General features: G+C 32.5%; 5 protein-coding genes and 3 long non-coding RNA genes across 9 annotated transcripts; 4 read left to right on the plus strand and 4 right to left on the minus strand.

The window, feature by feature from the left end:
• Positions 1 to 2,230: 2,230 nt before the first annotated feature.
• LOC143044483 (uncharacterized) lies at positions 2,231 to 39,464 on the plus strand. Of its 2 annotated transcripts, none has more exons than XR_012968687.1 (4): positions 2,231 to 2,432; positions 29,880 to 32,705; positions 35,806 to 36,252; positions 37,371 to 39,464. It is a non-coding gene; the product is annotated as an uncharacterized LOC143044483 (long non-coding RNA). The 2 variants fall into 2 exon arrangements; XR_012968688.1 differs by lacking the exon at positions 2,231 to 2,432 and adding an exon at positions 14,674 to 15,056.
• On the minus strand, positions 6,065 to 14,459 carry LOC143044480 (uncharacterized). Its single transcript, XM_076216524.1, has 5 exons — positions 13,758 to 14,459; positions 12,026 to 12,149; positions 8,432 to 10,458; positions 7,563 to 7,708; positions 6,065 to 6,303 (listed from the first exon to the last, which is right to left on the minus strand). The coding sequence occupies exons 1-5, from the start codon at positions 14,442 to 14,444 to the stop codon at positions 6,066 to 6,068; spliced, it is 3,222 nt and encodes a 1,073-aa protein (XP_076072639.1). The 5' UTR covers positions 14,445 to 14,459; the 3' UTR covers position 6,065.
• Positions 39,465 to 51,464: 12,000 nt separating the features above from the next.
• On the plus strand, positions 51,465 to 166,767 carry LOC143044490 (zinc finger ZZ-type and EF-hand domain-containing protein 1-like). The gene is made up of 74 exons (XM_076216536.1): positions 51,465 to 51,585; positions 55,409 to 55,439; positions 84,160 to 84,241; positions 86,941 to 87,022; positions 87,608 to 87,679; positions 87,946 to 88,090; positions 88,365 to 88,429; positions 89,906 to 90,029; positions 90,367 to 90,475; positions 92,089 to 92,154; positions 92,741 to 92,887; positions 93,200 to 93,252; positions 93,620 to 93,698; positions 94,159 to 94,290; positions 95,027 to 95,143; positions 95,708 to 95,814; positions 96,311 to 96,391; positions 96,915 to 97,022; positions 100,776 to 100,864; positions 101,745 to 101,800; positions 102,655 to 102,747; positions 103,060 to 103,122; positions 103,893 to 103,935; positions 104,249 to 104,365; positions 105,155 to 105,253; positions 105,921 to 106,018; positions 106,181 to 106,274; positions 107,526 to 107,631; positions 107,921 to 107,991; positions 109,754 to 109,861; positions 110,641 to 110,872; positions 111,640 to 111,710; positions 112,537 to 112,593; positions 113,183 to 113,311; positions 115,079 to 115,183; positions 115,464 to 115,531; positions 115,967 to 116,129; positions 116,395 to 116,506; positions 117,177 to 117,310; positions 117,785 to 117,870; positions 118,762 to 118,886; positions 119,628 to 119,707; positions 120,337 to 120,397; positions 120,761 to 120,834; positions 121,398 to 121,460; positions 122,147 to 122,223; positions 122,583 to 122,700; positions 122,998 to 123,179; positions 123,755 to 123,821; positions 124,246 to 124,309; positions 124,994 to 125,157; positions 125,756 to 125,952; positions 128,209 to 128,322; positions 129,013 to 129,056; positions 129,748 to 129,963; positions 130,511 to 130,635; positions 130,925 to 130,995; positions 131,310 to 131,391; positions 131,773 to 131,873; positions 132,374 to 132,545; positions 136,411 to 136,539; positions 137,955 to 138,257; positions 139,924 to 140,208; positions 142,946 to 143,046; positions 143,791 to 143,847; positions 144,337 to 144,447; positions 148,983 to 149,334; positions 151,391 to 151,602; positions 156,537 to 156,652; positions 157,312 to 157,471; positions 158,412 to 158,528; positions 160,733 to 160,892; positions 161,262 to 161,333; positions 164,859 to 166,767. Exons 1-74 carry the CDS (start codon positions 51,532 to 51,534, stop codon positions 164,967 to 164,969), a joined length of 8,331 nt encoding a protein of 2,776 aa, XP_076072651.1. The 5' UTR covers positions 51,465 to 51,531; the 3' UTR covers positions 164,970 to 166,767.
• Positions 62,318 to 64,117, plus strand: LOC143046650 (uncharacterized). Its single transcript, XR_012969204.1, has 3 exons — positions 62,318 to 62,401; positions 63,229 to 63,319; positions 63,996 to 64,117. It is a non-coding gene; the product is annotated as an uncharacterized LOC143046650 (long non-coding RNA).
• Positions 166,768 to 171,392: 4,625 nt separating the features above from the next.
• LOC143044484 (uncharacterized) lies at positions 171,393 to 205,511 on the plus strand. The gene is made up of 25 exons (XM_076216527.1): positions 171,393 to 171,469; positions 175,638 to 176,216; positions 177,244 to 180,188; positions 180,468 to 180,503; positions 180,959 to 181,084; positions 181,755 to 181,848; positions 184,976 to 185,088; positions 185,668 to 186,015; positions 186,394 to 186,625; positions 187,019 to 187,116; positions 188,214 to 188,367; positions 188,674 to 189,039; positions 190,117 to 190,238; positions 191,096 to 191,323; positions 191,690 to 191,860; positions 192,121 to 192,281; positions 192,682 to 193,012; positions 193,634 to 194,018; positions 195,550 to 195,689; positions 196,458 to 196,599; positions 196,984 to 197,222; positions 197,959 to 198,136; positions 199,242 to 199,672; positions 200,357 to 200,615; positions 203,837 to 205,511. Exons 1-25 carry the CDS (start codon positions 171,436 to 171,438, stop codon positions 204,349 to 204,351), a joined length of 8,427 nt encoding a protein of 2,808 aa, XP_076072642.1. The 5' UTR covers positions 171,393 to 171,435; the 3' UTR covers positions 204,352 to 205,511.
• A 487-nt stretch (positions 205,512 to 205,998) lies between these two features.
• Positions 205,999 to 229,191, minus strand: LOC143046493 (polycystin-1-like protein 2). Its single transcript, XM_076219649.1, has 22 exons — positions 227,846 to 229,191; positions 225,807 to 225,982; positions 224,885 to 225,055; positions 224,278 to 224,546; positions 223,554 to 223,709; positions 223,172 to 223,384; positions 222,809 to 222,937; positions 222,454 to 222,556; positions 221,879 to 222,081; positions 220,335 to 220,580; positions 219,283 to 219,772; positions 218,044 to 218,198; positions 217,221 to 217,454; positions 215,007 to 215,180; positions 213,935 to 214,095; positions 212,763 to 213,597; positions 211,335 to 211,467; positions 210,428 to 210,657; positions 209,714 to 209,888; positions 208,040 to 208,723; positions 207,082 to 207,642; positions 205,999 to 206,539 (listed from the first exon to the last, which is right to left on the minus strand). Exons 1-22 carry the CDS (start codon positions 229,063 to 229,065, stop codon positions 206,271 to 206,273), a joined length of 6,987 nt encoding a protein of 2,328 aa, XP_076075764.1. The 5' UTR covers positions 229,066 to 229,191; the 3' UTR covers positions 205,999 to 206,270.
• A 6,561-nt stretch (positions 229,192 to 235,752) lies between these two features.
• LOC143046494 (uncharacterized) lies at positions 235,753 to 240,211 on the minus strand. Its single transcript, XM_076219650.1, has 8 exons — positions 240,105 to 240,211; positions 239,370 to 239,492; positions 238,251 to 238,367; positions 237,827 to 237,946; positions 237,485 to 237,601; positions 236,817 to 236,933; positions 236,146 to 236,262; positions 235,753 to 235,898 (listed from the first exon to the last, which is right to left on the minus strand). The coding sequence occupies exons 2-8, from the start codon at positions 239,476 to 239,478 to the stop codon at positions 235,753 to 235,755; spliced, it is 843 nt and encodes a 280-aa protein (XP_076075765.1). The 5' UTR covers positions 239,479 to 239,492; positions 240,105 to 240,211.
• A 1,092-nt stretch (positions 240,212 to 241,303) lies between these two features.
• On the minus strand, positions 241,304 to 243,785 carry LOC143046651 (uncharacterized). Its single transcript, XR_012969205.1, has 3 exons — positions 243,718 to 243,785; positions 242,641 to 242,786; positions 241,304 to 241,369 (listed from the first exon to the last, which is right to left on the minus strand). It is a non-coding gene; the product is annotated as an uncharacterized LOC143046651 (long non-coding RNA).
• Positions 243,786 to 288,358: the final 44,573 nt, after the last annotated feature.

The following is a 288,358-nucleotide window of genomic DNA, read 5'->3' on the forward strand; positions in this document are numbered from 1 at the left end:
GATACACAGTTATTTACATATGTTTCAAAATATTCCAACAACAACTGTTACCATCCGATCGAATTCCTTTATTTTGAACATTGTTTTGACTATTAACAATGATTAAGACTTACGACCTTCTACACAGTTAATAAACACATATGAATGATCATAGGATGAGAATGGATGTAATCGCCATACCATATTATGCTTTATATATTTAGCTAGTTAGTACATGAACCCGTTCCGAGCCAGGAGCTTGCAATTCAATGGCATTGTGTCACAGTTGGGTTTTTTTCGTTTAATGGTTTTATACTTAAATCTGGCCGTTGGTATTTTCGCTTGATTTTTTTTACATTTGTCAGTTCGTGGCCTGTTACCGGTATTGCTTGATATGGTATACGGGTTATATGAAGCTAATATGGTGACATGTAGTTGAGAATTTTTCCGTAATTTGGTCTGTTGTGGCAGGTATATCATTGCCAATCATAACACATCCTTTTTTTAATACTGAGTATTGATATGTGTAAGCGAAAGCATTACGTCAGATGTAAAAGTATTCAGCTATTTAAAATTCAAACAAATTTTGATTATGCAAATTATTTTTCTTTTATTGTGTAAAGGATTTCTATTTAAGAAGATCACTATGTAAATCATGCATTTCTTCACATAGGCATGAAATTGAATCGGGCTGTCTTTCATTTAGTCCTGGTATCTATGATGAGTTTATTTTCTAATATACAATTGAACAAAAAAAATATGAACAAGAGAATACAAAGAACTTGTTGGCTAGAATATGATTAATGACTAAAATCTAATTTTTTGGTCGAATGTATCTTGTTGGTACTTTGTTGTTCGTTGTTGTATACCTTCTCAATCTTTTATAGTTTTCAATAGATAGGAAAACATTTTTTCTGTATCGGTTTTAAAGATAAAAGACCAACATTGTTTTAACCACATGTTCTAGTTTTAACCATGTTGGTCATGAAACAGATTATCTGATAACATGGGTAAGCCTCGGAAATTACCTGCACTATTTATAAATGATGTAATTTATGGTAATCCCCATTTTGTTGTTATAGATAAAGGCCGGCTGCTTACTTTTATGTCATATGGTTTCTGGTGGACCGAGTGTTGTCTTATTGTCAATCATTTCTATATCTTTTTTTTTATACTGAATATGTTGACAAAACCATGATTTCAGATCGGAAACTATACAATTATTTCACATCCATACATAATTTTGGTATGCAAATAAACTCATCATAGATACCAGGACAAAATTTAGTATAAACGCCAGACGCGCGTTTCGTCTACAAAAGACTCATCAGTGACGCTCGAATCCAAAAAAGTTAAAAAGGCCAAATAAAGTACGAAGTTGAAGAGCATTGAGGACCAAAATTCCTAAAAGTTTTGCCAAATACATCTAAGGTAATCTATGCCTGAGGTAGAAAAGCCTTAGTTTTTCAAAAATTCAAAAATTTGTAAACAGTAAATTTATGAATATAACCATATCAAAGACAATTCATGTCAGCACAAAAAGTGTTGACTTCTGGGCTTGTGATACCCTCGGGGAAATAAATCTCCACCAGCAGTGGCATCGACCCAGTGGTTGTAAATAAACTCATCATAGATACCAGGACTAAATTTAGTATATACGCCAGACGGGCGTTTCGTCTACAAAAGACTCATCAGTGACGCTCGAATCCAAAAAAGTTAAAAAGGCCAAATCAAGTACGAAGTAGAAGAGCATTGAGGACCAAAATTCCTGAAAGTTTTGCCAAATACATCTAAGATCATCTATGCCTGAGGTAAAAAAGTCTTAGTTTTTCAAAAAATTCAAAAATTTGTAAACAGTTAATTTATAAATATAACCATATCAATGACAATTCATGTCAGCACAAAAAGCACAAATAATCTTTCTTTGGTTAAGAACTTTTATTTATGAAGATCATCGTGATAATTGCTTAAATTCATATATAAATTTCAACAACCGATCGAAGCATTGTTGTTCCTGTCAGATTTTTATCTGTTTTCAAGAGAAAAGAAAAAACATATTTTTAAAACCAAGTTTTATCCACTGTTTCTGAATTTAAAAAATGTTTGTTCTAAGACAGGAATATGACAGTTGTTTATCATTAATTTGATGTGCATCAATTATGATCGATCGATCGTTAAATTAGCTCATGATTTTGTTATTTGTAAAATAACTTTCCCATGTTTCCGTTTTGAATATTCCCTGGAGTTTTGTATTTTTGTTATTTTTTACCGATATGTTTTAATTTTAGCCGTGTCGGCCACCAAAAAGATTACCTTAATAAGTTTGGGAAATTACCTGCACTATTTTTATATTGAGAATTTTTGGAAATCCCAACTACTTTTACTATATAAAGAGGGCGACCGACTATAATCAATATTTGCTTTTGGAGAAGCAACGAACACACCATTGCAAGGTAAATAACTTGATACTTACTTATAAATGAATCAGCTGTTTAACTAACTCGATCATAATTAATACATTAACTAACCATGACCGATTCTTAAAGCGCAAATCGACATTTGTATGCATATATTTGTCTATTAAATATTGTAGTATTGATATTCAATGATGAAGACATAATCTTTCAATCAGTTTAATTGAGGTCTGGAGCTGGCATGTCAGTTAACTGCTAGTAGTCTGTTGTTATTTATGTATTATTGTCATTTTATTTATTTTCTTTTGTTACATCTTTTGACATCGGACTCGGACTTCTCTTGAACTAAATTTTAATGTGCGTATTGTTATGCGTTTAATTTTCTACATTAACTAGAGGTATAGGGGAGGGTTGGGATCTCATAAACATGTTTAACACCGCCACAATTTTGCGCCTGTCCCAAGTCAGGAGCCTCTGGTCTTTGTTAGTCTTGTATGATTTTTAATTTTAGTTTCTTGTGTATAATTCGGAGTTTAGTATGACGTCGATTATCACTGTACTAGTATACATATTTTTTAAGGGCCAGCTGAAGGACACCTACGGGTTCGGGAATTCTCGCTACATTGAAGACCTATTGGTGGCCCTCGGCTGATGTCTGCTCTATGGTCGGGTTGTTGTCGCTTTGACACATTCCCCATTTTCTTTCTCAATTTTATTTTATATCTATACTTACATCAAGAACCAACAGGTTTTTTTCTATGTGTTTTGTATATGTAAATATAGAAAATATTTTTTTTTCTGAATTAAATGATTGGTTCAATATTATATACCCACGAAGAGGCAGTTGCTCACCAGTTTGAATGGTTATGCTGCCAATTGTGTCATTGATTTGGAAATCGTTCAGTATTATTAATCAGGCTATTTTTAAATTGCAATACAAGGAAGCTTTTGAAGTATTTGATACTTAATGAATATCAAAAAAAAAAAAACCACAACAATGAGTATTTAATTGTCTTCAAATTATAGTGCGAGAAACGTTAAAAAAATAAATAGTGACAATTGTGTGTTGCACTTAAATGCAATCGTCATTATTTTATCTTAAAATGTTTTATTAAGAAATTTACTGTGAGCAACTTCATCGCAAGTTTTCGAAATTGTAACTAGATGCGTACAAAAAAAGTTAATTTCAACGTATTATCAGAAAAGAGGGACGAAAGATAACAGAGGCTCAATCAAACTCATAGATTGAAAATAAACTGACAACGCCATGGCTAAAAAAATAAAAATAAAAACAGGCATATAATAGTACACCAGACACATCATAGAATACTACAGACTAAGCAACACGAACACCATCAAAAACTGGGGGTGATCTCAGGTGCTCTGGAAGGGTAAGTAGACTACAGAACTGGATCGATCCCATGCGCATAATGATACAATCTCCCATGCAGAGTTATCGATCTTTGCTCTCTTTAAATTGATACAGAGCAAGGACCGATAACGCATGGGAGATTGATAATGATATTGTCACGTCATTTGCTAAATAATCTTATAGATTTTAACAGCTTCTGAATGAATAATTCTAACATGACGTCCTTCAAACGCTTTGAGTACACACCCGTGGTAAAATATGAATATATTGCCAGTGCTGTTCCGATTGTACTCCCACGTCATATGCTTTTTTATGAATGAGATACCCGACGTCATAGAACAATGACGTTAGAATGTAAGCATTTTACGGGAAAATACACGCTTGTGAATCCGAAAATCATCACAAGGAAACATACACAAATGATGCTAAAATGTGGCAAAAGCCCTTTATTGTACATCATATAAGACATATAAATAAATTATCATTCAAATTCATCCAAAAACTGTCTAAATACATTATTTTAAATAGTTTAAACATGTCACTAATGCAGTTTGCTCCGTTCTTTTACGCTAGTTTATTAGTGTGTTTATTTATGGGAACGGCAAATATTTGCCTACACCTAGAGCGCTTCTATCCAAAAGAATTGCCGTATGTGTCCTATCAGAATCGAAATAATTCATGGGGGCTTGAATATATCTAGATTTTACCACGAGTTGTCCCTTTATGCCGATATTTTACCCCTCGCTATCGCTCAGGGGTAAAATATTTGTCATAAAGGGCCAACCCGTGGTAAAATCACGATATATTCAAGCCCCCATGAATTATATTGAGAATTTTTGGAAATCCCAACTAGTTTTATCAGATAAAGAGGGCGACCGACTATAATCATATTTTGCTTTTGGAGAAGCAACGAACAAACCATTGCAAGGTAACAACTTAAGGTTCATCATAACCATTTTTTTTAATTATAAAAAAAAATATATTAAAAATATATTGCACTTAAAAACATATACATATTGCACATCAAATTAATCCTCATGTATCACTCTTTGAAATTACACATGATATTCCAATCAAAATACTGTCTAAATGTTGAAAATTTACCATCAAAGTCTGTCTCTCTAAAAAAAATGGTCTGGTTTCAAAGAGTAATAAAAATCTACAAAAAAACAAAAAACTTTATCTTATGTATGCTATGTATGTGATGCTATCTCTTAAATTAAGATTTATGTAACAGACAATGATAATTTTCATTTTCAAATGTAATGTCTATTTTTTTTCAAAGACACAAAAAGGCCATATTGGAACTACTTTAATGAAAGTTATGGAGCACAACATTGGACACTTTTAAATTAATTTTTTTTTAAATTGAATTACCTCCCTTAGTAACTCTTAATTATCCATAGCCAATATTGAGCTATTTTATCACATGTGTTTTTCTCAAATGGATATTAATATGCTTGTTGATTGAATTAGTCAAACTTGTAATAGTTTTCAATAATATAATAAGTTCTTACCACATATATACAGGAAATTGGTCAATTTCAAATATCTATAAACTTGGTCCGGGACAACAAATAATATCTTTAAGAATTGTTTCTGAAATAAATATTTAATATATATCTAAAAACAAATATACAAGAAATGTTCATCTTTGAAATCAATCATGAATTTATAGAAATATACAGTTATCTATTAATCCCTGGTATCATACAGTAGTCTCAAAAAGATTTTTTTCCCCTAATTATACATACATGTATGAAGTAAATATTTTTTTCATAGGCTATATGTGGTATTGGATATTAAATTGTGCAATGAAGATTATTATACAGTAATTCATCAACTAACCGATGCTTTTATTTGTATTGAAAAAATGCAGTGAAACTTTTACATGACCAGTTGTAGTTATAAAATAATGATTTCTCCAAATTTATCCAATTTTTCTTAATTTAATTTATCAATCTCTTGTCTTAGTGATTTAAATCATTGAAATCTACAAATAAGAGGATTTTAAATACAACATTAATGCATGATAACTAATATATTACTTCCCATGTTCAATATTGAATTGTAAGAAAAATAATAAAATTAACTAAATACTGGTGTTTTGATGTCAAATTTATCCAAAATCTTAAACTATGACACATTTTATTTCAATAATACATAAAACAGGAAAATTTTGACATAACAACATGGTTGGATTATTTATCAAAATTATTAAAAATTCTATATGCCACACCAGCATTACACATAATTTTTTTATGGTTTTTCAGTACAACAAAAATAAACACACAATTACCTTAAAGATCAATAAATTTAAGGGAACAACTTCGATAATCTTCAAGAAGATGATCAATTATATGTGGTTCATCATCTCCATCATATAAAACCTCATATTCTGCACCATCAGCTCCATCGGTTTCTGTCAAAACTCCTGTGACTGTTCCTGAATACCACTTGCTGTTATTATCTTCCTCTATCCATTCATGAGATATTCTTCTACCAAGAAATTTCAATTGGCTGCATTTTCTTCTTGTCCTAAAAATACAGTCCATCAAATAAATCTTTAAAACATATTAATTTTTGGTAACTCTAAATATATTGATTTACACAGTATCACATTTTGTCTTCACCAAATACATTTATATACCAACTCTGGTCTAGACCAACCTTGACATGTGATACAGATATTGTCATGTTTGGAATTTTGTATTATTCAATTTTTATGCTTCCATTTGTTTTATATAATACTTTTAAATGAAATTACACTCAAAATAAACAGTTTTTCTATGAGGTCATCTATGTCATAAAAATACCACTATTTAAAACAGCCTATGTGATACAGGTACCTGTCTTTCTATAATAGCAAAGAATTAATAAACCAATGAAAATAAGTAAGTTATACAATAAATATTTATAAATATGATACAGGTTTAACCCTGCCACATTATTTATGTATGTGCCTGTCCTAATTAAGGAACCTGTAATTCAGTGGTTGTCGTTTGTTTATATGTTACATATTTGCTTTTCTTTCATTTTTCTATATAAATAAGGCTGTTAGTTTTCTCGTTTGAATTGTTTTACGTTGTCCTATTGGGGCCTTTTATAGATGACTATGTGGTATAGGCTTTGCTCATTGTTGAAGGTTGTACAGTGACCTATGGTGGTTAATGTCTGTGTCATTTTAGTCTCTTGTTGACAGTTGTCTCATTGGCAAACATACCACATCTTCTTTTTTATACTATATTTAAATGTGAAAGTTAATCTTTTCAATTTCATGGGATACATAGACAATGTATATATGAGCCTATATGGTGCCTGTGTTTTACATGTATTATTCATTTCTATTGTTAAAATTCATATTTATACATGTACATGACCTAATTCTTTTATTTAAAAACACACAAATTGTATAAATGACAATAGGTAATGATAGGACATGTCTTAAATATGTGATGCATTTAAATACATATGTTCTATCCACGTTATCAGCCACAAGTTCAGTACTTGTCATTTGTTGGTGGGTGTCATAGGTGTTTCTTGTTATTGTTCTTTATATCAAATAAAACATTGGTTTCCTGTCTGAATTGTTTTCCACTTATCACTTTGGGGACATTTATAGCTTCCTGTTTGGTGTGAGCTAAAGCTATGTGTTGAAGGCTGTATATTCATCTATAATTCAGAACTTTAAATACTTTGTCACTTGGATGGAGAGTTGTCTCTTTGTCACTCATAACACATCTTCTTATTTATATATATAAGTAAATGGGGCCTTGGGGATACTTAATATGGCATACCTTCTTATTGTTTTCTTGTGATCATTTAAATTACATTTTATAGATGGTCCTTGTGCTTCCTCGTCGTCTGTTGTACAATCTTTTCTTTTCCCTCCTTTCTTCTTTAATGATGGTGTTTTCTTTTTAGTATTATTTTCATCAGCATACTGAAAAATAATTTGAGTAGCATTAAGATATTTTTTATTCTAATTTAGTTAAATCATCACCATTAGATTTGAATTTCTTTTTGCGAGAATTGTGACGTTCATAAAAAAATATGGTTATAAATTTTTTTCTTGATGTACATGGTAAATTTATTAGTGGCGGATAAGAAAACTGAAAAATAATAATGAAATTACACATGTAAAATACAAAATATTATCCATGCCATAGTTATATTAAAGTTATTGTGATTTTCACCCATCTTTTTTTTACACCAAATGAAAAATGAATGAGGACAATATTTCACATATATTACTAAAATTAAAAAAAATATGTATTAAACTGTTGCTTGTATTATGTATTTTACCTGAATAAATCAATAAATAAATAAATTATTTATTAATGAAACTTAAACTATTTTAGTTTTATTTAATTTAACCGTTTTCATTCAAGTATGTCAACATCAACAAACACAATATGCCCAGATTAAAAGGATATAGTTTTACCTTTAAGAAGGTATAGACTATTAATAGTGTGTGTTTATATTTCTTTCTTAAACAATCTGATAATAGAAACTGCTAATGTGTTAAGGAGTCAACAATGTGACTGAAGGAAGAATAGGCAAAAGCCATCCAAGGATCTTAAACTCACAGAGAAAAGGCCTCATACAAGTATGAGTTATTCTGCTGCATTGTAATAAATATAAGCATGTTTTAATTAACCCATACCCAATTTCCTGGCTCTCTTATTCCTGGATATTTTTTATGTCGAGGTGATGCTATTTCTGGCAATAATGCTAAATCATAGAAGGCTGTTAGTTTGGCTACCATCTTTTTCCATAATGTAGTGTTTCTCTCTATTCTTTGAATGAATATGTCATATGGATTAAGTGTTCTAACGACAAAATCAATCCATGGAGAGTCACAAATGTGTAGCAATCCCTGACATTGGTAAAAGTAGTTATGGTTGTTTTTAAGTCGCAGAGTAGTGTTCGTCCCAGATGATACTTTTTCCAAACAAAAATTTTTCAATGATGTTGCTGCCTGAGTAAGTGTAAGATTTTTGTCATGAACAAGATTTTTAATTTCAATAAGTCCGATTTCATTATTTTGTTTATCAATGACTTTTCCATCAGGGCTAGCGGCCAAATATTTAAATTTTTTGTCAATAATAAGTCCACAAGGTTCAACTGTTATCTCAATATTGTCTTTTGCCTTGATATTAATATACTCTTGTATTGTAATTCGTTCCTCGCGCAGGCCAATTCTGGTAGCTTTATTTCCTTTAAAATTGCTGTATAGTAGCTGTAGAACAAGAGGTGTTACTTTAATACTGGGCTTTCTTTTAAAAACATTGCCAAAATTTGAAGCTGTTACCCTTTTCTTGCGTTCTTTTTTCCATTTTTCACTGCAAACCTGACTTTTAGTGTCCTTCTCAATTTGAATTATTTTAGAGGTTGTTATTTCAATATTGTTCTGTAGAAATTTGTATTTCAATTTTGTAAGTTCATTTTCAGAAACATCACTTTCAGGTTGAATTGACTCAATACCATAGTGTTCTTTTGCTTTACTGCTGTTACTTTCTTTTACAGATGACATTTTTCTTTTCCATCTTCTTTCTTTAATTTCTTTTTTATCTTTGCTCTTGTTATTGTTATCTATACACTGCTCTCTTTGTTTGTACAGCTTATCAAAATATAAACCAGATGTTGTTTCTGTGGTTTGAGCCCATACATTCGGTGACCAATTAGGACCTATATTGAAACGTAATGCTCCAGCATAACACCGGGTATGCCAAGCACCCCTATTACAATGGTTCAACATTTTACCTCCATCAAATTTTGACCTTATGTGCATCCAGCACTCAGCTAAGTTGGTAGTAAAATTGCCAATTAGACTGCTTGATTTTTTAGCAACATTGTTCAATAATAATGAAAGGTCCTGTCTCATCCCTAATTGCAGATCTGATGGTTCCAAGTTGTAATGACCTCTTGAATCTTCTTGGGCTTGTAGCGATGTTCCAGCATCCCAAAACTCAGACTGTTCTTGAAATATATCTTCACATTCAACTTCACTATCATCGTCTTGATTTTGGTCCTGGTGTGACATGTTTGATTTTGCTTTACAAAAATCTGGGTTGCATAATTTGTGGTCTCCATATATGTGGGAGGTTGTATTTCTAATGTCATGATCTAATTTCTTGGTGGCTAATACTCTGTTGGTTTCATCCGACCTCTTTCTGATGGCACATCTGACAGCACTCACTATTCTCACCCTAGTCCTTTTACATAACTTTCCTTTTCCTTTGTAAGATGGGTTTTCTGTGACTAATTTTTCCAGGTTTGACCGTAAGCACTTGGTAATGTGGTTGGCACATTCAAGTTTCTTAACGTGTTTTCCCCAAACTGGAACACGATCCATGATTTGGGCATGCATGGATGAATCCCCATCAGCTATAAAATTCATATATCTTATGCCATGATCATTTGCCTTTAAAAAACCTTCTACAATAACATCTGATTCCATGGATTGGCTTGATTGATTCCAATTTTTAAAACATTCATGCTGTTTTGGTGTTGTTCCTAGGGATTCATTTCTGTTGCAAATATAACAGTACTTGTTGCGTATTCCTACATGTAATATTTTTTTTGTTTCTGCCCCAATTATAACGGCTACACCTCCTAATGCGTTATATGTATGTTTATGGGATCTTTTGCTCCAACCCCCATCACATATTACAGTGACTGATGGAATTCCTGAAAATTAATGTTTAAAAATTGAGTATATCCATCTTAAGTCAAATTATCTCCCCTTCATGATGTTTAAATGTTAAGAATGTAACTTCATGCTTATTTATCATGGATGGATAGAAGTATATATGTAGTTTCCTTAACAATATTAATATTCCTTAAATTACATTTTAAGATTAAACAGTAAAACTGTTTAACTTATTAAATATGCAGTCAAATGCTACATTGTACATGATACAATCAGCAAACAGTTATCTCCCCTTAATTTTGTCATGGTGTTTGAATAGTTTAGTAAGCTTATACAACTTCATCAGTATTCCGTAAATTAAAAAATCAGAAATAGCATTTATTGAAATCTGATAATGGAATAAGGAATATTGCACATTTACATTGTAATGGACAGTCAGATTGAAAAAATGTAATTTTTAAGCGACATGTATACATAGTCAGGGGTGCTACTTAAACAAGTGATTTCATTATCACCTATTTCAGTGATTTGATAAATTCAGTTATCACCTATTTAAATGATTTTGATGTTTCCTTTGATCTTCAAATGCTAATTTCACTGATTTTCCATATTTTCACAAAATTTTCTATAATTTTCCTACATAGATCAATTATCCCTTTTTCTATGGATATTAACTTCACCAGTGCTTGAGCAGTAAGTTAGTGCGATAAAGCTTTTAAAAGTACCCTTGGGAATTGTTCTGTAATCAAATATTCATTAACTGCTCTGACTATCAGACAAAGGTCAACAATATTAGGTAACCTGATTGTTTTTCTTTAGAGTTAGAATGATATACTTCAAGATTATGTCCTGATCTAGGAATTATTACAGAAAATGCATATTTTGAATAAATTGTAAAAACTGACAGGCTTATCAAGCAAAAGACAATTTCTAGATGTACATAGTTGTTTTTTAATGGAATTCTTGTCTCTTTACCAATAAAAAAATCAAGCTTGTAAGAAAAATATCAAGAAAAAGTTATAAACACTTATTTAAGTGATCTTCTCAAATTACTTGTTACAGTGATATTAAAAATTCTGTGTCTATTAATAGAATTTAAAAAAATATTTCACAGCCAAAATCACTTAAAAAGGTGATTCTGAAATCACTTGTTTAAGTAGCACCCCTGACTGACATATACATGTTTTTATATTGGTCTATTACGGTGTCATGAGAGAACATTATGAGTTCATTACTTTTTTACTGTAAATAATAAATCTGTTGTAAAGATGCATTTGTATAAAAACAAACCACACATAAGATGTGACATGTTTTTATCTTTTAAAGAAAAAGAAATCAAACAATAATGATCATATGAGCAATAGTGTTTGTGTATAAACTTTTATAGAGAAAACATCACATCGTTGGAAGTTTTATAGACTAAGTTACATATTTTGTACTGATTCATCTTTTTAATTGTAATTGTATCAGTGTAGAGCTGATATGCATGATATGTATTCACATCTACATTGCATTTTTATTCTTTTTCAATTCATAAAAAACTGGTAGTGGTACACGAGCACATAACCAAAATATATGTTCTTGTATACATGTATATGTGCTAACCTTCATGATATCTGTTTTTATCTATAGCGATTTTTTTCTCTTCTTCAATGGCCACTGACATTTCTCTTTCTACAACTTCCTTCCACCAGGAATTGATTTCATTTTCAATAACCTGGTATGTGTTCTGTTGAAGAATAAACAAACAAACTAAAAACAGTCTTCTGATAAATAATTCATGTAATATACATGATATATGATTTCCATAATTTATATATTAATCCATGTACAAAGTAACTGTACATTATTTTGATCCTTCGGTTAACACCTCAATATTTACATTAAATGACCAACAACATTATATATATATGCTTATCATTTTTGTTTGATTTTGTTTTGTTGATTAATAATTTTCTTAAGGCTTGCAATTGATGTCTCCATACTGGACTTGTGTTGATACAGCATAGCTGTAGTTTATATGCATGTGATGATCATGAAGAAAACAGTGGTGGATCCAGGGGGAGGGTTCCAAGGGTTGGAACCCCCCCCCTATTTTTAACGCCGATCAATGCATTTGAATGGGGACATATGGTTGGAACCCCCCCTTTATCCTGGGTTGGGATCCCCCTTTTTAAAATGGCTGGATCCACCTCTGAAAAAGGTGAACAAATTAACAACTTTTTGAATAAAAATATGGCCTAAATGAAAGGGCCATCCTCAACATTTCTGTTAGATCATTGCTGGACATCAATTTGGATAAATGTAAAATTGGCATTTAAATGAAATTACCAGAAATTAACAGATGGAGCCCAATACCAAACATTGATTCAACCCCTTATACAAGTAAATAGGGATCAAAATTTTAAATCCCTGTAGCAACATGAATTTTTCGATCGTTTAAAATTTGGCTCAAAAATTAAAATGTTACCATGCAACATTAATTAACAGTTGTTCCTTGTAACAAGGAACCTCAACGTAGACTGATTTGAAAATGAGGCAAAAAAAAGGGAAAAAACATTGATAATGTGGGTACATTGAATTCATAAATTAGGGCATCAATGTTTACAAATTTGAAAACAGAGCAAAAAAATGGCCGTAATCCATAGTGTTTTTGAAATGTACTTATGATTATTTGTCAAAAAGGTCATTATAAAACGTATGTTTTTATAGTGGATTTGGAAAAAAGTCATTGCAACTTAAATTAATCCGTTTCCACTTTTGCAGGTACATGTAACATGTAGAGCATTGTAGCGGCATTAGCCTGCTTTATTTTTTTTTTAATCTACAAGGCTGTATTTTACGTGCAAGAGATATAGGTCTCTATTAACCCATGTCAGCCAATTATTGTTCTCTACGTTACCAAAAGACTATCATGGTTTCTCAAGACCATACTGGCAGTTTGGTTAATGAGAGCGCAAAAAGTAAAATTCAGAGGGAGGATTGAAACAGAAACCTTTCAGTTAGCAGTATAACAATCATGACATTAGATCTTGGCTGTAAAGTTGAATTCCCCCACACTCGCATAGGAAATTTTTACTGACATTGATACTTCATCACCATGGCCCCTTGTTCAACATGTTCAAAGGTTGGGGCCGTTTTGACATTGTTTGGTCTTAATCATTCATTCATTGTTGAATTGTCTACCGCGATTTTCATGATGAAGAACAGGATTAAGAGGCCTGTTGGTTGATTATTTGTAATTTTCCATCTTTAATGTGAGATTATGTCGTCTGTGTTTTCAATTATGGTAAGAATCGGTAAATAAATCTTTATATATGACTTTAGTTTTTTTTACCTGCGACATAGTAGGTGAATCCATAGATGCTAACTGTTCATTGAGGTGGGCAAGACCATTTCCACTAACAATGGAACCCCAAACAGCTCTTACATTTATATCATAATGTCTACTCCCGTCTGTTTTCAGTTTTGGACTTGTCTCCATGTGAACTTTCAGTTGACATCCTTGACATTTAGCTAATAGTATCACCGCTAAACCATAATGAGCAACCTGTGATTCAAGTACAATAGGCTCTCTTCCGGCAGCTACCAATTGTCTCGCTTTCTCACATGAAACGGCATGCATTGTCAGGTCAGTTATATGTTTTTGAAGACAGTTCAAATTTATTATTCTGTAACCATTTGCAGCAACGTTTTGTACCTCAAAAGTTTTCAATTCTCCATTAATTGTTCTAAACACTTGATACTGTTTCTTGGTGCTTCTCCGTAGTAGATTTATTCTTACCCTGTTATATGCACTTCTCTTAGGTTGTTTACGTATACAAAGTTTTGTCATATTACTCCCTCCTTTCAAATTACATTGGTATAAAGTCTTAACTTTGCCTGAATTCATCCTTATACATCTACGTCCTGATCTGTACCTTCCTGATGGTAATCCAAACCGTCGCGAATCTTTAATTTTTCTAGCCATTGGAAATAATTCTTTGTTATTGTGTATCTGTTGTCTAACCTTGGTTTTTGACATTCAACTGCTTTCCATAATATTTCTTACTAACTAAACTTACCTTTCAACAGTATTTTTATATATAAATACAAAATATATTCTTATAATAGCATTTAGGTACGATACACACAAAAAAAAATAAAAAATAATGCAATTTTACTAAAAATATTTGTGTTGATGTTGACATACTTGATCGTAAAGATCAAACCACTATAAGGACTTGTACACGAGATCAAAACATATCTCAAGTAATCGGGGATGGGCCTGTATGGTTGGGGACACATCTTACCACTATTAATTATAAATTTGATGATAATTTCTGTTATTTGTTGTTAAAGACTTGCTTTCTGTTTGCGTAGACCAAAAGATCAGCCAAACAACGTTTCCGGTTTAAACCGGATATGCCTACATAAAAAATAGTTCTCTGAAATAATGATCAAAATTACTTTATTCACGATCAGACTGGTATAAATCGATAACATTCAACTGAAAATATTGTGTACAAATTTTATAAATGTTTCGATATTGAAACATTGTCAGTTAAAAATCTGCGGATAGATATTGAGAACGAAAGCGAAAGAAGACATGGAAAAGAACGTAAACAAACATGTAACATGTGAAACTAAATAGATGGTAAATGTTAAATAACAGCTTTGATTACCAACTTGATAAGACATAATCACTCCCAATGTCATTTATTTTAAGATGATATAATTTATGATTGGTAATATCGCATAGAAAATAAATTTCATTAATCCAGCACAAGAAACTCGTTGAAAAAAATGGCTGCAACACGTTTTCACTCATATTTCAATTTCTTTGGACAAGCTATGAATATTTCGAAGTGGAATCCTATTTTAATTTCTAGCATCCACTAGATATGATCACAATTTATCGATTTAACATAGATATTACTAGAAATAGTGTTCCAATCTCTTCATTCATTTTTTTTCCTGAGACGTGTTGGCAGAAAAAACGAAGGTATTTGAATTTATGCAGATATTTAATCAAAACAAGTTATTCTGTATTCTTCATATAATTTTTATTATTCTTATTCTCAATTTAACTGTATTGTCCAAGATTTTGACAATAAGTTACATATAATAGTTTATTTAAGGTTCAATCAATCCTCAATTTGGACGCCATTATTGAATTTCAGTTTGTTATGATGAACCTTAATAGTTTAATTATAAATGAATCAGCTGTTTAACTAACTCGATCACAATAAATACATTATCTAACCATGACGTATTCTTAAGGCGCAATTCGACATTTGTATACATATATTTGTGCTTTCAAGATATGGTAGTATTGATTTCTATACTTACATTAAGAAAGTGACAAACAGTAAAGAAGCGTTTGTGACAAATTTTTCTATGCATTTTGTATATGTAAACATAGCAAATATAATTCTTTTCTTAAATAAACAAGGATTTTGCATACAAGACATACAAATCGATTTTTTAAATAATTTTTTTTAATACACCGTGTATCATCAGTACACCGGATATAGGTACTAACCAAGCGGGCATGATCGATTTTGACCTTACAAGGTAACGAAGATCTTTGTTTTGCTTCATCAATATTCAATGTACATTTCTCAACATTTGAAATTCCTGCTCCCAAATAATTTTTGCATCGATGTTTTCCTATTCATAAAACAAATTTGATATTCAAATAAGAACAATTAACTTGTTCATGCGCAAATAGTTGTGAAAGTCAACACCCACTTTTAATTTCGATACAGTTGTTGAGACATTTACATGTTTTATCTGAAAGAAACCTAATACAGGGCAACAGTAATAGTTACCAATCATAAACCTACCTGTGATTACTCATTCCTTGAAACTGTTTGGGTAATAAACGAGTATGAAAATAAAAGTTTTTGTATACGGTGTACAACATCTTAACTATGCACCGTACATAAGGATTTATGTGGTCAGCTAAACACCGTACACAACGCTTCTTTAGGGAGAAAATATCGAATAATAACATACGTATGAAAGATTTCAATGCCAATTATTGAAACAGCTATACTTATTACACAAACACATTGACCTTCTAGTATCAGAAAAAGAGTTGCAATGAATATAGAATTATATTGGATGAGACGAGAGCCAACTTTTTTACAAGTATTTGCACATGCTTTTAGTAATCCCTCTTGTTTTGGGAAAATAATGAGACATCTCTAATCATCAACCTACGACCAAATCATTTCTTAAAACAGCAATTATGTTTAGATTGAAGTACACATTGATATTATGTGAACAAAACTGAAGATTTTTCGTTACCGTGTAAGATCAAAATCGCTCACGTCCGCTTGGTTAGTACCTATATCCGCTGTACGATGATTCACGGTATAATAATTACACTTTTATTGAATAATAAACAGCTGCGCCATGAGCGCATGATACGCCCGACGTCTTATGTGGAAGTCTTATGCAATAATCATAAATAGTTTCTGAGAAAGTTTTAAGCAATAACCATATATTGTTTTAGAGACACGGCGGGACATGTGAAACCCCCCACCCTGTTTTTTTTTTAAACTAAATACCACCAAAATAAAATTTTGAATCAAAACCAAAAAGTATACAGATCTTTAGATTAATATAACAAAGAAGTGTGTAAAGTTTTAAACAATAATCATAAATTATTTTTTAGATACGGCGCGACATGTAAAAAACCCTCCCCTGTTTTACAAAATACTCAATAACTCAAAAATAAAATTTTGAATAATCACCAAAAAGTATACAGATCTTTAGATTAATAGAACAAAGAAGTGTGTAAAGTTTTAAGCAATAATCATAAATCGTTTTTGAGATACGGCACAACATGTAAAAACAACCTCCCCCTTTTTTACAAAATACTCAATAACTCAAAAATGAAATTTTGAATCATCACCAAAAAGTATACAGATCTTTAGATTAATATAACAAAGACATGTGTAAAGTTTTAAGCAATAATCGTAAATAGTTTTTGAGATATGGCGCGACATGTAAAAAAAACCTCCCCCTTTTTTACAAAATACTCAATAACTCAAAAATGAAATTTTGAATCAACTCCAAAAAGTATACAGATATTGAGATTAATATAACTAAGAAGTGTTTAAAGTTTTAAGTCATAATCAAGAATCGTTTTAGAGATACAGTGCGACATGTGAAAAAAACACACCCCTGTTTTAGTTATAAAGTGCCGTAACTCAAAAAGTTTAAATCTTATTTTCACCAAACAGTATACAGATCATTTGACCATCATAAGAAACAACTATATTAAGTTTCATGAAATTTGGATAAGTCGTTCTCAAGTTACGGTGCGACATGTTTACGCCGGACAGACGGACAGACGGACGGACACCGGACATTTGTATACCATTATACGTCCCGTCAAAATTTTGACGGGCGTATAAAAACGTGTAATATCTCTAATTAATATTCTTTAATATAGTTAAAAGTAGTATGACTATAAAAAGAAGCATAACACCATAAAAAATCTTTTTCTCGGGATATATCTGTTTGTTTTGGGGATATAATGTTTTTTTCGTATTTCTCGGGAAATCGTGGTACCGGGCCGCTTGAACATTTGACACATACAACAATCACTTTTCCATTGTGGCGTCAGACTACATAGAGAGGAGACTAAATGTGTACAAACCTTACGTCAAATTAAGATGTAGAAAATGTAATCACATTCAATCCTTTGAATTCATGAAAAATACAAACGCATAGAACAATGTATTTTCACATTAAATAGGCATTATTCCAAATTTACGTCCAATAATATTACGTCTCAATAGAAGATTTCCCGCGGAAATGTCCATGTGTTAAACGAGATAGACCAAAACGAATTTTAGGTGTGTGTTGTCATTAAAATCCTTGTCAATTGCAATGAACACAGTTACATAATATATGTATGTATATATATATATATATATATATAGAGAGAGAGAGAGAGAGAGAGAGAGAGAGAGGAAGAACACCACTAATTCATGGTCCCATTGCTTTCTATGTTAAATTCCTCCATTTCAAGTAGGCACACCTCTTTCATTTTAAGTTCAAATAAAGTGGCAATCATTGCATGTCAAAGCAACACTTTATGGTGTCTTGTACTGAAAAAATCAACATACCTTTAATTGCATATAAGAAAGAACTGGTTCCCGGAACATCGGATGTACCAAAACAGGTACTTCATATCTGACAAACAGACTAAAAGTACCCTCTTTTTAAAATTTGGTGCAGTTTTTTAATATTCAAAATTTTAAGTCCAAAAGTGTTCTACAATGATCACAAGTCCTTCAGCTTTCATTTGATACCAAAAATACCTAAATATTCTACATATTGTGAAAGTAACACCCATGCGTAGGAACTATTTTGTGTTAAATATGTACTACTTTCTGGTATGTGCTTTCTGGCCGGGCCCGAATTAGTGGTGTTACATCTATAACAGAACCAAACTTGTTATTTTGACTTGAGCATTACTTTATTTCATTCTATGATCTATTCCAAGCAATAAAAAACATATAAAGCTTTAGTCCAAATACTATTTTACTAATTTTAAGCTCAAATTGGACTGGTAGTAATATATGGGTTGTTCAAAGAAAACTGAATATGGATATTGTATATAGGCCAAAATCCTTTTTTATTCTCAATATTATTGTTTTATTTATTAATTTCTATTAGGAAAGCTTTGTGCTAACGAATAGTCATATTTTTATCAGAGGTTCTTCATTAAATAAAAATTTATTAGTCCAAACTTAAGACATAATTGAGAATATTGTCCCCCCTTTTTTTCAAATAAAAAAAATGGCCTTTTTTTTGTATAAACCTTACTTCCGTGGTAAAACATAGATTATTAAGAGCAATTTATATATCTCTCAGCTAGATAACTTGCTAAACTGGTTAAAAATTGCATGTACAGTGAGATTTTGGAATTCTTATATGAGTATATGCCATTTGCCTAGATTGTAAAAGGCTACCATAAGAAAAACAATAAAACTTGAAAAATCCTAGGATTATTTGACCAAGAGCTATTTTGTACCATACACAAGTTATAATATACATGTTTTATTGGTTTCAATCACATATAATGCAAAAATAAGAACTTGGAGTCAAGTCTTAACTGGATGTATGTTGTATGACCATAAAAGGCTAAACTACCTTGGCAATTTAAGAGCTGAAATTTCCCTTAAACAAAATTGTTCACCAAAAAAAGATGACAGAACATGATTACTAACATCAAATTTGACTTATTTTCATTGGAATAGGTACAACTTCTAAAAATTGGATTTCTGATGATTCTCTGTCATAGGAAGTACACCACTAATTCATGGTCCCATTGCTTTCTATGTTAAATTCCTCCATTTCAAGCAGGCACACCTCTTTCATTTTAAGTTCAAATAAAGTGGCAATCATTGCATATCAAAGCAACACTTTATGGTGTCTTGTACTGAAAAAATCAACATACCTTTAATTGCATATAAGAAAGAACTGGTTCCCGGAACTTCGGATGTACAAAAATAGGTACTTCAAATCTGACAAACAGACTAAAAGTACCCTATTTTTATACGACCGCAAAAATTGAAAATTTTTTGGTCATATATTGGTATCACGTTGGCGTCGTCGTCTGCGTCGTCGTCGTCCGAATACTTTTAGTTTTCGCACTCTAACTTTAGTAAAAGTGAATGGAAATCTATGAAATTTTAACACAAGGTTTATGATCACAAAAGGAAGGTTGGGATTGATTTTAGGAGTTTTGGCCCCAACATCTTAGGAATTAGGGGCCAAAAAGGGCCCAAATAAGCATTTTCTTGGTTTTCGCACTATAACTTTAGTTTAAGTAAATAGAAATCTATGAAATTTTGACACAAGGTTTATAACCACAAAAGGAAGGTTGGAAATGATTTTGGGAGTTGAGGTCGGAACAGTTTAGGAATTAGGGGCCAAAAAAGGGCCAAATTAAATAAGCATTTTTCTTGGTTTTCGCACCATAACTTTAGTATAAGTAAATAGAAATCCATGAAATTTAAACACAAGGTTTATGACCATAAAAGGAAGGTTGGGATTTTGGGAGTTTTGGTCCCAACAGTTTAGGAATAAGGGGCCCAAAGGGTCCAAAATTAAACTTTGTTTGATTTGATCAAAAATTGAATAATTGGGGTTCTTTAATATGCCGAATTTAAAAATGTACTTAATTTTTTGATTTTTGATTTTTGACCAAGTTTTCTAGTTGGTCCAAATCGGGGTCCAAAATAAAACTTTGTTTGATTTCATCAAAAATTGAATAAATGGGGTTCTTTCATATGCCAAATCTAACTGAGTATGTAGATTCTTAATTTTTGGTCCCGTTTTCAAATTGGTCTACATTAAAGTCCAAAAAATATCTAATTGCACAATATTGCGCAATAACAAGAAATTTTCAATTGGAGTTATCTTTCTTTGTCCAGAATAGAAGTTGAATCAACTTAAATCATTGTTTTATACAATATACAATGTATATTCACTTTTACTACCAACCGATAAATTAAAACAATCTTTACCATTCAGTGATAACAAGCACTTTTTTGACATTTTAATATTTTATGATGTATTTAAATGAGTTGTTATTGTTGCAAACTCCATTAGAAATTTGAATTGAGATCAGTTTTGGAATAAGGGAAAGGGGGATGTGAAAAAAAATTGAGGGGGTCAATTTTTCTCATTTCAGTTTTCATAAATAAAAAGAAAATTTCTTCAAACATTTGTTTAAGAGGATTAATATTCAACAGCATAGTGAATTGCTCAAAGGCAAAACAAAAATTTTAAGTTCATTAGACCAAATTCATTCAGTGTCAGAAACCTATGCTGTGTCAACTATTTAATCACAATCCAAATTTAAAACTGAATGCAGCTTGAATGTTGTGTCCATACTTGCCCCAAACGTTCAGGGTTCAACCTCTGCGGTCGTATAAAGCTGTGCCCTGCGGAGTATCTTTTTAAAATTTGGTGCAGTTTTTTTAATATTCAAAATTTTAAGTCCAAAAGTGTTCTACAATGATCACCAGTCCTTCAGCTTTCATTTGATGCCAAAAATACCTAAATATTCTACATATTGTGAAAGTTACACTCATGCGTAGGAACTATTTTGTGTTAAATATGTACTACTTTCTGGTATGTGCTTTCTGGCCGGGCCTGAATTAGTGGTGTTACACCTATATATATATAAATATAATTATTTTCTGTGACCGTATCTTACATTCATTTGTAGGATCCTTTACTATAGATAATTTAGCTGATCTGTAACAATAACATCTTCATGCCTTCTATATCATGTACTGCAGTACGCCGCTAGATTAAAACTGACGTGGAAAGGTAACACACGGCCAGCGAAAGCTCTTTTTTTGAGAGCCCAGGTGGTCGTGTGGTCTAGCGGGACGGCTGCAGTGCAGGCGATTTGGTGTCACGATATCACAGTAGCATGGGTTCGAATCCCGGCGAGGGAAGAACCAAAAAATTTGCAAAAGCAAATTTACAGATCTAACATTGTTTGGTTGATGTTTAGACGAGTTGTATATACATTATGTACACAGCCATGTATCACCATCATTGATGGCGATCCGATGGATACATCTGTTGTAGGGTTGTCCCTGACTCAGACGTACTTATAAATATAATTATTTTCTGTGACTGTATCTTACATTCATTTGTAGGATCCTTTACTATAGATAATTTAGCTGATCTGTAACAATAACATCTTTATGCCTTCTATATCATGTACTGCAGTACGCCGCTAGATTAAAACTGACGTGGAAAGGTAACACACGGCCAGCGAAAGCTCTTTTTTTGAGAGCCCAGGTGGTCGTGTGGTCTAGCGGGACGGCTGCAGTGCAGGCGATTTGGTGTCACGATATCACAGTAGCATGGGTTCGAATCCCGGCGAGGGAAGAACCAAAAAATTTGCGAAAGCAAATTTACAGATCTAACATTGTTGGGTTGATGTTTAGACGAGTTGTATATACATTATGTACACAGCCATGTATCACCATCATTGATGGCGATCCGATGGATACATCTGTTGTAGGGTTGTCACTGACTCAGACGTACTTATAAATATAATTATTTTCTGTGACTGTATCTTACATTCATTTGTAGGATCCTTTACTATAGATAATTTAGCTGATCTGTAACAATAACATCTTCATGCCTTCTATATCATGTACTGCAGTACGCCGCTAGATTAAAACTGACGTGGAAAGGTAACACACGGCCAGCGAAAGCTCTTTTTTTGAGAGCCCAGGTGGTCGTGTGGTCTAGCGGGACGGCTGCAGTGCAGGCGATTTGGTGTCACGATATCACAGTAGCATGGGTTCGAATCCCGGCGAGGGAAGAACCAAAAAATTTGCGAAAGCAAATTTACAGATCTAACATTGTTGGGTTGATGTTTAGACGAGTTGTATATACATTATGTACACAGCCATGTATCACCATCATTGATGGCGATCCGATGGATACATCTGTTGTAGGGTTGTCCCTGACTCAGACGTACTTATAAATATAATTATTTTCTTTGACTGTATCTTACATTCATTTGTAGGATCCTTTACTATAGATAATTTAGCTGATCTGTAACAATAATATCTTCATGCCTTCTATATCATGTACTGCAGTACGCCGCTAGATTAAAACTGACGTGGAAAGGTAACACACGGCCAGCGAAAGCTCTTTTTTGAGAGCCCAGGTGGTCGTGTGGTCTAGCGGGACGGCTGCAGTGCAGGCGATTTGGTGTCACGATATCACAGTAGCATGGGTTCGAATCCCGGCGAGGGAAGAACCAAAAAATTTGCGAAAGCAAATTTACAGATCTAACATTGTTGGGTTGATGTTTAGACGAGTTGTATATACATTATGTACACAGCCATGTATCACCATCATTGATGGCGATCCGATGGATACATCTGTTGTAGGGTTGTCACTGACTCAGACGTACTTATAAATATAATTATTTTCTGTGACTGTATCTTACATTCATTTGTAGGATCCTTTACTATAGATAATTTAGCTGATCTGTAACAATAATATCTTCATGCCTTCTATATCATGTACTGCAGTACGCCGCTAGATTAAAACTGACGTGGAAAGGTAACACACGGCCAGCGAAAGCTCTTTTTTTGAGAGCCCAGGTGGTTGTGTGGTCTAGCGGGACGGCTGCAGTGCAGGCGATTTGGTGTCACGATATCACAGTAGCATGGGTTCGAATCCCGGCGAGGGAAGAACCAAAATATTTGCGAAAGCAAATTTACAGATCTAACATTGTTGGGTTGATGTTTAGACGAGTTGTATATATATATATATATATGTATACTATATTTTATTGGTTTTCAGAAAAGTGACTTTATCAGAAAAAAAAATATTTGTCGCAGACAACAGTAAATAGCATACATTATCTTGACATGACATATGAAAACCCCTTAAGCATAATGGTGTATGGAATAGTCCATGGAATTGTCCACACCGATACAGGTGAAATACGTAGAATAATAATTGTAGACACAGGAATAAGATAAGATTTTAGATCCTCATGAGCCCGTAGTAAAGTAAAAAAACTGTAAAAAGCATTATTTAATCAAATTTGCTCAAATTTGCTCGATTAACCTTGAAGTGACAGACTAATAAAAATTTGCGTGTATAGAGTGAACCCCCTAAATAAAATAATACTGTGTTCTTGACGACTTCCTACAGCGATGATCGATAGAAATGATATTTTCCTATATAGTATGTTAATGATTGGTTCAGTATTATATACCCGCAAAGAGGCAGTTGCGTACCAGTTTAAATGGTTGTGCTGCCAATTTTATTTTTGATTTGGAAATCGTTAAGGATTATTAATCAGGCTATTTTTGGAATTTTGGATCCTCAATGCTCTCCAACTTTGTACTTGTTTGGCTTTATAAATATTTTGATATGAGCGTCACTGATGAGTCTTATGTAGACGAAACGCGCCTCTGGCGTACTAAATTATAATACTGGTACCTTTGGTAACTATTTACACCACTGGGTCGATGCCACTGCTGGTGGACAATTCGTCCCCGAGGGTATCATCAGCTCAATAGTCAACACTTCGGTGTTGACATAGTATCAATAATGTGGTCATTTTTATAAATTTCCTGTTTACAAAACTTTGATTTTTTCGAAAAACTAAGGATTTTCTAATTCCAGGCATAGATTACCTTAGCCGTATTTGGCACAACTTTTGGGAATTTTGGATCCTCAATGCTTTTCAACTTTGTTCTTGTTTGGCTTTATAAATATTTTGATATGAGCGTCACTGATGAGTCTTATGTAGACGAAACGCGCGTCTGGCGTACTAAATTATAATCCTGGTACCTTTGATAACTATTTACACCACTTGGTCGATGCCATTGCTGGTGGACGTTTCGTTCCGGAGGGTATCACCAGCCCAGTATTCAACACTTCGGTGTTGACGTGAATATCAATAATGTGGTCATTTTTATAAATTTCTTGTTTACAAAACTTTGATTTTTTCTAAAAACTAAGGATTTTCTTATCCCAGGCATAGATTACCTTAGCTTAGGAACTTTGGATCCTCAATGCTCTTGAACTTGGTTCTTGTTTGGCTTTATAAATATTTTGATATGAGCGTCACTGATGAGTCTTATGTAGACGAAACGCGCGTCTGGCGTACAAAATTATAATCCTGGTACCTTTGATAACTATATATATACCATGCATACCTATTTTCATTGTTTGTGAAACATACTGGTTTCATAAGATCAACTCTTAACACAATCTTTTGATATTGTAATCTTTATGTGGCATCGATCCAGATGTTGTAAATAAGATTATCTTAGCTACCAGAATACAAATTTGTATGCCAAACGCACGAACGTGATAGTCATTGCGAAATCTTTAGCTATAAAATTCGTCCAAGTTTCTTTCACCTTGAAATGTTATCTCATAAGCCTAATTATCTAGTTACCGCATGTAAAATATTGTTTCTATATTGAGAAACGTAAGTTATAAGACTTATAACGTATGACTTCTAGTGAACGTACGCAACAACACTTTCAAGGTTTCGTGTTGAAAGCCTAACTTATAGGCCGACCTATAATTGTTTACTTGTTATACAAGAGGGACGAAATATATCAGAGGGCAATCAAACTCATAGATCGAAAATAAACTAACAACTCTAAAAAAGAAAAAGAAAAACAGACAAATAATACTGCACAAGACACAACATAGGAAACTAAAGACTTTGCAACACGAACCTTACCAAGTTCTGAGGGTGCTCTCAGGTGCTCTGGAAAGGTAAGCATTGTGTCTTAGATGGAGAGCTGTCTGATTGGCATTCATAGCAAAACTTTTTATTCATAATGTTGAAATATTCAACCTGGCTTGAAATAATATTCAAAGTTAAAAGTATTATGCTTTGAGAGAAATTATGCGATATCAACAACAAAAATTATACTGCGTCATATGTTGAAGAATTGTCATAACTCAACATCTTGAAGGTGGTTAAATGAATGTATTTGAGTTTCCTCTGTTAACTCTAGATCTAATCTATGACTTGTTTAATGCTCATTTAGATTAACGAAAGTTCCAAAATACATATTGCTTGTTTGGCCATATTTTGAAAAAGAAGCTTCTTTTCTGCTTAGCACCAATAGCTTGAAACTATTAGATCCTTTAATGTGCTAATCTAATTGGTATTTAGAACTTGAGTTATGGGCTATCTTTTTCAGTTAAAAAGGCCGAAAATAAAACTTTATTTGATTTTTTCAAAAGTGAATTATCAGTGTTCTTTCATATGCTGAAACTAATTTTATACTTACATTTGTTAATGTTTTGGCCTGTCTTTGAATAAACCACTTCCGAGTTCATCCGTCACCAGAAAAAAACTTGTCAATTAGGCGCGCCTTTGTAACGTCATTTACCAGATAGAGGGGATCGCCTGCATCCATGCACTATTACCGTTCATCAAGTGTCTTAGTGATCGTCATTGTGCAGGATAAACTAGAAATATTTTTTGTTTTGTAAGTACGTAATCACAACTCCCTAATGATAGCAGTGCTGATTGTCAGTTATGAGAATTTAGTTTGCCGAATAAATCGTGCAATGTAGTATTATAATTTTCCAACCACTCGCTGAACATTGAAACGGAAGTGACGATGCACCTAAACGCACGAATGATGTTCATTAAAACTAGAGTTTTTGACGGAAATTCATCGAACTCGAAAGTTGTCTATTGGTCTACATAAAGGTCCAAAGGGTATGAAATTATGAAAAAAATAATTGTAGGGGTTATTTCATATGCTGAATCTGATCGTGTATTTAGACTTTGAATTTGTGCATAGTATTCATATTGGCCAAAATTGGGGTCCCAAATTAAACTATGTTTGATTTCAGGAAGAAAATAAATAATAACAGTGTATTTAGATTGTTGATTTTAGGCTAGGTTTTCAAATTTGTCCAGATTAAGGTCCAAATGATCTAAAATTTAAGTTAGTTTTATTTCATAGAAAATATATTATTAATGTTATTGGGATTCTTTAGAATATAGGGATTTTATACTGGTCCAGATTAAGGTGCAAGTGTCCAAAATTGACCTGTTAAGGTCATCAAAAATTGAATTATTCGGTTTCTATGATATATCTATTAAACGAGAAGACCTCATTTTGTGTGTCGCTTCTCTTCCTTCCACAATAAATTAATCATTATGCCTCTGGGTTCTTTAGGTAACATGCATAGTCGCATTTGTCATCCATTCTTATGATTATTCGGATTGAGTTATTTTGGGAGAAAAACGACAAAATAGGTGCCCGGACATGTTTCCGTTATCAGACTGACTTTTAGTCATAGATAAGACTTCCGGTTTTAAACATGCACAAGAACAACCAATCGTATAATGAATTACAAAAATGAAAAATAAATAAGCCAATCAGACCGTTCTCTATATCATGGTTTTTAGATCGCAAGAACCACAACTATTAACCTCCTTAGAGACAATTATGTTTTCGCGTTTATCCACCTGTAAACTAAGATTATACTACTATAATATACAAAGACTCTCTGTACTGTAGTATTCTGTCTACTTTTTTTTCTGAAATATTTACTATCTAAGGGGTCCTACCAGTTGCATAAATATTGAAATAGGTAAAACATGTAGAAACAAGAATGTGTCCATGGTATACGGATGCCACACCGGTATTATCAATTACTATGTTTAGTGGACCGTGAAATGGGGTAAAATCTCTAATTTGGCATTACAATTAGAAAGATCATATTATAGGGAACATATTTACTAAGTTTCGAGTTGGTTGGACTTCACTTCATCAAAAACTACCTTGACAAAAACTTTAACCTGAAGCGGGACAGACGGACGGACGAACGAACGGTGGAATAGACTAGAAAACATAATTCCCAAAATGGGGCATACAAATTTATTGCTGAAAGTGACAGTAGTGATTTAGCCAAAATGAAAGTAGGGTAGAGATTTGAGGGAGGCAGGAGTTATTCGGGACGTCGGAATCGGGTGTTTTTAAGCTCGGGATCACGGGATTGATCTTTACGGGATGCGGGAATATTTTATTTTTTTATTTCGGGATGTCGGGATATGAATTTCGTTTAAATACGCAACTCGAGATTTCATGTTTTTAAGCCCGGGATTTCTGGATCAGGGCAATTCAGACCACCCATCATGAGCCTTAGTCATTTACACGAGATTCAAATCCTACCATTGGCATGTTAATAGGGCTCTCAAAAGGAAAAGCACTGATGGATTGTCCTAGAAGCACATTTTATTAGAATAATAATGGTCTATCAGCAGTTTCATTTATTTCATGTTTGAAGCGGTGCAAATTTTTAATTTAATTTGACTTTTACCAAAAAATACATTGTAGCAAAGTTAAAGAATAATTGTGGTATAAGACCAGAAACACGAAAAATAATTGAATTTAACAGAAAGGAAACACAGAACGGGCTTTGGAAAAAAGGGAGAGGCCTTTTGATACCTTATATATATGAAATTCCCCAGTCATAATATCTTTTACAAAAATTCGTCCTACAACAGTTTACAAGCTGTATATGCCAGCGATTTCGCGGGTGTGTTCTAGTAATTTTTTTATAGTTTACCATAACCGATTTGTGTCCCATTCTAAATTTTGTGCAAAAAACTTATGACATACCGAATAAGAATATTTACCGAATTTGTAATAAGATGAGCAACACGACGGGTGCCACATATGGAGCAGGATCTGCGTACCCTTCCGGAGCACCTGATATCATCCCCAGTTTTTGGTGGGGTGTGTTTTACTTAGTCTCTAGTTTTCTATGCTGTGTCTGTGTGTTGTGTAAAAGTAAAATCACAAAAAATACTGAACTCAGAGGAAAATCGAATCGGAAAGTCCATAATCACATGGCAAAAACAAATGACAAAACACATAAAAAACAAATTGACAAGAATTGTCATATTCCTGACTTGGTACAGACATTTTCAAATGTAGAAAATGGTGGATTTAACCTGGTTTTAAAGCGCTAAACCTCTAAAATTCCGTTTTATTTACAATGATGCGTGAACTTAAAAGACATAATAAATAAAATAGTCTTTTTCTTTTTTAGCCATTGCGTTGTCGGTTTATTTTCGATCTATTAGTTTGACTGCCCCTCTGGTATCTTTCGCCCCTCTTTTATGCTATGTCAAATATTTAGGGACAACACAAATTCAGGGATGTATAATTGATTGATATTAAAGTAGAATCATAGTTAAAAATAGATTAGAATTATATTCTTATTTGAGAAGTTATGTATAAATATTATAGTTTGATGTTATTGTTCATTGTATGATATTTTGAAGAATGATTTTTTCAAGGAAATTATATAAAATAATGAATGACATTTTTTTTCTTCTTCTTCATTTTGTTTTTGTTTGTTTAATTTTTAAAGGAAGTTGATGATAGATTTGTTGATTATCTGCTTTTTGGTCAGATTGTTGTCTCTCATATTCCCCATTTCCATTCTCATTTTTGTTTTGTTTGTTATTCTTTATAAATCAATTGGCAGAATGATATATATATTAATAATATTTATGAAGCAAATCACTATAATTTTTTTTTTTTTTTAAACCCTTATTTTTCATTAATAAATAAAATAATTGAATTCTTAATGTTCTTTCACCACATTTATTCTGTGTCAAAAACTCATGTTGTGTCAAATATTTAGTCCCATTCAATCTAAATCCAGAGAGGTGCCAAGCTTGAATGTAGTGGCCATAGTTGTCGCTACTATTCATGGTTCGCTCTCAGCGGTTGTATACAACAGCGCTTAGCGGAACATCTTATTCTTGTCGTTAGTGGTTTGTATTTTTTTATTTAGTTGTATGTTTTACTCTGCTGTTTTTGAGCTTTTTACTTTATTTTACAGCGAAAGTATATAAATATAATTTTACGCATTTCTTCAATTTGTTTTCTAGGTACGGTTAATATTTCTTCCTTGGTCCTTGACTTCAAAATCAGAAAGATGTCAGATAACCCCGAAAGAATATTTATCAAAGGATTGTCAAAGGATAGAATGATAAACGCTGATATAAATGCATGCCTCACAGACGAAAATAATAATACAGAGGAAACAGATTCGAACATTAAATGTACTTATTGTGCCACGGAACATCGTATCGTATCATTCAATGAATTAAAACCAGGGGACCATATCTGCTTAGCTGGAGAAAAGCTAAAATTTAACCTTTCAAATAAGCAGCATGCCTTGTACAAGCACCATGCACTGATTAAGTCGGTGTGTCCATTAGACAAGGACGGATCGTCTGCAATGATTACGATGATTCATTTTATATGGACCCCATTTTCAAAAACAATCAAAATCCGTGAGACACGAGAAATTAAAAACTTATACAATGACGAAATTTACAAATATATCTACCGGTATCCTACTCATTCTCCAGAAATGATTTTAAATAAAGCTGAGCAATTATTAGCAGAAAGTGAACAGATAAACTATTCTCCACTTTCATATAATTGTGAACATATGGTACGCTGGTGCGTTGTTGGAACAACACAGTGTTTACAGGTGGATGACATGGTAAGAAAGATAATACAATGGGCACACGAAGTTGGTGGTTTTATCGGAAAATTAGCACGTGCAATAGCAAAGTGTCATCAGTTACTTCGTGAAATACTGAGAGCAACAAACGTTGTTTTAGATGATGTAGCTCACCTAGCTGGAAAAACTAAAAACGCAGAGATGTTTGCAAAGGCAGCAGCAATTACATTAGGGTGTATGACTCTTATGTACCTATTATGTTGCATCTACAGAACGTACAAATATTATAAAGAATTTCAGAAAAAACATATTTGCAAGAAATGTTTTTTGAAGAAAAAATGGGAAATCTGGTTAACATTTGGCGCTTATGTTATTTCAAATTTAGGTGGATTTGGGCTTCTACATTTGGCAACTAAAACATGGCTTGCGATGTTATTCTTTTCTGGATCAGTAATTATGTCAGCTGTTTCAATGTATCTAGCACAAAATGCGTATACATGGTTTAAAAGTCCATTTAGTGGACTCGAAGTTCAAATAAAAAAGCTTACAGAGTTGAAAAGGGGTGATGTTATAACGTTTTATTATTGGGGTCTGAAACACGACGGCATTGTATCTAACGTTGAAATTGACAGAGGAGACAACAAAGGTAAACTTAGAATTGTGCATTATTCATGGCCGTCATTGATATATTGGAGAACAATTGTTGAAGAAGAGATTGAAATTGATTTAACAAAGGATAAAGTATTGCGTCATGACTATTCCGGATACACAGTATACGACCCTGACGAAGTGATCAGACGTGCTAGAATGCGGATTGGTGAGACAAAATTTGCAGTCTTTTCAAATCGTTCCTCACATTTTTGTTTCTGGGCCAAAGTAAACAAGACTCCAACCGATTTAAACATTAAACATAACTTCTCAAGTCAACTAACGTATGACAGACCATTTTCCCGAAATCAAGGAGACTTAAAACTACCTCAAGTTTATATTGATCATCGACGAGGTAAATTGATTTCAACTAACATATACGAAAAGCGCCACGTCAGAATACGAACGGAAATCAAGCTAGGAGACGTGATTGAATTTAAATTTCATTACGGTTTGTTACACAAGGCTATATGTACGTCGATAAGAAGTTCCAAACTTCCTTCCATAGTACAGCTATCGATCGTGCATTTTGGATCTTCATATACAGTTGTGGAAGAAACTAGATCATTCGATTTAAATCGCGACACAATTTACGTATATTTATATCATCCTTTACATAGATTCGAAACAAAGGATATTATCAGAAGAGCCAGAGCAAAGGTCAATGAACAGAACTATTGCATCATTGGATGGAGCGCGTCACATTTTGCAGATAAAATTATTAGTCGGGGGGGAGATTTCGTTATAACATCAGTAGACGATGTTCAGCAAGGAGACGTGATCATATATTCATATTGGGGCTTATGGCACGAGGCAGTTGTGATAAAAAAGGGCATAGGACATTTTGAGATTGTTCATTACGGGCTTCAAAGTTTACTCGCAACAAGAGAAATAATCAAAGAAGTATTAAAGATAGATGTGACAAAACAAGTAATTCAAAAGAAAGGATTCAATGGTTATTACACCTATCCACGCGAAGTTACAGTTGACCGAGCAATGTCAAGAATAGGAGAGCAACGGTTCAGTTGTTTTGGAAATAGATCTTTTGAATTTGTTCACTGGTGCAAAGTGGTGCAAATGCCGTCAGTTTACTCCTTACAATCTACAGGAAATGGAAATGAAGACAATATAACGATTATGAAGGTCGTTATCATTCCCCAAACAGGTGAAGTTCACAGAGAATTGTTTCACGGAAACTGGATAAAAACCTGGGATGACCTCATCATTGGGTCGATTATTCGATTGCATGAGACATATGGAATCTTAGTGTCTTTTGATAAAATGTGTAACACCATTGACCTCTGCTACAGAAGATTGAATGGAATAAAGCTTCAACGCTTTCACGTTGATTGGAAGAAAAACAATGAAACTATTTGGATGTATTGGTGCAATCCGCTGAAATGCCATTCACCTCAGGACATTTTAGATCGAGTTTTGAATAGGAATATTAGAGGTTTGACTAAGAGGATAATAGATTTGAATACTAGGAGGATTGGAGCTTTCAGAGCAAAGTTCTTCTTTCAAAGTACATGGGAATTTTGCAAGAATTATGTAATAAAAGAAATCAACATTCCTGAAGATAGCAAAGGATTAGGTATATAAAAAAATATTGTTTTACTTTCTCGGTAAAAAACGTGCATTATAAAGTATAAAATAACACAAATACCAAACTCCTGAGGTAAATTCAAAACAGGAAGTACCAATCGAATGGAAAAATCAAAAGCTCAAAAATTCTTACTTGGTACATGCGTTTGCCTATATTGTAAATGTTAAATCATTTAAAACCGATCGTTAACATTTTTACAATTAAAACGACAATATGAATATGTTAATAAGTTTTTTTTTATTTGCAAAATTTATCGGCAATTTGTATATTTTCCAATTAATATTTTTGTTGCCTTATAATTGTTACATAGCATTCAAGATGGGATGTTCTGAAAAATTTGTCAACAATGATGCAGCACCGTTTTTATTTTCATACGCGTAAATGTATCAATGAAAATACACGCGATGTCATTCATACAACCGAACTATCTATCGCAAAGATTGGTGGTTTTCTTTCGTACTTATTTTTTAATGTCTACTTCGTGTAATTTCAGTATCTTTACACTATTCTTCTTCTTCTTCTTCTTCTTCTTCTTCTTCTTCTTCTTCTTCTTCTTCTTCTTCTTCTTTTTTTCTAGTCTTCTTCTTCTTCTTCTTCTTCTTCTTCTTCTTCTTCTTCTTCTTCTTCTTCTTCTTCTTCTTGAAAAGAGAAAAGAGAAGACAAACAAACAAGCAACATTACATAAAACATACCATAGAAAATTAAAGACTGAACAACACGAACCCCAACAAAAACTGTGGGTTACTAAGAATACCTTAAATACAGTTGTTCAACTGCTCAGCAGGTTCCATCATCAGGTGGAGCCCCTATCTTTGACAATCTATACGAGATGCGTCAGGTACTAGCTAGCTCTTCTACTTCACTTCTCTCTTATTCGATACCAAACAAGAAGTTTATCTGCCTGTATCCTACCAAGCTTCTTCTTACTGATCCAGATAGTCATATGGACCACAAGGATCTCCAAAAACAAAGTTTCTACAGCCTATCTCCACTTTAAAATAGTATGTCCTCCAATTCTTCTCTTGGATATCTGTTACCTAGACCTGGTACTTCAGAAGTTTTCTCTCATGGAAATCTTCCACTCTTGTTTCCCTGTTAGCTCTACAAGAATGAACTGTTTGCTTACTCAGGACCACAGCACAATGTCTGGTAGGAGGGTTGTTGTTTAAACCTCTCTTTGGAAGGATGTCTTTCCCCAAACGTCGGTTTGCATCTCCCAGTCATTTGCCGTTGCTAGGATAATACTGGCTTAGCTGAATGTGTTTCTTGCTGAATCTTCAATTCCTTGGATGAAGTTAATGAATTTTTGGTCCTTCTCTATCTTAGTCTTGTTCCTCCTTTTTGTGTCCAAGACTGCTGCTATCTCTCGAAGGACGTGGTTTTGGTCCATGTATATCAACAGAGCTGTCCTGCAAGACGATAAAACATGTTCAAGATTTGGTGGCCACCCTGAGATCTAGGGTCTTCAATTAGTTTTCACATTGTGATATTTGTGGGTGTTGATTGTACGTCGTATACTGATCTTAGTGGGAAGCTTATTTTCTGACCGTCCATTCTCCACATCTCATGCCCACTGATATTTCTTGGTCTTGTCATCTCCCATTTCATATACTGCCTCTGTTATTTCATACTGTCGGCGTTAATTTGTCGATTTTCCTATACCCCACGACGACCTTGTTGCTGAACAAGTCTTCTTTTTCTTTCATCTGCTACTTGCCATAATGGTTGCTAAGTGTAATGAGTTTTAATTCCCTGAGGATATCACCAGCCCAGAAGTCAGCACTTTTGTGCTGGCATGAATTATCATAGTGATATGGTCATAATTATAAATAAACTGTTTACAAAACTTTGAATTTTTGAAAGCCTAAGGCTTTTCTACTTATGGAATGTATTACCTTAGCTGTATTTTTTTTTTTAGGAATTTTGGTCCTCAATGCTCTTCAACTTCGTACTTTATATGGCTTTTTGGGATTCGAGCGTCACTGATGAGTCTTCTGTAGACGAAACGCGCGTCTGGCGTAAATACAAAATGTAATCCTGGTATCTATGATGAGTTTATTTATTGTCAAAACCAAGTCGACCTGGTGTTACCACTCACACTATGTCTCTATGTATTAATCGGCTCTCTGCACCTTCAACAGCGCTTTGACCACCCATTTCCTACCTGTCCTAACAGCAACCTTTCTTCTTTCGTCTTGGCATCTTAACTGTTTCTTAACATCGTAAATTGTCTGGTCTTGGTGGCTTAAAATCCTCTATAATAGAAGACAGTGGCAGTAGAAGTTTTTTAAACCAATGCTGCTAAAACTCTTTGGAACCCCAAGCCAATGGCGTAAGTATCTGTTGAACATCCTTTCTAAACTTTAGTTAGAGGTTCTTCGTGCATCAACAGAGGCCATGCGATTATTGGTACGTTACATGACTTGTCAATAATGTCTATCCACTTTTCTGTCTGTAATACCATCTCATCAAAACATTCTCTGTCGTTCAAGAAGTATTTAAATAACTTTTGGCAGGTTTCATCATGAATGAAGTAATTATATGTATACATGTAGTTAGTAAAGTCACGGAACCAATATATAATAAAAAAAATAGACACTGTAAATTTGATTAAAATTTTGACTTATCGGAACTAAGCACAATGAAATTGAAACAATATAATAATTCCATGCCACCTTGAAGAAATGAAGAAATTGCTGTTCATTAGTCCAGGCCTTGAAGGCATAAAACTTTGCTCAGTGCTCGGAGCACAAAAATCATGCTCGAAACATGAAATCCAGCAATTTGATTGGTTGATTTTCGAGTACGAGTACGCAAGGCCAGATCTCCATATATTTCTTTAATCAACACAATCAAGTTGCTCTAATTCGTATACGATCTATCGATTATTCAAACATGTTGATATTTTTTTTAATTAACGTGTGATTTGTTTTATATCAATTCTTCATTTGTAGAAATTCAGTTATGGCGTCAAAATGTTTTGTATTGTCCTCATTTAAGGTCAATTACTCTTTTTTTCTTTTATCTTACTAAATTCATACTTTTAATTATCATTTATTTTTTATAATCAACGTGTGGTTCGTTTCAGTTTACGCCTTAGAATCCACAGGAAATGGAAATGACGATAATAAAACTATAATGAAGGCCGTTATCATTCCTCAAAAAGGTGAAGTTTCAATGCGCTTGTTTGATAAAATGTTGATAAAGACATGGAAAGACCTCAGAATAGGGTCGATTCTTCACTTGCAAAATATATATGGAATTGTAGTGTCTTTAGATGAGAAGTGTAACTCTTTTGACCTCTGCTACAGTTTAAGTGAAGGAAGAGTACAGCTTCGATGCTTTTACATTGATTTGAAGAAAAACAAAGAAAGCATTTGGATGTATTTTAGCAATCTTCTCAAATGCCATTCCCCTCAGAAAGTTATCGACCGAGCTTTTAATAGGAGGATGTACAAGATTCCAGATGATGCAACTGCCTGGGAATTTTGTAAATGTTGTGTGATCAACCCTCATGAAGATGACATGAGATAAGGTATATCTAAAATATGATTATAACTCCGTGGAATAGGACATGCATTGTAACTCATTGGCGAACCAATCGTTAACATAATATGTTTCTATAAAAAAAAACACATTTAGTTAATGACATTATGTCAAGTATTCGAACATACACGTAATGGACAAACAACAAATAATGTGTATACCGTGCCGTAGTGGAGGGTGCATTTATTTTCACCCTTGTCAGTCTGTACATCTGTCCGTACGTACGTGTTTCCGATTGTACATCCTACTTTCCCGAATTTGGTTTACGTTATGTATCTTAATTTTGCCTCAACCAAATATTATGAAACTTATACTCAATTCCCATTTCCACAAAATTGTTTGAATTTGGATTGCACCACTTTTATCTTTTTACAGTTATGCCCCTTTACAACTGAAAAAAAAACAAGAATGCCGTGTTAGAACTCTTACTTTAGATTGCCTCAACCAAATGTTACAAATCTTGTACAATGCTTTTAACTACAAAACACTGATCAAGTTTAATTTTGTGGCATCACTTTTACTATTTTAAAGTTATACCCTTTTACTATTTTAAAGTTATACCCTTTTACAAAGGAAAATTTGCTGAATTATTCGTGACCATTTTCTAACTTAAATTTCTCTTAACAAAATGTTATGAAACCTTTTTATACACAAGGCTTAGTACCACAAAGCACAGATCGACAAGCACAGTTAACCTTTTGGGTTTGTCCCTATATTAGTTATATGCAAGCGGGGCATCATCTGTGTGCAATGGACACATTCCCGATTTATTCTTATCAACACGCTTTATAATCAGCCATTTATATATTTTTAACATTGATATTACTTCTTTATAATTGTTAAATAGCAATCATCTAATTCGTATAATTTCATTATCTATACATTATTATATATGTAGATTTTCCCCTTGAGTCAAAGTCTATACTTATAAATGTCAATTTTATATTTGTGTTACATCATAGTTTTGTTTACCTTTAAAAAAAACTTTATTTAAACATGTAGTTTTATAGAATCAACGGAAGTACTATATCAAAAATATTTACGATACTAACTTGATTTAAGTTCTGTTCTATATAAAATTATATTACAGTCTTTTTTTTTATATAGAATAGAGTGACCAACATTTCACATTTGAACAAAGAAGAGGATCTTCCAAATTTCCCCAATTAATGGGCAGAATGGTGATGTGTCTGATTCGAATGACCAAAATATTTGTTATCATGCTACATAAAAGCAAGATATTTAGTTTGAACTAAACTAACTAATGAAATTTTCACTGAACTAACTATGACATTTTTACCACGTCTTAGATTGTGGTTAACATTTACGTCGTCTGGTCTTTTAAGTACCGAATATGATCTATTACCAAATATGACTGTTTAACTGAGTGTGAATTCGCATTGCTTTAAGAAGTGTCACAGTATTTGTTTATCCAAAATTCGTGTATTTAGAAGTGATGTTGAATTTGTAATTCTGATCGGACATTGTTAACTGTCGTATCGTTTGTAGTTCTAATTCTGTTATTTTCTATATGTATGTAAATGTAAAGATAATTATTCACACAATTCATTTATAAAATTTTAGATTATAGCTATATATGTACAGGATTTATTTGTTTTACAATTTGATTAAGAAGTAATACCGACATAGATAAATAATCCAAATAATCATCTTTTTACTAACATTTACTATATTTATATAATTGTAATTGTTATAGAATACATCAAATAACATAATAACCAACATAATCTTGATGATTTTCAATTTTTAGAAATTTGTCTGTGACGTCAATTTGAAGCAGTCATGTGACGCACAGTTCGTGGTTTTATTGTGATGTTTTTGTGTGCTGCCCTATGATGTTTTACTTGTCGGTTTGATTCTATGATTAGCAATGTCGGAAACTACTTTTGTATTTTTTATTTGGGTATTTCTCTGTCCTGAATGTTCTTGCATTTTTGTCCTGTAACAAGTCACATACGGCTGATGTTAGTGGATAGTTCGTTTCCATGTATGTTACATTGTAGTTTGTTTTGCTGCACTTCTATGTTCTGTTATTTCGTTGTTATAGTCGATGTGTTTCCCTCGGTTTTAGTTTGTAACCCGGATTTGTTTTCACTCAATCGATTTATGACTTTTGAATAGTGGTATACTACTGTTGCCTTTATTAAATGCAAACATGATGTACTTTTACCAAATTACCATTTCTGAAAATAAAAGATATTTAGCTAGTCATAATCATATATCTTTATATATTATTTTAAAAATGCTGTTTTTAGCTTTAATCAATAGTAGTTAATTTCATATGTGGTCAAACATTCATCTCTGAAAATTGCTATACCTTTTTTAATGTATAGTTGGATATGTGAGTAAATTTCGGAATTGAATAGATCAAGATAGCTTACATCACGTAACAGAGGATCATGCACTTTATATCACAATACTAAAGTTTTTATAAAGTAAGTTGAACTTAGTCACCCCTATGCATGTGTACAAAAATCGTTTCCGATCTGTAAATTTCAAATGCCTTTGAATAGGTTTATGAAATGTCATTAGATTATTCAACACTTCTGAAAGTTTAACAGTTAAATGGTAGATAACCGGACATTAAAATTCATTGTGAAAAACTTATTTCAGCCAAGCAATTGCTCTGCCAATATGTACAAAAGTTGTTTTAGTGCTCTAAATTTTTAACCTTTTGTTTGGGGTATTTGTAAGAGGTTCATAATACATACTACCTTCTGCGGTTACATAATATATGTTTACATCAAATAAACTGTTTATTTCTTAGAAGATATTTAAAAAATGCAGCGCAACTTTCTTGTTAAAAGAGAGGCGAAAGATACCAGGGAGACATTCAAACTCATAAGTCGAAAATAAACTAACAACCCCATGGCCAAATAAATAGAACAACAGATAAACAATAGTGCACAAAACACAACATAGAGAACTAAAGACGGAGCAACATGAATCCCACAAAAAACTAAGGGAGAATCTCAGGTGCTAAATTGAGTGGGTGACGCTGCGATGGCTTCAATCAATATATATATTGTGTCCTTCTGCTTATATTATATACACCGAACCCATGCACCTGGTGTTTTTTTTTTATTAAGTACGTCTACTGTTTCTATTATACTGATTTTGATTGAGTTCATGATTATCTTTTCTAATGTTTACAGATAGTTTAATAAATATTGTGATAATTGTTATTGTTATTATTATCGATGAAGGTATCCATATGATCCAATTAGAAAAGAAAAAAACATTCAGGAGGTAAATCGTATTAATCTATTCCAATTCACACTGTCATCTGGTGATCAGGGTTGATTTATTATGAGTTTTTGTACAATGTCACAATGTGGGAATCAATCAGTACGGTTTTTCAATTTTTGGGGTAATTCAGGAAACTCACAAGCTGGATATAACAAGTTGTTGAACGGAAGATTTGGTATACAGACATGTCACTGTATAAAGTGTCCGCTTCTAGATTTGGAAACGAAAACATTCACTGATTCAGCATGCGTATGTAAACATAAACAAATAATTAAACAACATACGTACAAAAAAGTAAAATCACAAAAATACTGAACTTCAAGAACAAGAGGCTCTCAAGAGCCTGAATCGCTCACCTTAATTTTTTTGGTTAAATCTCTCATCAATGATTATTTTGGCTTTTCAATTTATTTAAATGTTCTTTGAATCGTCCTATTTTCTTCAAAAGCAAAAAAAAAATCATTTTCTCCTATGTTCTATTTTAGCCATAGGAGCTATGTTTCTGACATACAAGGAAATGAAATATAAAATTTATACTAGATACTCTGAAACTCATTTAGCCTAAGTTTGGCTGAAATTGATACAGCAGTTTCAAAGGAGAAGATTTTTTAAAGTAAGTCAACATGATGAACAAATTGTGAAAAAAGTCTTTAAAGGGCAATAACTCCTTAAGGGGTCAATTGACAATTTTGGTCAAATTGACTTATTTGTAGATCTTACTTTGCTTAACATTTTTGCTTTTAACAGTTTATCTGTATCTATAATAATATTCAAGATAATAACAAAAAACTGCAAAATTTCTTTAAAATCATCAATTCAGGGGCATTATACCTGAAAAACCAGTTACCCAATTCGGCTGGAAATTTCAGGACAGGTAGACCTTGACCTAATAAATACTTTAACTTCTTGTCTTATTTGCTCTAAATGCTGCAGTTTTTGAGATATAAGCCAAAAACTGCATTTTACCCTGTGTTCTATTTTTAGCCATGACGGCCATGTTTTTTGACGAAATAAAAAATAAAGCACAAACTTTATTTTATACACCCTACTGATCATTCAGTTGAAGTTTGGTTGAATTTGGTTTAGTAGTTTTAGAGGAGAAGATTTTTTAAAGTTAGCAAATATGATGAACAAATTGTGAAAAATTGTCATTAAAGGACAATAACCCCTTAAGGGGTCAATTGACAATTTTGGTCATATTAACTTATTTGTAGATCTTACTTTGCTGATCATTTTTGCTGTTTACAGTTTATCTTTATCTATAATAATATTCAAGATAATTACCAAAAACTGCAAAATTTCCTTAAAATTACCAATTAAGTGGCAGCAACCCAACAATGGTTTGTTTGATTCATCTGAAAATTTCAGGGCTGATAGATCTTGACCTAATGAACATTTTTACCCATGTCAGATTTGCTCTAAATGCTTTCCTTTTTGAGATATAAGCCAAAAACTGCATTTGATCCCTATGTTCTATTTTAAGTAACGGCGGCCATGTTTTTTACGGATCAAAAATCGAAGCACACACTTTGTTCAGGATAATCTAAGGAACAATCATGCTAAGTTTCATTCAAATCCATTCAGTAGTTTCAGAGGAGAAGATGTTTGAAAAATTGTTGACGACGACGACGACGTCGACGACGACGACGACGGACGCCAAGTGATGAGAAAAGCTCACATGGCCTTTTAGGCCAGGTGAGCTAAAAATCCAAAACGGAAAGTCCCTATTCAAACGGCAAAATCAGAAGCTTAAACACATCAAAGAATGGACAACAACTATCATTATCCTGACTTGGTATAGGCATTTTCTTAAGTAGAAAATTGGGGATTAAACATGGTTTTATAGCTAGCTAAAACTATCACTTGTATGACAGTCGCATACGATTTAAAAACTATCAATGTATTAGTTTAAGTTGCAGTATAAAAACAATATTAGGTCAATGTCATAAAAATATATACTTTTTTGTACTCGGCGAAAAACTGGGGAAGAGCGAGGTTCTACCGAGGTTTCTCAGCCTCATACGAAAACCTTATATATTTTTCTTTCATTGACCTAATATTGTATATGTATTATCTTCATCACTAAAAAAACAAACAAATATGTAAACAAACACCGGCACAATAACACAATGACGGGATTTATAAGGACAGACCTACGTCATATGTAAAAAAGAAACACAAAAAGGCATATATATAGACAAAGCTTATTAGCAAAACTGAAAGACAAAAATCACAAAAATACTAAACTTAGAGAAAAATTCAAAACGGAAAGTCCCTATTCAAACGGCAAAATCCAAAACGGAAATTCCCTTTGCGCCACAACTTTTTTCTCCAATGATACGTTTGCGCCATCTTAAACACATCAAAGAATGGACAACAACTGTCATATTCCTGACTTGGTATAGGCATTTTCTTAAGTAGAACATTGGGGATTAAACATGGTTTTATAGCTAGCTAAATCTGTCACTTGTATGACAGTCGCATACAATTCCATTAAATTGACAATGATTTGTGAACAAAACAAACAGACACAATAGGTTAAAATGTCAAAAATAGGCGTACAACTGTCAACATTGTTTATTATCTTCATCACAAAAAAACAAACAAATATGTAAACAAACACCGGCACAATAACACAATGACGAGATTTATAAGGACAGACCGACCCACGTCATATGTAAAAAAGACACACAAAAAGGCATATATATAGACAAAGCATATTAGCAAAACTGAAAGACAAAAATCACAAAAATACTGAACTTCGAGAAAAAATCCAAAACGGAAAGTCCCTATTCAAACGGCAAAATCCAAAACTTAAACACATCAAAGAATGGACAACAACTGTCATATTCCTGACTTGGTACAGGCAGTTTCTTAAGTAGAAAATTTGGGATTAAACATTGTTTAATAGCTAGCTAAATCTATCACTTGTATGACAGTCGCATACAATTACCTCGGTGTTGACATGAATATCAATTATGTGGTCATTTTTATAAATTTCCTGTTTACAAAACTTTGAAATTTTCGAAAAAGTAAGGATTTTCTTATCCCAGGCATAGATTACCTTAGCCATATTTGGCACAACTTTTTGGAATTTTGGATCCTCAATGCTCTTCAACTTGTTTGGCTTTATAAATATTTTGATATGAGCGTCACTGATGAGTCTTGTGTAGACGAAACGCGCGTCTGGCGTACTAAATTACAATCCTGGTACCTTTGACAACTCTTTACATTATATTGACAATTATTTGTGGCACAATAACACAAGGACGGGATTTATAAGGACAGACCTACGTCATATGTAAAAAGAAAAGAAGCACAAAGAGGCATATAGACAAAGCATATAAGCAAAACTAAAAGACAAGAATACAAAAATTATCATAGAACAATAACACAATGATTGCATGTATAAGTACAGAGCCAAGTCATATGTAAAAAAGAAGAAAAGAAAATCCACACACGCAAAAAGGCAGACAGACAAATAATTTATGTAAAATTGAAAGGCAAGAAAACAAGACAGGAATTATAAGTACAGACCAACGTCAAATGCATACCACCAAAACAGACTAAACAGTAAAAGTAATATTCATAAAGACAAATAAAAGAATACTGTAACACGTTATCAAGATGATAAACAACGTCAGTATCCAGAATCTATACTTTACGACCATCGTATATTATTTGTGAAGTTGAAATGGAATATTAATCGATTAGCTCTTTATAACTTCCGATGAAGTTTTTTTTTATAGAAAAGAACGATACGTTCTTTGGCATATACCCCTGGTTAATTAACTTTCTGCTGATTGATAATTTGAAATCAAATCAAATATTTTATTGTCGTATAAACTTTACAGTTTGTGACCAACATATATTAACACAATAAACACAATAAACATATATACATACATATTAAACATACACAATAACAACAGCATCAAAATTTATAACAACAAACAAGCTGTTAAGAGTTCCCTGCCCTCAGTTCTAATGACTTTTTCAAGAAGGATCCTAACTTATTTGTTTGTAAAGGCGATGATGGATTTAGTAAATAATGATTTTTTTCTTCTTCATTTAAATTATTAAAGTTATAATTTTTAGTACATATGTGATGAAAAAAGTCATTGGAAAAAACGTTTCAGTCTTAGTCTTAGATGCATAATTTTTTTTATTAGTTGTTAGTGGCTTTGATCTAGCTGTCAGTTAACTGCGAGTATTTTCAGATCTGTACATAGTGTCTTTTTGTTGTTGGGATGTACAAGGGGAGAGATCCGTTTGCGCCAAAAATGCGTTCTTTTGCGCCACAACTTTTTTCTCCAATGATACGTTTGCGCCATATGTTTTTAAATTACATGGTATTATTTGCGCCAAAAATATTTATAAAACATACGATTGCGCCAATTAGAAGAAACATTATTTCCCTAATCCTTTATTCGGACTTGGAACCGGCAGTTTACAAGGCAAATGTTTCCTATTCTAAAACATATCTTCTTCTTACTGGTGCTGCATTGTTACTACCCAATTTATTGTATGTAGTAGCTTGTAACTTCGCGTTATTGTCCGAAAACACAAACATTGAAGGATGAAATGCATAAAACAGTTCATAATAATTACTACTAGTAATAAAGCCTATACGCATGGTGGGAACAAAGCACTGTGTCATCAACATATCTGGCTAATTCAAAATCAACAAAAACTTCTATTTCCTTCTCTATTGACATATCTTTATTAAATATTCAGCAAAGCAATAAGTTTTATTCTCCCTTTCTTCATTGACTGTCCAGTGCATTTTAAGTCATTTCCCTCCAGATGCTCATCTTCATGGTGGAATATCTCCGAACATATTATACTTTTAAGCCAAAAATAAGAATAAATATATATATATTAATCATTAATATCTATGATAGATATGTGCACAGGTAAATTGGCGGAAATGAGTTCCGAATATTCGCGCAATTGATACATTGGGAAAACAAAATTTGGCGCAAATGATACCCCTGAAAAACAGTAATAGGCACAAAAAGACTGCTACCTTTACAAATACCCGCCCACGTCCACTTGTATTTTTGTCCATCTGATGAGTTAAGCCTTTTTCGACTGATTTTTATACTAGTAGTTCGTTCTGATGTTATACTGTGATATCACTGTCCCAGGTTAGGGGAGGGTTGGGATCCCTCTAACATGTTTAATCTCGACACATTCTGTATGTATGTGCCTGTCTCAAGTCAGGAGCCTGTATTTCAGTGGTTGTCGTTTATGTACAGCTGACTATGTGGTATGGGCTTTGTACATTGTTGAAGGCCGCACGGTGATATATAGTTGTTAATTTCTGTGTCATTTTGGTCACTTGTGGAGAGTTGTCTCATTGGCAATCATACCCTATCTTCTTTTTTTTTATATCATCAATATATCTGAATGTGAAATAAAGACCTATAGATTCTTTGATCTTCTTGTTTTTGACAAGTGTCTCCGATTCATATGAAAATAAGACGAGTTTGGCAAGGAGTGGCGCACAGTTCGTTCCCATAGGAATGTCGACAATATGTTCGAAAAGGTCTTCTTCCAAATTCAACAAATATGTTGTCAAATAGAAACTCCAGCGTACTGATAACTTGTTACTTTTTGTACCATATTTTACCTTTTTGTTCACTATTAACAAAATCTGCCGTATGGTATCCAAACGTTTTCCTTGGAATGGTGGTTCACCGAGTTAATCGATCAAAGGACATCAAGCGACACCACCACATAATTATTTACCTCTGGTCCGGGACCTGTGATCTCACCACAAAGGAAGGAAAATACATAAACTAAAAATTTTATAATAACAGAGTACTCAAAATTATAGAAGATCAATACAAAAGAGCTATAAGTATTATGGACAGTTATTAATATTAACATGCTGAAATAAAATGTATTGATTGCCCACTCATTTCTATATCAAACTGGAACAAGAGTAAAGGACATAAAAGACCAGAAACATTCAAAATTGACGATTTCCTAGCGACAAAACAAATACAGGAACTAAATGGTAAAATAAATGAACTCAACAGAAGACTCAACAAAACGTCAGTAAAAATAAGCAAATGCTTGTTTCAGAGGGCGCAAGAGAAGGAAAGGACAAACACGTAAATCGGTCAACCTGTCAATCAACAACAAGGACGGCATACATCCTGGACTTCTATTGAGCCTAGGCTAGCGATTACTAAAAACTTATTGCTGGACACATACACCGAATGCTTCAATATCGATCAAGAATCTGAATTTATATAAATCCGAGTTGAAAAAAAGGAAGTGAACTCCTTATTCTAATCAACATCATCAAACTACCAAGAAAACAAAGGTGCCAAAAGTGAACAGACAAGACGAGTAGTAAAATTCTTGGTGAGTTCATCTTATCAGGTTTTGCTATTTACCTCTTGTATAGGATCACCACACAACACTCAACCAATGTTTTCTCTTTCAGAACTGGACTCTTTCAAGAAGTGATTGAATAGAACACAAAGACTCAGATTGAAACACCCTTAAAATTGTAAGTACCGTTAGTATAAAATACATTATCATCAACCGAAATGTTTTATTATAATGTATTTATGCTTACACTTACTCTTTGGATAAGACAAGCTTTTATTGTACACCAAGTTATACTTACCCCACAACATAAATACACACCAACACATCAGGACTGCATTTACAAAAACAATGCTCTAGAAGGGGTGAATATATATACTTATCTGAACACCATCTTAGCCCAGTAACATCATCTGTACAAACTTACTAGCACGACTTCACACGAAAATCTATGACAAACGGGACGATTTCAACTTCCCAATTATCAATTTCCCATTTCTCAGCAGTAACATACCATCTGCCCCTTCGTATGGTGTTTACATATCACAATTGATACGTTATTCACGTGCTTGTTCACACTATACGGACTTCATATACAGGAGTGTGCTACTTACGCAGAAACTTCTCCAACAAAGTTATAAGGAGGACAGATTAAAATTGACACTCCGTAAATTTTATGGACACCATCACGAATTGGTGGATCCATACGATGTGTGTTTAACCAAACTAGCTAAGGACATTTTTTACCACATGGTAGATTGTGGTTTGTCATTATGTCGTCTAATCTTTTAATTACCAAACGTGACTTATTCCCGATTGTGACTGTTTTGCTGAGTGTGAATTCGCATTACTATAAGACGTGTTACGGTACTTGTCTATCTTATACTCATGTATTTAGTTTAAATGTTTAATGTTATATTTGTAATTCTCATCGGATTTTGTCAAATGTGTTGACGTCTTTTCTATTATATTTATGTGTTATGGAAACAAAAATTAATCACCGCCGTCATTTATTAGATTTAATTTTGGTCAACATAATCTGTACGATAATTTAAGTTTGAAGTTGGATTCATAACAAACTGCACATTTATATATTATAGTTAATTGCTATTAATAAGTATTGCAATATCAGTATTTAGTTCTATTTTAATCTTTAATCAATCCTAATTATATCTTACTTTTGAGATATAGTTTTTCATATGTGACGTAATTTTTCTGCTGTTTCAGAAATTTCATATGTTCAAATTTTTAATGCCTTTTCACCATCTTATGTGACGTAATTTTTAATGCCTTTTCACCGTCGTATGTGACGTCATTTTCATAATTTACTTCGTTGAGGCCTGGACTGAGTCGGGTGTGTCTATTCTGTGTTGGTCATTCATTATGTATTCGTGTTTGTTTTATGTAATGAGTTAATACTTCAGTTTCATTATGTATATCTGTTATATTCATTTGATAAAATTTACTGTTTGCAATAGCATTAATTGTTCTAAACAATTAGGATGTTCTTATCCCAAGCATACAAACGTAGCCGTATTTGACACAACCTTTTTCAACTTTTGATCTTCAGTGCTGTACAACTTTGTACCTGTTTTTCGCTTTCGATCTTTTATATCTGGGCGTCACTGGTGAGTCTTGTGTGGACGAGGCGTGTTTTTGGCGTATTAAATTTTAAACCTGATGCTTTTTGTTATTCATTAATGATCATGTGTTTCTTTGTCTAATACGTTTTCCTAATTATTTGTATTGTAGTCCTGTAATATTATGTTGTCATTTCTATGTTATATTTAACATTGCCATTTAAGTGCGAGGTTTGGCATGCCACAAAACCAGGTTCAACCCACCATTTTTTCTTTTAAAAATGTCCTGTACCAAGTCAGGAATATGGCCATTGTTATATTATAGTTCGTTTCTGTGTGTGTTACAATTTAACGTTGCGTCGTTTGTTTTCTCTTATTTTTGAGTGTAAATTGACATTGCGTTAAGACGTGTCACGGTACTTGTCTATCCTAATTTCATGTATTTGGTTTTGATGTTATATTTGTTATTCTCGTGGGATTTTGTCTGATGCTTGGTCCGTTTCTGTGTGTGTTAGTTACATTGTAGTGTTGAGTCGTTGTTCTCCTCTTATATTTATGTGTTTCCGTCAGTTTAAGTTTGTGAACCCGATTTTGTTTTTTGTCCATGGATTTATGAGTTTGAACAGCGGTATACTACTGTTGCCTATATTTACTACGGGATAAAAAGCTGTAAAAAACATATTCAATTGACTCAACAAAAATTTAAAACTGTCCGAGAGAGGAGTACACAAAGATTCATCTTACTCTTACTGAGTGGCATTGAGACAAACCCAGGACCAAAACGACCAATATTTCCTTGCACGATATGCAAAAAAGCATGTAAAATAGAATCCATAGCTTGTGACGACTGCGACAAGTGGACACATAGAAACTGCATTGGTATGTCAACATCAGAATGCAGCAACCTACTAGTAGGCAAAAGTGAAGACACATGGACTTGCCCATCTTGCTGCAAACCAAACAATTCTTCAACAAAAATATATTTCATACCAAATGGAAATGACAGCAAGCACTCAATACAAAATAAATATACCGATCCATTAATGGTAGACAGTATATCAGAAGCATCAATACCATCAACATCAGGTTCCAGCATTAATTCACCATCATTCAACACAACATCTTTCAGCACTGATATACCGATCATGACATCATCACCAAAACCAACTAAAACCAAACCAGCTCCTAAAAAGCAGTTCAGAATATTAAATATCAATTTTCAAAGTCTCAGAAAAATTGTCAAACTGCTCGAAGCAATCATTGAGTCAACTGAGCCAGACGTAATAATAGACACGGAAACCTGGCTTGATCCAAACATCAAATTAAGTGAGATTATACCAGACTACTTCCATTATGACACGGAATGCCGAGATCGCAGAAAGGACCCCCATGGAGTGGTATTGATAGCAGCTAAACAAACATTACAGCTGGGTAACATCATAAAAAGCACAGAAATAGAACTACTGACTAGCACTATTAACTTAGAAGGAAAAAAGAAAATACTTATAGGTGCATTTAATCGACCACCTGATAAAACAGATGACACCTACCTGAATAAAATGAAAGACGAAATAAATAACATCAGAGCAAAACATCAAAAAGACATATTCGTTATTGGTGGCGATTTCACCTTACCAGATATTAACTGGGCAGAACAAACTATAGACCATCGACAGTATCCTACCAGAACCAACCAGGCATTCTTAGAACTTGTAGCTGACAAAGGGCTAGAACAAATTGTGGACTTTCCAACACGAAAGAGAATACCTTAGATTTATTGCTTACCTCACATCCTTCATTTAAATTAAGATGCAAACCTTTACCACCAATAAGAAACAGCGACCATGACATCGTCCTCCTAGATATGGCTTGTAAACCACTTAAACCTAAACCAGTCAGAAAAAATATCTGTCTATGGAAAAAAGCTGAAATAAATAATATAAAGGAAGACCTACAAAACTTTATAACAACCTTCAAAAACATCAAAGATAGAAGCGTTGAGTCTATATTGCAGGCATTTAAAACAGCTGTACAAACCACCGTAGAGAAAAGAGTACCAACAAAAATGACCCTAGGAAGAAACACTCATCCATTGATCTATACAACCATTAGACGAAAAATTAACCAAAAGCAGAAAGCACACAAGAAGGCTAGAAAAGCTAAAAAGAAAAGAGACAAGGATATGTATAAAAGACTACCACCAGAAGTACAGTTGGAGGTCCGGCAAGCCAACAAGAAATATATGGAAGAGGTCATTTCAGACTATAGAGATAATGCAAAGAAATTCTGGTCTTATATCAAGAGCAAAGGTCAAGAATGGACAGGAGTGGCACCGTTAAAAAACAAAGTGGGATTTCTGCAAAGTGACAACAAGAGCAAAGCTGACATTTTAAACGACCAATTCCAGTCAGTATTTACCAAAGAAAACCTAACTAACTTCCCAGACAAAGGAAAAAGTCCATACTCCACCATAAAGGACATAAAAATTAGTACCAACGGAGTCCACAAATTGTCAAAAAAAACTGAAACCGCAAAAAGCTACTGGTCCCGACTCAATACCAGCCTTTATATTGAAAGCAGCAGCAGAACAACTTGCTCCTATACTCACAGACCTATATCAAACATCATTGAACACTGGTGAAGTCCCGCAAGATTGGAGAGATGCCAATGTAGTTTCACTTTTTAAATCAAAGAGCTGAAAGCTCTGAGGAAAAATGACGCCACTGTCTCTAATATTGGGATATTTCTAATGCAAGTCTTGATTTTCACATACCGTTGTTAGTTTAACAATGCAACATGTCTCGTTAGCATATAATTGATATTCGTATATGTGTGTGTGTGAAGTGAAGATGACAACTGGCTGTTTTTTTTAAAGACAAATGCATAGGTCAAGACTACCTGAATTGTACAAATAAATACCGTAGAAAAGCTTGTATATTTCTCACTGGTACATAGTCTAGAACGCTTCATGATTGTTAAAATAAGTTTAATTCACTTAAAAAACAATTTTAAAACTTGCGATGTTTAAACGGGAAGTTTAAAAGGCACGTGTAAAAGAAAAAAATAACCGGTCAGAGTCGAAATCCGTACATGACAGATATCACTATAATACGACTTTGAAAGTAAAACAGTTCTATCATCTTGTAAAACAGTCTTTATTATATCTATCACATTAATGTTTGAAGGGTCTTAAGCTTTTACAAACCATATAAGTCGGTAGTATACTTTAGTATAATACTGTACTGTCAGTCACTAAATTTAAATTCAGTCATAAAAAATCACCTTATAGTCTTTCAAATCGTGAATCCTAGGAGTTTCGCGGACTCTTATAGGAGGCACAATTATTTGAGTGTCCCATCGGCGAATGTGAACACCGTCTGGTTAATTTTTTGGCAGAAAAACATTTTTGTTTATCATGAAGTTTATATTTACGTATAATATATTTATTAATCTCATATATTCCTGAATTTCATGGACGAATATTGTAAAACAAAAGAGATATTAACACTTATGTTGATCAATTCAATATATTTAAAGCATATATCGGCAAATGTGAATACCATCCGGTCAACTTTTTTAGCAGAAAAAAACTTTTTTTTTTACTATAAATTTATATTTTTGTATAATTTATTTATAAATCTCACAGATTCCTGAATTTTTTGGACAAATATTGTAAAACAAAAGAGATATTAACACTTGTTGCCGACCAGTTGAATATATGTATAGCGTTAAACGGCGAGTGTGAATACCGTCCGGTCAAATTTATTTGCTCAAAAATATTTTTTTTCACTTATTTGGTTTGATTTTCATAAAATATATTTTGATATCTTTAAGGTCTACCAATATTAAACAAATCTACTGAATAACAAAAAAGTTATGACTATTTATATCTCGTCCGGTCAACCGTCCTGTCACTATCCGGGCAATCGTCCTGTCATTAGTGCTTCCCTTTCTTTTCTGTTGCCCGAAAACAACTTCCGTTTTCTCGGAAATAATTGTTTTCGTTGCTTTCCCCGGTTCACTGAAATCCCTTCAATCGAAAAAGAAAAAGAAAATAATGAATCTTTTAAACTATGGGCAATTCCTCAAGTATCAGTGAATCTGAGGACGCACCAGAAACAACAAAAGTAAACGCTTGTTATTGGTTTGAATCATATCACATTCAGTTATTTTTGTATGATATTGAGAACGGTTATCATGGTTATGTCTTATGAATTTTATGAGTCATGCACATCGTTCTTAGTAAATTTAACTTAAACAAGTACCCCCTTTTCCATGTTTGCACATGACTATTTGTCTTGAAAATAAATAATAGTAAATAAGCTATATACCTTGTATGTGTTTGATAGATAAATATCTGATGCTTTAATTCAGGAAGTTCTTTATGGGTGATAGTCCAAATAATTATGACATCTTGGAAGGCTATTTTAAATTTTTGTTTTGATGCAGCCGTCAAAGAAAAAAAAATATAATAGCCTTCCAAGATGTCATAATTATTTGGACTATATCATGCATGGGCGGTACAAATTCTAGTCAAACCTTCCAGCACATATAAATCGGCATCTGGTCAAATCGGCACCAGGAATAGTCATATGGTCACCTGATTAAATCAACATCTAGTCAATGAAGTCTTTCCCCAACCATGTTGAATATGATGAAGATAAATTTGTTTTCAGTATTTTAAACAGAAAGATTAAAATAAAGTAGGGCATGTACAGAAATATTGACCAATTAACATTTTTTTAGTGGTTTCTGTATGTATTTTTTCGTTCAACTTTATGTGTAAAGTAAAGTAAAGTAAAGTAATCTTTATTTAAAGTCAGGTTGCATATATACATAATAACAAAGAACATGAGCTCTTAAGAGCTCTTTAACCGACTGATATTAATAAACAAAACATACATGTAATAACATCAGATACACATACAACACAAACATACAGACATCACATATATATATTAATACATAGATAGCACATGCAGAATAAAAGCTAAGCAAGATATATTAAAACAAATGTCTAATATCAGCACATATATAGTAGCACACAGGGTTTCCCCTGGATCAATTATTTTTTTCGCCACCTCTTTCGCCAAAACAATATATTTTTCGCCACTTTATTATTTTTTTCCCCAAATAGCATAAATATATTTTTCGTTTAAAATTTATCTTTTTTTTTCTACCCACCCCCACTAAATAAGGGTGCCACTATACTTTTTATAATAAAGAAGATATAAGTCCTGGAATATAACAAAATTAATGGACATGTTTTTGATCATATAATACCAGTATAGTTCGTAGGGAAAGTTTCTTTAAAAGAAAAATACTGATGTGCCCTTTTGTACTAAGAAACTAAGAAGTGGTTTTTACAACAAAACAAAAGCTTTCATCACATGAAATTGATCCCTCATTTCATGTGTAGTCATTATATTGTAGGGTTACTCTCCTTCGAGGGGTTGTTCCCAACCTTTTGGATATATTTCTTCATAACGAAAGTTTTCTTTTCTTGATCATCGTAAATGAATAAGTTGAGACGTACAACTATGCTTGAAACACGTGTGTCACTCAAACGACTTTAAAGTAGTCTCCCTAATCAATAACCTATATTTTAAGTCAAAGGATAATTAAAGTTTTAAATCAGAGATTTTTCTTGCTTTTGAACATTTTTCGTCACAACAGCTTTCTTTTCTAAATTATCTTTAAAAGGAGAGGAGACGTCAAAAGTTTGCTTCAAACACGTGCGTCGCAAAGTGGTAAATAAATTCTGTATGTGACATTTAGCGGAAGCTATTTAACCATATCATTTTGTCAAACAATTCAATCAACACCTTTATTAATTAGTCCTTTGTTGTCGATAGTTATAAAATGCAATCAGCTGATTATTGATTTTCTGTTCAAATCTTAATGAGGTCAAGGTGAATTCCGAGTATTTTCTGATCGGGTAAAGTCCGAGAAACTTGAAAAAAGTAAATAAACAAGATGGAGGAAAATAAATCGTTATATATATTTCTTTCGCAAATGACGAATTTTTATCGCCACAATTATTATTTTTTCGCAAATTGCTAAAATGGCGACCGCCAGCGGAAACTCTGGTAGCACATAGTATTTATATAAGAGTAGCACATGCAAACTTAAACACTTTAAGCACAAACAAAAGACTGCATGCAGCTATAGCAAAGGTAATGCATCGGCAAAAGAAATAAATGGCTAAATAAAAAATAAAAATAACTGCAAAAAGATAAAACATAAAAAAAAACCAAACAAACAGCAGGCTTCGAGATCAAGGTATTTGATTTACAAATGATATATATATTTGTTATGCATATTTTTACCAACTAGAGCATTATTTTGCAAGATTGTTGGTTTAATATATACTACCTGAAATAACACCTTTATAATTGCCGATTAGTTTGCATGCAAGTTAGATTAGTGATAGTTTTCCCTTTTATTCAATAACTACCTGTAGTTAAAACAACACACTTATTTATTATTTAATTGATATAAGTTATTGAATAATCAATTGTAAAGAAAACTAATCAAACCATCAGTCATTGAATGTTGAGCAATTTTCAGAGGAATGACTGACATGACATGTATTCTAACGTTTTTTTAAATAATTAAAAATAGTGAGATAATTAATAGATTTGACCAGACACAGATTTAACCAGATGCTGATTTGACCTTTTCCATGGTTGCTGAATTGACTTGTACCCAGGGGGTACAATGTGATTGATTTCCAGACAATTCTCAGTTTGGACTCAATACCAGCGAACCAACAGATATTACCCCAAAACTGTATCTTGAGAAATAATTTCAAATACTGCTTTTAAAAGCAAGGAAATCTTATTATTTTTTCTAAACAAAAGTACAATTTAACTGCACAAATTTGATTTTTACATTGTTCACATTTGGACAATTTCTGAAAACAATGTGTGTTAAAGACGCTTGTGGTACTTTATGTGCCTAAAAAAGTATCTAAAACAAATTAAAATATTGAAAACAATAAGACAGATTTTGCTTTAAATACTCTTTCCTAGATAAATATTCATTACAATTAGGTATGCTTTAAATCAAAATTTGTATATGTTCTTAAGTGTGTCATCGTGTAATTATTGAAAATTTTGCACTTTTGAGTTTAAAAGCAAGTGAGTTTAAAAGTTTCCCAAATGGACATGTAAAAGATAATGTAGAGGCCTGATTAATCTGTTGTTCTTGATATTGTAGTCAACACCTTGCAGACATAAGACATTAATCCACACTGTTTAAAATATATGTTTTATTACCCTTTATATTTAATTCATTCCTTTTGGTAAAATTCAGGATTATATTTAGAAAATTCTTGATTATTTAACGGAAAATGTCATCAAGATAGCGATGAGTGTTGTTCATGTTGTTAAATTTATCAAATAAATGCAATTTAGACTATTCTTTTCTGAGTTTGGTCATAACACAAGAAAAACAGGTCTGCTATTAAATGGGTGGAATTAGTGCCTATAAGAATAACCTGAATTGTTGATTGTTTCATGCACTTTTAACCCATTTCAAATTGTTATTTAATTACTTTTTATATGAAGAAAACTATAAGTGCATTCTCACTACAATTTATTAATATTTGTAATGCTGGGTCCTTTGCCATCTAACTATATAAATGAATTAAGCCATGGCCAACAGGACAATACCCCTTAATTTGGGTTGGTTTTCAGCAAACATTTCATATCCACTTTCACATTGTTCCAGATTCATACTATTCCTTTTTAATAGGTTTTGTTCATTGTTGAAGGATGCAGGGTGACCTATAATTGCTTACAAGTTACATCCACTTCCTTTGGTCTCTGGTGGATAGCTACATTGTATCTCCCTGGCAATCATACCATGTCTCACAATAAAAAAATAAAATAAAATAACACTGACCATGTGAATATTTAAAATTTTTCCTTTTTTTTGTATTTCCAGATGGATGAGAATTCTGATTCTGAAGATACAGGTTGGTACATCCATTACATCTAAGACATGTTAAAAAAAATCAGAATAATTTGAAGGGCTATATGTTTGTAAAGGAATACTTTAGGAGTCAACATGCCAGATATTGGATGGAGCTTTTTATATTTATTTTTCACAGATTTTTTTGACAGATAGGTCAGGTCTTTCAGTTTTGAGATAAAATAGTTGAGTTCCTCCCTTTTCACCATTATTTTGTAATAATTTAATTTTGGATGTATTGCGTCTTCTGATTGGCTGACGTTATTTTGTTATCAGCCCATAGACATAATTTAGTCATGTGACCGTGACATCATCAACGTTTTTTCATGGTTTTCTACGGTTTGAATGGAATTTAGAATTAAATTATAAGAAATGACTGTAATATTTTTTCTGTCTATTTGAAATAACATAAAAAATGTGGTGCACATTGTTAAATAAGGCCACGGTTTTTTTATTTGTTGGTTTACGGATCCGCCGACCCGATTTTGCCGATTTTCAAAATAAAAATAAAATTGACTTTTCATGCTTTTTTATTCCCGCCGACCCTTATCAATGCAGTATCCCTGAAAAATAATTAAAATTTCTTTTTTTATAAAATAAAATGCATTAATCATTAACAAAGTTGATAACACTTTCTGTTGTGAAAAATAAAACTTCCAATTTACGTTTCTGAAAATAGACAAATCAATTATAACTGACCTTGAAATAGACTGGGATCCCGCTATATATAATCACCTTGTTCTATAAATAGACAGGTGGAGACCAGCGCCATTTTAGTACTTTTTAGTACTATTTAATGCGCAACCAGTCGCGCAGGAGATTCCGGATGTTTCATGGGAATTTCCTCACTCGCATACAGCTGTTAGAATGGAAGAACGTCTGCTACAATGAAGATCGACAATGTAACCCATAAGCTCATTTAAATGGTATCGTCAACAAATAATTGAATATATATATAACATGTAAAAATATTTATTATAAATATCATTACTATAAAAAACAGTTCTACCCCAAAAAATGAGGATTTAGATATATTTTATTTTTATTTTTGGGCAATCGCTATTTTTACGGTCATGACGGTACTGTCAGATCACAGCCAAAGGAGTTTATAAAAAACTTTAAACATCTATCAGTCAAAGTGAAATCATCAGTTCAACCTCAGTAAAGGAACAGGCATACAAATCTTTAGTTGGCCATCACTAGGATATTCCTGTCAGTCTGGGACCAGTACTTTACTAAGGAGGGCCCTCATGGGGTTTTTGATTATGTGATTACTTGGCCGTTTTTTTAATGATTATTTGATTATTAAGCCAAATATTTCATGATTATTTGATTACCTAGGACTGTATTTTTAGTTTATGATTATTTGATTACTAAAGATAAGCAAATATTTAATGATTATCATCAATTTATGTGATTATATTGGCAAAAAAATGGTGATTATGTGATTACTAGGACCCCCCCCCCCCATGAGGGGCCTCACTAAGGATTTAAACAAAATAGAAAAGTACAAAGAAGGGCTGTAAGATTTGTCACAAACCTATACACAGATAGACCTCAAGTGTTATAGTGACATGATAGATCACTTAAAACCGAGAGACGGTGGCCGCTATCCCATAAAAAAACACACACATTGTATGCATGTCTGGTTGTGTTTTATAAAATCATATTTTCACTGTATATATATGCGTATACATGTATGTCTATAAAAAGCAATGCACAGAACAAGCACTGCAGTCTGTCCAGTTATTTTAGGGTTTGTCTGACCGAAAAAGAAATTTGAAATTTTTCTTCTATATACCTGATATATATATATTCAACTTAAAATTATGAAAATGTTCTTTGCTGGACAGAGTTAAGGATACTCTGTACAAGTGACATAAACTTCAATGTGTTGAAGGCAGTCATTTAATCATAGAGTAAAAGTAGAAGAAAGTATGAATTTATAATTTAACACCACGCACATTAATATTGAGCGTCCATTTGTAACTATACATGTAAGAAAACATATCTATAATCTAGTCATGTAGCTGAAATTATTTCTAAAATCAATCAATTTATTAAATGCAACTTCTTCAATGTCTTTTGTAAAATTTTACAAGCTCTACTAATAAATTTTTCATTTTTTATTCAACCCCCCCCCTCTATTATTTCTTAACACAGAGCTGAGAAACAACAAAAATTTCAACAAATATGTTGAGGTACATGTTAACATGCTAATCTCTCTTTTTTTTTTAAATGTAGGTCTTATTGTCTGTTAAATTTGGTCTGATGAAACTACATTTCATATAATTATTTCAATTAAATTATAGGCCATATTAATTTAAAGAATATAAATGAAGATGTGGTATGATTGCCAACTCTCCACAAAAGACCAAATGACACAGAAATTATCAACTAACAAAGAAACAAAACAAAAGTGCCAAGATATATATAACAAAAAATAAACAGTCACAAAAAACATTTTCAAATCAATTTATAAAAGATGACATACATGTAGACTCCTTTGTAGAAAGCAGTATAATAGCATATACATGTATTATATTATACATATATATGTAAGTTGTTTTCATCTCTAACAAACTAACAAGTGATCATTGGACATTTTTTTCTCATCTTAAACATATAAAATACTGTCTTCTTTAAGATTTCATCATTTTCCCAGCTAGCTACTTTTTCAATTTCATAACTTTTTCTTCATACGGTAAACAAAATTTTGACCTGTGTTTCCCAGTATTTTGATTTAAAGAAATGATGAAATTTTCTCCATACAAATAAAGCAAAAATTTATTTGTACACCTGTTATTTGTACAATAAAAGGCTAATTACAGGATAAAATGTCATATTTTGATTGGCTAATGCGAGGGTGTTCATTTACTCTAATGCAGCAGATTTTTAATTATTCTTAACCATCAATCATGAATGAATATTTAATAGACTGCAGTCTTAATTGCTAAATATATCAATTTTTAAACAATGGAAAATAAATACTTGTTATTAATATAATTGCATTAGATATATGTTTCATTATAATACAATAAATAAATTTGGTGTATTTACTGTCTTCTGATTGGTTAAAAGAATTAATGTTATTTTCACGATATTATTGAAAGTATTGTAAATAACTATAGTGATAAAGGTATTGTTTTGGTATGTGGAGATTTAAATAGCCGCATAGGTGAATTAAGTGATTTTTTACTTAATGACGATCTAGATAAATATGTCGAAAGTGTTGAGCACGTTGTAAACCCCATTATTTCTGACAGAAGTTCAATGGACAAAACAGTTAATGCATTTGGCCGTAAACTATTACAAATGTGTTTTAACACGGGTTTAGTTGTAGCCAATGGCAGGCTTTGTAATGACAAAAATGGTAATTTTACGTTCTGTACAGCCAAAGGAAGAAGTGTAAATGACTACCTACTAGTGCCCCCGAGCGAATGTAGATTAATCAATGATTTTAAAGTGCTACCTATGAACGAATTTTCTGATCACATGCCTGTTTACTTCGAACTAGACTTATCTGTTATTCGTCAACAAAACCTCCCCCGAGTCCATAAATTCATTAAATGGGACAACAATAAGTGCGATGAGTATATTGAAATTTTACAGTCTCATCGTGACAGCCTCTTGAGTTTGGTGAATGATCTATCTTCCGAAATTGATATTAATAACGCAGTGAAGGAGATAACCCGAACTATCTATGAAAGTGCATATAAAGTTTTTGGACACTCTGTTTTATCTCGAGACGATATATATGTTAAACGACCAAATAACGAATGGTTTAACGAGAAATGCGCAAATTCACGAAAAGAATTTCACACTGCTAGAAATTTTTATATGCGTCATCCGACAGATACAAATAGACATTCATATATAACGACTAGAAACAAATTTAATAAAGTCAAACGTAATGCACAGTTTAACTTCAAGAAAAGGAAAGGAATCGAACTTTGTAATATTGCAAAAAGGGAACCTAGAAAGTTTTGGTCCGCTGTAAAACCGAAAAACAGATCAAAATGTTTAGTTGAAAATAATGAGATGTTGAGCTATTTCGAAAATATTTTGGGATCGAACCCACCAGAACTTTGTGATGAAGTTTTACATTTATTAAACAATACCGACTTTGGTGAAATAAGTATTGATATTCTCGATTCAGAAATTACAGAAGATGAAATTATAAAAGCTATACAGAAACTTAAAACTGGCAAAAGTTCGGGAAACGATGATATAATTGGTGAAATGTTAGCTGCGAATCCTCTTTTCTTTGCGCCTATTTTTAAAATTCTTTTCAACTCTATGTTTGACAATGGAATATATCCAGATAATTGGACCGATTGTATAGTTATCCCTGTACCCAAAAGCGGTGATTTGTCAGACCCTAACAATTTCAGGCCGATTGTATTGGTGAGCATTCTTTCTAAGATATTTACTAGCATATTAACGGAACGTTTGCTGTCGTGGTCGGAAGACGAAGAGAAATTAATAGACAATCAGTTTGGTTTTCGTCCTGGTCGTTCAACTGTTGACGCCATTTTCACACTGCATGGAATTATATCACATGTTTTAGTACAAAAGCTTCAGCTTTTTTGTGCCTTCGTGGACTTTCGCAAGGCTTTTGATAAACTACACAGAAGAATTTTGATATACAAACTGCTAAAGAATGGCATTAGTAACAAATTTGTTTCTATTATTAAAACTTTATATTCATCAGTGCGTCTTCGTGTACGATCTGGAGGAGTGCTGTCAGATGCGTTTGACAATTTTCTTGGTGTAAAACAAGGGGAACCTTTATCGCCTTTGCTGTTTTTGTTTTTTATTAACGACATTATTCAAGATATTTCCGTTGAAACAGATAAAGACATCGTGTCTCTAAATGGATTTTTAATATATTTGATCTTATTTGCTGATGATACCGTACTTTTTGGAAAATCAACGAATGTGTTGCAACATTTACTGAATAAATTACTACTATATTGTAATAAATGGAACATAGAAGTAAACACGGAGAAGACAAAAGTTGTTGTTTTCCGAAATGGATGGAGGCCTGTGGTAAACCGTTTTTATTACAACGACAGAGAATTAGAAATTGTGAACTCCTATGTATACCTCGGTGTATTGCTCCACTATAATGGAAAATTTTTACAAACTCAAAAGCGTTTATCTCAACAAGGATCAAGAGCTTTATCTTCACTAATAAATTCATTGAAACAAATATATGTGACTACTGAACAACAAATTTTCCTATTCGATAGTATGGTTGGATCCGTTTTAAGTTATGGGTCTGAAATATGGGGTTTTCATCGTGCTGGTGATATAGAGCTTATATATAATAGATTTTGTAGATTTATTTTGAAACTTGGTAAAAAAGTCCCTACAAATTTTTTATATGGTGAACTTGGGCACCTGCCATTGCATATTTTGAGAAAATATAAAATCCTGAAATATTGGATTCATATTGTAACTAATAAACCTCATATTGTATATGAAGTTTATAAACTTTTGTACAAAGATGCAAATAATGGTAAAATTAATTGGGCGTCTAACGTAAAAAAATTGTTATGTAACCTTGGATTTTATGATGTATGGATTTCACAAGATACTAGTAAATTATCATTTGATTGTATAAAAACACGTATTAAAGATCAATTTTTACAAAGCTGGAATACAGCTTTAGAAGAATGTAATAAACTTTGTATTTATAAACGATATAAACTAGAATTTGGTTTTGAAAAATACTTAGATTTTCATTGTAATGTATCTATATTAACAAAACTACGTAGCGGCACACTTAAATTAAATGTTGAAGTTGGTCGTTATTTAAATACTCAAAGAGAAAACAGAATTTGTATGTGTTGTAATATGAATGTTTTAGAGGACGAGTATCATTTTGTTTTATCATGTCCAGCGTATAGATCTGTGCGTATAGAATTTTTACCTTTATTCTACTGTTCTTGGCCAAATCGGCACAAGTTAGATAATTTATTACAAGCTCATTCTAAATCTCTGACAGTAAAACTATGTAACTATTTAAATGCAGCTTGGAAAATTAGATCGCATATATTGTCATAATATTATTGTATACTCTGTAACTACTGTTCTCTGCTGTCTTTTGTTTGTCATATATTGTATATATTTTCGTTTGCCATAGCATGTATATGCTTCTTGCAAATAAAGTATTCATTCAATGTTATCAATTTTTATGGCGACACGCCCACTCTAATGTTGTGTATTGATACGCAAACATCTGTGTACGTTGTTATTCGTATTAATATACATCTTTGAGCCTTATTTTTGATAGAAATTTATTTATAATGAATTTTTATGGCGACACGCCCACTCTAATGTTGTGTATTCATACGCAAACATCTGTGTACGTTGTTATTCGTATTAATATACATCTTTGAGCCTTATTTTTGATAGAAATTTATTTATAATGAATGGTTATGAGTATCATATGTTTTTTGGCACAGTGGAAAAAAAAAAAAATTACCAAACAAAGTCACATAAAGTATTATCAAAAAAAAGGGAACACAAACTTACAGAAATGCATTTCATTTAAAAACCTCTCTGTAGAGAAATATGATAAATCTCAAAGACTTAGTGGTGTCTTCTTAATCTATCATGTCTATCTTGGACTGGTTTATTTGTTTTCCTTGTCTGAACCCTCAACTCTCATTAGAAATAGGATAACTAAAACTCTATTTATCTAGTAGGTCATTAAAGCAAAGAAAAAGGATTACGTTCATAGTATAAGGGAGATAATTCCTATTGATGTAATAAAAAAATGTACTGAATTTTATTAGGACAATATCAGCCAATCAAATTGTGAAAAATTACTCCAGCAATCAGCCAATTTTTATTATTTTTTTAAATTTATAGATGAGAAAAGACTTATGCACAAACATGAACAACAAGACAAGAATGAAGTATATATGCAGAATTTGAAATTAAACGAAAAGCAAGGTAAGTTCAATTTGTGACACAGTTTGAACATCAACAATAAAAAAAAGGGACATAATTATATGTATCATATTAATCAAGTTTTTTTTTTATTGATATTAAATAAAAAATTATGGTTTTTTGAAAATCATATTCCTGAATTTAAAGGTGGAGATTATTTAGCATTATCGTTAAGTATGCTATCAACAATGCTATAAAGAGATGTGGTATGATTTCCAGTGTTACAACTACCTATCAAAGTTCAAATTTAGCTGATTTAAGCAATTGCATGCAACCGTACAGCATTCAACTATGAGAAAAATCCATACCTTATTGTCAGCCCTAAAAGACTCCAACCTGATAAATATAATACATTTCAATTAAAAAAACTAAAGGAATTGTTTCTTTCAGAAAATTGATCTTTGTTCAATGGAATAATAAAGACAGTTTGTGTATATGGTCGTTGTTTAAAAATAAAAGCTTTATTGGCAAGGGTTACAAATTTTGAAAAAAGGGAATTTTAAGCTATTAAAGGTAAAGGATAAATGCAGAATATACTTTTATTGTAAAAATTTATTTGTATGAGCTTGAGGTGCATATTTTAAATTTATAAGTAATACAGAGGAAATAAGCAACATATAAACACCATTTAAAAAATTTAGTGGGGTCTTTTTAATCTATCATGTCTATCTCACACTAAATTATTTTTATTCCTTGTCTGCACCTTCAACTGTCATTAGAAATAGGTTACCAAAAACTTTTTTAAAGCCAACATTTATATGTGTACCTGTTAATACCAAAAATTAGTTGATTGCAGGATAAAATCTTGTATAAAATATTTTTATTTATAGATGTGAAGAGACTTATGCACCAACCTGAACAAGACAAAAATGAATTATACTAGTATATATGTGCAGAATTTGAAATTAAACAAAAAGCACGGTAAGTTCAATTTGTGACACAGTTTGAACATCAATAATAAAAAAGGGACAGGATGGCAGGTCCCTCCTTAGTTACCCCTGGTCAACTGTGGATTTGACGGCAACTTTTAGCCAATGAAAAAATTTGTTACATCCAAATTGCATTAGAAAATTGGTTCTTTGTCAAATCTAATAAGTAAAGACATTAAAATTGAAAATGGAAATGGAGAACATATTAAAGAGACAACAATCCTACCAATGAGCAAACAACTGCTTACAGCCACTAATGGGTCTTCAATATAGTGAGAATCTCCTGCACCTGGAGGCGCTCATACTAGTTCAGTGATAATTAATGTCATACTAAACTCCAAAATATATACACAAGAAACTAAAATTTAAAATCTGATAAGACTACCAGAGGATACTTAGATGCACGTACTTGGGACATATGCAACAATGAGACAACAATACAATATGCACAATAAAACTCATCATAACAAAAAAAGTACATGTATGTGGTCATTGCTTAAGATTAAAAGCTACATTGGCTGTGTATGGATACTTATACATTCCAATTACACACCTATGACTACTTTGTAAAATGCATAACTGTTTTAATTTCATGCAATACAGGCTTTTTAGAGTTTAAAGGAAAACTGTGTTAAATGAAGCATACTTTTAATCTTTCCTTTATATAGTTCATTTCTAATACCAAGAGGATGAATGTAGGTCTAGGTACACCTATCAAGCAGAGAGAATGTGATAGAGATTTTTGTTTAGTGTGTGGGAATTTTGCAAAGGAAGCCCGTAGAGTAGAAACCATCCGGGAGTTAAAAGGGAAAGATTACAGTTTAAAGGAGTTATTGAAGAAATATGGTGGAATTAATGTTGAAAGTGGAACAGTATGCAGAAACTGCAGTAAAAAAGTTGACTCTCTTCACAAAAAGAATACTGATTTTTACAATGAATGCCAAAAAAATGCTGGGATGTCAAAACGAATGGCTTCCTCACCACATATAAATCCACCAAAGAGAATAAATATGTCAACACCGAAAACATCTACTCAATATGCAGCAGTTTTCAGTGACAGTGAAGAAGAAGAAGATGACATTTCCATCATTGGTTTACATTTATCAGATGAAGGTAATTAAGTTAAAATATATGTTTACTTAAACCTGGCAACAATGAGTTGGGTGGTGCCCAATGAAACCCTTGCAAAAATGCAGATAATACAGATTCTTTACTATAAAGTTTCTGGGGGACCAGGAACCATTGTAAATACATATAAATGTAATTTTGTATACTTATTAATCAATAACTTTAAAAATTTAATATTTAAGACACATAAGCTAACAAACATTATAAAAGAATTAAAATACAATTTTAATGGTAGCCACACTATTGTGCTGGTTTTAACTTTTGTCCTTGTACTTTGAGCATATCCAAGGGATCATAATTTATGATCTATTTTAATTTATGAATTATCTAAGTTTGAACAGGAATGGTGTAATTAATAAGTATATGGTTAAATACATGTAGTATATCAATGAATGTATCTCTTCAAATGGTTTTAGTCAGAAGTTATAAAAATATCATTATAACAATTTTTAAGTTATTTGTCTTTTTAATGTAGAAGTCCCAGTTGATCCTGTTGAACATTCCGACAAATCATCTAAGGAAGATGAACTGGCTATTTTATCAGATTTACGAGATATTAGACCATTTCATTGTCAACCTGGTAGGAAACATTCATGTTTTGGAGAAATGTCATTATCTGTTGTTCAAAACCTTGATGTGGACCATTATCACAATTGGATCAATACCAGAAAAGTTAAATTTGCTTTGGAAAATGGGAACTAAACATTGACATAATCAAATGACTATTAATAGTCTGTAATTTGCCAGGTCCAATTTGTTTTTTTGTAACTTGTTTTCTTTGGATTGATCTGATAATTGAAGATATTTCACCAGATTTTTGTAGATTGTTGGTATGATGTATTTGATAATTACACCATTTTCCCTGGTTGGGTGGAGGGTTTGACACCTTCAAACTAGTTAAACCCCACCATAGTCTGTTGTTGTTAGTTGATCTAATATTTGTATTTTTAATTTTTTTTTTATATGAAATAGAGCATTTAGTTTTCTAAAAAAAAAATCTCACTTTTTTTTTCTAGTGTGACCTTTTATAGCTGACTATAGGTTTATCTCATTGTTAAAGGCTATACTTATTTGATTGCCTATGATTGCTTACATTTAATTTTTTTGAACTTTGGTCATGAGAGTTGTCTCATTGGCAATCTTACCACATCTCCATATTTTTATGACAGTTCTTCCTAATTAAAACTACTATAGCTTTTATCCAATCAATCATTTTTTCTTCAAATATATTCCACCTTTGGTTTGTATTGATATTTGATATGTAAAGGTCATAAAGTTGTTTTTTTAAACCTGGTTACTGGTAAAAGTAAAATCAAAAGAATTAACATACAATATGCATATAGCTTTTTATATACTACAAATATTTTCAATTTTTTAACTAGTTACATGAAACATTTTTTACCTATTATATAGAAAATGCACAATTAGTTACACTGTTTTCTTAAGTTTAAAAATCTACAGTTACCATATAAAATGTAGAGAATATTGGACCTTTTCTTTGCTGTTTCATAGACCAGCAATAATTACTCTAGTTTGGAAATAAAATATTCACTTTTTTTTTTAGATATTAGCAAAGGCAAAAATGATTATTCAAAATTATTATTTTTGTCAAAATAATTTACAAATTAAAATAGTGGAAAGATACAGATATTTACAGTATTTTACCGGTAGTTATTGTATTTATTTTTTATTGAAATTTAAAAAATGCCACAGATGATCTCTTAATAAAGCTCTACAAGTCTTTTTCTCCGTTAAAAGTATAAAATTATAATTTCTGTGAGGTACCCTTAAAAACCTGTCTAAACTTTTTGAAAGTCTGATTAAACCTTTTTTCACATATGGTAGTGAAATGTGGTTATTTGATCATTACATAAATTTGAATAATTTTGACAATCTACCAACTTATAGAATACAACAAAAGATGTGGGAATATATTCTGAGGGTCAAAACATGGTCATCAAATATGTCTAGTAGACTTGAATGTAACAGGAATCCAATGTTGATTTTTTAATTTTGTTTAATGTATAGTTATCATAAAACAATACTTAAAATAAATATAGCTAGAACATTATATAGTGCATTTACTGCAGGTCAATAATTATCTCATGAAAACTTAAAATGCTGGTTTTCTACACTGAATAAAGAGTTAAAGTACTTAAACTTAATACAAAAAAATTTACAATAAAAACTCTTATAAGATAATATAATCAGCAATCTGTCTTACAACCACAAATAATCATATCTGGAGCTGTGGACAGTAACCTGGTGTTTTTTAGTAATATTTTTGTTTCAAATTTTGTTCCCAGTACTATCTTCAAACCAATCTTTTTCAAAAATATGAAAAGTAAAATTACACAACTAAAAATCTTGTGATGAATATAAAATGTTTAAAGGTACCTTGTTTACCAATCTTATGGCTTAAATTTAAAAGATTCATGAAATAATCATTTTTCTAAACTTTTTTCAAAATTTTTCTTATCATTTTCTAAATATTACTGAAGGTACATGTAATCATTTATTCAAATTTGTCAGAGATACATTAGACATAGGAAACAATACATAAAAGTAGGGTTACAATTGTATAACATGTGAAACATTGAAATTTTGTTTTGTATGATATCATACATGTATGATGTGTAATGGAGAATACTTATGTTATATTACTTATCTAATCTGAATCTGAAAATTTGGAGTTATCTCCCATTGTTTTGACCAACCTTGAATGAAGTATTAGTGGTACATTTTATTTCTAACAGTCAAACATTTTAATTGAAAGGTAGCAAATAAGGTGTTCTTCAACTTAATTGTTTGTTTACTTCTGAAAATCATAACAAGATAGGCCCATTTTCTTGTGGTTTTTTTTATAAAAATTTGTTTTAACACTGAAATAGCCCAGTCAATCCATTTTAACTTTCAACTATTAATTTGCAGTTTTAAATTGTGTAGATTTAATTTAATGTTTGTACAATGAGTAAAATGTTACTCAAATAATGCTGCTTTAGGTGAACATATGGAAATAACCCCTGGATGTCCTCTTCACATTTAATGCCTTTGTAGTTCAAAACAATTTTGTCACACAAAGTTTGGGTCAATCCTGTCACAAGTTGTTGGTTTAACATGTTTATTTGATCATTTTCTGCATTAAAATAAGATTCTAGCATTTCCTTTAATTGTGTACAATCTGGTTCATCAGCACATTGACAATTATCTATGACATCACACTTTTCCACTTCACTTACAAGACAATGGTCACATTCACACTCTTTTTCACATACATCACAGCAGTTATGCATAAGTATTGAATCTAAATCAACTTTTGTCTCAAAATACTGGCTTAGAAACTTTCTTCTGCATGTTTTTAGGAGGCAGAATTCTCTCACTTCTGGTTGTACAATGGTGTTGGTGGCAATATCACTCATATTGTAATGCATATATGCACTGCTTTGTCGACCATCTCTACCAGCTCTACCAATTTCTTGTAGATAACCTAAATAAGTAAACAATAATTGTTTTTGTTAAATCATTTCCTTTCATTTTTCAAATTTCTGGTTCTGACATTCATGAAAAAAACGAAACAATATTACATATTTCAAATCTTAGAACTGCAATTTTTTTCTAAGAACTAGGGGTTCAATATTCATAGTGAAATGGTTTTTTTTTCATTTTCTGTTAAAGTCTCATGTTTATTTGCATGTTGGTGTATCAGCATATGAAAATGTGACCAACATACAGCATTGGCTTTTGATCTCAAGGTGAAAATATGGATTTTTGTATTGTAAATACTTGTGACCTACGACTTTTCATCTTTTTTCACAAAGTGTTATGATATTTGGAATATCACAAAAGGATGAAGTGTAGGATATTTAGGCGTCTATGTATATATATAGTTACAATTATTGGCCTTTCACTTGTTGTAAAATATGAAAGTCCTTGTGAATTTGTGAATATTAATTAATACATGTATATGCATAATCCAGAACTTTTCTATTTAGATAAATATATTTATATTTATAAATATGCAATTGTGTAATATATATATGTATTAGACCGCAGTCAATTCTTTTTAAGGTGCTTATGATCCAATTCTTGCAATTTAAATATTATAACCTGTTAACATAAATAGTTAGTTTTATGTTTCTATATGTAAATGGGAGATAACTACCCTTATATTTTATCAGTTGAGGCTGCTTATGCAGCTCTGAACACCATGGTTCTGTTGGTATTAATAGACACAGTCTAAAGGGGAATAATCCTTACATATGATACTGATTGTCTCCCATATCAATTATGTATTCAGTGTTTTATTATGTTATATTTTATTATATTATTATTTCATTGTTATCATATTGTATGAAATTTTGAAACCCTCATAACCTTTGTAATACGTTATAAAGCCTTTAGTTAATACTTGCATTCCAAAGAACTTGGTGGTCCAATGTGGCAAACCCTTTCAACATCTGGGGCATCAGTTCCCATACCATAAGCTTGAGTGGCAAAAAGCAACTTTATGGATCCATGTGTGTCTGCCATGTTCTGTGCTATATTTTTTTTCATCTAGAATTATACAATTCATTTTAAATGCAAATGATTTATAATGATTTCATTTCTCTTTATACATGTAAAATAAATACTGTTTCATTCAATATGTTGTTTATTGTTTAATACTAATGAAATATGTTGAATAAAGTGGACATGGACATTAATGTTCTGTAACAGTTAAACTGGTTTTTTTTTTTGCATCCATGTACAAAGATGAATAAGGGTTCTGTCCATGGCCAAATATTAAAATTAAATCAAAGTCAAAAGCACTAAATGTATGATCGTTATGAGTATATGACCGCATTAAGTTAAAATGAAAATTCATAATATAAGTAGTAACCAATGGATGTCACTGTCATAATTTGTTGGCACATCTAATGATTGGTTTATTTTTCAACTCTTAAAAAAATTGTTTCTGAAATATGCTTATTTCTTGTAAACCATATTATGAAATTAAAAGAAAAATCTTCTACCTTAAGGATGGAAGTATTATTTATTACAAAAATATGTACAAAAACATCAGACCAAAATGAAAATAGAAAAATTATTTGTACTCCTTTGGAGTCAGTATACCAGATTTGAATCCATTCCTTTTTTGAAAGTGTGCCTGGAGTTTGCTTGTCTATGTTTGATTTCTTAGTAGATTAGAAAAGGAATGCTTTATTAATATTAATTACCTCATCTGTGCAAGGTGCATGGAACTGTGACACTGCTGAAAGAATTTCATTGGTATTGTCTTCCAGGCGGGCTGCCTGTGACACCATGTCATAACCTACTCCACACCATTTAAGTTTTGAATAAACGATAGTTTTGGGAACATTCCAGATCTGACTACAAAGTTCCTCTATATATGGGTTTAGCACATCTTGATAGGAACCTTCTGCTGTTGTCTTACCTCCGGTGAGAGGTAAACGTTTTTGAACTATAAGTTTGATGTTTGGTCTATCAACTGGACCTGAAAGGGAAAACACGTCTTTCATACAAAGTTGTTGTTGTATCTCTTTCCTCATTTTCGGTGTCGCTGTCGCTGTAAGTGCTAGGATTTTTGCCTGTGGCAATATTGCACGTAATTTGGATATGTTTCTGAAATCTGGACGAAAATCGTGTCCCCACTGAACCACACAATGAGCCTCGTCTACTACTATGTGTGACACATTTTCCCAACTCTTCTGCTTAAAAATATTGCAAACGTCTTTTTTTAGAATTTGTTCAGGGTGGCCAAAAATGTACTCAAATTTACCATCCTTGAAATCTGCTGCCTCTGGTCCTGAAATATAAAAATTAAACACTTTTTGGTACATAATCACCATTTATTTTTAGACTTTGATTAATAAGATTAAAATGTATTTACAGATTTAATGTAAAAATATTATTAACAGTTTAATTCTTTAGAAACAGATGCATGATTGTTAGGTAATGTATTGCCCACAGGGTTCATTTGACATTGGTCTCATTTCATGTTTCTATTTCTATAACTAGCTGCAAGCAATATTCTATATATGAAATGATTGTGAAGTGTACATGTGTTTCCATCTTGGTTATCTGACATTAAAATTTTGGTTTATTTTATTTAGGGAATTTTATGACTGTAACATTTTTTCGGTCTATGAAGAAATGTTATAAAAAAGGTGCTGCACACTGAATAACCTGTATATGTGTTATACTAAAGTGTGCACCACATTTTTTATTGTTATTTGCCCATAATTTTATTCTAATTTTCATTTTAAACTTGAGTAAATCATGAAAAGGTTGATGACGTCACAGTCACATTTCAAAATTATGTCTACATGTATGAGCTGATAGACAAAACACTGTCAGCTACATGTAATCATAAGACTTGTTACATCCAAAATTAAATTTTGGTTTAATACTTGTAGTTAAATTTTTTATTTATGAATATCATTGCATAAAACATTTGGTTTGAAAAGCAGGAGAGACAGTTCATCAGGTGCAATCTTGTTTTAATAAATGATTGAAGACAAATATTTTAACATGAAATATTATTAAACTTATCAATTTTTGGTTTTTAAATTCTATATTATCTGTTGGATAATTCAAAGTGCTACCAAAGTAATTCACACAAAAAAGTAATTGAAAGTATATAAAGCAATAAGCACATCAATGGTTCCTGGTCCCCCAGATTATATCAAGAATCTGTATTATCTGCCATAATGGCAGGGGTATCATTGGGCACCACCCAACTCATTGTTGCCAGGTTAAATGTGTCATCCAACAGTACTTGAACTTATTATAGCTCCTATATAAACTTGGATACAACTTTTAGTAGTTGAAAAGTTGTAATTCTATATTATCTGTATAATATAAAACTGAAAGGTATGCAACACTAAAGAAAATACAACAGTGCAATTAAATTAATGAATAATAAAACACTTACAATGTAACATTGAAAACTAAAAATTAGACCCCCCCCCCCCCCCCCCCCCAAAAAAAAGGGGGGGCTTTATCCAACAACAAAACTTGCTTCTTGCAAGACGCTCACAGTGAAACAATTAATTTAATATATGAAGACAAGCTTTTGGTTTTGAAATTTCTGACATGAGGCAACTACAACTAGGGACAACATCTGAAGAAAAATATTTAAGATAAAGCAAAAATGTAATTCACATAGTTCAGCATGTGGCCACTGCGTTTTTCTTTTTTTTTCAATGGTTCCTGGTCCCCCAGATTATATCAAGAATCTGTATTATCTGCCATAATGGCAGGGGTATCATTGGGCACCACCCAACTTCAATCATTTATTAATGTTTATAATATGTTGTTAACTTGCCCTCTGATAAAAATGTTCCTGAGACAATATAGAGGGGGATACAACCTTTATCAAGAATCCAGGATCAGGTGTTTAGTGTTTGTAAGCTCATGATTATGGGATTGACCCTTTCAGGATAAGGGAATTCTTTTTTCAAAATTTCATGATTATGATTTGTTTTGATTTGGGACTTCAGGATTTCATGTTTTTTAAGTCCAGGATTTGGGGATAACAACCCCACCTACCCCCACCTACCCACCCCCCTTTCATTGCAGACATTTCAATTGTATCTAATTAATATTTATTCTTTTTTAAAATAAAAGATATGGGAATTTTTTGTAGATTTTGTTGTTGAAAAAAGATGAATATTATAAATAATCTGGTGCCCTCTCAAAGTATCAAACTATGAATAGCATTTATAAAATGACTTAAAAGACCTGCTGAGTTATTTATTTTCAATAGTAAAACATTGCAAGTCAGATTAGTTTTTACAAATTACCACAGAACAAACCATTTATTTTTGTGATTATCAAGGCAGCCCCAGGTTAGGGGAGGGGGATTCTGCCAACATGTTTAACTCAACACATAATATATGTATTTGCCTGTCCCAAGTCAGGAGCCTGTAGTTCAGTGGTTGTCGTTTGTTTGTGTTACATATTAGATTTTCGTTCATTTTTTTATACAAATACATGTAAGGCCGTTAGTTTTCTTGTTTTGAATAGTTTTACATTGTCATATAGGGGCCTCTTATAGGTGACTATGCAGTATGGGCTTTGCTCATTGTTGAAGGCTGTATGGTGACCTATAGTTGTTTTAAGGGACTGTGCAATATTTATCTGAGGGTGGGACCGGTGCAAACATGGACGGGGCACATACTTTTTTCATGCAATTAATGAGCGGGGCGCAAAGTTTTTTGTAACAAACCTTTGGCGGGGCGCACACTTTTTTAAAAACCCTTCGTGTGTGCATAAAAAAATTAAATCAGAGTATAACAGATTAAAACTATTTGTGATTTCTGTGGAAAAAAGTAACTTGATAGAAAAAGAACAATTGAATCTAAAACAAAATAACCTAATACAGTGCTTCAATATATTTTTGTGTGTTTATGCTTTTAATAATCATTTATAAAAAAAAAATGAAATTCTGATCAAAATTCTGGAAAACTATAAACAATGTTTTGAAAATTAAACATATGACATAACATATGGTAATAAATGCTTAAACATAAAACAACTTCAATTGTATTTTAAATAAATCTTTAACATGACAAAATTAAATTCTTAAACATTAAAAGAATTACAACTTAATCTATGAAAAAGCTGAATTATGTCCCTTGGGAGTATTAATTTCCAACAAAAGTCCTTGCAAACAGTAGAAAATGAAAAATTATGTATGCCTGATATAATTAAAGATATAAACTACAAAATCAAGCACTATTGAAATATTTTCTGCATGAATTGCCAAGAATGTGAACAAATTCTTTACACAGGAGAATATAAATTCTATCTAAATTTGGCCTCAAGTGGGCCTCTTTTTTTCTTAGATGGACAATTTTAACGCTGAAAATGCTTCTAGTATGATTAAATATTGCCTTACTCCATAAACAGTACAAACTTAACCAGAACATTTCCAATTTTAATAGCTAGAGAAATACCCAAGTGATACATTAGGGAATTACACAGCAAAGAAGGCAAATATCTCAGTTAAAAACATTTGTGACTGTCGCGTCTTGAATTCTGGTGTTTCCAATTGAACTATTTATTGCGAAAGGTGAAAAGAAATACAAAAGAACTATAGTTTGGTGCATTTTATACAATATAGTTAATATTGAACTCCCAGAATAAAGTTTTATATCAGTACCCATCAATTTGACTTATTATGATGAATCAGCACTTTTCTCAACACAGTATTGTTCTCAGTGAATAATTTTTATTCTTTGTGATAAAAATCAAATGTACAGTTTATAAAAAGCTTCAAAATAGTATAAAATAACTGAAGTCTGATGCCCACTATCATTTTACACCAAATTTATGAAATTTTGGAAGTCTTTTCAAATAATTGTCTAGAAAATATTTCAATAGGTTATCAAATTTATTTTGTAAATATACACACTGCAATTATTCATAGATAAATACAAAAAAATATATTGTACCCTTACATTCAATCACAGCGCTCCTAAGTTGACTTCCTTCAAAAATAAAATCTTTATAATATTGAATTAAATGCATTTGAGTTGAAATATCAACTCTGATATACATCACTACAAACTCCTCAGAGTCTGCATTGACCAGTTTTTGTGCTCGACCAGTAAAATCGAGCACACATTTTACTCGACTAGTCTCGACTGTACTTAACTGTACTTAAGTGTACTCGACTAGGTCTCGACTTTACTTAATTAGTCTGATTCAGTACTTGATGATCTTTGTGTAGTCTGAAATGGTCTTGACCAAGGCTCGACCTGTCTCGACCTGTCTTGACTAGTCTCGACCTGTCTCGACTCAGTCTCAACCAGTTTCGACCTGTCTCGACTAGTCTTGACCTTCAAATTTAGTTTTGACTGGTGTAAATCAGCCCATCTAACTTAATTAAATATTGATCTTAAAAAATTCAAGCTTATTAGGTAGTTTGATTTATTGCTGTGAAATGAAAGAATTTAATTTTACAATATGTAAAAAAAAAAATTATTATATAAAAATTCAGATAGTACATTTTAATTTTTTTAATAACTTTTTCAAATCAACTTGGATTTGCATCAAACTATGCAGCTATCTTGCATATATATCAAGCTTACTGAATCCCATTTCATTTAGTTTTTTGTTGTATTGCTGTAAAATTTAAGAATTAAAGTAATCTTGGTATAAAAAGCTAGGATTTGCAATTCGGACAAAATAGAGATAGCACACTTTAATTTTTTTTATAACTTTTTCAAATCAACTTGGATTTGCATCAAACTATGCAGCTATCTTACATTTATATCAAGCTTACTGAATCCCATTTCATTTAGTTTTTTGTTGTATTGCTGTAAAATTTAAGAATTAAATTAATCTAGGTCAAAAAAGCTAGAATTTGCAGTTCGAACAAAATAGGGATAGTACACTTTAAGCTTTTTAATAACTTTGTCAAATCAACTTGGATTTTATTAAAACTATATAGCTACCTTGGTGATCTTACTAAATCCCAGGTTGTTATGAAGTTTTAAAATATATTTTTGTCAAATTTAATGACATGACACTATACATGATTTAATTACATCAGTACACGTGAGTTTTACAGGTAAAAAGAAAGCCCTACTTTTCTTAAACTCGTGTATTACTTATCTAGTGAATTAAAAGCCCTGCGATTTAGATTTAACAGGATGTTGCAACTTTGAATAAATGTTATTTAGAATTTAAAACTCTCTGGTAGATGTGATCTTTTTAATAAGTTTGCCCCAAGCAGAAGGTATTGCTTTATAAATCACCACAAATCAGAAGAACTATTTTAATAATTTCTAATGTTTCATCCCTTTTTGATATATTTATATAGTGTATATCAAAAGGAATAAAACATTAAAGGAATTATATTAATATTTTATGTATACTTTTTCCCAAATTATGAGAAAAGATATATTTCTAATATCGTAGCTTTTTGACCTAGGTTAATTAAATTCTTAAATTTGACAGAAATACACCAAACAAAATAACAACCTATGATTCAGTAAGATCAATATATTGCAAAGATATTTGTAGAGTTTGATGAAAATCTAAGTTGATTTGAAAAAGTTATGAAAGAAATTAAAGTGTACCATCTCTATTTTGTCAAAACTGCAAATCCTAGCTTTTTTTACCTAGATTAAAGGGAAACTTCGCAAAAAAATCAAAAATTGATATTATGTCCATTTTATATAGAAAAGCTCAAATTTATAGATATTAAAGTTTTATTCCCCTAGATAAGAGATCACCATCGATTTTAAATTTAGAGTATCAATTCTCTGCATCCCGCCATTTTGTCGTCTTCCCCAAATAAAAATCACGATATGTCTATAAACCACAAAGGACCAAAACTACAGTAACCGATGTAGTCGTAATTGCGTGTCGATATCTTGTCAATCGTACGGTTGTTTTATCTGACAAACTAACTTGATACGGAAAATGTTCTTATTTGTTTTAAATAACCATAGTCTGTTATTTTTAAACTGTTAATATTGGAATTAGTTAAAAAGTCAAAGTTTAAATCATAAATAAGTGTTCCGTGAAAAATGTTTCCGTAAATCTAATTCGTTTATAATTCTTTAAAGTAATAAATTTTATTCAAATAAATTCGGATCTTCCCTCATCTGATCACCAGGATGACTAAAGGTATTACTCCCAAAGGTATTGTGAGGGGTGTGAGGTGACACGTCCAGGTATTCAAGCGATTTCCTGTCGGGCTTGCAAGTTCATGCATCGTTTCACTTCTGTAGGTATTGATCAGTGTACACGGCCGATAACTTATAACTCTCCATTTTGAACTATCAGGTGTATAATATACATCCTGTCTTGCGTGTCCGAAAGTGATATAATATACTAGTCATTACTGAACTCATACGCTTGTTTATAAATAACATTACTGGTGTAAAGAATATTATTTATAAAAATATAAATAATACCAAAAAAAAAAAAAAGATTTGATAAAATAAAAATCTATTTACATTTTTTTTTCAAGGTTTAATTTGGGAAAATGTAATATATACTCGTTGTCAGTAAAAGACAGATTGGAACATACCCAGAAATATTGATTTAAAAAAAATGTACGCACTTGTCGACGATTCATTTCTACGCCCAGTCTTCACGCTGAACTGCTAAATCTACAGGCCCGCAGCTCAATTTTTGAAAATTTTTAGTTAGATTCTGTTGGCCTGTAGGTATGATTTTTACAGGCCAGAGAGTAATTTCACCAGCCTGGGCTGCCTGGGCTGCCACTCGTCGTGAAGACTGTACGCCTGGATAGAAAGTTACGGAGCTATATCGCAATTTAAAATATATACATGTATACATTGAACATAAGAAAGAAACATACATTTTGTGTAAATTGGGGTAACAGTTTTGTAAATAGACTAGTCCACGAATGCCAACAGTATGTAATCATCGAATTCGATAGACTATTGTATACCAAAAGAAGAAGAAGAAGAAGACCAATTTGATTTAAATACAGGTCGATATAATAACTTGCTTCGGTTCATCGAAGCAGAGACATATATACACATGTGTATATATGTCTCTGATCGAAGTTATGAACATAGTAAAATCACATATTTATATATCAATTAGATCGTTCTCCAATAAAGGAAGAAATTCGACATCATCACAATTGTTCCGACATTCATGTAAAACATATGCAACTGGACGTACACTAATAAACCCCAAGGGATGTGAATATTTTCTAGGAAAACTTTTGAGTATTAAAGTTTCAAATTGATTTCGGGATTTATTTTCTTTCTTGATATTCAATGACAGCAATTTAAAAAATAAACTGCTTGTCCGCTTTAGGGGTATTCTTGCCAGTTGAACAGACTTATAATTACATTTAAAAATAGGGAAATTAAGATGACATTAAATTCGTTGTCATTTTTTTTAAAACATCGTTGGTCAAATAGCTAAAGTATTATTCGTTGTGAGAAGAAGACTATTTTAATATAAGGACGCTCCCGATTATGAATAAATTTGGTTGACGTTTTTCACACTTGAAAAGAATTTCCATTCGTAATTTTTCGATTCCATTCCAAGAGGATCCTTAAATTTCCTGTCAATTTTTTAAAACATCTTTCTTTTCAAATAGCTGAAGTATTCATGCATGCTTTGTGAGATTTAAAATATTTTGATGAGAACATTAATTCCTAAATAGGTGAATAAAGATAGCTTTGGATGGACTAAATTATATAATTGCAATCTGTTTGAAATATTAAAGGTTGGCGATTTTAATTTAAAAAGGTACAATTTTTAGTTCATACATTCGTGTTTAGAAAGCTATTTTTATTTATAAATTTATTCAATTAAAATAATTCAGTATTTTATCGTTACAAAACTAACCAGAAGTCATAATTCATTTAAAAGTGAGCTTATGCAAAATATATAAAAATATACAACAGATATCCAGTTATTGTGCGACCTTATTTCTCCCGTAAATTCATTTTAATTCTTTTTCTTACACTTCTGTGTCTATAATTATAACTAACTCCCGTATATCATTCATACGATATGTTGTTCACACCTGAAATGCTGAACCGTGACGCCTAGGTGTCACTGAATGAAGATCAAAAGATTAGAATTACATAATGCTAATCTTTTAATTACCTTGAGTTTAACTACGCGTTCAAAATTCACTAAGTGTCACAAATTAATACACATTTAATTTCCACAGTACAAGCAAGTGAAAATGTTTTCTGGAATGAAGCAAAAAGTTCAGAATACAAACATGTATTTTTTAATACACTATCGATCGTGTCAGTTTCATATGTTTGTTTAAAGTATTTGAAGAAAACAAATCATAAAAATGTTCTATTGTATTATTTACTTTAATTACTAGAATTCGTATAAAAAATCCACACATGAATCCTACAATCTAATTTAAAAAGTTGCATGGCTATCACTTACTTTTCGTTGGTTAATAGCTACACCAAAAGTCGTCGATGCGCTTTAAATAGCGTTATTAGATGGTTAACGAACAAGACTTAAATGAGATTAATTTCACTCCCGGCATGCTCAAAGACTTAAACTACGTCACATAAGTCAGGAAGTTTGATAAAATAGAATTAATAATTCCCAATTTTCTCCTTTATTACTTTTCATATCGAAATAAAACTTGGTGAATATGTTTTTTATGGTATTATGAACATAATAAGATGAAAAGTGAAAAATCGCGAATTATCCCTTTAAATTAATTCTTAAATTTGACAGCAATACAACAAACTTTATAACAACCTGGGATTCAGTAAGAAGAATACATCACCAAGGTAGCTATATAGTTTCAATAAAATCCAAGTTGAATTTAAAAAGTTATAAAAAAAATTAAAGTGTACTATCTCTATTTTGTTCGAACTGCAAATTCTAGCTTTTTTGACCTAGATTAATTTAATTCTTAAATTTGACAGCAATACAACAAAAAACAAAATGACCTGGGATTTAGTAAGCTTAGTATACATTTAAGATAGCTGCATAGTTTGATGAAAATCCAAGTTGATTTGAAAAAGTTATTAAAAAAATTAAAGTGTACTATCTCTATTTTGTCCGAATTGCAAATCCTAGCTTTTTTTACCAAGATTACTTTAATTCATAAATTTTACAGCAATGCAACAAAAAACTAAATGAAATGGGATTCAGTAAGCTTGATATATATGTAAGATAGCTGCATAGTTTGATGCAAATCCAAATTGATTTGAAAATGTTATTAAAAAAATTAAAGTGTACTATCTCTATTTTGTTCGAATTGCAAATCCTAGCTTTTTATACCAAGATTACTTTAATTCTTAAATTTTAAAGCAATACAACAAAAAACTAAATGAAATGGGATTCAGTAAGCTTGATATATATGTAATATAGCTGCATAGTTTGATGAATATCCAAGTTGATTTGAAAAAGTTATTTAAAAAATTAAAGTGTACTATCTCTATTTTGTCCGAATTGCAAATCCTAGCTTTTTTTACAAAAATTACTTTAATTCTTAAATTTTACAGCAATACAACAAAAAACTAAATGAAATGGGATTCAGTAAGCTTGATATATATCTAAGATATCTGCATAGTTTGATGAAAATCCAAGTTGATTTGAAAAAGTTATAAAAAAAATTAAAGATGCCTATCTGAATTTTTATATAATAATTTTTTTTTTACATATTGTAAAATTAAATTCTTTCATTTCACAGCAATAAATCAAACTACCTAATAAGCTTGAATTTTTAAGATCAATATTTAATTTAGTTAGATGGGCTGATTTACACCAGTCAAAACTAAATTTGAAGGTCAAGACTAGTCGAGACAGGTCGAGACTGGTTGAGACTGAGTCGAGACAGGTCGAGACTAGTCAAGACAGGTCGAGACAGGTCGAGCCTTGGTCAAGACCATTTCAGACTATACAAAGATCATCAAGTACTGAATCAGACTAATTAAGTAAAGTCGAGACCTAGTCGAGTACACTTAAGTAGTTAGTACAGTCGAGACAATGTCGAGACTAGTCGAGTAAAATGTGTGCTCGATTTTACTGGTCGAGCACAAAAACTGGTCAATTCAGACTCTGAGGAGTTTGTAGTGCATGTATTATTGAATGTTGTGCATTTTAGTTAAAAAATATCATGTTTCCATATATGTGTTTCATTTTTTTCCAGCGGGGCAAGGACTTTTTTTTTCATTAATTGAAGCGGGGCAAGAACTTTTTTTATAATAAATATTGGCGGGGCATACAGTTTTTTTTTTTTTAATATTTGCTGTACACCGGCCCCACCCTCAGATAAATATTGCACAGTCCCTAAAATGTCTGTGTCATTTTGGTCTCTTTTGGATAGTTGTCTCAAGACTCATTGGCAATCATACCACATCTTCTTTTTTAGTTATTTATTTCACCCCCCCCCCCATCCTGAATATGAAATGGTTGTTCCCTTACACAACATATTTTTTGTTGTTGCAAGTTACTTTTCTAAGAAGAACAAATATATATACACATAAAAATATAATATCATTTATTTATATATATTGGTATCTATAACAATAAAATCAAACATATATCTGTATGAATATTTTTGGTGTCTCTGTTATATCAGTTTTATACTTGAGTTTCCCTAAAATTAAAAAGTGTCTCACTGACACTGCAGTCAAGAATGGAATGAATGAATATTACAAATACCTTCAAGACTATTTATTAGCGCTGAATTAACGTTAACAGCCTTTCTACCCAGCTTTCTTGTCTGCTCTTCAATAATGGCATTTAAGGGGCTGATTATTATGCATTTGGTGTTATTCATTTTTCCAAGCATTTCAAAAATTAATGATTTCCCATAGCCAGTTGGTAGCATGATCAACGCATCACTTTTCATTGCACCTTGAATACTTTGCAATTGCAAAGGTTTCAAGTAGGTTAAATTAACATTTCGCGTACAGTTGATTTTAGTTAAGGCAATTTTATGTATCAAGACATTCTTAAGTTTTTCTTTAAAATCTTTCGCATCGTCTGCTGCCATATTGTTTATTGTTGTCATTTACAAATGCATGCCGGGAGAAAACACCGGCTTTCCTATTTTGATGACGTCAATATTTTTAAATTTAGAACAACCTCGATTTCAAATAAAAAGATGGCGTTATACCCTACCTGTCTTGATATATGAAATATGTAATATGCACATTGATCTAGACAGGCGAACCAGTCTAACCTTGAAATGTCTTTTGCGCAAATAATTTTGCGGAACGAAACCTGTGTTGAAAACCTATTACAAAAATAAGTTCGTTTCCCTTATTTGTCATCAGTCCGTAAGATGCATCATCTCAGAGAAATAGACTTGTCCAAATGTTGACAGGTGGAATAACATCAATTAAAGTACTGAATATTAACAAATCATTTGAAATTTTCTTGTTTCATATTATCAATCATTGGGATAAAAACCGGATTGCATGACAACTGATTAACCCGATATTGTCGTTTTTCCAGTGGACGAGTCTATTACGTTTTTCGACACGTGTGTTGAAACTTATTTTTGTACGACGTTTTTACATTTTTTTTTCTTTATCAGTTTTTGTAAGTGAAGATCATTATTTACCAAGTTTTCTGGAATTGATTGAGAGCTACGGGAATCTGTTTTTCTTGTTTGTGAAATGACGATTTAATTTCGTCTTTGTCCGTGCAACCCCTCTTTTTTACAGGAAGTTATTAAACGATGTCCTGCGATGTTCATGATCACTGATCAATAATATTTCATCGAACGAAATGTTAAGAAATGATTACAAAACAGCAAATAAGACAAACATTTTGTTAAGTAAGGTGAAATATGTATTTATTTTGCATAGTTTTCTGTTTTGAAAGATATTTTTTTTTCTTTTTTTTTCCGACCGACCGACCCGACTTTTTTATGAGAAAAATCCGTAAACCAACAAATTAAAAAACCGTGGCCTAACCCGCTATGCACGTTATTCAGTGTGCACCAAATTTTTTATGTTATTTCTTCATAGACAGAAAAAATATTACAGTCATTCCTTAATTAACATGATGAAGTAGTTCTCATTTTAAAAAAAATCACATGATTGTCTAAACATTGTTTCTTCATATAGTAATCTTGCAGGGTTGTTTTAACTTATTAACTCATTAATATCATATGCATTGATGATAAAATTAATGTTTATAATTCATCTGAAAGGTAATTATCAAAAAATTTCAAATATCAATACATTAAATACAAGAAGTAAAATAATACATTTTGTAATAGTTAATAGCTATATACATGCAACTGTGTGAAATAGGTCTTACAGTAAATTTATTTTGAAAATCTCTTTTGAAGTTTTAAATGTTGACATTTAATAAGCTAGAATAAAATATTCTTTCTTTTTCATTAATTTTATCATGATGACATATATGCAATCACACCTTTTTGGAACAAATTATGATATTAGAGGTTACATACAGAACATCTAATTAATTATTTTCAGCGTAACTAGATTTCAGACAGTATTCAGTAATTTTCATTGGCTTTATTTCTTCCAACCTATAGCTAGCTACATGTCCTAAAACGATGTCAATTATACATGTATTTTCCAAACTTTAAAGTCTCATTTAAATCTTTCTTGCATTAATTCAGACAGATTTGATGAAATACTATATACATTTTGTCCCTTTTTGTACCATAAAAATATCTTTAGCTTTCACTAATGGTTCATTATTATTCGTTAAATACTAATTTTCATGTATTTTGTGGTTACCTGGGAACCATAAATTTCAATGTCCAACCAATTATAAATGTTATATAGAAATGTATGCAGACTTTGGCAATGAAATCAAATATCCTCAAAAATGAAAATTTTCCTCAATCCACAAAAATAAATGAATCCACCATGTCCACATTATAAGGTATTTTCCTGGGAATAGTATTAACAAGTAAAACTCGTGCATGATTTAGCATTAAAAATGCTGTTAATGGTATCATTTCTAGAATGTGTCCAAAGAAAAAAATGATGGGTGCTTTTTAAGAACGTATCAAAAACTCTGTTAAACTGTGTAGTTTTTGTCGAGCCTGTGACTTTTGTTGCAGAAAGCTCGAAATAGGGATAGTGATCTGGCGGCAGCGGTGTTAACTAACTTCTGAAAAGCTTTATATTTTAGACGGTAGAAGACCTTGATGCTTCATATTTTGTATATTGATGTCTCATGTTACGATGTTTCTGTCAGTCACATGTCCCATGTCCTTGACCTCATTTTCATGGTTCAGAGACTACTTGAAAAAAAAAAAAAAAATTTTTTTGTTATGTTAAATTCTCTCTTATTATAAGTAATTGGATAACTATATTTGGTATGTGCCTACCTTGCAAGATCCTCATGCCCGTCAGACAGTTTTCACTTGACCTCGACCTCATTTCATGGATCAGTGAACAAGGTTAAGTTTTTGTGGTCAAGTCCATATCTCAAATACTATAAGCAATAGGTCTATTATATTCGGTGTATGGAAGGACTGTAAGCGTACATGTCCAACTGGTTGGTGTCATCTGACCTTGACCTCATTTTCATGGTTCAGTGGTTATAGTTAAGTTTTTGTGTGTTGTTTTGATTTTCTTATACTGTATGAAATAGGTCTACTATATTTGGTGTATGGAATGATTGTAAGGTGTACATGTCTAGCTTGCAGGTGTCCTTTGAGTTTGACCTCATTTTCATGGTTCAGTGGTCAAAGTTTAGTTTTTGAGTTTTGGTCTTTTTTTCTAATATATGTACATGTACTATATGCAATAGGTCAACTATATTTGGTGTATGGAAATATTTTATGATCTATATAGCTATATGTCAGTCCCACAGATTTTTTTTTTACCTTGACCTCATTTTCACAGTTCATTGCTCAGTGTTAGGTTTTGTGTTTTGGTCTGTTTTTTTTTAAATGATAAGCAATAGGCATGATAGGTCAACTGAATTTGTTGTATGGAATAATTGTTAGCTGTACATGTCTGTCTGGCATGGTTCATCTTACCTTGACCTCATTTTCATGGTTCATTGGTCAATGTTTTATTTTCTTGGTTAATGTTAAGTTTATGTGACTGAACTTTGTAATAAAGCTTTATTAAGGACTATGAACATAATTTCAATGATTAGTAAATAAGGTGAGACATTTCAGCATGTTCACTTTTGTCTAGTGTAAGTCCAAGTACTCAATGGACCAAAGCAGGTGAAATACACACTACAATACATTTATAATTTCAGGAGACAAGGAGACTCCAGCAGTTAGAGATTTAAATGAGTTGTTCGATCACTCAGCATTGAGGAATCTAGTCTCAAAATTCAAGTAAGTTAAAATTTCTTTTAATGAAACAAAATGGCTGGATCATTTTAATTTTCAAGTTTTAAGTTCCTCTTTTAGAAAGTCATAAGTAATGTTTAAATATCAGTGTAGAGGATTAGAGGTCATGGATTTTGACAATTTAAAATTTAAAGGTTTCCTTCTACAAAAATAATGGTCCTCATGGTCCAAAGATGTCCATAAGTGAATGTTCCCAATCGTGAAATTAAATACTCACCGAAAAGGTCGTCAGGGAAAATAATATTACCTTCCTTATGTGTCAGTGAAAATAATATTACCTCCCTTATGTGTCATGGGAAAATAATATTACCTCCCTCATTTGCTTTTATTTTCATTTGAATTTTCAAAATGGACATCTAAATTTTGTTATCCAATATTGTCAAAAGGCTAGCGTTAAAACATACCCCCAAAACTACTGTTTTGAAATTAATATAAATAAGTCTTCCTTCTGTTCAAATATCGAAAATGGTCCCCGGTCATATCATCAGCTCAGAAGTTAGGGTTTGGAATATTGGTCCCCGGTCATATCATCAGATATAGAAAATTCTCAATCAAATGTTATGAATCTTATGCACAGTGCTAATTACCACAAAAAAACAGATCAAGTTTTGAAATTTGGTTGCATCACTTTAACTGTTCTAGAGTTATACCCCTTAATTTAACCCTTTCCTACCTGGATTTTTTTTTAACACTTGATTCGCAAAGAATGTTTTTCAGTTAGAAAAAATCATGAGGTTTAAGTGTTAATGCATTGTGAAAACGAATATTTCATCAATGAAATTCAAGTCAGGTATTCTCATGAATCTCCTTTTCATATTGGAAGAAAAAAGTGCTGAACTTTTTGTTTCTGTTCTCTAACTTTATTTTGCCTCAACCAAATGTTATGAAACTTATAAACAAAGCTATAAACACTTAACTCAGATCAAGTACAAATTTTGGTAGAGTCACGTTTACCGTTATTGAGTTTTTACCCATTATAACGTAATAAGTTAGCTGGGGCATTCCCCATTTATTTAATCTGAAAATAGTCTTGAAAACTAGACTGGAAGTATTGCTAGATCCAATCCTATAGATGAAAGACAGCATGAATTGACCCAACAGAAAAATGTATTTTCAAAATATGGCTGTAAGGGTTTAAGAATTGTTCAAAAAGCTTTTTTAACTTAGTAAAATGTTCCTGAAATTAGTCAGTTTGGGCACAAATCTTAAGAACAGTTGTAATAATTTAAATGATCACAATCCTTTTATATCCATTATAAAGAACTTAAGGAGGTTCACGGGTCTAAATCAAAATTTTATTCTAACATAGGATTTCGTTATATTTTTGTCGAGCCTTCGACTTTAGTCGAAAAAGCGAGACTTAGCGATCCTACATTCCGTCGTCGTCGGCGTCGTCGTCGTCGGCGGCGTCCACAAATATTCACTCTGTGGTTAAAGTTTTTGAAACTTTAATAACTTTCTTAAACTATACTGAATTTCTACCAAACTTGGACAGAAGCTTGTTTATGATCATAAGAAAGTATCCAGAAGTAAATTTTGTAAAAATAAAATTCCATTTTTTCCGTATTTTACTTATAAATGGACTTAGTTTTTCTGCGAGGAAACATTACATTCACTCTGTGGTTAAAGTTTTTAAAATTTTAATAACTTTCATAAACTATCCTTGATATGTACCAAACTAGGACAGAAGCTTGTTTATGATGATAAGATAGTATCAAGAAGAAAATGTTGTGAAAATAAATTTCCACTTTTCCGTATTTTACTTATAAATGGACTTAGTTTTTTCTGCGAGGAAACATTACATTCACTCTGTGGTTAAAGTTTTTAAAATTTTAATAACTTTCATAAACTATCCTTGATTTGTACCAAACTTGGACAGAAGATTGTTTATGATCATAAGATAGTATCAAGAAGAAAATTTTGTAAAAATAAATTTCCACTTTTCCGTATTTTACTTATAAATGGACTTTGTGGTTTAAGTTTTTAAAATTTTATAATGTTCTTAAACTATCCTGGATTTCTACCAAACTTAGACAAAAGCTTATTTCTGATCATAAGATATTATTCAGAAGTAAATTTTGTAAAAAAAATAATTCATTTTTTCCGTATTTTACTTATAAATGGACTTAGTTTTTCTTCCAGTTAACATTACATACAGTCTGCAGTTAAAGTTTATAAAACAATTTTTAGATTCATAAACTATCCTGGATTTTTTTACCAAACTTGGAAGCTTCTTTCAATCAAAAGACAGTATTGTGAGGGAAATTTTTATTGATGTTTTTCCTCATTTTTGTTGAGTCTGCGATTAAGAGAAAAAGTAGGCGAGACACCGGGTTCCGTGGAACCCTTACGAATTTTTCTATAAATGAACTTTATCTTATACTTAATAGAAAAATGAAATAAAAAGAAGAGGTCACTGTTCATTTACGCTCACAATCTGCCTTCGAAAGAAGCATACATTTTTGTAAAGTTACTTTTTTTCTGTTAAACTAATAGGAGAAAAAAAGGCAATATTGAAATAAAATAAGAACTTAATTACAGAATTCGCTCAAATTTTACAAAAGATTAGTTTAAGTAAAGCTTGTTTGAAAAAAACAATAAAAAATATAACTCTCTAATACATTTTTCTTCCACGACAGACAATTATTTCTTCATTTCCATTAGCATTGTATCTACTGTTTCAGGGAAGAAATAACAGAGAATGTATTACAGCAGTATAGAACACAGATTCTACGATGGCTGGATGATAAAGATAGCAAACAGGAGGTTTGTTTGCAGTTTACACACACACACACACACACAGATATATTTATATACATATACATACACTTGCAAACAAACACAAACACTGTCACATGCAGAAGAAATAATAGAACATTAAATAAACTAATACAACTCACAGATTCTACACTGGTTGGATGATATAGACAGTAAATGGGATGTTTATTTACACACTCTCAGAAATATAATCACAAACATGTCACATGTACACTAATACGAACACATGCAGAAGAAATAGGGATTATTTTTTACACTTATACAGCACTCAGATTTTTATTTTATGGAAGATAAAGGTGGTTATGATTTTGATAAATCTGATATAACTTTATTTCTTGTAGAAATTTTTCATCTATAATATTGACTACCAGGAATGGAAAAATGTCAAGTTTCTCTGATTTTGATTTTTAGAAAGACTGGCTATAAATCATGTTCCCATGTTAAATTAAGAAAAACTTGATGGAAAGCAATTTTTAGGATTGAATATTGAAGTCAAATTTTTTTTAGGATTGAATATTGAAGTCAATTTTTTTTTTAGAATTTAACCAATTAATTACTTGCTTACTATTTTAGGAAACAATATCCATTGCCCAGTTTTGTGATTGGTTGATGACAAAAAGTGTGTCCAGGGATGATGCTATTAAGGTAAGATTATAACATGGGCAATAGCTGTCCCTGTAAAAGGTTATCTAAAATTGATAAAACAACAAGAAAATCACATTTTGAAAGTTTTCAGAACTGAAAATAATCTACCTGATAGTCAGATTTCAAAAATCTAGCAATGCAGTCTTGAAAAGAACTCAGGGCAAAATATTGAAGTAAATGCTATTTTATTTCCAATGCACTGCCTTTGAAGCAACTTTAGCCTTAAAATAGAGTGACTATTGTAGTTTGCTCTTAATTGCTTGTAGACTTTCCAGCAGTTTGACACAGATGGCAGTGGTGTGGTAGAAACTTCAACAATGATAGAAACAGTCAAGTCTATGAGTGGTCCTAATTTACAGGGAGAATTAGGACGAAGTATTCGAATGATGCAGGCTTGTTCTCTTACACCAGGTAAATATTGATATAAATATATAACACAGCTCTATTTGCTTAATTTTCTTTATATTTTGGGTAACATTGGTAATCAGAATATATATATATATATATATAAGATAACATAAAAGTGCTTTTAAGATAATGCTGCAAGCTTGTTCATAAAAAGTATGCAAGTTATAAGAACTCTAAACAATGCAGGTTACATCTCTATCCATCTGTGATGATATTTCTTTGCTTGTGCAGTTAAATGCTGAAAGTACTAAAAATTTAATAATACTGCCTATTTCAGGTTTTGTGGATGTATATGCTGGAGATAAAAATGCTGTTAAACAACATGCAGAAAAAATACTCAAGGTTTGTAAATTTACTCTCTAACAAAGAGTAGAGAAACAATACATGTATACTCAAAGACCAGCTGATGATGAACCAAGGTTGGGCGGTAAATACCACCCCCGGTATTTACCAGTGGTATTTACCGGTATTTACCGCCCCGGACAATACTCCCCAAGTGGTCATTACTGGCAAATACTGGTCAATTGAAATTTTCATGGTTGTTTCTACTATTAATTGAAGTAAAAACTTGATAAAAAGTCAAATATACTTAAACTTTAATCTTTATGCACGTGTCAGCTTATAAAATTAATGAATTTGATATGTTTTATTCATTTTCAACACTTATTCTTACTGATTTAAAATGTAGTTATTATGAATTATGATATTGCATACTTAAGATATATACAAATTTACATTTTATTTCAACATTTTTAAATCAATATATCTTTATTCAAAATGTATGATTTTACAGGTAATTAAAATTAAAGGTAAATAAAACTACAGGTAAATGAAGTTACATGGGTCTTTTTACCTATCACCTGGCATTGCTAGGTGTGACAATTTAATTACTAAAACAACAACCGCCAATAAAAGTTGACAATACATGGGTTGAAAGTAATAAAATTGATATATGAAGACTCCCTTAAACAATAAATTATTTCCTGTTTATTTAACTGTGAGATAATCCCCTTCTTCATGCTGGAAATTGAAATTAGAAGCAGGGACAAAAAGTTTTTATCTTTTACTATAATATTATGTACATATTAATCAATGTAAATTCCTGTTTGAATTTACAATAGAATTAGAAATGAAAGCATTAAAAATGATTTTAAACACTTTCTTTATAAATTAATTATTAATAGTAATTATAAATGACCAAGTAGATAGTGGTTTTTATAATACTTAAAATTTCAATCGACCAGTATTTGCCGGTATTTCCCAGTATTTGCCAGTATTTCCCAGTATTTACCACTGGCATGGTCAATACTAGTATTGACCGCTTTTTTGCCAACCTTGTGATGAACTGACATGGGACAGACAATTATTAATGCAGGATTTAAGCACTTTTATAGATACCTTCAAAATCTTTACTAAGCATTGCCTTCAAATTGTTCTCAGTAGTTGTGTGGTTTAGAGATGGCTGTTTACCATTGAATCTAGATATCTGAACTGAGAACAGCCTTTGTAGACCCTCAACTAACATGAAAAAGGTCAATCATCAATACATGCAGATGAATGAGACAGTCATTTTTGAATAAGATCAACTATTTTCAACAACAGGTTTTTCATGCACATTGCTATATGCCCTTTATTAACCAACACTTACTTAAAATTGTTTTTGAATTTTTTTCAGTCTATTATATGGTATAGTGTTTTATTGTATTTTTTCACAATAAAATTGTAAACAATTATTTACATGCAAACTATTGTATAGTAATTGTAGTTGATTTTAATTCTGTTTATGTTTAAATCTGTGTATTTTGCTTTTGTTTTCAGTATTTATTACGAAACAGATGCCCTAGTTCTTTTCTACCATTCCCTCTGCTGAATGGCTTCAATAACACAGCCAACATGAGAGCATCGGTTCTTAAACATGTCTTCAAAAATATTAAGGAAAGCGGTAAGTTACTGTATATTTTGTTCTTTTCATTTCATTTATTTTGAATTTAAAAATTCATGCTTGTATTTATTAAATGTGAATCTGGAACATCTTTTAAGATAAAATGATATTGATAAAAGTAGACTGTGTTTCATGCCTCTTCCATACATTAGAAAGATGTTATATTTCCCAAGGATAATGATTCTGTTAGATTTTTTTGAGAAAGAGATATTGTTTCACAATATTTTTTTTAATAACATTTTGATTATTCCCTTTGCAAGATTAACACATTTCTTTATTCTTGCAACAATGATTTGAAGTTTTAACTGACTGTATTATATTTTGTTGCATATTTTAGGTCCTTCTTTCACTCAAGAAGGTGTTTTGGGATCTGGTGAAGAGTTAAGAACAATCAGTCCCTGTCATAGTAATATTGAAGTCTCGTCTAATTCATCAGAATCGTACAGGTAATTTTCCTATATACAATCTTTAAAAAGTAAGTTTTAGATATAGAAGATTGTGATATTTTTGAAACATGTTAAGCCTTTTCAAAAGAGGCATGTGCAGCTTGATTGAAAAAGATTTCAACAGCTTGATAGTACTGAAATTCTATTTATCTTTTAGACTTGTACTTCCAGTATTCCGATACTTTGAATTACAAGTGCAGTATGCTAAGAATGACATAGTGAACTTGAGTTAATCACTTAAAATGTTCAGATTGGAGGAAGCTCAACCAGCTTAATCTGATTTGTTCATAGATAGTATGTCCATATATAGGACTCTGTTTTTACCTTATCCTCTTTGAAGAGACCTCAATTGAATTGATGGTAGATCGTCTGGTAACTTTCATGATGACTCACACTGAAAATTGTCATTTACAGGACAATATTGTTGCCTTATCTAACTCCCTATATATTGCATTGTGTAAGTGTACCTAACTCTAATGGCTTTAACTTAAGTAACAACTATTCAAAGGGGCCCATTATATTAGCTAAATTCTAAATACTTGTGGCAGTCATAATCACCCACACTTCCCACTATCAAAAATAAATCATACCTGTCAACTCACCCGTTTTTTGCGGGTGACACCCGTTATTTTCACCTCTCACCCGGGAGTTTTTCTTTACCCGGCGGGTCCCGGGAATTTCTAACATTACCCGTTTCACCCGGATTACTGACCGGAATTGTTTCCGGTATTTAGAAGTACCGGTAATACGACCTTCGGTTTTATCGGTCTTTTTCAATGTAACAAAAAGTCAAAATGTAGGACTGTTTACCTGAGCTACGTAACGATATTTTCTTCACAAAGACCAAAAGTGTTTTGGCTGATAAAGTAACTAATGCAGAAACTTTATTTTCGTACTTTGTGGCTGAGCACAACCTTTCCTTTGCAGTAACTGACCATTTCACAAAATTGTGTAAATTAATGTTCTCTGACAGTGAAATAGCTTCAGGTTATTCCTGTGGAAAAACTAAAACCACCCAAATAGTAAAGAGAGCCCTTTCAGTTGAAAATAACAAAGTGGTAGTTGAAAACAAGCCAAGATTTTTTGTTTTGTCAAAACTTGCTAAAACATTACTGGTTTTGCCAAACAGCAATGCAGACAGTGAGAGGGCATTTTCTTTAGTAAAGAAAATAGCTACAGAGTTTAGGGCTGATCTTAATAAGGATACACTGTGTGCTCTTCTTTCTTGTAAAATGAATACACATTTGCATTGCTATGAACTGAAACCAAGTGCAGTTCCTGATCCTAAGGTCAGTTCTTTTAAAGAATGCCAAGTCTGCTACTATGGAATATAACAATAGTCTGAAATAAACTTGTATACATGTTCTAACTGTTTCATATACATATTGACTATATAAATTATATGTAAACATATTTTTGTTCTTCAATTGAGCTCGCAAAATGTCGTACGCGTTATGACCTGAGATTTTTTTTCTCAATGCAGGTCATGTCCTGACTTTTCATTTTCAGAGGTTGACAGGTATGATAAATTGTCTTTTCAAATATTCTCAATGGATGGACATATGAATTATTCATGAAGCCAAATATTAATTTATTACTATGTATGATTGCAGGTTAACTAATGGTGACCCTAACACATATTGGCAGTCAGACGGTACAGCTAGGTCACACTGGATTAGGTAATGTCTTATGAAGAGGTCTTGGAACAAGCGAACATTTGTCTGCATGTTGCTTCCTTAAAATAGTATTTACATGAGTCACATTTATGTTATACAGTTTTTTGGTGTGATGATGGCCCTATTTCTAAAAATGTTTCAGTCTGATAATGACTAAAGAAATAGTAAAAATTGTGAAATAGATTTGTTTTGTCCGATGCAAGAAATTGTGAATAAAAAAAACCTTGTCTTCTGATAGCAATTGCATTATCTTGGAAAATGTTAATGAACTTTCACTAAGCCATAGCTTTTATATTGACTTATATAGATAATTTGTGCATTCCACCTTTTGAAGATCACTTAAGGGCAACTAATACAGTAACAAGATCAGATAATGATGCATCCAATCTTCAACACATTGTCATTAACGTTGCTAATCCTGATCATTAAAAATCCCTGAAAAAAATGAATTACGTCAGGATTCCCAAAGGAAAACTGGACTGCAGCAGAAGGATTGAAACACCTACAGTCCAGTCACAGAAAAAAACCCAAATTGTTTCATCATTTTATTCCACAATGACTATTATTTCAAATGTTTCTGTATTTTCAGATTACATACAAAAACAAATGTTGTCATAAAGACTTTATCCGTAGCAGTGGCCTCCTCTGACTCCAGCTATATGCCAGAACTTATACATATTGTTGCTGGGAAAAACTTCAGGAGCCTTAGACAACTGAAAGAAATAAGGATTCCGAGGTAAACTTATATCGAAAATGGAAATATTTAATAAACCATTCTGAGCCATTTTATTAGTAATGGAATTTTGGAATATGTTTTGGTAAGGAATAATAAAAAAATTGTTGCTCAAAAACATAGATAAATAACTTCATAAGAGAAATACTCCTCTTTTTAAAGAGACCTAATAACAAGATTAATTTGCAAATGGTTTAAGACAGAATAAATTTGAAATGATGAAAAATAAATATCTTATTTTAGGATACATAAATGTGGACAATATAACCTTAAACAGTTTGAACTGTACATAATAATTATGTAATTATATTTCAGTCATGTGACAGGTGATGTTGTCTTGTTGAAGAACTGTAAGATTTATTACCCAAGTAAGTAAAAAGATGATTTCCATATACCTCCTAACAGTTTTATAGCAAATGTTGTAGTCAAAGGGAAATAACTAGAAAAAAAAAACTATGTTATGTCACAAATCTCGCACAACATATTTGTGTATAAAACCAAGAAATATATTCCTGTACTTATTGAATAAATTGATGGGCAAATATTTTTAAAACCAATTAATGTGCTTTTAGTGCTTTAAGTTACCAATGTATTTCTTTTATCACTAGCTATGAATTGGTATGAAAAATAACTACATATTGTGAAAGACAGAAATGTACCAGAAATCAATGAAAACAATTATAATGTGTTATATTTTTTTTGTGCTCTTCATCTGACACATGGTTTTCTTTGTAGTTATACAGATAAACATAAAGAGATGTAGAAATGATGGCTGTGATACCAGGATTCATGGGATAAAGACTGTGGGGTACAAGTAAGTTTGATAGAAAAGGAAATCTTTTAATTATGTTGCTTATTGTACACAAACTTTTAATAAATCATATGCAGTATACAAATTACCTAATTCTTAAAAATATCTGAAGCTTAATACAAATTTAGCTTTCTTAAGAACAACACACTAAGTATTGCTTTTGTTACCCTAGTAAACAGTCTTTGCTCTCCCCCTAAATACCATGTGCTTTGCAAAAAGCAGCAATTTCTTTTTAAACATTTGGTTCATCTCCCTAACTCAAGATGACAATGATATTGCAAGACATCTTCATGATAGCACAAAGTACAAAAAATATAACTAAATGATCTCATAGGTCTTTGTAAAGATATATGTATAAATGAATTAACAAATCATAAATATTTATTATCTTTGAATAAAAATGTAGACTTAGCCGACAAAACATTAACTGATTCTCATAAAATTCATAACTGATGTTTTACAGAGTAATGAAAGAACTAGGTATAAATGTTGGAGATGCGGCAGCTGTTTGGTACATACAAATCCTAGCCTCTACAGTTACCATGACTCTACCACTCAATCCACAACTCCGACCAATGGTACTGGAGCACACAAGGTAAATTATACACTCTGCAGGTCACATATTAGGTACTTAAAACATGTAGAGTGTAAATACATTGGCAATAAGTCCACAGCTTCAGGAAATAAACATGCACAGATCTTAGTTAAAATAGATATCAATACAATACCACTCAATTCACAACTTCAGTAAATGAATTGGATCAGACAAGGTTAGTATTACATACAGGTTCTAACAACCTCAATTACCTTAACTCAACATTTTGATCACTAACTTTTACCAATGTTTCTGAAACATCCAATACAACCTTTATACAGACCTAAGCAACTGGAAACATGATGATGTTACCAGTGAAACCAGCAATCTGACCATTTATACTGTTATTCATCTGGATGCCTGCAACAATAGTTATTTTGACACAAGAACTCATTCTACAATTTTAACTATTGATATGTTAAATTACCAGAAAACTTAATCATAGGGACTTTGGTTGCAATTTTTATTCAGTTTTAAACCTTTAATCCACACCAAAAAATATCTTTGAATTTTAAAGTTTGTACAGAAATAAGCCTCAGATAGTCTGTAACGATACACTCTTTGAAGTTGATACATTGTTGAAATGCTTTAAAAGTTTTAGACTTCTAGTAATCATAAACATGTTACCAAGACGACTTAGTTCAAAGTCAAACAAATTGTATGCTTGAACTGCAAGTAGTTGAAACACATGTCTTTGTTCATAATTTTATAGGATGTAATTTTTTCTTTATTTCAGGAGAGCTTTAGATAACATACCACCATTGTCCTTGTGTCCTGCCAGTACAGAGAGACCAAAGTTTCTATCTAAATATGTTCTACAGGAGGTAGAGAAGTTTGTCACAGATATAGCTCTGTAAGTTTGGGAAACTCTATGCATTATATGTTATGATGAAACTTGTGAACCGACCAATCATGGGTTATTTTCTATGAACGGGTTACAAAGGTTTATCGGAGAACCAACGTCAAAATTATGTCATTGAACTTTCAATTCTTACTGAACCGTGATAACTGAAGCATCATAGTATATGTTTTTATATCTTTATTTGCATTGTTTGAAATTCATCATTTTCAACATTTTTAACAGTTCAAACATACTTCATTTTATTCTTACTTATATGAAGTTCAATTTTGGTAGATGAGCCTTTAATCTGAAAAAAAATATAGCATTTTTTTCTCAATTTATAGCATTATAATTCTTACTAATTAAGTTATTACAGCTGTGAATTAATTTTTATACAGCTGTGGGCAGAAATGAAATGTATGTATGATAATATAATTATGTATCATATTAATGTAGGATAATATAATAACATCTACTGTTTTGTTGACTTAAAAAATATATTTGCACTCTCAATTAAGACTAGTGCAGAATGATTAACTTGGATTTTTTTCCTGATTTACAACAATTTTATTGTAGTAGCAATGATGGAGAAGTTGTCCAGGAAGGATTACATATGCTCCTATCATTTAATCTAGCCAGGGGAAATGTGGGTGGAATACTGAGGACCTTAAAGCTTCTACAAGGTGACTATAATTATTGTCATTCAGGATTTAAATATACCTTATCTTTATTTCAAAATCGGCAATTTTTTTACTGGAAATTTTACCACACTAGAACTATTGACATCGTATCATAATCACTTTTTCCTTATTTCATCTGACATTTTCTCTTGTGACATCAAAATTTATGTGAAAGTCTGCTAGTGCCAGTACTTTCAGACAAATAGTGAAAAGGTGTATAAAACATTTAGTAAAATACGCTTTTATGTAGTTTAAAGTTCATGAATCTGGATTTAGTTTTTAAAAAATTAGTTCAGAATATTTTTGTCAGCAGAAAGGATTATACAAGTGAAATAAATTCTGTTGTTATGTTACGTAATATGCACATTCAGCTGAATTCTAGATATACTTAATTAAAAAGTTATGCTTGCACTTGAACGTCTTTTTGTAAAATAATAATAAAATAGTTTTATAGTTTATCTATGTCAATTTTCTGATGTCATGTTGAATTTATTTTCAGAATTCCCGGAAACAAATTTGCCGTGTTCAGAATTATTGAGAAAGATGTTACAGGCCAGAGATTCATGTTGGGAAAAATCAGGTTTGTATTTTTGTCATTACACATGTCTTATGCTAAACATGAAAGGGACTTTTTATATCTGAAATTCTGAACAAGACAATATTGTCATTTTGAACCATGAACTCTATGTTTCTTGTGAATAAATGTCTATTTTGACCAATTGGGTTTGTAAATGTTAATGTTCCATTAAAAAGGATTGATTAATATAGATATGTTTGACTTTCTCATACTTGTTTGTTTATTCATTAACTTAAAACAATATTGGTCTTGGAGTAAAAGAGTTGATAATAGGGCCTGAAAAAGTCCCTTTATACTGAAAATATACCTATAAGATTAAGTCACTAGAAGCAAGTTTTTCAACTGAACAATACTTATAACTGTTCATAATAAATGTGTAAATACAGTAATAATATTATGCACTGAGCAGATTCAAGAAAATTGTTGAGCATCTATAAATTTTGGGGGTGTAATTAAGGTAACTTCAGAATTAAAACAGGAAAGTTGTATACAGACTTATTTTGAAATGTGACTTTATTATAAACAGGGCACCAGTTACCAGTGACAATTCTTGGTACCGATGGAGGGAAATCTGATGACAATTCAGGACCAGAAAATCTACTCAATCACACATGGACTTCATTGCCTGTAGAAGGTAATATTAACATGGATGATTACTGATTGTGGCATTCACCAATCAGGAGTGATCATGGCATTATCAAATGAAATGAAACTGCAAACAAAATTATTATAACAACAGCCAATAAATTCTTAGGAATTTTCCTTTAAAAAAAATCGCCTATAATTGTTTTTGGTTTGTTTTAAAATAGAAAAAAAGTACAAACGAAAAAATCTTGAAAAGCAAATGATGTCTTCAAGCATCAAACCAAATTATGCAAATTATGAATTAAGTCATAGCATAATGGTTGAGTATTGAAGCTTATTACAGTGAGTTGCTTATAGGTGTTACTGTAAAAGTTTACCTATAGCTCAACCTGTTTTTAAAATTGACAATACAATAGGGACATTTAAATTGACCAGTTGGTATTGTTAGATTTAAATCTACCTTGATGCTACCTGTAAAAAATTTTATTCACCTAACCCAAAGTTTCAGCATGCTTTTTTCCTGAACTTTTTCTTACCTAGGATTATTCTATTGAGAGATTTTTTATTTTACTGTTATTCAAAATATTAGGAGTGATCAAGCCAAACAAGAATGACTATATCATATATGTTATTTTCTTGCAGTTTATTGTCGAGCCTGCAACTTTTGTTGCAGAAAGCTCGACATAGGGATAGTGATCCGGCGGCGGCGGCGGCGGCAGCGGCGGTGTTAGCTAAATTCTTAAAAGCTTTATATTTTAGAAGGTGGAAGACCTGGATGCTTCATACTTTGTATATAGATGCCTCATGTTACGAAGTTTCCGTCAGTCACATGTCCAATGTCCTTGACCTGATTTTCATGGTTCAGTGACCACTTGAAAAAAAAATTCAAATTTTTTGTAATGTTGAATTCTCTCTTATTATAAGTAATAGGATAACTATATTTGATATGTGCGTACCTTGCAAGGTCCTCATGTCTGTCAGACAGTTTTCACTTGACCTCGACCTCATTTCATGGATCAGTGAACAAGGTTAAGTTTTGGTGGTCAAGTCCATATCTCAGATACTATAAGCAATAGGGCTAGTATATTCGGTGTATGGAAGGACTGTAAGGTGTACATGTCCAACTGGCAGGTGTCATCTGACCTTGACCTCATTTTCATGGTTCAGTGGTTATAGGTAAATTTTTGTGTTTTGGTCTGTTTTTTTCGTACTATATGCAATAGGTCTACTATATTTGTTATATGGAATGATTGTAAGGTGTACATGTCTAGCGGGCAGATGTCATGTGACCTTGACCTCATTTTCATGGTTCAGTGGTTATAGTTAAATTTTTGTGTTTTGGTCTGTTTATTTTCATACTATATGCAATAGGTCTACTATATTTGTTGTATGGAATGATTGTAAGGTGTACATGTCTAGCGGGCAGATGTCATGTGACCTTGACCTCATTTTCATGGTTCAGTGGTCAAAGTTAAGTTTTTGAGTTTTGGTCTTTTTATCTAATACTATATGCCATAGGTCAACTATATTTGGTGTATGGAAATATTTTATGATCTTTATGTCAGTAGCGCAGGTTTCTTTTGACCCTGACATCATTTTCACGGTTCATTGCACAGTGTTAAGTTTTTTTGTGTTTTGGTCTATTTTTCTTAAACTGTAAGTAATAGGTCAACTATATATGTTGTATAGAAGCATTGTTAGCTGTACATGTCTGCCTGGCATGGTTCATCTGACCTTGACCTCATTTTCATGGTTCATTGGTCTTTGTTTAGTTATCTTGGTTAATGTTAAGTTTATGAGACAGTTGTAATAAAGCTTTATACTTAGGACTATCTACATAATATCAATGATTAGTATAGAAGGCGAGACATTTCAGCGTGTGCACTCTTGTTTAAAATTGCATGGCCTAAAATGCACTACATTTCATCTTAATGTTTGCATAGCCACTACTAGCAGTGTTTAATAATCCAGTCGTAATATTTCACTCACTTTATGAAACATCAAAATCATATTTGAATAAACAATTTCATTTATTTTTTTACACTAATATTTGACATCTCATCCAGAATTCCAAAGTTTTTAAATAATCCCCAATTTTATTCATTTTTCACTACTTCACTAGATTTTTTTCTAAATCCATAGTATAAATTCTGATTAACTTCCCATGATATACATCCTAAGTTAACAGGTGCAGAATCTATACATAATTCAGAATCTTGTAATTTTTTTTTATCATTTCCATTACTATATTCCAAATAGTTATCCTCACTTTACAAATATTTTGTAATATTTTATTTATATTTTTACTATACATCACTTGATTTTTCTATATCCACAGTAAACATTTTATTTCATTTCCTATTATAAATTTCCAAATCAAACAATATTTGATCCAGAATTTTATAATGACTTATTTCCAATTTCACATTCACTTAAAACATTTCCTCACGTTAGGAATATTTTAGAATATTTTACTTTCATTTTTCACTTTATCACTAGATTAGACTATATCCACTGCATAATTCAACATTTTATTTCATTTCCAAGATCCCATTTAAATGGTAAATCATCTTAAATTTGTAATAGATCCCAAATTAATAATGAATCACATTTAAAGCCACAGAAACATGTTGGATGAACTCACACTATATCTCCTACTTGAATTCCAGTTTTGAAATTTTTTAATCTTTAACATAACTAAATCCCATCGTATGAAAATTTGAATTTCCTTGAGGGAACACAGCATTTTATGCACAAAAGTCCCACTAATATTATAATAGATTTCAAAGAAAAAACACAGCAAGGTATACTCCAAAATTATTTTTGAATTTTACATGTACAACATCATATGTAAGCCCCACAAAACAGTTTGAATGAATTATTTCCTCCTTGATGTCCTTCATGACAATAAAATCTTGAAAAAAACACATCACATTTTAAGAAGCAAAATTGCTATAAAAAATCTAAGAAGTGAATTCAAATAAAATAAATCCAATATTGTATGCACAATGACACCAAAAGATTTCAAACATTGCAAATAATAATCCAAAATGAGAATCTTGAAGGGACATGTGAAGAAATGAACAACATATCCATCTGAAAATTTAAACTGTAAACACCTGAACAGCTATTTCTTGTTTCACTGGCAGCTGGACAATACTATGTATATGGGTTAGAATTTTAAAGAAGCATTTAGTGTGTAAAGACAGTTTAATTTTCAAACATAGTAATACATATTTAATTTAATCTTTTACTGATTTAGAATTTTAGGTAAAAAATAGATAAATTATATATATCAGGGATTTAAAACAATGAAAACCAAAACTATTTTCTTCCCTATCAATTTTTTAATAGAATAATCCTAGGTAAGAAAAAGTTCAGGAAAAAAGCATGCTGAAACTTTGGGTTAGGTGAATAATTTTTTTTACAGGTAACATCAAGGTAGATTTAAATCTAACAATACCAACTGGTCAATTTAAATGTCCCTATTGTGTTGTCAATTTTAAAAACAGGTTGAGCTATAGGTAAAGTTTTACAGTAACACCTATAAGCAACTCACTGTAAATTTCTTGTTGTTAGGTTTGTTTTAAAAAACCATTCAAAACTGTATTAAAAGTGAAATTGTAGCGACCATTATTACAAAAAATATAAGGAGTATTTATTGTGTATGATGTAAAGATAGACAATAAAGGGATGCTTGACACAATTTTGAATGCATTAAAAAAGACACAGACGATTTTCAAAATAAAACTGTAACAGAGAAAATGACAACTTTTTTATCACTTGTTTGTTTTTATTTTAGCATTTTATACAACAGAGGAAGGAAAAACAAAGTGTAACATTATCTTTAAAAGTACAGAGTTTATACAGATAACTAGGATCAGACTGAAGGTATAAATAAAATAGAATTACTGTAAACCAACTTATTTTTGCGAGCGATTTATTTTCGCGACTTTTGGGAGTAGAAAAATAATACAAATATAAATCATTGTGAATATGTAAAACTTGGATCTTTAATTAATAAACTACATCAAGTAAATTAAGATAGCTGCGAAGTTGACTTGAAAGTGTAAAACACAAAATAAAGTATCTCGTTTGAATTGTTTTACATTGTCTTATCGGGGCCTTTTATAGCTCACTATACGGTATGGGCTTTGCTCATTGTTGAAGGCCGTACAGTGACCTATAGTTGTTAATGTCTGTGTCATTTTGGTCTTTTGTGGATAGTTGTCTCATTGGCAATCATACCACATCTTCTTTTTATATTATCAGCGAAAATAAGTTTGTGTACAGAATAATGAAAAGCATAAATGTTAGTTCTTATATCTTATATAATTCTTTATTTAGAGAAATATCTCTAAAATCAATTATTAAAGTTTGAGAATCATTTGGACATGTTCAGTGTTTTCTTGTATTAACATAATCAGTCTTCATCCCAAGTCACAAGCTTTTAAACACAGACAAAATTATTTTCTGTAAGAATTTCAAATACAGGTCATATATTTAACCTTTAAAAAATCTTTATAATAAAAAACACTGTTTTGTCTGAAATATTGTATACAGTCATATATATTTGATCAGGGGAAAAAGGATTAGATGGGTCAATTTGGACTACCACAAGTCTAGGCTTACAACTTATTTTGAAAAAAAATATAGCCTAGTTGTGCAGAAAAAACTGCATTCTCATATTACAGGTATTAAAGTAGAATTATATATTAAAAACAGAGAGAAGATCTTTTTTATAAATCTTTATGCTATTTATTATTTTCAGAATGCACAAGGCAGTAAGGGAGTTAGAAGAGGACTTTTATTTGTTTATAGGGACAGGTACATTACTTAAGGTTGTATAAATTGTACTTTTCAATTTTTATGACTAGTTCACAAACAGGTAGTTTTATGAATGAAGTTATTTATATTTCAACAGATTTTTTTTTAATAAGTACTTTGATTCAACCAGCCATTCATTAGAGATTTATATGATATAAAAACAGAGATGTAGTGAGATTATTTTGGTCACAAGGCATTGTATAGATATCCAGACAGTTTACAAGCAGAACAAAATGAAATATAAAAGATCAAAGAAAAACATCTGATATGAGCTTCTATGGAAACTTAACATTGTATTTATTTAAGATTGAATGCTTCTTTTTGTAACTTCATTGGGGCGTAAAAGCGTTGACAAAAGTACATTTTGTATTCTGCACTTCATTTTAAAAATGGTTGCACTGTCAGCGCTTTTACAACCCTATGAAGTTACAAAAAGAGCATTCAATACTTTAATACTTACATGTTTAACTATGATCATGAAAACACGATTTTTATCAAATTGTTATTTAATTTACCTGTGCACTTTATTGTGGGACCTCGTGTCATTAATATTACCAATAATTGATAAGTTCCAGTTCGACGGTTCAAACAGAAAGATTTGAAAGCAGAGAAAACTGTGTATCTTATAATCGGCATGACTTTATCAGATGACAATACTAATACTAAAATAAGGCTTGCGCATAGTTATTTATTTTAATTCAGTCACAGACCCGCGATATCACGGGTGTGTTCTAGTTATAATGAAACATACATCTAATGTTATTATTTAAATAGAATTAAATAGCCTTGAAGTTGAATTTAAATACCGGTAATTGTTTTATGATTAATTTTATTTTTACAAATACTTTCTTCAGCACTGAGAAATTCAACATGGAAGAACATGCCAAAAGATTTGAGAGTTATGATGACTGGGGCAAAATGGAGTATGATTTTAGTGTACAAGTCAGGTTGGTCCTAATCTTTGTCAATAAAATCTCAAAAAGAAAGCTGTACAACTATGATTTTATTATTGAATATCACTAATGTGTTTTGGTATTTGGAAAAAAAATAATTTTGTTTTTACTTTCTAGGCTCCTGAATATGTTCATTATGGGGTTATGCATCCTTGCTTTTGTTTCTTTAGGATGCAGAATGCCTTTTCACTTTTTCTTAAAAAATTGATATAGGAATATCTCAACTTGTTTATTTTATAATTGCACATAGCAAGTTAATGTTCTAGTTTTACAAACATTTTTTTTTATTTTGCACTTATTTTACAGAGGAGCTGGAATAGCAGGTAAACCAGACAATCCTGTGGCTTATTTTACATTCGAAGATGATTGGTAAGATATGATTCAGGAATCAATTGTTTTATTTAGAATGGACGTAAAATCAACAGTTAACTTGAATACATTTGAATAAAATGATCTGAAAAGAAAAAAGGGGGGGGGGGCTCAGTGTTCGAGTGTCTAAGTAGTTATTACTGTAATCACTAGCCAGTCAACACTGAGATTGTGAGTTCGAACCCCACTCGTGCGTGTGCACTCAACTCCAATCTTAATTGACTAGGATTATCAGTTTTTCTCCTTGCACTTGGGCTTCCTCCATCAATAAAAACTGGCCCCCACGAAATAGCCCGAAATAGCCCAAAAGTGGTGCTTAAAAGTGGTGTTAAATCGCAAAAAAATATCAAATCAAATCAACCACAGAAATAACATTCTGAGCACTCAGACTTCCTCCACAACCACAAAATAGCCAATAATGCTGGAGTTACATTAAACACCCATCAATCAATCAGAAATAACATACCAAATTCAGAGGGCAACATGCAGTCTTCAACAATAGACAGATATCTACTGTAAATTCAGAAATTATCGCATGCATTTATTATTGTGATTTTGTCATTTAAATTGGACTAAAATACAATTTTATTTTTTGCAATATCGAGAAAAAAAACTTCAATTTATATAAAAAAAAATTCAATTATTGAATGTATAACCACCATAAAAGAATGTTCACATTGATTGAAACAGTTAAAAATACCAACTGACTTGTACAGGTACAATGTAGTTGGTTAGGTGTCATATTTTTATTAATATTTTCCTAATTGCAGCAATGAAATAGACATCCCTGTTACTTGGCATCCTGTTGGCCAGGTAAGGCTGAAATTAGATACATTATTATAGTAGGAACTATATAATACAACATACAACATAAACATGCATGTTTCCACTAGTAAAACTTGTTTCTGTCAAAGTACTTGTAAGTTTTCTGCTGGTTTGTTTTTGTATTTTTTTAATTCATTGATTAGATATATAGTGCAATCAGAATACTTATAGAATTTATAGTGCTTAAGTCTTGCTATGAAAAATGAGAATTTTTACAAAATTTTCTGGAGTCTAAATTACAATATAATTATTTTATGTATGCCATGTCACAAATTGATTTATTTTTTTATACATGTTTTAGTATATCCTGATAAAGCTTTTAGAACCAAGACAAGAGAAAGAAACAAAGTTGTCAGTAGCTGGAGTCAGATTTTATGGATTTCCTAGAAAACAAGTGTTGATAGATGAGGAAGTGTCTGTAAGTTTTTATAGCATTCAAGTGCAAGGCTACTTTTCATACAGATGGTTAACTTTGTTAGATTTATTTTGACAAGATATATTGAAAAGTCTAATGGCAGATCAAAATTTTATGAATCTCATATAATTATAGATTATTGTTCATCTCAACAAGATTGATTTTCTCGCTTGAGCCAGTACGGCAAAGCGAGAAAGACAATCCAGTTGAGATGACCAATGATAATCTGTTTATTGCTATTTTACCTATGACGACGTTGTCAAGTTCATGTCAATTTTGTTAGCAATGCCACGTGCGTCCTTAGTTTCTAGCGATAATTTTCTGTCTCAAGCGAGTAGCATGATATAAAAATTATCACAAAACAAGATCAAAGGAAAAATGCACAAAATAGCGATAATTATAGATTATAGTTGATCATCTCAAGGAGATTAATTTTCTCGCTTGAGCCTGTACGGCCTAAGTTAGAAAAGCAATCGAGTTGAGATAACCAATGAAAATCTGTTTATCACATTTTAGCTACAACGACATTGTTAATTTCATTAACAACAGGCACATTTGCACTCAGTTTCTAGTGATCATTTTTCCTATCACTTTTACTGTGCTGAGAAAAAAAATTATCAGTCAGTAAGATTAAAGTAAAATTCTGTAAAATAGTGATAATCAATTTTATTACACTGGAAAAATACTTCTTTTCTCTTATGTCTCTTACCAAATTGACTCTTATTGAAATTTTATCTCTGAATCTTCATATAAGAAATAATCTATCTTTATAGAAATTTATCACTTTTGCAGGTGAAGCATCCTCCAAATCCTGACAAGAAACCCAACTGTAACAGTTTAGAGATTATACAGCATGTATTAGAGTTCATAGTTGATCTAGCACAAGATCAGGTTTGTTTTTTGGTTAGAGATTAACAACATGTTTTGATATGAATTGATTATGATTTGTAGAATGCTAATGTTTGTTAAAAGATATAAACCACTATTTTAGTGCTGTGAAGTATAAACTTCTGTTTTTGCTTGTTTTCAATGCTATTAATGGACACTTAACATGCTTAAGTGTACTTACATTTTAGGGCTGATCTAAAAGCTGTTGAACAAATCTTGTCAAATTAGTATGCTTATTGCTATACAATTAAAATATCAAATTTTTAAAACATTAAATTAGAGAAATGGGCATATAGGTAATATAGAACAGAAAAAATAGAGTTTAGACTAAACAATCATAGATAGGCTTTTTCATTTTCTGTAAAATAAAATATATAAGAAGAATTCATGGTATGATTGATAGTAAGGCATTTCTCCAACAAAAACCAAATGAGGTAGAAGTAGCAACTAAAAGTCACTGGCCCGAGAACACAGTTATTTCGTAGTGCATTTCTTTAAGACAATAAATTAAAATTTATTTTGAAAAATTGCATCTGCTCTATCTCAAATAGATTTTTACAGTGTAGTGTACTACTATTGCGAAAAGTAATATCAAAAGTGTAGAAAAGTCTTCCAGCTCTAACTCAAAATATTGACAATTCTATGTTAAGGCTCCTATTGTTATTTTTAGGTAAAGAAAGGTATTTCCTCAGGAAAGTCAGATTACTTGGAGTTTGGAGATACACCTATAGATACACTGTGGGAGTTATATACTGCTTTCAGAGATAAGTAAGTTTCCATGAGAACAAGATACACTCAATAATAATTATACAATAAAACAGATAAAGACAGTCCTCCAGATTTTTCGTGAAGGGGTATTAATTTGTTAAAAAAGGGTGTCTTACTTGTTTGATATAAATTAGCACTTCATATTTCATCCATATTTTACAGTGATCAAGAGAAATGGCAGAGTTGTGCTATTTTGATGTTACAGTTGATGTATTGTCTTCTGCCAGTGTCATCTGCTCCAGAGGGAGAGAAAAAGGTAAAGATATAATGTCTGAAAATTTATTGTTAAGCTAGGATACTTTATTTCTGCTCTGCTCCTTGTGTATCTATTGTTTTTTTGTTCATTTTTCATGTTTTTTATGAATTTTTAACATCAGAAAGGTTCTGACAACTTCCTAGGTCAAAGGTCAAGGTAAAAAAACTTTGGTTTCAGTTGACAACCCTGTGTCCTGTGGTGAAGATCGTGTCCGCTCTATATCTTGAGGACCGTTATGATTTCAAAGTTTATACTTGACATCCATTTTAACCAACACCAGAGGGTGTGTCATGATGTATGTACAACTTCCTAGGTCAAAGGTCAAGGTCAAAAACTTTGGTTTCAGTTGACAACCCCGTGTCCTGTGGTGAAGATCGTGTCCGCTCCATATCTAGATAACCGTTATGATTTTATACTTAATACTTAACATGTTTATTAACCATCACCAGAGGGTGTGTCATGATGTATGTACAACTTCCTAGGTCAAAGGTCAAGGTCAAAAACTTTGGTTTCAGTTGACAACCCCGTGTCCTGTGGTGAAGATCGTGCCCGCTCTATATCTTGAGAACCGTTATGATTTCAAATATTATACTTGACATCCATTTTAACCAACACCAGAGGGTGTGTCATGATGTATGTACAACTTCCTAGGTCAAAGGTCTGTCTGTCTGTTGGTCTGTCCATCGCTAACAAATTTGATCCACACTATATTTTGAGAGGACAGCTGTTATTATTTCATACTTTATACCTGACAAACATTTTCAACTTAACATATATATTAACCAACACCAAAGAATGTGTCATAATGTATGCATCCTAGGTCAAAGGTCAGTCCGGCGATAATTCTAAAAATATGTGACAAATATCAACTGGGCAGCACCTTTAAACATATTGTTCAAACATCAATCCATATATCCAGAAGTCACCTTAGAGTAGTCAACAATGAGTTCACATCATGCAGTCATATCACTATTATACTATGAAAGTAAGTTGAGAATATTTATCAGTTTTAACTTAAAATCTTAGAATAAAATCACACATGAGACTATGTAATAACTTCAAATAATGCTTTATATCAGATTATCCATACAACTTATTTACCCCACGTTATTGACAGTGGGGCCCACAGAGATGGCTCCCATCTCAATGGTATCTAGTTTTTTAATGAAAATACACATAAAGCATTTATAATTTATTTTATTTAATAGCAACAATCATTTAAATAGTAATTTTTCTATATTTTTCTTACAGAAATGTTCAGAGGAGATGTTTGAACATTTCTGTAAAGTAATAGATGACTCTGCAGTAGTAAAGACTAGTAAGAAATACAGACTATGTAAACAGTTGATTGTAGAAGGTAAGCAACCTATTAAGAATACAAACAACACTAAATAGAGCTCAAATCGTGGAAGTCTTTGCCACCCAAAGGGTTGATTTACAATAACAGCAACTCACACAAACTTTGATTCAAGCTGGAAATATCACCCTTTCATTTTTGAGAATTTTTACTCTCTTCAAGTTTTATTGATTATAAATTGTCTGCTTATTAATTTAAATTGATTTTATAAATAGATAAAAATGAAAGATCTAATTGCCAACCAAGCAATGGTTATATTTAAAACTTTAATGATGAATGTTTTATTCAGGTGCAGCCATGTTTTTCCCAGACAAAGATGCCAGAAGAAAACAGCTATTTTCAATGATGCACCATGTTGAGGTAACTTTATACAGTTCTAACTTTGACTTGTATTTTTTATGTTCTGTTTTATGTAATTATCTGTCTTTTTCTCTCCCATGACTTTAAACAACCTTGGAAAACCTATTCAAACTTTTTGTTTTGATTTTGATGTAAAACAAGATTGATTTTGTTTCTTCTCATACATTTTTAGCTCACCTGGCCCGAAGGGCCAAGTGAGCTTTTCCCATCACTTTGCGTCCGGCGTCCGTCGTCGTCCGTCGTCGTTAACTTTTACAAAAATCTTCTCCTCTGAAACTGCTGGGCCAAATTAAACCAAACTTGGCCACAATCATCATTGAGGTATCTAGTTTAAAAAATGTGTGGCGTGACCCCGCCTACCAACCAAGATGGCCGCCATGGCTAAAAATAGAACATAGGGGTAAAATGCAGTTTTTGGCTTATAACTCAAAAACCAAAGCATTTAGAGCAAATCTGACATGGGGTAAAATTGTTTATCAGGTGAAGATCTATCTGCCCTGAAATTTTCAGATGAATCAGACAACCCGTTGTTGGGTTGCTCCCCCTGAATATGTAATTTTAAGGAAATTTTGCTGTTTTTGGTTATTATCTTGAATATTATTATAGATAAAGATAAACTGTAAACAGCAATAATGTTCAGCAAAGTAAGATTTACAAATAAGTCAACATGACCGAAATGGTCAATTGACCCCTTTAGGAGTTATTGCCCTTTATAGTCAATTTTTAACCATTTTTCGTAAATCTTAGTCATCTTTTAGAAAAATATTCTCCTCTGAAACTACTGGGCCAAATTAAACCAAACATGGCCACAATCATCATTGGGGTATCTAGTTTTAAAAATGTGTCCGGTGACCCGGTCAACCAACCAAGATGGCCACCATGTCTAAAAATAGAACATGGGGGTAAAATGCAGTTTTTGGCTTATAACTCAAAAACCAAAGCATTTTGAGCAAATCTGACATGGGTAAAATTGTTCATCAGGTCAAAATCTATCTGTCCTGAAATTTTCAGATGAATCGGACAACCTGTTGTTGGGTTGCTGCCCCTGAATTGGTAATTTTAAGGAAATTTTTCTGTTTTTTGTTATTATCTTGAATATTATTATAGATAGAGATAAACTGTAAACAGCAATAATGTACAGCAAAGTAAGACCTAAAAAGAAGTCAACATGACCAAAATGGTCAATTGACCCCTAAGGAGTTATTGCCCTTTATAAAGTCATTTTTTTTAACAATTTTCACAAAATTTGTAAAATTTTACTAACATTTCCACTGTAACTACTGGGTCAAGTTCATTATAGATAGAGATAATTGTAAGCAGCAAGAATGTTCAGTAAAGTAAGATCTACAAACACATCACCATCACCAAACCACAATTTTGTCTTGAATCCATCTGTGTCCTTTGTTTAGTATTCACATAGACAAGGTGAGCGACACAGGCTCTTTAGAGCCTCTAGTTTTTGAAGTCCAGAAGAGGTAAGCAGTCAATGATGTAGGTGTAAATTCAGACATTGATTGAAGTTATTTCTTTAAATAGTTATTGCTAGTAAAACTAATATTTCTTAAGTCTTCTAGTTAACAAATAACTTTTTACACTAATTCAGAATTCAACTTACATCCTCATTAGTTATGTTGTAAAAAAGTGTGGACCAATCAGAACATTAAAAAGAATGAACCATAATGCAACACAATTTCTGAGTTAGTCCTTTCCGTCATTTTATATTTTAGATCAGTAAAGTTACATGTATGTTTGATCTTTACAGAATTTGTCCAAGTCTCCATCTGTGATGTTAGTATTCCAGTCATTGTGTAGATTCTTCAGCTCTGTAGATCCCAGTGGTTTGTTGGAACTTCCAAACCATGTCAAAGAGGTAAAATACTTGTACAGTGAAACCTGATTAAACCGAACCCTGAATAAACCGGAAACCTGTCTAATCCAAACTTGTTCTGAAGACCAATCATATCACATTTTATGCATTGTGAACCTGATGAAACCGAATACCTGCCAAAACCGAACAAAATCTCAAGTCCCGAAAGGGTTCGGTTTAGTCAGGTTTCACTGTACTTCACTTTGTCCATATTTCACAGGTATTTTGAACTTTGGGTATTTACTCTTATTCAAAGAGGCAACAATTTACTTTCATTCAAAGAGGCAATGAATAAAAAAGAAACTTTGACATGATGTAAATATCTTAAAAGTATAGTGATACTTCAAAGAGGATAATTATACATCATCTCAACAAGATCTTATTGATTAAAATGAATAATAAAGATCTTCATATCACCCGTGTATAATAATAGAGTAACGCCAGAAAGGTCTTAATTCAGAATTAAAACCTGAATTTAAGGGCAATAATTTAACTTATGTTAACTACATGTATATGAAGGAAGGCATATGTGAGGTATTTGTCAATTAGTGGCAACTAAATGCCAAAAATAGCCAAAAGACATCCTAAAGAGAACATACTTAGACAGTCTTGTACAACATCACTAATGTCTTTAGTTTGTAAGAAATATAAATAAATTGAATCAGAAATTGATATGCCATCACAACATAATTCTTAAAATAAAAACAACCCTTTAAAATATAAGATAAAGCAACAAGAACAAGAGTTCTATATAGAGCTCTATTTACATATATATTTTTCAGGACTACAACTCTCAAGCTGTGTTAGATATAATGGAGACCATGCTGTCTGTGACCTACCATGAGTTTACAGATACCTTAGATACAGGGGAGTGTCACGAACAAGTTATACACCTCCTGGAGCTGGTATGTTCATTACAGACCAGTCTGTTGTCATGGTGCTGGTCACACATGTTAGAGGAGGAAACTCGGACAGACCTACAGAAAGAAAAAGTCATAGAAATAGCATACCAGTGTAAGTACTATTTACAGAGAAATGTCAGACATAGAAATAGCCTACCAGTGTAAGTCTTATTAACAGTGCATTGGCCTTGGTGGCCGAGTGGTCTAAGTAGTTACTATACTATAATCATTAGCCAGTCAACACTGATGTAGTGAGTTCGTACCCCGATCAAGCAGGTACACTTGACTCCACAATCTTAATTGACTAGGATTGTCAGTTTTCCTATTGAAGGTCAGTGGTTTTCTCCAGGCTCTCCTCTCAGTCTTCCTCCAACAAGAAAAAACTGGCCGCCACAAAATAGCCTAAAAGAGGTGCTTAAAGGTGGCGTAACACAAAAAATCAAATCAAATGAAATTTTTACAGTGCATTGGTTCATTGGTTTATAGGAATTCATTACTTGTTACATGGTTGTATGTTTTATGGCAACATTTTTATAGCTGATTTTTTTTTATGGCATTAATTGATTTTCATTGAACTTGTAAGTTTCACATTTACTCTTGTGAAATGTAATTTTGTTTATTGTAAATTCAGAAATTATTGCGTGCATTTGTTATTGCAATTTTTGAAAAATTGACAAATATGTGAGATTAATTATTGTGATGACAGGAAAATCTGCATACAGATATATGTATCTATTATAAGAATGTGAGTTCTTATTATTGTGATACCCACTCAGTCGCATTATTCCCATTAATAAAAACCCTGCAATAATTTCTGAATTTACAGTATTTTGAAAAAAAAAGTTGCTGATATAAATATTTTGATTATTTTTTTTGTAGATGCCATGTCTGTAGCTAAGAAAGGAACAAATGCTTGTAAACTGTTGTTAAAACAGTCAAAGGAGAAACTGGTAGGTAGATAACAAATGCTTGTAAACTGTTGTTAAAACAGTCAAAGGAGAAACTGGTAGGTAGATAACAAATGCTTGTAAACTGTTGTTAAAACAGTCAAAGGAGAAACTGGTAGGTAGATAACAAATGCTTGTAAACTGTTGTTAAAACAGTCAAAGGAGAAACTGGTAGGTAGATAACAAATGCTTGTAAACTGTTGTTAAAACAGTCAAAGGAGAAACTGGTAGGTAGATAACAAATGCTTGTAAACTGTTGTTAAAACAGTCAAAGGAGAAACTGGTAGGTAGATAACAAATGCTTGTAAACTGTTGTTAAAACAGTCAAAGGAGAAGCTGGTAGATAGATAACAAATGCTTGTAAACTGTTGTTAAAATAGTCAAAGGAGAAACTGGTAGGTAGATAACAAATGCTTGTAAACTGTTGTTAAAACAGTCAAAGGAGAAACTGGTAGGTAGATAACAAATGCTTGTAAACTGTTGTTAAAACAGTCAAAGGAGAAACTGGTAAGAAGATAACCTGATTGTATCAAGTAACAGAAATACAAGAACATAAAATGTATTTCATTACACATGTCACTTAGTCTATAGGTTCTGTATCATTTACAATCATAACCGTACATTTGTTAAAACAGTTTTTTTGCAACTTGATGCTTAATCTTTATCTGGAGCTAAAAAAATCTTTTTGCTTTCTGTCACCATTCTATTCAGGAACTTATGTTCCCTGTTCAAGCTTTTTATTAATTTTTTTTTGAAGTATAATTAGGATCTGCGATACAAATGTATACCTTCAAACTATGTATAATCAATAGTTCAATTTTATTTTCAGATGGAATTTTTCAAGATTCCTAACTCTTCCTTCCTTGGAAACATTATCAGACAGTTGGTAAGACATACTTAAATTAATGTATGATTAAACTTATAAAAATAAGAGGATGTGGCATTATAGCTTCTCCTCACGAAATGAAATGAAGATAGCAACCATAGCTAATGCCTTCCAACAACAAACAAAACCCATACAGCACAGCAAGCTATAAAAGGCCCTGAAATGACATATGTAAAACAATTTAATTAAGAGAAATAATGGCCTGATTTATGTTCAAAATAAATGAAAAACAAATATGATATTCAGAAACAAATGACAACCACTGAATTACAGGATCTGACTACAGGTCTGTACAGGATTAAAAACATGTATATGTTGCAAAATTACTTGGGTTGACTTATATTTAGAAGGCTGAAAGCTGAATGTAATTTAAAAAAAAAAGTATATCAACCAATGTTAAGTTCTTCATGTTAAAGTTAGGAGATAATTGTATTGTTTTATTAAGGTTCTTTTTTTACTATAGGAAAGTACTTTCCATATTTGACTGTCTCAAATTGAATATGTAATTTTTGTTGTGAGCCCTGACCAAAGTTTGTTATATTACTGATTCCTGTTTGTGTTTTTGTTATTGTTGACTTTGTGATTACAGATAATGATGCTGACCTATATCTGTGATTATTGTGGATCAACAGCTAGAGTGGTGTTAATACACAGTTTCCAACATCTTGTCCTTGACCTCAATGACCTTGCTAAAATGCTTCCTGAAATATTTCCAAATGTAAGTCATTATACTTATTTCTGAAAAAATATGTTTCATTTAAGTCATTTTTTGGTTCTTTCTCCTTGCAGTCAAATTAAAAAAATCTCATCTTCAGCCAATATAGAGTCTAATTTCTCTAAACTAGACTGGTGACCCCACAGGTAAGCTACAATGCTTTAATAAAAGAATAAAGGTAATATCCCAAACAAGGACGTCTGTTGTAGTTTATTTTTGGTTGTTGAAATCATTCAATGGTAACCCATTTTTAGCTCACCTGGCCCAAAGGGCCAAGTGAGCTTTTCTCATCACTTGTCATCAGTCGTCGTTAACTTTTACAAAAATCTTCTCCTCTGAAACTATTGGCCCAAATTTAACCAAACTTGACTACAATCATCATTGGGGTATCTAGTTTAAAATATATGTCCGGTGACCCGGCCAACCAACCAAGATGGCCGCCATGGCTAAAAATAGAACATAGGGGTAATATGTAGTTTTTGGCTTATAACTCTGAAACCAAAGCATTTAGAGCAATTCTGACAGGGGATAAAATTGTTTATCAGGTCAAGATCTATCTGCCCTGAAATTTTCAGATGAATCGGACAACCGGTTGTTGGGTTGCTGCCCCTGAATTGGTAATTTTAAGGAAATTTTGCCGTTTTTGTTATTATCTTGAATATTATTATAGATAGAGATAAACTGTAAACAGCAATAATGTTCAGCAAAGTAAGATCTACAAAAAGATCAACATGACCAAAATGGTCAGTTGACCCCTTAAGGAGTTATTGCCCTTTATAGTCATTTTTTACAATTTTTTCGTTAATTTTTGTAATCTTTTACAAAAATCTTCTCCTCTGAAATTACTGGGTCAAATTTAACCAAATTTATCCACAATCATTAATAGGGTATCTAATTTAAAATATGTGTGTGGTGACCCAGCCAACCAATCAAGATGGCCACCATGGCTAAAAAAAGAACATAGGGGTAAAATGTAGATTTTGGCTTATAACTCTGAAACCAAAGCATTTAGAGCAAATCTGACGGGGTTAATTTGTTTATCAGATCAATATATATCTGCTATGAAATTTTCAGATGAATTGGACAACTGGTTGTTGGGTTGCTGCCCCCTAGTTGGTAATTTTTAAAGAAATTTTTGGTTTTTGGTTATTATCTTGAATACTATCATAGATAGAGACAAACTGTAAACAGCAATAATGTTCAGCAAAGTAAGATCTAATAATAAGTCATCATGACCACAATGGTCAGTTGACCCCTTAAGGAGTCATTGCCCTTTATAGTCAATTTTTAACAATTTTCATTAATTTGGTGAATTTTTGTAAATTTTTACAAAATATTTTCCTATGTATCTAAAGGGCCAAGTCTATATAGATAGAGAAAATTGTAAGTAGCAAGAATGTTCAGTAAAAGTCAGATCTACAAACACATCACCATTACCAAAACCCAATTTTGTCATGAATCCATCTGTGTCCTTTGTTTAATATGCACATAGACCAAGGTGAGCGACACAGGCTCTTTAGAGCCTCTAGGTTTTTTTGGAAGTAACTTTCATTAAAAGAAAGAAATTTTCTCTGTTAAATTCTTATAGACAGGAAAACTAATAAATAGGGTTAAATTCTTAAAATGTATACATGTGGGGCAAAATAAGATATTCTGTATTTCATTTCTTCAAGTATAAATCCTGACCCTTAAATTATATATTTTTTTATTTCTACTACTTATTTACACTATTAATAATTTTACATCAATATTATATTAATTTTTTTATAGATAACAAGTGACCATTGGTCAACTGTTCAGACAGATGACATTGTACTAAGGACATGGGAAGTGGAGTCATCTCACAGTTATCATAACAACGAACATGAAACACAGGTATGTTTCTAGGGTATTTGATAATTCAGGGCATGGGAAATGGAGACAAATACCTTATAGTTAACACACTACCAGAAGGTAAGAAATATTTTTTTTGATAATGTACAGTTAAAGCTTTGAAATTTTAAAAGCTAAAAAAGCTTTGAACACATTTCAGGAAAGCTAATTTTTTGAAAAAGTAGATTCTGAGGTAATAGAACTTGTCTCACACCTTTGAGGAACTTATTATCAAAGGGGAGATAAAAATGTTCTGTATACTCATAACTATTTTTGTTTTCAGGTATTCAGTTGTCCAGGAGCTAACAGATTCATCATAGATTTTGATCCCAGATGTGAAACAGAAAGAAGGTAAAATAATGTTACGCTCTAAATATTGTTTAAAATTATGTTTTTGCCAGTACCAACTTTAAATATCAGCATTTAAAACCCTTTTCATTTGAATTTGGAGAATACTGACTTACACTAAAGAAATGCCACTTTTCAAAAACAAAATTATAGTAATTTATAGTAATTTGCAGTAATTTATAGTTATTTATAGTGATTTACAGTAATTTATAGTAATTTACAGTAATTAACAGTAATATTCATGCTAAATGATACTGGAAAATATAAAAAAAATCTGTTTATGTAATTCCAGGTAGACATGGGTTAAAATTTATCACAGACAGGTTTTGTCAAAATTTGTTAACTATTATGAACTAGAAAAAGTCATGAAAGTTCTCCCCTACAAGTAATGATATATGTATAGTATGCCATGAAATAATGACCATCTTTATTCTATAGGTATGACTACCTGATGTTTACCGATGCTACTGGTTACCAGATGAAGTTTGATCAGAGGGTTGGCTCTAACAAATGGCCAAGACAAGTCCAGTTTACAGGGCCACATGTTCACTTCCTGTTTCATTCTGACAACAGTAATACAGAATGGGGATATAAATTTAAAGTAAGACATCTGTTAAACCAAATGGTTTATAAAACTATTTTGCAATGATTTTATTTATTCATTGTGTTTTTGCTGGTTTTTTTTTCTTCTAAAATCATCTTCAGCATGCTTCAAGTTTTACAGATTTGTCAAATTTATTATCGTAATACATATATCAGTAATTGTAATATTATAATCATCATCATAATTTCAGTCAACCAAAGATAAAAGAAAACCACACAATTTTACTCAACATCTACTTTGAAACATAGTTTTTATGTTACAGGTGACAGCTAGAGGAAGTCCTGATGTACCTTTATCATGGCCTTTTGACTTACAGCTTAGTCTAACAAAATTGATGGGTCGTCTGTGTGGAGCAACCTTAGCTTCCAACTCACGTAAGATGCTGTTTTAACTTTTTATGCCCCACCTACGATAGTAGAGGGGCATTATGTTTTCTGGTCTGTGCGTCCGTTCGTTCGTCCGTTCGTTCGTCCGTCCGTCTGTCCCGCTTCAGGTTAAAGTTTTTGGTCGAGGTAGTTTTTGATGAAGTTGAAGTCCAATCGACTTCAAACTTGGTACTCATGTTCCCTATGATATGATCTTTCTAATTTTAATGCCAAATTAGAGATTTTACCCCAATTTCACGGTCCACTGAACATAGAAAATGATAGTGCGAGTGGGGCATTCGTGTACTGAGGACACATTCTTGTTATAAATTTTATTTAATCATTTATTACTTTTCCTAGTTATGTTTAGTTAGTTAGAAGTGTATTTATTACTACATCATTATTAATAAGCTGCATTTTCTAATCATTTTAAACTTCAGGATAATTACAGAATTCTTGTATTATTGGATGAAATGCAAGTTATATCCACCATATCATATACTTGTTCATATTTTAACGAAAAACCACCCAATTTAATGTGGAATGAAATGAAAAAGGAAAATTTCAACAGCTATGAAACACAAAATTTACGATCCTAAGAAATGACATTTTTTTCTAAAAACCCATCAACAAATTCTTGTTTTTCTTTGTTTCATGTTAATTACTCTTTGTTTTACAGAGGCTGTCAAGACCTTGGCTATAGGCCCAGAGGACACTGCTGAACAAGATGTATTACGTAGTGAACTCTGGACAACTCTGTTTAGAGGGGGATATATGATAGGAAAACTTCAACACTCATTGTCAGGAAAATTTGTAAGTTATTTGCTAAGAAGTATATAACAAATGTATAAAACTAAGAAAATGTGATATGGTTACCAACAGCTATCCACAAGACCAAAGGATGAAGGTACAACTAGAGGTAAACATATGGCCTTCACCAAGGATCAAAACCCATACCCTATAGTAGGCCAAAAAATTCCCTGACATGACAAAATGTAATTTATTCAAATGAAAAAACAATGTCTTGAATAAGCCCAAAAATAATTTTACAAAAAAATATGACAGACCTTATCCCTCGTACTGCACATCCTATGGATCCTTTGATAAGGGTATTATTTCCATAAATTCTGACATATTTATTGATCATGTATGAATTTTCTCCTTTATCAATAGGGATATCCATGTAATATTGACCAGACAAAAATGTGATTATTTTGGCAGCCAATATTTTAGTGAATATAAAAACTAAAATATGAAAAATGTTTAAATTTTTTCCATGTTTTTCAGCAAGCAGAATCATCAGGAAGTGTGTTAGAGTTTCTGTTGGAAGTAATTGACAGGAAAGAAGGGGCTCCACTCAGGCTTATTGAAAAGTAAGTACACTTTTAGATATAACTGTTATTCTATTTTATTTACTTGAAGATATGTTAAGATCTGAATAGCCATTTAACAATTTGTATAGATATAAAAAGATGTGGTATGAGTGCCAATGAGGCAACTCTCCATCCAAGTCATAATTTGTAAAAGTAAATGATGATAGGTCAAAGTATGGTCTACAACAGCGGGAACCAAACAGCAAACTATAAAAGGCCAGAAAAAATGACTTGTGAGAAACCATTCAAATGAGAAAACCAACAGTCTAATCTATACAAAAAAACGAGAAACACTTATGAACCACATCAACAAACAGCAACTTCTGAACATCATGTTCCTGAATTAGGACAGGGGCAAACATATCCAGCGGGTTTAAACTTTTTATATATATATCTAAATTTGCTAATGTCTTAGGGTTAGTGAAGTAGACAATTACAGTTCCACTCTTGTGCGATGCTTTAACACTTTGTATGGTTCATCATTGTATTTAAAAGCAATAACATGACAGTGAAGTAGGAACTGGTGACACTTCCAAGCACCTGAGTTCTCTCTAGTTAATTTTAGGATTGTGTATCTCAAGTTTTGTTGGTACTGTTGTTCATCTTTTGATTTTTTTCTTTTTGACCAAGGTTTTTTCTGGTTTTTTTTTGTTAATTTGTGGTTTTTCAATGCCCCTAGGTTTATTCTGCCAATTTCCCCCATTAATCCTGCCAAGTTATGAATAAATTGTCCTGAATGGACACACACATTAAGATGTTAACAAAGACATATTCTGACTCAAGACGACAGATATCTACTGTGTTATGTTGTAATTCTTATTTTTACTTTTTATTTCAAAACTTGACAAATTGGATAGCAAAGTCACTTATATTATAATTATTTGTAAAAAGGTGTCGAGACCATAACAAAGGACTGCAAGTTGGAGGAGAAACTATAGAGAATGCTGTCATTGCAGTGTTTACTGCCCTTATATGGCATACACAACAACTGAGAGAAGATTTACAGAAATATATTGGTAGGTTACTATAGTTACACAACAATTAAAAGATTTACAGAAATATATTGGTAAGTTACAGTGGCTGCTCAACAACTTTAATGATCTAATTAAATATTTTGTTGATATATAAAAACAAAAAAAGATGAAACAACTGCCATAATTAAAAAGACCAAATGACACAGAAAATAATAACCATAGGTCTCCATACGACCTTCAACAATGAGCAAAGCCCATATCACATAGTCAGCTATAAATTGCCCGAAATGTAAAGGTAAAACAATTCAAACAAGAAAACTAAAGACCTAATTGATGTACAAAATAAGAGCATGAATAACAAATATATTACACATAAACAAACGACAACCACTGAATTACAGGCTCCTGGCTTGGGATAGGCACATACTTTCAAATAATTACAATAGTCACACAACAAGCAAGAGAGAGAGAGGATATACTAAAATATACTAGTTAGTTACCTTGGTTACACAACTGCGAAACATTACAATAATATATTGGTAAGTTTACAAGACTGGGCAACATTTTAGAATTATTTTAGTATGAGGTCAGTAACTTAGAGAAAGTTTATAAATACATTTTCAATTAACTTTGCAATAATAAATCCGTTATCCATTGGAGATTATTGTGTTTCAGATGGTTCATTTGGATATTTTTGGCTTATTTATTTCACCTGTATTGGTTGAGGATATTTTTTTTAATGATTGTGCATTTACAGTTAAGTTTGTTTTATTTTAATTTCAGCTGTATCCATTGGAGACCATTGTGTATCAGACGGTATATTACATGCTTATTCCACAGCTGAGTCTATCAGAATGCAATTGGTATGTATTTTGTTGCAATATACAGAAAGCAGAGATATACAAAATTAATCTACAACAATGTGATTTTAAAGAAATAGTAATAAGCACTTCAACAATTTTTCCAAAAATTATTTTTGTCATTCTAAAAAAAAGAAGATGTGGTAAGATTGCCAATGAGACATGTACAACTCTCCACAAGAGACCAAATTAACACAGAAATTAACAACTATAGGTCATCGTACATCCTCCAACTATGAGCACAGCCAGTACTGCATGTAAGGCCCGGAAATGACAAAGTAAAACAATTCAAACGAGATAACTATAAATGGTTTAATTTATGTACAAAAAATGAAAGAAAAACAAATATGTAACACATAAACAAACGACAACCGCTGAATTACAGGCTCCTGACTTGGGACAGGCACATACATACAGTGATATAACAGTACAACATAAGTACATTAGTCTTTCATCTTTCAGCAATGATTTAAAAATTACTTTTTGAACAAATGTAATATTTCCCCAGACATTTGAAACGCAGTTATTATGTATTGTGTACCAGGAATTATAGGCAAACATAAGCTTGCATTAACAGAAATGATTTCCCTGTGTCTAAAATTTCTTTTACATGCTATAATTTCTTTTGATAGCTACAACTTAAACAGAAAATAGCTGCAGCAGAAAAAGAAGAAGAAAATGACGAGGGATCTGGTAATTGTTTAGACCAATGATAACATTTAAAAGAAAATAAGTGAAAAAAAAAATCATGTTTGTAGTTTCTTTAAGGTCTGAAGGTGCACACTGTCCTTAATAAACATTTTTTACTTTTACTTAGTGTAGAGTTCCAGTTAGTAGTATGGACGGCTGTAATAATTGCCTACATTCAAATGACTTATCTCCACTTTCATATATAAGTTCAGAAAAAATTTAAATCAAGGTTGTTTGAATATTTTGATATCTTTTTGACCCTAATTGTTACCTTACATTAGCAAAAATTTTTTTACTTAACCCTCTACCTATTTAACCCAAACAGTGCAAAAACATTATTTACATAGAAGCATATATATTTTCCAGCATTGGTATGTAAAGATAAGGCTATGTACCTGTTGAAGTTTGCTGGTTTAACAAAGATCCAGTTAAAAAATGAGGTGAGTAATAGCATTAATCGTCTTTTAATAGCATTATTAGGTTATTGTATTATTTACTATGCACATGTAAGTTATAGTCCCGCTTTGAAAAAGTGGGGGGTATACTGTTTTACCCCTGTCTGTCCATCCATCTATCAGTCTGTCCCATGAATATTTTCGTCGCATCTTTTTCAGGAACTACAATACAAGGATTTCTGAAATTTGGTTTCAGGGGTTATATAAGTCACCTATACTGTGTGATGCGTTTTCAGATTCAACACTCAACAACTTCCTGTTTACCGAAATATTTGGGCGGATGTTTCATTAGTGAGCAGGAGCACACAGTTTCACTTGTTTTTACTTGGTTTGAAGTGTTTTGAAAAAAATATTCTGTTTTTTAAAGGTTTATTAATTTTAGTTACAAAAATTACAGGTTAATTCATGTTTAATGCCAAATCAAATAGTTGTGTTTAAAGAAATTTTCAATATATGTTTATTAAAGTAAATGATGTTTTGAAATGAATTGATGAGGAATAATTTTATAAGAATGTTGCACAATGACTAAAGATGTTTTGAATATACAGATGAGATCTAAAGCAGCTAAGCAGTGGAAGAAACTTTCTAACAAGAAAAATGAAAAAATTAAGGTATGATTTACCTCAATATTTCTCAATATACATTAACAGGTGGAATAACATCAAGAAATGATAGGTTGTGCAATCTTTGCGAATCAAGAGACGTAGGTGATGAATATCAGTATATTATGTCATGTAATGCTTTACATCAAGAAAGACTGAGGTTGTTACCACACTATTGTACTCTTCGTCCAAATATTTTTAAATATCAACAATTGATGAGCTCTAATAATTATATTGTTCTTGAAAAACTATGTTGATTTATAAAAATTATAAATGTGAGGGTCACTCCTCCTGGTTAGTTTGTAATTTAATGTTTATATTTGTATTGTTCACATGTGCTTTAATATTTAATGTAATTGTTTATACATATATATTCTCTGTAACTATGTAATTTGTAGTTAATGAGAAATAAAGTTCATTCATTCATTATTAGTAGTCTAAAGATTTAAAGGTGAGTAAAGGAAAGATCTGTTTTTCAATGTAGACATAGTGAACTTTTTCAGAAAGCTATTTTACTTCATATAAACATGTTAATATCCCAAGTCAGAAACCTAATCATTGGTTGTCTTTTCTTATATGTAAATGTTTTTTTCACTTTAAAAAATTTTGGCTTGTTTATGGTTTTGTATAGTTTGTGCTATTGTATATTTCATCTTTTTTTAATTCATATTTAAAGTCATATTTTAATATTACAGCTGGATGTCACAGACAAATACCCATCCTTTAGACTGGTGTTAGAATTTGTACAGGATCCAGCATGGACCACTGAAAGGTTTGTTATAAAGTTGTTTCTATATAAATAAAGTAAAAGAGAAACAAAATCTTGTCAATAAAAAGATAAACATGATTGTAAATGTTTGCATTCAGTTTAAGTTAAATTTACCACTTATTTTGTAACAGATTTTTTTATGTATAAATACAGTACTGGTAATGAGCTGATTATGTATTTACAGTTACACCATTATTAGTCAAGCAAGCTTACTTTTAAAGTCTTATAAAGTAATATACTGATTATATATGTATTTAACATCTCTCTTAGCAAACATGCCCCAATTTTGTTTTGAGTTCTATAATGTTTATAGAAGATATTTGTTAAAAATAAAATTACCATTTATTTTGTGTATATTACAGAGTGAATAGAATGATTCAGGAGAGAGTAAACCATGCCAAGGCTGTATCAGATGTGTATTCCTTTACAGCAGAATTCCTCAGGATTCATTGTCTATCTGTCTCCAATGGAATTTTTCAGGTATGTTGGCAATGAGTACAATACAACTTAGTATATTGCATCTAGAAGCAAATTGAAGACTGAAAATACAACTCATTACCTCTCTGACAAGGCCACTCTCAAGATTATTGATTTAAGGCACTTTTTTTTTCTTTTACTACACTGCAACTTTTCTTGCAAGTTCAATCTTTGACTATGGGTAACAACTTTTATCAGGCCATAATTTTGTCTACACTCCGGAGTGTCTTACTTATTAAAGCAGGAGACTACTATACGTTAAAACAAATTAATATCCATAGAAAACTTATTTACTTTCAGATTCCAGCTGTTCTATTCTTCCAAGAATTATTGTCATATCAGGATGGCTTTGCTAAACATTACGCTGATGGATTAGATGGGTGTGGTTTACAACAAGAGGCTAAGGTCAGACAAGCTTATTACCAGCTGATTAGAAGATTGTCTGAACCCTTTCATAATCTACACAAGCATGAGTTAGACAAGTAAGTATCATAACATTTGTTTTTCGAGTTATTGATACTTGGGTTTTGGGGGGATTTTATTTTCTTAGAAATAGTAATTGGATTACTGACTATGTCTATCTCCAGAAGTGTTTTCACTGTTAAAAGTTTTGAATTTTATTTTAAAATTCTTTAATTTTTGCTACTGTGGATTCATTTATTTTTATGGGTACCAATTTTCGTGGATTAAGGAAAATTAATATGTTAACTTAGTGGATATTTAATTTGGTGTTTTTGCAGAAGTCTGCATGCAAGCATATAGGAAATTAGTCATTCGGTGAAAATTCATTTTTAAGGTTCACCTATACCCACAAAATCCATGAAAATTGTCATTCAACAAATAATACTGAATCCACAGTAATACTGAATCCACAGTAATACAGATTTATTATAATGCTTATTCTTTCAATACCATTTAAATTGTGCACATTTCACATAAAAGTCAGAAATGAACAGTCTCTGGTATATGATTGAATTTAACAGAATATAACAGTTCCAGTTAAATACAATATGCAAACAAGATTTGAATTATTCAGTTTTAAAACCTATATTTACAGGAAGATTATGCCAGCTTATGAGTTCATTCAGACATGTCTGTTACATCTCCTAGATATAGAATGGCAGGTAGGTGGCTCAATCAGATAAAAGTTATAGTTCCTTCATGTAAAACGCATTTGAAAATTAAATCTATAACACCATACATTCAAATTGTCTTCTACTACAGGCTCTGCAGAAATCTTGAAGTGATAAATACTATTTTAGGATATATACAGTTGCATCATATCATCATATTGAAAAAGAAGTTCTATTTCTAAAGTTCTTACAAACTATTTTGTTATTTCCCAGTACATTGTACACCTATATATTTACATTGTTGAAATCTGACATACTGTGTTGTTCAATTGATTGAACGGAAATCTATTTTATTGAAGTTATATGGTATAATGTCTATTGTTATGAAAACATTCTAGTTCCAGTTTTTATTGCAGTTCCAGTGTTCTTGCATAATATGTTTTGTTTTACCTCTGATTATTTGATTTTTTTGTAGGCCTATGATCTGACATTTGTTACGGAAACCAAGTTACCCTCTCTGTACTTAGATGTAGCTAAAGGTATGGTTGACAAATAACTTCAATAGTAATTATTATTTGTAGCATATGTTAATTGTTGTCATGCACAACAGCTTATGGGAACATGTTGGTCATCTAGAATTGTCAGCATTACCATTCATGACACATTTTGTTAGACCATACTTCTTTAAAAATTGTCTAATAGAATTCCACCAAACTTGTACACAGATTTGTTTCCATGACATGAAGGTGTAAAGGTGCTTTTTTTGTTTTTTTTCTGAGTACTTTTTTGGTTACACTTTCTCATGTCTGCTTTTGTTATTTTAAAAGGCAGGTGGAAGTTGAAACACATCTTTCTTTGATAAACTCACAGTCTCTCACATTTTTTATAGGACAAAATATCTGTAATCTTGTTTCTAATTATTTGGAACATATTTTGTTGAAGTAATCACCAGAAAGTGAAGATTTGAATGATGTCTTGTCTAGTTGCCTGCCTAGTTCTTATTATGCCCCAAAGTAAACTTTGGATACGATCAGTTGTAGGGTGCAGACATGATTATCATTTACTTAAATTACTTTTTCAAAGAGATATGGTTGATAGTTAAGATTAATATTATTTATTTTATATTGACAGAAACAGTAAAGATGAGGGATTGTATGGTAGACCATCAGGATGAGGACAATCAGTTGAAGATTAGATTAATATTATTTATTTTATATTGACAGAAACAGTAAAGATGAGGGATTGTATGGTAGACCATCAGGACGAGGACAATCAGTTAAAGGAATATGAGAAGTTTATCAAGTGGTTTGAAGACTGCTCATCTGGCTTTGAGGAGTGGTATGAGAAAAACAAAGTGGATGATCCAAAATTTAAAGAGGAAAAAAGGGTAATTATTTTCCACTCATTTTAATTAAGGAATGACTGTAATATTTTTTTTGTCTATGAAGAAATAAGATAAAAATTTGGTGCACACTGAAAAATGCGTGTAGCGGGTTATTTTACAGTGTGCACCACATTTTTTATGTTATTTCGAATAGACAGAAAAAATATTACAGTCATTTCTTATAATTTAATTCTAAATTCCATTTTAAACCGTAGAAAACCATGAAAAAACGTTGATGACGTCACGGTCACATGACTAAATTATGTCTATGGGCTCATAACAAAATAATGTCAGCCAATCAGAAGACACCTTACATCCAAAATTAAATTATTAGCAAATAGAAACTGTCGTGTCTATTTTCCCTTTTTATATTCAGAGCAGATGTAGATTGCATTTAATAAGCCCCACAATTTGTAAAACTTACATGCTTTTATTCTAGTATGTGTCTGCTCCTCATTTCCCTTAATGCCAATTTACTTTCAACAAACTTCAAAGTGTACTCCATTTATAGAAATGAATTTCTTTGTTATTATCAGTGCAGATACATAAACACATTTTAATTCTTTAAATAAAAAATTATGCTTATGATATTTCTTAATAGCAAGTACAGATGTTTGTTGCCCGGTTTTGTGACCTACTTGAGGTGGAGATATCTTGTGATGGTTGTGGTGTGACCCTTCCTGGCAGAAGATACAGATGTTTACAGTGTAGTGATATGGATCTTTGTGCCACATGTTTTGCTGGGGGAGTAAAACCAGAAGGTGACCATGGTGATGACCATGAATTTGTCCATTTGGTGTAAGTACTGGTTGGGTTTTCTTAACTGTTAAAATGATTGTCCTTATATGTCATTGGGTGTTCTACAACAAAAGGGAAAAAAAAATCTCATATTTTCCACTCTGAAAAAACTGAGTGCAGCTCTCTTCTATATATAATTTAGCAAATAAAGTATGGTAGTGTTGTCAACGGTTAACTGGTTAACCATTGGAAGGACAGAATATTGAATACCAAAATTGCTAACCGGTTAACCGGACTGTTTTTCAATCTTAGAAGATTTGATTTAAAAGTGTATTTAAATCATTAAACAATTTTGTTCTATCTAAAAATTACGTCTTGGTAATTAATTTGACAGATCAATTGTCCAGTAAAATTGATTGCTAATTTTAAAATATTAAATCAATTAGTACTTGAACAACTTGTCTATTAGCTAGGGACAAGATCTTAAGTAAACATAATTACTATACATGTTTTTAAACAGTAGCTTAAGATTAGTTATCAGAATAAATTTTACGATTTTCTTCATTATATAAGTTTTGATCTGATATTGCGTAGACCTACATCTGAAGATACAAGGCTTTGTCATATTTTAAACAAAACACCGACTTAAAAATTGCGAAATGCAAATCAACCTGAATGTAATTAATGTATACTTGATGGTAGGTGAAACAGGCTGAATAATTTCAAATTGAAATGTCCCACATTATTTTTCTGAGAGTAAATGAAGGAAAAAAACGGTTTCAGAATTTCAATTCGATAAGGTCAAGAAGGTTTTTTTATTTTTTATACCCCCGCTTTAAAAAAGGGGGGGTATACTGTTTTACCTCTGTCTGTCCGTCAGTCCGTCCATCTGTCCGTCCGTCCGTCAGTCAGTCCGTCCCATGAAACTTTCGTCACATTTTTCTCAGGAACTACACATCCACCCTTTCTGTAATTTGGTATCAACATTTATATATGTCAGCCATACCGTGTGATGCGTTTTCAGATTCATCACTTGACAACTTCCTGTTTACCGAACACTTGTCTGATTTTACACATGATAGCCAAGTTGAAAATTTTCGTCACAATTTTCTCAGGAACTACAATACAAAGATTTCTGAAATTTGGTTTCAGGATTTATATAAGTCAGCTATACCGTGTGATGCGTTTTCAGATTCATCACTCGACAACTTCCTGTTTACCGAACACTTGTATGATTTTACACATGATAGCCAAGTTGAAAATTTTCGTCACATTTTTCTCAGGAACTACAATACAAGGATTTCTGAAATTTGGTTTCAGGATTTATATAAGTCAGGTATACCGTGTGATGCGTTTTCAGATTCATCACTCGACAACTTCCTGTTTACCGAACACTTGTATGATTTTACACATGATAACCAAATTAAAAATTTTCGTCACATTTTTCTCAGGAACTACAATGCAAGGATTTCTGAAATTTGGTTTCAGGATTTTTATAAGTCAGCTATACCGTGTGATGCGTTTTCAGATTCATCACTCGACAACTTCCTGTTTACCGAACACTTCCATATTTTTACACTATTAATATTATCCACTTGCGGCGGGGGTATCATCAGTGAGCAGTAGCTCGCAGTTTCACTTGTTACCTTAGACTTTATTACAAACGCCACAGTAGATATGGTGGTATTGGATATTTAACAAACTTTCACAGGAATCCTCACAGACAAGCCTTATAATGACAAAGGACAAACTTCAATTCACCGTATTTTAAAAACAAACATTTGTTGGGTACTATAGATAAAGCCTTAAAATATCAACTTAAACTATACCAGTTAACCTTTTAATCGGTTGAACGATTATCCATGTAACTGGTTAGGCAAAACTGTATGATTTGACAACACTAAAATAAAGTATGCCTTGCAAAAATCAATATGGGAACAGCCAAAAATTGCCACATCTTTTAATGATTTCAAGCTAAAATAGAATATTATCATCTTGTTCTTTTTGAAATAATACTTTATAGCTATAGGTTCAGGTTTTAGATGATAATTGACTCTAGTACAGTTTCTTGAAATAAGAGGTACATTGTAAATTATTTTTTGATAATCACATATAGTAGGTACAAGCATTTATTTTGAAAAATATCATCACTGTTTCACCTATATATATATATCAGCTAATGTAATAACTCTAAAGCATATATTTAGGTTCCTGAATTTATTGAAACTAGTTTCATCATTGAAAAAAATAAAGGATTTAATTTGTATGAAATATTTATGTAGTGCACTAAAAATATGTTTTATTACTGTATTACAGATATAAATGTAACATGTGCCAAGCCTTTATAGTGGGTACCAGAATACATTGTAACCAGTGCGAAGATTTTGATCTTTGTATTGGCTGTCATAACAAAGGATCTTTCCCAAAGGAGTAAGTTTGTTTTGATTATGTCATTATATTCATATACAATAATAATCAGATTGAAAAGTTTTGAAATAATATCTCAAATAATTGACCACAAAAGAGGTACAAGAATATTCATATCATGCATTTCTAAGATACTGGCAAGTGGTTTATTATCATATAGTTTAGATATGGGGATTTCAAAGACAAAACTTGTATTTTAGTGGTTATTTTCACAGTTGTTATGCCCCATTTATGGGCATTATGTTTTCTGGTCTGTGCGGACGTCTGTTCGGTCCCTCTTGTTTTTTATCTGACTCTGATTTTGATGTGTCATTGTCAATATCCTACTACTGTAACTTCAGAAATTATACATTTGTTTTTATTATTGCAAAAAAATGTGTCATGGTTATAATCGCAATAATTCGAACTCACACTTTTGAATTTATGATACGAATACATGAACAGGATTTTCCAGAATAGTGCAAAAATTAAAATGGCCTTAATAAATCCAATAATAAATGTGTTCAATAATTTCTGAATTTACAGTATACTGTTATGATATGTAAATTATAAGAAAGATTATAGATATTTGCTTTACTAATTCAAATAAAATAAAATTTTGCTAATTTGTGTCAAAAGCAATTTTGAAGACATTAGAAGACAATCTTTCACATTAGTTGGAATTGGGTGATTAATATATATTTTTAATTTCAGACACAATACTGATCATGATATAACAAAGTTTCCAATGATTAAATGTAAGTAACAATGTTAGAAAATTATTGTAAAAAAAGGGTTCTTCAAAAGCCATATTAATAGTAAAAGTTATGGCCAAAAGAAGATTACAGATGAACATCACTCAACGCAACACTAAACAGAAATCCAAAGATTCAGCAACATTATCCCTGCTAAAATCCATTGGAGAACATAAGTGATATCACTTAAGATACAGTTAGATTTTATTGGGAATCACACTGTATCTTTGTTAATATATTTATTTTTGAGTCAAGGATTTTGAAAATGCAATACATGTATACATGTATAAAGGCTTCCACATTGTATAATTAAATGATTTGATATTCATCATATTCATCATTGTCTAAATCCGTTAACAGATGCATGTTGTTTTTTTAGTACAATGTAGTAGTGGCTTTGAACTATAGCTGTCAGTAATTAACTGTGAGTTCTCTCAAATCTGTAATTAATGGCTTTTTGTTGTTGGGATATACAAGTACCAAGTCACGTCCATTCTGTGTAGTATTTGTATCTATCCATGAGTTAAGCCTTTTCCAACTGATTTTGATAGTTTGTTCTTATGTTGTACTGTTACATATGGCCACTGTGCCAGGTTAGTGGAGGGTATGTATGTATGTGCCTGTCCAAAGTCAGGAGCCTGTAGTTCAATTAATGTTTAATTCTTTTCTGATCAAAATATTCTTCCTTTTTCAGTAAAGACATCCCAAAGTTCGGACTCTATGATACAAGCGTACATACACCAACATGTATGGCTGCTGTTTACAGTACAAGCTTTAGCTACAGGTGATATAATCCATAATAATAATCAGTATCCTGACCCAGATTATATCAAGTTAGCAGCCCAGTTACAGAGTCAGTGTATAGATGCTGTCACTCACTGTCTACAACAAGTACCAGATGATGCTGAAGGTAACAACTAAATTCAATTTAAAATTTCCATGGCTTCATCAATTATATTTTTGATGTGATGCATTAAGATGATTTTTGCTGAAAACTTTCATTTTTGTTGTATTCTAAATCCATCGTTGCATTTTGCTTTTTAATTTCATATTTTGAAAGCCCAAGAGAAGACCCCTCCAAAGATTTATTTTTTCCTATTTTAGAAAGCATATTTCAGCAAGAGCACTGCATTAAAATCTATCTCATGTTCTTTATACAGTTATTTGCTTTATGACAATTTTTGTCTCCTAGGTGATTGCTCAAGTTAGAAATACAATTAAAAACCTTTTACAAACTTTTAAGAGCTTATATATCCCAAAAGGACCAAAAGTACAGTCAAAGCCAAAACAAGGAATCAGAGTTATGCACGAGGGATATACATAGAATGACTAATTTCTAACTTTAAGTTTTGAGTGAGCTTTATGTAACAATTTAATAAGGAATGACATTTTGTAATATGAAAGTATTGGTTTTGTTATAGTAGTTTAAACTTTACATGACTTGTTTATTGTTTTAGATGGAAGTAAAGACATCTTACAGGAAGGGAGGTCACTAGAACAGCGACAAGAAGAAGCTTTTGCAATTCACTCCCAGGAGAGGGTTATGGGATTACTTGGAGCTATGATACCAGCAGATTCAAAGGTGTCTATGATTATTTGTCTGAATTTAATTATCATAATAAATGTTTCAAAAGTCTTAACATAAATTTTGAAAAAAGATAAAAGTTGTTTTAAAAATATATATAACGGTATATAATTCAAAGATATTGCTTCATGTGTAAAAATTTACCAATACATTGACGTTCTTGATGAAAAATAAACTTTTCCCCAATCCACTAATTGTTTTTCAACAAATGTCTGTTTTACTTTGTTAGTTACATTGAATATATACTAACATCGTGATCTGAATCCTTCATTTTATATTATTCCAGAGTACACTTCCAGGAGTGACGTTTAATTTCTCAACAGTTGAGTTTATACAGTTACTCTTTAAAATAGCTAAGTGAGTATAGAATATTAACTGTTTAGGAGCAAGGGAAGTTTAATTGATTTACAATTTATTAACTATGATTTGAATTTCAACAACATACCTGAAAACCACTAACCCTGTGTTAAAATTCTCTGTATTTTCAAATAATGTTTTTTAATAGAATTACTATATTCTATTGAAATTTACTTATTTCTGGTTATGTGCTTAACAGTCAATGTTGTAAAATTTAACAAAGTTTTAAGTCTTTTACATATCTATGTCTTCATTTTTATCAAACAATTGTTGATAGAACACTTTCATATTATAATATTTCTGATTTATAACAGGGGAGAGAGTGGCCATGAAGTCAACACACAACATCTAGCTATGGGATTGTTAGGTCCATTGTTGAAGAAATCATCACCTAAGGTATTTATTTTCTGGCTTTGTGGATATTTTCTTTTTGGATAATGCCTTCTTAAGCATAAGATAGTACATTGAAAAAAAACTCATTTCAAGTAAAAAATCTGCATGCCTGTAAATTTGATTTTTGTTGTAAAATATACAGTTTTGCATAAACATGTGTTTATCATAAAATTATCAATCAATTCAATGTTCAAAAAATGTAACATAAATGAAACATTTTGGTTTTGGTTTACAGATATTTATCTATTTTTTAAACAGTTTGAAATATGCTGATCTATGACAATCCAAGGGAGGTAATACTGTTTAGGAACTATTATTCTAATGTTTTGATGTATTTATATACTCTGACAAGATCTTGAAAATATAGTTGACTATTTACACTAGGTAGCAGATGAGGCAGTCATTACTAAGGATTGGACCAATGAAGTTGAAGGTCAAAAGTCAATCAAATATCTCTTCTCGTTTGGAGCAAACTGTTTAGAAAAGTAAGTCAGATATACAGTTTTTTATTACTATAAGTTGATACAATTGAATGACTGATCAAGTCCAAGACTCCAAGGTCATCTTAAATGTGACATGAAAAGTGAAGAACTTTGTGGTATTTCAGTTGTCATTTCTAATGCCTTTTAATATAAATATAGGCACTACAAATTACAATATAAAAACATACTATTGAAAACACTAACCCAATATGTACCAAACTTTTATTAAAGGATATTTAGGACTGTTTTAAATGGAGAATTAAGTTAATTTTGTACTATACCATGATCATAATTTGATAATTATATTGAATTGTATGAAATAACTAAAACTTAAAAAGCCTGATAACTTTGAATTGACCAAAATAGTTTTTCTTCTTGATATACTGTTTTTTATTGTCTTTTTTTTCTTCACCCCTAAATTTCTTTTACATTGAAATCTTTGCTGTTTACACAAGGTCTATATTTTGCCATTTTTTCATCAATATTTCAATTTTTTATTACAGATGGGGATTAGAATGGGCGTGTTCTGTGGCCAGGATATTACAGAGTTTATACATATCTAGTGAGTGGAAGATGGTGATCCATCAACACCTCACACACTGTGTGTTATCTATGACAGACAAACCAGATCTACAGTCTATATTTGCACTGTTTGTAATGGCTGGCTTCCCTGAGGTAAAGTTCTGTGTGTTATCTATGACAAACAAACCAGATCTACAGTCTATATTTGCACTGTTTGTAATGGCTGGCTTCCCTGAGGTAAAGTTCTGTGTGTTATCTATGACAAACAAACCAGATCTACAGTCTATATTTGCACTGTTTGTAATGGCTGGCTTCCCTGAGGTAAAGTTCTGTGTGTTATCTATGACAGACAAACCAGATCTACAGTCTATATTTGCACTGTTTGTAATGGCTGGCTTCCCTGAGGTAAAGTTCTGTGTGTTATCTATGACAGACAAACCAGATCTACAGTCTATATTTGCACTGTTTGTAATGGCTGGCTTCCCTGAGGTAAAGTTATGTGTGTTATCTATGACAGACAAACCAGATCTACAGTCTATATTTGCACTGTTTGTAATGGCTGGCTTCCCTGAGGTAAAGTTCTGTGTGTTATCTATGACAGACAAACCCGATCTACAGTCTATATTTGCACTGTTTGTAATGGCTGGCTTCCCTGAGGTAAAGTTCTGTGTGTTATCTATGACAAACAAACCAGATCTACAGTCTATATTTGCACTGTTTGTAATGGCTGGCTTCCCTGAGGTAAAGTTCTGTGTGTTATCTATGACAGACAAACCTGATCTACAGTCTATAATTGCACTGTTTGAAATGACTGGCTTCCCTGAGGTAAAGTTCTGTGTGTTATCTATGACAGACAAACCTGATCTACAGTCTATAATTGCACTGTTTGTAATGACTGGCTTCCCTGAGGTAAAGTTCTGTGTGTTATCTATGACAGACAAACCTGATCTACAGTCTATAATTGCACTGTTTGTAATGGCTGGCTTCCCTGAGGTAAAGTTCTGTGTGTTATCTATGACAGACAAACCTGATCTACAGTCTATATTTGCACTGTTTGTAATGGCTGGCTTCCCTGAGGTAAAGTTCTGTGTGTTATCTATGACAGACAAACCAGATCTACAGTCTATATTTGCACTGTTTGTAATGGCTGGCTTCCCTGAGGTAAAGTTCTGTGTGTAATCTATGACAGACAAACCTGATCTACAGTCTATATTTGCACTGTTTGTAATGGCTGGCTTCCCTGAGGTAAAGTTCTGTGTGTTATCTATGACAGACAAACCAGATCTACAGTCTATATTTGCACTGTTTGTAATGGCTGGCTTCCCTGAGGTAAAGTTCTGTGTGTTATCTATGACAGACAAACCAGATCTACAGTCTATATTTGCACTGTTTGTAATGGCTGGCTTCCCTGAGGTAAAGTTATGTGTGTTATCTATGACAGACAAACCAGATCTACAGTCTATATTTGCACTGTTTGTAATGGCTGGCTTCCCTGAGGTAAAGTTCTGTGTGTTATCTATGACAGACAAACCCGATCTACAGTCTATATTTGCACTGTTTGTAATGGCTGGCTTCCCTGAGGTAAAGTTCTGTGTGTTATCTATGACAAACAAACCAGATCTACAGTCTATATTTGCACTGTTTGTAATGGCTGGCTTCCCTGAGGTAAAGTTCTGTGTGTTATCTATGACAAACAAACCAGATCTACAGTCTATATTTGCACTGTTTGTAATGGCTGGCTTCCCTGAGGTAAAGTTCTGTGTGTTATCTATGACAAACAAACCTGATCTACAGTCTATATTTGCACTGTTTGTAATGGCTGGCTTCCCTGAGGTAAAGTTCTGTGTGTTATCTATGACAGACAAACCTGATCTACAGTCTATAATTGCACTGTTTGTAATGACTGGCTTCCCTGAGGTAAAGTTCTGTGTGTTATCTATGACAGACAAACCTGATCTACAGTCTATAATTGCACTGTTTGTAATGGCTGGCTTCCCTGAGGTAAAGTTCTGTGTGTTATCTATGACAGACAAACCTGATCTACAGTCTATATTTGCACTGTTTGTAATGGCTGGCTTCCCTGAGGTAAAGTTCTGTGTGTTATCTATGACAGACAAACCAGATCTACAGTCTATATTTGCACTGTTTGTAATGGCTGGCTTCCCTGAGGTAAAGTTCTGTGTGTTATCTATGACAAATAAACCTGATCTACAGTCTATATTTGCACTGTTTGTAATGGCTGGCTTCCCTGAGGTAAAGTTCTGTGTGTAATCTATGACAGACAAACCAGATCTACAGTCTATATTTGCACTGTTTGTAATGGCTGGCTTCCCTGAGGTAAAGTTCTGTGTGTTATCTATGACAGACAAACCAGATCTACAGTCTATATTTGCACTGTTTGTAATGGCTGGCTTCCCTGAGGTAAAGTTCTGTGTGTAATCTATGATAGACAAACCAGATCTACAGTCTATATTTGCACTGTTTGTAATGGCTGGCTTCCCTGAGGTAAAGTTCTGTGTGTTATCTATGACAGACAAACCTGATCTACAGTCTATAATTGCACTGTTTGTAATGGCTGGCTTCCCTGAGGTAAAGTTCTGTGTGTTATCTATGACAAACAAACCTGATCTACAGTCTATATTTGCACTGTTTGTAATGGCTGGCTTCCCTGAGGTAAAGTTCTGTGTGTAATCTATGACAGACAAACCAGATCTACAGTCTATATTTGCACTGTTTGTAATGGCTGGCTTCCCTGAGGTAAAGTTCTGTGTGTTATCTATGACAGACAAACCAGATCTACAGTCTATATTTGCACTGTTTGTAATGGCTGGCTTCCCTGAGGTAAAGTTCTGTGTGTAATCTATGACAGACAAACCAGATCTACAGTCTATATTTGCACTGTTTGTAATGGCTGGCTTCCCTGAGGTAAAGTTCTGTGTGTTATCTATGACAGACAAACCAGATCTACAGTCTATATTTGCACTGTTTGTAATGGCTGGCTTCCCTGAGGTAAAGTTCTGTGTGTTATCTATGACAAACAAACCTGATCTACAGTCTATATTTGCACTGTTTGTAATGGCTGGCTTCCCTGAGGTAAAGTTCTGTGTGTTATCTATGACAGACAAACCTGATCTACAGTCTATATTTGCACTGTTTGTAATGGCTGGCTTCCCTGAGGTAAAGTTCTGTGTGTAATCTATGACAGACAAACCAGATCTACAGTCTATATTTGCACTGTTTGTAATGGCTGGCTTCCCTGAGGTAAAGTTCTGTGTGTTATCTATGACAGACAAACCTGATCTACAGTCGATATTTGCACTGTTTGTAATGGCTGGCTTCCCTGAGGTAAAGTTATGTGTGTTATCTATGACAGACAAACCAGATCTACAGTCTATATTTGCACTGTTTGTAATGGCTGGCTTCCCTGAGGTATATTGATGTGCTTACAAATTCTTATTCTAATATTTTTCTTGTATTGTCTCTTTGGAAAGTCAAAAAATATTAGAATTCTTTATAAACCTAATTCCCATGACAATACCCTAGATTTATTTGATTTTTATGCCCCATTTATTATGCCCCATTTATGGGCATTATGTTTTCTGGTCTGTGTGTCCGTCTGTTCGTTCGTCCGTTCGTTGGTTCGTTTGTTTGTTCATTCGTTCGTCTGTTCGTTATTCTGTCCGTCTGTCCAATCTACTTGAAACTTAATACACATGTTCCCAATAATATGATCTTTCTAATTTTAATGCCAAATTAGAGATTGTTCCACATTTTCGCGTTCCATTGAACATAGAAAATGATAGTGGGAATGGGGCATTTGTGTACTTTGGACACATTCTTGTTTTTCTTTATCATTTATCTTTGATATGAATTGAGCTTTTGATTTTGCCATTTGATTATGGACTTTCTGTTTTTAATTTTTTTTGGAGTTCAGTATTTTTGTGATTTTACTTTTTATACATACAAGCACTGATAAATTGATGTGCTAAAATATTGATCTGTTTTTGTTGTTTTTTAGGTACTTACAATAGGAACATTGGTCCACTTTAGTCATATAGGAACAGAGCAAACAGGTGTGGTCCTAAAACATTTCCCTGATAAATACCAAACTCTAGTCATAGACATCAAAACAAGAAAAAGACATACAGTAAGTTAAACCTACATTTGTATCTCCCTTATCATATTCAGATAACTTTTCCTCCTTTCTTTTTAGCTTACCTGGCCCGAAGGGCCAAGAAAGCTTTTCTCATCACTTTGCGTCCGTCGTCGTCGTCGTCCGTCGATAGCTTTTACAAAAATCTTCTCCTCTGAAACTACTAGGCCAAATTTTACCAAACTTAGCCACAATAATCATTGGAGTATCTAGTTTGAAAAATGTGTCCGGTGACCTGGCCAACCAACCAAGATGGCAGACATGGCTAAAAATAGAACATAGGGGTAAAATGTAGATTTTGGCTTATAACTCTGAAACCAAGCATTTAGAGCAATTCTGAAAAGGGGTTGAATTGTTTATCTAGTCAATATTTATTAATCTGAAATTTTCAGATGAATTGGACAATGGGTTGTTGGGTTGCTGCCCCAAAATTGGTAATTTTTTTAAGAAATTTTGCAGTTTTTGGTTATTATCTTGAATATTAGTATAGATAGAGAAAAACTGTCAACAGCAATAATGTTCAGCAAAGTAAGATCTACAAATAAGTTAACATGACCTAAATGGTCAGTTGCCCCTCAAAGAGTTATTGCCCTTTATAGTCAATTTTTAATAATTTTCATTAATTTTATAAATTTTTGTACATTTTTACAAAATATTTTCCTCTGTGTAACTAAAGGACCAAGTTTATTATAGATAAAAAAAATTGTAAGTAGCAAGAATGTTCAGTAAAGTAAGATCTACAAACACATCACCATCATCAAAACACAATTTGGTCATGAATTTATCTGTGTCCTTTGTTTAATACATGTATGCACATAGACCAAGGTGAGCGACACAGGCTCTTTAGAGCCTCTAGTTTCAAGTTTGTTATTACTAACACTGCAGTATTTCAGAATATAGGCGCTAAAATTTCCCTGCCATGAATGAGCTAAAATTTTATTTCAAAGGGAAAAGAAAGTAATGACAGAAGATGATTGGCTGGTGAACAGCTTACCCTAATATCTGTAAAACTCAAATAGATGAAGGACAGGCAAGTCTGTCAAGCTGTAAATACAACAAGAATTGTGTGTCAAATTTTAAAAACTGCAAAATAAGTATACTTTAAAAAAGAATGAAATTTATTAGATATTGATATAGTCCTCAGGAAACTAATGAATTCTACATGAAGTAATTCAGATTTTCATGGTTGACTATGGTAGATGTACTATATAATGTAGGTTGCAACTTTTTCTGGTGAACACATGATTTAGTTTTGATCAGTTATAAGATTTTGCTTTGAAAAAATTATGTTTCAGAAGATTTTCCAGCATACTTGGACTCTTTATTTAGTTGTCTTTTAATAAATGTTGAACTGTCCAAGAATATATGTTTTAATCAAATAGAATTCAATTTTTTTAATTTACCTTCAGATAAATGATAAATTTATTGATTGCCTCAGTATGGTAACAGAAGTATGGGATACAGATCACTTTAGTGTTTTTATACAAACTGTAAAAAGTATCACAGCTAAGATCAAGACTGATGAAGATATTTCTGTGGAGGCAGTGTGGGTGTTATCACTAAGCCTTAAAGTCCTTAGCAACAACTTAAAAAAGTTAGGGGAGACTTATTATGCTACAGAACTTTTTGAAGCCAGTTTTATTCAGTGTCTGGTGTATTTATCAAGTAAAGGAACAGATTTCAGTCAGCAGTGGCTTATTAAAGATTTGGAGGTAAATTATAGTATCAAAATTTTCATAGTAAATGCACATCCTGGAATTTAAATTTTCCAAATATTTTTTTATTATGTGGACTCCTCATGCATTTACCTCAATTTATAACAAATGTTTGTCATTTCCTTACAAAAATATTTTAGATTAAGGTGGTACCTAACACTACAGGGAGATAACTCTGTAAAGTCAGCTAAACGTTTTAATTATGTTGTGTTGTAAAGGGAATGTTAAGCTTCTCAATGATCAAAATTGGTGCTTGTCAAACTGCTATGTAACCAGTGTAATTTTTCTGACAAAACGGTTGGTTCAAAATTTTTGAAATTTTTATGTTTTTGTTTGAGGATCAAAGTAAATACATTGTTCAAATTTTATGAAAATAAATCGAGCCAAATTAATTTTAGTGAAAGTGTTGGGTACCACCTTAATTTGAAGAAACTACTAAAGAAATGCTACCTATTCATATTTTAAGGACAAAATGTCAACTTTCATATTGGGGAGAAATTTTTTAGTTCCTAGGATTAAATTTGTGTGATTTCATACAATTTCAGCTGAAAAATATGTGATTAGTTTTGAAATTTATTTTTATCTAATAAAAGTAAATCACAAAAATACTGAACTCTGAGGAAAATTCAAAACCGAAAGTCCTTAATCAATTGACAATTCAAAAGCTCAAACACATCAAACGAAAGGACAAAATCAAAAGCTCAAACACATCAAATGAATGGATATTAATTTTTGAGAGCTAGTAAAGCCAGTATATAATCATATATGTTTTGTAACATTTAAAATATATCCCCTTAATTTCAGGTTCTGTCCCTGATGTTGTATACAGATGGTGTGAACATGTAAAATATATCCCCTTAATTTCAGGTTCTGTCCCTGATGTTGTATACAGATGGTGTGAACATGTAAAATATATCCCCTTAATTTCAGGTTCTGTCCCTGATGTTGTATACAGATGGTGTGAACATGTAAAATATATCCCCTTAATTTCAGGTTCTGTCCCTGATGTTGTATACAGATGGTGTGAACATGTAAAATATATCACCTTAATTTCAGGTTCTGTCCCTGATGTTGTGTACAGATGGTGTGAACATGTAAAAGATGGTGTGAACATGTGAAATATATCACCTTAATTTCAGGTTCTGTCCCTGATGTTGTATACAGATGGTGTGAACATGTAAAATATATCACCTTAATTTCAGGTTCTGTCCCTGATGTTGTATACAGATGGTGTGAACATGTAAAATATATGACCTTAATTTCAGGTTCTGTCCCTGATGTTGTATACAGATGGTGTGAACATGTAAAATATATCACCTTAATTTCAGGTTCTGTCCCTGATGTTGTGTACAGATGGTGTGAACATGTAAAAGATGGTGTGAACATGTGAAATATATCACCTTAATTTCAGGTTCTGTCCCTGATGTTGTATACAGATGGTGTGAACATGTAAAATATATCACCTTAATTTCAGGTTCTGTCCCTGATGTTGTATACAGATGGTGTGAACATGTAAAATATATGACCTTAATTTCAGGTTCTGTCCCTGATGTTGTATACAGATGGTGTGAACATGTAAAATATATGACCTTAATTTCAGGTTCTGTCCCTGATGTTGTATACAGATGGTGTGAACATGTAAAATATATCACCTTAATTTCAGGTTCTGTCTCTGATGTTGTATACAGATGGTGTGAACTCGAGTTCAAAGAAAGGAAGACACCCTTCATTCCCAGAACCCCCTTCTATTGTCTCATTAAAACAGATGAAATCCAAGGATAAAAAATCAGGAGATGACAAAGAAAGTCTGCTGTCTACATCTTCATCTTCAATATCATCTTCTCCTTCGTCATCTGATGATGATGAGAATGTAGCAGATGACACAGAGAATGATGATGTCAATAGTATATTTCCTGACGCAGATGATGATACAAAGGGAATGTTTAAGGTTAGAGTTCAATAAGTATTAATAGTAGTTTCGTTTACTGTAAATTCAGAAATTATTGGGATGTTTTTATTATTGCAAAAAATGTGACATACGTGTAGTTATAATCGAAATGATTTAAAATCTTATTTTGAAATTTTTTATATGTCATAATGCATTAAATAGGATTTATCTTAAAGTCATATGAAACGAGTGACAGGTGAAAAATAATGTTATTCCAATTCTTGAACCAATGCATACAAACATCATAAACTTAGTCTTCTGTGCACGATTTTATCATTTTTTATTTCGCAATAATTTCGTATAATAGTCAATTTTTTTTTCAAACAGTCAGTGTTATTGTGAAAATATGGCAGGTACTTAAAGTTCGTGTTTTTAAGCCAAAGTTTAACAATTGTCACCTGCTTGTCAACAATCAACAAAAAGCATGGATATTGAGCACGTGTTTAACATGTTCAATCAGATAATAGTTTATTTTAAGGACATCCATGCATATTGCGATCACTGGATTTTTCGAGATGGGTCACACTGAGGTCACTTTGCATACGGAAAATATGTCGGGGAATTGCTTCCTGGAAGGATAACCCTGGAAGGAAGCAATTGAAATAAAGTAAACTTCTTCTAAATATGAACAAATTAAAGAATTTTCTTTAGAAAAAAGTATATGTACATAAGTTTTATAATGAAAACTATCCATTGACTTATAAAAAAACATATGCATTATTTTTTTTAATTTGAGGTTTCTTATGACTTTAACATCGTTAAAAATAACTTTGCATATTAGTCTTAAAAGTCAAAATTGCAATAATAAATGCATGCAATAATATCTGAATTTACAGTTACATGCTGTGTAAAAAAAAATTGTTGTTTTGTTGTTCAAATATTGATTAAACAGGACACAGTGACCCAAAGACAGAAAAAAAACCAAAGCCAAGTAGAGATCAACATGCATTCATCAAGTTATTTTGTCTAATTTAAAATCTACAGGATGAACAGGGAAAGTGTTGTATCCAAAGTAGCTTTTCAGCTTCTTTAAATTTCTTAAATTAAATATCTTAAACAATTTAGTTACTTATATAAAAAAGAAGATGTGGTATGATTGATTGCCAATAAGACAACTGTCCACAAGAGAACAAAATGACACAGACATAAACTTCAGTCTATTATATATGAAGGTATTATGAATGCCAAAACAGGCAAACTTTTGGCTTGGTATAACAGATACAAAATCTGCATGCCACTTGCACCTAGTAAATCAGTTCTTGCTTTCTAAATTTTTCACGGGTTAGCTACTGTTAGTAAATGTATTCACACTGAAATATAGTTCCCTATTGTTCTCTTGTATGTGCGCATAATACCGGTACACATCTTAACTGAAAAAATGGGTATATTATTGGAGCAGTTCATTCAAGAATGTATGTCATTAATGTGTGTTGATGTGCAGGATTTTTTTAAAAACATTTTGATTAGGTAATTGGGTAGTGATACAATACTAGTATGATTGACAACTGTCATTATCACTAAACAATCAGAGACAAGGTAGCCCTTTTATTACAATGCCCCACCTCCTAAACTGTTAATCAAATTGACCACATTTAACTTATCAACCTCAGTCTTACATAATTATACAGACCCTGCAATATACAATAGATATTAATATACAAATATTTGACCTCATAATTTTATACACAAATGTATATATTAGATGTTTGATATATATAAGGATGATAGATTTATTTATTGCCTACTACTTTTGATCTACATTACATTAAGTGATTCTGTAAATTATATTTGAAAGATAAATGATTAATGGATTAACAAGATCTAAGTATGGCCTATCATTTACTTGATAAATTTCCAATAACCATCTGTAAATAATCAACAATTTAGATTAGTTCACTTTTTTTTTATCAGGAATTGGCTTGAAACAGTTTTAAAATTTTAAAACTTTTAATTTTAACAAACCATTGTTTATTAGTTTATTCCCCATCAATCATTATGTCTATTTTAGTCATTTGAATTTTTATTAGAAGTGAATATATATTTTTGCAATCAAGAAAGAATCCACATTTCAGTAAAATAAGTTTAATTTGTTTACGTTGAAAAAGTACATTTTCAATGCCCTGTGTTGAAAAATACTTTAAAAAATTGATCAAAAGGCACTGTAAAACTTTTAATCTTCATATAATGCCATATAACCTCTGTTTCAACTTAAAAAATGCCCCAAAACAACATTTTTAGATTATGTTTGTTGACACTTTAAAGTTCTTAGCTGTTGGTCTAGATTTTATGTCTTACAAAGATAGTTGGTAACATTTATTAGACGAAATTTTGATTTGCAATTTTATGTTTTTTTGAAACATGTTCAGAACAGGCAACATTATTTGGATAAGATATTAACTGCAGTTTAAATGAAATTGTGCAAATTAAGAGACCCATATTATTTAATTTGAGCTCATTTCATTCTTATACTGGAAAAGCACTTTTCCTTCTAAAGACCTGCTGTTAATGTGATTTTCAGCAATAGTGCTTTATTAATGTTCATTTCCCCCCACCATTCTATAATATGAAATTATTCAAACTACTCTCCTAATTTTTCCATGAGTGATTTCCATCACTTTGATTTGTAAAGTGTTTTGAACCACATCAATATCATTTTATCACTTAGCATATAGTCAATTTTTATAATATGGTTCTGATATCTGTATTCATTAGTTCAGCTATCATTTGTATATTTCAGTTTTTCCATGGTGATTGTAAAGTTCCATTAGATGTACTCAGAGCTATATATGATATGAATGATAAAAATACTTCAGAGTGTTATAAAGCACTCATAGAAAAGTAAGTGTTACAAAATTCTACTATCTGTCTTATTCATAATGTTGTATCTGTCACCCAATTTTTAAAGTTGTGCCTTTTCTTTTTACTATTCTGATTAGTGTCACATTCATATATCTGCCATCGAATTAAACAGAGTTTTAACTAGTTTTTATGGTCAACATTCACATTAAATTGGTTATACCTAAAGCTTCTGAATATGGTAATTGATAATTCTATGGTAAATTATTTTATACAATTTTCATGTTTTGATTTAATAATTTCTGAGCCGTGGTGTAGTGGTTAGTACATGGGACTACTAACACAAAGGTTCCTGGTGCGATTCCCGGTCCAGGATGAAAATTTCAGGGGCTCTCCCTTGCGAGTATGGCCTTGAGGAAACGATGATAGTCCGTCAGAAGGGACATAATTCGGTGACCTGTGTTAAGAAAGAGTCATATCTCTAGATCTTGCACGTTAAAGACACCCTTTTAGATTTCGAAAAAGAGCAGGCTGATGCCACTACAAGGCAGCACTCGCAACCGCAAAGTGGAAAGGGATTAATATAAGTTGCAAAACTTGTTTCACAATCCACTATAAAAAAAATATGTTTAAACTATACTTAACTAATAATTTTTGTATGTTCAATGCCAAAACTCATTACACACAATATGATCCAATTTACACTTTCCCTGTGATGATATATGTCATAGATCGAGTTAACTTTATTGAACAACTGGTTTTATGAAAATTCTCTTTGTTTTCCAGTCTGGAAAGTTCAGCATTGCAGACAAAGGATGAGATTATGAAGATGGCACTCAAATGGTAAGTAGAGATTTGTAAATGTTTGGAAACTATAAAATGTAACAATATATAATTATTATAACTTTATTTTATTTAAAAATATCAGAAAATTAAGACTCTAAATGATTAAGGCTAAAGCAACAAATATGTGCCAGTCATTTCCATTTTTAGCTGCATTGATAAATGATAGATATAGGAAGATGTGGTGTGAGTGCCAATGAGACAACTCTCCATACAAACAACAATTCAAAAAGTAAACCATTATAGGTTAAAGTACGGCCTTCAACACGGAGCCTTAGCTCACACCGAACAACAAGCTATAAAGGGCCCCAAAATTACTAGTGTAAAACCATTCAAACGGGAAAACCAACGGTCTAATCTATATAAACAAAACGAGAAACGAGAAACACGTACATATTACATAAATAAACGACAACTACTGTACATCAGATTCCTTGTTGTCCATTGGTCAACCACCTCATGAATAAGTATACTCAATTTATGTTTCAGGGGAGGACGTCTGACTGCATCTACACAAGAAGCACCAGTAATACCTACTGACTCTGAGAAACTAATAGATACAGGCATCTACTATCACCAAGTCATACAGTCACAGAATAAGTAAGTCTATCTTTTATTCATTTCACAAATTTAAGCACAGAATCTTTAAAGGTCATTGTTCACTTTTGTAATCGCTTGTGATCCATGCTTTAAACTTGACCTGTAGACCCACCCACTATTAAGACCTTGTTTTGGTGAAATGAGCCAAAAACTCACATTTAAGGTGGTACCTAACACTACAGGGAGATAACTCTGTAAAATCAGCTAAACGTTTTAATTAATTTGTGTTGTTAAGGCAATATCAAGCTTCTTAATGATCAAAATTATTGTTCGTCAAACTTCTATATAACCAGTGTAGTTTTTGGGGAAAGACGGCTTCAAGCCGTCAATTCCCTAATGGGGTTGGCCAGAGTGTCATTCCCTCACATCAATCATTTTGTTTTGATAGTTTGGAAACCCCCTCAAAATGTCATACTGAAATTGATTACAAGGAGAACAGATTGACTTTAAATACATTTTTTACACATTTCCGTTCTGTTTCTCGTGAAATTATCATATATTGAGCTTTCCCTTACACTATATACGTTTCTTTTACAGTCCGGAAAAATCAGTATTACGAAATATTCTAAATATATCTAACCTAGTGACGTCATTGTTGGAATGCCACACTACACAGGGATATCCTTTATTCATTATAAAAATCATTCACAGTATTTGTATACTAATTAAAAATCTGTATTTGTTAAATGTAAACCTAATGATGTTTGCTGTAGTGTAGATGATTCACACACCAACATGCAATGCTTTAATCTGACGCTATAATCAGATAATTTGTAGGTCAACTTTCGCAGTAAACAATGTCAATGGGGATACATGAGATTGGGGAGAGAAACGTCAGTTTTCATTGTTTCTGTAAAGTTCTGTTTTTAGAATCTTCCTCCAATTCAGGAGCACCTCAATACAATGTAAAATATTTTGCCCCATATTAAACACCCATTTATTTTTTTCATATAAGACTTTTAAAATAGCTCATAAAGGGTCATTTGCCAAAATTTAAGCAGATTTTTTATTTTCTTTCATTTGATTTGAGACCAAAATTAATACCAATGCAAAAATAAGGAAAAAGTCTGAGTCAGCCTTTTCCCCGCCACATTTTAAAAATCGTTTTATCTCGAAAGGAGCTCCATGACCTCTCAATATTTTTAGCTTAATTTGTTCCTTCAGTAATGCTCTTCTGAGTAACAGTGTCAATTTTAAATTCTTGATTTTTTGAATTTCACAAACCCTCACCTAAGTACATCTTTAAGTGAGGACTTGGCACCATTATATCCTAGAGAACTTAAATTTAAGGTGGCTGATGATGGAAGTGTTTAATGACTCAATTATTTAGAAATAACTTTTTGTGAATGCAAATTCTCATATAGCATGATGCATATATATTGTGTGTTATTTATGAATAAGAAAGGTGTTTGATACTTCTAAATATCACTGATAGTCCTAATATCGTTTGCTGTAAAACCTGAATCATTGGTCTTTTGTCATAAGAAGCTACAAATAATTTTATAGTTCCTGAACTGTTGAACAATTATTTGAAAATTCTAGGTCTGGGACAATACAACAGCTTGAAAATACAAGTTTTCCCCATTTGATTATTGAATCAGTTGTCAATGTTTTAGTGGAAACTTTGTTATAAACAGTGTACTATCAATATTTGATGCATAGTAAAATGGTAAGAAGTTTAAGATGAACTTTAATTCTCTTCTAGTTGTGGCCATAAGACGTAGAAAATTTCTGGAAAATAAACAGTTTTACTTGAAAATATGTGATTCCTAGGGGATTGGGTTACTGGTAGTTATTGAAAATAACTCTTATATTTCAATTTTCTAAATATATAATTGATAAAATGGAAATTCTCAAGTACCTCTGAATAGAATTTTCCCAAGATGAATTTAAAATTCACCTTCTAAATTGAATGATATTTTCTTATAAATGTAAACTCATCTAATATCCTTTCCAGTAGGAGACATATAATATTGTATATGAAATATCTTCCTAATTATCTAATGTCCTTTCCAGTAGGAGACATATAATATTGTTTATGCAATACCTTCCTAATTCTTGTTCATACTTGTGTGTGAATATAAATATGAATGTCCATGTACAGTTCTAAAATGATAAACTGAGAAAAAAAATAGGTGATTTAAAACTTTCTTTCACACCATGTATTGCACTCCTATAATTAATTGGATATTGTCAAATTTTATTCTGACTCGTGAGTAACAAATTAGGGCTACTTTCTTGTTTGAAACAGACATATTAGTGTTAACATCTTCCTAAATGATGTTTTATTGAATAGTATATATCCATTTCACTAAATCACAACATTTGAACAATAATTTGTCATCCATAATTTATAGTCTGAATAAATATCCATGTAAGTAAATTGAAATATTTTTCCAAAATAGAACAGTGAGGTACAGTCCTTGTTACAAAAGTTAAATTGATGTACTAGAATAAATATTTCAGAACTATACCATGCCTACCCCGCAAATTTGACTTTACTGATTCTAGGCTCCTTGATAAGAAAAAATTGCAGTCACAAGCTCAAAGCTAATCTTAAAGGAAAATCTTGTATAGATTCTTTTGGTCTGTTGTAGAAATTAATACATGCTCTGATAGTACAACCCTTTGCATGTGGGCAAGCGTGATATATGGTATTTTCCAAGGGAAATATAATCAATGCTTTGTTTTGATTTTTATGTACATATCCATTGAGAATGTATCTATTTTAAATATCACTTTCAATGTACACCTTTCAATAGAATAGATGGTCCTGGTCACTTGGCTCCAACTACAAGTTTTCTTTATTTCTGATGATGTTTAAAATGGTGCTTCATTGTGTTTAAAATCTGTTTGTTTGTTCTATGTTTTTTAAGGTCAGTTATTCTTGGACCTTGAGCTGAAACTATAGAGAACTATCTTTTTGATGAGGTAACTGTCATATTACATGTATGGACGGTATATTCTGAAATGACCTCCCCTGAAAGTGTCACATGTTTCACCGTTTGATAACCCTGTTTAATCCACAACAAATTATTCGGATTTGCTACAGTAGACATTGCATGTTCCATGTCTGTAGTACATTGCATGGAGGGTTTTATGGTATTTTTCTGTTGTTCTATCTTGTCACAGTTTTCTGATCCAGCTCTGTGAGGAAATTCCAGTAATTTTCGTGGGACAGCTTTTGAATGGGATAATGTTCTCAGTTGGTTTTCACCCTCCATCTGAATGTCTAAATCATATTTCATTTCAGCTTTGTATTCTTCCCCTTCAATCACATCATGGCCTATATGTACTTGAGTGAGGCATGTCAGACAGATAAATTGTTCACAAGTCTTACAATACAAGCAACAAGCCTGTCCTATGTGTTCTTCACATTTATTATCTTGAAAATCAAAGGTAAAAGTCTCTGTTTCTGGCTGACCTACTTTCTTAATGTCAATAATTTTATGGTCCTTGGCATTTTTAAACTTTAGATGGACCTTGTCTTTACATTTAGTACACAACAACAATGAACAGTCCAAACATTTCCACTGGATTTGATCTCCTCTCTCACACAGCTGACATCCTACTGGAATCTGGGCTGTCTGTATGGGCTCTGCAACAGCCATCTTGGAATTTTGAAAAATGTCAAATTCTGATATGATTTAGATCCCTTCACCTTTTGTTCACATGAAGCATAGGTAATAATAAGAGTTAAACCTTCATGTATTAAAAGAATTATTAAATTACTGAACCATAGCTTTAAAGTAAATTAATATATGTTTAAAAACAGTGGTCAGTGACCTTAATGTCCTAAATTTATGGCACATTTCTATAGGTTATTAAAGTTACCTTATATATTTATTTTTTTTAAAAGGATTGTAGTTTCTTATGTAGATTAAATTCAACAAGTGTAAAATTTCTATTAAATATGGCCCTAAATTTCTTCATTTAAATGCCATACACTCAATCATTATTAGTGTACTTATGTTTATTACAGTTATTGACCAGTTACGTCTGAATAGGAATAGGTATTACATATATACTTATCAATTATAGACTATTTATCAAATTTGTTCTGAGAATAAAGTTATCAAGAAATTAGAAAATTATTACTTCTTGAAAAAGACCAATTTAGAGATATATAAAAAATCAACTTAAAGTTTCATGTCCATCATCATTTTGAGACTGTTACTGTTACACTCTGGGACAATTTTCTGATTTGGCTGCCTCTCAAGGCAAACAATTCAGAAAATGTCTGTGAAAACAAAATCACAAATGCAATATATCTCCATGCACAGTAAATGATTTTTGAATACTATGTTAGAAAACTGTTTTTTTTTGTGTCCTTCTTTAGCTTATTTGCTGCTCTCAAAAAAAGTTTAATTTATGAATAATATTTTGTATCCAAAAATAATTATTTTAAAATTTTAAAATCTTTTTCTAAAGTTCATTCTGTTCTGACAAGGAGGTCACAATTGTCTAAGTAAATACTGTGTTAGCATAGATAATGTATAAAAGTTTTATCAACGTTGTAATTTTACCTGTTGTAGAATCCCAGAGAAGGCAAAAGAAGAAGCAAGTTCTGAAGACACCAAACTTATGAACACACCAGATAATGATGTGGAAGATGACATACAGAAACAAAAACGTAGCAGGAGTGCTGAACTTCTCAAAAAGGAATTGGAAAAACAAGGAAAATCTAGCTCTAGAGAATACCTGTACAAAGTCAACATGGCAATGGCTGTGTTGTATGCCAGACAAGTTTTGAGAAAGCTCTTGGCACACTGGCCAGAATCTGCTCCCGCCATTACAGCAGAATTATTGGGATGCAAACAAGTCCATGATATCCCATGTATCCTGGACTTACTAAACAGATCAGAAACTAAAGATGTATTCCAGACTGTAGGTTTAGTTCTAAAACTTTACTCATTTATTTTCGTGGGTATTAATTTTCCTGGAGTTAGGAAAACTTACATATTCTTGCATATTTAAATTCTTAGTTTTGGCAAAGTCTGCATACATTTCTGTAGAAAATTTGTTATAAGTTGAACATTTAAATTTGTGGTACACCTTCACCCAAGAAATCCACGAAAAATTACTGTGCCTAACCGATCACCTTTGGGGTATTATAATACCTACAGTGTTACCTGGATAAAAAATTGTCAAAACAATTTGTCCATTTAAATTATACAATAGGTATTGTGAGAGCTATAATCAACAGGTGGTCATTTAACTACCTGTAGATTTACCTGGTTGTTTAAATTGACAGAGTTAATTTAAATGACTGATAGCTAGCTTGCTTTCCTCATGTCCAATGTCCTGAATGGACTATTCTATTTAGGTCTGGGACATTTTACATTTAATACACAAATTGTTCTTACTAATAAAGATAATTATTGTAAAATTTTTGTTTTGCTAACAATCACAAATAAATCGTTGCTGGTAAATCCCACTTTCATAATGAAGAATAAAGCACTGAAACTTCTATTCACTAAGCCATTTGTACTTTTTTTGATATATTGAAAATAATTTTTTCACAGTAATTCCAATTGAAGAAGATCCTGAATATTAAATGAAACTTAGCATCACTATACTATTCCATTTCAGGAATCATATTAAATATAACATGAAAATATATCCCATTAGAAAACACCAAGCCACACATAATTCATCTTGTAGAATAATTCACAATTAGATGGGCTATCCAAAAAAATCCATTTCACAAACACTTTAATTCCATATCAGGAATCAGAAACTTAAAATATATCCCACATTAAAACACCATGAAGCAAACATATTTCTCCATTTTTTATAAACTAAATTCACTGCTTGAATTTCCATCTTCACTGTAAAGAGACACAAAAAGAAATGGCTTAAAATGTCCCATCTCTAAATAGAATAGTCTATTCAGGACATTGGTCATGATACATGAGGAAAGCAAGCTAGCTATCAGTCATTTAAATTTTACCTTTTAGTGATTTTTTTTCACTGGGATGTTAAATGACCACCTGTTGATGAGCTCTCACAATACCTATCATACAATTTAAATGGACAAGTTGTGTTGACAATTTTTTATCCAGGTAACACTGTAGGTATTATAATACCCCAAAGGTGATCGGTTAGGCACAGTAGTATCCAACGAAAATAATGATTAATACACAGTTTAGTTGATTCATCATTATTCGTTGAATACCAATTTTTGTGGATGTCGATTGTAAAATTTCTATAGACATTTATGCAGACCTTGGCAAAACCATGAAATTAAATATATTAAAAAATAGCAAGTTTTTCTCTATCCACGAAAATAAATATCCACGAAAATAAATGATTCCACAGTACTCTTTTGAAGTACCATTAAAAATCAGTATCTGAAATCATACAAATTGTTTCTATAAGTGTAATAATAACGTACAATACATTTTATAGCCTGTTTATATAGGTTGCACAGAAATGTTTTAAGTAAACTTAGAAAGAGAGTCTTGTGTCAGAAGTATACACAGATATACAAGAGGGACGAAAGATACCAGAGTGACAGTCAAACTCATAGATCAAAAATAAACTGACAACGCCATGGCTAAAAAAAAAGACAAATAATAGAACACAATACACAACATAGAAAAATGAAAACTAAGCAATATGAACCCCACCAAAATTGGGGGTGATCTCAGGTACTCTGAAAGGGTAAGCAGATCATGTGGCTCCTGTGGTGTTGCTATATGTTATTATAAACTGGGTAAATAGTCTAATTCGATAGGTCATATTCATGAAAAGGAAAGGTGATTGTAGTTACGATATAAGTAATATATTCTATTTCATCTGTGAAACGGTTATTTCGTAACAGTCAACCAAATTGTGATGGCCTCGGTAAAATTTACGCAATATGTGCTTTGTATTTTACTTGTTGGTAAAGTTGATGGATATTGAACAATTGTACATCAGTACAGTTTATGATTAACAGGTTGTACAGAAAGTGATTAAGTACAGTGACAAAGAGAGCCTGATCCCTATTGCATGTACGGCTGCCCAGTTCATGGAGGAGATCACAATGTCATCCTTAATCAAACAGTTAAACACAGATGACTATAAACAGAATAAAGATTGTGTCAAGGATTTGAAGGAAGCCATACAAATCCCAGGAGCATCCAAATTACAAATATCTTTTGATAGCAAGTAAGTGAACTTCCTCCTAATAGTATTCTTTTTTCTTTTTTTATAATTTTAGATAAATGGTAATGCTTTCTGTTTGCTTTGACTAATTTTTAAAGGTCAAGCAACTTTGAAAAAGGGTAATGAACTAGACCAGTGCTGTTTCTTTGATATCTTGTTACAGTGAGTTGACTGTTAGTGTTGCTCTCCACCAATTGCAACTCGTTCAAAATTTTGACCAAATTGCAATTTGTTTTATTAAACCAAATTGTTCAACTGGTCAGAATATTGAACAAATTGTTCAGTCAAAATGTGAAAGTGCAAGGTGATAAAATAAAATTTACTTACAATCCTATAAGACTTTAACTCCACTTTAATGATGTTGTGACAAAATTAGTTTATCAGTTTGTATAGTTATATTATAGTCATTTCCATGCTGAAGAGGAACTGTTTATTTTGAATTGCTATAAAATTGTCCAAACTAAGCTTTCATATAGTTTTTCTTTCTAAAAGTATTCTATATTTATAAGAATCAGATATCATTTTTAATAAAAAACCATATATTCAGTAAAATATGTGTGAAATAACAATATGCTATTGATAAATTTTCAGGGGAGATAACCTAAAATATTATTCTTTTGAATAAAGACTTTTTGAAAGAAAAGTTATTATCTCCCCCATGGAAACTTCCTACAAACATATATTGCAATTTTAAACATATTTTACTGAATATGAAATGTTTTAATTCACATAATGTCTGATTCTTATAAATATAGAATACTTTTAGAAAGAAAAACTATATGAAAGCTTAGTTTGGAAAATTTAATAGCAATTCAAAATAAACAGTTCCCCTTCAGCATGGAAATGAATATAATATAACTATACAAACTGATAAACTAATTTTGTCACAACATCATTAAAGTGGAGTTAAAGTCTTATAGGATTGTAAGTATGTTTTATTTTATCACCTTGCATTTTCATGACTTGGCTGTGGTTTTCTACAGCAGTTGGTTCAAATTTCTGACCAGTTGAACAATTTGATTTTATAAAACAAATTGCAATTTGGTCAAAATTTTGAATGAGTTGCAATTGGTGGAGAGCAACACTAACAGTCAACTCACTGTAATTTTATCGTATTTAAATCTGTTCTCTAGTAATACAGGTTCACCATATTTTGTCACTGCACACATTTTTGTTAGAAAAAAATGACCATTCAAAAATTTGGTCACCTTGACCTATATTTATTCCACAATCTTGGCACTAAGGTCTTTCTTAAGCAATAATTACATATTTGAAAAAAAATAAAAAATTAAATAATCCATATTTTGTGCAAGGTTACCATTTACAATTAAAATCATACATGAAAAAAAAATCTTGTTAATGGTTCATTCTGTTTTATCTAGGGCTGTGTTACTAAATATCAGCTGTTTGAGTATGTTAAACCATGTTGTCTGGTTGTGATATATAGTGGTTGGGTTAAGATCCAATCAAATCATGTTGTCTGGTTGTGATATATAGTGGTTGGATTAAGATCCAATCAAATCATGTTGTCTGGTTGTGATATATAGTGGTTGGGTTAAGATCCAATCAAATCATGTTGTCTGGTTGTGATATATAGTGGTTGGATTAAGATCCAATCAAATCATGTTGTCTGGTTGTGATATATAGTGGTTGGATTAAGATCCAATCAAATCATGTTGTCTGGTTGTGATATATAGTGGTTGGATTAAGATCCAATCAAATCATGTTGTCTGGTTGTGATATATAGTGGTTGGGTTAAGATCCAATCAAATCATGTTGTCTGGTTGTGATATATAGTGGTTGGGTTAAGATCCAATCAAATCATGTTGTCTGGTTGTGATATATAGTGGTTGGGTTAAGATCCAATCAAATCATGTTGTCTGGTTGTGATATATAGTGGTTGGATTAAGATCCAATCAAATCATGTTGTCTGGTTGTGATATATAGTGGTTGGGTTAAGATCCAATCAAACCATGTTGTCTGGTTGTGATATATAGTGGTTGGGTTAAGATCCAATCAAATCATGTTGTCTGGTTGTGATATATAGTGGTTGGATTAAGATCCAATCAAATCATGTTGTCTGGTTGTGATATATAGTGGTTGGATTAAGATCCAATCAAATCATGTTGTCTGGTTGTGATATATAGTGGTTGGGTTAAGATCCAATCAAATCATGTTGTCTGGTAGTGATATATAGTGGTTGGGTTAAGATCCAATCAAACCATGTTGTCTGGCTGTGATATATAGTGGTTGGATTAAGATCCAATCAAACCATGTTGTCTGATTGTGATATATAGTGGTTGGGTTAAGATCCAATCAAATCATGTTGTCTGGTTGTGATATATAGTGGTTGGGTTAAGATCCAATCAAACCATGTTGTCTGGTTGTGATATATAGTGGTTGGGTTAAAATCCAATCAAATCATGTTGTCTGGTTGTGATATATAGTGGTTGAGTTAGTATGTTAAACCATGTTGTCTGGTTGTGATATATAGTGGTTGGGTTAAGATCCAATCAAACCATGTTGTCTGGTTGTGATATATAGTGGTTGAGTTAGTATGTTAAACCATGTTGTTTGGTTGTGATATATAGTGGTTGGGTTAAGATCCAATCAAATCATGTTGTCTGGTTGTGATATATAGTGGTTGGGTTAAGATCCAATCAAATCATGTTGTCTGGTTGTGATATATAGTGGGTTAAGATCCAATCAAACCATGTTGTCTGGTTGTGATATATAGTGGTTGGGTTAAGATCCAATCAAATCATGTTGTCTGGTTGTGATATATAGTGGTTGGATTAAGATCCAATCAAACCATGTTGTCTGGTTGTGATATATAGTGGTTGGGTTAAGATCCAATCAAATCATGTTGTCTGGTTGTGATATATAGTGGTTGGATTAAGATCCAATCAAACCATGTTGGCTGGTTGTGATATATAGTGGTTGGGTTAAGATCCAATCAAGTTAAATCATGTTGTCTGGTTGTGATATATAGTGGTTGGGTTAAGATCCAATCAAATCATGTTGTCTGGTTGTGATATATAGTGGTTGGATTAAGATCCAATCAAATCATGTTGTCTGGTTGTGATATATAGTGGTTGGGTTAAGATCCAATCAAATCATGTTGTCTGGTTGTGATATATAGTGGTTGGGTTAAGATCCAATCAAACCATGTTGTCTGGTTGTGATATATAGTGGTTGGGTTAAGATCCAATCAAGTTAAATCATGTTGTCTGGTTGTGATATATAGTGGTTGGATTAAGATCCAATCAAATCATGTTGTCTGGTTGTGATATATAGTGGTTGGGTTAAGATCCAATCAAACCATGTTGTCTGGTTGTGATATATAGTGGTTGGGTTAAGATCCAATCAAACCATGTTGTCTGGTTGTGATGTATAGTGGTTGGGTTAAGATCCAATCAAACCATGTTGTCTGGTTGTGATGTATAGTGGTTGGGTTAAGATCCAATCAAATCATGTTGTCTGGTTGTGATATATAGTGGTTGGATTAAGATCCAATCAAATCATGTTGTCTGGTTGTGATATATAGTGGTTGGGTTAAGATCCAATCAAATCATGTTGTCTGGTTGTGATATATAGTGGTTGGATTAAGATCCAATCAAATCATGTTGTCTGGTTGTGATATATAGTGGTTGGGTTAAGATCCAATCAAATCATGTTGTCTGGTTGTGATATATAGTGGTTGGATTAAGATCCAATCAAATCATGTTGTCTGGTTGTGATATATAGTGGTTGGGTTAAGATCCAATCAAACCATGTTGTCTGGTTGTGATATATAGTGGTTGGGTTAAGATCCAATCAAACCATGTTGTCTGGTTGTGATATATAGTGGTTGGATTAAGATCCAATCAAATCATGTTGTCTGGTTGTGATATATAGTGGTTGGGTTAAGATCCAATCAAATCATGTTGTCTGGTTGTGATATATAGTGGTTGGGTTAAGATCCAATCAAATCATGTTGTCTGGTTGTGATGTATAGTGGTTGGGTTAAGATCCAATCAAATCATGTTGTCTGGTTGTGATGTATAGTGGTTGGGTTAAGATCCAATCAAACCATGTTGTCTGGTTGTGATATATAGTGGTTGGGTTAAGATCCAATCAAACCATGTTGTCTGGTTGTGATATATAGTGGTTGGGTTAAGATCCAATCAAACCATGTTGTCTGGTTGTGATATATAGTGGTTGGGTTAAGATCCAATCAAATCATGTTGTCTGGTTGTGATATATAGTGGTTGGGTTAAGATCCAATTAAACCATGTTGTCTGGTTGTGATATATAGTGGTTGGGTTAAGATCCAATCAAACCATGTTGTCTGGTTGGGATATATAGTGGTTGGGTTAAGATCCAATCAAATCATGTTGTCTGGTTGTGATATATAGTGGTTGGATTAAGATCCAATCAAATCTGATAAATAGAGAATATCATATGGCTTTTTCAATATCGCATCCGTATCAACCCGAGACACCAATATAATCCCAAGAGCTCTGCTCGAGGGATTATATTGGTTGAGGGTCGATACGGTGTGTGATATTGAAAAAGCCATATCATATACACTTTATTATATACATTTACCTCAAGTAGATGTTTTTTATGTGACATGACGTCATACAGATAAGGAGTTTTGAAATGACGTCATACAGATTATAGGTTTGACATGACGTCATACTGATTAGGGATTTGATAAAGCTTTGCAATAGTGACTGCAATCGATGACGTGACGTCATACAGATTAAAGGTGTGATAAAGCTTTTGCAACCGTGCTGATATCAATATCATCACGAGTGGCTGATACAGAACGCTTGCCATTGATTGTATTACACATACAATTTATCTGTATTTACTACTAAGTATATAATAAGTATAACTATCAAGGAGATTGGCTTTAATCTTTTGAATTAATTTGATTGTGTATTTTATAGATGCTGTTTGAGACAGAATGAAGATACACTGACTTTTTCAACATCAGATGACATGCAACAAAATGCAAAGACATTTTCAGGAGATTCATCCAATTTTATTAACTTTGAATTTCAAGGTATGTAAAGAATAATGTGAAAACACACTTCAGATTCATGCAGGTATTAAATTATAATGATTTGTAGAGAATACTTTTTTCAATAGGTTTGCTGCTCATATCTTGTCATAAGACTGTTTTTTTCTTCTTCTTCTAGAAACTGATTTTGTCATTTATATTTTATTTTCTGCTTTATAAATTTGAAAACAGTTCTCGTAAAGCAAACAAACGAATCACATAATATTATTTGCTTTAAAAAATGTATCCCTATAAAACAGTTAAATTTGCTGCAAGTTGAGAATTTTTGTTTGTTTGTTTTTTGTTCCATGTTGAAGGCCTATGACTTTTAGATAAAGAACAGCAATAAAAGCAATGTTCCTTCACTTATTGCTGTGCAGAAACTGATTATTGTGTTATTGATAGATACCCATATCTTTTGTTTTTCTATTTTGACAATATAAAAAAATTGAGAATGTTAATGGGGAATGTGCCAAAGAGACAACAACCCGACCATAGAGCAAACAACAGCCGAAGGCCACCAACAGGTCTTCAATGCAACGAGAAATTCCCACACCCGGAGGCGTCCTTCATATGACAATTTGTGCTAAGAATTGCCTTTTGTTTGTGACTGATAAATGCATGGTAGAACATAGCTATTATATGTTTGTTATTTTTTAAAGGTGACAAGTTATGGTACAAATTTTCTATAAAGAAATCACCATCTGAGACATCAAACTGGGGGTACAAGTTTAGTGTGACCGCTGGTTCTATACTGACCAGGGACAGCTTCGAAACAGGATATGCTATTCTAAATAATGTCCTTTCAACCAAGTTGGCCTTGTAAGTAAAAAAACATGATATAATGTACTGTAAATTCAGAAATTTTTCTCAATATCACAAAAATTAAAATTGCATTTTAGTCTTAAATGACAAAAAAGAAATAATACTCCAAATAATTTCTGAATTTACAGTACTTAATTATATCTTATGACTATGTAAGTATTATTAGTGCTAAATAGGTTTGAGATATGATATAAAATAGAGAATGGAAATGAGGAAAGTGTCAAAGAGACAACAACCTGACCACCAAAGAGTAAAAAGACAGCTGAATGCCAACAATGAGTCTTCAACACAGCGAGAAAATTCCTCATCCAGAGGCGGATTTCAACTGGCCCCTAAACAAAAATGTGTACTAGTTGGTGAAAATGGATGTCAATCTTAACTCCTAAACATATTCTAGTAAATGAACTAAAATCAAATATCATACAGGACTAACAAAGGCTCGATTTAGTTTTTTGTCCATAGATTTATGAGTTTTGAACAGCGGTATACTACTGTTGCCTTTATTTAGAGGCTCCTGACTTGGGACAGGTGCAAAAATGGGGCATGTTTAACATGTTTAGTGACATCTCAACCCTCCTCTATATTTCTAGCCAATGTAGATAAAACAAATATTATGGAATGCCTTCATGAATAATTTCTGTCCACGAAATTGACCTTAATAATCTTGTTTTGTTAAGGATATTTTGACCACACAACATTCATTGTAAAAAATGACCACACCATTTAAAAAAAATCTCTATTAATTTTACAGTAATGATGTGTAAGTTAATTCCTGTGGTGTAACAACTGCAGGAAACTGGTTGAGGTTATAGAAAGTTATGGTTAACTGACAAGTGCAGTTATTCAGTTGAGTATCTAGATTTTTGCATTAAATATGATAACAATACAGGTTTTACAATCAATTTTAACTTTTAAATGTTCACCTTGTCATTTCCAGAGCTTTGCCTTTATGCAGATTGTGGCATACCTTAGTATATGTTGCCATTAAACAGACAGGAGAAAACAGACTTAAATCTATTCAACTAATGCTGAAGATAATACACACTCAACATAGGTTAGTTTTATTCCCTTTGTTTAAGATAATACACACTTAACATAGGTTAGTTCCCTTTGTTTATGATAATACACACTCAACATAGGTTAGTTCCCTTTGTTTAAGATAATACACACTCAACATAGGTTAGTTTTATTCCCTTTGTTTATAATAATACACACTCAACATAGGTTAGTTTTATTCCCTTTGTTTAAGATAATACACACTCAACATAGGATAGTTTTATTCCCTTTGTTTATAATAATACACACTCAACATAGGTTAGTTTTATTCCCTTTGTTTATAATAATACACACTCAACATAGATTTGTTTTATTCCCTTTGTTTATAATAATACACACTCAACATAGGTTAGTTTTATTCCCTTTGTTTAAGATAATACACACTCAACATAGGTTAGTTTTATTCCCTTTGTTTATAATAATACACACTCAACATAGGTTAGTTTTATTCCCTTTGCTTAAGATAATACACACTCAACATAGATTTGTTTTATTCCCTTTGTTTATAATAATACACACTCAACATAGGTTAGTTTTATTCCCTTTGCTTAAGATAATACACACTCAACATAGGTTAGTTTTATTCCCTTTGTTTATAATAATACACACTCAACATAGGTTAGTTTTATTCCCTTTGTTTAAGATAATACACACTCAACATAGGTTAGTTTTATTCCCTTTGTTTATAATAATACACACTCAACATAGGTTAGTTTTATTCCCTTTGCTTAAGATAATACACACTCAACATAGATTTGTTTTATTCCCTTTGTTTATAATAATACACACTCAACATAGGTTAGTTTTATTCCTTTTGTTTAAGATAATACACACTCAACATAGGTTAGTTCCCTTTGATTATAATTTTATTGTGTAGATGTGGCAAACATTTCTTTATTTCATGTTAATTGAACTGCCTCATTTTTTTTCCATCAAACTGTTAAATTTTATGTCATGATATAGTTTTAAAAGTTGTAGCTTGAATACAAAAGAAAATCTATTTTTTTGGCTTATTGATCCTTATCCTGATTCCACTACACCACATATTTTATGCACAACCATTTTGCTCCTTTATATAAAGGAATAATTACCGACTTTTTTTCAAGCCCTTGAAATCATAACAAAATTTAAAAAAACGATGAAAGTATCTCTTGATTTTAGAAATGTAATACTTATTATTTGCTGCATTTAAGGGGGGCTCGCAGGTCTTAATCATTTTTTGATCTAATATAAGATTTCGCTAATTTTTTCTATTAATGAACTTTATCTTATACCTGATAGAAATAAAAATATAAAATAACCATACATTGTCTCGAAATATCAATGTTATTTGTACAAGGCTTAGAAACAGGTAGAAAGCGAGCCTGTGCCGAGCATTTCTACCTGTTTCGAGCCGAGTACAAATAACATTGATATTTCGAGACAATGTATGGTTATTTTTTATATACTGCAACTCTTATAACTGTTCTAAATGAAGTATTGAGGGTAAAAACCATCATTTCTTAATTTTGAGCGGAAGACGTAAAATTTCCGCGAAACTATGTTTTATTGACGTCATAAATAAAACTGTACAGAAACACATTGTCAACGTCATAAACAAGGTGATATACGGTCAGTGACTGTATATCACATATGAATATACGGTCAATGCAATCTGACTGCTCAAATAGCACAGCTGCAGTATATAATAAAAAAGAGGGGTCACCAATCATTTACGCTCACAATCTGCTTTTGAAAGAAGCATACATTTTTGTAAAGGTACTTTTTTTCTGTTGAACTAATAGGAGAAAAATAGGTAATATCGAAATAAAAAAAGAATTTAATTACAGAAATCGCTTAGATTTTACAATTGTTTAGTTTATGTATAGCTTATTTTAAAACAATAATAAAAAGTATAGGTCACCGATGAGTAAAAAAAGATTTCAATTCTAATGCCAAAACATAGCATTTTTGCACCAAAGGGAGATAATTTGGAGCTTTTTTCAATGATATAAACATTTTAAAAGTCATCTGGGGCCAAATTGAATTGATTTTTTTTGTTAATTTTTGTATCATATCATAAAGTAATAACTAATAGTGTAATAAATAAAATTTGTTATGAAAAAAGAAATGTTTAATTTTGCTGAAATTTTTGTACCTGCGAGCTTCCTGAAACAGAGTTTTGATAAAAAATATCTTTTTTGTATCCTATTTTGTACTTAGATCATCGGCTGAGAGTTTATCTATAGATTTGAGTTTGTTAAAACCACTGTGGAATTTATATAATGGTATAACTAAAGATGGTTCTGAAACAAAGACATTGGTTCCTCCACTAGCCAGAGCTCTGACAGAACTCTTCTTACAAGTGGAAAACTTAGCTATGGTATGTACTCTTCATTAGTAAAGGTATACAGAACTTTTCTTGCAATTTGAAAACTAAGCTTTGGTATGTATCCTCCATTAACCAGAGCTTTCACAGAAAAGTGTTTTTAGATTGTGAGAATTAGACATTGTGTTATCTTAAACATCTTTGGAAATTTATATAAATCTGATGATATGAAAGTTTTAGATTTAAAATTTTTAAAGTTTGAGCTTCATGTTTTTTCTTGCAAGCTAAACACTTAACTTTACTATTGATCAATTTTTCTGTCTATTTTATTTTAATTTTAAAATTGTTCACTATCTGTAAAGTTTGACATTTTTATACATTAAAATGGTTATATTAAACAATGGATCTAATTATTATTTACAGGAGTGGGAAGCTGTTATTGAATACCTAGTGGCTTTACAGGACATGGAGGATATCAAGAAAATTATTAAACAGGTCAGTTAACTAATGTTAAACAAAAAGATACATGGCCAGACCATGAGATTTTAGGTTGAGTTTATGAATTCACATTTTAAGTTGGATATCATTTAAAACATATATTAAAAAAAATAATCAGAAAAAATAGACATTCAGACAGATGAACAGAATCTTTCACTGAAACAGGAAAAGAAGAGATTTTTCAAATGATCAGCCATTGTAATCATTCAAAATCAGTTGGATCCAGAAACAAAGTAAGAGCTGCACAAAATTGTAGATTTCAAGAAAATCAGGGAACTGACTTACGAGTAGTTCTGGATTAAAATTGATGATTTATAACTGCACAAAGAAACAAGTAAAAAATCCCCCCAAAAAACTTTAAAAAAAAGAGTAATCAACCAAATGAATGTGAAAATATTGATTACCATGCACTCCTGTAAAATGTTTTATGCAAGAAAATAATCCCCTTTCCCCAGGATCACCTGGTATTTTTCTGGCCATTTTTAAAATTTTTTTTTGGCAAAATGAACTCTCCTATGAAAAATACCATTACAGTTGTTATCAGTGGAGTTCATTCAATAGGAACTTAAAATTCACTTTACAAAATTTAAATGGCCAGGTGAACACCAACTGATTCTTTGGAAAGGTTTTATTTCTTTCCAAATAAATAAGAGTTTAAAGAAGTACACCACTAATTCATGGTCCCATTACTTTCTATGTTAAATTCCTCCATTTCAAGCAGGCACATCTCTTTCATTTTAAGTTCATATAAAGTGGCAATCATTGCATGTCAAAGCAACACTTAATGGTGTCTTGTACTGAAAAAATCAGCATACCTTTAATGGCATATAAGAAAGAACTGGTTCCCGGAACTCCGGATGTACCAAAACAGGTACCTCAGATATGACAAACAGATAAAATGTACCCTCTTTTTAGCTCACCTGGCCCGAAGGGCCAAGTGAGCTTTTCTCATCACTTGGCGTCCGGCGTCCGGCGTCCGTCGTCGTCCGTCGTCTTCCGTCGTCGTTAACTTTTACAAAAATCTTCTCCTCTGAAACTACTGGGCCAAATCAAACCAAACTTGGCCACAATCATCATTGGGGTATCTAGTTTAAAAAATGTGTGGCGTGACCCGGTCAACCAACCAAGATGGCCGCCACGGCTAAAAATAGAACATAGGGGTAAAATGCAGTTTTTGGCTTATAACTCAAAAACCAAAGCATTTAGAGCAAATCTGACATGGGATAAAAATGTTTATCAGGTCAAGATCTATCTGCCCTGAAATTTTCAGATGAATCGGTCAATCGGTTGTTGGGTTGCTGCCCCTGAATTGGTAATTTTGAGGAAATTTTGCTGTTTTTGGTTATTATCTTGAATATTATTATAGATAGAGATAAATTGTAAACAGCAATAATGTTCAGCAAAGTAAGATCTACAAATAAGTCAACATGACCAAAATGGTCAGTTGACCCGTTTAGGAGTAGTGGCCCTTTATAGTCAATTTTTAACCATTTTTCGTAAATTAAAGTAATCCTTTACAAAAATCTTCTCCTCTGAAACTACTGGGCCAAATCAAACCAAACTTGGCCACAATCATCATTGGGGTATCTAGTTTAAAAAATGTGTGGCGTGACCCGGTCAACCAACCAAGATGGCCGCCACGGCTAAAAATAGAACATAGGGGTAAAATGCAGTTTTTGGCTTATAACTCAAAAACCAAAGCATTTAGAGCAAATCTGACATGGGATAAAAATGTTTATCAGGTCAAGATCTATCTGCCCTGAAATTTTCAGATGAATCGGTCAATCGGTTGTTGGGTTGCTGCCCCTGAATTGGTAATTTTGAGGAAATTTTGCTGTTTTTGGTTATTATCTTGAATATTATTATAGATAGAGATAAATTGTAAACAGCAATAATGTTCAGCAAAGTAAGATCTACAAAAAGGTCAACATGACCAAAATGGTCAGTTGACCCGTTTAGGAGTAATGGCCCTTTATAGTCAATTTTTAACCATTTTTCGTAAATTAAAGTAATCCTTTACAAAAATCTTCTCCTCTGCAACTACTGGGCCAAATTAATCCAAACTTGGCCACAATCATCTTTGGGGTATCTAGTTTAAAAAATGTGTGGCGTGACCTGGTCAACCAACCAAGATGGCCACCACCGCTAAAAATAGAACATAGGGGTAAAATGCAGTTTTTGGCTTATAACTCAAAAACCAAAGCATTTTGAGGAAATCTGACATGGGATAAAAATGTTTATCAGGTCAAGATCTATCTGCCCTGAAATTTTCAGATGAATCGGTCAATCGGTTGTTGGGTTGCTGCCCCTGAATTGGTAATTTTGAGGAAATTTTGCTGTTTTTGGTTATTATCTTGAATATTATTATAGATAGAGATAAATTGTAAACAGCAATAATGTTCAGCAAAGTAAGATCTACAAATAAGTCAACATGACCAAAATGGTCAGTTGACCCCTTTAGGAGTTATTGCCCTTTATAGTCAATCTTTAACCATTTTTCATAAATCTAAGTAATCTTTTACAAAATCTCCACTGAAACTACTAGGCCACAATCATCTTTGGGGTATCTAGTTTGAAAAATGTGTCCGATGACCTGCCCATTCAACCAAGATGGCCGCCACGGCTAAAAATAGAACATAGGGGTAAAATGCAGTTTTTGGCTTATAACTATGAAACCAAAGCATCTAGAGCAAATCTGACAAGAAGTTAAATTGTTAATCAAGTCAATATCTATCTGCCCTGAATTTTTCAGATGAATTGGACAACTGGTTGTTGGGTTGCTGCCCTCCAATTGGTAATTTTTAAAGAAATTTTGCCGTTTTTGGTTATATTGAATACTATTATAGATAGCGATAAACTGTAAACAGCAATAATGTTCAGCAAAGTAAGATCTACAAATAAGTCAACATGACCTAAATGGTCAATTGACCCCTTAAGGAGTTATTGCCCTTTATAGTCAATTTTTAACAATTTTCATTAATTTGGTAAATTTATGTAAATTTTTACCAAATATAGTTCTCTGTTACTAATGGGCAAAGTTCATTATAGATATAATTGTAAGAAGCAAAATCGTTCAGTAAAGTAAGAACTTCAAACACATCACCATCACCAAAATACAATTTTGTCATGAATCCATTTGTGTCCTTTGTTTAATATGCACATAGACCAAGGTGAGCGACACAGGCTCTTTAGAGCCTCTAGTTTAAAATTTGGTGCAGTTTTTTTAATATTAAAAATTAAAAGTCCAAAAGTGTTCTACAATGATCACCAGTCCTTCAGCTTTCATTTGATGCCAAAAATACCTAAATATCCTACATATTTTGAATGTTACACTCATGCGTAGGAACTATTTTGTGTTAAATATGTACTACTTTCTGGTATGTGCGTTCTGGCCAGGCCCAAATTAGTGGTGTTACACCTTAATACTATCAACCATATTTATTTATATGATTTTGCTGTGATTGTATCCAATGGATTTCTTTATTATAATCTTAACAATAATCTGTCTAATCTGTATTGTAGGGCATTTTAAATGTTGCTGCTGTGAGCGTCAGTATAGGTTATACTAACATAGCTACAGAAATTATTAGTGCTGTCAGAAAGAAGAAAGCTACGAAAACAACAAAAAATTAAAACTTAATCTTCAGATACTATGTGTTGTTAAGAGAGAAAGGCTACCTATAGACACAATATAGCACACTTATTTATTTTTAAACCCACCTACTAAGTAGCTGAGGTACCAGTTTAAATACAAACAGATGTTTACTGCATTCACGTAATAATGATATATCTACAAGGCAGTATATGTATCAGTAATTTATTTTTTTTAATTTTAGTTGTTGTTTATATAATTATGGTTTAAATATATTGTTGTTTGAAGAATGAGAAAGTTTAGACAATTAGATCATGTTAAGTTTATAAACTTGTTCTAAGATACTAAGTAACAAAATTTATTATTAATCCTTTACTTTATTTCTATTTTAGGATTAAAACAATAATATTCGTACAAGTTGAAGACTTTTAGTTTAGATATAATAACATTCATCAATATTAGTTCTTATAGATACTCTTTTTCAAAATATCAAGTGCTTTGAAAGATTTTAAATATAAAACAATAGTATATAAATAAAGGAGGTAAACAAGTAAAAAAAGAAGGGTCCATATGCCTTCCAGATAAAGTACTTTTCATTATTGACCTTCATCACTCAAAATCTGTGAAAGCTAAAGATATATAAACATATAATACTGAAACATGTTAAGAGCTATATGACCTATAATTGATTACATTTGTTTCATTTGAACTTTGAACAGGCTATTATTTGAACTTGGAATTATTTTTAATTATGGAATTTGCATAATTTCTTGTGCTTGAAATTTTTTAATGAATTCCATGTTTATTCTGCATTATAATGTTCTGTGCGCCGCATAACACTTTCTATTACAAAGAAGATAGCACATTTTCAATAGAATGCACTGTGCCGCGCACAACACTATCTATACAAAATGCATTGTGTGGAAAATGTTATGCACTGCTCAAAACATAATAATACAGAATAAACAGGGTATTTATCAAACACAAGAAATTATGCAAATTCCATAATTTCAAGTTCAAATAATAGCCTGTTTTTGGTGGATAGTTATCTCATAGGCAATCATACGACATTTTGATTTTTGAAAAGGGATAAATTGCATAAGACTTGTTATTAATATACATAATAATTTTTTGTTACAACTTGTGTATTGCAACACAGTTTAGGAGTCTTCAAATGGTTATTTACAAATATACAAATATATCCAAGCACTCGCTAAAAGAACTTCATCACAGTTGGTTAAAACAAACTTTACATCTACATTTTGATGTTGTTGGCCATTTTGTTCATTATTTTGTAAATATAGGTACAACTGAGTGAAAATTATTATTTGGGGGATAAATTTCTTATGAGAAACAACTGTTTGTCTAGTCACAATATGTTGATGTTTATAACTACAGTGACACATAGTTAATCTCCATATAGGTTTTTCTGCTATATGATGATAATACTTTGCAAGGTTAAAAGAAAGGGGTGGGACTTTAAAAGGGTAAAAAAGAATATTTATGTTTTAAATGTTGTATCCTGTAATTGAACCCTATGGTATACATGCACATGTTCTATATATATATAATAACATAGCTAAAAATAATGTGAATATATAACTCACTTCTAATAAATTGGTATTAATATCAAAACTATTAAGCCCCCCATCCCCTCCTAATGCCCTGGTGTTTTCAAGTAAAGTTCAGCATGACAAATAACATTACATAAATACTTTTCCGATATTTGACAAAGTTTTGTATATCAGAGTTATTTTATATGTTATATTTGCTGTGATATTAGTTTGTTATAGATGTACTGTCATATCAATTAAATTTATAAAAAAAAAAAAACTTGAATTTTGTTGCTGTATATAGCCACATGTACTAGAAAATCCTTCTTTTTATTGTAAATATGTGTTATAATGGTTTAGTCACTAGCCTAACTGATCAATGTTTGAGGCTCTTTATAGCTTTTTGTTCGGTGTGAGCCAAGGCTTGTGTTGAAGGACGTATTATGACCCATAATTGTTTACTTTTAACAAGTTGTGACTTGGATTGAGAGTTGTCTCATTGGCACTCATACCACATCTTCTTATATCTAAATAGAAAATGTCAGGTAAGTTATTATGGGAGCTGTTATTTATGTGTTGCATGCAACAAAAATTGCAGACTGGAAGACATACTGATGCTAATCCAGTGACAGTAGAAGCATTAGCTACTGTAAGTGCAGAAATTATTACAAGGTTTTTTAGCTCACCTGGCCTAAAAGGCCATGTGAGCTTTTCTCATCACTTGGCGTCCGTCGTCGTCGTCGTCGTCGTTAACAATTTTTCAAACATCTTCTCCTCTGAAACTACTGAATGGATTTGAATGAAACTTAACATGATTGTTCCTTAGTATATCCTGCACAAAATGTGCGCTTCGATTTTTGATCCGTCAAAAAACATGGCCGCCGTTACTTAAAATAGAACATAGGGGTCAAATGCAGTTTTTGGCTTATATCTCAAAAACGAAAGCATTAAGAGCAAATCTGACATGGGGTAAAAATTTTCATTAGGTCAAGATCTATCAGCCCTGAAATTTTCAGATGAATCAAACAAACCATTGTTGGGTTGCTGCCACTTAATTGGTAATTTTAAGGAAATTTTGCAGTTTTTGGTCATTATCTTGAATATTATTATAGATAAAGATAAACTGTATACAGCAAAAAAGATCAGCAAAGTAAGATCTACAAATAAGTTAATATGACCAAAATTGTCAATTGACCCCTTAAGGGGTTATTGTCCTTTAATGACAATTTTTCACAATTTGTTCATCATATTTGCTAACTTTAAAAAATCTTCTCCTCTGAAACTACTGAATGGATTTGGTTAAAACTTAGCATGATTGTTCCTTAGATTATCCTGCACAAAGTGTGTGCTTTGATTTTTGATCCGTCATAAAACATGGCCGCCGTTACTTAAAATAGAACATAGGGGTCAAATGCAGTTTTTGGCTTATATCTCAAAAACGAAAGCATTTAGAGCAAATCTGACATGGAGTAAAAATGTTCATTAGGTCAAGATCTATCAGCCCTGAAATTTTCAGATGAATCAAACAAACCATTGTTGGGTTTCTGCCACTTAATTGGTAATTTTAAGGAAATTTTGCAGTTTTTGGTCATTATCTTGAATATTATTATAGATAAAGATAAACTGTAAACAGCAAAAAAGATCAGCAAAGTAAGATCTACAAATAAGTTAATATGACCAAAATTGTCAATTGACCCCTTAAGGGTTATTGTCCTTTAATGACAATTTTTCACAATTTGTTCATCATATTTGCTAACTTTAAAAAATCTTCTCCTCTGAAACTACTGAATGGATTTGGTTAAAACTTAGCATGGTTGTTCCTTAGATTATCCTGCACAAAGTGTGTGCTTTGATTTTTGATCCGTCATAAAACATGGCCACCGTTACTTAAAATAGAACATAGGGGTCAAATGCAGTTTTTGGCTTATATCTCAAAAACGAAAGCATTAAGAGCAAATCTGACATGGAGTAAAAATGTTCATTAGGTCGATATCTATCAGCCCTGAAATTTTCAGATGAATCAAACATCCAATTGTTGGGTTGCTGCCACTTAATTGGTAATTTTAAGGAAATTTTGCAGTTTTTGGTCATTATCTTGAATATTATTATAGATAAAGATAAACTGTAAACAGCAAATATGATCAGCAAAGTAAGATCTACAAATAAGTCAATTTGACCAAAATTGTCAATTGACCTCTTTAGGAGTTATTGCCCTTTATAGACTTTTTTCACAATTTGTTCATCATGTTGACTTACTTTAAAAAATCTTCTCTTATGAAACTGCTGTATCAATTTCAGCCAAACTTAGGCTAAATGAGTTTCAGAGTATCTAGTATAAATTTTATATTTCATTTCCTTGTATGTCAAGAAACATAGCTCCTATGGCTAAAATAGAACATAGGAGAAAATGATTTTTTTTGCTTTTGAAGAAAATAGGACGATTCAAAGAACATTTAAATAAATTGAAAAGCCAAAATAATCATTGATGAGAGATTAAACCAAAAAAATTCAGGTGAGCGATTCAGGCTCTTGAGAGCCTCTTGTATTATTGTGAAAAATACAATTAATTAAACTGGATTTTTCTCAAAATCAAAAATAAAATTGCATTTAAGTCTAAAATGACAAAATCGCAACAATAAATGCATGCAACAATTTCTGAATTTGCATGCAACAAAAATTGCAAAATAGGAGACCTAGGGATGCTAATGGAGTGGCAGTAGAGACATAAATAAATGAAGATTTATTGGGATGATGGTAAGGTATACCTTTTGTTTAAGAGTTTATCTAAAATTGATCTCATTTTCATGGTCTATGTCACTATGTTTGGTGTATGAAACGATTGACAGATGTCCATCTCACAGGGTTTATTTGACCTGACCTCATTTTCATGGTTCAATGTTATTTTTTATTGATGAAGTCATTTGTTGTTTTATTGATTGCAAACTGTATATGACTGTCCCACAGGGGTCATTTTTACTTAACCTTATTTTCATGGTTATTGGTTAACATAAAGTTCTGAGGTTATTTTCATGGTTATTGGTTAACATAAAGTTTTGTGGTCAGGTCTGGTTTTTTTTCTCTGAATGTTTAAATCAATAGCAATATATTTGATGTATATAAATAAATTATTGTAAGATGTACTTGGCTGCCTTTATACTTTTATTTTGCCTTCATCTCATTTTCATGTTTCAATGGCTTATATCATTTTTTTTATTATTATGTCTCTTTCTAAGATACTATAAGCAATAATATGCAAGGAATGATTGTAAGGTATACACGTCCACCTACATGGAAAGAATCATCTGACCATTTCTTAGTTAGAAAATACTCACTCCTTCTCGTCCAATGAAAAGGCATTTTTTCACCTCTAATTTTTATAGTACATGGTTTTCCATGCACTATGAACTGCTATACATGAATGACTTTCCATTGTAGATTAATTATGAAAGTGAACTTTTAATAACTACATTAGCAAAGTGTACAATCCCCCGAGACATTTTCTGACCAGGGGGGAAGACCCTACAGATTAAATATGAAAGAGAAAAGATTAAAATAAAGCATATAGAATTTTGCAAATTTTCATACATTTTCTAATGGTACACCTATATAGAATAAACAAAAACAATTAGGGTAAGGATGTAGGTAAAATAATATTATTTAATTTACATACCTGAAATTTGAGAATTTTTTGTTCTTTCAAGAAAACAATGCCAGCCTGCTGATATATGAGGGTCTGGATGGGGGGTCTGTTATTCTGTAAACATTTAATTTTCACCCCTTTTTTCGCTAATCTTCAAAAAAATAACCCCTTTTTTCTCTAATCTTCAAAAAAATAACCCCTTTTTTTCTCTAATCTTCAAAAAATTAGACCACGCATTTCTCTAATCTTCATTTTTTTCTGCCCGTTATTCTCTAATCTTCATTTTTTAAGGGCATTATTCTCTAATCAAACCCTCATATATAAAGCAAAGGATTTTTTCGGAGAAATACAATACATGGACATTTATCAATAAAAAGAAAGCATTTAATGTTGAATAGTCTAAATTTGAATATTTATACAGGGAGTTTTATATATATATATAAAAACAAATCACATTTCAAAAAGAGAATTTTTAATGTAACATTGTGTTGCTTTTAAAAATAAATACATTTGAAAGCAGAGGATGCATAAATGCGAATAAACAATAAAAAAGAAAAGCCAAAATAAGCTAAAGCTTAAGATTGGCTGAAGGAGTTGGATCAGATGAAGATGATTGTAAACCAACGTAAGAAACAATGGCAAACGTTTTTCTGATCCCATTTTTTAAATATTTTTATATATATATATACAGAGCGGCGTATACATACATTAAGATGTCTTTATGTCTTGATGTGGTTATTATTTGTTTGTGTGTTGTGTTTAATTGCTGTCTGCTTTCTGTCTCTATGCATACAAGTAGCTGAGAATCGATTCTTGATGACATAAAACATAATTAAAGAAAAACACAATCAACAGAGAAAAAATACCCACAGAAAACTGCGCAGTATCACGAACTAAAAGATGCTTATAATCGTCTTATCAAAACTTGTTTTTTACGTAAATAAAGAATCAATAATTACCAATTGACGTTTCTATAGGTACTAATCAAGATATAAATTAATGAAGAATGTTGCCCCCCTCAGATGCTATATACACTTGTTCTCAGTCAATTATGCATAAATAATTAATTACCAGTCCTACGTAAGAAAGGTCATATCAAACACCAATACATATAAAGGTGAATTTTAGAAGGCCCTTGAGATCAACAGGTGTGTGAGGCCTTAATTAAATTTTGTTTTTAGTTCACCTTAATATGCTTAATAATTAATTAATGGTTAACAAAAAGATACCGAGAAATACATACAGTTTTTGTTTCGGGTTATTGAGGGTCAGGATGCATTTTATTTTGTGATTTTTGTTATAAGGAATAAGAAGATGAAACAATGTTTTACGATCATCATCTTACTTGGTAAGTCAATATAATATTTTTTGATTTTCGTGTATATATTTATGTACTGATTTGGCGATATTAATGTTAAAAAAAACCCCGGGAAATGGAGAGAAATGGTTAAATTTGGTAACAAATGTCTCGATTTGGTTTCTATGAAATATATCTTAATATATACAAAGTTGGTTTATCGGTGTTTTCAGCTACGCCAACTTTGAAATTTTGGAATACGTATAAAAGTATAATTAAGATATAAATTGACATTACAAAACCGAAAAATCTACAAATAGTCACGGTCACACTTTCTTTTTTAAACTGATTTATATCTACTTCAATACATTTTTCTGACATGACACAGATTTATGATAAATTTACATTCGTGTTATGCGTAAGAGGAAAACTCGCCTCGTGAATTTTTAATGTTTATCAATCGTTGTAGAAACAGTCTACCTTAGAAAAAAGAATGATTTATTTTTTTAAGAATGATACCATTTTAAGTGAGGAAAACAAATCTGCATTATAATGATTTATTCTGGACATTGCACAAAATTTTGTCAGGGCAAAGCACTTTCCATGCTGTTCTTATACGAAATATCACTACATTCTCCGAAGTACAGCCGCCGATATTACAGTATAGGAGCATATGATTCTATATACAACTTCTATTTAGCACATAAGTCGGTTTCCTCATAGCCACAAACTATGCTTCGTAAAACCATCGTTTCATCTATATTTCATGATTTGCATCGATTAGAACTTGGAGATTGCGGTGTACCATATTGTTTGTTATTGTTGTGTTTGTACTCATGCGTATGTTTTGTTTTTATCGCTATTTCAAAATTTTGTCTGTACTGACGTTTATTTGCACGTTTTGTTATTCCACTGATCGAGATTAATGATTTTTTTTCGGATTTTCTGATCGCCTTGATATCTACAAAAGGGACTTTTTAAGAACTTTAATTATTACTCTAACGAAAAATCGTAGTTTCTTTATCATTGTAAGAAATATATTATCTACAAAATAAATTCAATCAGCGTACGGGAGGTTTATGTCCATCCTGTTACCGCTACTTAAATTAAATTGTTCTCCCTATGAATATTGAATCAGTCAGTGTTGATTTCAAAAGTGCAAAGTAATCTTTACATTTAAAACGCCACGTTTCTTGAACGACAGTAAAGAGAAAAGAAATGTCAAGACATTTATTAAAAAAAAATAGAGGGTACCTTTTTTAATGTCTATGCTGTTATCAACAATTTTGATTAATTACACCAACAGTATGCTTGTAAAAAGTGCAATAACGTGTTGGAAACCAAATTCACAATAGAAAACCATAATCACTTCACCAAAGGGAGAAGTTATTTCACAACAGTAATCAAAAACGAAAAAAATTGTCTATCCAGTTATGTCTATACTGTTACTATGGTTGCCTTGGTTACAGTAGCAGGATAGACAACTGTAGACAAAAAGGTCGTTATTTTTTTTTTTATCTAATAACATAGGTGCAATACGAATGAAATATTTCGTTGTTTGAACTCATCTTAAGGTTATAACGTCTTTATCTTCCCAAATTAGGCATTTGCAGGTGCAATACTGATACCTGTAACGGGATAGGCAAAAAGGTATCAGGATAGACTTTTATATAGTATTTGTATATAAACGTACGTTCCTGTTACCAATGAAATAAAGATAAAAGTAAAGTTGTGAGGGATTTACTTGATATTGGGTTTATGTGAAAGAGTGAAAAAAATGCCGCACAATATAAATTGCTATCTTAGCATTACTGGCGGTAATTTTTACAACCTTTGAAAACCAATTTTTAGAAGCATTTTTCAGTACAACCTGGAAAATTGCGAATAATTATTTTACAGAATGAATATATATAGAAGTTTATTCTCTTGAAAACCACTTAATTGACTACGTAAAACAACCTTAACATTTTATCAAAACCTTTTCTTAATAACCCCAAATTTGTACCACCGATCAAAAAATGTTTCAAGATATTCTTGTATGACATCATTAAGATTGCATCTTTTAATACGTTGTTCTTAAAGTACTGTTTGTTTTGATTTGCTTATGTAGAGGGTTGTTTGAATAAGTAACTTTCAATAAATTTTTCAATTTCAAAATTCGAGATTTTTTATAAAATGACCTATATATTGTTTAGACACATGTCTATTGATGTATGTCGTATGCTGACCTCTAGATACCTATTGACTTTTAGTGGAGTTGAGTTACAGTATCAATGACGAAACTCCAGATGCCGTTATATTGATATTTTTCTTGACGTGACATAACCAAAATGAAGGGAAGATAAATTAATTATGTTCAAACAATAACTTTCACTTTGTTTTTTTTAAATACTGGTATTGCCTACTAAATGTGATGTTATGCTATTGTTTCAAAAAGGTAGAAGGTTTCGTACCATATTAAAACGTTTAATCCCGCTGCAACTGTTTGCACCTGTCCTAAGTTAGGAATCTGATGTTCAGTGATTGTCATCTGTTTATGAGGTTCATCAGTGTTTCTCGTTTTTCGTTTTTATATAGATTAGACCGTTGGTTTTCCCATTTGAATAGTTTTACATTAGTCATTTTTGGGGCCCTTTATAGCTTGCTGTTTGGTGTGAGCAAAAGCTCCGTGTTGAAGGCCGTACCTTGACCTATAATGGTTTACTTTTATATATTGTTACATTGGCACTACCACATCTTCATATATAGTTCAGGACAGATTTAATTTACGTAATACGAGACATCGGCATTTTATTTTAAGGTTCAAAATTACCCGATCGAACTAATATTAGTAAAAAGTGCAGTGTTTAAATATCGCAAATTATCTACATCATCTTAATATAACAAATAAGGAGATGAAGTATTAATGTCAGAATATGCCAGAATATACACACCGTAAAAAGAGGTAAAGGAACATCACCATCCAAAAAGGAAAAATTGACAATCGGGAACGAAAAATCTTCTCTTTTGTTCTTGTATATAGTCTCCCATGTGAAAATGCAACTGTTGAAATTTAATCCCACTGAAAGTAAAACTTTGTTAGTAAAAAGGATTGGCTCTTTATTTTCTGGATAAGATAGGAAGGGTGGAACACCTAGTTATGCGGAACACTAATCAACTATATGAGAATGGCTTGGATATGAAAACATCTATTGAAGTTTGCAACACAAACAAGTTATTACAAGAGCTCGTAAAATAAAAGACAAGATGCAATATATGTTAACTTATACATTAGCCTTTCCTAAAGGTTATAAATTCAAAATGTAGAAATAACATTAACAGTGATAATTTCTCTGCATCAGATGCGGACGTCTACAATAAATGTCTCTTCAGTGATGCCCGAGTTAAGAAATGCATGAGGGAGATTTAATATTTTGTAACAGCAAATTCTAAAAATACAATATCTGTATTTTCATGCAAGTACCTAAGAACTAAGTTACTGGGTTGGCGATACCTGATGAACTAAAAGTCCACCAGTAGAGGCATGGACCAACTGGTAGAAATAACATTAATGGTACCTATTTTTCTGTACCAGATGCAGGTTAAATGTCTCTTCATTCATGCTTCAGGTCAAAATATCAGATTATAAATAATGACGAGAATATGAACCCAAAAAGTATAGCCAAAAGCCAAGCAAGGATTCGGAGATATATACCTTAATTTGAAATAATTTCCAAAAATCTTAAAATTACAATGTCCGTAGTTAAATGTTGGAACTGTTCATTTCAAAAACCGGGAGTCAGTAGTCTAATGGTACTTGTTGGTTGCCAATTACCATAACGGTTTCTGAGTAAAGTAACTGTTATTATCTTAAAACCATCAAAACATTAGAAAATATTTAAAAAGAAGAATATACCTCGAATATCAGGTAGGTTCATAATTCGTCTATATTTGATCCGAGGGGTGAACGTGAGACAAAAAATATCTTACGAATTTCTAGTGCAATTATCAGTATATTCAAAGAACAGTGCTTTATTCCTGTATTTTGCTTTCAACAATAATGTTTCATTTTCATGTGCCTCTTTTTATAGTACCTGACTTCTTTCTGAATCTTTTCTTGTGACAAATATCAAACATATTCATGAATAATTTCAGAGCACACACTTATAGTTTTTATTTATAAACAATTTACATCATCATACAAAAATAATAAAAAGAACTTTTTTCTTCACCATTTTAGGACTGTCGTTAAATGTCCTGGCTTTTAGATTTAAATACAACGAACACGATGATCTAAATATTCCTGAAAATATAGAACAGTCAGGCTCGCATGCAATTGTTGGAGACTTTCCTCATTGGTGTCTTGGAAACATTCAAAAATGCGACAATGGATTTTCATTGGACGTTTGGCTAAAGATGAATCCAAGAAATGTTGATACATCTGAACTTGTCATCCTATCAAATGGCGGTAAATCGTTCTTCTCAGAAGGTTTCTATCTTTATCAAATACTTGGAGACCAATACGAGGTTGGTGTTACTAGGGACAACAAGAAATGGCGGGTAAATTTTAGACTCATTCCAGATTATTTTATTCATGTTATGATCACGTGGAATGAATCGTCTGGGCTAAACGTTTATATTGATGAACAAGAATACAAAGATGAGTACTTTGAAGAAGAAGACAATAATTTGGACAGTTTTGACACGTTCAGTACATTTACGATTGGTCTTAATGGACATGCTGAACCAGTGACAGACGACAATTTGTTTGAGATTCAGTCGATAGAATTCCATGATAAAGTAATTCAGAACAATTTAGGTAAGTGAAATTATTTAACAGTTTATGTATTTACCCGATTTATAAACACATAAGCGTCTAGGGGTTAAAAGAACAAGATGCATTACACAAACAGCCAACCAATCTTCGGGTTTTGAATATACCTGCTTTCCTAAGGAAGTTAATATTGTAATTTGCATACAGCTTTGTATTCCGGATTTGTTTTTTTCTCAATCGATTTATGAATTTTGAACAGCGGGAAACTACTGTTGCCTTTATTTATTTACACCCCAATGAATTTACAAAAAAGAAGTATTCAATTCTTAAATGAAAGTTATTAAAAAAAAAATTCCCATAGAAATGTGTTTACATAGATTACCTTAGCGGTATTTGGCACAACGTTTTGGAATTTTGTATCCTCAATGCTCTTCAATTTTGTACTAGTTTGGCTTAATAAATATTTTGATATGAGCGTCACTGATGAGTCTTATGTAGACGAAACGCGCATCGGCGTACTAAATTATAATCCTGGTACCTTTGATAACTTTTTACGTATGCCTGTGAATACTACTGAGCTGATTGGTGACAGAACAGATTTAAACCGCAGTTAACCAAGGCTAATCCGAGGTTGACAACGGTTAACTTTTGGAGAACGATATGATCCATCACACACTCACCTTTGTTTACTGAATCTTGAATTATCATTGTGATTTGAATTATCAATTTTAAATTGAAATTGTCTTGTTTTAAGTATTGTCTTTAAAATTAATATACTTAACTGATTATAATAATTGATAACTGATTGTTCTGACGAAGAGGGTAACAAAATGTTACCCAATGATCAATGCGTTAGAATATAATGTCACTCTTGGATTATCCAATAAGATACTGCTGTATAAACTGTTATCCGTTATGGTCATACAGGTCTTCGCCTGTTCCGGTTCTTACACATCCTTAGCTTTCAAATGTAAGATTTTTAGCGTTCATGATGAAGGTAAATTCAGAAAATCGCTTCGCAAGCCTGAAATTTTAAAAAAGTTTATTTTCATTTTTTTTTTATATATTACAGACCAGAACCTCAGTCCTCTAGGTTGTTATCCTAACCACGATGACATACAACGAACGGAATTGAACGGCACTGATACTAACGGTATTATCAAACAATGTCGACAGATTTGTACCCGACTCGATAAACCAGGATTATATCTTGTGAAAGGTAGTTCCTGTTCTTGTGCCGAGATTGATATCTCATACAGTGTGATTGGTAATAACGCCTGTGATGGTGAACAATGGGAAGTGTACTTTGCATCAGGGATGACCAACAATAATCCGTATTTTATCAACGTGGTAGTTAATAGTTTGACTGACAGAATATACGTCAAACCGTTAGAAACCGTCATGATAAAAATGACGTCTAATCTACAAGAATTTGTTGCTTTTACTATAGACATGGGTGACGGAGTTAAGATCACCACATATGAACGGAGTGTTTACCACTATTGGTATAAAGAAGGCAACTATACCATAACTGTAGCTGCCAGCTTAGGGTCTATATCTGTCTCTGGATCTACTTATTTCCTAATCGAAGATGTTGACGAAGGAATTCCTCCACAGATGGTTCACATATCAAGCTATCACCAAACCGACAATCGAAAGGCGAAATTCGAAGTTTCCTTTGCTAGTAACTATTCTACCGATTGTTCGGTTAATTTTGGTGATGTATCACCTCTGCAAAAGGTTAGTTCATCAAAAACCTTCCTTTCCCGCCAGAATATTGAATACACGTTTCCACAGCTCGGACTTTACAACGTTTCCGCTACTTGTGTCAATGTATATGGGCAAATATCAACCAGTGATATATTCCTGGCAAAGAGATTTGATCTTTTGTTCAATTACTTCGAAGTTGGGCACAATTTTACTACACAGTACTCACCGGGATTTAACTACAATCAAAATCTAGAAATTATACAAAACGAAATGGAAGTATTATCGTTCTACAGTGAAGATGGAGATTTGACACTTCCACGTCATCGCCCGTTTGAAAATCTAGTTTCATTTGAAGTCGGGACAGAGTCAATTCAGAAAAGAATATTTTATATACAGACCAAGCTCACTGAAGCAGAGATAGAAATAAACACAAAGTCCGACGCTTGGACTCTGACAACAAACATCACCGTTCTGATACCGTCGGCGTACCATACTTTCGTTAACTGTACCTTTGGTTTGTCATTGGATGACATGTTCTACGTCTATGAATCTAATATGACGGTGGCAGTCGAGTTCACCATCAGCTACACAAGTATAGGATACTACGATGTTGTTGTTAGCACCTCAAACGACATAAGCGAGACAACCATGTCTAAACTTATTTCTGTTGAGGTTCCTATCGTATCTTTGCAAATAGACACAGAAAATATAATTGACAGAACAGAGCCTGTTGTTTTGAACATCAGTTTGAATATGGACATGGATGGCCCACAAAAGGCTAGATTTAGAATTGACCATGGTGACGGTAATGTCCGAGATTATAATTATTTCAGCTCAACAAAAAGGTTTTCAACATATACGAACAACTATGTGTATGCTGAATGGGGTATATATCAAATATGTGTCACTGCTATTAATGAAATCAGCAATGTGACTGGCTGTACCAAAGTACAAGTAGGACAAAATATGACTTACAACGACCTTCAAACAGACACAGATGCACGTGCTAGTACATCAGAATACGCAGAAGTAACTTTAACAAGTACATCCGGTTCGGATAGAACATATGTTGTTGACTTTGGTGACGGGTTTCCTTTTACCTTCACTGATATCGAATTAGAAAGAGGTCAAGTGTTCAGCCAAATCTTCATCAATCTTGGGAACAACGACACGACGGTTCCGGATAATAGCATGACCACTACTGATAACATTCTTATGGTGACGGTTGAGCCCAGTATAGACCCTCGATCAAACGGAGTGATACCAATGTCGTATGCGAATAGATTATCATTTGAAACCATATCCGTAAAACACATGTATCGTCAAACAGGAAGTTACAGGATAACAGTAACTATTCATAATGAATTCGCACACGATGTTAAAACGTTATGCCCAACAATAGTAGTAGATGATACAGATATTGAGAATTGTGATCCACCAACAGTATCGTTTGATAACATTGATATCAGTCAACCATATGAACGCGTGCGATCTGAACAAATAGACATTTTTGTCAATGCTATGTCTTCATGCAGCAACCAGTTCACTTACTCCTGGAAGATGACGAGGTTACTCAATGGTTATTACAAGACCTTTGACAAGATGTGTGACACAGAATCCAGAAACAGTACGCGGCAGATTCCAGCAGTGTCTCTAGAGTTTGGACACTACCGTATCACCGTTACAGTATCTCCAAAGGATTTCCCTCGAGCAGCAACTGTCAAGACTATAAATCTTGTCGTTATTCCGTCACAACCAGTTGCTTACATTGCAGGCGATGATGATATGTGGTTTCTAACGTTTGGTAGCACGACTATAGATTTTAGGCTGTCACGTGATCCAGATTTATTGACCAATTACCGGAAAGGTCTTGAGTATGACCTGTTCTGTATGCCAGAGAGTGCTTATTCTACTATAGATAATGACAAACTGGAAATGATGAGACGAAAATCTCTATTTGTCATTGAAGATACATTGTTTGGAGGCAAAACAAGGAACCCAGCCCGGTTTTATGATTATGCAGAGTGTTTAGATCCAGCAAACACAATAAACGCCACTCTAGATATATCCCTTTCTGGTGGAATGTTTAATATGCCATCACGTATGTTTAACTCCGACACGCCATTTAAAACATTTGTGCTATTTGTGACTAAAAGTGGAAGAACCAGTAAAACTATGAAAACAATCGAACTGCGTGTTTCAAATTCTACAGATGCTTTCAGTGAACTTGATGCTCTACTGGCAAAGAAAGATGTAGCTGGAGTACTTGCTGCGGTGAACATTTTGTCTTCTGGTATTGGTGGAGATGTAAGTTTGTAATTAGTCATTTAATAATATGTCGCTTTACAAACAAATAATGTAGATTTTTACATTTTTTGTTGTTGTAAAACACCCTGTCGAATAACATCTTTAACCAACTTGAATATATCTTAAAGACAATATAAAAATATACGACCGTAGGATTTTTGCTTTTGTCAATATGTCTTCATGTTTTAAACAAATAATATTTTTTTCCCATATTTCTTCTTTTACGATGTCGTTTTTATTAAAGCAAATAAAGCCAGTAACCAATGTTTTCTTTTCTAGGACAATAGTACGGCTGCTCAAGAAGAAATGACTGAGGTTAGTGACATTTAGTTTGAATGAATTCAATATTAGAATAAATTTACTACTACTATGGGGGTGTTTCACATGCAATTCAGATCGCATCGAGTGAAGTAAAATGTGGGTAAATAAAAAAACGCAACAGAACAAATGCGCGCAGTAATTTCTAAATTGAAATTATTGAGTTGATTAAATAAGATTTTCATTTATAGTTTATCGTATTTCAAAGCTATGGAAACCTTCGTAAAAAAGCCACTCACAAATAAAAGAGAGACGAAAGATACAAAGGGATATTCAACCTCTCATAAGATTAAAAGAAATCTGAAAATGGTAAAAAGTGATATGACGAAAATACAAACAATAATACACAAAACACAACATAGAAAACATATGACTGAGCAACACACCTTTAAAAAAAGTAGCAATCGGCATATTTCATATTCACTTAACACTTGTATCTTCTACTTTATAAGATGAAAGAAGCATTAGTAAATTATGTTGAGGCTGTATCAGACAAAGTTCAGAATCTGGGTCAGGCAAAAATGGCAGCCTCGGCTGTCAACGGACTTACAGAAGGTGATATCAGTATGAAAACAAGGGTAAGTGTACCTGTATATTCGTTGATAATAAATGATTTCTCAGTTAATCAATTTATTGATTGAAAATATAATGTATTTACATAAAATAAATCAACCAAAAAGGGACAGGAACAATTTAATAGCCCAGTAGTCAACACTTCGGTGTTGACATGAATATCAATAATGTGGTCATTTTGATAAATTTACTGTTTACAAAACTTTGAATTTTTCAAAAAACTAAGGATTTTCTTATCCCAGGCATAGATTACCTTAGCCGTATTTGGCACAACTTTTTGGAATTTTGAATCCTCAATGCTCGTCAACTTTGTACTAGTTTGGCTTTATAAAAATGTTTGATATGAGCGTCACTGATGAGTCTTATGTAGACGAAACGCGCGTCTGGCGTACTAAATTATAATCCTGGTACCTTTGATAACTACTAGCAACCATCATGCAATGTTTAGGAAAATTACAATAAATTACCAGAAAATGGAGATATGTTTTATACATATTATATCTTACTTTATATTAGTAGTATCAAATAATACAAGTGATTAAAATATTAAAATAGTAAAAAAGTGTACACATGATCATAAGAAGAATATATAGTTATCATTTAAAGTGCACTGTAACGTTGTTCAATTTGAATAATTTTGTAATACTTAGTAAGAGAGACTTCTTGTTTCATTAGTCAAAAGGTAGTGGTGCCATAGCCAAGACTGCTTCCAGTATGTCATCTAAATTTGCTGATGAGTCCATGGGAACACTGACAGATGTTGCAAGCGGTAAGAGTTTTGTAGTTTATTGTGAATCATGGCTCACTGTAGTTTATTGTGAATCACGGCTCATAGTTGAATAACAACTGTTAAAACAAAACAATAATGGTTTAAAAAATTAATATGGTTTCATATTAAATCATCGATATACAACTTACGTACATTTATCTTAGGCTCGTGCATGTAGACACTATACGGACTTTACATAAAGGAAAGTCCTTCCTCTGCAGAAACTGTTCAACTGAGTTATGAGGAGGAAATATTAAAAACCATTATGGACACTTCACGAATTGGTTGATCTATACGATATGTATGTGTCTAAACTTACGTATGTCATTTTTACTGTGTCTTAGACTATTTAACTTCTATTTACACCCCAGTGCTATTGTTATACTTGATAGTTTTTATTTTTGAAACACGTGTAAATTGAATCGATCTATTGTTACGAATAACAATGGATTTTGACCACAGACTGTGACAAGCGGGGTTTCTGGAAACCCCTGCTTCTACATCCCGCAAACAAAGTCCATTGTTATTCGTAACAATAGAAATTGATTATTCTTTAAATAGCATGAACATAAGGAATTACTAATAGTGTTCACTACACATTATTTCAAGATATTAAAACAAACATTTTAGGAAATTACAATAGCGAAAAAAAATTAAGCGTCTATTTTGAATACAAAAAAAATCCTTTAATTACTCCTTTGCTGAAAGTAATATTTTTTATCCAAGTCATATGTTTCTATTTAAAAAAAAGGGAGGATTCTATCTCTCAGACCCCCATATTATCCAGTGGCCAATCCGGGGTAGGGGTTCCGCGGGTTGGACCCGATTAAAAGATCAATGTATTTGACTGATTGGAACCCCACCCCCTTTCTATTGAGTTGGGAGCCCCCAGCTGGATCTGCCCTCTCCTAAAAAGAGAGAGTTACGAAATATTAAATCTGTATCTTTGTATGTTGCGCGTGCCTGGTAGTCGGGTTTCTATTACAGACACACTTATCTCTTTGTAGGTCCGAATATGATTGTTTATTTATTCTCGAGAAGAGGGTTTTTTTTTCTTTAAAACAAAGATAAAAATATAGTTATGATTACCTTTATTAAACTGATACAAGTAAGTACTTTGGGTTATCATATTGCCTTCATCTTGAGTCTCTTCTGCCAAATCCAACGCTTGCCAAAAAATGTCGTCCGTCTCATATCCTTCCATAATGACAACTGCATACAAGGAGCATGACGTATTTTTTTGTTTATAATATGTATACACGATACGGTCAACCTTGACCTGCTGATCCATATTAACCCAGGGATTTAATTGGAATATGCAAAACAACCTTGACATATGTAAAATATACTCACTTGTCAAAGTTTAAACGAAGATAACAAAAAAAAGGTTACTAGTGTAACTATCATGTAATAAAAAAAAATGTTATAAATCAAGGTTTGATATTGTCAATAGAATATATGCTATCGTTTTTTTTTTATCTAATAATCAATGCTAACAATATAGAGTTTAGAATGGGGTGTAAGTTAGTTATACACCTCGGGATACGGCGTGTCTGTACAAGAACCTGAAATGGGATATACACATCAATAATATCACGGCAAAAGCAAATAAATCATTAGGCTTTCTGAGGAGAAACATCGGCAAATTCCCAGAAACAAAGAAAAGAGCATATCAAGCAATTGTCAGACCAAACGTCGAGTATGCAAGCAGTGCATGGGATCCATATCAAGAAAACCGCATCAAACAGATAGAAATGGTGCAAAGAAGATCAGCACGTTTCATCAAACATCAATACAGCAGAGAACCTGGGTCAGTTACTAGTCTACTGAATGAGCTAAAACTACCATCATTAGAAACTAGACGGAAAATATAAAGGCTTTGCTTGTTTCACAAAGCATTACATTAAAAAGATAGTCATAAAGATTCCAGATTATGTTGAACAACAAGGCTGGACAACACGGCAATACGACCAAAGTAAATTTAGAAACCTTCAAACTTCAACAAACACCTACAAATACAGCTTCTTTCCACGTGCCATCAAAGACTGGAATCCCCTACCAACTGTTAAACATAGAAGATGCAGAGGCATTCAAGAACAGCCTCATATCTTATCTAACAGAGTAGTCACGCAACAAACATTTCATTTTAATTTCACATGTAAATATGTTTTAATGAGCACCATATTGAATGACCAAACTAGTACTTGCGTGATGGGTCTTAGACCCTTTTGCATTTCAAGGATGTAGATGTAGATGTAGATGAAGACACAGACACAGACACACCTTTCCCTTGGTGTATAACTATTACGTCGCCTTCATCTATGTAAAGAGCGTGACCGATATGACTGTTTTGCAGAGTGTGAGTTTGCATCATTTATGCATTTATTTATGTTTCTATTGTGTTTTCGGCTTGATAATTTGTTATGTTTTATCGTTTGTGGTTAAAATTTTCTACTTTCGGTACATTTTACATATGTCTTATTTGTCAGTATAGTCGAGTTAATTGCTATTTTCCATAGACAACGTACTGTGTCAGTCTAAATAATTATGACGTCGTCACAGCATTTATTTAAATTGCCTTTCAATACCGTCATTATAATGATAATTGTTTGGACTAATATTGTGAAAATAATTGTTTGAATTTCAGTATTAAATATGTTACATATTCGGTACAAAAATACGTCACTGTTTGTGATGTCCTGTGCCGTATGTTTTCAATGGAAGATGTTTGTTGTTATTCTTCGGTTAACATCTGCTAACGACTATTATATTTTTTGTTTGTTCGTTTCTCTGTAACGTATTCTTGCGTTTGTGTGTGCTGTATAGCTGTCAAGGAGTGCTGTCATTTTATCGATATTTGGTAATATTGCCATACAAATGAGAGGTTTGGCTAGCTATAAAACAAGGATTAACCAACTTTTTTGTTGTTTAAATGTCATGTACCAAGTCAGGAATATGACAGCTATAATCAAACATTTTTTATGAATGTTTGCGTTTGTTTTTGTTCAGTGTTTCTGTTGTTCTTTTGCTTATATGACATTTGAACAGCGGTATACTACTGTTGCCTTTATTTAAAGCGTATTTCATTGTATCGATTTAACGATGAATAATCTTGGATTGTTTTTAGTGGGATTAAAAGGTATAAGCAATGTTTTGCCCAAAGAATCAACCGAAGACAAAGACAAGACAGAAAAGCGTAAAAAGAGACAACTGAAACTAGAAAATGACTTATCAGTGAAGGTAAAGTTTATGTGTTTTGTTTTATTCTGAAAAGCTTTTGAAAGTTTTATAATTACATAAACCAATTTTAACGGTCTTTATATGTACATTTCACTGTCTGTTATAGTAGTGATAACATCAACAATTGGTATGTAGTCACAATATTTTAAAATAGATACTGTGAATATTATTAAGTTTCCCATATTCATTAAATCGGTAATCATATATACTTTATCCAAAGATGTCTTATATCACTTAAGTCTTAGTTTTTAGTTTTCTATGTCGTGTCTTATTGTTTGTGTGTTTGTCTTTTTGTCTTTTTATTGTTAGCCATTGCTTTGTCAGTTTATTTTCAATCTATGAGTTTGACCATCCCTCTGGTATCTTACGTCCGTCATTTAAGCCGTAAAAGGCTCCTGGTCAGAGATAACTAATGATATTTATGAGTTGATTACACATGCAGTGACCAAATATTAAATATACACGGTCTTCACATGGTTGCTTAAATTCAATGATTTTCACAAATGTGTATAGGAGGTGAGATTAAAGCTGGATAAACATAATAAATTAAATGAAATGAATATTTTCTTTTTTTCATAGATTGACCATTGTAGAGTGGAGACCTCAGTTCCAACCGAAGACACCGCCGAACCAGAGGAAGAGGAAGAGATTGATAGTTATAATGCTTTCCTTAAAAGATATGACTTAAAAACCTCAAAAGAACTCCTGTATTTTTACGACTGTCTGTATGATTTCCCTAAGGCATTCCGAGGTGCCGTTCGGAAGTATGGACATATAATGTGGTTTCCTTTGTCTATTCTAGAAGTGGACAATGAGAAAATTTTTGCTAAATATTCAGTTGAATGGGAACCTTTTGATGTAGATGAATACATTAATGAATATTGTATGAAGGAAATACAGAGGCTTGATCGAGAGAAACTCGAAGCTGTAAGTTTGGTTTTATATAATATAAACTAACAAAACGAATTCCATTAATAAGATGCAAAATCGAAAATAAAAACTCTCGGCTTTTATGGATTTGTTAGTTTGTGACGGTTTGGTATACTGGATTACTATTTGAACGTCCACATTTATATCTGATCTATTAAAAATTTATATTTCACCAATCTAATTAATAATAAAACAATCATTTTACGTTTCTCGACACAATTGTTATTTCATTGAATCAAATACTGCATGGTTAAAGCCATTCTATTAAAAACAAGTAAAACAGGAGAAATGTACAAAATAGAGATAAAGACAATCAAAAACAACACATTTCCTACCTTTTGTTTGTCTATTAATAAATGTTAATCTTAAATGCAGGATAAAGATGTGGCATCAGCTAGTATGAATGCTATAGGAGACGTTTCTAACTTAATGCTTGGAAAGATGGAAGCCTCACGACGTCGGAGAAGAAGGAGAGAGGCTATTGCTAACGGGACCGATCCTGGCGGTGACGATGACGACGACGATGTTGAGGACGTTGATCAGAGCTTGACAATAGAGGCCGATAATGTTGCTGTACAAATGCAGAATATAGACCCTAATGCTGAAGGTATGTTTCAGAATAAACATTTTCCTCATTTTAACTAGAGAGACGAACTTTTTTTTATATTCCCTTAATTCCATCAATTGCTTGTTACATTGTCTTCTGCAAGTTCAAACTCCTAGACAGACAACCTTAGTTAAAAAAGAGCTAGAATTTTCTCTGATTTCACTCCAAATAACTCATCAAAAATAACAGATTTACAATTGTGTACACCAGACTCGCGTTTGGTCTACAAAAGACTCATCAGTGACGTCCATAACAAACAAGTTAAAAATCCAACGAAATTCAAGAGTATTCAGAAACCAAGTTATTCAGTTTTTATGATTTGAATAAAAGACTTTTATCAAACGTTGTAAATGAGTCTGTCACGTGCTTGTAACTTTTCTTGATTCATGACAGGTGCTCAGGCAATGGGAACTGACTCGGGTGGAGCTTCAATGGATCCCAGTTTGTTTGGTGATATGGGAGCTGAAGGAGGCTGTGCTGTGGGTGCCACTGTAAGTCATTCATACAGATATTTAAGCTTTATATGTAGTTTATTATACTGTGGATTTATTTACTTTTGTGGGATCCAATCTTCGTGGATTGCGGAAAACTTGTTATTTCGTGGATTTGCTAAAGTCTGTATACATACTGATAGAAAGCTCAGTTGAAGATAACAATTTATGGTTCACCTGTACAAACAAAAACCACGAAAATTGGTATCCAACGAATAATAATGAATCCACAGTATATACATTTGATTTATGTACATTTAATGAATATTTTAAAATGGAATTACCTATCCTATCACAAAACCATGGTAATATGGATCAAGTGCAAACTTAGGAATAACGCTTTGCTGTCGTTACAATAGATGTTCGTTGTTATTCTGTGGTTTACCTGTTACTAATGTATTTTCATATTATTTACTGATGCTGAGTTTTCTTGTGAATGTTTGTACTGTATTCCTGTAACGAACTGTTGTCTTTTTAGCAATATCTTTTTTAACATTGCCATATAAGCAGGCGTTTTTTCTAGCCGCAAAACCAGGTTCAACCCGCATTTTTTTTCTTAAAATGTATAACAAGTTAGTAATACGGCAGTTGTTAATGGTCCGTTTTTATGAATGTTTGTGGGGTTTTTTTTTGTTGCACTACAGTGTTTCTGTTGTTCTGTTGTTTTTCCTCTTATTGTTGATGTGTTTCCTTCGATTTTATTTTTTTAACCCGGATCTGTTCTGTTTTCTATCAATAAAATGACTTTGAACAGCGGTATGCTAATATTGCATTTATTTATGCCTTCCACAATGTATGCTTATACCGTGTTGTGAAATGTAACTCCGACATGGATACTGCCCAACGTTTAGATTCCTATCATGACCAACATCTGTTTTCTATATTATCATAATCAGACGTACAAACAGTTGCTTTTTGGACTCTGGTTTGTGGTTGTCTAATTGATAACCAAACTAAATCTTTTTATTTCTTTATATTTATCCATACAGAATTATTACCAGCGATCTGATGAATAATATTGATTAGCTATTCATAGTTATTCATAGGTACCAGGCTATAACTTCATTCAAAGAGGTTAATTAAATCTATTTTGACAGGTTGTTGTAAACAAAGACAATCCTTTTACCTTTGGAAATACCTCAGATTCTAATGTGAAGACCAGAGTAGTTTCTATTGATTTGAGTAATCCTTGCACTGGACAGAAGGCTGTTGTACAAAACACGTCTAAACCTATAGAAGTAGAAATGGAAGGTAATATATATGTAAAGCATGGCTTTAAAATCACTAAGAGGCTGCTTCACCTGCTGTTTTCATTATGAAACATTATATCACCATTAAAACTGAAAAAGCAGTTTTGAATAATAATTTTGTTTTTACAATTAATGAGTTGACCACTTTTTATGATAGTGAAGATTCATGTGCACTGCTAAGTAAAAGTATGAGATAACCAAGAAATAATACACAATCATAACAGTAGTTTAAACGCATATACTTTTTCTACGTGTACTACCAATATTTTCATTCACACTACACAATTATTTCCTTATCAAACTGCAGGAAATCCAGATAAAATAGATTGTCCTATGGAATTTATACTATGTCTGTCCCGGAAAACAACTGGTGAAGACCCAAGAGAGTACAACTATCACCCAGTTCAAGTGGATACCAACGATTCAACAATACATTTTACTATATGGCCTGATAGAGAGGGAGATCGGTTTAAAGTGTTTTTGAAATATGAGGACTACCCAAATGCTACCTTCTATGACCACACTACCATAATACCTCATGACAAGGATGCTTTTCAGCATATTGACCCGGATAAGTATCCGGAGAAGAGAAGATATCTACAGCATACATACTTCCCTCCTCAACATTTAACTAAGCTGAATGGGACCTATAGAATTGCTATCAAGTTACATGGTAAGGCTTTGCTATGACTTATAAGTCTGGAGGATTGTCATGTTTGCTGACTTGTATGTTACTTTCTTTGTTATGCAAAATAATCATATACTAGTATTTGTTTTATTGTATTTGTGTTTTATCAGTTTTGTTTATAACAGACAGTGGCAAAGGGTTTGTATATGAATGTCGTTTCATATTTGGGAATAATAATACCTTTATCATATCATATATGTATTAAATTATCAACGGATTGTAAACATTTAATCGCTCATGATACGTATAAAAACAATGTTCTGCATGTTTGCTCGATAGCAAGATTTGCTAGTTTAATATTTTAAAGTATAATAATCGAAAATCAGCTACAATTATGAGTAACAAAATTAAAAGGTCAACTTAGATTGCTAGTTGCAATCTTAAAGTTAATTCGATTACATAATTAGTCAAGTGAAAATTTTAAAATGTGATTTCTGAAGCACAATCTATTGGAAGAAGATACGTGCAGCTACTAACATTACACCAGCAGCAGGTAAAAATATAAACCTTTGATACTAATATTAAAGTGCATGGAAAGTGTATCAGGAAAAACATTTAAAAATGAGCAGTCAAAATGCTTTTGTATTGATTTAATCACTCTATCAAACAGGTGCTTGAATCATTAATTGTGGGCTGCATCTTTCTTCTTACCGACTTGATGGTGAATATTTTCATAGAAACCGATCTGTTCTCGCAATAAAGATGACAACTATTGTATTAAAGTTAATCATTGAAGATAGTTTGTTATATGTGTAGGCTCCTATTTATGAACACTTCTAATGATGATCGGACTTTTTGATTGAGTCTGTCCTGATGACTAATTTAAGAAGTAATTTCGATCTCAAGTTAATAAATGTAGTCTGTTAAATTCGGTTCCAAATAATTAGATGTTATCATGGTAATGTCTAATAAATACAGATTTAATGTTTGTGTACTAATATTTAAAAAAAAAAGACTTTGATATAGGACATTTATATAGAAATACATACTAGTAGTGTATATATTTTTCTGTTCTGTGATTGTTATTTTGAAAACGTTAAACTTCTTTTTCTTTTCTTTAAGAAAAGACGACAGTAAATTTTGAGGAGACAAAAGTTTGTTTAAATTACTCTACACAATTGATGATATCCGGATGTAAATTCTGGAGTGAAGAAGATCAAACGTACAAAGGAGATGGTCTTTTGGTAAGGTTTAATAATTTGTTTGAACGCCTTGAATAATTTCTGTATGAATAATTCAATTCTGCTTTTTGTTTTAAGTATAAAGATTACACTATAAAAGTTTGTAAAGCATGACCATTGTTTTACAATTAAAAAGTAAAATAACAAAAATACTGAACTCCGAGGAAAATTCAAATCGGAAAGTCCATAATCAAATTGTGAATTCAAAAGCTCAAACACAACAAACGAATAGACAATTAAAACGTTCCGATATTGAACGGTATTTATTTCTTGTTTTCTGAACAATGTCTTTTTATACCTTGACTTATGTATGAAACGTAAATTCATTGTAATCTTTTCTAGCCACCTGAAAAGCAATAACAGCATTTGCCCACAATTTAACTTAACAGACCTGTTTATAATTTATAGTAGCTTTCTATTTATTTCTTGTGATGTTTGATAAAATCTGAATTGATAAAATCTATATGAAAGAGTTAAAATCAATTTTCATTGATAAAGATATACGACAAACCTTTTTATGTCCACAAAAACTGTACATATCTCAATAATTTTTTGTTTTCAAAAAAATGATTCAACTTAAATTTCAAAGACAGATTACTCTTGTTATAACCGTTTAACATGTTTGTACTTCTAATTTCATATGAACTTACAGCTTATCTAACATATACAGAATACACAAACTATTTATTCATATGGGTTCATTTGAAGAAAAGCTATTTGTCCGACCTCAAACAAGTAATATGCGTTTAATTACAAATACGCTTTGCCTATACGTGTGTATTTTTGCTATCAGGAAATTTGATAAATGAAAACTACATAAAAATTTTAATGACTTTTTGATAACGATTCAATTATTGCAGGTTTCTAATGAAACAACAATCTGGAAGACGAAGTGTTTATCAACTCATCTTACGTCTTTTGGTGGCGATTTTGCTGTTCCACCTAATACAATTGACTTCAGCAATGTTTGGGCCAAATTTGATTTGACCAGCAATGCTGCTGTATTCTCAACAGTTATTGCACTTATAGGTCTGTACATAATTGGTATTATTTGGGCACAACATATGGATAAGAAGGATCTTTTAAAAGTAAGTTCTGTTATACTAATATATGAAACTTAAACATCTTAAAGTGAGCAAAGTGTTCATAGCTTTATAGTATGAGTGTTATCATATACTCTTTTTTCTTAAATTCTTCAAGTTTGAATTAAAGACTGTTGTATCCTTAAAGATAAAACAGGAATTCAAAATCGACTAAAAACTTGAAGCCCATTTTTAGGGTCTAGTCAAACTGCAGTAATGATATTCAACACATTCTATTTCTAGTTATTAATGTTTATTTCCATTCATGATCTCGTAGCGGTTTTTGGTAATTTTGTTGATCAGCTCATCTCATATAAGACGCAAATTTTATCTAATGTTGTAACCAGCAAATGATGAATGATATTTTCACAGTGGGGAGCGACACCTTTGGAAGACAACCTTCCTACTGACAATTATCACTACCAGGTAACAGTTCAAACTGGAATGAAAAAGAAGTCTGGTACCTCCTCTAAGATTAGTTTTGTAATGTCTGGAGAAACAAACGACTCTGGAGCTAGAAGACTATATGATGGACACAGAAAGGTACTAATGCATATTTATAAACCTCATGTGATTAAATTCAAAGTACAATTTTTCAAATTACGTTAAAAAAATTAGAGCATTCTTATTGTTATGATCGAAGTTAATCTTTAAGAATCAACGAACCGTAACAACGTATTTTTTCATTATACGATACTATTATTCAAATATATATATATTCCCCATTTCCATTCTCAATTTTATAGATTCACGTAAATAAAAATTACCACAAAAAATATTGAAAATTTTACTTATATTTACAGATTTTACCCACTGGGAGTATATTGAATTACATTCTAAGTGTTGAACGCTGTTTAGGTCCATTATCATTTCTCCGAATATGGCATGACAATAGTGGAAAAGGAAAGATGAGATCTTGGAAACTGGACCAAATACAGGTTTCAGATATACAAACAGGGGAACGGTAGGAAAACGTTTAATGTGTTTCTAAGACATGGGAAATTATTCAAATTCAATTATATTTCACTCTCTCCAGATAGAAAAACATATTCGTTTAACCATATTGTATCGGATAACAAACACTTATCATGATTATATACTGTGTTTAAACATCAAAAAGAGAAATAATTTCTTTTACTGTATTCGATATTTAATTGTTATTTGTTATTGTTATTCCAAACTTTTTTTTCGCATTTAAACTATCACAGGATATTATCTTATGCCTTCTACCAGAATCTGCGATATATTTTTTCTACCTGCAGAAGACAAGATATGTTAGCAATTTTTTTAAATGGGAAGCTTTCCGTTATTAACCATTACTGTCAAGAATGGTCAATTAATTAAATGAGACATTATGTTTGCAGATACTTCTTTTTGTGTGACCGTTGGTTAGCTGTAGAAGAAGACGATGGTATGATAGATAGGATAATACCTGTTGCTGGACGGGAGGACTTAGCTGCATTCAAACATCTCTTTACCTCATCTATCAGAAAAAAACTCACTAGTGACCATCTATGGTTTTCAATATTTTCTCGACCAACAAGAAGTAATTTCACACGCGTCCATCGTATTTCCTGCTGTATGTCTCTGTTATTTATGACCATGATATCAAATGCCATGTTTTTCAAGTCAGAAGAAAACGGAACGCAATCAAATGCCATGACAATTGGACCAGTTTCCTTTACTCTACAGCAGGCAAGATTTAAAACAATTAGTTTCTAAATGAACCCTTTTTAAAACTTTCTGTGAATATATATCTTGTTGATGCGACTGTCATCCAAGTGAAAGGTTAAGCTTGCTTTAAAATCAGATTTTATCAACTTTTTTCTACATAAGAAAATGCCTGTACCAAGACAGGAATATGACAGTTGTTATTAATTCGTTTGATGTGTTTGAGCTTTTGATTTTGCAATTTGAGTAGTGACTTTCCCTTTAAATTTTACTCGAAGTTCAGCATTTTTGTGATCTTATTTGTAAGCACTGTTGTAACATTTTATGATAATAATGATATGTATTTGATAAAAAAAATGTGTCAGTTACAATTATGATGCTCCTTAGTTATGACTTAATTATAGGTTATTTGTCTATTATAAAGTAGGCCAAGACAACATATTCGATAATTTATACGTACTCTAACTGTCCATGACATAGATTATAAAATTAGGATGATTGTCTATTATCTCCCCATCTAACTAATTTCAAAACAGAATTTACCATGTAAGGTTAGTTTCATTAACATTTCATATTTTATTTAATGATATAGCGAGTTGAACATGATATTTTATGTTCAGATTTATTTTTTTTATCATATTTCAGGTTTTTGTAAGTTTTGTAAGTACAATGATAGTTCTTCCTGTCAACCTAATTATAATCACGTTCTTCCGCCGTTGTCGACCAAAGAAAAACGCCATTATGCAAATTAATCAACAGATGCCAAAACGCGGGAAGTGGAAGAATGTAACGAATACTTCGCAGATTTGGGGTAATGCGCCAAAAAGGAGTAAATGGCAAAAGTTCAAAGATTCAATAGAAAATATAACAAACTATCACCAAAGATCGAAATACAACGCTCAGGACATCGATCCTGAAGAAGAAGACAAACCAATGCCAAAAATTGTAGGAATGCCCGAAGAAAAACAAGCAAAAAAGAAAAAGAAGCCAGGAACCTTTCCTCATTGGTGCATCTATATTGCATATGTATGTAAGTACCTATTTATTTAAAATATTGCAATTCAGTTTATTTTATCAAATTAAAACGTGAAATTTCTTCCGTATTTGTGTTCTGTCGTTTAAAAATAAGAAGATACAAAGAAGATAAGTTTAACACGATTATTTTGTGATTTTACTTTTTAAACACCATGTTCAAAAAAGAAAAAAAAAACATAGCCAAAAAATTAAGTGAAAAGAGAAGATTGAGCAATTCGCAAGCACCCTAATTGGGGTGAATGTAGATGCACCAGCACAAAATATAATTTCAACCAGAAGAAGCTTACCACAACAAGTAATGTATTCAATCAGATATTTCACTCGAATGATTAATAGTAACAACCTAATAGAGATTAAAATTCGATGCACTTTCTAAATCTGATACAGTTTTTCTTTGTAGCCTAATCATTTGGTTCACATAGTTATTTTTGTTTTCATTGTTTATACTACACGGAGCACATCCATTTTCTAAAAGTATTATACTTTTGACATTTTTTATGTATAACTCGTTTTCACACTATCCGGACTTCAAATACAGGGGTGTGCTTCGAACACAGAAACTGCTCCAACAAAGTTATGATGAGGACAGATTTAAAATTACACTCCGTAAATTTTACGGACACCATACGAATTGGTTGATCCATACAATGTATCTTTGTCCAAACTAACTATGGACATTTTTACCACGTGTTAGATTGCGGTTTGTCATTACATCGTCTGATCTTTTTATTACCGAACGTGACTTATTCCCGATTGTGACTTATTCCTGAGTGTGAATTCGCATTGCTATAAAACGTGTCACGGTACTTTTCCATCCCAAATTCATTTATTTAGCTTTGATGTTATATTTGTTTTTGTCAAATGTCTTAACGTTTGTAGTTCATTTATTAGATTTTAGTTTGGATCAACGAAATTTACACTATATATTTGCTTTACAATTTGATTCAGAAGACCACCGACATAGCTGAATAATAAAAAAATCAACTAATTACTACTACAATTTGATATTAATTCGTATTGTAAGTTTCACCGTTAGAGAAGTCATACAATCTTGATTTATTTGTATTGTAGTCCGGTCATGTAATATTGTTATTTTAATGTTATAATTAACATTGCCATTAAAGCGGGAGGTTTGACATGCCACAAAACCAGGTTCAACCCACCATTTTTATCTTAAAATGCCCTGTACCAAGTCAGGGAAATGGCCATTGTTATATTATAGTTTGTTTCTCTGTGTGTTACATTTTAATGTTGTGTTCCGTTTGTGTCGTAGATCTCTTATATTTGATGCGTTTCCCTCAGTTTTAGTTTGTAACTCAGATTTGTTTTTTCTTTATAGATTTAGGAATTTCGAACAGCGGTATACTACTGTTGCCTTTATTTCAAATATTTATCTATTCTTGTGAAAAAAGTGTTAAATGTCACGCAGAGCAATCATAGTTTAGATTACATGAACGGTAAATAATTTTGTATAGAATATATTAGTCAGAATAAAATAACATTCGATTGCTTTTGTTGAATTACAGTAACTGTGATGAGTATGATAGTACCAGGATTTTTTACTATACTGTACAGTATGGAATGGGGACCAGAGAAAGCAAATGAATGGCTCACTACGTTCATCATGTCATTTTTTCAGTCAGTTATAGTAGTTCAACCACTCAAGGTATTGTATTAGAAAGAATATTGCACGTTCTGAAACTTCAAATTCAGATCAGATGGATGATCAATTCATTAAAAGAGTCCTATTCAAATGCTTTTGTTGAACTATTGGTCAGCTAGTTTTTGTGGCCCATTTATGGGCATTATGATTTCCGTCCGTTCGTCCGTCCGTCTGTCCCGCTCTGATATGATCTTTCTTATTTTAATGCCAATTATGAAAAATTTCCCCATTTTCACGGTCCACTGAACATAGAAAATGATATTGCGGATGGGGCATCCGCGTTCTACGGACACATTCTTGTTTTAAATGATTTTGCCGATAAATGATTAATCTTTTATGTTAACTGGAACTTGATATGTCAATGGTATCATTTTATAGACAAAAATAAGATAAGAAATATCATGATGCATAAGCCAATACGGAAATAGAATCGTTGAACATCCCAAATGACTTTAAAAGAGGGACGAAAGATACCAAGGGACAGTCAAACTCATAAATCTAAAACAAACTGACAACGCCATGGCTAAAAATGAAAAAGACAAACAAACAACAGCACACACGACACAACATAGAAAACTAAAGAATAAACAACACGAACCCCACCAAAAAACTAGGGGTGATCTCAGGTGCTCCGGAAGGGTAAGCAGATAATATTCTTTCACTTTCAATACATTGTTTTTGTTTGACCTATTACATAACTATCATATTGCAGGTTATGGTTTTGGTTGTCTTCATAGCATGGTGACCTATTACATAACTATCATATTGCAGGTTATGGTTTTGGTTGCCTTCATAGCATGTATAGTGAAGAAACCAGACATTGACGAAGAAGACGGTGCTACAGAAGATATAAACAATGTTATCGCAGCCCATGATGAAGAAATGTTACATAAAGATCACGAAGAACTGGATGGTATTGCTATATTTCTTTTTTTGTTAAGACCTTACAAAAATAGCATTCCAAATAGTTGAAATTTTAATGAAATTTATACTTCACTATTTCGTTCTGCCTGAAATGACCTCTAATTATTGGTACTATATTTAAGTTATTGATTGTACTGACCAAAATATGTTTTAACCAAATAAAATCAGAAGCCACGGTATGAGTTGTAATGAGACAACGCTCCATCCAATTAAACACATTAAATTTATAGGTCAAGCCTTCAACACGGAGACATGGATCATACCAAACAGCTATGTATACTGAACAATATCAAATTTATAAATGCTGCACCTTGTTTTCAGGTCTAAAGTTTTGGTTTTCCAATCAAAATAAAATGTGATAATTGTTTTTCAGCAATTGTAGCAAAAAGAAAACTAGCAAATGAAGACTGTAAACCAATCGACATGGAAGCATTGAACAAAGCTAGAGAGAACAGAATGATGGAGATTAAGATGGAAACACTGTTAAGGGAGATTGCTATTTATTTATTATTTGTCCTAGTTCTTTTTTTCCTGTCATACCAACAGAGGGATTCATTTTCATACCAGATGGCTGCAAATCTAAGAAATTATTTCGATAACGGATTTACATCGGTAATTATTTAGTAATTCTTTTAATTTACAGCCGACTTACTATTAATGTTTGTTTTGTTCACACATTGTTATCAATAAAGTGATATATAGCTAAGTTAAAAGGGATTAATATCAATTGTAATAAGTTATTTCCCAATCCACTATTAATAAATTGTTTAAAATGATATAGTGGAATTTTATGTCACTGCCATACAAGTGAGCAGTTTAGCTATGTTGTGTCATGTGTACTAATGTTTTTCTGTTTGTCTTTTTCATTTTTAGCCATGGCGTTGTCATTTTATTTTCGATTTATGAGTTTGACTGCCTTTTTGTATCTTTCGTCCCTCTTTTAGCTAGTTATAAAACCATTTTAAATACACCATTTTCTACGTAAGGAAATATGACAGTTATTTTCTTTTTCGTTTCAGCTTTTGATTTTGCTATTTGATGAGGGACTTTCTGTCTAGAATTTTACTTGGAATTCGATATTTTTGTTGATTTAATTTTTTTCTTAGTCAAGTATGCATAAAACTTTCATCATTTTCACATTCTTGTCCTTCATTGAATTTTAAAAACTTATCTACCTTGACGTTCGGAATCACTTGTTGCAGGATAGTTTGCTGGCTGGTCCTTATTAATTCCGGAAGACAATATGTTTGTCATACTTATCAAAGGTGTTTTGCATTTACTGATTATATTATCTGTTTGATAACATAGAAAATATTGATATTTTGGTTTTTATTATTACGCATCACAGATAACTACAACCGAAGGTTATTGGAAATGGATGGATAAAAAGCTTATTCCAGCAATGTATGCCTCGCATTACGCCAATGGCACAGAAATTATACAGTGGTGGGATAAGAGGTGTACAGCAGATATGGTTTCTCGTAGGGTTGGTATTCCGCGACTTCGACAGCTTCGGATAAAGCCAGGTAAATATTGGTCAAGTACTTCTACTAAAACGTAATTCCCTTTTGTATCTTCCGACTCTCCTTTAAAAATAGTAATTTAATAAAAATCACAAATTTTGCTCGCACATGTTAAATAGAATGCAGTATTTATCCCCAGACATATGGTACTCGATTATATTATTTTATAGTTTCAGCAGCCCTTAATTTTATTTACTAAGATTTCATCAAATCATTTATTGGAAAATAAAATACACATGCACACTTATGAAACAGTTGACTTAGTATGTTAAAAAATCATTGGAATAATGGAAGTGGATCGTGAAAAAGTATGATTGTCAGTTCAAATTGTGTCCCCGAAGTGCTAATTTATTAACACAAAACAATGTTTGATTTATTGTCAACAGTAAACATATGGGATATAAGGCAGGGTAACATATGGGATATAAGGCAGGGTAACATATGGGATATAAGGCAGGGTAACATATGGGATATAAGGCAGGGTAACATATGTATTAGAAATAAAACGTAGACATATGGGATATAAGGCAGGGTAACATATGTACTACAAATAAAACGTAGACATATGGGATATAAGGCAGGGTAACATATGGGATATAAGGCAGGGTAACATATGTATTACAAATAAAACGTAGACATATGGGATATAAGGCAGGGTAACATATGTATTACAAATAAAACGTAGACATATGGGATATAAGGCAGGGTAACATATGTATTACAAATAAAACGTAGACATATGGGATATAAGGCAGGGTAACATATGTATTAGAAATAAAACAAATTTGTAAAACAAACGGGAATAACAACTTTAAGCATTATGGAAATCTGATGGTTTTTTGGAGATAAAATGTTTGCCATTGTTGTACATTAAAAACAAAATGGATGTGAATGTCTTGCTTTATGATTGAAACATATCGTTGCTGGCCCGCTTGGTCTAATTCAATGTGAAATAATGTATTTATATTTTCACCTTGAAGTCATCATTTGTTAAAAATTGGAGTTAACTATGTTCAAGTGTATTTCTTAGTAATTTTGTGCAGGAATAGATGTTATTTTTTTTATGAGAAAATGTGATTTCGATTGTTAACTGAATGTAATGTTGCAGATACTTGTTCGGTAAATCAGCGGTTAGGTAGTCTAATCAACCACTGTAGAAACGAGTACGGATGGACAGACGATGATGCTAAAGATTATCTTCCTGGTTGGGTGAAGCCTGATATAAGTAACCTCTCGGCGGTAGAGGAGTCAAAAACGCCTTGGGTTTACAGAAATTCTTTTGAATTAGCTAATGCTCCGTATCTTGGAGAAATATCAACGTATAAAGGTGGTGGATATGTGGCAATGTTTGAAAGAAATGTTGAAAGAACTAACGAACTTATTGATCATTTACGGAAAGAGGTTTGGTTAGACGTCTATACAAGAGGAGTTTTTCTGGAGTTCACTGTGTATAATCCCAATCTTAATTTATTTGGTTCGATGATAATGTTAGTCGAATTCATGCAATCAGGCGGTGCGGTAACCAGAATGGAGTTTAAGGTAATAATCTATCTAGATATATAATTCTAGCACAGTGATATCCGAAGTTTCTTTTATACTAAAGAGTAAACTTAATTGATTTATGTACTATCAATCATAATACACATTTTGTTTTTGTTTTTTTATTGATATAAAATATTATTCCGGCATACTTATGCAGTTTTTGTTACAATTTATTTTTGACTTAAACTTTATTAAAGAACAAATTACACCCATAAGAGGGCCAAAGGCATGACAATTACATGTAATAACAACAATATAATGATGATATTAAAATTGACATAAAAAGTAAATATAAACCAAAACATTAAACACAATTAAAAGATCAGGTAGCACCTCGTTTTACCATTAATATTCAAAGAGGACTATAATTTTGTACGCCAGACGCCCGTTTCGTATACAACACACTCGTTTGGGACGCTCAAATGAAAAAGTCAAAAAGTCCAATAGGTTCGAAAAGGAAGAGCAATGGAACCAAAGCATCGATGACATAAAGTCCAAAAGGCTTAACTGCAAAGGCATCGATGAACAAAATTTCGAGTTGTTTGGCAAAATACAGGTATGATAATCTACGTGAAGTAGAAAATATTCAGTATGTCGAATAATTTAAAGTTATGTAAACAGTTAATTATAAATATGATTATTTCAATGAAAATAAACAAATATAATATTATCTTCTAACAGATTTTTAGACTATTGAGCTATATCGGAGGCATGGGAGTCGTTGTTATGCTATTTGAAGTTTTGTACGCCTGTTTCACACTGTACTTCTTTGTCCACTTCGTTAAGAAACTAAAGAAGGAGAGAAAGAAATATTTCAATTCGTTCTGGAACAAATTAGAGTTTGCTTTGATGCTGTTTTGTGTTACTGTGATAGCTATGTATGCTTTAAAACACATTTTGACATCTGTTGCAATGAACGCTTTGAAAGACAGAGAGCGAGGTACGTATATCGGTTAACAACAAATGGTTTACTTTTAACAAATCAAAGTTTTTTTTTTTAAATCTGGATCAAGTCTTTTGGAAGACAACAAAGTAAGAAGTCTTAAAATCACAACTTTTGACTTATTGGACTAAAGCAGGGGCGAAAGATACCATAGGGACAGCCAAACTCATAGATAAAAAAAACTCCAAAAAAAAACGCCATAGCTAAAATGGAAAAAGACAAACAGACAAATAATAGTATACAAAACACAACATAGAAAACAAAAGATTATATAACACGAACCCCACTAAAACCTGGGAGTGATCTGAGGTGCTCCTGAAGGGTAAGCAGATCCTGCTCTACATGTGGCACCCATGGTGTTGCTTATTTTATTACAAATCCGGTAAATAGTCGTATTCGGTAGGTCACATTCGTGAAAAAGTAAAGTTTGGTAACAGAAGTTTTGTGTTCTTCAAATCTTAGAATTTGATTAAGAATATGCACACAGTTATGTAACAAACAAAAATTGAGGGAAGTTGCACTAATCGCAAACGGAGCCAGGTCCATGCTTAAACAGAGTAAACCTATCTTGCTATGCACGCATCATCTGCGAAGATAAACGACACTTGGACAAAATATCACAATCTGTAGTTAATGTTGTCAGCGAGTTGACACACAAACATTTCATATCGGTCAACCAATGCGTGATGATGACAGTGAAAAGAGGGAGTGTCATTTTTATTTGATTTTCATGATAAATAAAGACAACAGTAGTATACCGCGGTTCAAAAGTTATAACTCGATTTACCTGAAACAAATCCGGATCACAAATCAAAACCGAGGGAACACATCAACAAAATGGGAAAACAACGCAACAATAGAAACACTTAGCTGTTACAAACACAAACGACAACATACATAGAGACGAAATATTTGAAAACAACAGCCGAAATCTTTACTTGGAACACAATGAATGGTGGTTTGAACCTGTTTTTATTAGTAGCCAAACCTCCTGCTGATATGGCAATGATAAAAAACCCACTCAAATGACAATATTACGTGACAGAAACACATACAAAAGAACGCAGGAACCTATAGGACAGAGAAATACACAAATAAATGATTTTATAGTACATTACAACATGTAAACCAGAGAATGAAAACGGACACCCCCATTAGATTTACGACAGTACCCAACAATAGAATTATGAAATATGCGTTACACGAATGTATCCACAAAATGTGACGTCACAAAAAAGGCTCTGTGTTCTTCCTTATGGAGCCCACCCATGTAAAAAGTAAAATCACAAAAATACTGAACTCCGAGAAAAATTCAAAACGGAAAGTCCCTAATCAAATGTCAAAATCAAATGATAAATAAAGGCAACAGTAGTATACCGGTGTTCGAAATTCATAAATCGATTGAGAAAAAAAAACAATTCGGGTTACAAACTAAATCTGAGGGAAGCACATCAAATAGAAGAGGAGTACTCTGACACAACAGAAACACAACAATAAAATGTAACACGCAAAGAGACCAACTATAATATAATAATGGCCATTCTCCTGACTTGGTACAGGACATTTTAATAAAAAAAAATAATGGTGGGTTGAACTTGGATTAGTGGCATGCCAAACCTCCCGCGTTTATTGCAATGTTATATATAACATTAAAATGACAACCTCACATGATAGGACTACCATAAAAAAAAAAATGGGAGAACATATAGGACAGAGAAGCACCCGAATAATAGCTAACAAAAGGTGACAGGTTTAAAATTTAATACGCCAGACGCGCGTTTTGTCCACATAAGACTTACCAGTGACGCTCTGTTAAAAAAGTTCAAAGCCAAAATAAAGGGACAAAGTTGAAGGGCATTGAGGAGCAGAAGTTCCAAAAAGTTGTGCCCAAAACGGCTAGGGTTTTCTGCTGGATAAGAACATCCTTTAAACACATCAAACGAATGGACAACAACTGGCATATTCCTGACTTGAAACAGGCATGTTCACGTGTAGAAAATGGTGAATTGAACCTGGTTTTATAGCGCTAAACCTCTCACTTGTACGAGAGAGGGACGAAAGATACCGACGGGACGGCCAAACTCATAAATCTAAAACAAACTGACAACGCCATGGCTAAAGATGAAAAAGACAAACAAACAACAGCACAAATTACACAACATAGAAAACTAAAGAATAAACAACACGAACCCCACCAAAAAACGAGGGGTGATCTCAGGTGCTCCGGAAGGGTAAGCAGATCCTGCTCCACATGTGGCTCCCGTCGTGTTGCTTATGTGATAACAAATCCGGTAAATAGTCTAATTCGGTAGGTCACATTCATGAAAGGGAAGAGGGATTGTAGTTACGACGTACGGAACATATCCGATATCATTTGTGAAACGGTTATTCCATAACGGTCAACCAGCTCGGGATGGCTTCCGTAAAATTTATGAAGGGATGTTTTCAACTTCACCATTTGGAACTCTTGGTTTAACAGCTTTCTTGTTAGCAAGGAAATGCAAGCACGGGAATATCGTATCAATTGGGAGATATATACCCCGTATGCAGGTGCTGCTGGAATGTTGCTACTTAGAAATGGAAAGTTCACATTTGGAAAGCTAAAATCATCTCCTTTGTCTTAAAGTTTTGTTTTCAACCGACCCTCATTGTGAATTTCTAGATGTAAGTCAAGATATGAGGCCGACTTATCTGTATCTGTAGTATCCTTTATCTCAAGCTCGATGGGATAGATTTACGACAGTCGCATCAATTTCCATTAGATTGTTAATGATGCATGAACAAAATGTCACAAATAGAGGTACAAAAACAACACGGACCACCCCATTAATTCGAACTGACAACATTTTGTTTTGTCTTTCTCTGGTTGTAATAGGGCCCATCAATCTTGTCTTTAATTCTAAATCATAACTTGGTATATTATCAATGTTTAAATCGCCTTATTAAGTGCTCAAGTTTAACAATGTGAAATATCAGGTATTTTTTACACGAAGCAGACAGTCATATTCGCAAAGTATAAATTTCATAAAACTATACAATAACCTAAAGCCACTTAATCGAAAAATCATTTATGTCGTCAGTTATGGACTAGTTCAAAACTAAAACATTAATTCACTTGTTAAGTTGTAACAGTTTCTCTTGTAGAAAAGAATATTTTTTCAATGTTTATACACAACCATGCACTTATTAATACCGGTAATGTTTGTTTTTTATTACAGCTGACAACGTTAATTTCCAGTCTCTCGCCGCGTATGATGAACTTTACAGTTATATGGTTGGAATAGTCGTGTTTCTTGCTACCATACAGTTCCTTAAACTTCTACAGTTTAACAAGAAAATGAATATGTTGGGAGATACAGTCAATTTAGCATCAAAAGATCTGAAAGTGTTTTCGTTTGCGTTCATTATGTACTTTTTAGCATTCACCATATTTGGATTCCTGCTTTTTGGTTCTACCTTATATGCATTTGCCAGTTTTGTCAGCGCAGCAGAATCAATGTTTGCATTCACGTTGGGTAGTTTTGATTTTGCCGCAATGGAAGCATCACAGAAGATTTTGGGTCCAATATTTTTCTTTTTGTTTATTTTTATAGTTTATGTTGGATTAATGAGTATTTTCCTAACGATAATTGCTGATGCTTTTAACACCGTAAAGGAAAATGTAGCCAATCAAACGAACGATTATGAGATTGTTGATTTCATGTGGAAGAAAATTCAAGGTGTTATAGGATAAAATTGTTAAGGATGTTCGCATCTCCTGTTTTAGAAATTTTGTCATATATTCTGAATCCTCTGCTTTTATCTATGTAAAGCCATTAAAAATTGGAAACGGTAACCCCTATTTTTCTTTTCATCATTATATTACATACATTTCAAAAAGGCATCTTTCAAAATCTTATAAAATTGAATCCTTGCTATTTTTTCATATAAGATTTTGATAGAATAAAGCGTTTTCGGTGTAATTTTCAACAGATTCAATCTTGAAAAAAAAGACACGGACCCTTCATTTCTATCTGATTTGTAAGTTCCTCTTTTGATATACTATCGAGTAATAAAAGTCTTTTAAACAGCTTGTTATTTTGAAAAAGAGTAGCGAACATCCTTAAGTCAGAAAAGTGTTTATAGAAGTTAAACGATACTGGCTTGTTATTGTTTCCTGTTATTTTTACTAAGAGTGTCCAAGTTTTATTCATATCGTCATGTTGTTTGTTATAAATAGCTATCTAGCTCACAAGGAAAGTGAATTAAGAATATTAATGTTTGAAAGAGAAAAAATTCACATAGCGCCATTCACTGATATATTCATTCACAAATCGATTTTTGACATGTTTTGTGTTAGACCTTTTCTCAGGGAAATCTTTTTTCGTATCTACTACAAGAACAAAAACGAATATATTGAAATATTGGAAATATTCATGCTGAGCAAATTTTAAAAATTCTTGTCAACGGTTGAATATTAGGACAATCAGAAAAAAAATGGTCTTCAAACAAGATTCCTTTACATGTATAGTATTTGACATAATGGTGACCAAACAGTAAAATACCTTTAAATATGGTTTACAATTCTTGAAGCCTTCTTTTATACACTTACTCCAATGTGTCGCACTTTTGTATGACAACAAATCTTATTGATTTGCCAATATGTACATTATTTATCTCCAAACATTTTTCACATGCAAACATTACAATGGTTTAAGTGAATTGGGAAATAATTCCACTTTGTGGCCATACTTATAAATTAATCATTGTTAATTAATTAAGTCTTGTTAATTTAACTACGAAAAAAAATTATCAGAAAAACAATTAGCAGTTGTATTCATACATGCAAATGCAAAGATCTCATTGTTATGTTTCTTCAAACTTTTAGTTTGAATAAAATTGATGCAAATTGTCTCCTTTGAGTTACTTGTCTTTACGCAACAGATCACGTGTTAAAACGTAATTGCTTATTTATTACATGCATCAGGTACATCTTATTACAAACAAAGATCCTGATTAAAATGTTTTAAGTTTAAAAGTAAATTGTTATAACTCGAAAAGGCAACAAAACAAAAACAACAGCAAGGATACCAGGCTTATAATCAATACGCAATTCTGAAGACGCATACATAATCACGCGAAAGACGCGAGTACATAAGATTCACCAATGGTAAACAATCAAAATTTAAAAAAAATCCACAAATTCGCATTCCGAGATCTAATACATATATGTGTATGCAAATTTTCTTTAAATCGTAATAACATTACTCGCTTTTAAATTGCTACTTAAACACTCGCAATACTAAATGCTAGTAATAATTTCTCACTTTTCTCTATTTCATTTTTGGAATTTTGAAGGCAAAGGCAATCATATATTAGATTAAAAGTATAAATAGCACAATTAAAACATAACATTTTTTATTTCTAACTAACAAGTCATCAGGACCTAACAGATTTATATTGGCAAATAATAACATATCAAATACATATTACTCTTGTAGGTAAAGAACATTAATTGCAACTATTAAAGACACGGCACACATGTTAATTCGTTAACAAATCTTAATTATGAAAACTGATACATAATCGTCTTTAAAAGACAAAGATCAATGCACAATCAATGCTTTCGTAACTTCTATTTTGATAATTTTTGATTTGCATTAGATGCAAACCTTAACATTTAGAAGCATCTGGTGCGTACCATTTTTCAGTTTTAAAAACCGGATGTTGTAGTGAATTCCCTTGTTTAAACGTAATCGGTTTCTTAAATGACCCAGGGAAAAGATGGGAAAAGACGGGAGGTTGTAGACCACTACTCTCTCCAAACGAATCTTCGGTTTTAGTGCATGCCGCAGCTAAGTTGTCAAGCCGTACAAATATATCATCCAACTTATCCTCGATGTTGTCAACAGATTCTCCTAGTTCTTTAATATCTTCATCACCTACAATATAAAATAACTAATGTTACTAGATTTTTTATATTGATTAGACCGTCGATTTTCCCGTTTAAATGGTTTCACACTAGTCATGTAGGGGGCCCTTTATAGCTTTACTGTTCGGTGTGAGCCAAGGCTCCGTATTGAAGACCGTACTTTGACCTATATCGTTTTCCTTTTTACAAATTGTGATTTGGATGGGGAGTTGTCTCATTAGCCTCATACCATTCTTCTTATTTATATTTACATTGTTTAACTAGATATGTATTCGACAAATGTTTTTAGACAAATCACCGACTTACTTACAATAGAAAAATACACAAGGGCGAAAAAAAAAGATTTATGTTTACGAGGAATGTGTGTAAATAAACTCATCATAGATACCATGATTAAAATTTTATATTTACGCCAGATGCGCGTTTCGTCTACAAAAGACTCATCAGTGACGCTCGAATCGTAAAGTTTATTTTCGAAAATTAAAATCCAAATAGCAGTTACGGTTTTTAGACGGTCTATATATAAAACTATGCAAAAGGTTTAATACTTACTTAAGAAATATTTTAATTTCATATTCTGGAGAATTCTGTCAAAGTTTATTCCTGTCCACGCTATGAATCTATTCCAAACAAAAGAAACAAGTTCATATTCGTTGCTCTGTTTTGAAACATCTTTTTTGATGGCTGCTATAGATTCATTCAATATAGCAACAAAAATGTTGATCAGCAAAAACATTACAGAAAAAAAGAATGCAAAGAAAAACATCGGACCGAATACTCTGTTTACTTCTTCCAATGATCTGTAATCATAACTTCCCAAAGCAAACGCCAATAGAGTCTCTAAAGAGTCCAGCATAGTCCGATATGAAGCTAACTTTGGTCCAAACATCATGTAGCCCCATATAGCATAGCCAAGCATAAATACTGTTAATGCTACTGAGAAAGCAGCCAGCTCATTTGCTGAGTTCTTAATGACACCCGCAAGCATAGACATCTTACGATTAAATCGAAACATGTGTAAAAGTTTAATTATGCACACAAAAATTGTGAAAGCTACGAGATATCCAAATACCTCATCCCACATAGCAAGTCTTTGGAAGTTATAAAATCTATCTGAAAATAGAATAATAAAAACACTGTTAGCAGCATTGGTGATAAACACAGGTCTTCTTATCGCATCAAATAAAAATAGAATCTAAACTTCGAATCGAATTTAATTGAAAACTGCTCAGATATAATGGCTAAGTTAAGCAAGCTTGTGTCTGTGAAAGCTATTAAAATTTTAAAGTCAATTTTTCTAATTGAATTTATCCTTGCAATCACACACAACAAGTCCATAAGCATCGTCAAATGAATTCCAATTCTATTCTATTTATAGGTTGAATTGAAAACGTTTAAGCCGTGTGTCCCGATATATTATATTTTATACAAAATAAATGAATATAAAATTTTAACAAAAACTCCATTCGAAAAAAAAAAGAATTAAATTCAATATATCAATACTGGTTACCTCTCAATTTCGTCACGCTTCTCAGTGCGAGGGTGGTAATAGCATGTCTCATGGTATACATGGCTACACTAACAATGGCTAACAACAGGTTACTTAGTTCTAAAACGTTCCAGAAACTTTTGAAATACTGTCGGCCTTGCCTTCGTATATGTCTTATTTCACGTACAAGATAATAAACAATAAATATAACAGTCAAAATCTCACATGCCACAACAAATAGCCCGAAGCCACCAATATAGGAAAATAAACGAAATGTTTTTAAGAAAAATTCTGGTATCATTTTCCCAGAAGTACTATGCTCAAATGATATAAATATGTTTGAAAACATATTGACGTTTGGGTTATATAAAGTAAACTCGACAAATATTCCTCTCGAATATCTATCTATCCAATGATCTTTTTCTAATTCCTCTACCGTTTGTTTAACACGGTCGTATTTTCCAATTAGATCTGCGACATAGCCTCCTCCAGGGTAAGTACCAAATGTACCCTTATATGGAATGCCTTCATTATCCATTAGACCTCGATATTTCCAGGGATAATTTGGTATATTATCGTACGTCACTCCTGTTGGCAGTGGTAACCAGCCTTTACTATAAGTTTGTTCATCTCCTACATCGGTTGACCAATCCAGACTGCAGACACCAATAACAGAATGGATAACAAACGGAATATTACAAGATTCTGCAACGAAATATAGAAATTATATTGTTTGCTTGTAATCGTTTGATAAATTCTGCTAAATTTTTTTTTTCACACCACGAAATGCTGAAATTAACTCATCATAGATATCTGGATTAAAATTAAGTACGCCAGATGCGTCTTCTGTCTAAATAAAGACAATAACAGATAACCATTTTATGATGTTCAGAGATAAACCCTCCATGCTAATTTTTTTAGAGGAATATCCGAGTTCACATTGTGTGGTACTACACTTGAATTGCGTTATTTAAATTCTTTTTCGTTAATCGATTAGGAAATATATATATCAAGGTAATAGTAAAATAGAAGGCATTGCATAGAGTTCAAAAAATAGAAGGCATTGCATAGAGTTCAAACAATAGAAGGCATTTCATAGATTTCAAAAGTAGCGAGACAGGATGCGTCGACATGCTTTGCAAATAAAATCTACATAGATATCAGATGCACGTTATCAAAGATTCATAAAAATGTTAAATGTCAAAAATCAATCAATGTTTGAATATTAAAAGAGAACTGGTGAGAAAAATGGTTTGATTTTTTCTAATAATTTGCCGATTCACTTAACCTCTATAAGTAATTATTTCGAGATTAAGGCTTTCAGAAACCTTTGTTGATCTTTGTTACGGTTATATTTTTATCAAAATCATATACTAGTATGCAATTTTAAAATCATAATAAGCTACTTGTAAGCTGTACAATCATAATTGATCACAATTCATATTAAACAATTCCATTAAACTGTGCATAATTTCGGATTCAATTGATCAAATGTTCTATCCTTGTGGTATCAGAGTTACTAACAAACTACTGACAAATTTCTACTGGACACATAAACACTAAGAAACATCAATGTAATACTTTTCACAATCGTCCTATTGATGAACCCTCGAATTTGGTGCGTTGTGTGTTCCATATAAACCTAACACACGAAAAAACTTAGCAATAAATAAGTTTCACTAAAGAAAGTTTTACCGGGCCTAACTCGTTCTTGTCTTAATCTTATCGGACCAACTCTGTACGATTGTAATGTTGAAACAATCCTTTCCCCAAGAGAGCCCAACGGATCGCCATTCCAATGCTTTGAAACATAGAGATTTGGCAGTAATTCCAACTTTATCCATTTCCATATGTGCTCTGGTTTGTGGATCTGGAAACATACAAAAAAGATTATTTAAAGTCAAAACATCTGAACATTTAATATTTTGTAGAATTGATAATGCATATTTTTGAATATGTTAACCAAAATATTGAAACATCAACCTTCATTAATGATAAATTTACAGAAGATCACAAGATGATTGGGATGGCGTGTTTATCACGTATCGATGGTGCTTTCAGGGTTTAGGCATGTGCCCTCCCAGTCGACTGAAATTATATTTCAACAATAATGCAAATATTTATTGGTGTATTTCATTTTATCCAAACCCCTAAATGTACTATTTTTTATTGTTCGAATAGTGTTATTATAATAGATCTTGTAAACAAATGTATTTCTGGTGGTGAGATGTCTCATTAGCAATCATTATACATCTCCTTATTTCATATTAAATAAAGGCAACAGTAGTATACCGCTATTCAAAACTCGTAAATCTATGGACAAAAACAAAAAACATATTGGTCCATTTCAGGATGGATATCATTTTAATAACATGTGAAAAAATATCTTATGACCATTAACTAACAAACCTTGGTTAAATTTTGTTCCACTGTTAACATTTGAACAATTGCATCTTTTACATTAAACGATCTTGTATCTCTGTTATGATTTGCTACTAATATCATCAACGCAAGAAATAGAAAATAAAATACTATTTCCCTCAATGCAGCGTGCATTTTCATCTCTTTCAACCTTATTTCTCTTGCTTTAGCAACTTCTTCAGGATCTGGTGGTTCAATGTGTAAAGATGGTCGCATTTCTGCAAAAGTAAAAACATTTAAAAACTAATAAAACAATCCTTATTTTGTATATTTGGTCAAAAAGCTTTTCAAATATTAATCTTATAACTAAAACATCATTGCAGTGGAATGTTTGTTAAGAAGTTGATATTATTTATTATGAAGTTGATGTGTTTGAAAAGGTTTTCTTTTATCCGCTCCACAAAAAAAGCCTTTAAACAAATATACGCTAGGATATGTTTAAACACAGAAGGAGCATAGGCACCCAAAGAACATAATACCCAAAATGCAATATAATTATTAACCAATAAATACATTTTCCTCGATACCATTTATCTCCCATATCAAAAAATCACATCATGAAAAAATGAACCTATTCCTCCGATAGCTACAAAAAGTATCCAAATCAAAGATATTCTATCATAATAATTTGATAATTAATGCAATTAGTGTGTCTTCAAAGCCCGTCTTGGACATAATAAAACTAAATATTAAATAAACAACAGGCCAAATGCTCAGGTTGGTTCAGGTTGTCAGAATTGTGCAACACAGTTAATAATATAGAATCCTATTCGGAAAACATAGAAATCCCTTTAGCATACACTGTTAAACATCTAAACATACTATCCACACTGATCTGTGTCCACACTTGTTATTTACCAATAAATATTTTTGAATACATATCTGTAAGAATTACCTCGTTTTGGTGAGGAATGAATTAATTCCTCATCTGGTTTTGGGTGATTAGATGCATCCTCATCAAAGTCTGTTTCGTCTTCAATATCTGGTTTGCGCAGTAATGCAGCAATAAGTACAGCAATGACGATAATCTATCGAGAGACAAGAAATGAATCAAGACAACATCAGCAATGACGATAATCTATCGAAAGACAAGAAATGAATCAAGACAACATCAGCAATGACGATAATCTATCGAAAGACAATAAATGAATCAAGACAAGTACAGCAATGACGATAATCTATCGAAAGACAATAAATGAATCAAGACAACATCAGCAATGACGATAATCTATCGAAAGACAAGTAATGAATCAAGACAACATCAGCAATGACGATAATCTATCGAAAGACAAGAAATGAATCAAGACAACATCAGCAATGACGATAATCTATCGAAAGACAATAAATGAATCAAGACAACATTAGCAATGACGATAATCTATCGAAAGACAATAAATGAATCAAGACAACATCAGCAATGACGATAATCTATCGAAAGACAAGAAATGAATCAAGACAACATCAGCAATGACGATAATCTATCGAAAGACAAGAAATGAATCAAGACAACATCAGCAATGACGATAATCTATCGAAAGACAAGAAATGAATCAAGACAACATCAGCAATGACGATAATCTATCGAAAGACAATAAATGAATCAAGACAACATCAGCAATGACGATAATCTATCGAAAGACAAGAAATGAATCAAGACAACATCAGCAATGACGATAATCTATCGAAAGACAAGAAATGAATCAAGACAACATCAGCAATGACGATAATCTATCGAAAGACAAGAAATGAATCAAGACAACATCAGCAATGACGATAATCTATCGAAAGACAAGAAATGAATCAAGACAACATCAGCAATGACGATAATCTATCGAAAGACAAGAAATGAATCAAGACAACATTAGCAATGACGATAATCTATCGAAAGACAAGAAATAAATCAAGACAACATCAGCAATGACGATAATCTATCGAAAGACAAGAAATAAATCAAGACAACATCAGCAATGACGATAATCTATCGAAAGACAAGAAATTAATCAAGACAACATTAAAACGAAGATTGCACAATAGATTATTTAAGCATTAGTGATGATAAGAATACATTCTGTGAAAAAATTATAGATTACGACTTGTTGTAAAATGATTTACTCAAATGTGTACTAATATTTGCTCTCTTTGGCAAGAATTAAAAACATGTGTGTTTCTCTTTTATAGACATATTTGATGAATTTAACTTTTTTTAACAATCTCCAATTGCACTATTATATAACAGAAATTCAGATCAGTTAAAATAAATAATTTTAATGTGTCCTATAGGGCGAAGTCTATCTATTATTTAAATTGACATAATAGTACTTACCTTGGTAGGCTGTATGACTGTTACCGATTCAAATATTGATAGGATCATAGATGTTAACCAGTTTAGTGATTTCTCTTTACCCCATTCCATGCTGTACAGGAACGTAAAGAACGAGGACACTCCAGCAGATATAAAAACTAATAACCAACCAATGTAAACACACCAATGAGGCAATTTGAACTTTTCTTTACGTTTTACTGTTTGAGAATGCTCGCTCGATGACTCTGGAGTAACAGATTTATTTATTTCATCATCCAGACAATGTTTATGTACTGAATCTTCCTGTGGTACAATATCAAAGTCTGATACCTCTTTTAAAGACATATCATCGGACTTAAAATGTCTTGGTTTTAATCTAATTTCTGAAAGTGTTCTCACTGGTTTAACATTTCCCATGAATGCATTTGTAATCTTTGTTTCCTTTGGACGTGATTTTCGGAATATTAAATCAATTAAAATATTTATAGGAAGCACAATAAAACTACATACAACGCTTATGTATAAACCATGTAATGTAAATTCTAAGGGTCCTATTTTGAATGACTCAACATTTGTAACTTTTTCCTCGGCTTGATAAAACATAGCATTTGCCACCATAGTAGTGAAAACTAACGATAGAATACACGAGAGTCTTTGTGTTCGTGTAAAACTACTTCTCTGTGGTCTAGAGAAAATAGATATCCACAGATGTGAATCACTGAAATTTTTCCTTGTCTTTGTCATAAAGACGTTGTGAAAGCTTGTAAGATCTTGTGATCCTGCTACTGGTATCAACCTATCAACCATACCATCATCCTCTTCTACAGCAAACCATTTGTTACACAGAAAGAAAAACCTGCAAAGAAAAAGGAACATTAATTATTGCCTATTGTTTGCTTATTCTATTTGTTGATTGCTAACTATCATCACCATCTCTGTTTCCGGTAGACATATTTTCCTGACCGATATATATCTAAATGGACCCACGGCCTACACACGTAAAGATATTTTTTTCCAGCAACCAGGAACTTGGTTTACGTAAGATATAAAGTTTTCAATGTTGAAATATTGGAATCACGATTGCTTTTTGAGAAAGGAAAAATCATAATTTAAACAATTTCATTTAAATACTCCTAGTAAATGCTTGATGTTGTGTTGTTAAAACTTCTCAGCTCAAATATATAAATTCTTACGTTTCCCTTGTTTGTAGGTCAGTGATAATAATTTTATTGAGATACCATCCCTGATTTCTCCCCTTCCCACTATTATCATGCCACATCCTAATATAGGTCAGAGGCCCTAGCCATTCTGGGACACTCATTATGTAATGATTTATACTTCCTCTGGATAGTGTCTGAAACAAATTAAAATATAAACATTATATTTAAGCTTGGCCATAGAAACAAAGTTATTGTATTACCTATTAGATAAAATGTGCAAACCCAAATTTATGTGTCGTCCTGTTATATGTAAATATGAAACAATTTAATTAATAGAGAAAACAACAGCAGGATCTGCTTACCCTTCCGGAGCACCTGAGATCACCAGCCAATTTTGGTGGGGTTTGTGTTGCTACGTTTTTTCTATGTTGTGTGTTGTGTACTATTATGTGTCTCTTTGTCTTTTTCATTTTTAGCCATGGCGTTGTCAGTTTATTTTCAATCTACGAGTTTGACTGTCCCTCTGGTATCTTTTGCCCCTATTTCATATAGCGAAACAATTTACGAATAACAAATATAATCGACATGAATCAACGACAACCACTGAACACCATACTTTAGACGGGCACGTAAAGGATGTAGCGCGGTTAAAACAAATGTGAACGCCCATTCCTATCATAACCCCGCACAGTGGTGAAACAGCACAACATAAGAACAAACTATAAATACTAGTTGAAAATGCTTATCAGATGGATAAAAAGCAGAAAAACACCAAATAACAGCACAGAACGGACGTGTTAGAGTAACTATCCCTCAGGCTTAGCAAAAGACACTAAGTACATATCTAAGAGTAATCGGAGTTACTGCCAGATAGTTCAAAGTCAATGACAACTAATATAACTAATCATGTAGCTCAGAATAAAATGTGATTATTATATATCCAACATCAAGGTTAGATTTATTTAACTTGAACTATTGTCCACATAAATCAGATACAATTGGTTAACAACTTACATTAAGTATTAATGAAAATGCTTAATTATGCAAACAATTTTGTATCTTCACAAATTCCTATGATTTGCATTTTGCTTTTTCATATATTAACCTTTATTTGTTTTTCATCTTCTAGTTGTCGCACACCCGTATCCTTCAAATCACCAGCCAGAATAAAGTTGACATGTGACCTGGTTCCTGCCCCTCGCCTCATTCCTGTACACACTGTTATCTGGTAACAGTAGTTGTCTTGAACAATGTTGTCCATCAGAGGGGAAACTCCCCACTTAAAATAGACAAATTAATTTTTAAAAAAGTTATCAGATTTAAGCACCACACAAAGAGGATATAAAGATAGATAAAACTAGAGGCTCTCAAGAGCCTGTGTCGCTCACCTTGGTCTATGTGTATATTATCAATGGACACAGATGAATTCATGACAAAATGGTGTTTTTGTGATGGTGATGTGTTTGTAGATCTTTCTTTAATGAACATTCTTGTTGCTACAATTATCTCTATCTATAATGAACATGGCCCAGTAATTACAGTGGAAAATATTTCCTAAAAATTTACAAAAATTTACAAAAATTGACTATAAAGGGCAATAACTCCTTAAGGGGTCAATTGACAATTTTGGTCATGTTGACTTATTTGTAGATCTTATTTTCCTGAACATTATTGCTGTTTACAGTTTAAATCTATCTATAATAATATTCAAGATAATAACCAAAATCTGCAAAATTTCCTTAAAATTACTAATTCGGGGGCAGCAACCCAACAACAGGTTGTCTGATTTGTCTGAAAATTTCAGGGCAGATAGATCTTGACCTAAAAAACAATTTTACCCAGTCAGATTTGCTCTAAATGCTTTGGTTTCAGAGATATAAGCCAAAATCTACATTTCCCCTCTATGTTCTATTTTTAGCCATGGCAGCCATCTTAACTCCTTAAGGGGTCAACTGATAATTTTGGTCATGTTGACTTATTTGTAGATCTTACTTTGCTGAACATTATTGCTGTTTACAGTTTATCTCTTTCTATAATAATATACAAGATAATAATCAAAATCTGCAAAATTTCCTTCAAATTACTTATTTCGGGGCAGCAACCCAATAACCAGTTGTCATATTCATTTGAAAGTTTCAGGGCTGATAGATTTTCACTTGATGAACAATTTTACCCCTGTCAGATTTGCTCTAAATGCTTTGGTTTCAGAGATATAAGCCAAAATCTACATTTCACCCCTATGTTCTTTTTTTAGCCGTGGCGGCCATCTTGGTTGGTTGGCCGGGTCACGCCACACATTTTTTAAACTAGATACCCCAAAGATGATTGTGGCCAAGTTTGGATTAATTTGGCCATGTAGTTTCAGAGGAGAAGATTTTTGTAATAGATTACTAAGATTTACGAAAAATGGTTAAAAATTGACTATAAAGGGCAATAACTCCTAAAGGGGTCAACTGACCATTTCAGTCATATTGACTTATTTGTAAATCTTACTTTGCTGAACATTATTGCTGTTTACAGTTTATCTCTATCTATAATAATATTCAAGATGATAACCAAAAACAGCAAAATTTCCTTAAAATTACCAATTCAGGGGCAGCAACCCAACAACCGATTGACCGATTCATCTGAAAATTTCAGGGCAGATAGATCTTGACCTGATAAACAATTTTACCCAGTGTCAGATTTGCTCTAAATTCTTTGGTTTTTGAGTTATAAGCCAAAAACTGCATTTTACCCCTATGTTCTATTTTTAGTCATGGCGGCCATCTTGGTTGGTTGGCGGGGTCACGCCACACATTTTTTAAACTAGATACCCTAATGATGATTGTGGACAAGTTTGATTTAATTTGGCCCAGTAGTTTCAGAGGAGAAGATTTTTGTAAAAGTTAACGACGACTGACGACGACGACGGACGACGGACGCAAAGTGATGGGAAAAGCTCACTTGGCCCTTCGGGCCAGGTGAGCTAAAAATCACTATGTAAGTCATACCTAGGGGCATAATTCAAGGTGATTTGCGTTAGCAGAATATTATAAATATGTCCATTTTTTTCACAATCGCATTTTAATAACGACAAACCTTGTGTCATGGATAACAACGAATGTTACTGCTCAGCGAACTTCGTTCCCGTTTTTGTATTTGGTTCGTGTTCGTCATTTTTTGTCGAATAGTATTTTGTAAACTTTTGAATGTCTCCTAGGTTTTTTTCTGTAGGTAAAAGTTTTGTTTTCATCTACATTTTGATTGGTGTTTTTTTCCGTATTGTACATTGGATAATTAATGTATATCATCGTAGCAAACTCAGTAAACTTAGTACCTTAATGATATCTTTCTTATCCTGGTACCTGGTCCATATGACACCCACTATATAGAAAAATACAAATCCACACAGTGTTGCCAAAACAGCCCAGTTATCCTTAAGTTTCTGGTCTAAGTTGTTGAAGACGGACTTAAAGTCTATTTCATTTGGCGGAACGAAGAAGTCAACACCAAATGACGTCAGATGGTTACAAAGACATCTGGTAAAGTTTGTGTTTGATAATGGACTGACCTATAAAAATGTATGCATCAATATTTTATAAATCATATATATACTAGTATTCGTAAGAGACTAAAGATAGTATTTAAGTTGACATCAGATGCAAAAAAAGAAACAGAGACAACAATCATTATAGACTTGTTTGTCTTGTTAAGTGTATTTTTTCTCTTCGACTAATTGGTTTATTGAAGGATTCCCTAAAAAGTCAAGATAAACCCTATCAGCAAATTTACTAATACATATTATTCAATTCATATTATTCAATTATAGCCTTTGTATGAGGTCGTTTCGAGGGTACATCGACCAAACAGAAACATATTCTATAGGTCGATATAACATCGTATTGATCTCAACCAAAGGCTTCAATTGTTAGATCATTAATCAGCAACTATTGCACGAACAATTTTAAACTATGGATTTCTAGAAATATTTCAGTAACATGCTGTATGCCCTGTGCGATATGATGTTTTTGACCTAAAAAAAAACCCGCTAAACACAACAGTATTAGAGTGCAAACTGATAAAAAAACAAATCTTCTTAAAATAAATTTTTAACGAATCACAAATCCTTCAAATATCCGATCAATAATATAAGAACATACAGAACAGTTATCGGTCTTCCATTTATCCTGTATATCACTCCAATAATAGCAACCCGACGTCACAAAACTTAGAGTGTAGTTAACAAAGACTGGTTCTTCAGGTTCCAGCGTATATTCATAGTAATCTTCGTATACATCTTCTTCCGTTATATTCACTAAAAAATAAATTTTTGAATATTGAAATATTTGCTTAATTAAGTATTTCCACTTTTCTGTGGAAAGGCTTATTGTTTTTGTTCTGATTATTATTATTATTAGGTCTTTCCACCTTTCCGTGGAAAGACCTATTGATTTCCTTCTGATTTTTTTTTCTTCCGCCTATTTTTTTTCTTGTGGTGTAAAAATGTTTCAAAAGATGTCTCTTAGTTTTTTTGTATATGATATCATACAGTCTATACGCTTTTGAAACTTGCCCTGTTTAACCGAACACTTTTCTTTGTAAGAGTTATCTCCCCAAACACTGTTTTTCTTGTTAACAGATCTCCTCCGCAACCGTAAAAGAACGTGACAAAATTTATTTTTCCAAATTGCTCGTTATATCCTCAGGATGTTAGGTTTTATTTTGACTGAAGCTTTACGAAGACCCCATATGAGAGTTATTTCCCCTTTTGTATTGAAATAAGTGAAATAAATTTGTAACTGGAAAACCATACGTGATAGATGCCTAGGATCTTTTGATTTGAGGTCATTGGTCCAAAAAAATTAAAATGAGGTCAAGGTTAAAGGTCAAGGTAATGTTCATTATGTCAATCGTTTGCTGTATATATAGTCATGTACTTATTGGTTTGTTTCCTCCTTCTGAATGTTTGTTTTAAATAAAGATTTCTAAGGGAATAACGGCAGTGGTAGCAAAACACGATCGATGATGCATCAAAGTCAACCTGCTTACAAGTCTTTTCCTAATTAACCTTAGGCTTTGATAACCCTTTTGGATACTAATTCAGTTGATTTCTTAGTTATACAAATTCATAAAATACAAAATAACAGATTGAATCCAAAAACATAAAGTCAAGTATCCGCAACAATACAATTACTGTTGGTTATCGAAAAAAGTTACCCACGAAAAAAAGGTACCCACGAAAAAAAGATTACACGCAGTAAAAGAATCAAATTCTATTAAACTACATCACATGACATCACACATCATCTCCTTATTTTCATATTAAACACAAAAATATGGAAATTCAACAATTCCAATATAAAAAAAGAAAAAAAAAAGAATAAGGCTTATAACCATACCTTCTCCTCGAAGTCCAATGAAGTAGATACCTTCTCCATGTTGTCGTACATATTCCTGTGACAAGAACACCCTGTGAGACAACTCTTCAAACATATCAATATTACTTTTCTCCAACGTCTCAGTAACTGAATGGGGGATTGTAATATTCCAGTCATGATCAACCACAGAGGGGAAATCTCCGAATTTCACAAATACTTCTAATTTCCTGTTTATTTCACCTGACTCGATCAAAATACTTAGAACGCTATCATTAGAACGAACACTAAAAGAATGAAAATACAAACTATCCGAATTATCAACATCTAGAGTAAATGTCTGTACATTCAGTGCTGAGGAATCTACTGAAATATCAATGACAATATCTTCCTGAAGGTTAGTTACATTTATTATCTGCCCTTGGTCTCCATATATGTCCATCGTCACGATGGCGCTATTGATGTATTTAGCTGTAGCATCCCATATGTAAGGATTTGTTTGTGAACTAAGTACCTGCAATTAGAAATATAGTTACTATAACATGTCAACACAAAAAGCTATATGATTTGCAATCTTTTAGAAGGAAATGGTTTTACTTTTGTGAGTTTTAAGTTGCGATATATTAAAACATAATTTTTTGAATGACTATTTATAAACTTCTAATGAATAACATAAATAAAACTACGTTTTCATTCTGATGTTTTAAATTAATCAATGATTATAATAAATATCACCTAGTTTTTAAAAATGTTTATTTTTTTGTAACTGAAACACTAAGAATATTATATAGCTTCATTCAATTTATTATTTTATAGAGTCGTGGCGATTTATGACTTGACATTTTGTATTACGTTGTTGAAGTCTTCATGTTGACCTCTTTTGTTCATTTTGTTTTGGTAGCATTGGGTTGCTGTCTTATAGATGGAACTATACATCCCATTTTATTCACATGAAATTATCTCCTTGGTGATGATATACACTATTTATGCACGATTTCTTGCAAGAGAAGATTGATCTTTTTTTAAGTATGCAGAGGTTTTTCATAGAAATGTCTTATTTTTGCGAAATGTCCCACCTTAACATCAACGTATGTTGAATTCTCCATGTTCAATAGAAGTGAATCAGATGATGGCATTTTGAACGATCCACCGACTGCTTCGACATTGGAGTTATTGATTTTGGCTATAGAACTACGTTGTGCTAGAACTGTAAGGAGTGGAGATTGCAGTACAACAGGTGGTTCATCTGTAGCCTGGTTCTTTATCACAGACTGGTATATCGTATCTGCTACATTCAAAACTTTGGATGCGATTTCTTTAACCTGTAGAAATGAAAATGGGGGAATAGACACTTTTACTTTTAATCATGTTTGGGGATTGATATTCGTTGATGTTAGGGATAAAACAACACATTACGATTTTAAAGGTTCAAGATAAGAAAAAGAAATATGAGTTTGTAAATATAATTAGTAAATCCAGAGAAGTAAAGTATCCATGAAATGATTTTTTTTTAAATCCAAGAAATTTTGTATGAACGGAAACAAGAAAACTCGTTATAAAAACGTTTTGTTCAAGGCGTATAAAATGCCTCTCAAATATTACAATAGAATTACACCTCATGAGTTTAAAATCATTTTCAACTCTTCACCCAAGGGGGGAAAAGGAATAGAAATATGTTGACTACATATCTTCTTCCGTTTGGAAGTAAAAGTGGGACGTCCGTTTGGCTGTGCGGAATGTATTAAGTACGCAGCCATGTTCGGTCTGAATGGGGACATTAAATCTGATTCGAGTAAAGAAATTGTCACGCTCTCTGCACGTTAAGAACCTTTTGGAAAAAGCTTTAAGTGGTCCTTGTGTTGTCAGTTGCAAGGCTAAGTTTTTGTCCTTAGCCAATATACCCTCATTTTCCTGTGGAATTCTAAATTTTACCGACCTGCAACCAAGTTGACCTATATTACCGGATAACCTATTGTATTTATTGTAAATTTGTTCTCATCCAGAACATGCATAAAATATTTGCCACTGGACGTTGGGGAACCATTAATCAATCAATCAATCAAACAAACTTTCAATTGACAATATAATCAAAATTCAAATCTTTTACAAAAACAAACCGTTGGTTTTCCTGATTTACACTAGTCATTTTTGAGGCCCTTTATAGCTTGCTGTTCGGTGTGAGCCAAGGCTTCGTATTAAAGACCGTACTTTGACCTATAATGATTTACTTTTTCAAATTGTGACTTGGGTGTAGAGTTGTCTCATTGACTCTCATACTACATCTTCTTATGTAAATATCCGAAGTACACAAATAACGTATTAAATATCAGTGTTTGTCTATATTTAGTGTATTAAGTTGGTTACCTATACGAACATAGAGACAGAAGATTGGAAAAAGCCAAATATTATGTTTTATATACTTAATATTTTCATTATATTTACCATTGGATTTGCAGACTTTTTTTTACAAAGTAAAATTCATGGCATTTTAATAGACATTTTTTCTTTCAAATTCAACGATACAGTTTTTGAGCTTAAAGATTTTAAAACATTCGAAATATGATTAAAAGGAAAGAAAAGACACAATTATATCACAAAACATTGCAAACAATTTTTATACCTTTGCCTTCTTTTTCTCCGCTGTTATAGTTGGTGACGATGTTGTATTGTTTGTTTCTGCTTGTGTACGTTCTGCTTGTGTAGACTGTTCAATAATAGTTTCTGTGTCGATACCAGACGATTCCATTATGTTCTGTTTAAAGATGTTCATAATTTCTTCTCCTGTAGCGGCAAAGACTATACTTCCTAATGTTGCAATCATATCTAAAAAAAAATGAAATTTCAAATCTCGTGAAAAGTGTCAAAAATAAATTGTCCTATTATAAATAATGAATAAACAAAAAATATATATGATGTTTATATGTACCTCACAACTCTTTATAGAACTTTAACCAACTTCAGCTCATAAGTCGAAAATAAACCGTCAACGGCTAACATAGAAAATGATAAAAAAAGTATATAAAACACTAGGTGGAAATCAACACGAACCCCACCAAAAACTGGATGTGATCTCAGGTGCTCTAGAGGGGTATTATATCCTTCTCCACATATGACATCCGTCGTGTATTACGTATTTCTAAAAGTGTTATAATACCATCAACTATAATATTATAAGAAGTATTTTATGTCTATTACCTTCCGCCGTACTGTATTTTTGACCCTGTGCCTCTGTTTGTTCGGATTCCACCATTAACTGGAACGTGTCAGCCATTTTCCCTATAGCATCAACTGCAACGCCCTTTGAAATATTTGTTAAAACAGAAGCATGAGCAGCTAGTAAATTCACAAATATGAAAATTTTAGAATCTGTTTTTAACTACTATATGATTTATCTATAATTTCTAAGTTGGCGAGTTTCCTCAAGATACTGAGGGCAATAAAAGATACAGCTGAATCATAAAAATGAAACCATTCTCGTGATGTTTAATTGTTTTATTTATTAAAAAAACCATGAACGGTGTCAATAAAACTGTTATTTGATTTTGTTTACCTGTGATTCATCCGATATCTCTGAACTCTCATGAGTAATAACTCGAAAAGCCATAGCTGTTTGTTGTAGTGAGTCCAGAGTTGGACTTTCTGTTTCCAAGGATAACGTTTTAATAACGGACGTTCGAAGCTGTAAGATAGTATTGATATTATTAAATTATTAGTTTTTACAAATTCTGTAATGTTGTTTATTAGGTAACAAGGATAAAAGATACGTGTCATTTGTTCATTTATTTTTTATGACATTGAATGAAAATATATGAATGTGTTAAACCAGTAGGTAACGATTTAGATGAATATAGCATGTATATCGTGTTCAGTAAACATTAGAATTGTTCTATAATCGAAATGACATTTATATTACCTCGGTCCTTAATTTCTTTTCTTCAGCTGCCTGTTCTTGTCTCAATCTCTCTGCCTCTTCTGGATCAATAGTACTTCCTGGTTCGATAGACGTGTCTCCTGGTAACAATGTCGTAGTTTGATTGGTCCAGCCGTTTGTTGTACTGCCATCTGTCGATGGTGGGGTATTTGGTGCCGTTATCATTTGTAGGAGTGACGCCCTTGAAACTCCTATCTAGAGAATGAAGATTCAAAAGAGTAAAGAAAAACATAGACCCAACATACGAGTTTAGCTTAGACATGAAAAGCCTTCTTCTTCTATTGAAATCTATAGTAAGGATACATAGAACACTTCTGGTCATTAAAACTGAAAAAAAATTTATCACAATGAAGTAATCGCTTACCAGAACTGGTGAATAATTGATCAGTGAAGCCACAGCGACCACCAGTTGCTTAGCTTCCTGTGCTTTACCAGATGACAACAGAGTAGTCAATTCATTAGATTCTCCACTAGTTAGGGTAAGAAGGTCCGATACATCGTCTTCCATTGGTTCATTTACCTTACAAAAATGAAAAAAAAATAACAGTGAAAATATAAATTGCATCGTCTATATTAGTGACTCAAAAAGAAAGGATACTTTGAACAAACTTTTAAGTATTTGTGAGCAGCCTCGTTCAATAATTGTACATGTAGTGCTGTTTCTTAAGGGTTTTTCCCGTCTGCTGTACCTGTTACGTATATGGTCGTGGCTTGCTTTTACAAACAAAATCAAAATGTAATTTCAAGTTAGTTTTCAAACAAATAATGAAATTTGAAATTTGCAATTATTTTTTAAATAACCTTTTGCCGCAAGTACACGACATAGAGCTCATTATCCTTTTTTCGGGGAGGTTGATTATACATATACATTTGTTGATATCCTATTAAGGAATTAGGTGATTCGTGATGCAGCCAATACAGGATAAGTGTTAGCTTTAAAATGAACACTTACTAGCTGTGAATATCATAATGTATGGGACTTCTTTTCGTTTGATGTGTTTGTAATCGCAGTTAAATATTTAACATGTTTAATTTATGGACAAAAACATTCACAATATTTCGAAGTTGCTTGACATTAATGATCATACCTTCACTTTAAGATACGTTTCTACGAATTCTCCGATAGGATTGGAAATTCTAACTACAACGTCATGGAAGAAATCATTGTCCACAGGTCCAAGTGAGAATTTGCTCTTAGGGGTGAAAGCATCTTTTCCATAATACAAAAGCTGTGTGTCAAAAGATCCCTGCGGACGAGACCAAAATCTGTATAACAAACCACGTCCTAATATTGCCTCTTCTCCAGGGTTCAACCATCCCCGACAACGTATTTCAAACTCCGTCTCTAATGCGTAACCTGAAAATAGTTTTTAAGAATTAACTGGCACTGTTTAGTACGAGAACTCGCAATATTTTTTCAAAAAAATTATTTAAGGTAGGAATAGTAAATAAATAATGACGCATCAAATCATTAGTTAAAAACATATTTGATATTTTAATAAAAATATAATAATAACTTAAACTGCAATTAATAATAATAATTATACACCAGTATCTATATATGAAAACCGGAAGAAATGATATAATGACAATGAGACAAGAGACCAAATGACAGCGAAATTATAGGTCACCGTAAAGCCTTCAACAATGAGCAAGACCCATACCCCATATTAAGCTTTAAAGATATATATTTACCTGATATTGGATCAATGTCGCAAGTTCCTCCATATGGCGGCAGATTGGTTATAAATTCATATTCAGTAAAGCTAGGAGCGTAACCATACACTTTGCCATCTATTCTAAATCGATATACCTGTCCTCCAATAAGCGATCCCTGTTTGATTTTTATCGCCTGAGAGGACGTTCCTGAAAATACACATTATTTGTGATCAAACTTGTCAATATAGTTAAGGAGAGTTTTACCTAATTTGAATAATATTTTAGGTACAGGGAATTCCAAAATTAAACATATGGAATTTCTTTATAATTTGTTAAATTTTAGATAATTTATTGTAAATCAAAATTATCTGAGTTATCTCCCTTGATTTTTATATTACAAAAAATGGTAAGGCCGAACTTGATTTTAAGCTGCAATCCTGGATCAAAATTTGATGACCTTATAAGAAAGTTTATATGCATTGTATTCTGCTATTTTGCAGTTTAAGATTGCAGAACACAGCCATATCTCCTTAAATGAACAGCATAAAAAAACCCAAAAAAACAACAATAAATCAAATTTCTATGGTCACTGCAAAAATGTAAATTTTTGTGAAAACAGAAACAGGAATGATGCGATAATACAATTGTTATAAATCTTTTGTATGATTAAAACGATGTCCTTATTTCATTTCTGAATTGTAATTTAACTTAAGGTAAATAAACTCATCATAGATACCAGGACTAAATTTTGTATATACGCCAGACGCGTGTTTCGTCTACAAAACACTCATCAGTGACGCTCGAATCCAAAAAAGTAAAAAAGGCCAAATAAAGTACAAAGTTGAAGTAAAAGGTATTCGTGATTTTATTGCATTTTATTTAAAATTTTACTGAATAAATAATGTATGAAACTTATACTAGTGCAGTTTTTAAAACGTATACACATTTGTAGATTTACCTGCTTCGGTAACGGCATCTAAGTTGTTGACAAGATAAAATCCTCCAAGGGTCTCATTCTTTAGATAAAGGCTCCATTTGTACTCTTCTTTATCGTAGTTGGTACATTCAACACACGTGACAGAAAGAGTGAATTCACCAGACGGATTCATCTTCGATTTGCAATTGACATGGCAACTGCAAAGTATATAAAAAAAATAACTAAGAAAATTTCCTTTAAGTCAGATAAATATTATTATTATTACCAACTCATTACAAAAGAAAAAGGATAATAGAACAAATAATTGGTAACAAACCATTATTTTCTTTGGTTAAATCTTCTGACATCAGACTCGGACTTCTCTTGAACTGAATTTTAATGTGCGTATTTTTATGCGTTTACTTTTCTGCATTGGCTAGAGGTATATGGGGGTGGGTTGAGATCTCACAAACATGTTTAACCCCGCCGCATTTTTGCGCCTGTCCCAAGTCAGGAGCCTCTGGCCTTTGTTAGTCTTGTATTATTTCAACTTTAAGTTTCTTGTGTATAATTTGGAGTTTAGTATGGCGTGCATTATCACTGAAGTAGTATATGTTTGTTTAGGGGCCAGCTGACGGACGCCTCCGGGTGCGGGAATTTCTCGTTGCATAAAAGACCTGTTGGTGACCTTCTGCTGTTGTCTGCTCTATGGTCGGGTTGTTGTCTCTTTGGCAAATTCCCCACTTCCATTCTCAATTTCATTAAAAGGAAAAATCAAGATTAACGAAAATGAATCGCACAACAATATGATAGTTGATTGAATTTTGAATACGCCTTTTAGCAAATTCATTTGCATCGACATCTGAGGATTTATGCACACCATTAAATCATATATAAAACAAAGGTTATAACATAAAACCATATCTATTTATACTTATGTATATCTACAAAAAAGTATAACCAAAATACAGAAATTTAAAGTAAATTCAAACAGGGGACGTTAATTAAAACTGATAGAATTAAACGTTATCAGACAAGGGAACGAGAGAAAAACGACTGTCTGACTTAGTACAGCCAAGGGAACGAGAGAAAAACGACTGTCTGACTTAGTACAGACATTGTCGGAATTAAACGTTATCAACAAAGGGAACGAGAGAAAAACGACTGTCTGACTTAATACAGGATAAAACTAAACGTTATCAGCCAAGGGAACGAGAGAGAAACAACTGTCTGACTTAGTACAGGATAAAATTAAACGTTATCAGACAAGGGAACGAGAGAAAAACGACTGTCTGACTTAGTACAGCCAAGGGAACGAGAGAAAAACGACTGTCTGACTTAGTACAGACATTGTCGGAAGAAAATGGTTGGTTAACACTCATTAATATATAGATAGCTAAACTTTTCACCTGCATGACCGTAGTTTACATTCCCCAATGGCTATAATTTATATATTTGTGAATCATAACTGGGAGGTAAACCCAGAAGATCCTGTTCAATATGTGACACCTCCGTGCTGCACATTGAGTAAAAATTAGTTGATAAATCTCATTCAATGATGTCACAAACGAGAAAAAGAAAATGGGTTTGTTGCTAGTATTATTGGAACATATTCGTGATCAACTGTAACAAAGTCAAGGACCTTATGAAAGGGATGAATTCAATTTAACTACAAAGAACTCTTGCTTCAATATATACCATGAAAAGACCAACCCTCTATCAAAGCAATCATAAAAGGAAAGGCCAGCTCTGTTAAATATCGTGTGTTAACAACAGTTGTTTGTGAGTATCTTCTGTCATAAATTTGCAGATTTATTGTTTTTGTCTTTATACATCTGTCATTATAGTTGATGGAATTTCTATAGAACTGCCTCACATAGATCCTATTCTTATATTCAGTGAGAAACACCAAGTGGAAATATTTGATAATCAAGATGTGCATCTTGAAAACTAATTTCCCGCTTTAAAATATTTTTTACAGGTTTCTAAATGAGATTTGTTAAGTGATGTCTTATCAACAATACATATCATAATATTGATAGGTTGGCACTAACATAACCACACAAAATATTAGCACTTACTTAATGATAAGCGTTGGTGGATCTCCTTCAACAACATAAACTAACTGTTCAAACGAACCCATTCTGTCATCTTTATACACTTCTACTTCAAACACATTCTCTGTATTTGGTTCTAAATACAAAGTACTGATTTTCAATTGTGACTCGTGAAATGGCAGGATGCCAATACCTGTTCCAAAACAACCATCCTGTCTAGTCATGTTGACATATATATCCCATTCAGGAATATCAATCTGTGAAATCTTTTCTTGGTATATATCTATGGACTGTCGGCATTTCCATATAAATCTCATTCCTGTCTTGTTGTTGGGGTCATCTATGTCTGGGTCATATGATTGTTCCCCTGCATTCACAATCAGCATTTGATTATAACCAACAACTCTAGCGTTGCCGCCGCTTATTTTAACCTTGAGAGGAGTTGGTATTATTTTAATGTAGGTGAAGTCTTCGGCTGACAGTCCATAAATTTCAGTCATTGAAACATTTAAATTGATTCGATATTGCCCAATCGGTAGTATTCTTGGTATGAAAACTAAATTCAAGTTATCCAATTCAACAGAATCATCTATCTTGTAGTTTTCAAAAATATAATCTTGATAGGTTTCTCCTTGACTAATTTTGTAAATATTCCAAAGATATGAAACAGTCTGAGAGACTTTACAGTTAACCTCTGCAGAACTTTCTAGAGTTATCCTCTGTGATTTCTGGATAACCTCTGGTTCATCAATATCTTGTCCACCTCCGTTTATATGAACATCCGGGTAAAAACAACTTATTCCACTTATTATGGCCATCGATGAAATATTTTTAGATGAAATAAGATTAGTTCCAGTAAGTAACACTTCATATGTTGAATTTTTACGATACATATGTGTATGAATAAGACTTGAGGACGGCTGCCAGTACATGTATTTATAATTCAATGACGTTGCGATTTCCTCACAGTTCTTCTCACCATACAAAACAATTGGTGATTTATCACCCAAGTCCCATTTATAGCAAGATTCTGTACCAGGTTGACTTAATTGAAGAGTAAACGTAATAGTTTCAAAGGCATTTGTAGGTCCGTTGTTACTTAATGTTGAAATGAGAACAGTCTGGTAAATAGACATATTGAACGATCTTGTTATATGCGACAGTTGATTACTGGCGTTTACAACAATTTTAAAATTTCCGCCATATATAAATTGATATGTCAAGGTAGGATCTTCAGTTTCCATAACAACGTTATTTCCCAAGTCCCACACATATTTTATATAGTTTCCGCTCACGGTTGAGGCATCAAATGTTATATCTCTTTCAGTTGGATAAATATTTTCCTCATCCCCATAACCGAAACTTACGTCAGAGCTGTGATCCGACAAATAAAAGTATTTGGTAATTTTCAGTCCTGTCACAGCTTCTAACACCCATACATAAGCTTCTGCATATTTTTGAGATACGCTATTGATAGCATGAAATGTTATTTGAAATTTGCCTTTTTGATTATAGGTTTGAGTTCTATTTATTTGAAAATTACTAACAGAGTCCTGATTTATATTATCAGAATATACTGTTCCATCCCCTACAGAATAGTTGTATTTGACTTTACTTCCGCTTTCAATGTTAAACGTGAAGTCAATAGAATTTCCGGATGGAATGTACGGTATGCTGTGGTGAATAGATATCCCGGAAATAGGTTGTTGTAGAGAAGTCCACGTGGTAAGAGACATGTGACTTATTTTATTCAAACAGTTCATATCTATCTTAACTTCCCCAATAAAATTGGTATTATCATATTTAATGTTGAATTGTTCCGATTTACCAACTTGCATCTGGTTTATGTAAAATGTATCCGAAAATATGTTTCCGAATGTAACATTGCATGTCACGTGTGATGGTGGATTGATAACTCCATTGTAATCCACTGTTAAAACTATGTCTCCAGGTGGATTAGCAATTACAGGATCTGTAGATAAAATCAAATCTTGCACCTCGTTTTCGATATATACCTGGTCGTTCATGGTAAAAGTTTCAGAAGAAATATTATTTGAGGCTACAACAGACACATTAAATATTCCAACTTTGTTAATTGATATTATGTGATAGAATAACGTTATTCCACGTTTCTCATTTCTGATATATACGGTGTCATAATTTTCCTCGTTAACAAATATATCAAAATTTAAATTTGATCCATTACTAGTTCGTAAGGTAAGAATCACATCACTGTTTGGGTTAACTGCATACGAGTTTGCTGTCACAGTTAGATCGTTAACAACTTCATCCACAGTAAAATTGGCCTCTATTATCTGATAACTCACAAGATTAGATATATTGGCTTTTAAAATGTATGTTCCAACGTCATAATAATGATATTTTGATATTTGTTGAAATTTTGCAACAAAATGGTTTGAGATTTCGCCGTCACCAAAGTTTATTTGGAGAAATAAATTACTGTAGATATATTCAGCAGAATTGAGGTCAAACATTAAGTATCCAGAATACACTGGATCAAGCTGTGTTGAGTTCAGAATAAAACCAAAAACTACTTTCTGCATGATGATACCTGTACTGGTTTGAACATGACTGACGCCATTTGATGCATTTACCATTATAGTAATATTCCCTTCATTCGTATACCTTGAAAACAGTAAAAAGAAAATATAGAATACATTTTCTTTCACTCTTTTGTTGTTCTTCACTTGAGGTGGTATCCAACAAACACCTTCACTAAAATTAATTTGGCTCTTTTAATTTTCCGAAAATTTTGACAAAGTATTTAGAAAAGAGGGACGAAAGATACCAAAGGGACAGTCAAACTCATAAATCTAAAACAAACTGACAACGCCATGGCTAAAAATGAAAAAGACAAACAAACAACACACACATGACACAGCATAAAAAACTAAAGAAAAAACAACACGAACCCCACCAAAATACTAGGGGTGATCTCAGTTTCTCCATTTACTTTGACCCTTTGACATAAAAAAAAAAAAATTAAAAAATTTGAACCAACCAATTATCAGAAAAATTTCACTGGTTCTATAGCAGTTTGACAAACACTAATTTTGATCATCGGGGAGCTTAATATTCCCTTAACAACACAATGTAATTAAAACGTTCAGCTGACTTTACAGAGTTCACTCCCTGTAGTGTTATGTTCCACCTTAAGAGTCATTTATAAATGCCACGTGGCCGCGACCTTGACAATACTTTTTTTTTCAGTTCCCGTAACTCAAACCTGTTTAACTCCTTTAGTTTGTTCTATTTTTACTAAAATTTAGCCGTGACTTCAAAAAATATTTTCCTACGTGTTTCGTACTTTTTTGGGTGTCCCGTGCTGTCCTTTATTCATGGTTTCTGTCAGTTGTGGTTGTCAACTTGTAATGTACTATTAATTTATGTATTTATTTATTTCTTTGTGCTGAATGTTTATGAGTTTGTTTGTACTGTATTCCTGTTACGCTGTGCTGTTATCTTAGCGGCTTTTTTAACATTGCTATATTAGCGGGATGTTTTGCAGCCATAAAACCAGGTTCAACCCACGATTTTTTTTCAAATTTTCCTGTACCAAGTCAGGAATATGGCGTTTCTAATCAAAACGTCCGTTTCTATGTATGTTCTGCGTTTGTTTGAGGTTTTTTTTATGCAGTACAGTTTTTCTGCTGTTCCGTTGTTTTCCTCATATAATTGATGTTTTTCTCTCGGTTTATTTAGTAACCAAGATTTGTTTTTTCTTAAACGATTGATGAACTTCAAACGGCGGTATACTACTGTTGCTTTATATAATGATTTCAGAGAAACATAATAATAATACATAATAATGATAGATTATTAAAGTTACCAAAATTAAAAAAAGAATCTTATAGCCTTAGATACATTTGATATACCATTAGTAATTTCGCTACTTTTTCAAATGATTTCGTTATTCAAACAACTCCAACTTTACTATTTATATAAACATTCAAATCGACCAATTGCATATTTGGGAATAAAATAAGGAAAGAACATATCTTACTGATGAGAAAATGTCCAGGGTGAAATGAATGACAACATCTCTGGATCAGTATAACTGGAACTTGTTCCATCACCGAAATCAATGTTATATGATACATCTGACCCTCTTGTTAACGTTACTGTACATGTAACTATGTCTGATAGTTTGTAATATTGTTTATTACAGGCAAGCTTCATACCACTGATAGGATCGACATTAACATTATCAATTACTGAAATTTAAAAAAAGAAAAACTTAAGTGTATGTGCTGACAACTGCATCGATGAACGATGGACATGTACAACTCATGTTTGAGGATTGGGTTGTCCTGTCTGATGAATTTGGAGTTCGTTAACATAAGACAGTTTAAATCATCGTTTTGTAATTTTCAGAAAAAGCATATTCGTTGAAATTAAATGGAGTACTTATACCATCATTTTTTTATTCACCTTAAAAAGTAAGGTTACTAACCCTCTTTTAACAGATTTGGAAAAAGGTGTACTTATTCCGGATCATATTATATGGCATTTATTTAACTGTTTTCCTTTCTGTGTGGTTCAAAAAAAAACTTTCATATTGCAATGCAAATTTAAACATGAAATTCAATTTGAATCATTTAAAGTTTATATAAATCCAATTACAAACGCCATACCGCAATGAAACAAAACCTGATGAATAAAACTATAGATTTAAAATAGAAGAATATAAAGTAATATATATTTCTCTTTATACTTATCAATGTAACATAATTATTCTTACTTCCACATGAACGTCCAGGCCGACTTGTATCTACTGATATGTCCAAATACCCTGTTTTACATGTACAATTATAACGGCCTTCATAATTCGTGCAGTCTGCATTCAAGTCGCAGTCGTTCCAAAGGGAACTTTCGCATTCATTGATATCTGAAATAGGAAAGCAAAGATGAATTTGATAATATCGTAAAACCCTATATTTTTAAATATTTTTTGGTAGGTTTTCGTGTTGCTAAGTCTTTTGTTTTCTATGCTGTGTTTTGTGTACAGTTGTTTGTCCTTTTGTCTTTTTTTGCACATGAGGTTTGATCATTACCTGGTGAAAAGTTTGCCTCAAATTTATACTGGTAACATATGTCTTGTAAAATAAATTATCTAAAATATCCACAATTAATGTTAAACCGATTTTGATGTTATATTTGTTATTCTCGTGGTGTTTTGTCTATTGCTTGGTCCGTTTCTGTGTGTGTTGCGTTTCGGTGTTGTGTCGTTGTTCTCCTCTTATATTTAATGCGTTTCCCTCGGTTTTAGTTTGTTACCCCGATTTTGTTTTTTGTCCATGGATTTATGAGTTTTGAACAGCGGTATACTACTGTTGCCTTTATTTATATCTGTAAAAATATACATACCTTGAACAGTCAAATTGTCTGATGAGAACTCTATCCCATAATCTAGAAAATCACCACCTCCGCCAGTGACAGCCGTATACAGATCCATTGCCGAAGCGTTTGTTGTTAATTTGTAGTATACATATATATCCACTATGATACTTCCAGGAAGAACACTATGTAATGCAACGTCTTTGTATGTTTCATTCATAAAATTGGACTCCATTATCTGTTGGAACTGTGGTCAAAAGTGTTTGAAATAAATTACTGCTGAATTGAATTATTAATACATGTGATGACGAGATATGTTTGCGCCTAAAATTAATGCATTATAAAAGTCAATTTTTGTTTTGAATTCAAAAGTAGTAGGACAGCACTTCTTAAAGGAGAACAAAAGAATAACACTTGATCATTCAAACTTATTCTATCTAATACTGTTTGCAATTACTACTACATATACACTATATATATCATATTCACTTACGGAACTTTGTAACTGTTTCAACAATTGCTGATATACAGGTGATGATGAACTTTGCATATCAGAGGTATATACAGCCTGACTTCCATTTAATTTCGTGATCTTCATCCCCAACTCAAATATTTGTAGATCTGCACAAAGTCCATTTCAAGAAATTAAAAGCAACAATTGGCGAATATAGGAAAGTATAAAGATGACTATATGATTTTATAGTAAAAGCAACAATTGCCGAATATAGGAAAGTATAAAGATGACTATATGATTTTATAGTAAAGGAATAAAGATGTGCGTATTTTCTTTCCAAAATTAACAAGTTATATTTATCTTTTCGACAGTTTTAAAAATTGTGACCTCTATCATATCATAAAAATGAGAATGGAATTTCTATGTTGTGTTTTGTTTACATTTGTATGACTTTTGGTATTTTTCTTGCAAAGAAGGTTTGATCATCACCTGATGAAAAGTTTGTCGAAAAGTTTTACTGGTAACATAGTTCATGTAAAAGAATTTACAAACATTCTAGTTTTCAGAAATGTCAAATCCACGATATGAATAAATTAGGTATCAAAACACATTTTTCAAACAATCGACGAAAATAGATAAACCAACAGTTAAGTTCGTGCTGCTTAGTCTTTAGATTTATATGTTGTGTATTGTGTAGTATTATTTGTCTTTTGTCTTTTTTTATTTTAAGCCATGGCGTTGTCAGTTTATTTTCAATCTATGAGTTTGACTGTCCCTCTGGTATCTTTCACCCCTCTTTTAAGATAAACTTAGGTATTGACATTACTTCCGCAAATCGGACCAAAGGTGAAATGTAGAACTTGTTTTCAATTCTTTCTGCTTGGTGATATTATTGACATTTTGATTTTGCAAGCTGAACGGACTTCTCCCTTTTGAATTAGCCTTGGAGCACGATATTCCTTTTTTTTAATTTTTTTGCGGTCGTTATATCGGTAGCACGCTCTTTTGCTCATGATAAGGATAGCAACATATACTTTAATTAAAGCTACATACCTCGACAAGTAAAATGATTCTCTTGATAGAAGCCATCATGACATCCACACCCATAACTTCCGTCCGTCATATACTTTAATTAAAGATACATACCTCGACAAGTAAAATCATTCTCTTGATAGAACCCATCATGACATGCTCACCAATAACTTCCGTCCGTCATATACTTTAATTAAAGATAGATACATACCTCGACAAGTAAAATCATTCTCTTGATAGAACCCTTCATGACACGCGCACCAATAACTTCCATCCGTGTTGGTACAATTAGAATGGGACGGGCAAGAACTCTCCTTACATTCGTCTATGTCTGTAACGTTTTAAAATTTTATAGTTTAAATGTTTATAATCATATTTCCATCATACTCTTACAATTGATATAAACACAGTGAACAACTAAAACCCTTAAGACTGAAATAATATCACATGAAAAAATAATTTACAAATATATATATTTTTTTTTAATTGTCACAAAACTGAATGAGCACAAACCAATTTAAATTATCATTAAATTTGGAACAATCCTGCAAATGGTAAATTTTTTTAGTTTTTAATATAAAAGTGATCATAAATAGTTTACTTTTGTCATCATCTTAACCATCATTCATTCTCCAGACTTAATATGTTATTTTGAAATCAAACAAAACTATACATTAATTTCTAATGAATTAAAATAACATAATACCCTGACACTGTCCATTCAGCAGCTGATATCCTGGTATACAGTTGCATGTATAGCTACCAATCGTGTTGATACACTCTGTATGATCCGAACATGGAGAAGACAGACATTCATCTACTTCTGAAATATAGATTAAGACGAAAGTGTGATAATTTCAGACATTTGGTCTAACAAAAACACTTTTATGAAGTTATGAATTTGCTAATCACTAATGTTATGATCAGATTATTAAAAAATCACTTCAATTACTGTTTCCAATAAATGAGTAAGTCATAAACAATTGTGTGGAAAGCTATGATGTAATGATATGTTGTTTGTAAATGTTTGTAATAGATGATGCATTTTCATGTTATTTGTAGTGTCAAATTAAATTATTAAAACAAACTAATTTATTTCAAGATTATGAAATTTACCTTCGCACTGCTTGTTGATCATTTGATAACCAGAAGAACAGTTACACATGTAGCTGCCAACGGTGTTAATACATTCTGATTGTGACGGACAGATACCATACAAGCATTCATTAACATCTGAAAAATATTTACACGTTCACATTAACATGTTATATTGATAAGGTGAGATTACATTCAAAATTAATATAATTACATTTACAATCGAAGAAAAAAAAAGAATCATCAATTGGTTTGAATTTTGAAATTCATAATGCAAATCTAATTTGTTTAAAACATTAATGATGAGGAGTCTTTTTATCAATCTTCATACATATTCTTAGGTTATGCATGTTATGATACCAATCGCAAAAGAAAGTTTACTCACCGCGGCATTCCGTTCCTGTGTTAATGTAACCAGTCATGCAGGTACAGGTAAAACTTCCATTAGTGTTTGAACAGCTTGAATGATCTGGACAGGGGTTATTCTGACATTCATTGAAATCTACAAAAAGATCCTTTCACTAGATGGGATAACAGTGCTTACAAAGATATTCGAAAGTTAATTTTATTTCCGATCAGTCAAGACTATAATATTATCTATAGGCTTTCTGTTGTATAGCGAAAAGGTCTTAATATTATTATTCAGGTTTCACTGCATTTGAAATTCAATATTGTCTATACGATATAACATAGTAATATTTCAATAAAAATAAGTTTGAGCACATTTAGGATTAAGATATTTTCGTGTTTGATACTCTTGTTTTAAAATTATGTTATTTTCTGCATTCACATGAAATATTTTACACGAAATCGAGTGCGAAAATATTATCAGCAAATAAAGTAATCGGAAGTACCCTTCCATTGCTTTAAAAAAAATGGAAAGTTTAAATTTCAGCATTTTACCTATATTTTGAATTGGTAGACTATTTAAGTAATATTAGTATATATTTTTTTTCGAACCTCGTAACAATTTAACGAAACTTGAATTAACCATTTTTGTAGTATAATTTATTTTCCGAATATTGCAATGTTTTTGTACACACTATCATAAAATACCTATACAGTCGCCACCGAAATCCTGGTAACCAGCTCTACAGGAACAGCCATAACTACCCTTCAAGTTGTTGCAAACAGAGTTCATAGGACATGGGCTATTCAAACATTCATTTATATCTGCAACAAATATGGTAAATGAATTAAAGCGAATGGTATACCGGTACCATATATTGAACAAGTACCTATTCGCTTTCCATATTCTTTTGTAATACATTCTCTCTTAAATGTTTTCATACCACCATGGAAAGTGTGTTATTTTGCAGTAAAAAGCGACAATAATACTTATGTAATTGCTTTATAACTGCACGTGTCGTTGAGATTAAAGGATGTGTTATTAAAAAATGTACATACTTTTGAGCTTATTTTGTGAAAAGTAAAGAGTTATAAACCGATTCAAGCCCTTTCAGCGTACAAACTGAACGGTACCTACAATGCGTTGCTTCATTGAAACATTCCTTTAAATTCATGACAATATAGTTTATACTCAATGCAAAATCTTACATATTTTCTCTAAATGTCTACAAGGCCGCGGCTGCAGTACTATTGTATAACCTTTTAAAAAATGTTTAAAAATGAATAAAGGCAACAGTAGTATACCGCTGTTTTAAACTTCCAAAGAATGATGATACTAAGGTTTTGAAAGTATAATCAAATAAGAATATATTGACCTTCACATGCGTCTTGTGACTTTACAAATCCAGTATTACAGGTGCATATATAATTTCCATCTGTATTGTTACACGTAGAATCAGAAGGGCAAACGTCTTGCAAACATTCATTTATGTCTGTAAAACAAGGAAAATAGATGCTAATACATTTCTGAACAATACCAGTTAAGGCAGATCATCCAGACATATAATACACAAAATAATTGCACCTAATGAACATTATTTTCTAATCATCTTACCGCATATATATAGTCTTATTGTTTTTGTTTTTTTTATCTTTCAAAATTATTTTGGTGTGTAATTTTGAGATTTATTTATAAAGAATATCAACAATTAACTCACCTGTACATATACCACCTATATTTTGATATCCGTGATCACATACACAGTAAAACCCACCATCTATATTTATACATGTAGAATGGTTGGAACATACGTCTGGATCTGAGCATTCATCTATATCTAGAATTCAAAAAGGAAAACAAACAAGACTTAAGCAGGACTGTGGAGAACAGCAGTAATGCAAAAACATTTAGTTCGAGATCATACTAAATTTATTCATTTGTTCCATATAAAAGTGAGGTAATGTTTCTAATTTATATTCTTTGACAGATCTATCGTATCATTTGTCAAAAATTATTAAGACATTTCACTTTAGTATATTTATAATGTTTTTAAAAGTAGAATTCTTCATTGATAAAGCTAAAAAGATGAGCTGCACAGTTGAAAGTTATTATTGGTTTTCTTATTTCTATCTTAAAAATACCTAGGCATGCTCCTCCAGATTCATAGAAGCCTTCTTCACAGGTGCAGGTAAAACTGCCAATAGTATTGTTACAATAAGCATGGCTTGGACAGGCATAGTCTAAACATTCATTAATATCTACAAGTATATACTATTGATTTCGTTATTCTATATTAAGAAAGATTCTATAAACAAAAATTTTGGTTCTATTTGGTAGAGGAAGAACCAATTATTCATCCGGGATGCTTTATTGTTACTCCCCTAGTTTTTTTTTTCGTTTTTTGTGTCTTTTAATTTAATTTCATTTTGTTTTGGTCATGGTAATGTATGATGGACTTTCTAATTCTAATTTTTTTTGTCTAAAGAAGGTGGTTCTCTACGGCTACTCCGATTTCCTCGACCAATTAAAGCTGACCTCTGCGATAAAGTCGAAACTAGCTGAAAGTGGCGTTAAGCACACACAATCAACAATTCCACCTAACTCTATCAATAAATAAAGGCAACAGTAGTATACCGCTGTTCAAAACTCATAAATCAATGGACAAAAAACAAAATCGGGGTAACAAACTAAAACTGAGGGAACCGCATTAAATATTAGAGGAGAACAACGACACAACATTAAAAAGTAACACACACAGCAACGGACTAAACATTAGACAACATCCGATGAGAATAACCAATATAACATCAAAACCAAATATATGAATTTGGGATAGAAAAGTACCGTGACACGTCTTATAGTAATGTGAATTCACACTCAAAAATAGGAGAAAACAAACGACACAACGGAAACACAACGTAAAAATGTTACACACACAGAAACGAACTATGATATAACAATGGCCATTATAATCTAGTCTCCAAATTAAGAATGACCTCAACAAAACGATATACTTTAGTCATTTACCATCAATGTCATTATTCGGACGCACGAAATTTATTTAGTGCTATTTTTATTTTTTATCTATGTGAGTATTTGAAAGGTTTCTTCATCAATCTTGTAAATAAAATTTTGTTTTAGTATATTTGAAAAGGGAAAATGTTAAATCTATTATTCTTAATGGCTTCTTTGCTGCATGAGTTCTTGCTAATGTTTGTGTTTTTCAATAAAATAAAAAAAAATCTTATATAAAATTTGACCTTCACAGAGTCCAACATTGGATTTCTTGAAGCCTTCATCGCACTGACATTTGTAACTTCCAACAGTGTTTATACAAGATGAATTACTTGTGCATATATCTGCTGTCATGCACTCATCCACATCTGCAAAATGTATTAATAGCAAATAACATTAACTGTTATTATTTTACTGCACAAATTGCGAATTTTCAACAAATAACGTCTCTTCGGTATTGCTTGTGGCCAATATATTTGAAAGCTCAAAACCCGATACAAACGTTAAAGTGCTGATGAGAACAAATATTGCTTAAATTAAAGTCGAACCATAAAAAGGAAGCAGTGCTATGTGCGAGGGAGATTAATTTAGAATGCATAAAAATATACCTTATAACAACAAATTAAAATATATATCATATTCTCGTATATAGAAATGCCGGTCTCGTTGGCTTTTGAAAAAAAATTGCAATTTATAATACTTAATGTTAATGTCATAGATGCAGCCAAGACCGTCGACTTAAACTTAAGGGTTTCAGCTTAAGTTATAAAAGATATGTAGTCAAAGATGATCATAACATGATTTAGGTTGTGTTATTATATATTTTCTTTTTCTTTTTCTCTTAAAGATTTAATGGTTGCTTTGCTTTTTAAATTTATCAACTTTCAATGTTGCTATTAAAGATCGACTTAGAAGCGCTCTCCAAACGCAGTTATTTTTGATACAGATATCAATACATATATTGCATAAAACAATCTTACCTTTACATATGTCATTTTCTTGGTAGAATCCTGCTCTGCATGTACATGTATAACTTCCTACTGTATTATTACAAATGGAATACGGTGGACAAAGGTAATTTGTACACTCGTCAAAGTCTAAAAAAAAGAAGATACAACAATGTGGAAAACCATACAGTGGACAATACTTTGAAAGAAAGTTGATAATAATGCAATGTGGTTTCAATAGATAAAAATTTAAGGTAGAAGATTTGTTTTTTCAACTTTTGATTATTAACATTACCTTATCATTTTTTATTATATTGAACGCTTACATATATTTGCCTCCCTGGCATTGAAAAACATAATACCATAGTTGCTGTGAACACAACGTCTATATAACAACATTATTGAGTGTGAGAATATACTTATACATCAACATTGGATCTACGATAATGGTCTATTACGGTCTCGCATAAAAACAGCATTCTTCGTTACATCTAACGCACACTGTGGTTAACATCCGAACGTGTTTTACGATGACATTACAGCATTCTTCGTTACATCTAACGCACACTGTGGTAACATCCGAACGTGTTTTACGATGACATTACAATACACTTACCCTTACAAGTACCAACATCCAAGATGTATCCAGGATGACAAATACAAGTATGATCGTGTCCAATACTGGAACAATTACTGTTTCCTGGACAGGGAGCAGATAAGCATGGGTCAACTAAAATATATTATCGACGTCACACTAATGCTTTAAGATATACATGTAGTGTACATATACCAGTATTCATTTATTAGAAGCGTCTGACGCTAGTTGCATAGTAAAATTCATGTTCTTATATGACTTTCTCGTTATTTAGAACAATATTTAATGTGTAAATGAGTATTTTTACTAATTGGATTCACACATTAAGCTGCGTATTATCATTTTGTAGTATTTTGTTTAAACTGTAAAGTTACATCACAAGCTATTTATAGTGTCTATTTAAAACCGTTTTTACAGGAAATACAAGCTTAAGTTAAACGGAATGCACATTGAAAATTCTCTAAAGGGAGATATATCCATGAATTGTAGAGCATTTTGTTGTATCATTCGAGTCTGCGATCTACCGAAGTCAAATTATTTCAATATGGATACCTTTGCAGTATTTGTCTATATCAAGCACTTTTTTAAATGTGCCTGATTGTTTGGTACACCATTATCTAGTATTAAAGGAACTTACTGTAGGGTGTTGTTAAAGGTGGAGTTGTAACAACATCTTCAGCTGAGGTCGTTCTCGTTCCTTGTTCTTATAAAACATAAATATGTACAAAATGAAATGTTTATTAGTTCTGCTGATTAGCTAAACATTGTTTCGTAATTGAGTGAAAATACATAGAAAATACACGTAGAATGTCAAGTAAAGTGAAGGATAAAACAAAATATTCTATCATATAAAAAAAGTACCTCGCTATCATATTATTGGACCTTGGAACTGTTTTTCCGAATCAGAGCTAGGGCTAAGCAAACCTTACTGTACTGTGTTAATATTTATTTTTCGCAGGATATGTCAAAAAAATATCATGCGTACCACGACGTATCAATTAAATGGTACAAAAAATGATAAAGATAATTACAAAATACGTTGAACCATACACGTCTAAATCATTCAATCGCGTAGTGGAATTAACTATTTGTGGATTCTTATAAGTTCTATATATAACTTTTGGACTATTTTTAATCTCGGTCTATTTCTGAAATTTATTCTTACATACTTTTGATTTTTAAACCCTATATGCTAACATTGTCTATGTAAATTTTAAAATTGTTTATATGCACATTGAACGACAAATCTATGTGACGTATAAAATTTTCTGACGTCAGACACACAAATCATTGAATGTGTTTGTAGATAGATGTTTTTGTGTTCTGTTAAGTTGTTCCTTTTAAAATTGTTATACGATAATGACTGATGTACCCATATTTTGACTATTTTATTTATTGTGTCTGTTTAGTTAACGCATCAATGTAGATATAACGGAATTTGATGAGACTGTCATTAAAGTGAGAGGGTTAGCGCTATAAAACCAGGTTTAATCCACCATTTTCTACATTTGAAAATGCCTGTACCTAGTCCATTCGTTTTTTATGCGTTTTGTTATTTGATTTTGCCATGTTATTATGGACTTTTCGAATTGATTTTCCTCTAAGTTCAGTATTTTTGTGATTTTACTTTTTACTATGCCTCTGCATCCAATTCTTTGTAAAAATCGTGTTTTTTTCCCCCCTTTAAATGGATATGTTTTGCCTTTTTGGTATATATAATTTTCATACCATTGATTTTTTCACTTCTTTTATTTTAAACAAATCAATGTATTCTTCATGTTCTAGATGTCTGAGTATGCGTTGGATAATAGTTAAAAATATGCACTTAATCAAATATATTAATTGTTCCATTTGTATCAAAAGTAAATTAATGAAACAATATCTGTACAATGAATATCATTTAAAAGTATAACGTAAAAATAACGTTTTATTTGTTACCATGTTTATTAATTGATTGTAATATAGCCACCTTACCTATAAAGGAAGTCTCTTGGTCTTTAATAACGTATCCAGGATTACTGACTGCATGATACCCTTGGTTGAGTTTGGCCTTCATAGTTGACGCATCATATTCTACATTAATCACAATGACGTCAAACCGTACTACTATACTGCCAGGTCTATAAAACATGCACATAGGTTATTGGATAAATTTACCTTGAATTTCAAGATGTTGTTGAATGTAAATGTAAATTTAATAATTTCTTTTTAGAAATACGAACCAAAACAAAATGTTGGGTATATTATTTGAGGAAAAATGTCAATCAATATTTATTTTCCAAAAAAGTCTGACTTTATATGAAAAATATTATAATAGTAATCAAAGGTACCAAGATTATAATTTAATACGCAAGACGCGTGTTTCGTCTACACAAGACTCATGAGTGACGCTCAGATCGAAATAGTTATAAAGCCAAACAAGTACAAAGTTGAAGAGCATTGAGGACCAAAATTCCCAAAAGTTGTGCCAAATACGTCTAAGGTAATAACAATTTAACGTGCATCCTCAATTTCCATTAACACATTTAAGTTACAAATAAGATAAAGCTATCACATTAATTCGCTAAATTTGGCTACAGCGATAGTAAATTAATGCATTCAATCAGTGCATCTACGCGAAAGATTTATTTAGTTATCACCATAAATCAGTGGTATTCTGCAATTGTATATAAACTCATCATAGATACCAGGACTAAAAGTATATACGCCAGACGCGCGTTTCGTCTACAAAAGACTCATCTGTGACGCTCGAATACAAAAAAGTTAAAAAGGCCAAACAAAGTACAAAGTTAAAGAGCATTGAGGACCAAAATTCCTAAAAGTTTTACCAATTGTATGCAACAAATGTTTCAAGAATCCAAATATAATGCTATATAGTGGCGAATATATTAGAATACTTACTGGAAACCTGTTATAATCATATGTAGTGGTGAGTATATTAGAATACTTACTGGAAACCTGTTATTATGATATGTAGTGGCGAGTATATTAGAATACTTAGTGGAAACCTGTTATTATGATATGTAGTGGCGAGTATATAAGAATACTTACTGGAAACCTGTTATTATGATATCATCTATCAGTCCTGCTAAGTCAGAATTTGCGAATAGCATCATAAGCTGAAACAAATTGATTAAAACTGTTGCAAAATTAACACATGTGAACGATCCTACTGAAACTTTATTTCAAGATAAAAAGAAGGAAACTTAACTCTGTTGTATTGATAATAAATTATTCAAACATTATGTTATTTTTACCATATGTTGAACAACAGTTACAAATATTATTGAAACACATCCCTTAAACATAATATACTCACAAATTGTCTAATTTGTTCAGCTTTGTCTTTAAATGCTTGTGAATTTGGATCATCCAGGTTATCGTCCCACTCTTCATCTGTTACTATCTGACCTTGGTATTCTGTTTTAGAAACTTCACTTTCAGAATCAGTTACCAATCCGTTAATGGTTGGTGTAGTACTTTTATAAGCCTCATTGACTGTAGTTATCCAATTCGACTCTTCAATCGTCGACAAATGTGCCAGATCTTTCAATGTTGAAGTATCTGTTGTGGCCACAACATTTTTGTCATGGGTTGTTTTAACTTTTGGTATTGTGTATAACTGAGTTGATATATCATTGGTTATCGTGTAAGTAACCCCTGACATGTTAAATATGTCTTCTGTCATAGTAATGTGTTTATCTGTGATTGTGGTTCTCGCTGTGGGTACATCTTGATTTTCTGTAACAGTCTGTCTATCAGAGGTGGTTTCATGTGAAGTACCATCGGGTTTTGTTCCATAAATTGTAGTACTTTGTTCTGTATGCGAGGTTGACTTTATCGTTGTGTCTGTATTTGTTTGTGTGCCGTAAGAAGTGGTAGAGGTACCCACAGTTGTTTGTGTGGCGTCAGAGTTAATAAAGGGACCCACAGTTGTGTCTGTGGCGTCAGAAGTAATAGTAATACCCACAGTTGTTTGTGTGGCGTCAGAGTTGGTAGAGGTACCCACAGTTGTTTGTGCGTCGTCAGAGTTGGTAGAGGAACCCACAGTTGTTTGTGTGCCGTCAGAGTTGGTATATGTACCCACAGTTGTTTGTGCGGCGTCAAAATTGGTAGAGGAACCCACAGTTGTTTGTGTGCCTTCAGAGTTGGTAGAGGTACCCACAGTTGTTTGTGCGGCGTCAGAGTTGGTAGAGGATCCCACAGTTATTTGTGTACCGTCAGATTTGGTAGAGGTACCCACAGTTGTTTGTGCGGTGTCAGAGTTGGTAGAGGAACCCACAGTTGTTTGTGTGGCGTCAGAGTTGGTAGAAGAACCCACAGTTTTTTCTGTGGCGTCAGAAGTAGTAGTAATACCCACAGATGTTTGTGTGGCGTCAAAAGTGGTAGTGGTACCAACAGTTGTTTGTGTGGCGTCAGAATTGGTAGTGGTACCCACAGTTGTATGTGCGGCATCAGAAGTGGTAGTAGTACCCACATTTGTTTTTGTGGCGTCAGAAGCGGAAGTGGTATCCACAGTGGTTTTTATGGCGTCAGAAGTGGTAATAGTACCCTCTGTTGTTTGTGTTATGTCAGAAGTGGTAGTTGTCCCAATATTTATTTGTTTGGCGTCAGAAGCGGCAGTGGTATCCAAAGTTGTTTGTGTGGCGTCAATAGTGGTAGTAGTACCCACATTTGTTCGTGTGGCATCAGCAGTGGCAGTGGTACCCACATTTGTTTGTGTAGCATCAAAAGAGGTAGTGGTATCCACCGTTGTATGTGCTGCGTAAATAGTGGTAGGAGTACCAACAGTTGTTTGTTTGGCGTCAGAAGCGGTAGTGGTATCCAAAGTTGTTTGTGTGGCGTCAAGAGTGTTAGTGGTATCCACAGTTGTTTGCGTGGCATGAGAAGTGTTAGTGGTAGCAACATTTATTTGTGTAGCATCAGAAGCGGTAGTGGTATCCACAGTTGTTTGTGTGGCGTCAATAGTGGTAGTAGTACCCACATTTGTTCGTGTGGTATCAGCAGTGGTAGTGGTACCCACATTTGTTTGTGTAGCATCAAAAGAGGTAGTGGTATTTACCGTTGTGTGTGCTGCGTAAATAGTGGTAGGAGTACCAACAGTTGTTTGTTTGGCATCAGAAGCGGTAGTTGTATCCAAAGTTGTTTGTGTGGCGTCAAGAGTGTTAGTGGTATCCACAATTGTTTGCGTGGCATGAGAAGTGTTAGTGGTAGCAACATTTGTTTGTGTAGCATCAGAAGCGGTAGTGGTATCCACAGTTGTTTGTGTGGCGTCACTAGTGGTAGTAGTACCCACATTTGTTCGTGTGGCATCAGCAGTGGTAGTGGTACCCACATTTGTTTCTGTAGCATCAAAAAAGATAGTGGTATCCACCGTTGTGTGTGCTGTGTAAATAGTGGTAGGAGTACCAACAGTTGTTTGTGTGCCGTCAGAAGTTGTATCTACTGTGGTTTGTGTGATTATTTTAATAGAAGATGCATCTTCCGTAGATTGATCTAATTTTAAAGTCGTGTTGGTTGAATTCTCTGTTGTTATACTAGTGTTAGAAGGTTTAGACGTCTCATCGTATGTTGTTTCCTTGGAGTATGATGTGGTTGATTGAGTAACTCTTGTTTTTTCTGTTATGTCGGAAGATAAAATAGGTGTTATATTTAGTGTCTCTGTGTCTCTTTTAGCCCCTGAATCTGTGACTGTCATCTTACTAGCTGATGTTTCAGTATGTGATGTAGTTGATACTTTTTCTGTACTTCCTTTTATCGTGTTTGAAATATTTGACGTTGTCGTGTTATCGTCTGTTCTTGTTGACATTACGGTAGTGTGTTCTTCTGTGAATACTGAAGATTCTTGTGTCGCAATGCCATCTGTTAGTATTTCATTTGTGATTGAGGATACAGCTGTTGTATCATATTCATCTGTTTTTGAATTTTGAACAGTAACAGCAGTGGTTTCAGCTTGTGTCTGTAATGTAACAGGTTTCCCTATAGTTTCTATTTCTGTGTATGATGTAACAGAGGTCATGTCTAATGATGTGGTACCGACTGTGGTCGTTTCATTTAAAGCAATTGAATCTGCCGTTTCGGAATACGTTGACGTCTGGTCGTGAGACGATTTCATGTTTTCGGTGTACGTCTCCGTGCTAAATGTCAACCCTGATGATATATGTTTGTCAGATGTGTACACATTAGTTGAGAAACTTGAATTGGTGTAATAAGTTTCATCGGAAGGAGTTTGAAACTGAAGTGTAGATGATACTTCAGCAACTGGTGTTACACTCTTTCCATCTTTAGAAACATCAAAAGTTGATGTTTTAACACCGCCATCTTCAGACACTGTTTCAGTTATTGACGTCGTTTGCGTTCCCGTTTTAGAATTGGTAACCATTCCATGAACTGTGGAAATAAAATCTAAATCATCAGTACTATGAATTGAAGCAGAAATATCATTTAATGTTGTCTTACTGAATGATGTTGCTCCGTCGTCGGAAGATGGAAGAGTAGTCTCCGGGTAGGGCGTTTCTGTGCCCAAAGTCGTTTCCACGTTTTGAGAAGTGATGACAGTACTTGATATTTTATTCGTCAAATGGTCAGACGACATATCAGAATATGGTGTAGTAGTAATCATTAAAGAAGGTGCACTTGTACCAAGTAATGTAGAAGTGGCACCTTGGGACGAAACCTTTTCAATTATTGTTGTATCTGTCTGTGTTCCTTTGATGATTGACTCTGTAATAGCAACTCCTGTTAGAGATGTTCCATCACTACTTGATGTTGTAGCAGTATCAACTGTAGAAAGGACTTTAGAACTTGATCTTGTATTTTGCTCCTCTGTTTCGATTGCTTTTGTAGTGGATGTTTTATATGAAGCATCAGAAGATGGTAATATATTACGTGTTAAAGTTTCTCCCGATGTATGTTCTTGCGTTAAAGCTGTTGCCTCAGAGGAAGATTCGTCAATTTCGAATTGGGAAGTTACCCCTGATGAAACCATACTAATCCTTGTCGTACGTTCTGTTACCTCTGGCGAAGTTTGTACAGTACTTGATGTTGTTGAAAATTCTTCAGAATAAGGTGTTTCCTTTTTCGATGTAGATGTCCCTGCTAATAATTCCTTAGAGGTAAATTCATCTTCAACATTAGATGTTGAAGATATACTTTCTGAAAATACAATAGCATTTGTTGTTCCACTAGATTTATGTGAAGAATGTTGCATAGTATTTGATGAAACATCAGACGTATCAGTTGAAACAGAAAAGATGTTTGGTGTCGAAGTCGCAGTATATGGGACACGAGTATTGGAAGTTGTAGCAGGTACGTCATGGGAAGATGTTTCGCTAAATGTTACAACTGAAATGTCGGGAGGTTTCAAAGTGCTAGCAGCTGCAGTCACTGCCTTTTGAGATGCGGCTTCGCTGTTTGATGTAATATGTGTAACTTCCGAGGAAGATATTTCAGTTCGTAGAAACGTATTCGCAATATCTGATGAGGTAGTCTCTATTCTCGAAGACGGTTCATTTATCTTTGAGGTAAAGGTTTCTAAATCAGTGATAGGTGTTTTAGTTGTTGTCGTGTTAGACCTTGTCTGAGAATGAGCTGATGTTTCCTCGTCATTATCCATAGAAGTCATCTCAGTGTGTAATGTTACATACAATGACTTGGCAGATGTCACCTGATGCAGAGATGTTTCAGTACCAGAAGTTTCCGCCGCCTCTGTAGCATATGCGATAGGAGTTGACACAGCAGTTACATCTGGAAAACTTGAAACCTTTGCAACGGAAACTGTGGTTTCTATCTTTTCAGAAGACGTCTTTGTTGATGTAGCAACATTTGGAAAAAAAGACACACCAGTAGTCTTCTGTGAAGATGTTTTACTAATTGACAATGAGGCGTCATCCGAAGGTGTATAAGTTGACGATGTTCTTTCATCTACTCCAAGAGAATATGCTTGGGTAACTGATACTGTATCCTCAATTTTCGTAGACGGCGTGTATTTAACAAAGGTTGTTAAATCCATTTTGTTGATAGAAGACCGAGTTATTGATTGTGCATCATCTGTCACTCTTTGGGGCGTGTCATTTATTAATGTGGTTCCCTCTACACCTGAAGATGATACTGGTATAACAGATGTTGTTTCCTCATATTTCGTCGAAAGTGCATCAATAATAGATATTGTACCGTCAACCTTATGAGTTGTTTGTTCCTTTGACGGAGTAGTTCTACCTTCGTCAGAGGGAGTTTTGCTTATTAAAGTAGTAACCTCCATCTCCTGGGTAGGTGCAGTTGTAACGGATGTTGTTCTTTCCGTCTTTTGGGAAGTCGTCTTACCAGTTGATGGAACCTCAGTATCTGAAGCTGTAATTATTACTTCTGGGGAAGCTACTTCAGCATCTATCGTTCTAGTTATAACTTCCTGTTGTGACGTTGCCTCATTATTTGACTTTGAAGACACTGATTTTGTAGAGGAAACCTCGGTTTTTAACGTTGTTACTTTACTATCTAGAGACGTCCCTTCAGTTTTTGTTGTTGTAGATGTCATTTTAGGAGATAATAACTCAACATCCGATGGTGTAATCATTTCCACTGTGGTCGGTGAATCACTACCTAAAGTAGTACTTATCATCTTTTGAGACGTGACAGCCGTAGTTGAATATGTAGTCTCAACCTTTTGTGACGGTACATCAGTATTCAACGCTGTACTTATACCCTCTAAAGATTTAATGTCAGTTACGGGTTCTGTAAACACCACCACCGTAGAAGGCACCGTTGTCGCCTTTGATTCAACATAACCTTGTGTTGTCGAAGGCAAATCACGAGAGACAGTTCCAATTGTTGTTGAACTCACAGATGCAAATTCTTTGTCAGAATTATCTGTAAAGGTAACGATAATGCCTGATAATAATTCTTTGTCTGATGTCACGATTGCATTTATTTCTGTTCTTCTTGAGTCAAAAGTTGCATCTTCAGAAGTCATTTTGGAACCAAATGGTACACTAGATGTTCCAACGGGAGATGTGTTTGACATATCAGCTGTCCCACTTTTCGTTCGAGAAGTACTGGAATCACCAGTCGATGTATCCGTATATAGTGAAATGTCGTTAACTGAATCTTTAGGTGGAGAAATCTCAGGTGAGGATGAATCAGTAAAGCCTACAGTTGTGTCCGTATGTAAGTGTCTAGTGGAAATTGACGCCGTAGAAGGAACATCCTCTGTAGTGTATGTTTTAGTTACCTCATCAATACCGGTTGTAATCGAATTACTTACAACTTTTTCAGTATATTCAGTATGTAATGGAAAGCCAGATGAAAAATCCTCTTTTACTGTGCTAGATCTATATCCATTTTCAATATTAAAGGTTGATTTTTCAAAGCCTGTTGTTTCAATGCTTTCATTTTCCGTACTCTTGCTTGACATACCATCTAAAATCGATGTTGTAATGGTAGTTTGTAAATTATTTGTCGTGTCTTTTAATGAATCTAAGGTTGACATCTTTGTTGCAGATTCCTTATCCATGGATGATGTTTTCGAGTCTGATATACGTGTGTCATGTCGACTTGTTGCTGAAGAAAAATGTGCCGGCAGTTCAGTTGTTATGTCAGCTGGTGATGAAAGTTTGGTGTATGTCGTCTGTCTTGAAAGCGTAGGTTGTGAACCATAAGCTAAAGAGCTTGTGAGTTTTGATGTCGGGATTAAAGATTCCGTACCTTCATTATTGGATGGAGTTGATGTACTTGATTCTGAAAAAGCAGGGAATGTATTATCATATGCATTAGTACTCATATCTGTTTTGAAAGTATTTGTTATTGCATCAGTATTTAATTTATTTGTCAAAGTACTTATAATATTCCGAAAACTCGTAGTAGTCTGAGTAATGTCCCTATTTTGTGAATAAGTTGCAGAAGTAAAATCGATGTTTCTATTATCAACACTAGAAACAGTAGATTTATCAACCATATAACCTGAATGGTGTTTACTATCTTGTGTTGTGAGAGTTTGTGAAAGGGTTAAAGCCTGTCCACCAGGGGTCAATGCAGAACTATGAAAATTTTGTAATAATGTGTAATCAGTTGTGGCGTGAGTTATTCTATCTGATGGCTCACCGCCAGTTGTAAGTCCTTCTGTAAAATCATTGTCTGTAAGTTTTGCGGTTTGATGTTTTGAAAAAGTATCAGCTGTAGTTTCTGGAGTTTGTGTTGTTGTTTTACGTTGTCTTTCAGGTGTGGTCGATACATCTTCGACTCGTGTTGTTTTCACAGAAATTATTGATGATTGCTGGTTTCCTGCCGAAGCCTTTGATGTAGAGGCATAAAAAACTTCTGAGGTTTCATCTTCCGAAGAAGTATCAGCTGTAGTTTCTAGATTTACTACTTGTGTTGACGTTTTACTTTGTCCTTCGGATGTGGTCGATATTTTTTGGACTGGCATTGTTTTCGCAGTAATTGTTGACGGATGATGGTTTGATGGCGAAGCAGGGACTTTTAATGTCGTATAGGTTCCGAAGAAAGCTTCTGTAGGAATATCATTTTCAGTTGTTGCTTTACTGTTGGAAATCTCTAATGTAGTAGTATAAGTATTAAGAAGAGTTGATCCTCCTGTCAAGTGATTATTGGAAGTTCTTGTTTTTAAGGGTGCAATTTCTGTTATAGTTGGATTACTTGATATCTCTGAAGTGGTCATTGGGATTTTTGTTGTCGCCGGGGTCCTTTCGAATGTAGATGTTGATATTGGTATTTCTGTTGTAATTATACTGGTGAGTGTTTTTGTTCTTGAAATTGTATTTATTTCTGCGGTTTTTCGATCCTCTGAATTGGTTGGATATGTTGTAATGTTCGTCATAGCTGGATCATTGGAAATAGTTCTTGAGACAGTGGTTGTTGCTGTTGGCATCGGATAATTAGTTATTGTTTTGGAAGTTGTCGGATAATTGGAAAATGTTGATAATTTTAGAAATTTAGTTATCGATTGTTCTGTTTCTTGTAAAGATTGTGACAATGTTTCAAAATTATGTGGTGTAGTTCCAAGTTTTTCTGTGTTTGATATACTGGAAGACATTTTTGTTTCCGGCTCTGTATACGACTCAGCGTAACCTGTTACTGTGTGTCTTTCGTCTTTACTTGATGTTTTTTTCTCCTGCTGATTAGTTGTTATAGAAGTCGTTTCTGCATCAGGAAAGAATGTTGTTGCTGCAATATCATCTGTCGTCGGTAAAACTGTTTCAACCGAATCAGAGGTCAGCTCTGAAGGTGTTGACATTGCACGTTCTTCTTCGTTAGTTGACGAAGATGTTTGAGTTATAATTCTGTATGTATCGTCAGTGGTTTGCAAATTCTTCGTTGTTAGTGTATCTGAAAATATTACAAATGTGATTAAACTATTTTCGAATGGTGAATGGTAGAAATTATTACTGTTCGTTTAACTTAAATATACCGTTGTTATTGTCATCTCTTTCGAGACTTGGAAAGTTTCTCTGAATTTTCAGACATTTTTTTTATAATTGAAAATGATAGTTTGGAAATGATTCATTTTAGTCCTATAAATACATATTTGCCAAATACAAACGTACATTGTTGTGCAAAATTTCAATATAGACTACTCTTTACGCATGCAGTAATGTGTTTGCAGTATAAGTTTTATTTTGACACATTGCGAACTGCTGATAATTTTTTTTTTAATTTTCCGACGCTTTTTATTAAACTATAGAATATATACTTTCTGTTTCAGAACTCGTTATATGATTTTGAAACTGTTATTTCTTCATAAGGGTTAAAACTGTCGCCAGTTTTATCACTTGTAATTGTGAAGAAAAACCGAAGCTGCTGTTACATAATACTATCGTTGAGGGTTGGTATATGTCAAATAGATACTAGTAGTAACAGCAGTGTGTTCATTGTTTTTCTCAAAAGTTTTCGACAGCAATATGCTTTAACCATTATCAACAGAATTCACCATTGCTGTAGTTTCTCTGGAAGTCATTCTCTGGTCAATAATTGTAGCTGCATCATCAGCAACTGACATGTTTTGAGAAACCATTTTTTACAAGGGTGGTTTGTCAATCTTTTTTCATAAACCTTCTCCGCAGAGCTGCTTTTTGCAGTTGATGAAAGTGTTTGTAAGGTACTTAAATTATTATTGTACTCACTTGTGGATGCCTTGATTTTTGCATGCTGAACAGTAACAGGTGTTGTATAACCTGTATGGTCTCCAGGTTTACTGGACTGTAGAGTTGTATAACCATTTACATCTGTAACTTTATCAATGACGTATTCTGTACTTATTCTGTTTGAATCAGTAGTTTGTAAGTTTTCTAAAGTGAAAATGGAACTAAAACTGCTTCCAGGTGATTGTGTAACATGTCTATCAACAGTTGTTCCACCATCTGTAGTACTTATACCAGTACCGACACTTGTTAATTGTTCGGTGGTAGCGGTCGTTATTTCCTTGTCTAAGTTCATGCTTACGTTGCTGGTAGAAGCGCTATTTAAAGGAAACGCTGTGGTACGTTGGTTTGTATTTTTCATAGTACTACTTTCCCTGTCAGTGGTAACAGAATTAGTTGTATGAAGTGAAGATTTAGTGGTTCCTTTTTCTATGTTTAATGTTGGTTGTGTGTTTCTCTCTGTACTTTGATCAGCAGATATACGTTCTTCTGAGGTTGATATTAGTACTGAAGTTGAATCTTCAGATACTAAAGAAGTCGATGATTTGTCTTGATTCGTAGACATCTGACCATAGTTTATAGTCGATTGTGCTGTACCGGTTTCTTCTCTATTCTCAGTTGTGTAATCTCTTTTATCCCAAGAAGTGGTACCTGCTGTAGTACTAGTAGTGTTGTCCCTTGCAAAGGATGCAGTTGTTTCAGATTCTGATACGAGGGGTTTAACAGTTGTGCTAGGTATACTTTCGTGATGTGTCGTATCTTGAGTAGAAATTATGTTGTTTTCTTCTGTATAATGAATGGCGTCGTTGCGATAAAAAGTACCTGTACTTGAAACTACTGGTGTTTCTATCGTAGTGGTTTCTGAAAGTAAATCCAAATCCTATCTTTGTTACTTGCGTTCCAAAAAGGTGCGTGTACAGTTGCGGCGTAATCAACCATCAATCAATCAATTAAATAATTCAGTCATTTTACAGTTGGAGACAGTCAAGGCTTAAATAATATCTATGCGGTAAAACAAGTTCAGTGGGAACTCTATGTTTATGTATCAAGAACTATGAATAATTTATTTTGTGTACATCATTCCCTCTTCTATCCCAACCACACAAACGCCCCAAAATGTGCATCTCGTTTTATAGGTTTTCTTGATTTGAATACTGGAGTTCTTTAGATTTTCTTTAATGAATTGATATTTGAATAGCTACCAAGTTTGTCTCATCTTTATTTTTACATCTAATCTTATTGATCATAATCATTTCAAAATTGTAGAAACAGGTTTTCTGTAAATTCTGAATTATGCATTACATGAGATGCTTATCCTACCGTTGCAACTAGACTATTCCTATCAATAGTTTTTAACTGTGGTAATGTTAGTATGTTTTCCCTGTGTACTGCGAGATTACATTGTGCATTTATTATGCAATGTTTTGATCATAGCAGGAAAATAAATACATTTAAACAATATTGAATAACCGAGTAAACGATAATCAAACATAAGTATGACTCAAGAAAACATTGTATTTTTGAGTATCGATATCAGAACATCAATTAGCACATAGTTATGCCTTCTTAGGGAGGCTCGAGAGTACAAAAAATTCAGAAACATTTTTTGTTAATTAATTTTTTTTTTTATTACTTTATTAGTTATTATTTTTCATATCGTACAAAAATCATCCCAGCAAATCAATCCGTTTTGGCCCCAGATGACTTTAAAAGTGTATATATCATGGAAAAAGCTCCAAATTATCTCCCTTTGGTGTACAAATGCCATTTGTTGTCATTAAAATTGAAATATCTTTTTAACTCATCGATGACCTATATTTTTTTTGATTTTTTTTCAAATAAGCTGTACTTAAACTAAACTATTGTAAAACTTGAGCGATTTCTGTAATTTAGATTTTTTTTTATATCGATATTACCTTTATTTCTCTTTTTAGTTCAACAGAAAAAAGCACCTTTACAAAAATGTATGCTTCTTTCGAACGCAGATTGTGAGCTTAAATGAACGGTGATCCCATATTTTTATTTTATTTTTCAATTAAGTATATGATAAAGTTCATTTGTAGAGAAATAAAGCGAAATCCTATATTTCCCCCCCCCCAAAAAAAAAATGATTTGTACCCGCGAGCCCCCTTAACACAACATATGTGGTTTTCTCATTGGCAATTATATTACATCTCAAAAATTGCTAAAATAACCCGTTCCACAACGATTTCACTTAAATGGTAAATATGTTTTAGACTTCATCAGTTTTTTTTTAATATTCACAACAGTGGTTTACTAGATATAGGAAGATATGGTATGAGTGCAAATGAGACAACTCTACAATTATAAAAGTAAAACATTAAAGGATGTATGTTTTTCAAGTAAATTGTCAGTAGAAACTCTCTTACTGGATTTTTTTTTTTGTACTTCTTGGTGATATTCATAATCAAAATGACAGATAGTATATTTAAGTGCTGGATAAAATAGTTATCATACCCGTAGCCTGGCGGGTTTGGACGAACCCCCCCCCCCCCCCCCTTGAAAACAAATAAGCACTGTTAAAGTCGATGTTCTGTTCGAATTGTGACTGTTAAAGTCGAGTTTGTTAGTCCAACGAACCCCCCTTTGAAAATTCCTGGCTACGGGCCTGACCATTAGAGGTTTCTTTTATCGTACCATTATGTCTTTCATAGACCAGAATATTTTCGTGTGTAACTCTTTTTAGCGTGTGAACAGCATATGAACAACATATATTGACAATATACTTAACAATATAAACATAGCTACAATGTACACATAAAAACATATACTCACAATATGATTTTGTTAGGTTTGTTTCAACAATTACATACACTTAATGATTTTTGCTCAGTTTGGATAATTTTTTATTAACTTGCCGAAATATTTATGATATCGTAATGGCCACTCTTACTGTAATATTGCATTGTGTTCGATTCTTTTTTTCAATACATTTATAAATGTTACATATTGTTATTGTAATTGATATGACAAATATCTAAATACATAATTCTCATGTATTGCAATTATAAATGATGTGCCTGTTTTGCAAATTGCGTGCTGATGAAACATACATACGATGAAATGATAATTAAAAAATCAATTGATAATTAAAAAATCAATTGATTGATTTAACTAGTGCAAAATTGGTAAGGTGGTTATAAGTGTGGATGCTAAAATGTTTTGGGATATAATCAATATTGAATTCTCTTCTACACGCGACCATCGTTGATAAACGATTCACTTGATTAAAAAAAAGTGCACTGCCTTTATTTTCATGTTATATTTATAGCCATTTGAGTTGTTCATCATAGGGTTTTAGTGATAATTTTGCTTGTTTTGGAAAATCTTCGTACCATAATTCTCATATTTCTTCTTGAATAACTTTATCATCTTTCTTCCCAAAGCCTTAATCGTTTTTACTTTTGTATTGCAATGTGACACTGTAAATGGACAGCAGGATATTTAAGAGCAAGTCTATTTCTATGTATGTTCCGAATTGACAAATCACAAGTCCAATTATATGTCTCTCCTTTTTTGTTCTATTTTTGGATTGTTATTATTATCGGTTTGCAATATAGGGATATTTTGTGAAATATTTGCATAGCGGTTGAAATCGAACAACGACACATAAGACAACACAAAAATAAGTAATAAAGACGTCCTTATATATCCAAGACAATCAGTGGATACCACATGCATGCAATATGGCCTCATAAATAAAAGATTACGTGGGTTCTGTTTGCTTAATATGTTTTAAATTCCTGATGAAGGTTTATAATAAAAACCGATACAAATGCAGCAAAAATTGTATGTTGTCATCTTTTTTTGCTATAAATCTAAGTATATTGTTTGATATTGAGTTGTAATAAAACTGTTTACAGAATTTACAAAAGACAATACCTTGTATAATTTCTTCTTTTTGAGTTGAACTTGTTTCGTTAAACTTGATACCTGCAGTAGTTGTATCTGGTAAATTTGACAATGTATCGACTGTTGATATACCATCTCCGACACTGGACCCTGAAGTTGTATCTGATACGATTGGCACCATACCTGCCGTGGTTACACCTGACCCTTTTGACATTGTATCATCTGAGGTGGTTTCTGATACGATGGACGTCATACCTGCTGTGGTACCACCTGGCTCTTTTGATATTATATCGTCTGAGGTGGTTTCTGATACGATGGACGTCATACCTGCTGTGGTACCACCTGGTTTTGACATTATATCGTCTGAGGTGGTTTCTGATACGATGGACATCATACCTGCTGTGGTTGCACTTGGCTCTTTTGACATTATATCGTCTGAGGTTGTATCTGATACGATATGCGTTATACCTTCTGTGGTTGCACCTGGCTCTTTTGGCATCATACCTTCTGAGGTTGTAGCTGATACTATGGACGTTGTACCTTCTATGGTTGCGCTTATCTCTTTTGACATCATACTCTCTGATGTTGTATATGATACAATGGACGTTATACCTTCTGTGGTTGCACCTGGATCTTTTAACATTATACCCTCTGACGTTGTAGTTGATACGATGGACGTTATACCTTCTGTGGTTGCACCTGACTCTTTTAAGATTATACCGTCTGAGGTTGTATTTGATACGATGGACGTTATACCTGCTGTGGTTGCACCTGGCTCTTTTGACATTATATCGTCTGATGTTCTAGCTGGTATGATTGATGTCATACCTGCTGTGGTTGCGTCTATCTCTTTTGACATCATACCCTCTGTGGTTGTATCTGATACGATGGACGTTTTATCTTCTGTGGTTGCACCTGACTCTTTTAAGATTATACCTTCTGCAGTTGTATCTGATACGGTGGACGACATCTCTATTGTGGTTGTACCTCGCTCTTTTGAAATTATACGCTCTAAGGTTGTTACTGATACGATGGGTGTAATACCTGCTATGGTTTCACCTTTCTCTTTTGACATTATACCGTCTGAGGTTGTATCTGGTACAATTGACGTCATGCTTGATGTGGTTGCAGCATGTTCTTTCGACATCTTACCCTCTGATGTTGTTTCTGATACGATGGACATCATACCTACTGTGATTGCACCTTGCAGTTTGGATATTATACCCTCTGAGATTGTATCTGATACGATGGACGTCATACCTGGTGTGGTTGCATCTTGCTCTTTGGACATCATACTTTCTGAGGTTTTATCTGATACAATGAAAGTCAATCCTACTGTGGCTGCATCTTGTCTTGTGGACTTCACACTTTCTGATGTTGTATCTGATACGATGGACGTAATACCTGCTGTGGTTGTACTTTGCTCTTTGGACATCCTACCCTCTGAAGTTGTTTCTAATACGATTGACGTCGTACCGGCTGTGATTGCAACTTGCTCTTTTGACATCATACCTTCTGAGGTTGTGCCTAGTACGATTGGTGATATACCTGATTTGGTGGTATCTTGCTCTTTGGACATTCCCTCTGAGGTTGTTTCTGATACGATGGACGTCATACCTACTGTGGTTGCACCTTGCTGTTTGGATATTATACTCTCTGTGGTTGTATCTGATACAATTGACGTCATACCTGGTGTGGTTGCAGCTTGGTCTTTGGAAATCATTCTTTCTGAGGTTGTTTCTGATACGATGGACGTCATGCCTACTGTGATTGCACCTTGCTGTTTGGATATTATACCAGTTGAAGATGTATCTGACACGATGGACATCATACCCTCAGAGGTTGTATCTGATACGATGGACGTCGTACCTGCTGTGGTTGCATATTGCTCCTTTGACATCATACCTTCTGAGGTTGTGCCTGTTACGATTGGTGATATACCTGATATGGTGGTATCTTGTTCTTTGGACATCATTCGCTTTGAGGTTTTATGTGACACGACGGACGTCATACCTACTGGGGTTGCATATTGCTCCTTTGACATCATACCTTCTGAGGTTGTGCCTGTTACGATTGTTGATATACCTGATATGGTGGTATCTTGTTCTTTGGACATCATTCGCTTTGAGGTTTTATGTGACACGACGGACGTCATACCTACTTGGGTTGCATCTTGCTGTTTGGATAATATACCCTCTGTGGTTGTATCTGATACGATGGACGCCATACCTGTTATTGTTGTACCTTGCTCATTGGATATCATACGCTCTGAGGTTGTATCTGATACGATGGACGCCATACCTGTTATTGTTGTACCTTGCTCATTGGATATCATACGCTCTCTGGTTGTATCTGATACGATGGACGCCATACCTGTTATTGTTGCACCTTGCTCATTGGATATCATACGCTCTGAGGTTGTATCTGATACGATGGACGTCATACCTGTTGTTGTTGCACCTTTCTCATTGGATATCATACGCTCTGTGAATGTATCTGATACAATTGACGCCATACCTGTTGTTGTTGCACCTTGTTCATTGGATATCATACGCTCTGAGGTTATATCTGATACGATGGACGTTGTACCTACTGTGGTTACAACTTGCTCTTTGGACATCATACTATCTGAGGCTTTATCTGACACAATGGACGTCATACCTACTGGGGTTGCACCTTGCTGTTTGGTTATCATACCCTCTGATGTAGTATCTGATACAATGGACGTCGTACCTGTTGTGGTTACACCTCGTTCTTTGGAAATCATACCCTTTGTTGTTGTTTCTAATACGATGGACGCCATATCTACTGGGGTTGCACCTTTCTGTTTGGATATCATACCATCTGATGTTAGTTCTGATCCGGTGGACGTCATACCTTGCGTGGTTGCATCTTTGGACATCATACTTTCTGAGGTTGTATCTGATATGATAGACGTCATACCTACTGTGGTTGCACCTTTCTGTTTTGATATTATACCATTTGAAGATGTATCTGGCACGATTGACGTCATACCTGCTGTATTTACACCTTGCTCCTTTGACATTATACCCTTTGAGGTTGTATCTGATACTATGGACGCCATAACTGCTGTGGTTAGAACTTGCTCTTTTGACAGTATAGCCTCTGATGTTGTTTGTTGTATAGTAGTCGTTTTACCCGTTAAGGTTGCATCTTGTAAACTGGGTGTTAAACTATCTGTGGTTATACCTGGTAGACCGGATGCATTGTCTTTTTTGGTTGAATCGTGTACACTGGATGTCATACCTGCCGTAATCGTATAAAGAACGTTTGGTCTCGTACGCTCTGATGTTGTCTGTTGAACAGTAGACGTCATATCTGTGTTTGTGGCATCTCGTAAACTGGGTGCATACACATCTGCGGTTGTACCTTGTACATTGGACGTTGTACCTGTTATGGTCGTATGATGAACGTTTGACTTCCTATCCTCTGTGGTTGAATCGTGTCTACTGGGTGTTATACCAGCTGTGCTTGCATCTTTTACACTAGTGGTTGTACCTGCTGAAGTCGCATAATGATATTTGTAAATCATTTCCTCTAATGATGTTTTCTGTACGCTTGATGTCATGATTGTTCTAGTTGCATCTTGTAAATTGGACATTGAATTTGATGTGATTGCATCTTGAACAATAGATATTGTAGCCGCTGCTTTCGAACTTTGATCTCTGGACATTATTCCCTCTGAAGTTGATTGCCGTTCACCAGATGCCATACTTGTTGTAGTTCTTGACGTTAAACCTGATGTGGTCGTATCTTGAATACCTGGAGTCCCTGAAGTGGTTGGTAAAAGAGAGCTGGACGTCATACCTGCTGTTGTTTCAACTTTTTCACCTGACGTTATATCTGCTGTGGTTGAATCTTGTAAATTGGAAGATATACCAGTTGTAGTCGTATCATGGACCCTGAACGTTCTACCTGCTTTTGTAGAATATTGTATTCTGGATTTTATATCTGCTGTAGAAATATCCTGCGCATGGGACATCAAATGCCAAGACATTGTTTTCTGCACGCTTGACGTCTTATCTACCGTGGTAGCATAATGGACACCGGACGTTAAACCATCTGTGATTTTATCTTGTACACTAGATGTTATGTTTGTTGTAGTCGTATCTAGTTCATTATAATGTATACCTGCAGCTGTCGAATCTTGTATCCTTGTTGTTAATCCGTTAAAATCAGTTGCAAATTGTTGATCATTAACTGCAAAATAAGGGTATGTAATGATGGTGTATGATTTTTAATGTTTTGTTGATGTTTTATTTTCGAATTTGTATTATATATATATATATAGATAGGGTATACTATTTCTGTCAACTTCGTAGTGGTTTTGAATTCGCAGTGGTTTTGATTCGAGTGTCACAGATAAGTTTGTTCTGACGAAACAAATCCCGTCCAGCCTATAGCATCGTATCGTTGGTGAATTGTTACGCATCGCTTGTTTGCAGCTCTCATATTATAGACTTATTCAGAATGTCGCGCATTCTTGCTTGCAACTATGATAAGATGTAACTACCCGAATAGACATTTCATTAAGAGAATATTTATTTTAGGAAGAAATACATTTTATACAAAACATCACAGACACAATCATAACATACAGGTACATGCTATGACATTCACAAACGCAAAGACATAATTATATTTTTGACATAAATGAGTATTGATGTACAATTACAACAAACGTTTTTGCTATTTTCGTTGCATTTTACTGTGAAGAACGTTTGATCGATCTGCATTATGAAGTGTGTCATTGATTTTGATATCCTTTTTGTCTTTTGTACAATTACATAGACAAAATCATACCTGTTGTTTGGATACTTGTAAGATCATCTTGTTCTAAAGGTGTTGATAATTTATAGGTAGATTTGGGTGACTCTGTTGTTTCTTGTGTTGTTGGTGTTGAATGTGTAGATCTTGTCGAATGTATAATTGTCGACGTAGTAGGTTCCTGCTGTGTAGATGATATAAGTTCAGTGGCTATTACAGACTCAATCGTCTTCTGTGTTAAATCATTAGATCTAGTAGTCTCTGGAGTTGTTGAAAGTTGAGTAGTATCGGCAGGTGTTGTTGAATCCGGATTGGTCTGTGTTGGTGTTTGATATTGAATGGTAGATCCTGGAGTTTTTAACGATCGTAAAGTATCAGTAGAAGTCTCTGGTTCAGCTGGTGGTAGCTGAGCAGACGTGGCTGCCTCACTCGTAGTTTGTTTTGAATGTTTAGATGGGATACTCTCTGGTATAGTTATTGGTAGTTGGGAAGATGTGATTGACTCTGGTACTGTTGACTTTGAATAGTTAGACATGATCGTCTGTGTAAGTATTTGATCCTGAGTATTCATAGATGGCTCAAGAGATGGTTTTGTAGATTGAGTATGTATCGCAGACTCTGTATCCTCTAACGACGGATCATTAGTTGTTGTAGATTCCAAATGTGTCAACGACTTTGCAGCGGAAGGTGACGACACTGAAGTCATTTGATAAATCGATGAAGTAGACTTTAAAGCCATCACTGTTTTAGACGAAGACGTCTTTGGTGCATTAATATCCCACGCTGTTGATTTGTAGTGAGGGAGCATACGTGAATCTGAAGTTGTTGTATGATCATTGGTCTTCATGATTATATTGTTTGTTGAGGCTATATGTTCATCAGTAGAAAATGATGACAGTTTATTGGTTGGCGTGTCAATCTCTGATGATGCGGATGGCAGATTTATTGGCGTGGCAATCTCTGATGATGTGGATTGCAGATTGGTTGGCGTGGCAATCTCTGATGATGTGGATGGCAGATTGGTCAGCGTGGCAATCTCTGATGATGTGGGTGGCAGATTGGTTGGCGTGGCAATCTCTGATGATGTGGATGGCAGATTGGTTGGCGTGGAAATCTCTGATGATGTGGATGGTAGTTCGGTTGGCGAGGCAATATCTGATGACGTGGATGACAGATTGGTTGGCGTGGAAATCTCTGATGATGTGGATGGCAGATTGGTTGGCGTGGCAATCTCTGATGATGTGGATGGCAGATTGGTTGGCGTGGCAATCTCTGATGATGTGGATGGCAGATTGGTTGGCGTGGAAATCTCTGATGATGTGGATGGCAGATTGGTTAGCGTGGCAATCTCTGATGATGTGGATGGCAGATTGGATGGCGTGGCAATCTCTGATAATTTGGATGGCAGATTGGTTGGCGTGGCAATCTCTGATGATGTGGATGGCAGATTGGTTGGCGTGGTAATCTCTGATGATGTGGATGACAGATCGGTTGGCGTGGCAATCTCTGATGATATTGATGGTAGATCGGTTGGCGAGGCAATCTCTGATGATGTGGATGGCAGATTGGTCGACGTGGCAATCTCTGATGATTTGGATGGCAGATTGGTTGGCGTGGCAATCTCTGGTGATATTGATGGTAGATCGGTTGGCGTGGCAATCTCTGATGATGTGGATGGCACATTGGTCGACGTGTAAAATTGAGAGGTGGTTGATGGAAAATCTTTGGTCGACGTCGACACTGTGAATGGCTGACTACTATTAGAATCCATATTCGTTGATAACAAGTAAGTTTCAGCTGTCGATATTGCTGATGATTGGGTCGATGGTAGTACAGGGGCGGCGGTAGACCCCGACGATGTTGACAAAAGATTAGTTTGTGTGGAAATCTCTGAGATTTTTGGTGATACATAAGTGGATTTTGTTGATACAAAAATGTTTTGTTTTGTCGATCGTATAGAAGTAGGTGAATACTTACTTGATACAGTGGAATCGTGTATTGTTGATGACTGCTTCGCATTATCATCAAAAGTAGGCGACATATCTTGCATTGTTGAAGAAATATCACCAGTTGTTGTCTGGCTTGTAAAAGAGTTTAAAATTGATGTTGTCTGATGTGTAGACGTTAATTCTGATACAATTTCCTTATTAGTTGAGACAGAAACGGGTGTTGCCTGTTTTGTTGTAGGAGAAGCAGGTGGTGTGTTTGTATTGGCTGTGGTGCGCCCAAGCCCTGTATCTCCATTTGTGTTGGAATCAGATGTTCTTATCGTGAAAACAGACTGTGGTTGCTTACTGGTTGTAGTAGATTTAGGAATAGGCCATGAGTTTGTTGTTGTTGTTGAATCAGTTGATTTCTTCCGAATTGTTGTTACAAAGGTAACATCTTGATGTTTTGCAGTAAAAACAACGGGGGTAGTCTTTAGGGTCGTGGTTGTTTTAGTAGATGTTGCTTGATTTGTTATTGCCTTTTCAAAAGAAGTTGCTGGGTAAGTATTCGTAGTTTCAAGTATATGACCAGGAATTGTTACGATAGAGTCTGGTAATTTAACTGAATTTATAGTGGTTAAAATAGGTAGCAACGCCTGGCTTATCTTTGAAATGTCTGATGTTGTTTTGCCTATTGTTGTAACGTCACCAGTTGTTGTTTGATCTCTTGTAGTTATTGCATCTGAAGTTGTTTGGTCTCCAGTGGTTTGGTAACCGAAAGTTGTTTTGTATACTGTGGTATCTTCACCTGCTATTGTTTGGTCTTTTGTGATAGGGTCCGCTGATGTAGTTTCATCTCTTATGGAAACACCACCTGATGTAGTCTGAACTCGCGTTATAGATTCAGTTACTGTTGTGTGATCTCTTGTGGTAGCGTCACCTGATGGTGTTTTGTGTCTTGTGGTTGATTCAGCTGAAGTTGGTTGATTACTTGTTGAAGATTTAGTTGATGTTGCTTCATCTCTTGTTAAAGAGTCAGTTAATGACGTTTGCCCTACTGTGGTTAAGTCACCCGACTTTGTTTGAAATCTTGTGGTATGGGCAGCTAATGTCGTGTGAACTCGTGTGGCAACATCCCCTAGTGTTGTTTGGTATGTTGTGGTAGAGTCATCTGGTATTGTCCGATCTCTTGTGGTATGGTCAGCTAATGTTGTGTGAACTCTTGTGGCAACATCCCCTAGTGTTGTTTGGTATGTTGTGGTAGAGTCATCTGGTATTGTCCGATCTCTTGTGGTATGGTCAGCTAATGTTGTGTGAACTCTTGTGGCAACATCCCCTAGTGTTGTTTGGTATGTTGTGGTAGAGTCATCTGGTATTGTCCGATCTCTTGTGGTATGGTCAGTTAATGTTGTGTGAACTCTTGTGGCAACATCCCCTAGTGTTGTTTGGTATGTTGTGGTAGAGTCATCTGGTATTGTCCGATCTCTTGTGGTATGGTCAGCTAATGTTGTGTGAACTCTTGTGGCAACATCCCCTAGTGTTGTTTGGTATGTTGTGGTAGAGTCATCTGGTATTGTCCGATCTCTTGTGGTATGGTCAGCTAATGTTGTGTGAACTCTTGTGGCAACATCCCCTAGTGTTGTTTGGTATGTTGTGGTAGAGTCATCTGGTATTGTCCGATCTCTTGTGGTATGGTCAGCTAATGTTGTGTGAACTCTTGTGGAAACATCATCTGGTGTTGTTTGATATATTGTAGTAAAGTCATCTGATATTGTCTGATCCCCATAGGTAACACCATTAGTTGGTGTTTGGTCTTTTCTGGAAGAGTCGGTTAGTGTTATTTGATCTCTTGTGGAAAGGGAATTTGAAGACGCTTGACTTGTGATAGACTCACCTGATGTTGTTTGATATGATGCGGTCAAGTCATCTAATTTTGTCTGATCTCTTGTTGTAGATTCAGATAGTTTTGATTGATCACTGATTGAAAAGTCATCTGGCGTTGTTTTATATCTTATGGTTACGTGATCTGATGATGTTTGATCTCTTGTGGAAGCGTCAGTTGATGACTTTAAGCTCACTGAGGTAGACTCACCTGACGTTGATTGATATCCATTGATCGAATTACCTGACGTTATCGGATCTCTTGTTGTAGGCTCGGTTAATATTGTTTGATCTCTTGTGGAAATGTCACCTGGTGTTGTTTGACTTCTTATGGTAACGTCACTTGATTGTGTTTGATCTCTTGTTGAAATGTGACCTGGTATTGTTTGACCTCTGGTGATAACGTCTAATGAATGTGTTTGACCTGATGTGGTAACGTCAACTAATGGTATTTGATCACTTGTAGAAGAATCAGTTGACGTTGTTAGATCTCTTGTGGAAGAGTCAGCTGATGTTCTTTGGTCTGTTGTGATTAAGTCATCCGTTGTTATAAAGTTTGTCTTTACAGAGTTAAGTGATGTTCTCGCATTTGTTATAATAGAATCTCGTGGCGTTGTCTGCTCTGTTTTATCAGAATTCGACAGGGTTATCTCCTCTGTTGTAACAAATTTGGACAGCGTTGTCTCAGCTAAGGACATATAATCAGTCGATGTTGTCTGTTTTGTGGTGATTGGATAATACCCTGTTGTCTGATCTGTAGTGATAGAATCAGACGGCGTTGTCATCTCTGTTTTTGTGGAATAGGTCAGTGAGGTTTGTTCTGTGCTGACCGGATTGAATCCTGCTGCATGTTCTGTAGTGATAGAATCAGATGATGTCATTTGTCCTGTGGTAGCAGAATCTGCCTTTGTTGAATGGTCTTCAGCGTCTAGAGTGGTTTTTGTTATGAGCTCTGGTGTATTAGAATCAGAAAATGCTGTCAGCTCAGAAGTAGTTTTCCGTTTGGCAGTTAAATTGGAAAAAGTTGTAATGTCTGCTGTAGAACCAGAAGGCGTTGTATGTCTGGTAGTTAAACCTTGCGTTATTTGGCTAAAAACATAAGATTCTGACTGCCTTGGTAAGTTAGTTGCAGCATTATTATTCACCGTTGCCGAAGATTCCGTTGAGGTTGTAGATTCAGATAATGTTGTTAGCAGTGAATTAGTTGTTTGTCTTTCACTGTAACTTTTCGTACTTGGTAAACTTTTTTTAGATGCTGTTAGGCCTTGAACCGTGGAATCGGTTGGTGTTTGTCCAACTGTACTTGTTGATTCAACTGACACAGTACTTGTCTTAAGATTTATATCACCAGTAGTAATTTCCTGATAATCATCGGATGACGATGGCGTGTGTTCGTCAGAAGTTATTGTACTTGAACTGTGTTCTGATGATGAGGTTGACGTACTTATTGTTTGTCCAGTATCAACGTATGGAATTGTGTTTCTAGACTCTTGTTGTATCACACTATTGGTAGAATGTTTTAATGTTTCAGAATTTACAGTATTGGTACCTGACGTTGACTCCGTATTGGAAGTGCTGTTTTCTAATGGTTCGACTGACTGCATTTCTGTTGTACTGGCTGTGATTCCAACTGTATCTGGAAAACAATAGTACTCGTGTAACGAAAAGCATATATATGTTGTTTCTAAAATTTTAACTTTCAGCATGAAATCAATAATCTTGAGGAACCATTACTATAAAGTATAAATTTGCTTCACAAAGAACACTTTATTTTTTTGTAATTGTAACTTTGATTCAATTTGATTATATATATATACATATTTTATTGGTATGATTGGGAGCATTTTTAGTGTCGTTAGACGGAGGTGTAGAAAACACATAATGTATATCTACACGCGCGTACGCTATTCAACATAAAAACACATAAAGGTATACCTAAACGCGCGTACGCTATTCAACATAAAACACATATGCGACCAGCCACGACATATCGAGGCTTATGGAGGTAGAACGTCATTGTGAGAAAAAGGCCGTTAACTATCATGTGACTAGCCACTTCCAGGTTTAGGAGGGTACATTGTCTAAAATTTGCTTTCTGTATAGTTATCTAGAATATTCCGAAACAAACTCTCTCTCATGTTATTATGACATATTTGTTGTAATAGCAATGAAACGAGTCATTTCGAATACCGGTATGAAAATGAGACTGTTCTATGACAACTTTTATTTATTGAAGGCACTGTTGAAATGAAGTTAGTTTAAAATTTGTCAAAGTAAGCTTTAAGAATTCCTTTTTGTAATTAAGATTTATTATGCATGTCTTTATACTTAGTATGTGACGCGTAACAGTTTATAAGTAGGTGTTCTCTTATATGCATTTTATACGGTGCATTTGTTAGGGATATATTTCAGATTTCATTTATGAAAGGAAATCTACAGAGCAGAAATTTTATTTTTTTTGTATCAATTTAAAATGAAGATTCAAATATTTTTCACTTCAAACGATAAAATAAAACTTCTTCAAAACTTATATATGATGTATAGTTCGGCGTCTGCAAAAAAGAAGCAAAGGAAAGTGTTTATCTCGTCTTCACAAATACGTATTTCATTGAATCTCGATATTTATCACGTTTATAATTTTTCTAACAATGACGTTCTACCTCCATAAGCCTGCAAATGACATGGGGGGTCACATATTATGCATTTTTTTTCTGTGTCTTTCAATTAACGATCATTATATTATATCTTTTATTCAGCAACAAACCTGTTTTGAAAGTTGATATATAATGTGAAAAAAATATATATAAAAGCTAGTAATTAATATGTGTAATTTGCACGTATAAGAATTTTGAAAATGTATAAATATTCTTTTAATTAACAACACGTAAAATGCAAATTTCTAATTTGTGATTTTTTTCTTTATCGTAGGATGTTAATGACACCCGCCAATGGCAGCTTTCGTCATTTTAATTTCGGGAAAAACACTGTTTACTTATGAGATTTTCTATTATTTATAACATACCGAATATTATCACTTCATCAGTGTCGATGGTGAAATTAAGTGAATGAGACGAATTATGGATAGCTTGTCTCAGCAATTCAGTAATTGTATCTGCTGACTGTGTTGTTGACGAATCATTGGATTTCAGTTGAAGCACAAATAACACTTCTATGCTTCCTTGCCTGGCAAAAGGAAATACGTAATTATTACATGTTTGTCAAGTTATCGATTCTTTCTTTTATTTACACATTATGAAAATTACAAAATTGCTGAAACAATTATGAAACGAATAGATCAGGCGTAATCTTTTTTTTTTAATTCATTATGCGTCATTCCTTAAAAAGAAATAATAAATCAAATTGAAGAAACGTTTATTTCTTTGTAATAGCGTGCCATGTTTTTTTATTTATATAATAAATCTCTGCTTTGATTATAGATCTCAAGTTATAAAGGAAAAAAAAACTAAATAAATATAAAAAAATAATTAGATGAAAGCCATATTGTTTACAGTCCTTGTCTGTTTGCATCAAGTGGGAAGATTACGCTTTCAACTACGAACGAATATTCAACATGTGCATAAAGGTAATTTGAGAACAATTTGTTTATTCAAAAACTGAAACTCTTTACATTACACTACAAAGGAGATTTTAATTGTAAAACATAGTGTGACGTCTTTAATTTAATTTCCTGTAAAGTAAACCGGGAATTATATCAGTTTTTGCAACATTAAATATTTATTCAGCCATATTCATTTTTTCTTTTAAATTTTACCCTTTGAAGTCCCACAACAATATCATAACAATAGTTTTGTTTTGAGAGGAAAACAACGTAAACAAATACTGAGATAGAATAAGTTAAGAAATTACGCAGATTACTAGTACATGTGTAGCTTTAAAATACAAAAGTTTGCACTCACAACTAACACAGACAATTACAAGTTCAAAATATAGACTAAAGATAATACAAAGCTGAATATAGCAAGATTCGCTAAATAGTTTAGTTACAGTTAAAATAATGTATAAATTCCATTTGAAATTCAACACCTTTTTTCACGTGCAATCTACAAACAAATGATTTCTTAAAGTCTAAAACAGCCGACAGCTATTTGTTATTATGTTATATGTTTTTCTTTCTTAAGGAGGCGACCGCGGGTATAAAATTTTCAGAAAAAATTAAACATTTATTTTTCATTACAAATGTTATTTATTACCTTCAGTAGTTGTTACTTTATCATATGGTACAAAAATCTTTCTAAAAAAACAATTCGTGTTGGCCCTAGGTGACTTTTAAAATGTAGATATCATTGAAAAAGCTTCAAATTATCTGCCTTTTGTGCAAAAATGCCATTTTTTGGCATTAAAATTGAAATATCTTTTTTAACTCATCGGTGACCGATTGTAAAATTAAAGCGACTTCTGTAATTAAGTTCTTTTTTTTTTTATTTCGATATTACTTCTATTTCTCCTATTAGTTCAACTGAAAAAAAGGACATTAACAGAAATGTATGCTTCTGTCGATGGCAGATTGTGAGCGTAAATGAACGGTGACCCAATTTTTTATTTCATATTTCTATGAAGTATAAGATAAAGTTCATTTATAGAAAAATATAGCGAAGTCCTATATTAAATAAAAAATTCGATTTAGACATGCGAGCCCCGTTAAGATGAATTGTCACTTAGTAATATTTTTTCGTAGAATATTTTGAAAGTACTTAATTGTTAATCGGAAATGAATAAATATAGCTCAATTTGATGGAACATTGAAGAGAGTTCTGTCCGTTTACTCCCCAACTATGAATAAAAAAAAAAAATAAAGATTTAAAATTATCGAAAACGAAAAAAATAATTTTAACAACAGTTCTCTTAACCTATGCAGCTTAAACTAATTTGAACACTTCTTGATCACTATGAAACATATTTATATAATTACAAATTCAAAACATGTGCAAAATATCATGCGTTAAATTCACTCTTTTGAAATTATTTATGTTGTAATGTTTATGCCCTGTGGGGCCCATAATTGGAAATAAAATTAAATTATCTTCTTCCTAATGACACAGTCACAGGCACAACAGAGAACACTAAAGTTTAAAACAAACACCAAAGCTAAACGCAAAATCACTCGTAAACACACATATTCGCTTGTAATCACTTAAATGATTAACAAAATGTCAGCGCCTCTATTTTGTCGTTGTTAAAGAAAAAAATATTAAAGTGTCAAGAATTATGTGTAATTGTTGCTTTCATTTGAAAACCAAATTTGAGATCAAAGTTTACTTTTTTTTTAATTTTCTAGATTTACGGTTATCGAGAAAGATGCAAGTGTGAAAAAGGTGAAAGGCGAATATATAAGAAAGACATATCAATAGTTCTGAGATAGCATGCAGATATAGGCATACATACAGTCACACATCATCAAACCTGAACGACTCGACTATAGCGTAAGAGTAACTGTTTCCGAGTGGTCCGTTGATCAGAAAATTATTGAACTGAAATAAAAAAAAAAACATCTTTAAAAATTAATAATTAAAAACAAAAGACAAGAATTATGTATACAATAGGAATGATATCTACCTTAAAGTAAATCATATATTTTTTTAAAGATGTATTGAATTTATTAAAAGTATAGTTTGTGTTTAATACTACCTCAGGAATAGATTACCTTAGCTGGATTTGGTAAATAAAGGCAACAGTAGTATACCGCTGTTCAAAAATCGTAAATCTATGGACAAAAAACAAATCGGGGAAACAAACTAAAACTAAGGGAAACGCATTAAATATTAGAGGAGAACAACGGCACAACATTCAAATGTAACACACATAGCTACGGACTAAGCATTAGACAAAATCCGATGAGAATAACCAATATAACATCAAAACCAAATACATGTATTTGGGATAGAAAAGAACCGTGACACGTCTTATAGTAATGTGAATTCATACTCAAATATAGGAGAAAACAAACGACACAACGGAAACACAACGTAAAAACGTTACACACAAAGAAACGAACTATGATATAACAATGGCCATATTCCTGACTTGGTACAGGACATTTTTAAAGAAAAAAATGGTGGGTTGAACCTGGTTTTGTGGCATGCCAAACCTCGCACTTTAATGGCATTGTTAAATATAACATTAAAATGACCATATAATAATACAGGACTTCAATACAAATAAATAGAAGAACGCATTGGGCAAAGAAAAACATAAATAATAGATAACAAAAGGCATCAGGTTTAAAATTCAATACGTCAAAACCGCGCCTCGTCCACATAAGACTTACCAGTGAAACTTTTAGGAATTTTGGTCTTCAATGCTCTTCAACTTCATACTTTATTTGGAAAATTTAACTTTTTTGGATTCGAGCGTCACTGATGAGTCTTTTGTACACGAAACGCGTGTCTGGCGTATATACAAAATTTAGTACTGTATCTATGATGAGTTTATTGATGACTACTGACGATTATTTCTGCATTATGTATCTATAATACTAAAATTACGAGGTCCAATTTGTCAGCCGTCATCACGTAAAAACGACGGATCAAAGAATTCAACTTTATATACAACTAATATAGTACAAAGGTGTAGATTAAAAATGACACCACTCCAGGCCCTTTTGTTTTCCACGTAATTAATATTGCCAATAATTAGAAAGTTCCGGGTCGAGTCCGATACCGATACCAATAGTATAATCACCTGTTACCTATTACCTTATCTGTACGTTCCGCATCTGACAGGCGCACCACCAAACGGTGTATTCAGGATTAATATGCTATATACACGGGTCATAATCACATGGTTGACACTACTAAATTGTCAAATTGTTACCTATTGTAGTATTTTAATCCGTAAGACTTTCTAAGATAACAATACGAATACTAAAAATCTGGACTAAAAATAAGTTTCAATTTGTTAGCGGGCATGACGTAAAACAGCGAATCAAAAAATTCAACTTTATTTATAACTAATATAGAACATTGCTGTTGATTAAAAATACTCCATTCCAGGACCTTTTGTTTTCCAAATAATTAATATTACCAATAATTGATAAGTTCCAGTTCGACGGGTTCAAACAGAAAGATTTGAAAGCAGAGAAAATTGTGTATCTTATAATCGGCATGACTTAATCAGATGACAGTACTAATACTAAAATAAGGCTTGCGCATAGTTATATACTTTAATTCAGTCACGGACCCGCGATATCACGGGTGTGTTCTAGTATTTTATATATTTCAAACATCAATTAAAATAACTATGAAAAAAGCAGTCAAGGAAATTTAAACGTTGACACATTTTTCTGAACATGTCAATAATAACTACTTTCTCCCTTTAAAACAAAATACACACACATTGTTTATTTTTTTTTTAAAGAAATTTCAATGATAATCCTCACGTCACGAAGAACATTATACATTCTATGTTGTAAAAAATGAAGCAAGAAATAATCATTAAAAAATTTATTCTACGAAATACATTGAAACATGTACGTAGACAAAAAGAAACCACTCGACTTAAAAACGTAGTTACTTTTTTCAAAAAAGGAATACATATGTAGTGTTATAAGGCCTGAGTGTCAATGCGAATGTTTCGTTGAAATATCTCTCAATGATCAGTTTCACAAAGCTGTATTAAGACTGAAACATGTATTATAATGGTTTAACCATATTTCCAAGTCCTAAGTCTGTTTTAAAAAATAGTCCTAAAATAGTTATCAAAGGTACCAGGATTATAATTTAATACGCCAGACGCGCGTTTCGTCTACATAAGACTCATCAGTCACGCTCATATCAAAACATTTAAAAAGCCGAACAAGTACAAGGTTGAAGTGCATTGAGGGCCTAAAATTCCAAAAAGTTTTGCCAAATACGGCATAATTTAGGACATTTCTTAAAGGTGATCATGAAGTTAGGATTACGCGAGAGGTGTCTTATGATAGTCTTAGGATAGTCATAAGTAAAATAACAAAAATAACAAAAATACCGAACTCCAAGGGAAAGTCAAAATGGTCAGTTCATTATATAATGGCGAAATCAAAATATCAAAAATATCAAACGAATGGAAAATAACTTAGGATAGTCATCAGTCTTATTCATGGCATCTGATCCGGTGTAATTGCGACTCCTTTTCCTGCTCACTACTTAATCTTTATATGTTGATGGAATATCAAAATGATCAGAAGACTTTTTCTGAGATATTTCTCATAACAGGTCTTGGATACATTCGTAACCGGCAAAAACAATAGATATAGTTTTAGGTAAAATTAAGCGGAAATTGTCTTCCATTAAAATGTCGGGAATCGTAATTAAACCATTATATTAAATGATAGTAAGGAGTTTATGGCATTCATGTCCGAGTAGAAACTCTGATTTAAATGTTCTTTTAATTCGTTTTAAATTTTTGTTCTTTCTTAGGATGACAATAAAATGTGAAGTCATACTAAAAATCAATTAAACAGCAATTTTCTTGGTAATGATTGTCTCGTATTGATATTTGCTTTACATCCGGACTTGTATTATACAACCGGAAAGTAATTATCTTTTTTGCATTTATTAAGATTTTCTTGAAGAGTTATGTTATGATAAATAAATTCTTCGATTCTCTTCCCACGGCACAGTGACGTTATACAATCTATGACGTATTGACTATTTAAGCAGATTAATTCCTAACGTGCATGCATATATGACGTTATTCCAGATACATATTTATAGATTTATAATTAAGTCAGCCATACTGAGACAAATAAATTCTAAGCGACAAGTTTTCCTGTAACTTGATAAAACTTCAATGTTTTGATCAGTATTATTAAGGCATTATTAAGCCACAAAATGCTATTATCAGAAGGTAATTAACGACAGAATTAAACTCTGTAAACCGATCATACTATGTGATATATTTCAAACCTGGAGACAAGCTAGGCGGTTTGACTGTGGAAAAAAATACAACATTCACGCTATATGTTTCTTTAAAACAGTGATAATATAGAAGCAATGCAAAACATTCAAAATTTTGATTGATCAGGTACAGTCGAAATATGAATAATTTCTGGAAAGGGGAAAAAACTTCAAAAAATGAAAACTAGAACAAATAAACAGAAATTATAAGATACAAACCAGGAGTAAAACTGCAGAGTTTTAGAAAAGTTAAGACATCAAATATCCGTATAACAACTTTCAAAAACATGACAGATACAACGAAATAGGACATGAAAAGACAAAAAAATATATATAGAAAGACTAAAAAATTAACCGCGATTAGTCCGTAATCACGTGCCATTAGGGTTGTAAGATCAGATATCACAGCCTATGCTAGGGAATCTCTGTTATAATTTGTTTATGTTTCCTTTGGGAAGTAAGAAGATGACGGCAGTTGACAGCAGATCATTCATGGTCTAGATTAATTTATTCGCCTCGTTTGAGATTAAAAGCTATTGTATATACATATATATATATATATACACTTACAATTTACGACTAAAATCAGCAAAGACCCATCAAAACAACATCTGATACAAAATTTTAATAATACTTTTAGATATTTGGATGATATATTGGCTCTCAATAATGACGATTTCAGTATGTATACTAAAGAAATTTATCCTGTTGAACTTACTTTAAATAAAGCTAATACTTACAATGACCACTGCCTTTTCCTCGATCTTGATATCTATATCAATAACGGAAAGCTTAATACAAAAAATTATGATAAAAGAGAAGATTTTTTATTTCCTATAGTTAATTATCCATTTGTAGATGGTGACGTTCCCTTGCCACAATCTTACGGTGTTTATATATCTCAACTGGTACGATTCGCTCGTGTCTGTAACAACGATTTAGATTTTATTGAGAGAAATTTATGTTTTACTGAAAAATTATTACACCAGGGTTTTCGATATCACAAACTAGTCAAAACATTTACTAAATTTTATCATCGTCACAAGGACATCATTCGTAAATATAGCTCAACATGCAGACATCTTATACGTTCAGGTATTTCACATTCAATCTTTTATGTAATATTCTTATAAACCACAAAAATGTCAGTATTCACCTCAGAAGCTAACAAAACCTTTAAATAGACTGATTAAGAAGGGATATAGTTACGATACTGTTGTCAGGTCATTAAAGATTGCATATTTTGGCTTTAATATTGATTCACCTATAGGGTCTCTACATCGAAACTAAACACATTTATTTAAAAACCAGATGTTGGCATGACACGGGCTATGTTCTTCGCATATATTTTATGATGGTATGATACTAAACCCCTAACGGGAGGGATTATTAATGATATTCATATGATAAAGACATAATTTTTCAATCAGTTTAATTGAGGTCTGGAGCTGGCATGTCAGTTAACTGCTAGTAGTCTGTATGTATTATTGTCATTTTGTTTATTTTCTTTTGCAACATCTTCGGACTTCTCTTGAACTGAATTTTAAATGTGCGTATTGTAATGCGTTTACTTTTCTACATTGACTATAGGTATAGGTTGTTGAGATCTCATAAACATGTTTAAACCCGCCGCTTTTGTGCCTGTCCCAGTCAGGAGCATCTGGCCTTTGTTAGTCTTGTATCATTTTTAATTTTAGTTTCTTGTGTATAATTGGAGTTTAGTATGACGTCCAGTATCACTGAACCAGTATATATATTTGTTTAGGGGCCAGCTGAAGGACGCCTCCGTGTGTGGAAATTTCTCGCTGCATTGACGACCTATTGGTGACGTTCTGCTGTTATCTATTCTATGGTTGGGTTGTTGTCTCTTTGACACATATCCCATTTCCATTCTCACTTTAACTTTCCCTTTTACTTTTCTGTATATACTAATTTGTTACATTGCTTTAACACAATTATGTAATTCTCATTTCAACAAATTGAATTCCAATGAAAAAGCACTTTCCCTTATAGAATAGTTTTTAAAAGTAGTTTCAACTTTTAGTTTGATCAGCGGTTTTTTTTAAAGCCAAAACGCCATCTGCAGAACGGCACTAACCAATCAAAGTAAATATGTATAACGATAATATTTGCAATCTAATTATAAATCGATATTTAACTGATTATGTAAATATTTTAGCGACAAAAAATAGCTATTTATCATGAAACAGAACAATTCATCTGTCGGATCAGTTGTATTTGGTTATGAAATTGCTGATGTCATTTAATTATGCTGAATCGTTTTGATAATCAGAAACAACCTTTGAAACACGATTTCCATTCCCCGAGGGTATTAAACAAAAAAGTCAGTATAGAAAAATAGGTAGATGTGGTATGATAGCAATGGAGACAACTATCAACAAGAGAATAAATGACGTGAATATAAGCAACTATAGGTCAGCATACGACCTTGCGACCTTCAATTTATAGAATTATTAAAAAGACGCAAAAAGAAATACGCAAAGCACAATGTGTCCCTTCACCCTTGTTTAATGATCACAAAAGAGGGGGGAAATGGTTTGCCATCATTGAGAATCAAAATAAACTAAGATCATAATACACTGCACAGATAGGTTGCATACATCACAAAATTAGATAATTTCGTAAGAACATTAAATCTACCGATCCGTAGAGTCTATTGTTTCTAGAATTTCGGCATATTATCCAATATTTAAATGACGGTAAAATATAGGAAATAATTGTTGCTGGAATAAAATAGAACCATGAGTGGTACATAAACTAATAACGGAATGGCGAAAAAGGCAAAAGACGAAAAGAAAAACAAGTATAATATTATATCACACTGCTATAAATCAATTTATTTTCGCAGATAGTTTATTTCGCGTTTAACCTTTTGTAAGCCACATAGCGGGATTTTAACTTTCATGATTTTAAAATTTACGTTACGTAGTCAAATGATGAAAGATTCAAGTTTAAACAATTCGCGACGATATATATTCGCATATTTTGTTTACACGCAAAAGGAGCAACAAAAGTATGCGCGAAAATCAGCTGGACTACTATTATAAAGATACTTAAGACTCAACACGTGCTGTATGACATCATCAGATTTACTTGAAGTTTTAAGTTAAAAAATGATAAAGATTAATAACGTGGAATTAATATCACATAACGCTACATTAAATGGTAAATTTAAGTTTACACGTACCATTTCGAGTACCTCTGCTTCAAGTTCTACAAAGGCGTCTGATGTCACATTCAGCAGATCATTGTGCCATTCTATACCCTGTATGATTTTCAAGCTGCCTCTGTGACCTGGACTAATGGTTGTCTCTGCCTGTCGTTTTCTCCGCTTGTGAAGATGGTGGTACTCCTCATCTGAGACGTCATATTCTGTCTCGTATCCGTTTGGAATGTTCACATTTTGTACAAATTCATAAATTACATTTTCCCATCCTGTTTTGGATGTTCGGAAGTCATTTGAATATTTACTGTCGTTGTAATCAAATGTATTGTCAGTTTGTAGAGAGTTGTGATTTTGTGAAAGCTTAATCAATTCGGTTTCTCCTGATGACTTCTCTTGAGATTCATTTTCTGCTTTGTTACCATCTGAAAATGAATAAGGAATGTTATAATATTCTAGTTGTTACAATATTCGGACGAACATTTGACAGCCAGTTTTCATTTCGTTTTTTAATAACAATATTAAATGGAGGATAAAATAAGGGGTAGTAAACCATAAACTGAAAGAAGATCCACAACACTATGGCACTATGGACCAAAAATAAAACCCGGAAAACAAGTCCGAAACACACGTAATACCAAAACATTGAGAAAAGCAAACCCTCTTCGTATCAAAAAATGTAAACGTATATTTAAAACAGAAATCTTTGTTCAAAACATAAATTGCAGCAAAATGTTAGATTCTGATCTATATATCTATATAAGGAGCTTGAAATACACGGTGGACATTCAAAACGCATTAGTCGAAGTAAATAAAGGCAACAGTAACATACCTCTGTTCAAAAGTCATTTTTGGTGGAGAGAAAAAAAAAGGGGGTTAAAAACTAAAACCAAGGCAAAAACATCAACTTTAAGGTAAATACTTACAACGCAATGGCAAAAGATATTGGTCAAAAAGACAACAAGTACACAGAAAATTAAAGAATGACCAATACAAATCCTTCATTCATCCGAAGGTAATCTCCGGAACCTTTAATGGTTATCATGTACCTAAAGACCAATTCTTAAAAAGTTTTGATTTTGGTAGGGTAAATTTACTCAGTTATTTGTCTTTGTTGAGTTTTTAGACTGTTATTTGTCTTTTCTTCATATTTCAACGGGGTTATTTATTACATTGAGCTGTCAGTTTGATATCCACTTATCAGTTTTAATATCCCATTTGTTATAGTATAAGATCAAAACCACTGCAGATAGACTATGAACCCCGCATGTATCACCAGCTTTCAAATTAGTTTAAAAAAATATGATTTTTTTTAAATATAAAGAATCTAAGATTACAACTTCCTTAAACAAAGTTGACCTTAGACGGGTTTGGCTTTTATTGTTAGGGTCTGATTCAATCTCCGGCGCAGAGATCACATATCCGTTCCGTTCAATACTTTGTAACACTACACTCAATATTAAGTGCAGTATTGCGGAGCATGTATGGAACGGATATGAACTCTGCGCCGGAGATTGGGTCTGATTTGGTAATTTAGCTCTTTACTTGTTTCAGTATTTATACATTATTGGATGTGAATTTGTGGCGGCTTTGTGCAATACTTCATAATGTTGGTAAATCCTGAAAAGAGCATCGGATGAATACAACCTACAAACCATTTATTTTATTTTATTAAGAAAAACTAAAGGTAGAATAAGTATGATAAGTTCGAAGGAACAGTATGTTGACAGCTGAACTTTACACCGAAAGTACTCCTTATAATTCACACTGTTTCAAGTAATATCTTTCAAGCAATGAAGAAAAATCCGGATAGAAATGCTAATTATACACAACCACGCCATGTAACTTTCCGCTTGTTATATAATGGTATAGTTAAGAAAAAAGTAATGGTCCTGAAGTTTTAGTTTATATTCTTATAGCTTTGTAATGTTATTTTCTTGTATAAAGTTTCACGGATAGCATAATCGAAACAGGAGAAAATAGAGAAAAAAACGAATGTTATTTCCGAGCGCAATAACAAGTGTTCCTGTTATAATCTGCAGCATGTACACTACAGACAAAAAGGTTTACATTATTCAGATAAAAACGTTTGATAGCAAATAGACATGAAAATCAGAAGGGGCCTTAACAGAAAAGCAAATCGTCCGGCTAGGTAAACTTTATCAGATCAATTTGCAGGATTTGTTTTCGATCACTTTCATCATAATCGATAATCTGAAACAATCTAATTTATTCCAACACAATAGAAACAAGACTTTAAAAGAACTTTTAAGCAATGCATTAATTTCATTATTGTGTTTTGAAAGTTGTATCAGAAATATTAACATTCATCATTTAGCTAATGGTAACCTATACCATGATAATCTCAGGATTCTATAAGTACCAATTATAGTACATATAACACCATTCTGTTGACTAACAAATTCGTATGTATTGTTTTGGAAAAGTCACATGACCCGAGTTTGCTATATAATTACAAAATACTTCAGTTTCGAAGATTATTCTGTTAAACTAGAACCGCAAAAACCTATATACAGCAACATGGCAATTATCACAAAAGGAATGTGATTACATAAAATGTTAGACATGTTAGATAATGAAGATTATGTTTGGTGAATTTATTTTTGGTAATGTGTATTTTAAATATCATAAAACCAAATCATAATATTACAAACTGATCCCAACAATACAGCAACAAAACCTATACAAGATGAGAATATCGAAATGAAAGATGTTCCAAAATCGGAACAATTTAAAAGCAAGAAAATGCTTCTGTACTGATATGAGTTATAAAATACCTTTCTTATATTGTCCATTGATAAATTAAAACATTAATAAAAGTAACAAAAAATGTGAAATAACAAAAATACCCAACACCGAGGAAAATTCTAAACGGAAAATCCCAAATCAAATGGCAAAATTAAAAGTTCAAACACCTTAAACAAATGGATAACAATGTTCATGTTTCTGACTTGGTACAGGCATTTTCATATTTATGTAATGGTGAGTTGAACCAGGTTTAAAGCCAGCTGAACTAAACCTCTTACTGGTATGACTAATAAGGTTCCAACTCTGTATGGCTAATATAGTTATTTACGTGTTTATGATAGATAGATAGATATCTTAATTTTAAAGTACAACTTGGTACATATACATGAAAAACAATATATTATAATTTTAAACATAATCAGTCAATTAACATGTATATTTATACCAACCAGCCTTTAGAGGCTTATGATGCACTGTCATTTATGTACGAAAAATTATATGAATAAATTTCAAATCCATTAATCCTTATTATATCTGAGACTTAAATATTATGTATCTACATATTCTCGTTTGTTTGTTCCTGATCAAGGTACGCGCTTTGGACGCATACAATTTAGAAAGTAGTATTCATTTATTTTGGTATCTCCCGCCTTTTCTTAATCTGCAATAACATTAACGGTACCAATTTTCTTGCACCAGATGCGCATTTCGACAATACATGTCTCTTCAGTGATGCTCGTGGCCAAAATATGTAAAATCCATAGTTGATATAAAAGATGAAGAGCTATAATCCAAAAGGTCCAAAAAGTATAGCCAAATCCGTGCATGAAGGAGATATATTCCTTAGTTTATAATAATTTATAAAATTTTGTTACAGCAAATTTTAATAACACAAAAAAATCCGTATTTTCATGCCAGTACCGAAGAACTGGCTACTGGGCCGGTGATACCCTCGGGGACTAACAGTCCACCAGCAGAGGTATCGACCCAGTGGTAGTAATAACATTAACGGCACCAATTTTTTAAAACCATTTTTTAAAGAAAAATAATCTGAAGATAGAATAAGTATGATTTATTCAAAGAAATACTGTGTGGGACAGATGAAAAATTCACTTTAAGTACTTCTAGTAAATCCTCTTGTTCCAAGAAAATAGTGTTCAATCAACGGAGAAATATCCGTTTAAAAATACTAATTATTCACAACCACGCCAGGTGAGTTTCCGCTTGTTATATAATGGTAAAGTTGAAAAAAAAACATTAATGATTTTAAAGTTTTATGTTTTTATTCTAAGAGCTTTGTCGTGTTTTTTTCTTGAACAAACTTTCAGGAATATCATAATCAAAACAGTTTATGTGATGATTTCCGCATATACAATATGTGTCTGGATAATCTACATCTCGTATGCTCATGGTGAACAAACTCGAAACCCAATTAGGTAAAAATGTATAAGATCATAAAAATCCAAGGGCCAATAAAAGAACTACCAAAATCGTCTAGGAAAACTGAAAATGGAAATTGGGGCGGAATCATAGAGACAAAACCCCTACCAAAGAGTGGGAAAACAGCCCAAGTCCAAAACTGAAAGTCAACTCATTAGTGTCATCATAATTATATAAAACTAAAAGTTGCAGACAAAATATAGATTTGGAAACAATCAATGTGTATCACCACATACGATACTAGGCTTGATATTGTAAATTATTTTTTAGCAATTCATTAATTCACTATTGCATTTGCAAAGTTGTATCAGAAATATTAACATTCATTATTTAGCTAATAGTAACCCTTTCCATGAAAAACTACGGATATGTTTAAAGATCTCTTAAATTAAACATGTTAAGTTTGCAAGTACCAATCATAGAACATATTACATAGAGGCAGATATAGTGGAGGGACGGCCTCTTTCATATATGATAATTGCGTAGATGTTTTACAAGAATCACCAAAACATTCACTTGTAAGGGCCCCCTTTTTTCAAAATCTTTGATCTGCACCTAATACACCAAACTAGTGAGTAACAAATTCGTATGTAATGCTCCGTCAAGGTCACACGCCACAAATATGCTTTATTAATACAAAATGTATCAGCTTTCGATGTTTCCATTTTTTTAAAAACAGTAGTATACCGCTGTTCGAAATTCATCAATCGATTGAGAAAAAAAACAAATCCGGGTTACAAACTAAAACTGAGGGAAACGCATCAAATATAAGAAGAGAACTACGACACAACAGAAACACAACATCATAATGTAACACACACAGAAAAGAACTATAGTATAACAATGTCCATGTTCCTGACTTGATACAGGACATTTTGAGAAAAAAATGGTGGGTTGAACTGGTTTTGTGGCATGCAAAATTTCCCGCTTTTATGGCAATGTTAAATATAACATTAAAATGACAACATTACCAGAACCACTCAAAGTTAATTATGTCAACTTCGCACATGACATTTATAGCAAAGCAGACATTATATCAAGGCAGACATTTATATCAAAGCAGACATTTATATCAAAGCAGACATTTATATCAAGGCAGACATTTATATCAAAGTTTACCCGAAAATCATGTGGATGAAGATTATATTTGGTGAAAACATTTTTGTAAAGATTTTATGAATATCATGAAACACACATATAACATAAATTGATCAAAACAAAACAACAACAAAAGCCCAAGAAATTATGGTAAACAACTGCGTTCCAATATAAGATGGAAATATCAAATTAAAAAGATATTTAAAAATCAAAACAATTTAAAAGCAAGAAAATGGGGGAAAAAAAAACAAACATAACACAGAACAAACGCTTAGACAATACAATGAACACTAGAAACCCGTGAATCGAATCTGAATCTCTCACAATGTACAAATCATCGTTTTGCATGTAGTAACCTTCCCAGGTTAAATGAGAAAACCGCTTCAAAGACGGCAATCAGTTAGGTATTCGTGATTTTAATTGCATAGGATTGTGATCATAACGGTTCTTATGTATCTTTGCTGTTTCGGTATCTGCCTCTGAAGTTTTTTTTTTTTTTTTTTTTTTTAATGAATTGTTGTTTGTTTGAAAGGTTAAAGATACATTTATTTGGCTTTTTTTATAACTTTTTTGGATTCGAGCGTCACTGATGAGTCTTTTGTAGACGAAACGCGCGTCTGGCGTATATATAAAATTTAGTCCTGGTATCGATGATGAGTTTATATACATAAATGACACACAACAATGGAATCCAAAAAAAGTATTTAGAGGAGATCATCAAATTATCATGGTCCTGATCCATATCAAGATGTACGTATTTGATACATGATAAATTTCATATTATACTACTTGTATGTAATGTACCTACTTCTCAATAATAGAAAAATTAAACTTTCAATCAATACGGTAACTTAATCTCTGAAATTCAACACATAATATATTTTTCCAAATGATTTCTTATCCTTATTATTTGTTCTATCCTAACTAACTTCCATAATTTACAAAAAAAATAAGTAACGGACCTTTGTCTTTTGCGTTTACAATTTGATTACATAAATACATTGTGTACATAAATATGACCGTTGTATGAAGTATATATATAAATACAGGTAAATTTGCCCTACCCCTTTACCAAGAAAACCTGCGAAAAAAATATATCACCAGACAGGAAGAAGATGATACCATGAAGAGGTTGAAAACGTGCCCTGTCATTCTATCTTATTGTTGTGAGCAGTAAAACCTTTCCATATACGATAAAACTACGCAATAAGATGGCGTATTAAAATGTCATGGATGGTATTTGAAATGCTATAAGATACAGTCACGATACCTTTCAAAAGATGCTTTAATTGGATACTGAATCATTTATATATCTATTAACGTTTTACTTTTATCAAGGTGTTGAATTGCTCAAATATAGCTAGATGACCTTTGTGACAACTTAATCGGAATTCCAAATTATGATTAGGGCAATGCCCGTTGGACAATATGCAAACAAAGACAAAAAAGATGCATAAATGTGCACCGAATGCAGTATGACTATGATGAGCTACTGCTGGGTACATAGTTATTACTTGTATAGGCCAAACGACACAAAAGATAACTTGTCTAATGAGTTTAACTTAGTCCTCAAGGATAATCAAATGTCTATGAATAAAGGCAACAGTAGTATACCGCTGTTCAAAACTCATAAATCGATAGAAAAAACAAATCCGGGTTACAAACTAAAACTGAGGGAAACGCATTAAATAAACAACGACGACACAACATTGAAATGTAACACATACAGAAACGAACTATTAACAAAATTAGACAAAATCCGATGAGAATAACAAATGTAACATCAAAACTAAATACATGAATTTGGGATAGAAAAGTACCGTGACACGTCTTATAATAATATGAATTCACACTCAAATATAAGTAAAGAGGAAATAAACGACACAAAAGAAACACAACGTTAAAATGTAACACACAGAGAAACGAACTATAATATAACATGGCCATATTCCTGACTTGGTAAAGGACATTTTTTAAAAGAAAAACAATGGTGGGTTGAACCTGGTTTTGCGGCATGCGAAACCTACCGCTTTAATGGCAATGTTGAATACGTTTCGTCCACACAAGACTTACTAATGACGCCCAGATACAAAAGTTCGAAAGCCAAAAACAAGTACAAAGTTGAACAGCAAAAGTTCAAAAAAGCTGATCTAAATACGGCAAGGGTTTTCTGCTTAAGATGCGAACATCCTTATTATTAAGAATAATTTATACTTTTGCAAACAGTAAATTTTATAAAATGACTATATAAAAGATATGCATTATAAAACTGAAGTAATAACTAATTACAGGAAGAAGAAAAAAACACAAACCGGATACATTACATAAACCAACATAAACCAACACAAAAAATAGACACCTGGTTCCCGTAAAATTTTGACGTCATAAAACAAAATATGTTCCCTCAAATTATCGTCCAATTTCTATTTTAAATACCAATCTAAAATTTTCGAGAGACATGTATGTACACAGTTATATGAATTCCTAAACAATAAAAAATTGTTACATATCGCCCAGTCAGGTTTCAGACAAGGTCAATCGTGCCAAACAGTGCTAACTAAACTAATTGACGAATGGTTAAAATATTAAGATAATGGAGAAATAGTTGGTACAGTGGTTTTAGATTTCAGTAAGGCTTTTGACCTTATTAAGCATGCCATACTTTTAGAAAAGTTAAAATTTTATCATATCAGAGAACATATGATAGATTGGATAAAATCATATTTGTCTGAAAGACAACAAGAAGTCCAATACGCTAACATTAAATCTGATAAATTGTTTGTAAAGTATGGAGTGTCACAAGGTTCTATTTTAGGTCCTCTGTTATTTTCAATATATATAAATGATTCACCACTTCATGTTAAACAATCCAACATGGATTTATATGCTGATGATTCAACATTGCATGTTCATGAAAAAAACATTGAAAAAATAAACAGCATATTGAAAAATGATTTAAATGCTATACAATCTTGGTGTAACAATAACAGTATGAAAATCAATGCATAAAAACTTAGTGTATGATATTGGGTTCAAAACAAAAACTTACACAACTATCAGAATTATGTATTATCGTCAACGAAACATGTATTTAGAATGTCCATTCTTTCAAATTACCATGATCTTTTTGTTCCAAGACCAAATACAAATTTTTATACAAAATCTTTTCATTATTCTGCAACCAAAGTATGGAATAACTTACCACTCGTAATGTGGAATTATTCAAGAAACATTGTTATAATCATTTTCTTGAAAATTATATGCAAGTCAAATAATTTGTTTTTCTTTAACAAAACTTTATCAAATATTGCCATTTATTACCTTTTGTATATTTTATTGATTGAATTGTGTATATACTAGTTATATATATTGTAATATATTGTATCTTAATGTATGAGTGTATGAATGTTAACTATTTTTATTATTATTATTATTATTATTATTATTATTATTATTATATCTGACGCCACGAAAAGTGATTGTTGTATGCGTCAAAAGTTCAAACGGCCACGAAAAGTGATTGTTGTATGCGTCAAAAGTTAAAACGGCCGGGTATGTAGGGATTAGCGATAAGGTGTATTAACTATATGCTATGTCCAGTTTATACTGAATCAAACTGCAAACGTAATATATCGTACAGATTACGTTGAACTAAGTCAAATCTAATAAATGAAGGCGATGACTAATTTTCTTTGCCATAACACATGAATCTAACAGAAAAGACGTTAAGACATTTGACTTTTTGCGATGAGAATTACAAATATAACATCTAAACTAAATACATGAATTTTGGATAGAAAAGTACCGTAACACGTCTTATAGCAAGCCGAATTCACACTCAAAACAGTCACAGTCGAGCATAAGTCAAGTTCGGTAATTAAAAGATAAGACGACGTAATGAAATATAAAATATGTAATGCACTTATATTTTTTTCTAGTCCAGAAAAGCATACAAACAATGAAAACTAAAGTTTTACAGTATAAACAGGGTTTGGATTTGAAAATAATAATTTCATAATAAAACGGGTAAACTTGTAAGCGCTTTTGTCTTTCTAAAGAAAAACATGCAAGGGTATAATCAGAACCCAATGAATACGTTGATTTATAGATCTCTATACAGCCATCAAACAATAGTATAAAAAACGCAACATAGAAAAATCAAGACTAAGCAACACGGACTACACCATTTTCACTTGAATATTTCATAAGTAATTACAACACTTCATCTTTATGATTTTAAAATTCAAAACTAGAGTCCGTGTCGAAAATTAAAGCGTGTTTTTTATGGAAAGTATGTACTGTTTTATTCCACTTTCCCCATCAGTTTGTGGTATTGTTTTGTATTTCTTTAACTAAGGTTTCGAACAAGGCTTTATAGTACATTTGCATTTATTGTGACACAATACCACTTACTTGGAGGAATGAGTGTTTCTGCACTTCTAATAAAAAGTAGGTTATTTGCTGCTGTACTATTTCAGTATGAAATGTTAATCATGTCAATCTAATCTGACTTAAGGTAATCTTAATATCTAGGAAGCTAGATTTTTACACGTGAACAATTCTCTTGATTTTTGTGACAGTAATTCGTATTCTATTGTTCGCGTTCCAATTAGGCAATATCGTTCAACCTTTAAAAAGCAGGAACAAGATGATTATTTGAAAGTTTCTCACTGAGTAAAGTTCCGATGCAATTAAAAGATAAAGACGAAAGAATAAAAAAGAAAAATAATACGGTCGTCAATTTATTACAAAGACTGTTCCATGCAACAATCATATATGTAAATTAGATATACGTATTTCAAGGTTGTATAAGCACTTTTATAAGATATATATTGCAACGAACTTTCACATAGATGACAGCATCATTCTATCATAAAAGAGGAGGCATAACCGTGTAAAATTTTGGGTGTCTGCATTTAATGTAGAATGACTCAAAGTCGTGTGGAAGTGTCTACATAAATAATCAATAGATTTATTAAGATATTTGTTTTTAATGAAAAAGGAAATAAGCTTCTTTCTTACACAAAGCATTCAAAAACACAGTCGTAATAATAAGACAAACAACACAGCTTTTTTCATTTAATTTTTTTTTAAATTGAAAAAAAACAATCCTCTCTAAAAATTTGCATTTTTCATAAATGATCTAGACAAACTAGTATTTGTTTTTCGTTCGTTTTTGTACATAAACTAGGCCGTTAATTTACTCGATTGAAATGATTTACATTTGTCTCTTCGGGGCCATTTAGAGCTGATTATGCGGTATAGGCTTTGCTCATGGTTGAAGGACGTACGGTGACCTATAGTTGTTAATTTCTGTGTCATTTTGGACTCTTGTGGAGAGTGGTCTCATTGGCGATTATACCACATCTTCTTTTTTGTAGACAGATTTTTTTCTGCTATTTTTCAATCCAAGACGACGAACAACACTAAATCGACATTAAAATAAAGTATACATAATTAGTAGGTATTTCGTACTTTCATGAATTCTGTGTGCAGTAAAAAATAGTTGAAAATGAAACTTTAAGTTATGTTTTAAAAATGGCAGTTATATGAAAAGTAAGAATATATTAAAGGCAAATTGAAACCAAGACGCCGATGAAAAGACAGACTCCCTAAACACTTAACAGCAGACTTAGCACCAATAACCCCATCATAATTCCGGGATTAAGCTCCGAACTTTACTGG

This window comes from Mytilus galloprovincialis, chromosome 9 (assembly GCF_965363235.1).
Source record: "Mytilus galloprovincialis chromosome 9, xbMytGall1.hap1.1, whole genome shotgun sequence".
NCBI classification, from domain to species: Eukaryota; Metazoa; Mollusca; class Bivalvia; order Mytilida; family Mytilidae; genus Mytilus; species Mytilus galloprovincialis.

Coding starts and splice junctions, on each gene's coding strand:
- LOC143046494 (XM_076219650.1), bottom strand. CDS start 239,478: ATGACAGCAGATATATGCACAAGTAATTCATCTTGTATAAACACTGTT. Junction 238,368..239,369: donor CAATGTTGGACTCTGTGAAG/GTCAAATTTTAT, acceptor ATATACTTGTAG/ATATTAATGAATGTTTAGAC. Junction 237,602..237,826: donor TATAGGTGGTATATGTACAG/GTGAGTTAATTG, acceptor CTTGTTTTACAG/ACATAAATGAATGTTTGCAA.
- LOC143044484 (XM_076216527.1), top strand. CDS start 171,436: ATGAAACAATGTTTTACGATCATCATCTTACTTG. Junction 171,470..175,637: donor TACGATCATCATCTTACTTG/GTAAGTCAATAT, acceptor TCACCATTTTAG/GACTGTCGTTAAATGTCCTG. Junction 200,616..203,836: donor TTTGAAAGACAGAGAGCGAG/GTACGTATATCG, acceptor TTTTTATTACAG/CTGACAACGTTAATTTCCAG.
- LOC143046493 (XM_076219649.1), bottom strand. CDS start 229,065: ATGGAAACTGAAGATCCTACCTTGACATATCAATTTATATATGGCGGA. Junction 208,724..209,713: donor ACAAGAACGAGTTAGGCCCG/GTAAAACTTTCT, acceptor ATTTCGTTGCAG/AATCTTGTAATATTCCGTTT. Junction 207,643..208,039: donor AAGCGTGACGAAATTGAGAG/GTAACCAGTATT, acceptor TTCTATTTTCAG/ATAGATTTTATAACTTCCAA.
- LOC143044490 (XM_076216536.1), top strand. CDS start 51,532: ATGGGCAATTCCTCAAGTATCAGTGAATCTGAGGACGCACCAGAAACA. Junction 115,184..115,463: donor ACAACGAACATGAAACACAG/GTATGTTTCTAG, acceptor TTTTGTTTTCAG/GTATTCAGTTGTCCAGGAGC. Junction 124,310..124,993: donor GTACTTAGATGTAGCTAAAG/GTATGGTTGACA, acceptor TTATATTGACAG/AAACAGTAAAGATGAGGGAT.
- LOC143044480 (XM_076216524.1), bottom strand. CDS start 14,444: ATGTCAAAAACCAAGGTTAGACAACAGATACACAATAACAAAGAATTA. Junction 12,150..13,757: donor ATTCACCTACTATGTCGCAG/GTAAAAAAAACT, acceptor ATTCTTCAACAG/AACACATACCAGGTTATTGA. Junction 10,459..12,025: donor TAAAAACAGATATCATGAAG/GTTAGCACATAT, acceptor ATTAATTTTCAG/GAATTCCATCAGTCACTGTA.